Consider the following 288,358-nt stretch of genomic DNA (forward strand, 5'->3'; position numbering starts at 1 on the left):
AGAGAGGCGTGGCTACAATTATGACTCTCTGGGCAAATTAGGATTTGGTAATCCCATTCCCAGACCCTCCTGCAAAACTCCGAGAAAGTAAGTTCAGGTAGGACCAACAGTTTATCTCTTTTCTGATCCTGCTCCATCCAACAATTCGCAAGGGAGTATGTTTACCCCCAACAAGAATTTTACTTTCCCTTTCTCCATCTTGCAGTCCCTCATGCTTCCTAAAATTGCTCTAAGGAAATCCCTTGATTCTCAACTGTAGTTCTGAAGAGAAGTTTCAGGATAAACTTATCAATCTCCATCTCATAGTTGTGTGTGTGTATGTTTGTGTGTGTGTGCGTGTACTTAGATCTATGTTGATACTAGAGCATGTTTATATTCTTTGAGATCCTTTATTTATGCCCGAGAATAGAGGAATGCCTCTTGGTAAGAACAGGTAAGTAAAAATATGTAACCAATGTCAATTTTCTTTTTAAAAAAGGGATGGTAACCTGGAATTTTTTCTAATATATAAAATTTGCTTTCATGCAATGCATAAATTAATCATTTATGTACCCCAGCTATTGAGGTTAATTCTGGAGGTTTTCAAGAAACGATTGGACAACCATTTGTTCAAGATAATATGAAGATCCTGCTCTGGAGAGGAGGTTGAACTAGAAGACGGCCTTCCAACTTCCTTTCCAACCTTATGATTCTATAAATTAGCATTGACATGAGTAAAACAAATTAAGTTTTATATAATAAAATATTTGGCCTAAAATAACACGTATCTTTTAAAATTATTGAAGAGCAGACTGCTATATAATCAGTTAATGCAGCATTAGTATATTGGCATAGAGTTTTCAGCAGTGGGTAAGATACACCTTTCCCATGTCTACATTTGACATATAAAGAAGATAGTTTTTTGTAAAAAATGACCTAATAGAATCCATACAGCTAAGCAGTTTTTGGTCTCATCAGTGCCTACACAGGATACCATTTCAAAATCCTGTGTACTTGCCTTTGGTGCAATCTTGGAAGAAAGGTTGAACATAAATGTAACAAAAATATTTTTAAATAGACTATGTAAAATAAAAAAGAAACCTCTTCAAAGCCTAATTATTTATCTTGGTTAAATCAAGACAATCACAGATAATGATTTTTCCCAAATCTTTGGCTGTATTGCAATGGTTGTTTCAATTTGTAGTATCCAGCTAAACATTTCCTATTCATGGGTTAACAATATATTTTACCAATATGTGTATTTTAACAGTATTTATCCAACATAACAAAATAAACTGCAATTTGTTATATTTTTTACAAAACATTTTATAAATATTTTTACAAAATGTATACAAAGCAATTTCAAGTGAGACATACTATACAAATGAAAGTTTTTAAGCAAATGAAGTTCATATTACATTGACAAAAAGTGACACATCCTCTTTCAGTAAAGTCAGTCTGTAAGGCCTCCCAAATCTAACAGATCAGTTATGCTGACCTTGTTGAATCAATTTTGTTATAGTTGCCATCTAAAAATGTTTTAACTTTAGACAATGTGGAAAGACATCAGGTAGTCAAGAGACCAAATCTACAAAGCAAGTAAGCACAAATAAATGGCCTTCACTGGATTCAGGACCATGGGCTGCATAACAAATTCACACTTTGTTTCTTTACAATGAACAAAAATATTTTTACTGCATTACCATTTAAAATATTCAGAACTCTAAAACCAAGTTCAGTTTAATAAATAAAATACATTAGCTATCCCAGGTTAATTCAGCTGAACTTTGTTCAGTGGGTTCCCAGCACAAAATCCTGGGATAAATATAGGTATGATTTAATCCACATTGATGAAGTGCATTTCAGATGTCTTGGCTAAGACGTTATCTAAAATTAAACTCTCACCTAAGATTCAAAACATATACACTTTATTTTGGTATTTAGGTTCAGAATATTCTGTACATACAATGGAAACTTTACACTAGAAGGTAAAACCAAAATAAGAAGTTGTACAAATGTGAATATTTTTGTTTTACATTTCCAATCAGATACTAGTTAAACTAATTTATGACTGGTGCAATATACACCCTGCTTTCCAAATTACCTCATTATGGTTACAGTTCAATTATGTTTCCTTCACAAAACCTTGAGGGAAAAGCACCTTCTACTCTCTTTATATTTCTTTAAAAAAAACAAATAATTAAAGCCATCCTCGCAAAAAATAAATTTGTGAAAATTACAGCTATTTAAATTATGGTTGCCATGAAGTGTACAAAATCATAAGTCTGTGACTTTAGAATCACATACTTTTTTTTAAAAGGAGGCAATAAACTCCATGTTTCTATTCCTATTATGTGTGGATTGTACATTAACTGTTGTTACCCTTTTGCTGAATTAAATATTTTATTAAAATGGCAATGTGGTCACAATACAAGGATGGTGGTGTGTTCTGTGTTGAATAATATAACAGAATACAGTTTTGCATTACATTATTTGGAATAAAGAAAGGAAAATATGACTCTAAACAATTCTGGCAATCTGACTGACAACCAGTTCGTCATTGCTATATAGCAAAACTACATAGGGCTTTACAGCTGAATGCAAGAGAAAGATCCCCATCAAATTAGGATCAGTAAATCCTCAATAAATTTTGAATATTTCTGTAAAGAGAAGCTGCAGACAAAGTGTCTTATAAATCACAGTTCTCTGTCCTTTTGAGCAGGCATAATTGTATGAAACAGCATTAAAGAAAGCTTGTATAATTTTTTCCTTAAGCCTGGCAACCTAAAATTTGTAGATTTAAATAATAAAGAAATTTACATTATCAATATGATCACCAGCCAAATGCAAACCATGCATGAGGTTCCTTTGGCTCTAGATTATGAGTTATATGCTTTTACATGTAATTTTGTTATTAATGTACAGAAATTTAACTTTGGTTTGTATGTGTTTTGGTAACATGACCACTGCTGCAAATGGATTAACATTCTGAACAATTAGAAGCAGAAACAACCAAAATAACACTGTCCTTTAATTTGTTCAGATTAAGGCTATTACTCCTTAAACTATAAACATCTACTATAACAACACAATTTTTAAGTAAAAATGCTTGTCATACTTGGTTTAGAAAAACATTATACCATTTCAGAAATATTTAGTTGATTATATCCAATTATAAAATACAAAAGCTTTTGCAGAAGAATCAATGTGTCAATCAAAAATGTATTTTTTATGTATATGGTATGTGCATGACTACTTTATAGCCTCTTTTTAAAATTTCCCATCTACTAGCTTTTCTAAACTTTATGTTTATTGTTCCATACCACATTGTAACTTAAACTATACAATGTCATTCCTCTGAATTATATTGGTTTCTGCTTATGGAGCAGCTGAATAGCACTTGAAGTATAAAGCTCTGTAAACTCTGCTTATAATTTCTGTTTACAATTTTTTCTCTATTTCTTGTAAACCTGACAAGGACATTTCTGTAAAGAGCTAAACTCTAGAATTTTTAACCACAGAGATTTAAATCTTGACAGGAGATATAGAGAGCATTTTTCTTATTAAATGTCAATTATTGACGGTATTTAATACATCTCTTAGTAGACTGTGATTGTCAATACCGGTATACTACATTATATAGGGTTTAGTAAATTAATGTTTCATTAAGCTGCAACATTAAAAGTTTTTATGCAAGCAATGTAATCTGGTGGTTAAGAGTGTAACACTCAGCCACAGATCATGATAAAGATGTTAGGAATTTTCTGTTCCATATTTTATTAACCAGAGTTTTGTCATGTTGCCAACTTTGGATTATCCAACCCTAATTGTAGCTATTGAAAAGCCAACAACTGTAAATCACAGTTCATGAATCCGGTTTAATTATTAATTATAGGTTCAACCTCAGGCAACACATTAAACTAGTCTAAAATAGAAACAAAAGCTTCTGATCTTACCAGTGCAGTTGAGTTGGAAGAAGAGAGGGAAGGGAAAGGCTCACCGAGAATCATTCTTGAAATGGTGAAGAACATGGTTGAGAATTACATTCAATCACAGCCAATGAATAGGCCTTACCAAACAGCTTTCTCTTAAGGTTTTACATTACTGGATACCTCACTGTAACCACAATGAGTATTGCTCTCAAACAAAGAAAAGAACCTACTTTAGAAAGTACACATGTCAGGCTGTACTTGTGGTATCTTTCACATTTGTTTCTAAGGGAAATTTGTCCACAGTACTGTAACTATTAACACTCTAAGATACTATTTACAGCAGCTTCTAAAAGAGAGTCAGTTTCTACAATGCTTTCACTGTGGTCTGGAATAAACTTCTCCAGGCAGTTTTCCTGCGGAGGAATAAGTAAACAGTTAGGATACTCTAACTCTAGAGAGCCACCAGCAGCCGCCTCACTTTGTGGCTGCCTTTCAGTCTTTTTCAGTTCTAATATATTTTTGAATGTAGTTTCTAAACTCTTATTGACAAGCAAATCCTTTTGGGGTTTTCCAGAAACTTTCCAGTTGTCTGGTGGCAAATCCACATTCTTTGGAGAATTCCGAGGAGTTTTATCTTGGAGGGAATGATTATATGCTGTTTCTGAATGAGTATCAACTGTATTCCAACAGGTTTTATTATGCGTACCACGATCTGCATTTGATAAGATTTTAGATGAATGATCTTTAGAAGCTAAAGAATTTTCATTCAATTTGTCAAGACCTTTAAGAGCAATTTTTTGTTCAGAAGGAGACGTATGTTGGCTTTCGGGAGAGCAGCTTTCAGAGGAGCATTTCTCAAATGTTAAAGCTTTTGCAAGATCTGCTTTTTTAACAGAAATGTTTTCTTGTGGTGGACTCACAATATTGTTAGGCACTACATGAAGTTTGTTGCACATTGAAGACTCTGCTGTGCTTGACTTGTCTCTCATTTGGGTATTAGCAGTCTGGTTTGGAAAAGTTAAAGATTTGCTAATTTGATGATCACTTTCAGGAAGCTGTGTGTCATTAGCACTCTTGTCAAATTGTGTGGATGAGCAACAAAAGTCTGCCAGAAAGCCATCTAAAAATTGGAAGAAAAAGTATTTTAATATTACGTTGCTGTACAACAGCAAGACATATTCTTCAGTTTTTTCAGACCTGGGATACCTATATCTGCCCAAAGCCCAATTTTGGGACCAACTCCTTAAATTTTATTTTTATCATTCAGCTGTAGGACACAAATACTACTGTAAGCCTCATTTATATTAAGCCACAACAAAGACATAAAGAATAAGTGATCTGCTAAATAAAAACATATAGTGAACTATTGTACATATTAAAATATGGTTTTAGGTTTCAGATTGTATCTTAAGTGGAATTCTGGTTAGTTCAGTGTTCAGCGTGAATCACAATGAAAACTGTTGTAACAGAATATCTTTTAAAAAGAAGTCAGAATGGGAAGAAAAGACCTATGAAATCCATTTGGTCTAGTGGCTAAGGCACCAGAATGTAAGCCAGAGACTATGACTTCTAGTCCTATCTTAGCCATGGAAGCCAACTGGTGACTCTTTCTCAGTCCAACTCACCACACAGGGTGGTTGTTGTGGGAAAGATGTTGTGGAGGGGAAGATGCATTGGATATGTTCGCTGTCTTGTGTTATTTATAAAAATAATAAAAGGTGAGATACAAATAAATAAATAACATTAAGTTAAAATTACCTGACCTATTAATTATTGCTTGACTTATTAACTGTTGCTTCACTGAAAACTAACAAATGCCTTCTGTATCTACATGCACATTTTTAGAAAATAAACTAATATTTAAGAATTTCAAAATATTTAAAATTCATGTTGACATTTGTTCTCAATTGCCTTCATTAATCTTTGCAGCTTACAACATTTCTGTTCAGAATTAGCAGAATATTTTCTAAGTATAGAGATAAGAAATGTACTTGGAAACAGTTCCTTTTAAAACAAATTACATCATATTTTACAAGCAAAAGTGATTTAAATATTGACATTTAGCAAAACAAATTTTTGAATATATGAATGCAGATGTATCAAAACCAATGGAATGGAATGGAATGGAATGGATCAAAATCACGTTTTGTATCTGCATCCTTCCAACAAACATATTGTTTGGGAAAGTGAAGAAAAGACAAACAGGTGGTGGGAGGGGGAAGAATTAATAGCACAACAATATAGGCTACTGCAATACACTGTAATTTACTTATTAGTGTGGGTCTTAACAGCCACATATCCATCAAGAATTATACTGAGGATATGTTGCATTCAATTGGCAAGTAAAACAAAATGAAAAAGCAGTGAAATAAACAAAAGGAGGCCCCTATCTAGAAGGAATCTTAGTTTCTTACCAGGATCAACTATTGCAAGACGTTTATCCCGGGACAGAGCTTGTCTTTCTTCTTGGTTAAACATCCTGTCAATCATTACCATTTCTGCTGAAGGATTTATCCTCTGGAAAAGAAAACAAATCAGCTACCATATTACAAACAAAAAAATGTTACTCTCCTGTTTTCTAGCCAATTGTTGAAATTATATGGGAACCATAGTAATATCATATCAACCACAGTACAAAAGAATACAACAAAACAGAATACATAAAAACAGAACTCTTGTATGTTGGGAACCAGAAGAGCCTTCTCTGCTGCAGTATTTGCCCTTTGGAATGTCTTACCCTCTAAGGTAAGATCATCCCACAACTTCCTATCCTTCCACAAGAGCCTAAAGATCTGGCTCTGCTGCATGGCCTGGATCCAACTAGGGGATGGCTCAATGCTGGAGGTGGCTACTGAATTGACAGCAGACTCCTCCTCCTCCTCCCCCTCGTTCTCTGCTCTATACCCATCCATACCCACAAATCATATGGTTGTATTTCTCATTATGGTCTCTTTAATTGTTTATTTTATTGTTCTATTATCTTACTTCTGTTCATTTTCATGTCTTCCTTTTTATTGTTGTAAGTTGCCTAGAGTAGCCCCGTGGTGAGACAGTTGGCATATAGATCTAACAAATAAATAACAGTTCCAGTGATTGCTGCACCCAATGCTCCTCCAGTGGTCACAGGATTACCTTTCAGGCACATGGCAACTAGCTCGCATTTACAATCAGCTGCAGCGTCCCACAGTCAGTTTCCATGAAAATGGATTTTCTTAACAGCCACATGGTTCACTTAACAATAGGGTGAGTTCTTTAACCATCATAGTGATTTGCTTTACAGCCATTATAAAAATGGTCATTAAATCATTTGGTTACCCACTTAACAACTGCAATGGCTTACGACCAAAGGAAAGAGCAAGGAAATGCGGCAATGGTCAAAGGGGATGTGTGAGAGAGCAATACAAGTTGCGAAGGGTGCAAGCAGCCAACCTGGAAAGAGTTCAGAGGGGCTGGGGAGATGCACGGGTGGGGAAGACTTCCCTGCTAGGCTACCCCCACTGACTTTCCAGAGAAGCCACCAGGGAAGATTGCAAATGGGAATCATGTGACTGAATGAGATTGCCACTGTTTGTAGGGTGAACCAAGTTTCCTGACTGCAATAGCATGACTGCAGGAGTGCTGAGTCTACTGGAACTCCGAGGATTAGTCATAATCACCATTCATTTTACACCACTGTAACTTTGAACAGTTGCTGAACAAGTGACTGTACATCAAGGACTAAATGTAGTTTGACATGGGTGACTGTAGCAAATGAGGACTGTGTTCTACAGCTAAGAATTTCACACCTTTGTAGTGACCTCAATTAAAACTGCATGGTACTTACAAATGAAAGACACTTTGAAGCCATCTTATATCTTGGAAATTAATCAACTTTGCTTCCCTCGACCTATTATATTTACATGCCAGTATTAATCACATGGTTAATGTTACAACTACGGTAGTTTGGACTGAAAAAACATATATAATTATTTTTCATTTGTCTTACCATTGCATCTTCCAATAGAAGACATCTGTATTTATTTAGCATTGACTGTGTTCTCTTTAGAAGCTGTGTTGCTGCAGATTCGAATTCATTATCCACTGAAAAGGCATTAAAATATATTTAGATAGTAGTTTTTAAACCTTAAAATATATATAATAAACCTTTTCTTCCATTTTCCATTATATGTATAAAATACAACTTATAAGTGCCCGCCCGCCTGCCCCTCCACCTGCCCCCACACCATAGATACATCTTTTTCAAAGTAGTAGAAAGGGAAAAATACCTTTCCTTAAATCCTCTTCAGTTGGTGGTGATCCCTGACACACATGATATGAAAGAAGTCTCTGGACTGCATCCCTTAAAGATCTGAATTGACTTTTGTCAGGAGTTACAGCCTGTGCCTGGTCCCTCTGTAATTGCTGTAGAATGCTAGTGGAAAAAAGGTAACTATCAGTCATTTCACAATAACATCTGGAACAATTTTGCAAAATTTGTGAACTGCAATTTTTTTAAAAAACTAAAATGTATATTGAAAGGAAATAACTTACAAGGCTCCTTTGGTTAATTGTTTTGCAGCAGGTCTCTTCTGTCCTACTATATGACCATCCACCTAGGTCCAAAATACATTTGTTACATTAGAATAATCTTTTATTAAAAGAAACTACAGTTTTGTACATTTAAAAATGCTGTAAAAATATGGTGAAGTATTTGTATAAACTGCATTAATATGAACTTTTAATGTGTCACATATCAAAATTAATAAAATGGTTTATATGTTATTGAAGATAACAATTACAATCTTAGACACACTTTCATTTTTTTCAAAAATAATCCTCCTTATCAATAGGGTATGCCTATATAATCAAGCAAAAAATCAGGCTGTACATTTTATAGTGTGATCCAAGGATTACTAAAGTATTTAAAATTTATAATGGCAAATGCCACCAAATATCTAAATTATTCTTTAGTTTCATACAATTTCTCTATCATGGATTTCCTCACAAATTTCACTTTTCAAGATTATTGTATTAAAGCAAATGACAGCAAATATGCTAATGCAGTGTTCCATGACACCATATTTTATTATTCCTGTAAGCAAGATTATGCCAATATATAATCTCTTTTTTATTTTTTATAAACACAAAGCACAAAATAAGTAGGTTCTGTTAATAAACAAATAAACGGTAAGCTGTTTGAAACAGACAGGATTATGTATTATGGTATTGTTTAGCCATATAATATTTAAAGTGATTGAGATATAGTGATAAAGAGATTTATAAATGTACTATTAGATTTCTTCACAAAGCTCCCTTGTTAAAATTATTTTCAGTGGCAAAACTGAAAATTATTTACATAAAAAAGCAGGTAATTTTTCCCCCTACCTGCACATTTGTTTGAGCAAGTGATGACCCTGCTGTTTTTTCCTGGTGTGGTAACACTGTTCCTATAGGTTGTTGCATGATTTTGGCTCCAGCATCTTGTCCTGTAAATATACTCACTATGAAGATTCTTGACATTACACAAAGCAAACATATTTGAATCTTCCACTTAAATATATATCATTGAAAGATATTAAATAAATTGTCACTAGGAATGATTTTATGTAACTATTTCAGACTAGCGGTCCCTAGACTTTCTGGCTTGGCGGTCTGGCACCGGGATGAGGAAATGGTTCGGGCAGGTGAGCATGCATGTGCATGCAGCTCCATTTGTGCTTCTGTGGCCTGGTTCCCATAGTGAGCTGTGGCTTGGAGATTGGAGACCCCTGTTCTAGACTATAAAATACATGTAGTCCTTGACTTACAACCACAATTAAGCCCAGAATTTTGGTTGTAAGTTGTTGCCTTCTCTCTCGTCCCACCATTCTCGAGAAGATTGGCCTCTTGCCCCAGCCCTCCAGGAAATCTGCTGTAGGCTAGAATGTCTCAGCCATCTAGACCCAGTGGTGCATGGAAATTGCCATGGGTCAGAAGGCAATAGCCAGCTAGAAATTGCTACAGGCTGGAAGGCCTCAGTCCCTCTAAGGCCAGCTGCATGAAGAAATCTGCTCAAACTGTTTCCTCCAGCCTGCTAGGCCCAATGGCACACAGACCTTATGCCTCCCCAATACTACTCCCAAGAAACCTAGCTCCATCCCCTCCCCACTGGATTCTCTATGCCCCACCATTCTTGGAAGGCCTTCTGGCTGACTTTCTGTTTCTGGGCAGTCTTGAGGAAGAATGCCTTTGCTAACTTTCTAACTGAGCCTTGCAATGGCTGACTTTCAACAACTGCAGGGAAAACAAAAAGTAAACGGACTCAGGCATGATATAGTGCAGGCCTCTTGGGAATGATGAGGGTAGGAGGGAGAAGACCAGGCATCTCAGGAGTAGTGGAGATAGGGAGAGGGAGGAGGCCTATGCATGGTTGAGCCTAGCCAGCTGAAACCTTCCAGATGTGATAGGGCACAGAAAAGGTCAGACCGCTCTGGAGTAGTGGGAGAAAACAGAAAAGACTCACGTGCTGCTGGGCTTGGCTGGCTGACATCTGCCCATGGCAGGTTTCTGAACATGAGTGGGCACCAGGCCTCCCAAGACTTACCCCACCCTCTGAGGAAGTCCTCCACGGTCACTTAACAACCCACCCAGTCACTTAATGACTGCATTAGGAGAGTGTAGAAGAGGCAGAACCGGGGGGGGGGGGGGGGGGCATTGTAGAGTTAAGAGACTAATCAATCTGGAGTTGCTACATTGCCACAAGCAATTCAAATCCACACACACCTGAATTCCGTCAACTCTTATCAGCACTAATTTAGTACTTGAGAATAGACTTGAGCAATAAATATTGTGAACTACTACTTAACATTCTGATTCTTTATACCTGAAAGAAAGCTAGGGTTGTGGTCAGTAGGCAGCCTGTATGTGTCTCATTTAATGACACAATGATTTATGACCTAACTTCCAGTCTCTGTTGTAAGCCAAGGACTACCTGTATAATAGTTATAATTCTATATATAGTTATTTAATGTAGATATATTATATATAATTATATATAAATATACCTATTATATATATCATATATGTATATGTGTGTTCATTTATAATTCACATATAGCTATCGTATTTTTAACCTTCTGTATTTTGTATCCCATTCCACATTTCATTGTATTTATCCATACAAATTTATATCTATATGCAATAATTTATATCTATAGCAATAAGCAGCAAGTAATTTGTTGAATAAATGGGGCCATAGATTTATCCTTCAAATGTTGCAATATGAATCTATTTTCCTTCAAAACTAGGAGGAGGTTACAATTGTCTTAGGAAGTTTACAATAAGGAATGGACAAAACATTCCATGTGTAGAACAACCAATTTGGGATGGTCGATCCCCAAAACAAAGTACATAATTTCTGAACATGAACCCCTAACATGGGGATTGACTTTCACTTGAAATGTTTTACCAATAAAGGAGAATATTTGTACCTCAGAGTTGAAATGAGGGGTCCTTGGTGCTGTCTGAGCTTGCTCAATTCTAAATCAAATTCTCTGTATAATTAATAGTGGCAAGTACTAACACCGTGTTCACATATATATAATCAAATATTTGGTATTTTATAAAACATTGCCATGTTTATAAAGTTATTGAATCACTGATACTAGCCAAAAAAAACAACAAATGCAGTTTTAGATTTTAATTTATAATTAAATATAAATTATACATAAAATATTATAATTTAATTTATATCTTGTAAATCAATAGCATACACACTAATATCTACTTACAAACCACTTTTCAATTAATACATTAGATCACATTAGAATGAAGTAATTCATTCATGAGAGATTAGAAATAAATTAAAATCTAATAAACTAGATTACCTAAAAGATTTGTTGACTGTGGCTGTCTCAAGTTGTCCTGTGATTTTGATGATACAACAGAAGATGCCAGGTTGGTTGCTTTTTTTTGAATCTGCAAAGGAACAACACAGACGTCACACATATAATTAAACAAAATAGATTATTTAAAAACAAATAGTCCACATAAAAAATATACTGTACTTTTCAGAGTATAAGATGCTCCAAAGTATAAGACACACCTAGCTTTTGGGCAGGAAAACAAGAAGAAAAAAATCTGCCTCTGCCTCTGAGCAATTTGCTTCCTTGAAGCAAACAGCCTGTTTCAGTTTCAGTTTAGTCTGATTAAAAAAAAAAAATCTGCCTCCAGCAATTTGTCTCCTAACAGCAAACAGCCTGTTTCAGTTTCAGTTTAGTTTGATTAGCACAAGGGGGGGAAAAACTGCCTCTGCCTCCCAGCAATTTGCCTCCTTGCAGCAAACAGCATTTTTCAATTTAAATTTTAGCCTCCGCGTGCCCCATTTTCAGTCTCCACACACCCCATTTTTGGCCTCTGCACACCGCATTTTTCAGCCATTCCAGGCGGCAGGGATCAGAGTAGGCAATGGCAATCCCTGCAGCCTAAAACAACTGATGGTCAGGAGGCCGATCCAACCAACAATCAGCTGTTTGTGCTAATAAAGCTGTGCTGAAGCTGAAACTGAAACAGGCTGTTGGCTGTTTGCTGCAAGGAGACAAATTGCTGGGAGGCAGAGGCCAAAGTGTGGGGGCTGGTGGGAGGGTGGGACTACATTCAGTGAAAAAGACACACCCAAATTTTCACTCTCTACGGTAAGTAGCTGAGTTCCACATCATTTACCCAGTTTTAACCAGTTACTGGATGTACAACAGCTTCATTTAGGTATACTAAATCATAAACCAGGAACACCTAACATATTTCTCATAGTGAGAATGTATGTTCAATCAAGTAATGAAATCACTGGGGATGGGAGTGGGGGATGGTAAAAATGCTTTCACACTTTTTTGGAAGGGCTTTAAATCATTATGTATTATCAATTCTTTGAGTGCTAGACTTCCAAACTACTATTGAGTATGGTATTAGTTAACAGAAGACTGACTCATCTTCAGTCATAGAGTTGAACTTCAACTAATTATATTCAACTTACATCCTAAATCTTTATAATTTAATTGGAGCAAAGTATGGATAAAATCCTTATTTCTCATCTATCATTTTTTATATAAATGCTTTCTTCATTCGCCATATTTAAATTACTACAAATGACATTTAATTGTTAGCTTCAGTAGTTAGTTCAGATATCACAAAGTTCATGATTTAGCATGATGAAAGCAAGCCACATTAAGCCTGGAATCATCTATTCCCCTCTATGCCTTCTTTAGTGGATATGAGAGAGTAAATTGGAAATATCCATTTAAATTTCATTTTTAATGCAATATATCATTATGCTGAAATCCCAAACTGTGGTTAATCTTGTCTTTGATTAATGAAAATAAAGCCACTCATAAACTGCAATTAAATTTAAAATAGAAGTGAGAAGTTCTTCAAATTCTGACACTCACTATAGTTCATTCTTATCATATGACGATCATATAGTTTTACATGAAAACACATCTGGACCTTATTTTTATGAAACCACATTTTAATCAAAATAATAAATCCATGCAAATGGGGGGGGGGAGAGAAAGCTGGTATTGTTGTGTCAATAAATTAGGAAACAGGCTGCATGATCACACCCAACCCTTAATCATTAAAGAAACTAAATTTATGGAATATTTTTGATCTTGTGAATCATACCTGTCCAAACGAAAATGGTGACTGGGTTATTGATGTGTGACTAAAAGTGCTGACAGGTTTTGAAGAAGAAACTGGAAGTCGATGTGATACACTGACTGACAACTGAGTTCTATTTTGCTGTGTAAGCTGATCTCCAGAAAAACTTCCACTTGAAGCTACAGACTGAGCTGATGAGCCAATGTTTGGATGTACTGTAGCAGAGGAACTCACAACAGTAAAACGATTACTTGAAGATATATTTGAACCAGTTGCTTGTCCAGGAGATGCTGTTGAAAATCCTGTTCTGCCTTGGGAAAGGTTTCCTTGGTTTGGCGATAAATGTAATACAGCGGAAGAGGATTGTTGTAGTGGAATCTGACCACCAACAATTTGAGAAGTTCCATGGTTGACTATAACTTGGTTTCCAGAAGGAGCAAATGTCTGGCCAGAAACTAACTGTACAGCATTCTGATTATTCAGCATTTGTCCTGAATATGCTTGGTTACTTCTGAGCATATTCGTAGAGTTTCTATTTAGCATAACATGCTCAGTGGATACTTGGCTGGGAACAAGTTGTGAAGACTGATTCTGAAGCAGCTGTCCATTTACAGTCTGGACATGATGAACTGGACTGGGATTTACAGAGAGACTTGTGGGTATAAGAAACTGATTCTGAGACGTATGAGGTTGTCCCATTGGAGAATGGATAACAATGCTACCACTGGCATTACTTACTGCTTGGGAAGTAACTGGTTTTCTTGAATTTTGTTGACTAACAATATTAACAGACATATGTGGACCAACTACTGAATTCTGCGGGGAATTTGATGAAGCAAAGGGAATCCCTTGTTGTACATGATGCTGCTGTATTCCTAAACTATTTACATTGTAAGTGGCTTGCTGTCCCATCTGAATGGGTTTGGGTTGAATATTGATGGGAATTTTGTTAGAATTTGGAGCAAGACCCCTCTGTATAATGATGTTGTGTACAGGCAAAGATGCCTGAAAATTTGTACTATTAAATGGAACAGTTACAGGTTGTGCTACTGGGCTTGAATTTGAATTGCCAAACAATGAGTTGCCATTAGGAGTTTGTCTATGAACCAAAAGTCCACCACTCATATTTGCAGGTGCTTGTTGTCCACCACCTTTCAATATAATATGAGATCCTTCAAGATTATTTATGGCCATCATAGAGGGTTGATTACTAAATGAACCAATTAGTTGTATTTGTCCAGAATTACCAATCTGACTGTTTGACAGATGCTGACTGGGAACACTGATCCCCACATGTTGCATAAAGCCATGTTGCACACCAACTGTATTGCTTGCAAAAGATGCTCCAACTGGTGGCTGTACTACTTGAGTAACTCCAATAGGTTGCAGCGTTTGACCTGAGTAATTAGAAACATTAGAAGCCTGAGTAAAAGATGCTGATGAGGAAGGATGAAGCTGTGTTTGTGCAAACTGGTGATTGGAGCTTATGTTGGCATCCAAATAAGCCTCTTCTGCCAAAGTCTGCTCAGTAATATTAGCTTCTTGCAAAGATTTCTGGAGGATATCAAAAGGCTGATCTTCACTAAGATCAGGCAATGGAGATGATTCAAGTTCATCATCAAGAAACTGAAGAGTACTTGGCAACTGTAGTCCATCATTAGACCCTTCTCCAAGCTGACCACCAACACCTTTGATCGATGACTTAGGATCAGAGCTCTGAAAGGAAAGGAAAAAAATACAATGAAATTTCTTCAATCTTGTGTAAATGTACAGCATAGTTCACTATAATTATTTTCCTTTTCTCAGGTTTATTATTAGAACAAGAAATACTACTGTTGTGCAACACTGTGAAATAATCCTAACATTTTTTTCAACAAGGTTCTCAAGACAGCATTGCTGGTATGCTGGGTGATACCTCTGTGGGTATCATTTAATTCCCAGAGAAGTCCTATGAAGGATTAGTTAGAAGTAGCCTGAGAGCTCTGAATCCACAAACAAGAAACTCTAATGCCAAATCCAACAAGTCTGCTTTTAATTACCCCATTTCACAACAGGGTAAAGATACTGGTATGCAAAATGTATACATTGACAGTAGGAGTTTAATGTAAATGAACATAACATTCTCTTCTTTCTTAGCCTCTCTATTTGATCATTTGAATGTTGCAGCACATTTACAACTAGAGTTTGCAGTTATTTAAGGCACTGGCAGCATATTATCTACTTTATATGATCATTAAAAAGCTAATCTGTTTACATTTTATCTAAAGAAAAATATAAAGTTGATTCGGGAGCAAATCAGATCAGACTGAAGTAATGTAGAGCTGATCAAACTATTCCCAGAAATTCAGATCTACACATCTCTGCACATCCTAATAATATGCACACTATAAATATTATATATATAGCAGTAACAAAGACACTATATAATGTTGAACTTTTATCTAATTGCAAATCTATCATGACATTAAACATTAGGGCTTTGCCATGTCATGAAATCACACTTTGGATCTGAAGGAAAGAACTACTCCAGAGTACGTACAGGAATTTTATGGCAACTCCTTAAAGCAGCTTGGTCTTCTCCAAGGACCACTCAGCTGCCCTCTGCAACTGCAGCATAAGCTCTGGAAAATATATGTTTTGTTTAGGTGCTATGTGGGTGCCTAAATGCAGTATGAAACACCCTTGAAGTGTAAAAGCACTGTACAGCCCTGTTACACATCATCTCAACCTGTACTATTTAGCTAGCATGTCCAGAGAATAGAAAGTCATCACAATCTTTATTCTTTGTTAGAATCTGCTATGTCTGAATTGCAAAACTGTAAGTGATAAAGAAAAAAACAATGTATTATGAGTTCGGCTGAGCTACAAATTCTGCTATAACAGATCAGAGTATATAAAGAGGTAATTCTGGCTCACTTCTATCTGTATCATAATTCTTTCTAATAGACAGAGAGGAAATAGTAGAAATTTTAGTAACACATTTACCACTTTTCTTGGTAAAATTTTCTCCTACTGTATCTTGCTCTAATTAGATACCTGCTCAGTTTCTGAATTCCAACAATTTGCATATGTGGGCTGAATAGAATTCACAAAACTAAATACTTTGGGGAAGGAAAAGCTTCCAATTGCAATTCATTTCAGGTATATAAATATTGTGAAATTAAAATCTGGGAGAATAACTATTCATTAATATCACTAATAAAAATAGTAGCATATATGGACTACATAGGTATTTGATCTCATAAGATAATCAGTTACTATTTTTATTTCATTCAATTACATATAATATGAACAAGACAAATAACATTGTATATATATTTTTTATACTTACACTGGCATTGGCAAAAATGGAATTTGAGTTGGCTGCAGAATATCCTATGTTACTCAAGTCTTCACTGTTCTGTGACAACACAAATAAACAGTCTTAACCTAAGAGCAATACATTTAGAGCACAACTTTCCTTATTAACTAATAAGAGTCTGACCCTTAAGATAAAATCCAACATTATTTTTTTCCTTTCCATTAACAATTGTGGTTACTCTTTCCAACTTCAAGAAACTATTGTAGCCTCAGAAATATTCAAAGAGTTTTCTGCCACATAAGCTTGAAAATTGCTCAAATGTATCTCTTTTACATTATCACTCGGGCACATACGATTTCTTTTAAATGGAAAGAAAAAAATGCAGAACTGCAATCCCACATTTCTAGTTTGCTGTGATAATCCTTGCATGTCACTGAATTTTCTTTAAGATTCTGCGGGCACACTTTTAGCAACCCTGAAAAATGATTAACAAAATTAAATGTACAATAAGATAACATAAATAACTTACAGATTTACTACCCCCTCCGTGTAGAAAGTAATTCAGTGCCTGTGGATCTCTAAAATATATATAAAGAAAAAAAGTGAGATGGGCCATTTTGAACATTAAAGCATTTTAAAACATAAAAGTTGCTAAAATTTAGATTGTTTCAATAGGTAGCAGCACGTGATATTTCTCCTGTAGACTTGGAAGGCTAGCAGATTTGGACAGTTCAGCATTTGGATGGGAACTACCAACGAATAGCAGGACTGTAGGCTAAACTGGGAAATCAAACAACATTCCAGAAAGCTGCAACGGAGAAAAACTTTCATATTATTACCACTCCCTCCCCCCACTCCCCCCTAAAAGCATGATTGTGACTTGTAGCCACCCAAAGATGAAGTTGACCAGAGGACATATTTATATTTAAAATATAAATTGGCTTATAAACACAAACTATTTGTTTACATTTATCTTTTTATTCTCTTGGTTTAATATTTCATACGACCAAGAGAATTTTTATACAGTATATGTATAAATAATAGAGCAAATTATAGTAGTAAAAACTACTATCTTATAAGGTGAATTTTTTTCAAGTGAATTTTTCAGTCAAATATATTTCATTGACAGTCTTCTATAGATGAAATCTGCTAGAGCAAAAAGGTTATAACCTCCACATCATTAACCAAATTTAGGTGACCATCTATTGCCTGCTATATGCTCAGAAAAAAAGACTGATTCACTAGGTTGCTGTTATTTAAACTCACATACAAACAATTTGAGGAGATTCTCAATATATTATTTATTTCCTTGTTCCATGGAATTCTGCATGAGGTATACAAACCCCAACAATCTTCTATCCAACATCTTATAATTTTCATAAGGCTACTGTATTATAATACTTTTAGTCATGCCCTAGGTCTAAAATAATTTAGATTTCACTTTTTTCTTTTTATATTTAAAATAGACAAAAATAAAAAATATGGGATACAAATATGTAAATATATATGAAAATATTTTCCAATATGAAAATGACTTTTCTTAAATATTAAATTAGGAGGAAGGGCTTGTTCTACATTATGTTTGTTTACATACTTTGAGAACAGAAACAAATGAATGGGTGGCAATTTATGCAGATGGAGATTTTGCTGATAAAAATCATAGAAGCCTATAAAAATTAGCCTGAAAAATTGTTACTTGAGAGGAGCTTCCCTAGTGAATTTTTGTATTTAATGTCTAAACGGGTTGCCTCATTCTACTTTCCCATGCTGTCAAGTTACCATATTCCCTTGCTTTCTCTCCATACAGTTTTGTTCCATACCTTTCTACCGCAACTATCTTTTTTATCTTTTTACTATCTTCTTTCCTTTTTTTTCTTTCTTTTTTGGAAGAAAGGTCTATTTGTGCATATCAGATTGGTCTGTGAGCTTATTCCTGCCTGAGAGTTATGCATATGTGCATATACAAGAATGTTGTACACTCATCTTCATGGGAGTAGAAGAAATCTCCAGGATTTTCAGCCGAAGTTAGCAAACCTAGGTTCAACAGACAGCACTGGATGCTTGCCTCTGTGTATTTTCTTTTTCTACTTTTCTTTTGCTGGATGGGTTTGATCTTAAATTTAGGATTATACTTTATGGAAATTGCATAATTTTGATTAAATGATTTATGCATGCATTCTTGATGATAGACAATGATTTCATATGTAAAATCTAATAACTTGAGCCACCTCAGGTAATTAAAATTGAAAAAGTTGAAAATATGTGAGGAAATTAAAATAAACAACTGATAACAAATTTTATTTCATTTTCATCATATGTGAGGTAAATGCTCTACAGAAAGAACACTGGTCTCATAATGAAATGAGTTATTTTCACCAGTTCTGCATCTGCAGCTTAATGTGCCGCTAAAAAAACTATTTTAAAACTCATCTAGAGCAGTGAATTGCAAGAAATACTGGAAGCTGCAGGAAATTAAGGGAAATTACAAAAATCAATCTTCCCTACTTCCTTAAATCGAGATTCCGGGGTAGGGGAGGGAGAGATAATTTATTTATTATGAAATAAAATTATGCTTCAGAGGATAAAGTTTTAATTGAAGTTGCTTATCAAACTTGTTTTCATTTTAAAATGAATTTTGAATATTTTTCAAGGACAGGTATCTAAAATGAAATCTTACCCGATAAGATCAAAGAGACAGGCTTCATCATCATCATCATCCATGACAACTAAGAAGAAAATAAAGTATTCATAAAACACATTCAAATTATATTTTTTATGAAAGACTTCTTTTTGTAAGAAATTACAAAATATATTTACCATGAATGTGCTTTTACCATGCTAATTTATTGTACTGGAGGTGAGTATTACTGGCTACATCCAGTAATATGAAATCTAATTTTCCTTATTAAGAGTTACTCTTGCCCCCCTCCACCACACCTCTGAAGAACTATTTAGATCTGTTCCAAAAATCCTCCCAATCCCTCAGATATTTGAGGTGTGTTGATGAATGCAATGCGTTAGAATTAGGATACATGCTTACTTCTACCGTAATATGCATCTGTAATCCAAGCTAGGTATAGGTATGTGTCCTATTTCTGGACCTCAGCCTAAAAGCAGAAATTAAGTCTGATCCAGATTAGACCCGAATCCCAATTTGTATTGGTACTATCTTTCAGTTTTTCTTCCCCAAAATATTGTCATGGAAAAAAGTCAAAATATGTGGTTACCATCCCCAAAATATTTACCTGTTCATCTTGTATAGTCAGTGTGGACCTAAATTGAATATTCCACACATTGTTTTTTGTGTGTTCCACTTGTTGGTTTAGCCTGTGAATGGCTTTTTGCTGCATTTTAGCTAATTCACAACTTTAAACTATTAATTGATTTTTGTCGCACACAATATTATAAATAATGCAGTGGGGTGTGGGTGTGTGTGTGGGTGTGGGTGTGTGTGTGTGGGTGTGTTTTTCTAGCTTTACGAGATGAATTGTTTGTACTATTTGGTGCACCAGTTAAGTTTATTAGATGGTTCACAACAAATAATTCCCAAATCTGAGTCTATTCCATTCTATTCTTCTAAATCAAGGTTTGTCAAATTCAGATATGTATTGCATTATTTCCTAACAAATGTTTCTATTTCATCCAAATGAATTAACAGTACTGAGTTTCTGCTGATTCATGCTCATTGTGCCATAGAATATATCCATGACTGATCCTAAATCACCTGAAGTGCAGCCAGATGCTTTGTTCAGAGAATTCTACAACTATGTCCTAGTAGTACACTCCACATTTTCAAACATGCCTTCCATCTTCCAATCGAATCTTACAGCTTCAACTTTGATCACTGTTGCAGTTTTTTTTCTTATGAAATCTTTCTAATATAAGGGAATTATGGAGTATAATCCAGAGCCTCTGAAGAGCAGACAGTGACAAGGTGGAACATATCTTTTAAAGGTACAAAAGCTCTCTCAGATTTGGAGATATCAAATGTGGTTGAATATGATTTACAAAAATATTCTCTATGAAGTTGAAATCTTATAAGATTTTAGGTATTGTGATATATTATGAAGGATATAAGCAGGTAGAGAACATAACCAATAAAATATTTCATCTTCATATCTCATGTACTGACTTTATTACCTAAAGTGCTCTTAAAGACATAGGAAAGCCAGAGCAGAGAGATATCTAATCTACCTTCCTCCACAGAAGCTCAACTATCTCATGTGCCTGGATCTTGTAACAATTAGGATTTTGTTCTGAATATGATGGCTGCATAACAGATAAATTGTTTAAGGAAGAACTGCACCTCATAGTTTTAATTGGTCTTGTTTTTCTGTCATCACCTTTGCAAGGCAAAGTGCTGCAAAAGAACAAGGTGTAATTGACATTTATCACAAATACTTGTTTCTTCTGTTCTATTTACCCCATTCCACATTTTTTTATTTATCCCACCTTTTTTCATATACAAATCAAGGTGGCAAACATACCAATATACTTCCTTCTTCTACTTTCCCTTCAACAACTCTATGAGCTGGGGTAAGAGAAAGTAACTGGTTTTTCATGCATAAATCAAGACTGGAACTGTTATCAGGTTTCTAGGTCAGCACTTTAACTGCTACAACAAACTGGTTCTTTCTTTCCTCAAATTTATTTTATCTCTGTAGGTTTTTTTAATACAAAATCCTTTAAAGGTAGCACATATATGCTAGTGATTCCCGACTCTGAGGAGCAGTGCTCATCTCCGTTTCAAAACCAAAGAGCCAACGCTGTCCGAAGACATCTCCGTGGTCATGTGGCTGGCATGACTAAACGCCAAAGGCGCACGAACACTGTTACCTTCCCTCCAAGGTAGTCCTATTTTATTATTTTCATTTTTACTTGCTTTTGAACTGCTGGGTTGGCAGAAGTTTGGACAAGTAACGGGAGCTCAATTTATTACGCAGCGCTAGGGATCATTTAGGGATGTTTAATCTGATCAACTGTATTATCTATATATATTTTTTCACATTTTATTTGAAACCATGAAATGGTTTCTTTAGCATATATTAAACTCAACCGAATTTTATTAAAGGAAAGTTTTTTTTAAAAAAAAAACATAGCTAAGTAGAGTGAATCCAGACAATAATTCCATACATGTATATTCGTATATCAAATTATTTTTTGAAATACAAGAATGTTACTATTCTTGGTTACTATTCAGTGGTTTGAAATTTTTTGATATTATATTATTTTGATAAAATTATGTTAAACAATGGACATTGCATTAGATTCAGAATCCCAATAGCTTACTGCATAGTGCTTCAAAGATAAATTAGTATTATTACAAACATGTTGTCTATAACTTGTCTCCCCCTTGTTATGAAGAATATATATGTTTTATTAATATGTGTATTTCCAATCATTGGCTTAAATATAAAATAAAGTATTAAATATTACTATTTTCTTACTTGGATAGATAGGAGACATGAACACAAATGACACAACAAACGTCTATGGAGTAAGAAAGTGTGATTCTCTATATGCACAGAGTTTGTGTTCCTTTAATCAAATGAAAGGTACAGAAACCACTCCCTAATCAGATTTCCACTTACTGCATTGCTCATATAATACAAAGCCCTACATGGCTTAGGGCCAGCGTACCTTCGTGACCGCCTACTGCCACATACCTCCCCAGCGGCCAGTAAGATCCCACAGATTGGGCCTCCTTCAGATGCCGCCAGCCAATGTCGGCTGGCAGGCCCCCGGAGAGCCTTCTCTGTGGCTGCTCCAACTCTTTGGAATCAGCTACCTCCCCGAGATCTGGACCATACCCACTCTCATGGCCTTCAGGAAAGCTGTAAAAACCTGGCTGTTCCAGCAGGCCTGGGGCTGTTGACCTCATTGTTGAGGTCCAGCCCCATTTAGAATGAATGTATGTGGTGTTGTGATTTTAAACTGTCTTTTTCTCTCTCTCTTTTTTTTCCTCTTTTTTTGTAAGCCACCCGGAGTCCTTCGGGATTGGGCGGCATATAAATTTTAATAATAAATAATAATAAATAAAAATAATAAATAAATACAATGCTTTTTGCCCCTCAGAAGTTGCAGAATGTACATGTATTATCAGTCTTACCACATATTAAATGCCCTTGTATATGTTTTGGTAATTTCCACTGGAATGCAAGAAATTGGAAACATAGGTTCCTCTTGCATATTAATTTTATTCCTGACAATTTATTTGTGAGAAGTTGTCAAGTTATTCATTAGTTTGCATTTATGGTGCTGGTATCGCAAACAGTGTGGCAGATGTAAGTGTCTGGAGCTTCTCTAGATTGTGAACTTAAAGCTAGATGATATCATCAGCCTTATGATACATTTCCCAGTATATTGCAACAGCAATTGCCCAGCTCATATACAGGAATAAGGGACATATAGAAAGTAAGTTGAACAGATTGGTTAACAGTTAACAACTGCCACATTATTCATTAGATTCAAAATAAATTTTTTAAAAATGACCTGCATGTGGTCTTATTAATAATCTACAAATGCACATACATACACTGAATCTTTCATACCATCATTTATGTTTTGTAACAAAATAAAACAAATGTGATCATTTATCAGTGATAAATTCTAGTTAAAAAGTGAGAATAAAAATAAAACAATCTTTTATTCTACTTGAAACAAAGCAATTTAAATTGTTAGAAACAGAAATGATTACATTATAGAAGTACAGATGCCTAGTTCCCATTATAACAAATTTCAAATTTTCTAGTGTTTACTGGTGAGGAGGGGGTCCATCTATGAAAAAGTGACTGCTGTAAACCAAGATTTATAACTAACAGACTAGGGCTGCAGAGTAGAACTTTAGATCAATACCAAAAGGTAGCTGTGTATGGGCCTCTCCTACACATCAAAGAACTTCTCTAGATTTGTATATGAAGCACTACTGGGTAGCCCAATTACAGTGTCAAAACAAGATGTTTTAAGTTTTTAATTTTGCAATTTCTTTCATACAAATTACACTATTCAGAAATAATTCAAAATTAGACAACAGATTGATTTTTTTTCCTGTTGTGCTATTATCCTAATAGTTAGACCTTTCCAATGAATTGATAAACGAAGTTCTTTTTTTATCAAAATGATATAAAAGATTGTGAATGTCTAAACTGTGAACACCACTTGTGCTACATATGAATTATAACCATGATTGAGAATATGGGTGAATGTTAACTTTACATGTATCTGAATAAGAAGCAGCACTCCTAAGATTGGCAGAACAAATAATCACTATCTCATAAAAGCTATGTAAATTAGTTTAGTAGTCTGGACCAATTATTAAATGGACAAGATTAATATATGTTATAAACTGGTATTCTCATTACTTGCCAAGTCCCATAATTTCTTTCCATATATGTTTTATACATAGCTTTTTTAACAGTCTTAGAAAAAAGAAACAGTTCTGGTTGAAAGTATGGTTTGCTTTTAGATTCAAGGTGGTTTCTAGCACGAGAAAACCTTAATAAAATCAATGTCATCCTTTGAACATAAATACTGTGTCCTGGGAATTCTATGTTGTAAAATCTGCTGCTGGAAATAAATATACCCAGAAGCTCATCTTTTCAGTGCTTGAAAAACATGCATACTGCATAAATCTAGGCCTAACAAATAACATTTAATTGAAATGTGTTTATGCCAAGTATATGCAGGATGAAAATACAATTTTTCAGGTCCTTTCAAAGTTAGTTTCTTTGATGCCATTCAAATTACTTGCCAAATAACAAATCTTTTTCTTTCATGACACTTAATGAAGTCAGACATTTTACTGAATTTACAATATAATTTACTAAACTATTATATATTTTAAATAGCTGGGGGCGGGGGATTATACAGGAAAATGTACATTAATTCCTAGAAAGAAAACTGAAATGCTACTAAACAATATATCTGATTTTTTTTTATTTAATCTTTTTCCTTGGTTTCTTGATATATTTTACATAGACATATTAAGAGAACTACTAAACCAATGTCCTAGACAAACCCCTTTTAAACAATTGCCTAGGCACAATGGTAACTGCACTATCCAGTTTAGAATGCCAAAAAGCAATGAAAGTTATAGCCTAATGACAAACACTAACACTTAGAACTTTGCTGAAGAACTATTTTTATTTATTTATTGCCTCAGTTATTTATTAGAAAACATAACAATAAACCAAGTCTAAATCATATTTCTTCCACTGAGGATATGAATGGCTCTACAAATAGATGGAATTAACTTCATTACTGTCACATTAAACTTATCAAGCCAATTATTTTCTAACATTAATCATTTCTTAATTTATTCAAAAGGTTTTAAATAATTGTGAAAAATTAGAAGATCAAAACAAGACTTAATAGTAGGGAACTACTGGAAAATGCAGTATATATACTACTGTTTGCCCCATTTTATTTCCTGTGAAATGTAATATCTAAAAAAATGAACAAAAAAACCAAAGTTATGTTAAAACCTGTCACCACTTCAATTAAGTATTCTGAGAATACAGAATTTAAGACTACTTGTGTTTTAAATAAATATATTTTACTCTCTTATAAAGTCTTCAAAATCTAATGACAGTGGAAGGTAGGAAAAACTGTGGTCAAGTTTATTATGCTCCCTTACTATGTTTTCTGAAATAGGACCTCATTGACACATGTAAAATTGTGTAATTATAAAATTTGAAAGGTCATCCAATTTCCCAAGGTCCTCCATTTTTAATCCACAAATCACACGCTGCTTTTCTTTAAAATTACTTGCATCACATAGATGTTTTCCTCTGTTATACATTACCAACCGGACTATTTCAAGGATTTACATCCCAATCTGTTTGGGAACACAAGATGGTAATTTCTATAAAAGGAGTTCACATTTAACAGGGGTAATAATTGCCATTTGTACTCATAACCACTAGTATTCTTCACAAGAAGTTTATAAATGAAAATAAAGACGGAAGAACTTTTTAAAACGAATGCAGAACAAGAAATCGGGCTTGTAATTGTAAAAAGCATTAAAATACGTGGCACCCTCAACCTCCGTACGATTTTTTCTCCAGACAAATTAATGAATCGCAGAAGATATTTCACCCCTTTGGAAACCATTTCATAAAGGTGAAGAAGGTCCCCGTTTCCATTTTTGCTCTACTTTCAGAGAAGGAAAGCAGCTCCGCGAAGTAGAGGAAGACGACGCCCCAGCCGAAGGGGAAAGCCTCGTATTAAAAGCATTTCAAAATGGCGGCGGCAGGGAACGAAAGAGAAGAAACTGCGCCACAAATCCTGGCCGATGGCCAGGCAGCGCCATCTTCCCTTGTCCCTGACCCTCCAGCCGGCGAGGTACCACACTGGCACGGAGAAAAAGGGACTCCAATGAGGAACAGTTGGCTCCGTCGACTGAGCTTTGGAAATGCATATTCATTTCGGAATTTCTCCTAGGTTATACATTTTAGAGAGTGAAATTAAGCCCGATAAAAACACAAAGGCCTGAGTTTCTAAATCGACCATTTCTGCAAACCTACTGTACTTGCATCCCCTATTAAGAGTATTGCCCACTCAACTACTACGTTTCGATTAAAAAGGGGAAAAAACGCATCGAAAATGATCCATCGGATTTTCAATCCATTCTTTATATATTTCTCTCCCTCCCCTCCCCCCACCCCAGGTCTTTAACCAAAACAAATTAACGATCATTTTTTGGAAGGTTAATCCCATGCCAGATACAGATAGAGTCTTCGAAAGGCAAAAAGGAAAACATTGTTAGAGATGTAAATATTTATTATACTTGCTTTAAAAAAACAAATTACAACGAAAAGGATTTTAAATCCTACCGACCCAGAATTACATACACCGAAACAAATCGCCATTTCCATTCCTTGAAACAATGACGCAAAGACAAGAAATCGGAGGAAACTGAAGACAAAAAAAATAGTAATAATAAGAAACGAAATTAATAAGAAAAAATAATAATCCCCGTCAAAAAGCGCAACCCATGCTAGAAAGGCAGTGAAAATGAGTACGAGATGGCAAGAGATGGTCGCTGAAGACAAATTCAACCGGGGAGGCAAAAGAAAAGAAAAATCCTCGGCAGCCTCCCGCCCAGGAGCGAGAAGACGGAGCGTCTCCATTTTCCTGAGGAGGAGGAAGAAAAAGTGTTGCACAGACCAGAGAGCTTTAGAGAAAAGCAAAGAAACGAGGGGGGAAAAAAGAGGGAGGAGATTTGAAAAGATTATTTTTCTTTCTCCCTCTCCCTCTCTCTCTCTCTCACACACACACACATATACACTTGATTCCCCTCTTCCTCAGACACACACACCCTCAGTCACACTGACAGACACACACACTCACGCACACTTTCTCTCCCTCTCGACGGCCAAGGGGGTGGCCAGAAGGAAAAAAAAAGCCCAAACAAAACAATAACTAATTTTAAACCGGCTCAATCAGTGAGTCATTAAAAGAGGGGCTTTTCTTCCTCTCTACATTTGCATGGCCTCCGCGAGAGAGAGGCAACCCCCCCATCCTCTCCCGCCGCCCACCTTGCAGCTATCAGCCTAGCCCTGAAACCTTATCTGTCCTCTTCCCCCCCCCTCTCTTCTCGCTCGCTCTCTCTCTCTCTCTCTCCCTCCTTGTTTGCCTCTCCCCCTTTAAGAATCACATTTTGGAGGTGCCCTCAGTAGCCACCACCACAGCCTCTTCCTGCAAAAGAAATAAATATTTCATTTCCATGTGAATTAACATCTGCCCACCAAGCACCACCCGCGCAAAATCGCCCTCCTCCTCCTTTCCTCTCCTCCTCCTCCTCCTCTTCTTTTCTCTTCTCCTTCTTCTTCCTCCCTATGTCCCCCCTCTCTCCCTCTCTCTCTCCTCTCCTCTCTCTCCAGATATATATTTATATACCTAGCCCCAGAGCCAATAGCTCTCTGGGCTGAAACCTAATATCCTGGTTTTGGCAACTCCTGGTTGTTAATTTGCTCCTCTTTTCTTTTCTGTCTGTCTGGAGATAGATTTCCCCCCCTCTCTTTTCCCTCCCCGAAGGAAGGGAGGAAGGAGGTTGTGTGTTTTTTTTTTCCTTGAAATTTTTATCACAAAATTATAATACACTCAAAGGGAAACTCACCGTCATGAAAAAGCAGTGCCTTGTCAACGGGGTTTCTTCGCCATCACATCAGGGGCTGGCAGTGTAAGAGAGAGCGAGAGAGCGAGAGAGGGAGGGGGGAGAGAGGGAGCGAGAGAGCGAGCGAGCAAGGAAGAGAGAGCGAGGATAGCGAGAGCCCAGTGCGGGAGTTCCAGCTACAAGGCGAGGAGAGAGGCTCAGAGGCTGCGGGGACGCCGCTACCGCATTCACATACATTATTAGGAGCGGCGGTACTGAACTATCGCTCGCTGCTGCTGCCTGCCTGCCTGCCTGCCTGCCTTTACGCTGGGCGAAGAAGACACTTTCGAAAGATTGGGTTTGCTTTGAAAAAAAGAAGCTGAGTTTGAAGCTTCAAAGGTATAATCTCTTGATCCTTCGCAGGAAAGCAAAAACTTTACTTTTAGTTAATCGGGAAAATGACTAAGTGTCCTCCTCTAATGGACCAACGTTACGATTTACTAACCCCTCTGGTCCGTTGCTGCATTATTATTTTTTTCTTGAGAAAACAAGAAAAGCATTGCTTTAACTTAAATTCTCCTCTTTCCTTCCCTCCCTCAAATGACGTAAACAAAGGAAGTGGAAAAGGTTTGGGATTATTTAAACGGAACTGCATGTTACAGGTTAAAAAATAATGAACTGCCCATGCAGTTCTATCAACTTTATTGGGTCCTGACTTCTTTCTCATTATTACTATGCTGTCAAAAGAAGAGTTGCAAGACAGCAAATTTAAGTTTAGAGTATATAATGCATCTTTTTGGTCCCCCGAGACCTCCAAAATAGTATCTATAGTTAATGCTATCCAAATACAAAGATAAATATAGAAACAGAAATATATTCATTATTTTGATTTAAAGATTTTTTTTTCATTGTGCACTGAAATATTTAAAACTACCATGGATGGGTTCATTTTAATGGGCTTCATAAATGTTTCAGAATACTAAAAAAAAGATATAAACTTCATTGTTTCTTTTGGGCCAGTTTAGAAACAAAAGTAAAAGCTGAAGTGCAAAAGAAATTTAGACTTGCAAAGGAAAGTTAACTGCAAAAAAAGAGCTAATTTGTCAGTAGAAAAAAGAAAGGAATGAACCAGCTGATAAGAGGTTGGCAGAATAGTAAGATGAAAGGGAAAGAGCAGAGCTCAGATCTTACTTTGTTCTGTCTTCCGCACCAGGAAGAATTGTGTTGAAATGGACCTATTAAAACAATGTGTGAAACAACTCAAGTGTGTACAGCAACTCAAAATAACTCAAATAAGATGTAGTAACTAGCTACCATTAACAATCTGCAGATATCTCAAGACCTCTTTCTTATGACCTTTGAAGATCATAAAGGATAGGTGTAGTGAAGTAGACCTAATGTTTTCCTGTCTTCAAAAGAGGAGAAAACCACGAGCTAAATAATTAAGGCAGGACAGGTTGATGTTGACACAGACCAAGAGACAAATCATTGAGTAGTCGGTTTGCCAGGATTTAGAAAATAAGGCATTGCTTGGCAAGAACCATGATGAACAAGTAATGGCAATCCAAATTAATCTTTTCTGAGAGAATACCAGTTTAATTGATCACAGAAGTGTGGACATGTGGACACAGATCCCAACTTCAGCAAAGCATTCAGTGATGTATGTCATGAAATTCTACCAGCTTACAGGAAGTATTAAGATTCAGCAGGATCTTGTCAAACAGAAACATTGAGCAAAAAAGCCATGTGCCAAAAGGATCTTGATGGATCACAAAATACATTTTACAAGAAAATAATTTTATTTGGCCATCAGGAGAAAAATTGCTAATAGTAAGAGCAGTTTACCAAGACTGTTCCAAGACTGGTAGACTTTCCATTTGAAGTATTTAAAAAGAGGCTATATCAGCATCTGTCAGAAATATTGTATTAGTGAATTCCTGCACAGGTTTGAAGGAGTCAAATTAGATGATTTTCAAGATCCCTTTCAATCCCTCCAATCTTTTGACTCTATAATTAAAAATATCTTACAAGTACTTTTAAGCACTTTTTAAGTGCTTTTTAGGTATCTCTTGCTGTATATGCCCAAAAGACAGAAATTAAGTTTTAAATATATTTAACTGTTAAACATAGAAGGAACTGTATTTACAATTACATTTCTGTTACTTTATGAACAGAATATTCTGTAGGAACCATACTTTTAAATATATCCTTCTATGGAATGTTTACTAGCGTAAGAAAAGCCTTGCCAATATCTTATTTTTATTCTGTCCTCTATTTGCTTTTGTGTGCTATTCAGCAAAATGAACTTCCTTGAAGGGAAAATTGCTAATTGCATAACTGTTGGGAAAACTTTAATCCCCCATCCTCGGTACTATTGCTTCCACTATTTTTAGAAAGAAGTTTAAGCTATGCTTTTCTTCAAGTACCTGTATACATGTGCATGTATGATGTCTGACAGCTGAGAAATAATTTATTGTAATCTTTCCATGTATGTATGTATATGTATATGTATAAGTATATATATAAAGTAAACCTTGTTGAGTTCAGTTATACTTTAAGGCAAGAATTTATGTCATTGGGTTGTATTGTGTGTATAGGATTACAAGCTAAACTACAAAGCGTCAAGACATTTTAATATTCATCTGAGTTAAGGATCAAGAATATTTTAATTATCTTACATAGTAACAACATACAGCATGTTCTTCAGTCTTTGCTTTTAGATTTAGTTTTCTTTATTTTAGGTATAAACCATCATAACTAAGGTCTTAAATTAAGTGTACTTCATAATTTACAGAGCATTCCTGAACTTGGTGTACTCTAAGATTGCTGACGTGTTTTCATTTCTTTTAGATAACTGATATATTTATTTCTGTCTCTGCTGAGATTTATTTGAAACTACATCCACCAGTTCAGTCATAGAAATATGCAACTGGGGTAAGGCATCTGATAATTGCTCTCATGTTAACCTTTCACCTTCAAAACGTATAGGGCCTTTTAGATGTAATAGTGGGAATGGTGTCAAGACATCTGAGTAATTGTGACAAAACTCTGCTTTTGGTATGCTCTTCAATGTACCCTAAAGCACTTTATTAACTGACCTCTACTTTTGTTTCCCAAAAAGAGTTTCTCCTATGCAATTCAAAGGAAGAACTGAAGAAAACCAGATTGGACCTTTTGTTCCACCAAGAACCAATTGGTAATGGATAACATCTAATTTATTAGCTGAATCCCAGATGTCATAGGTGGAAGTTTATTTTGAGCAAAGCAGAGTCATATTCTGTGAATCTTCGGGGTGGGGGGAGGCCTTGCTTATGGATATCCAAACAGAATACCCAGATAATCTGCCTCTATTTAAAAAAAGATATGTGCTGAATCCCAAGAATATATTCAAAGAGGTAATAAGTAATCACAGTAGTTTACAATAGTTGAACTGACTATATTGATTTTCAAATTCTGTGTTTTCAGTTGTCTTTTTTTATTACTCTACCAACTTTAACTACATGTAAAATTGCATTATTATTTTGATACTCTGTTGTATTTCATAATTGGTAGAATTCTGTATTTCTGGATTGTTTTCCTAGAACTGGGACAAAATGAGTCCTGGGTAGAACATTTAACAACTCCTCACCCAGACAGCCTAGAGCCGTGATGGCAAACCTATGGTTTTATTTTATGGTTAATTACCAAACCTATGGAATGTCAAATCATGGAGGTGCTGTTTCTTGTTGTAACTCAGAGGTGAATAAGTCTGCTAACAGTTGGCTTCACTACCGGTTTGCTTCATATGTGCATGCGCATCGCAGGAGCTACTATGCAGTGCTGAAAAAGGAGGATTAAGAAGCCTTTTCTGAATCTGTAATGGTAAGTAGAACAGCAAGGAGGGGAACAGCTGTGCCACGCAATTTGGGTTCACTAGAAAGCAGGGTTTCCTGCTTTCTAGCGAATACAAATCACACGGTACAGCTGATTGTCTCAAAGCTGATCATAGAAACTACCGGTTCGCCCAAACCGGTACTATTTTTTACTACTAGTTTGGGTGAATCAGTAGCATTTCACCCCTGGTGTAACTAGTGAAAAGTGGAAATCGAAGAGGGGAAAAATTTGGCTTCTTCAGGTTCTCCCACCTCTTTCCTACCTACCTCCCCCCCATTTCCTTTGTTCCTTCCTATCTTCCTTGATTTCCATCTTTATTCTGCACTTTCCTCCCTTCCCCTTCTCCCCTTTTTCCTTTCATCTTTCTTTCATCCTTCCCTTCTCCTGCCTTTCCTTCCTTCCTCTTCCACCTTCTCTCCTTCTTCCTTCCATTTCTTTTTTTCATTTCTCCCTTTATCTTTCCTTCCCTTCCCAGCAGAGAGCTGCTGGTTGGTGGGGGAGGGAACAAGAGATTGCAGGAAAGGCCAGAAAGTTGTTTGGGAATGTTGAAAATGAGGATGATGTGACTACAGCAGCATGGCAGTGGCAGGGCTGAAGCAGCAAAAACCCAGCAGTGGTAAAGCAGCCACAACTTTCCCAAATTTCTTTTCCTCAGTAGCAATGGGTCCTAACATTCTGTAACTTAGCTTATTTGAAGTATCTTGACTGAAAAGGTTTTGCCTTGTGATACACCATTTCCACCAGTTAAAGGTTACCGAGCGTTTTAATAGCATATAGATTATTTATCAAGGTTCTGAGAAGTTTGTTCATTAAATGAATACTCTCCTGTTTACTAGGAGGAAAATGTAATAGAGGGGTTGGTAGGATGATCCTTACCCAGGAGTGAAATGCTACCTGTTCGGATCAGTTTGCCCAAACAGGTAGTAAAAATGTAACTGGTTTGCCCAACCAGTAATTTAAAAAAAAAAAGAAACCGGTTCGGGTGAACCTTTTTTTTTCGACGATCAGCTGTGACACGTGATTTATATTAGCTAGAAAGGATTTCCTGCTTTCTAGCTAATCTAAATCTCGTAGCATAGTGGATCCCCCCGCCCGCGCTGTTCGCTTACCTTACCTTTTTTACGCTCTGTGCATGCGCAGGAGGCACGCATGCTCACATTGCTACAGAACAAGTAGCAAAGGTAAGTGGATTTTACCCCTGTCCCTAGTAATGTGCATGTGATCACTGGCCAGTTCTGTAGATTAGGTTTTTTATACAGATTGATAGTCTTATGGCATATACAATAGAGAGAGAAAGAGAGGGTTGAATACCCAGGAAGATAAAGATGAAGGGAGCATCTAAGTTCTCCATAGTTGCTGTAAGATTATAAAGAAAGAATAATCTGGTGTTTTCTCTATTTATAGATGATTATTTTATTTATTTATAGGGTTTGTATGCCGCCCACTCTCGAGAGACTCAGGGCGGCTTACAGATAAAATGATGCTGGATAGGGATGGAAAAATGTCAGAGAGTCCATGAAACTTGCCTTGAAACTGTCCCTCATGAAACATATGAGGGTTGGCATCAATCTCTGACTCATTTATTTGCTTGTTTGTTTATATCCCGCCTTGATTTTTTTATAAATAATTCAAGGTGGCAAACGTATCTAAAATTACTTCTTCCTCCTATTTTCCCTACAGCAACAATCCAGTAAGATGAGTCAGGCTGAGAAAGTCACTGGCCCAGAGTCACCCAACTGTCTTTCATGGCTAAGGGAAGACTAGAATTCATGCTCTCCCAGTTTCTAGCCCGGTCCTTAACCACTAGCCCAAATTGGCTCTCTCTTAATCCTGGGGCAGTGCAATTTATGTTGATATATTGTTTTGCTAGCGCAAGATTGGAAGTTGTGGAGACCTGGCCATAGAATTGCCAAGAGCAGGACTCAACTGAATGGATAACATCATTGTTGTTTTGCTCACTCAAGGATGAAAGGGATGCATAGATTTATGTGGTCATGAGGAATTATCTTGTGGACACATGTCATAATAGTGAAATTAATGAAGCAAGTCCAACCTTAAAAAATTGGCAAACCCAAAGGACTTCTCTTTATTTTATATTAGTAAGAACAGAATGCAGTTTCCAGATATGCATTGAACAGTTTCAAAGAGAAAAGGATTAAAAGAATGTAGGCATTTGGGATTATTTTATTTCCTTTATTATTATAAAATCTTACCTCATTAGAAAAAGTTTGCTTCTCTTGTTATTTTTCTCATTCTTTCATTATCTGTTAGGAGAAAATAAATACTATTGCTGTTAAGAAAATTTGTCGGAGTAACTTTTCATGCAGTGTGCTGATGTGTGTAAATTACATTTGTGCTTTAGCCCTGCACTGGTTTCCTATTAGCTTCTGATTATAAATCAACATTCTAGTTTTACAATTAAAGCTTACATGTTTTGACTCCAGAGCACAAACATTTCAGACCACTTTCTCTGCCTAGTTTCTACTCTCCTATCTTGAATACTTTGGGGGAACTTGTTTATGATTCTCCAATGTTGTGAAGTAAAAATTGGAAGTTTATAGGTATATTTTCTCTAACTGCCTATACTTTGGAAAAGCCCCTCTTCCCCCATTTGTACTATGTTTCTACAAACTGTTAAAAACAATTATTTTGGAGAGTCCTGGATAAGTTGGGACCATCAGCTTGAGTGACTGGCAGCAGGCTAAAGTTTCAGAAGGCGGAAAAGATATGCATAGCTGTTACCATTGGCATGCTCTCCAGTTTTTGCTCTCTCTTTTTAACCAAAAAGATCTACACTTTAATTTGGCAACTAATGCTTAGCTGGATATATGTAACTTATTAAACCATATTGTCTGAACCCAGCCACTTGCAGCTGATTCAATAAGTCAGTTTAACAAGGAGGTCAGGTAGATAAAAAGGCAAATGTGATTCAAATATGGCATCTGCCTGGAACATCCTCAGCAGCTCATCTGAAGCACAAGAAAGCAACTCCTTTTTGTTTTGTGTGTGTGTGTATTTTTAGCAATTGAAAACCACTCACTTCTTTCTTTGGATCATTCAAACAAAATACTTAATACCTTATTTTTTTGGACTATAAGACACACTGGAGTATAAGATCATGATTTTGAAGAGGTAAATTTTTTAAAAAAATATTTGCACTCTGCAGGCCTCCCAAACCCTCTGCAAGCAAAAAAAAAAGGGGAGGGGATGCAGAGGCTTTGGGAGACTTGTAGAGTGCTCGTGGGGGATGGGGGCAAAATGGCCCAGGTTTTGCTATTTTTTGCCTTCCCCAGCCCTCAGGAGTACTTTACAAGTGTCTCAAACCCTCTGCACATACATTTTGTAAAGGGGGCAGGTTTTAGTAGGCCTAAAATTCTGTATTCAGTGTGTAAGACACACCCAGATTTTCATCCTCTTTTTTGAGGGAAAAAGATGCTGCTTATAATCCGAAAACTACGGTAGTTAACATTTTTATTTAATTTCTATTTATGATATTTATATCGCACTTTGCCACCAGGGACTGAAGCACATCTTCCTCCAATTTTAATAAGAAGACCTTGTTTAAATAATCCAGGGATAGACAACCAGTAATATACCTGCATAAATATAAATTTATAAATTAAATATAAAATAGCAAAAATATTTCACATTAACCCCAAAAATCTGAGCCTATCTTTTACATGCAAGAATTGGGTGGCAATATAATTTCTATATCAAACATGCAGCATTTTTTAGGCTAGCAAAGCCAGTATGGAAAGAATAAGCAAAACGTTACATTAAAATTTTATGGTAGATCAGAATTCTACAATGACTGGAAACAATTACCCAAGCTTTTCCAGAACAATTTTCACATATTGTTGATTGAATCCAACAGTATTCCAAGTCCGCATCTTTCTCCAATTCTAAAAGCCCAAGAAAACTTGGATGAAAATGACATATATTTTTTCCAAGTTCATACTGTTCTCAAAAAGAAAAAGTGGAAAATTTATGTTAGTGTGTAAATGTGGTGAAAGCAAGGATTGTTTGTCAAGATAGAAAGGTATGGAGAGAAAGTATAGTAAATATTGGTGGTGGAAATTACACTTCTAGGTTCTTTCTTGGAAGTGCTGCCTTGAATATTTTTGCCTTGCTGTATCTATCTTCTTTTCCGCAATTCGCATGTTACTTACCCAAAAAATGGAACCTGATGAGAAAGGGCGTTGGTACCTACCTAATAAGGTGGAGATAGCATCCATGAATGGGTTAACACAGTCCTTACTCTGATTGGACTGAGTCTGATTATTAATTAATTATTGACCTATATAACCTGCCTTGTGAGTGTCCCCACCCAGCTGTCTGGCAAAGAAAATAAATACAGACTCAACGTGTTTTCCAAACAAAATTTATTGGAATATAATAATACATAACCAGAAAATATTTAAACTCTCCCAATCGTCATTCAGAAAAAACGTGACAACCAGAACCAGAAGGAACAGTTCTACAAGGGTGGGACTGATGCTATCTCCACCTTATTAAAAGAGACGTATCAGGTAGGTACCAACGCCCTTTCTCAATAAGGGTGGAGATAGCATCCATGAATGGGACATACCCAAGCCTGGCTAATTCAAGGGTGGGCTGTGCACTGTTCCGAAATGAAACCTTGAGAATAACAGCCTGTAAAACCCTGTGCCTGAATGCGGCATCAGCCAATGCAATGCGCTCTACATGGGGCAGCCCTTGAAGAGCATTCGGAGACTTCAACTTGTCCAGAATGCAGCCGTGCGAGCGATTGTGGGTGTACCTCGATACACCCACATTACACCTATCCTCCGCAAGCTGCACTGGCTTCCAGTCGGTCTCCGGATGCGCTTCAAGGTGCTAGTTATCACTTATAAAGCCCTTCATGGTATTGGACCTGGGTACTTGAGAGACCGCCTGCTGCCAATTACCTCCCAAAGACCCATTAGATCGCACAGGGTCGGCCTCCTCCGGGTTCCGTCTACCAGCCAATGCCATCTGGCTACGACCCGGGGGAGGGCCTTCTCTGTTGCAGCTCCGGCCCTTTGGAACGAACTCCCTGCGGAGATTCGGACCCTCACCTCTCCCCTGGCCTTCCGAAAAGCCGTTAAAACCTGGCTGTGTCGGCAGGCCTGGGGTTGATGAGCTCCCTTCCCCTCTCAACAGGTGTGGTTGTTGGCTATCTTAAATGCTTGTCTTGTATTTGTGTGTTCCCTTTCCCGCTTGAGTTGTTCACCGCCCTGAGTCCCTTTTGGGAATAGGTCGGCATATAAATAAAACAAACCTCAACCTCAATGCAAATTTGTCCAATTTATAATTCCTAATAAATGGCAAAGGAGAGGCCCAAGCTGCAGCTCTACATATTTTGTCCAGGGTGAGTGGCCCACGCCATGGTGGTGGCCGCACTCCTAGTAGAGTGGACAATAACACCCGGTATCGACTCATGGCGTGCCTCGTATGCTGCTGTGATACATTTACGCACCCACTGTTCTATGGTAGCCACCGATACCTTTTGGCCCAACGAGGCGTCCAGGAAGGAAATAAACAGCGCATCTGAGCGGCGGAAGGTCGTTATGTGTTAAATGTTCATATCAAGTGCTTGGTGCACATCAAATGTGTGCCACCATTGTTCCAGCTGGCGAACTGGGGAAGGGCAGAAATTGGGAAGAATAACCTCCTGAGCCCTATGGAACCAGACCCCACAAAAGAGGGGTCTAGCCTTAGTACCACGGTCAGGGTAAAACCTGCATAAATCCTCATGCACTGAAAGGGTGTGTAATTCCGATATTCTTCTAGCAGATGTTATTGCTACCAGGAATGTGACTTTCCAGGTACGTATTCATATGGGAACCTCCTGCAAAAGTTCAAAGGGAGGCTCGGTAAGCGCCTTCAAACACCTTGGGGAGATCCCAGGCAGGGTAACGATGTACTACCGGAGGCCACAGATCGGCTGTCCCTCTCCCCAGGTAAGTATCGTGCTAAGAGCCGCAACTTGTCTTCTGATAGTGTTGGGAGACAACCCTTTCTTGAGACCATCCAGTAAAAACTCCAGGGTTTGGGAGATGGAAAACTCAACCAGAATGATGTGTCTGGAGCGACACCAAGCACAATATGCCTTCCAGGTTGTAAATGTGCAAAGTCGAAGGCCTCTTGGACACCTGGATGGTACCTATGACCCTATCTGAGAAGTCACCCCTCTGGAGAGCATGCTGCTCAATCTCCAGGCAGTCAACTGAAGCCACTGCGGCTCCAGTGACTCCTGATGAAGTGCAATCTTGTCTGCTGGAATCCTCCAAGGTCTCTCCGCCAATAGTGGCTGAAGGTCGGCAAACCACTGTCGCCGCGGCCAGTATGGTGCCAGAAATATGAGCTCCGTTCCTGTACTGATAAATCTTGCGGATCACCCTGGGTAGTAAAGGCACCGGGGGGACGGCATATAGGAAATCCCTGGGCCAGGGCAGCAAAGCGCATCCACACCCTCCACTCCAGATGTGTGGAATCTCGAAAAGAACCTGGGAAGTTGGGCGTTGTGCTGGGAGGCAAACAGGTCTACCAACAGGTCCCTGACCCACTGTACAATCTCCTGAAAAAGAGAAGGGTGTAATTGCCATTTGGCCTGGTCAATTCTTGACCTACTGAGCCAATCCGCTCGTACAGCCTCCCCAATATGTGCTCCACCCTGATGAAGTGTAGGTAGTCCTCCACTCAGGAGCCTAGTGTGTTAGCCTCTATCATTAGGTCCCGAGACCTAGTACCCCCCTGCCTGTTAACATGGGCCTTGGCAATTATGTTATCTGTTAGGATTAGTACGTGCTGACCCTCAATGAAGTGTTGGAACTTCAATAACGCCAATCTGATAGCCCATAGTTCTAACCAGTTTATGCTCATCTCCGCCTCCTCTTGACTCCACTGACCCTGTGTCATGTGATGCCCATGTGTGCACCCCAGCCATAAAGGCTGGCATACGTGATGATAGTGACCCTGTGGAGTACCCTGAAATGGCATCCCCTCTCTATGGCCCCATGCTGTGACTCCACTGGAGAAAGGTGATCAACCCCCTCCTGTGCAGGATGGGCAGCCATACGAGTCGCGGTGGCTGGTGCTGACTGAGCCTTCTGTTGGAGACCGGCTGCAATCCCTGGCGGATGGCCTCTGCCAAAAAGTCCTGGATGCCCACTGAAGGTGGTACCATGACCATTGGAGGTAAATTTGGCCAGGTCACTAAATGTCCCTCTTGCTGAAGCCCAGATGCAGTTGGGGTAAAGGTAGCTTCAGGGGCTCTACTTAGCGGTCGAGGGGATACATCCCCCCACAGACCCGATGTGTTGATAGGCAGCATTGGGCTGAAAGGTCCCTGGATGATGTCCAATTGTAATGGCAGCAAACGGTTGAGGCGGGAGGGGGTAAAGCCTAGGTAAATGCCCTTGCTTCTCCTGGTGTTTATCCTTGATGGTGGATTTCTTGGACTTAGAGCCCTTGTGTGTAGAGGAGGAGGCAGCCTTACCACTGGCCTTTTTCCCCAGGGCATTCTGCTCAGGGGTCACAATCTAGGGGCCAGATGCCTGACCTGCCAAGGAGAGTCCCTGGTCGGGCTCTGCCATGCTCCTGTGGGCCTCAGCTGCTATCTCCATGATGCTGCTGTCCGCCGTCTCCTCTGGCTGTCAGAAGCGCTAATAAAATGGCACCCATGAAGGAGGCTCCACCCACTTTCAAAATGGCACCCACGCCTCCATTCGCACTTTTTCTAAACAGTCTGGGCTTCAAATGCACTGGCCGCGACCGTCTGGCAAGATCTCCCTTAGCCGCCCCTCAAGCAGCTCGCACAGCCCAGGTAACTGTCCGTGCAGCTTCGGAACCCGTAGCGGAGCACCACGCCGAGCAGAGGTCGGGCGAGCCACATCACAGCCGGCTGTCAGTGATCGCCTCCACAAAGAGTCCTGCAGCCAAATTGACAAGCAGTCCCAACGGATCGTTAGCATGAAGCGTCACAGCCAGAGCTGCAGAATAGGCTCAAGTCCTTAATTAATTTTACCTCAGACGTTGACAGCCACAAGTGGCAAGATGAAAGTCCTGACAGAGGCAGAGGCAGGGACTGTGGCGCAATGCCCAGCAGCCAGTGGAAGACAATCAGAGACACTTAATATGAATAGCAGTCTCCAGAACTCACAGAATTCGATTTCAGTAGATTCAAAGGTAGTCATCAAGAGAGGAATTCAGTAGTGGATAACACGACCGTCCCAGAGTGGACTGAGTCGGAAAGCTGGGTGAGGACACTCAGAAGGCGGGTTATATAGACCGATAATTAATTAATAATCAGACTCAGTTGAATCAGAGTAAGGACCCTGTTAACCCATTCATGGATGCTATCTCTACCTTTATTGAGAATGTGATAGACATGTATAGGTAGACCTCGAGTTACAACAGTTCATTTAATAACCGTTCAAAGGTACAATGCCACTGAAAAAAGTGACTTATGACAATATTTCACAGTTAATGACCTTTGCAGCATCCCCATGGTCACAAGAGCCAAATTTGGACGGTTAACAACTGACTCATGTTTATGACCATTGCTATGCCCCAAGATCATGTGATCATCTTTTGTGACCTGACAAGCAAAATCAGTGGGGAAGTCAGATTTAACAACTGGGTTACTACCTTAAAAACTGCAATGATTCACTTAACTGTGGCAAGAAAGGTTGTAAAATGGGGCAAAATGCACTTAACAAATGTCTCAACAGAAATGTTGGGCTCAGTTGTGGTCATAAGTAGAAGACTACTTTACTACCTAAACTCCTGTTTTACCATTTATATCAGAAAAATCGTTCTCTGCATGTCAGTAAGAAGACGGAATCGTTAGCTATTTGGACGAGAACTGAGTTCAAACGACCGCGCTACCTTTCACCTAAAACGCGGTTGGTTGCTGTCATGGTTATTAATATTCCCTCTTAAAGGAAAACAGGCCCCGCTTTACGCATTTTTCTCGCCAGCCTTTGAATTACTACCATCCGGGGCCCTTTAAAAGGTGGAGAAGACACGCCCACGTCCTCTGGGAAGGTCACTTCACAAATCCTGGGCGGCGGTCACGGAAGGAGCCAATCCGTTTCCGTCTTACTACGAGGTAATTGAAGCCGCTGCAGAGAGAGAGAGAAAGATGGAGGCCTTTTCGGAAGGCGCGGCGCCGGTGGAGGGGGAGCGGGTACCGCCCGCTGCCGGCCTCTCCGCCCTGGTTCCCGACTGGCTGCATCAGCGAGAAGCGGAACGGCGAGAGGAGGCGGAGAAGAGGCGGCGAGAACGGGACGCGCAGTCGGTGTTGGAAGAGCAGAGCGATTTTTTCACCGCCTCCTTTGCCCGCGAGCGGGAGGCCATCGAAGCGCTGCTGTGGTCGGAGCCGGCTCAGGATGCCGAAGCGGATGCCGAATCCGTATCCGAGGCGGCTCGGCGGCTGCAGGATCTGCAGCGGCTGCTGACGGATTCGGTGCGCTTCTTAGCTCCGTATGAGGTGCGGCAGGCCCAGGCGGCGCTGAGCAAGCTACAGGGCGCGCTGTCGGAGAGGCGCCTCCAGTTGAAGCCGAAGAAACGCTTCGCCTTCACCAAAGCCCTCAAAAAAGACACGCCCTTCGCTCCGTCCAAGCCGCCCGCTCAGCATCCTCCACCGGAAAGCTCCGCCAAAGACCAGAAGGAAGCGGCGACCTCCGCGCCGCTGGACCCCAGTTGCGGCTTCAGCCGGGCCGAGGGGCGAACCCTGGAGCTCGGCCCGACCGACCTCCTGCAGCAGGACGTGGTGCTGTCCCACCTCAGGCGCTGCCGGGTGCTGTTACGCGGCAACCCCAACACGCTGCTGGTGCTCGACTGTCATGACTGCACCATCCTGTGCGGACCCGTCTCCACCTCGGCGCGAGTGGATGGGTGCAGCGGTTGCCTCGTGGCCCTCGCCTGCCAGCAGCTCCGGACCCACCGCGCTACGGAGACGAGCTTCTACGTGCAAGTGACTAGCCGAGCGATGCTGGAAGACTGCAGCGCCGTGCGCTTCGCCCCATACTCGTGGGATTACCCGGGCATGGATGCCGATTTCAAAACCGCTGGGCTTGACCGAAGCAAGAACAACTGGGACCAGGTGGACGACTTTAATTGGCTGGCCAAGAATCAGGCCTCCCCGAATTGGTGTGTGATCCCCGAAAAGGAGCGGATCACGGATTGGAATTGAGTTAACAGCCTTGCATTTGTAGAGGACTTCCAAAACAGCCGTATTGAAAAAGGGGAGAGACTTTTCGAAAGGCAGAACTAAAGCTGCAGTAAATAGTCCTGAATTACGTTTGGAATCTCTTTGATTGGGTTGCCAAAACACTTGTCCTGATAGCCTTCACTGTTTACCTGCTATCTGATTCTGTGTCCTGGTACTAAAGTTTAGTGTTGTGTATGCTGAGGTTCTACAGATTTGCAAATGTACCTGTAAGATTATGTTTTTGTCCTCTTAGGAAGAAAACTTCTGGGGCTGAAGATTTTAACTTCTTCTAAAATGTTACCCAGTTAGTAACTTGCTCACTTAAATGCTGAATAAAATTGCTATTAATTTACACATTGGCTATTTTTATCTGAGATGTGTTTATGATATATGTGGATTTAAAACATAGTCTTCTTGAAGAGTGATATGAGGTATTCAAGGTTAGGAATGGTAAAAGGACTAGCTTTTTTTGACAGAAGAAATAATTTAGAGATGCGTGGTTTCAGAACTACTTTTATCATTTTCATTTGTTAAAATTATGCTTCGTATTGGAAGCAAGTTCTTTCTGGGACACATCTTCATCTACTAGTACCAAGCCAGACAATTCTACAAAATTTGCAAAGCATTTTCAAGGTTATTCAGAAACTATGCCAGTTAGCATTAATTCACTTTGACAAAACATCATGCAGGTTGTACAGTTTTCAAAAATGCTTAATTTTGGATCCCAAAGGGTATGTGCTTTTAGTTTTGTGTGCCTGTAAAAATTCTAAAGATAACATATCTAAAAGGACACACCCCAAAAATATACAGGCCGTAGAAATTATCTTACCATAGATAAACACTTTAAGTGGCAGAAAGTTTAGTAGGTGCTTAAGTGTCCCTCTGAAATTAATAAACTACAAAAGGGTAAAGTAAAGTTTGCATTATACCTTTCTGCTACATTTTGTATAAAATATTTATTTTCACAATAATATAATTAACATTTTTTATAACTTTATGTACATTTCAAAAATATTTCACAATCTGAACATTTTAAGATTTTTGTTTTATTTCCACTTTATTTTTTACAATACCTTGATTGAAAATTTCTCAATTATTTGGAGTGTTATTATCAATTTTGTTACTGCATCCATGATCTTTTCTTAATATTAGATTAAAGTAAATCAAAATATATAGAATCTGCAAAGTATTCTAAAGATAGAACTGTTCAAAGCTTCTGCAAGAAGTGCTGAACATTGCACAGGAGCTCATATAAAACCCTTGGCTTTGAAATACCAAAGCTACTGTATCGTTGGCAAGCTTTGTATGGCTGCTTCAGAGATTGTTTTTATCTGTCTCCGTATTCATGAAAATAGCCACAAGAGTCTTACGGTTTGACCATTTGGAAAGAAGTGTTGAATATGTTACTTAATAGATTAAAATTCAGTTGCTGTACTATAGAATATTAGTTGTCTGCATTTTTGTGTCTAGTAAAAAGGGTAACTGATAATGTCTTGAAGTTACAGAGGTAGTCCTCAACTTAGAACTACAGTTGTGCCCAGAATTTTGGTTGTATGTGATTGCTGTCATTAAGCAAAATGCCCCTGTGACTATCTTACTCAGCTACCACAATCCAAGTTCTTCCCATGGCACTCATTAAACAATTGTGTGGGGGTGCTCAGGGTGGGGGCAACACTGGGAGGCCCAGGGCCCACCAGCATGTGGAAACCTGCCTAGGATTGGGAGGCATTGGCCAGCTAGGCCACTGGCACACAGACCTTATCCCTACCCTACCTTACAGGTCCACTTACCTTTCCATTACTTCAGCCCATCCTGCACATGAGTTTCATTTTCGTGATGGTTCAGAAGGCTTCTTCTCCAAACCATCACAAGAATAATGACATTCGCTAGCATTTTCTGCTTCAGAAAAGAAAATGCAAATCCAGCATTCTGAAAGGGTGAACTTCAGTATTTCAGAATGCTGAAACTTGGAGCCTTTAGTGTTTTCTCCTCCAGAATCTATTTCTTTCACTAATGTCCTCCTCTCCAAGGAGAAAATGCTAGTCAAGCTGGCATCTGCTCAAAGCCTTTTAGAATATCAGCTGTGTTAATGTTTTGTTAGATGTGAAGTCTTCTTATTTAACACAGGAGCAGATTCCCCTCCTTGCACAGAGCAGAGAGGAAACTCGTCTGTACTCTGGAGAAACAAGTCTAAATCCGTTGTCTCCTTTGTTCGCAGAAATCTTAAATGGCAATTGCATGGTCACAGGGTACTTGGCAACTCATAAATGTGAACAGGGTGCCAAACTCCTAAAATGCGGTCATGTGAACTGGAGCCCCCCCCCGCACAGAGTAACATTTCATGACACCCAGAAATGTTTTACATGGCTATTGTAACTGAACAGTTCTTAAATGGCCAATTGTAAGCTGAGGACTTCAATTAAGCTTCCCATTACTTGTGTTCCAAAAATAATCAATTTTCAGTGATTTTTAAAAAATATCCCATTGTGATTTTATTAAAGGAAAACTACAAACTTCTCTGGGGAGATAGGAACCTCATACCTCTGTCCTTATAGGTTGAGTTGATTAACTTTTGATGAACAAAGCCTGGCTGCTAAAGCCTTTTAAAAGAAAAGTTATATTTTGCAAAACGTAATTAAATACAGGTAGTCCTCAGTGACCTCTCATCTGGCAACCCATTCAGAGTTATGATGTATCTCCCCAATACTATTTGCAACCCCATTTTTAAGTTCTGATGACTGCATTCTTCCACTCACTTGATTGCATGTTGAGTGCTTGGTAACCAGCTCACATTTAGGACTATTTACAGCAATAACGGACCAAAAATGGGACTCGGGGGGAACTCCTCCCCCCTGCGGTCCCCCCGCCCCTGTGCATGCGCACACTGTTACAAGTGTTTTGTCAGCCTTGTGTGCAGCTTTATTCCTCCCTAGCATTCATCTCCATTGTTCAGTGATCCATTTTCTACCTCTCTAGGATTTATCTCTATCTGCTCCTGTGAGGCATTTCCTGTTCTTGTTGAATGTATATAGGGATATTCTCGATGTCTTGTATAGTGTTTTAATTGATTAAACAGCATGTTCTGCAGAGACCCAAAAATCAGTTGACCAGCAGGAGGCGCACGCACATGCGCGTTGAAGCTCAGCTGGGGCAACAGCTTGCGTGCCGGTAGAGGGGCCTCTCTGTGCCATCTGTGGCACATGTGCCATAGGTTCGCCATCACAGGTCTAGGCAGTGTCCAAAAATTGGATACGGTTGAACAGAAGAAGAAAAAACAAACCTAGATCTACTCTATGATATTTCATCAACGACCATGACATCTTATCATTGAAGTCTATCAATATGGGTTGCTTTGCAACATAATCAGGTTTCTGCTCCAATTTCTTTGCATTTTTAAGATGAAACGCTGCAATTGCAATATTACCTGAGAAAAATGTATGTGTCACATCTCGTTTTCTTTAATTTTGTACACACTATTTAACAGTACAATACTTGGTTGTATAAAGTGCCTAGCCCATCAATATTAGGTGTTACCTTTTGGTGATGTGTACCTATTCTTCTTAGCTTATATTTTTATCATCTTTCCGTGGGGATTCAGATCAAATAATGCAAGCTTCATTTTTCAGTAACTCATTTCATAAAGATTAGGTATTTGTTGTTTAAAGTGAGATTTTCATCTTCCCTTTAATTTTGTTGATGTTAAGTATACTTGGATATATTGCAAAGATTTTAAGTAGCTTGGTGATAACTGGTTCATTATTGCAAAAATAAGGACAAGATGAACAAGCTTATGGAAGATACAATAGATTTTTTACAATTTCAGTAAAAATGAACCAAGCATGTCCCTAATACTAATCTATATATATAAAAGCGAAAATCACTCATGCCGGATCATAAAAACTCCAGAACCGTAAAGCCTACGAACTTGAAATGTGCCAAGTATGTCACTCTTGGCTTTTAGGTGCTCGCTTAGAAAGGGTTTTTCAAAATGACCGTATCATTAGTATTTGTTATATTATTATTAACACACTCTGATGCTAAGGAGTTCTACTCCTCCTCCCCACCTGAAAAGATTTCTGTTCAAACTGCCACTTGGGTGTGGCCAGCGTGTGACTCCTCTGGCCTGCTGGCTGGGAGTTTGGAGAGGAGCCTGGGGCAGAGAAGAAGTTTGGTTTCTGTGGGGCAAGGCTGAGGGAGAGAAGGGGATAGGATAGGGGAGGCTTCTGTGGGGCAAGCCTGAGAGAGAAGGGGGATAGGAGAGAAGAGGCTTCTGTGGGGCAAGGCTGAGGGAGAGAAGGGGATAGGATAGGGGAGGCTTCTGTGGGACAAGCCTGAGAGAGAAGGGGGGATAGGAGAGGAGAGGCTTCTGTGGGGCAAGTCTGAGGGAGAGAAGGGGGATGGGATAGGTTTCTATGGGGCAAGCCTGAGGGAGAAGGGGATAGGATAGGACAGGTTTCTGTAGGGCAAGGCTGAGGGAGAGAAGGGGATAGGAGAGAAGAGGATTCTGTGGGACAAGTCTGAGGGAGAGAAGGAGATAGGATAGGATAGGATAGGATAGGATAGGATAGGATAGGATAGGTAGGGTAGGATAGGATAGGATTGGATAGGATTCTGTGTGGTAAGCCTGAGATAGAGAAGGGGATAGGAAAGGAGAGGCTTTGTGGGACCAGCCTGAGGGAGAGAAGAGGAGACGAGAGACCGATCATAACTATTCATTAATTTTCAAGCTGTAAGTGTCAATTTATCAAGCCAGATTACATCCTTTCATAGCTGAGCGTGTGTATTCAGCTAGTATTCAATAAGAGCTAAACATAGTGCATACAGGTCCACAAATTTACAACATCTATTTTAAGAATTCTATTCCATCATTTGCCCAATAACTGAGAAAGTGATTGCTCCAAATCCACTGAAGTCCAATGACTAACAGTGGACTTGAACTTGGGTATTGCCATTCCAATACCACACTGACTCACTTCTTGCCATACAGTACTGTAAATTCCATTAGAATGCCCTGCTAACATTTTCTAGCACAATAAAAGACTCTTCTAACTTAAATAGCAACAATGGAGCTTAGACTCCCCTTAACAGTGAGATAATTGCACCCTTTTCCATTGTACATAAAGTTCCTTTCTCAGCAAGACATTGTTGGTTGTTTGTGATTAATCTGTAAACTGCTCTATTTTGGGCTCAAATGTCTTGGCAGTTTGACATAGCTTCTGCAATGATTTAGTAAGGTTGTCACAATTAAGTTGGTAATTCTTGTTTTTATCTTTAAAATTCTTAGATTGAAAATCATTGAAAACATGACCTAATTCCATCCCCAAAATGCCTAAGTCCCAGAGCATGTCATTCAAGGTGAGTGACAAGGATAAGTAGCATCATAGACTAGCTCATTTGTAGGTCAGTGTATGAAAAGCATCTGGTATAGGTTTCAAAACTAATTTCCCAAGGAGAAGGAAGTCTAAGAACAGGGAAACTTCAAATATCTTTGTTTTCAGTTATATCATGTGAAAGCACAAGCCCTCTGAATAGTAAAATGAAAGGATTATTTTCTTGGCTTATCTGTGGACAGAGATTTCTTAAATTGGATTACACTAATTAGTATTGGAATGACGTAGTATAGATCCAGCTTTAATTATTTGAAATTGAAACAGTTTCTCCTTTGTATAGAAGGGACGACCACAAATAGTTGCATATCTTATTTACCAATAATCTTTTATTAATGTGATTTTAAAAAAAACATCTTGCTGATTTGAAAAATGTATCTGCACTTCTTCAATTTTGGGCTGAGAAAGATGGAAGAACTAAGTAATGTCCCAACAAAAAGGATGCCCCTTTGAATCTTCAAGGACTGAGTGGTGGCATATCTTTCTAATTCTAGTCTTAACCCTTTTCAAAGAAGGGGTGGTTTGAGGAGAAGCTTGGTACCACCAGCATTGTGAAAAAGATGGCAGTGATGAAAATCAAGTTTAACCAGAAGAAAAGAGTAAAACTAGCACAAGGATTATGGCTAATGAATTGGTTTTCAGTGTTTGCTGGAATTGTTGTTTTTTCTATGGGACTTTTTCTGAAAATTGAACTCAGGAAGCGAAGTGAAATGATGGACAATTCTGAAAGCCATTTTGTGCCCAACTCTTTAATACTGGTAGGTCTACTTGCCGGTGTATCTAATGCTCTTTCTGGCAAAATATGCTACGATTCCCTGGATCCTGCTAAATTTGAAAAATGGAAATTTTTCTTGAAATTCTATTTAATGATATGTGTAATTTTTAATGTCTTCATTTTTTTAATTGCTTTTATTTGCTTTCTGATGAGGGGTTCTCTTGACTATACACTGGCAGAAGGGTTAAAAAATAGTATGAAATTCTACCGTGACACAGATACTCCAGGAAGATGCTTCATGAAGAAGACAATTGATATGCTCCAGATTGAGTTCAGATGTTGTGGAAATAATGGTTACAGAGACTGGTTTGAGATTCAGTGGATCAGCAACCGATACTTAGATTTTGGTTCCAAGGAAGTGAAAGAGTAAGTAGTTGAAAGAAAATTAATTTTGGTGTATGGTTTCTGCCTTTAAATCTTGTGTTTACATGTCATTCAGATTTTTTTTAGAGGTTCTGTTGTGAATAGCAAACTAAGATCAGCAATAAAGAGTAATATAAATTATTTTAATTAAGGAAGCCACCATTTCAGACTTTCAGAAATATAACTTAATTGATTAATTTTCTTTTCCCAGTAATTGTCTTATACTATAGCATTATAACTTTAACAATGAATTATTTTAGGGGTATTTCACTACTCCTTTCTAGCTTATGGTTCATCCATTTACTATATTGCTGTTAAGCCATCATGCCTGATTTTTCCCTAAAAACAAAGTAATTGAATAAATACAACAGAACTCACTATTTTTTTATATGGATTATGCAGGGAAACCTCTTCTTTGCACACTGACATTTATCTTGACCTCTGTTAAATCACTCTTTAGCTATTCTTGGCTTTCTCCTCTAGGTAGATAAATGGATTTATAGAGCTCTACTAATGTACACACGCTCAATACATACTTATTTTGCCCTTGAATGCATAAAATTGAATCTACACTCTTTTCGGGGATTCTAATTATTTATCTGCCTTGAAAGTATGGCTGGGTATGCTTTCGTCTTACCAGGTGACTTCTGCTATAGATATTTTTTGAAAATATTTTGTCATTGCTTTCTCATTCTAGGAAAAGATTCAGCCCCCCCCCGCCCCCAATAATTAATTATGCTAAGAGAAAAAATGCTAGTCTTCAAATGGTTAAGATTTTTAACGATTTTGATTGCCAGGATTGTTGAATAAGCAGCTTTCAGAATTCTAAAGCATCTTAACAGTGAACTGCATCAGTTTTTTTATTTGCACTGAATTCAGTGGGATTTATGATTAAATAGATATATACGAAATACATTGAATTTCACTGTTAGTTACCTTATAGGCAGCTTGGGGAAGTTCATTGTGATTAATACAAATCCCATTAATTCCAACAGCACTTAAATATGTGAATATAGATGGGTTATAGAGATCCAGTGCTGAAGTTCTGAATTTAATAAATAAATCATCAATGAAATATAAATACATTTAATAGAATAGTTGAATAACAGAGTTGGAAGGTATCTTGGAGATCTTGTTGTCCAACCCGCTGCTCAGGCAGGAAACCCTACACCATTTCAAACAAATGATTGTCCAATCTCTTTTTTAAAGCGTCCAGTGTTGGAACATTCACAACTTCTAGAAGCAAGTCATTCCACTGTTAATTGTTCTAACTGTCAGGACATTTCTCCTTATTTCTAGGTTGCATCTCTGCTTGATTAGTTTTCATCCATTGTGTGTCATTGTATATTGTATATTTGAGTACCTTTTCATAATTTCTCCTATGAAATTATTCTATGAAATCTTCTAATATGAACTATTCAAGATGCATGCAAAAAAAACCTTTTAGTTTTGCTTGTGGTGATTTTTCACTCAAATATTGTAGTCTTAATGTAATCCAATTAAATAAATACCAATTTTATTTGTATTTTGATATGTTATGCTGAACAAATATATGAATGGGAGCCGTTCAAATTATGTCTTGATATAAATAACAACATGGAAAAGTATAATGAGATGTCCACTATGCTGGCATTATCTGAAGATTTGGAGCTTGAGTTTAATCCATCCACAGGAGGACAGTACAAGGGAAATAAAATGAGATTATGTTGTCAGACAGATGTGTAATACTGTACTATTTTTAAAAATGGTGATAGAATTTCAGGTATAAAAGTAGTTTCACTACTTAAATTCAGTTCCCAGGAATATAATGTTATTGCTCATTTTAGTTTGGATGTATATACAATGCTTGCATTATCAAGTACAGAATGTATTTGAATGTCCCAGGGACATTATCCAGTTCACACTGAAATCAGCAGGAGACTGAGTGGAGATAAGGATATCTAATTAGCGTATAATACTTTGAAGATTATAAATAGTCAGGATTATCTTCAGGAAAAGGGTTCTTTTAGTCACTTTAAGATTCTTCATGTGATGATAATAATAATAATTTACAATTCAACAGACAAGCATTTGACACATAACAGCCCAGACTTCAATTGTTGATAAGAAAAACAAAAAAGTAGGGATAATGGACATTACAATATTTGGAGATAGCAGAATAAAAGAAAAAGAACTGGAGAAAAATCATAAAATACAAAAACCTGCCAATAAAAGTAGAATGACTGTGACAAAAGAAAGCAAGGATAGTACCAAGAGTAATAGGTGCATTGGGTGCAACTGCAAACATCTGGAGCACCACTTGAACAGCATATGGTATTGACAAAAGCACAATTAGTCAATTGCAAAAAGCAGCTTTATTTGGAACAGCTAATATCCTGCAACAATACCTTCAACACCTCTGGAAGCACTCAATAGGTGGATAACACTGCCAAATCCAGTCTTAACATCTGGCTGACTTTGCAACCAGTCATAATAGTAATTTATTAAACTTACATGCCATCAACTTTCCATAACCCCGAGTGCCTCACAACAATGAAAGAAATTACAATAAAATCAATAAAATATAAAAAAAGAAAAAATGGCAAGCACATTGAACTAAGGGACCCATTTCTCCATCTGTTATGGCCAAGGTGAAGATATGCCTTTAAAGATACAAAAAGGATTGCTGCTGGCTATGATCCATACAATATAATTCAAGAGGCTGTCCCTTTTAAATAGAATTGCAATTTGTTTCATTAGTACTAAATTTGTTTGACATTTCACATATCACTCATGAAACAGGAAATGTTTATATCATGTCCAAGTACAATTCCATTTCTCTAAGACTTGCCTTACTTAGGCATTATGCCTAAAAGTGAAGGAGGGTAAGATAATCTCTCCTTCAGATTCTAATTTGTGTCTCATTTTTCAAAGCAGCCAATGAACTAACATTAGCCCAATTGTACATATATTAGTACATACTATCCATCAATGCTATTCAGTTTTGGGGTTTGCAAAATTATGCAGAAAAAGTGTAAAAGATAATAAGCAAAAGAAGCATGAAAAAATAAAAGCAAACTTAAAACTAGTTTACACTAACATTATTCAGTAGAAAATCCATCCTTGTTTCTATTATGTCCATACATCTATTCATACATTGCCTTTTGTTCTTGACAGTTCTGTTTTTGAGTGTCTCATAAGTTCCATCTAGCCAACCATAAGACTTTGTTGGTCCTGCTAATTGCCCTTTTACCCTTTGTATAGTTATTTTGTAATTTGATTATCATTCATCTCTCTGTATGATCAAACTACAGCAATTTTTTATTCAAACCTGATTCACTCATTCTCTATTCCTTTTCTTATTCAATTTTCTTCTACAACGTTTTCCTGAATGTTAAGATACTCCAAAGATATTTAAGAGATCTTTATTCTGTTTTAGCTATTCTAGATAGAAACGTTAAACCTTCTTAGCTTGTTTTCTTGCAAACATTTCATTATCCAAACTAGATAATATCATCAGTGCTAGAAGTACTGAGCTACATTTTCTTTTATCAGTAAGACAGAAACTTCTCTGTGGCTCTGTCCAGCACAAGTATTTTTCATCTAATTAAGCCAGTTTCATTTGCATTTCCTTCCACTTGCAGGCAGAGAGATTATCAAAGAAGTTGACTTGATTCAGAATTTAACTGATGAGCTGTTTGCATTTACTGCAATAATTTATTATGTAAACAAAATATTTCCCAATGTTTAATGGTATTTTAAACTGGACCAAACATCTAAACCTGTGAATGTCCTTTATCATACCGTACAATTGTTAAAGGTTTTCCAATATGGGGGAGCTATACCTGAAATAATCCATCTTCCAACTTTTGAACAAAACTCTAGACATCAGACTAATAAAGAATTAACATTATAAAAATTATCTGATCATGATACTTTTTGTTCCTACATGATATATAAAATAGTTATTATTTTTATATCAACAATTACATCCCAGCTTTGTTTACAATGAACAAATAACAAATATCTTTACTGCCTTGTGTTTTTCTCTGACAATGTTTTATTAATTACTTCTACCTAGTTAACCTAGAATCCTGAGAAAACTCAGTAGTGTTGGAAGAACTACCGTTAGTTAGTAATTGGAGAAGAAATCCCCATCTATAGACCAGACTTAGGGAGTATAAATCTCCTGGAAAACGACAATGGGAAACTACTTCTAGATTGTTGCCAAACAAAAGCATGGACACATCTGTATAACTCACAGGATAGTTACCTCCTCTAATCACCAGAAATGTAGTACAAATAATTGTATAATTTTTACAGGTAGTCCTCAACTTACAATCACAATGGAGCCCAAAATTTCTGTTACTAAGCAAGAAAGTTAAATGAGTTTTGCCTCATTTTACAATTTCTTTTTTGTCACAATTGTTAAGTGAATTGCTGCAATTGTTCAGTTAGTAATACAGTTGTGAAGTGAATCTGGATCCCCCATTGATTTTGCTTGTCAAAAGGTCTCAAAAGGGGATCACACGATCCAACCAATAGTCATAAATATGAGCTAGTTGCCAAGTGTCTGAATTTTAAGTATGTGACCAGGGGGATGCTGCAATGGTTGTTAATGTGAAAAATAAGACATAAGCAGTGGTGGGATTCAGCCAGTTCGCACCACTTCAGGAGAACCAGTTATTAACTTTCTGAGCAGTTTGTTGGAAGAAATCATTAGGGCAGAGAACCAGTTGTTAAATTATTTGAATCCCACCACTGGAAATAAGACACTTTATTCAATGTTGTTGTAACTTCAAATAGTCATTAAATGAAAGATTGTAAGTTGAGGACTACTGTATAGCATTCTTTGATGGTTACTGAAATCTTTCTTTAACTCCCCTCCTTTTATAATCTACATTTCAGTATTTATTATTCAACAGTGTACTCCCATTGCCTCCCACTCCCATTACTGTCAGTAAAACAATACAGAACCATAATCATTCCCATTTTCAGTGATGATATTCTTTGCCAGACTATTTCCTGATTCTCAGGGAAAGTTTGCAGGAGGCGAGGGAGTACACATTTGCTGACAGTTCTTTAGCTCCAAGTCTTCAAGTTTGAGTTGATTATTAATCAATACTATTTGAATTTGAATAAAAAATTATCTTTAAGCAAAATATTCTTCAAAATTGGGGGATCAATATGATTGGACTGGCAAGTAGCCCTTAATTCTTGTATTAATATGCAATCAACAATTTTCCACAGTAAATTGAGGATTTTCTTTTAACTATTTTAAAAAACTACATTTTTTTAAAAAAGGGATTTTTGTGTGAAGTTTACATTCTGCCTTTAGTGCAGGAGCTCAAGGCAATGTACCTAGGTCTCCTCACTCCCATTAACCCTGTAAGGCAAGTCAAGGTAAGAGAAAGCAATTTGCTCAAAGTGAATCCATGAGAATTTGACCCTGGCCTTCTTGGTCCTAGTCCAACATCTTAATATTGCATCCCCTTTTAACACAAATTAATTCCTCATTAACATATAAATGTGCTAAACAGTTCCCCATATTTTTTTTTTTTGAGGCTTGCTGGTAACATACATCCAAAGCCAGAAGGCTGTTCTCAATCTAGCTAAAAAAAAAAACGCCAACCCAGGTGTTTTAAATGAGAAAGATTATATCCAGATGTTATGAGGAAAATGCAACTAATTCACATGCAGCAGATAAACAGTGGCGGTAATGTTGCTCCATTTTTCTTAGTGGCTGTTCCTAAATACAGATTTGCTCTTATTCATTTACAGTCGCATTAAAAGTAACGTGGATGGCAAATACTTGGTGGACAGTGTTCCCTTCAGCTGCTGCAATCCAAGTTCTCCACGGCCATGCATCCAGTACCAGGTTTCTAATAATTCAGCTCACTACAGTTACGACTACCAAACAGAAGAACTCAATCTATGGACTCGTGGCTGCAGAGAGGCTCTGCTTAATTACTACAGCGGCATAATGACCTCCATGGGAGTGGTTGCCCTCTTTGTCTGGCTTTTTGAGGTAATACAATTGGCAAACTAATTTCTCTCACAGCTGTTCAGAATCATAATGAGTACTTCTCATGGCAATTATCATTTTTGTGGAAAATATTGCAGGATTATACAGATACAGCCTTGTTTAGATTTTATTGTGTAGAATAATTGCCGTTTTGTAGAAAATATTGCAGGGTTATACAGGTACCAGCCTTATTTTGATTTTTTTTTAAGGGAAAGATAGTTTTCAGAAGGGAAACAAACATGTATTCTCTCCTTCCCCCATCTGAGCTATACTATAGGATCATGTGGACATCAGGTTTGACACAGTTGCCATGTTAAATCCGATTATGGTTTGCTACGTAACAAGAGCGGGGAGGAATTTCCTTTAGTGTGGTAAAGATATTTTAATTGGGTTGAAAATATTTTATTGATCCTAATCTCCTGTCCTCTACAATATTAGAAGTGTTTTAGATTTATGCAGGCCATTCTCCTTCCTTCCTTCCTTCCTTCCTTCCTTCCTTCCTTCCTTCCTTCCTTCCTTCCTTTCCTCAGTCAGAATTCATCTACCTTGCTTTGGTCATGTAGGATGAAAGGTCCTCGCTGAAGTGGATTTTTTTCTTATGAAAAAAACCTGATGTATGTTGGGATATCTTGGAATACACATAGATCAATACTTTCTTCTAGGGCTCCATTAGCAACTTGATGACATAGCCCAGTTCCCATTTTTCCCTCAACTCTCCATTTTTGACTGAGCCTCATGTTACTTATGTGGACATTAAACAAAAGTATGCCTTTCTGAATGTTTGGGAATTTTGTATTCATTTATTATTTCAGTTTCTAAGGATGCCCATTCAGCCAATGGCTCTGTCCAGTGTACAAAAGTTAAAACCAGAGAAAACAATATTTTAAAACCATAAATAACAGAGGTCATGTTGGGAGAGAGAAGGAACTGTTAACACATCTTCCACAGTGGATACCCTGTGGAGAAAGCCAGGTCTTCAAATTTCCTTGAAGGCCTCATTGTATTTATCAGTGAATATAAAGATTACCTTAAGAAGTAACAAAAGAGGAAGTATTCATTCTAATTGATATGGATGGTTTGGGACTTGAAATATTTTAAATAAACTTAAAATCATGTATATGCCAAGGTATATTTACAAGTACTACAAATTGTGACTCTTGAAAATATATTTTTTTTTCCTGATCGTTCTCTAAAAAACAAATACAGAGCCCTAACATTTTACTGGCTTTTTTTTTTACTGTTAACAATTTATTTAAAATTGTCCCTTTCTTGACTAATAGGTTAAACACATTTGTAAACAGCAAGAGTCTGAATTTATCTCTAAAAATGACATTGCTGATTCAGTTAGAAGGGTATTAACTGTAAGATACTATGCTAAAACTTACTAACCTCTACTTAACTTGCTGTCTCCAGATGCTATTAAAAGATTTGTCAAAGTAGATTACAAATTGATTTTTAAAAAAATGATCAGAATTGGATTTTTTCAAAATGCCAATGGCAAACTGAACATCTGAACATCTGATAACTTGTCTACCAATTGAACTGTCTTCAGGATTTGTAAAACATGAAAAATTTAGGTAGAATATTTGTATTTCTCCTTAAGATTATGTCTGCCTTTGCAACAGGGTTCCCAAGTTTCTATAAATGTTTTCCTTTTTATTTTTTTATGATTTTTATTTAATTTTTATGATTTTTATTTATACTCTGTGTTTGTTTATTCTAGTCCAAAATGATTGATTTATTAAAACAAAGAAAAAATAAGGCCATAATACATTATTCACATTTTATCTGTAAATGCATTGTCTAAGAACGTTATCACTTATAGCTGACCCTTCAGAAAGTTTGTAGTATGATCTAAGAAATTTGAATCCAAAGCTATACATTCTCACAATCAGAGAGATAGTTGCAGCCACAGCTTTCTTCTCGAAGTTCCCTAAATCACCTTTAGAAGTATTGCATAGCTACCATAACTGTGTTAGGAAAACCTAGGAATATTAAAAATGAAAGATAATGTTGCAATCCATGCAGACTCCTAAAATATATCCTTTTTTTAAAGCATATATGTCTACACGAAAATGAAATACTCTCTGACCATCCACATTATTCCAAGAGTTTTTCTTGGGAAACTTAAGTAGTTACTGTATACTTCCTTACTATGAGATACAAATCTATTTTTCCTGCCTCAATTTCAAGTACTTATTCTTGCTTTACATATTTAAGTAGTTTTAATCTTGACTGCCTTCCAAGTAGCTGATTCCTTATGAACTTCATATCAAATATTTATGAAAAGAGCAGAAGTGATGCACAAAGAAACATGTAGATGTAATAACTTTCCATTTACAAGAAGGAAAATTTACAATTACAAAATGAAATTTCAAATTAGTTGGAGAAGCTAGCTATTGTATCTTCACTAAGGCCTGATAATTGATAGTAACACTCCTTGTTATATCTTTATTAATGTACGATAGTAGCAATTTGATATAAAACTTATCTGTTTTACCTGGGAATCAATGGAAGTTAGGATGCTTAGGGAGTTTACAAGTTGCCAGTTAATCCCAATAATGAACATTGTAAACTCTGTGTTACAGAGCTAAATGGTTATACATCCTCCAGGTTTTGATATAGCACACTTTTGGCCTGGTCCGAGTCAGCAGAAATACAATAACGCAAGGGTCTTTAATTTATTTCCTAGAGTTGGGTCCATAACAAGGCATAACCATTAAAATCTATGGTAGTGGCCCCAGTTAGAAGGTGGTAAGTTTCAACCAGTATGATTATAGTGGTATAGGGCACAAGAATCAGTACAGGTAGTCCTTGCTTAACTATCATTCTTTCAGTAACTGTTTAAAATTGTGATGGCACTAAACAAGTGGAACTTAACCCCAGTCCTTGAAATTCCAGATGTTGCAGTGTCCCCATGGTCACAATTCAGGAGCTTGGCAACTGACATACAATTATGATAGTTGCAACATCCTGCAATCACATGATCACCATTTGCAACCTTTACTGCTGGCTTCTGAAAAGCAAAGGCCGCATGACATGACCAGGTCACATTGCATTTAACAGCTGCCTGGGATTTTCTTAATGGGTGCCATTGGAAATGCATCTTTATAACACTTTAGGACAGCATCAGTGACAGAAATGCTGATTCCAGTTACCACCATTAAACAAGGACTACCTGTATGTACTGTTCAAGTTATAAATGGGTGATTTGAAATGTAAGCTAATATCACATAATCCTGATTTTACTTCTATGTGTAGATTTGGTAACTTTTGATTGTTCGTTTACAATTAAGATTATTTTCAATATACATAGGCTGTGAAATGAGCCAATCTTTAGTCAAGTTGACTGACAGTTCATTTTGTATCTCACTTAGATATTAGTATTGATAGGGTTGCGTCTATTGCATACCTCTCTGGAAAATATCACCAATCCAGAAGATCCTGAATGTGAAAGTGAAGGATGGGTCCTGGAGAAGAGCCTGAAAGATACTTTCAAATCTACCTTGGAAAATTTGAAAAATATTGGTAAGGGAAACCAAGTGAATGCTGAAGGTGCAGAAGATGAAGGTGCAAAAACCCAAGCTGTTGCAACCGTCAGCTGAGTTTCCCAGCTAACATGACTGTACCTAAAGACTGAAAATTGTGAATTCTAACCTTTGAAAAATGAGCCATCACAGCTACAGTATATATTTATTGATAATATTTAACATTTGCACTTACAGCAAGAACATTACAAAGCATCTTGATATAACCAATATTATATGTATATATTAAGGGGACTACTTTTATTGGAAATGGTTAACTATTATCTTAAAGCAAGTATATAAGGCATTAGGATCTTTCATATTAAAATTCAAGCATTGACTTCTATTTTGGTATTCTGGCACTGTGCATTTTTTTGTGGAATGGAAAAAAAAGAGGAAATGTAATTATTTTTATATTTTAAGTTTACAAATATTTGGAAAAATATGTATGCTGGATTATGCATACTTATGATAGGACAACAATAAAATACTGACTGGAAAATTGGAAAGGTATATAGAAAAATGCATTTTAACTTTCCTTTTTTGAGGGGGGATAAAAACAGATTTAAAATTGCAAACGAAGAACTATATTCAGTCGTGTTTATTGACAATATAGCAATAACAAAGTTAGTTGCACTGAATTTTTATGAACTGGATGAAAATGGATAACTTTATAGAAGCAAGATTACAGTACATAGTTTTGTAAACCAGTATAACTTTTAACCTAAGTTGCTGACATTTGCTCACCTTAAATCTGGTGCACAAACTAAGCTATGTTTTAAGAAAGAATTAGGAACCCCTATTTGTAACTGTAATTCATCAAAATAAACAGTTATCACATTCAGTAAATGGGGTTAAGGATTTTTTCCTGGCACTGAGAAGCAACTAAACAGATTTGCACATTAATTTAGTGAATTAGATGCTATGTAGAAAGACTTGGAGTTGCCTGTAATGGTAATATACAGAAGATTACTGTTTCAATGCATTTTAATACAAAATGTATTCACTAATATTGTCTAGTGTTATATTATTTTGCAGGTATCTTTTAAAGTTTGTAAGCTGGAGTGAAACATGGGGAGTTAAATAAGTATCTTTGTCTTATATGAAGCACTCACAGAGACACTACATAAACACATCTTTGCCAGGTGAGCCTTTCCCAAGAGAAAGCAGAAAAGTCTGCCTATTAATGAGCAGCCTAGTTATGGAACTGAGCCAATCCAAGTGTCTTGTAGCCTTTGATAAGAGAAATGAAGGAAGTGTTTATGTTATTATGATCAATAAAAAGCAGAATAAAGTTGTTCAGAGAAAAGTGGCAGCAAAGGCAGTTACAGGCATTAGGTGCTTGTTGACAAAACCTCTTCTGAGGTTTAAGTTAAATTATATTTAAGATCAAAAGTCCACCTTGGCAGATCTGTTTTCACTGGTGCTCATTTCCCCAGTTTTGGGCCCTGGGTTCCATTTATTTCGAAGAGACAGCAACTAAAACTAAGACCTTTGCCTGACTGATGACATTGTAACACTGCAGAAAACGGAAAATCAGCAAGTGGTTGGTAGCTCTCTCCTAATTATGAAGCTCCAGCCATGAAGACTAGCAAAACTTTTGAAATAAAAGAAGTATGATACTGAAGGTGATATGAAATGGAATAAGGTTGAAAGCTTATATGATCAAGGGAGTTTAGCAATTAAAAAATAGGGGAGGAAATGGAGAAGGTAGAAATGCCACAAGGAATTATACTGCAGTAGTCCCAAGAAGAGGTGATGTTCAGGCAAGGATTTTAACAATAGCAGTTATGTAAAGTGTTGAGGCTGAAGAACTATCACCGTTTAATAATTTCTTGAATATGAAGAGTGGGAAAAATTGTATATCTTTATTCAATTCTGCATATGCTACCTTTTTTCTGAAGGGGTCATTTTGTTTGTAGTTTTTGTAATGACATTTTGGGGGTTTCCTCAAATAACATCCAAATCCTACAATATATGCTGGTATATTTTAAAGTATTAGGACAGTCCTCTAAGTCTTTGCTGAGTTTTGTGATTGTTCCATGACGATAGTTTTTTAAACCAGAGATGAAAAGTAGGGAAATGGGAATCTATTTCCTACATTTGCAAAACTCAGTATGCATAATATGCTAACATAAAATGCTAACAGAAGCCTTAGTTTTTGTATTATCCTGGTTTATCATGGATCTAATTAGATCAATATGAGTCAAGTATTCATATAAAGCAATTGGTAAAAGGTTTAATTAGGAAGGTTTCAGAAATCTCATTGCAGCTATTTCACTGTGCTAATTCTTTGTATGTTATACAAATGTTCTGTAAATATTCCAGAATTTTATTGTATTGCATTAAAATTTACCTCAAGTCTAACTATATTCAACTCAAACTATCATTTCTCATTGATGGGGGGTTTATCTGGTTTCATTTTTTACTCAGCACTTTCTTTTATTGCCATATCAGAAAATGTAAGTTTATTTCCAGTTGCCAATCATCACAATCGACCAAGGGCATTCATTGTAATCAGTAAAGAATAAAGCAGAATCAGATTTAGGTCCCACACAATTATGTATATTTTTTGTATGAGAATTTATACTTGTTCTCTTTCCCTTGTAGTAGCATAACTGCAATTATTATATTGCTTTCTTTGAATAAAGAGAAATAAGAGAGTGAAAATATATTCCATTTACCGTATTTATCGGCGTATAACACGCAGTTTTAAAACTAAAATTGCAAGCTTAAACCCTGCCTGCGTGTTATACGCCGATACTGCGTGTTATACGCCGGGTCCCAAACTGCCTGCTCCAGCTGATTCACCGGCGCCCATGATACTCATAGAAGTGCAGCATCCATTTCATGGCAGCGTCGGCGGCTCTCCAGCTACCCTGCCTGATATAACCCCTACCTTGCAGCAGTGGCGGCAGCTCTCCAGCCACCTGCTGTTCGCTTTAACCCCATCATTGAACAAGCGGCGGCTGGAGAGCCGCCCGCTGCCTGATTTAACCCCATCCTAGCAGCAGCGGCTCGCAGCGGCCAGAGAGCCGCCCGCTGCCTGATTTAACCCCATCCTAGCAGCAGCGGCTCGCAGCGGCCAGAGAGCCGCCCGCTGCCTGTATTTTTTCTCCATCATTGCGGGTGCTTACCTTCCCGCCCGCCTGCTCTCTGGTCCCAAGTGTACGCGCCGGCATTCTCCCAATCAGCTGTGAGTCCGCAGCCGCCCGCGCTGCTGTTTTAAAGGCTGCTCCTCAGGACCCTCCGAAAACTTTTTGGTTTTCCAAAAAGCAGTGATTCTGATTAAGTTTTTTTGCTCAAAGAGGTGTTTTTTCATTTCATATTTGCCTTTTAAGAGGAGTTAATGTTATAATTCATGTTCTAATGTTATAAATTTTAATCCAACATTAAGTTCCGAGCTTCCAAGTCATTTATTTTTAATGAAAAAAATTTTTACTCAAATTTTTGTGTTCAAATGGGGAATGCGTGTTATACGCCGGTGCGTGTTATACGCCGATAAATACGGTAATTTAAATATTTTTCAGTAAGGTGCCCTAATATTAAAATTTCAAAATTTATTTGAAAGAGAAAAATTGATCAACAATATTTCTAGAAATCATAAAACTACTATTGTAGAAAATGGGATTTCCAATTTATCAGGGTCTTCTGACACAATCTTATTCTATTATGCTGCTTGTAATAATTGTCCTGTTAAATAAAAGTGGTTATGGATATGATTTTCCAAATGTGAGTGTACTGTAGGTACTATTACAAAAATGTGTAAGAATTTTTGATTACCACTATTGTTTTTTAACAAAGGATTTGGGGTAATTTTCAATTTACATTTCTTAATATACAAAATAGTGAAAAAATATAGTAGAGCAGTAAAAGTAGAAAGGCTCTTCATTGTTGAAAATTAGCACCTCTCAACTATCCAATTAGGTAGCCCAACATTTTTTAAACATCCAAATCAACTTCAAAAATTATGGCAATGCTGAAAGTATGAACGATTTGTGATTGTAAAAAGCGCATATTGTGGGGGGATAGTTTAATAAACAATAGTTTATTGTATGCTAATATATCTCCTGTTATGTGTAGAATTTAGAAATGTGATACTAAAGAAAGCAAGCAAACGTTTTCCTCTTTTTCTAAGACATCAATACTTGATGAAACATTCCAGGAGTGGAAAATATACATGGCTTCGTCAGAGCTAATTATTCCTAAGTAACCTTAATACAATTTACAAGATTAACCTTCACACATTCTTCTGTTCTGGGCAACTAATGCTTGACAACAGTTGCTTCCTTACGCATACACTGCTTAGCCAGAGCAAGAGAAGACTACAGAAGCATCTTTATTCTAATGGTATTCTCTTGCTGAAGTAATAAGCCAGAACATAAGCAATCAAGCAATTTTTAAAAAGTATTCCAGAAATACTAAAATACAGTTTTCTCATGTTACAGCTACAATGGATTAGATGCTCTCTCTTTCTCTCTTTCCCTCCCTCCCTCCCTCCCTTCCTTCCTATCCCAATTTTGACTCCTGGCAACTACCTGGAGAAGTCCCTGCAGTTTCCTTGGCAACATTTTGGAAGTGATTTGCCATTGTCTGCTTCCTAGAGCTGAAAGATTATCCTACAAAATAATATGACCTGTGTCATATTGATGAAATTGTAGAGGAAAAAAATAAGATTGTTCACGAATAATGTTGGAAAATGTAAAAAATATTAAATCATCAAATTATTGAAGCTATTATTTTTAGATATTATAAATCATGTGATACAGTATAATACATTCACAAAAACTACTTAAAAGTAACTTGTGAGGTACTAATTTTATTAATGTTGAATTGTTTCATCTCAACCCTGAGAAACATAGTAGAATGATGTGGCTGACTGCAATATTTAAAACTTTCTTTTTAAATGGGAACCAGAGATGCTATGTATCCAAGGCATTTTTAACAAGTTCTCAATTAAAGTCTTCAACAGAACAGTCTCTTTAAAAAGTGAGCAATACTCAAGCATTAATTAAATATCAACAACACCTAAAGCATTTATTCTTATATTTTATACATATGATACAGTTTAATTTTTACAAGTTGTTCACAGATATGAAAGTCATTCATTACAGGTATGAATTCCCTGATAGTGAAAGCTTGTTATATAAATATTTCTATAATTAACATAAATACATGCTGAAAGAAAAACAAAGAAGAAATTGGGCAATTGAAGGAGCAACCTTGCCAAAAACCAGGATAAAGTACACATTTTATGTGTCATGACCTTAAAACCATCAACCTATTTGACCTTCATTTCATCTGTGGTATCTGGAGGGGTCATTTCTCCCAATATTTAATTTGTACAATTCTTTTTTTAAAAAAGCAGAACTTTTTTTTAATTCTTGTTTCTGATTTATCTATGGAGTCAAGGGGGGGATGGACCTCCACAGAATCGAATGCATTGTTACTGTGTATATCTTAAAACAAATTTTATATTAAGTAAATTGTGTTAGAGGAGAATTAGCAAATTAAATGTATCAAGTCGCACCAAATATCTACAACCTAAAGGAAGAAAAAATGAAGACTACTGCCAGATACTCAACACATAGAGGAAAAAGAGGCTTGGTTACTACTAATGTTGTAATGGAAGACTGTAATCAGGCTGCTCAATTTACCTTAATAAAAAGCAGCCAAATTCATCTAACTTTTAATGTGTTTGATATATTAATAGCAACTATTCTGATAGGACAGCATAATGTTGGTTAAAAAAATTAATTTACAATAACATGAAAATGCATGTTATAAGATGGCTTTTCGGCAGCATACTGGTGATAAAATTTCCCTACTTTATCAGTATTAGATAATATTACAGATTATGATTATGTAATAAAGCATTTTTAAAAAAAAATGTATTTTAAAGGATAGATGACAACTCTCCAGAAAGTACAGTATTTAGAAAATTCACTGCCTTCAGGCACCCATGTGCAAAATTTTCAATATACTTATAAAGTATACTATTGACAAACTTCTCTACTGAATGCCAGCCAAGTGCAAATTCATGTGTTTGTTGGTGCCTGCGAAGAAAATTAGTAACTATTAAGTTTTGCAACTGGCCCCCACAGATACTGGGTTCCTTTATTTCATCATAAGAATTGTAAAAAGGCTACTATATCGAGTAAATATTTAAAAAATTATTATTCTCAACTTTTTCAATTTGAGATCAAATCAAGATTTACATGACTCCTCCAAGGGATGAAGTTGCTATCTTACATTCTAAGGGAAAAAATGTAATATCAAAGTCTACCAATCATATTGTGGAAAACAGTCCTTGCTTACTATGTCAATATCACAATCCACACAAAATACTCCTAAAGTGTGCATGACTTCAAGAAGATAATTAAATTAGGTTCCCTTATGAAGTTGTTCTCTTTAAGTTAAAAGGACTAACGTCAAAGAGCCATGCAAGACTGCAGATTACAAAGTCATTTTCAATGAGTGTTATTTAGCACTCTTGTAAATAAATCCATTGCTACATTTTTGCACCTGTTTTCAGCTAATTGCAAGTATAGAACAATTTAAGTACTAAAATGCAAAATGGCTCAGATTTACTACAAAAAGGAGACCACAGTGCTTCAGCATTGTGCTTGATCAAGATGCTATTTCAGCCAAATTTTTCCTCCTCCATCAGTTATCAAAGTTTCAGTAGATGCCTAGTATAACTTTGTACAAATTCACTCAGCCAAGTTATAGAAATAAACAAAGATTGTGAGGGAAGCTCAGTGCAAATACTATTAATTAAATATGCTACACAGTAAAGTTATATGGTTATGGTAACCAATAAATGTATAAAACAAAAATGGAAAAAAATTAATTCCTCTTTTTATTATTTTCCATCCTTTGTTTCCTATTTCTTTTTTGCTTGATGTATTATGATGGATTACAAAAGAATTATTCAGTTCTAGAATGCAGAAAATAAGTTATAAATGCTGCCAGTCAATGCCTACTAAAGTTTGATTTGCTTCTTGTGCATGCCCTATTTCCTCTGTGATACTGTGTTGTTGCCAGAGTTTTTGAATTCTTTTAAATCTTTCTCTGCACAGATGTAAAGGATTCCCACGCCTAGAGAATGGAAGAGAAAGAAACATATAAATTAAGAATATGAAATAATTTATGAAATTTGATATACATGAATTTCTCCAAAGAGCCCATATACACATTGGAATACTGTAGCTTAGTGGCTAGACATGCTTATAATGACCTAGTTGCATATGGATTTTATTCTTACCTGAGATTGCTACTATGTGTGAAAAGAGTAGGTAAACTAAATAAAGCTTCTATGAAGTTTTTCTCTACTCAAATACTTCACTTTATATATTAACCAATGTCCCTTGGGTTTGGATACACGTCCATTTTATAAAACCAGAACAAGATTCACCCTGAAATAATTACCTCATAGATACTCAATTCAACTTCTTTAAAATTATTATACAATGTTTTCCCGAAAATAAGACAGGGTCTTATTTTCTTTTCACCCACAAAATGTGGCTTGGGCCTTATTTTCAGGGGAGGGCTTATTGTTTTGGGGTTGCCAGGCGGCTGGTCTCTTGTGAGCGGGCTCCTAAAGAGCTGGGCACAGCCTCAGGGGCGAATGGCTGTGTTGCGCTGTCACAGCAGTGCAACACAGCAGCCATGAAGCAACCATGCTCACGAGCAGCCACCTGGCAAACCCCCTTTTCAGCTGGGCATAACGCCATTCACTGACCTAGAGGTATCGCCAAGCCGTGTGAGCGCCTGTTTGCCGCTGCCCAGCTCTTGTGGCTTGGCGCCTTCGAAATGCCAGTGAATGGCACTCTGCATGGCTAGAGAGGGGGTTTGCGTGAGCAGCTGTTCCGCTCCTGCACCTCCCAGCCTCATAATGCCCTGGCCCAGCTCTCCCTGCAGAGCCAGAGCACCTCCGCTGCCCACGGCCGCCATCCCAGCATGGCTTTTTGAGTGGCTTCCAAACCGAGTCTTCCGGCAGTGGCCGCTCTTGGAGTACGCTCTATGGTTGTGAAGTGGCTGCCAGCAGAGCGTACTCCCAGAGCGTACAGCCATAGAGTGTACACCCAGAGCGGCCACTGCCGGAAGACTCGGTTTGGAAGCCGCCAAAAAAGCCATGCTGGGATGGTGGCAGCAGAGGTGCTCTGGCTCTGCAGGGAGAGCTGGGTCTTGGCATCGTGAGGCTGGGAGGCGCCCGAGGGGGAACAGAACAGCTGCTCATGCAATTCCCCTCTCCAGCCCTGTAGAGTGCCATTCACTGGCATTTCAAAGGCTCCAAGCCGCGGGAGCCGGGCAGTGGCGAACAGGCACTCATGCGGCTTGGAAATACTCCTAGGTTAGTGAATGGCGCTGTGCCCGGCTGGAAAGGGGTTTTTCGAGTGACTGCTCATGAGTGTGGTCGCTTCATGGCTGCTGTGTTATGCTACTGCGACAGCGCAACACAACTGTTCACCTCTGAGGCTGTGTCTGGCTCTTTGGGAAAATTTTCAGGACATGTCATATTTTCGGGGAAACACGGTAATTATTACTATTAGATTCCTCCTACTTTTAAAAATATTTTGTTTCTTTCAAGTCTGCAATTATATACTGGATATGGAATGAGTACAGTGGCCATTTTGACTATTGCAACAAAAATAATCTATTTATGCAGATCATTTCTTCATTTTTGGAAAAATTATCAAAGCAGGATGAATGAAATTTTCAGGAAATGCTGAAAAACTTACCTGAGTCCCTGATCAGTTTCTCCATAGTCATCTAAATAAGGAGGAGCATAGAAACAACCTTTTGTTTTTCCAGCTAGAAAAAGCACTTGACATTCCCGTACTCTGAAAAAAAAAGACAGAATAAAGATAATGTGCAATCTCCTAATATTGCCCAATAAATTATTTCATAAATTTTTAGAGATTAGAATTTATCACATCAGAGTAAGCAGGAGTAATGAGACCTTTTTTGGGACTATCTCTCCCTGATTACTTTTACTCATCCTATCAGACTCTTCAGGGGACGTCCTATGTGCCCTATCAACTAAAGAGGGACATTTTATGAGATCTAAGATATAAACCATTTCCATAGTGGTGCATCTCCTTTGGAACAGCATTCCTCTGGAGATCAGATTCGCCCCAATGCTCCTGGCCATTTGCAAAGCCTTAAAGACATGGTTAAATTCCTGGACATGGGAGTCTACAAGATGGTTATGTTATTTGCTATATGTTTTTGTTTTTAGATGTTATTAAGTGTCATAATGAGATCAACAGCCTTGTAAATTACATAAAGAAATAAATTGATTTTGCTACTGAATCTTTTGTCATTATTTTACTCTTTTCTTTTCTTACAGTGTGACAATTTAGCAAAATTGATCAAATGCAAATTTAAAACTATATGATTACCTGAGGAAGATTCCAACTCCAGAGCCACATGTATACGTATGTGCAGTACATGCTCCTACATCTTCTCCCTCTAGTTCTGTTTGACAACAGTAACTCTGAGAACACAACATAGTTCCACAGACAAGGCATAATGTTGGTGCTCTACTTTTATCACCACCTGACTTTGGACACCTTTGAAAGAAACAAAACATTTGGTTAATATAATGAAACATTTGTTATCATGACGTACTACATATACATTCTCCAGTTAAAAGACTATGGCTTAAGTTTAAAGTACTTCGAGTAAAAAGGCACTGCTACAACAGAAATTACACCACATTTTCTTCCTCTTGTAACCTCATTGTGTTACCCCCACCCACAAAATTTGTTTCTGGTTGTGATACGGAATGCAGAATGTGGAAAAGTGAACAGAACAGCAGAATGGAGAAAAGTATAGGAACCAGAGGATCAGGAAACACCATATGCTTTCTGCTTGACTTACGAAAAATTAGATGCTTGATTGATTAGGCAGCTGTAATCGTCTGGAAGTTCTATTAATTTATTAGACTCTCGTGGATAGCTGAAATCATATAAATGCAATGTATGTCATAAAAATTCAAAACTGCTTATGAAGCTCAGTATATAAATAGTTTGATCTACTACGGAAAATTGAATTAACTATTAGCTGTATGATAGTTTTACCTGAGCAAAATCTTTAACAAGTATAACAATATTACATATAAGTTAGTAGGCTAATATAGTAACCTTTAAACAATTCCGCTATGTAGAACAGATACATTCTCCCATGGATCATCTGGACCACAGTTCATATTGCAAATGTTGACAATGCTGCTGCTTCCAAACACAAATTAGTTTGGCAATAAGTATGATAGGTACATCATAATATGAGAGAGTAACAAAAGATGCAGAGAAAGTACTGTTTAGTGTTTCAGTTGTTTGATTTAGTTGTTTGGTGTTTAGATGTCTAGCATTTTTGCAATAAATATTGTTGAAACTCTGGTAATATATTCATTAAATATCTTTCTCCCAATATTTAGAGAGATATAAATTCAACACTCATTTATATCTCTTGCCCTTTCAGTCTCCCCACCTCCTGTCTATCTCTCTCTCTCTCTCAGCCCAAAATTTATATAGTTAAGTGAGATATTTGTTAAGTGAGTTTTGTTCTATTTTAAGACTTTTCTTGCCATAGTTGCTAAGTGAATCATTGCAGGTGTTAATTTAGTAACAAAGTTCCTAAGTTACTCTAAGCTTCCCCGTTGACTTTGATTGTCAGAAGCTTGCAAAATATGAGCCCAGTCACTGTAACAGTCATAAATATGAGTAAATTGCCAGGCGTTGGAATTTTGATCACATGACCAGCAAGTTGCTGAAATGGTCATAAGTGTGAAAAGTGGTCATGTCATTTTTTTCAGTACTGTTGTAACTTGGAACAGTCAATAAACGAATTGTTAAAAGTCAAGAACTACCTGTACTGCTTAGTTTCAATAACTACAAGCTTTGTGTTCCTATTTTTCAACTGTCACAGAAACTTCAGTAGTTAAGAAATCCTCACCTTATGGCTTGTTTCTGACCTTGCAGGAATCTTTTTATTTCACTGTTATTACACCAGCTTTAAAAAAGAGGGCAAAAAATACATGTTTATTTCCTCTGAAATAATGGAAAAATACTATTTTGCTTTCTTTAATATACAACACATGCATATAGGTAGGCAATTATGAATATAATCCAGTATAATACAAATATTCTTAAAAGGGGAATGTATTTTATTTCAGTGAAAATAACATAGTAGAATCATTTATTTATTTGATTTGTGTAAACAGATAGTTATATTCTTCATCACCATCCAAATCCTCTCCAAATCATCAAATGGTAAATACTGACAATGAGTAAGCCTGTAACGACTGTTCAAATATTTGAAAGGATATATTACATATTTATGACCTAGCACATCACTTCACAAGAATTTTTTTATCCTTAATTTCCCCCCTTGCCCCCAATTAATTGCACTGCTGTTCCTTGGTTTTCCCTCTTAAAAGTCTACTTCATATATAAGATTTGTATTTTTAAATAGACATTTTAAATAGACATTTAAATGGATGACATATTGTTCCTACCTTTCTATTAATGTATTTGTAATTTTGCTGTTCTCTTGAAAAAGGCAAATTAGGTTGCTTGGCAAGGAGAGATAGCTACATAAGTATTCAAATTGGTTTGCCCCATTGGCTGTACACAAAAAAAATATTATTTATAATTAGCTACAATTAATATGGATATATTTGCAAAGAATTCTATTGTTCAATGCTAAATAATGCATAATAATTATATCCATAAATCACAACAAAGAAGTAACACTGGAAACACATAGTCTACTTTAGCTTCCCTACTTCCTCATTAAATTAAGGCAGAAAATGTATTCATACTCACATCATTTATATTCTATTTATTTACCGGTATTTATTTTATCCTATTTTGATTATTTTTATAAATATCTCAAGATGGCAAACATACTCCTTCCTCCTCCTAGTTTCCCCACAACAACAACCCTGTGAGATGAGTTGTGCTAAGAATGTATCACTGGTCCAAAGCAGGCATTTATATCTATATCAATTTTCAAGTGTATTACACATTTCAATAGTTTTATTAGCCTAAGTAGACACCTGTACACCTGGAAATCATTTTCAGAAGGCTGGATGGAAATTGAGGCAGGGCAATTGGATGCTTGCATTTCTTCATCTGAGTAGTTTGAAGCTATTCTATTCAGAAACCATTATTAGGATTCAAACCAATATAGCCAACTAAAAATTACCTTTCAATTCCGGTGGTATGGGAACTCCATTTAAATAGTGGAAGAACATAGCAGAGCACCTCAGAAAAGGCATGATCCCAGTTTTTATACTTTTCCATAGGTGCCATCCAGAAGAAATTTCTTTCAAGGCACTAAAAATAAAATCATTTTGCTTTTAACTAAAGAAAATTTCAGGTTTAAAATTATGAATTTAATCTACGTTTGATTTTTTTAAATTTTTTTGTTGAGCCTGTTTTTAAAAACTACTTTGTTATCTTATAACTACAAAGTCCAAACCCTACATGGGTAAGAAATGTATATATACATGAAATCATTTATATGTCAACAAAACTGCAGAATGCTGAAAGTGGAGTATCGTTATCATATGCAATCATGATGAAAGGAAAGCATATCGATGTAAATGTTTCTTTGATGCAGAACTGCAAATAGAAGCTTCTGCCTAAGCTTTTTAATCAATGTAGCCAGACTAGCAAAGTGGTACTTCATGACTTCTAATAATTATATCTTTGTATCAAGGTACAGCATTAAACAAGGATAAATAACATTATAAAGCAGGGTGTCAAATACAAGGCCTGCAGGCCAGATCCTGGAAAATGTAAGGCACTGGCCCGTGATTCTTTGGCCCGATCTACCCAGTGCGGAGAGGAAACATCGGGCCAGTATGGCTTTGGCCTGATGTACCCAGTGTAAAGAGGAAACATGCCAGCAGTTTGGGGCATGGCATCAAGCCATGCTCATTGTTTGGTATCAAGCGGGCCATGCCCACCCAGTTGGCCACACCCATCCAGTCAGCTACGTCCAAGGTCAACCACAGCCCTGATGCGACCCTCAATGAAATTGAGTTTGACACCCCTGTGATAAACATCACATAAACTATGAAAAATCTTAGTTATTATTAAATATGGATATTCAATTCCCATATTTTTTTAGAAAGCATTGTGCATCATATCCCTCCAACAATAAGGAGACAATCATTTGTTATCTCACTTGAATGCTTGAATAAATCTAAATAATTATTACTGATATACATCTGCATCTGTGGAACTGAGGAAGATCAATTTGCTGGTATTCTTTTATAGATATACTAAGTCCAAACCTAATTAGGTTTTTTTTTTAGATCAGTCAAATTTGGCTAGGTACTGCCACCTGCTGACCATATATTCAACCATTCAGGTAAGTGAGTATTAAAACATAATCTAAAATATATTTATATAGGTAAATTTATTTTCCCAAATAAAATGGGTAAGTAGTAAGTAGGCTGGGTTTCTTATAATTTGTACATGAATACTTAGAATGTGAGCTAGAGATTCTACTTGATGTACAAATACGCAGCATTGTCTTTTCCCGCTGTTTTATTTGATTAGTTTAGAATCATAGCCATTAATGTAAAGGGGCTAAAATAAGAGGAAATATTTATCTCTCTGCCTTCTTCTTTCCATACAAAACAGGATAGATTGAGAATATAAACTATTAGACAACAATGTTCCAGGCTTGCTAGTTATTTCCTTTTTACTAGTACTGAAATAAAGGTACTAACTCCTAATCTCCTTATATAATTCCATAGCAGAGCAATGTTGTTATTACACTGAAAACAACAGGTAGCTAATTCATTATAATATACAAAAAGTAGTATTTTTATTTGGATAAAAAAATTCCTACCACATAAATGCTTAAACTAGTTTTTAAAGACACTTGGAAACACTGATTGCTCCAAAATATATCATAATTCAATACTACCTTCCAGTAATATCAAATATGTTTAAACAGCTTTCTTTGGTCTTTAAAGTCCAAATAATCTAGAACTAACATGCCTGCAACATTGCTAAACTGTAAGAATCTGCTTGCATTCTTTAAAATAATCTGAGAATTGCAAGACAAGGGAAAGAAAACAATACATAGAAAATCTAGGATTAAAGCAATCTGTTTTACCTGCCCACACACTGGGCAATATGCTTATGCAAAGCAAGAATAGCAGCTTCTTCAACAGTAGAGTTTTCTTGGTCCATGCCATTTTCTTCTGAAAAAGCAAGCACAAATTGTAAACTAGCCATGTACAAACTGCTCTATTTTGATAGAACTATACTAACCAAGCTCAAAACCACTTTATTTTGAACTTGAAACAGAGTGTTTTCAGTTCAAATTCCTCAAATAATCAGAAAAATATTGGAAAACTTTTAGAAAGATTGAAACGAACATTCAAAAATCAAATAGTTTACCTACCCTTATTCTAAACCAATTTTATCGGTACAATTTCAACAATCAATGAAACTTGATATATTTATATCTGTCCTATTTCATACAGTGTGATTTCAATACACAATTATTACAGCTTCTGTCAACTCCTAGTTCCATTGATTTCCTTAGTTTACCTTGCCCATTAAATTGACAGTAGGTTTTCCAGTAACACTCAAAAAGCCCTTCATTCAAAATTACTTTTGATTCAAGTATATTTGCTGAAATACTTTGAAAACAGAATGCTACATTACACGGTATTATTTAGTTTGCAAAAATTTTAAATTTAGAATTTAAATAATTTATACAACAACCATTTCCATTTGAAAACAATTGCAGATGTTTTACAACAGTGAAATATGGGATGAAAATATACAAATAATAAAAAGAAAAGTAAATCTCAACCTTCAATTTTCATATACCTACTGTATATATGATTGCATTGCAATGATCAGTATTTTCTTTGTTCAAAAATATTCAGTTGTCCTAAAATAAAACCTAAGCCAGACTTCCATGTACATTTCCCATTAAAGTTACTGTAATCCTAATTTTCCTACACAAAATTCAGCATAGCCTAGACAATATGCTTTACCTGTGGATGAGGTAAGAATTATTTGTACAATATGTGCCATAGTGACAAGGTGGAAGATATGGATATCTCCTGTACCAAGAGTGACTCCTGAAAAGTCCTGACAATGTACAGCAGGGAAAGAGAATACCAAGCATACCTGCAGATAAAAGAGAAAACAGAAGGTGATGAAAGGGGAAATAAGTATGTGTTTGCAAGACAAACCTCCTCAGCATTAAGCATAATAGGAACACTTTTGAACTGTTACTACAAAAAAAAGGAAATTTGACACTCCAGAAGTTCTCCCTTGAAAATTTTTTGTGAGCTGTTTGCTTAACAAAATAATTTGCTAAACCAATTTATATTTAGCAAAACATCTTGCTAATCCTATTTTCTGCAGCAGTGCTATTAGGATTTTTAATCACTTACCAATAAATGAAACATGTCGATATCAAGAATGCATGGAAGATCTCCACTTTTTTCATAAGGCACCAGTGCTAGATGTTTAAAATATATAAAAAAAGTTAATAACTTTAACTTTACTTCACTTGACCAAGCGTGGTTAGATACACAAGGAATTTGGTACCGAAGCATTCAATGTACTTATAAAACAACAAAAGCCAATTATAATTAGATCATTTATCTAGGTTTTGAAATTTCATGAGCTTCAGAATATACTTGCTAGATTACAATGTTACAAAATTACTGATTTATATGATAAAAGCCCACAACTTAGAAACAGAAAATAATTATATCCATTATTTTCATTCTCAAATTTGGAGTCTGTTACTTCCAGCGAGAACCGTTAGCTAGCAAAAGTAGGAAAAACTTATACTGAAGATGCTAGAAAACTGTTACTGACAGTTCTGCTTAACTAACAGGGCTTACTTTTGGGGTAGGGCTTATATAGACGTGAAAATCAGGCTAGGGCTTGTTTTTGGGGTAAGTCGGATTTTTGTGGAAACATGGTATCAGTTGATGTCTCATATGATATTTAACAGTACTCAAGCTGTTTCATGTATTCAAAGTCTGTCTTTATAACTGAAATTAAATAAATCATAACATTGAACTTACATGGTAAAAGCATACAAAAGTGACCCTGTACTGCTAGTAGTGAAGAAACTGTCCACTGTGCAGCTGCAAATCGTGTTAATGAAGTAAGACAGTCATCCTAAATAGAACATAATGACAATGATACACAAAAGCCAAATTCACTCCTTCATACTGTTATAATGAAAATTAATGTTAATAATTAGTAACTTAATTGTTAATTAATAATTAAAAGAACAAAAACGCACCAGGCTAGAAATCAGGAAAATGTGAGTTCTAGTCCTGCCTTAGTTATGAAACCTGACTGGGTGACCTTGGCCAGTCATGCTCTTAGCCCAACCCACCTCACACAGCTGTTTTTGAGGGGAAAATAAGAAGAAAAAGGTGTGTTGATATGTTCACTGCCTTGAGTTATTTGTAAAATAGTAAGGGCACGATGGATACATTCATGAATAAACAAACATATATATATATATATATATATATATATATATATATATATATGTATGTATGTATGTATGTATGTATGTATGTATGTATGTATGTATGTATGTATGTATGCATGCATGCATGCATGCATGCATGCATGCATGCATAAATTTATTATTATTGAAATTATAGCATAATTAATATACAGGACTCTTTGGTATGAGGAAACAATGTCACAGTGTTCCTCACAACTTACTGTTTATATTTTAAAATTCTATTTTCTAACATTACAGTAGAATCATACGTGTCACAACCTCACTACATATAGTATCCCTATCCCTCAATAACTATCGACGATAGTTGTTACTCTTACCTGTCTGCAAGACAATTGACCAAATAATGGTTTTTCTTCATCAGCTAAAATTTGTTCTGCAGAATATAAAAACCATAATTAAATGAGAGGCACACAGAATCTAAACCCTCCAGTGTGCCTACATTTTAATGAATAAATATTACCTATTGCTTGGATTGTAAATGCACAACTGCCCCAGCACATTATAGGTACACGTGGATCTTCTTCATTGGGGTGAACTTTCAGACCAACTTTATATGTTGCAGTACCAAATGTTTTCAGCATTTCTTTGATGCTTTCGGAATATGGATTCCTTAATTAATTGAAAATAGTTACAATTACCTACAACAGTTATGACATGATATTTTCGAAGCTAAATTTCATTTGCTTGCCCAAAATGGCAAAGAATAAAACTTCCATTGGGCTGGGCTGACACAGCCTTTTATTGTTACTGGGAATATTGCAGGAATAACCAGTGAATCAGTCCTGGATCAAGTAAGACTAAAGGCTCCTTTCAGACAATGAACAGCAAGCAAAACTTGACATATGTTGATGTTGGGCATTAGATGGGAATGGATGATAGTTTAGAGAAACTTATTATACCAGTGTCATGGCAGCTCATCTTATCTCAGACAAGCAAAGTTGAGAATGAAGTAAAAGAAAGGGAAGGCAAAGAATAAGGTGTATATATAAAATCAAAGAAACAGAAGAAAATCACAGGGCAACCTAGCAAATATTTGTCCATATAGTCACCAACAGTTGAACCTGATTTAGTGGCAACTGTCAGTGACTAAATGGAGAAATGTTTAACATTAATGGGCTTCTCATTAGTCTTTTTTATTTCACTGATCCAATCCATGGTAATGCTTCCATCGACACTCCCATTTATATATCATGGCTTTTGACATTCAAAAAGGAGAATAAATATTCTACTGATTTGGTGCCGTATTTACAGATATCAAAGAACTAATTTCTTATCATTATTTCAAGTAATCTTGGTCATGTTTTAAATAGCAATATAATCAAAAATACTTTTATAGCAGCTTATGAATATACGTTTATTCTAAAATGCTTTTTGGCTTACAAATCTATTGTGATGAGGTTTCCCACCACTCAGAGCAAAGTTGGGAGTTTGTATAAATATTAGGAGTCTTTTCTGCTGGTAAAATATCAGCCAGAAAAAATGAATAATTGGATTCAACCCATCCCATTAACATAATCACAGATGGCAGATGGCAACTCTTTTTTTAACACACCTTAAAAAACCACAGAATGTTCTAATTACCCCTGAATGCTGTGCCCTGGACATTCTGGGGTAATTTTGAATATTCAAACTAGCCACTGAATCATACTGTAACAATAAAGCAAATCCAAAGTAAAATATCAGCATAAATATAATAAGTAGGTTGATTCTGACACAAGTCCTTATCCCAAAAGGAAAGGAAGGGAGCTCAGTATCCTCAGTATGTCTGTGTCTATAATATGAATACTAAATGGATAAATATAAATACAAATATGTATAGTATTACCTGAAAAGCTAATGTCATAAATTATTCTACTTATATTGTATACATTAGTAATTGATAATCAATGCAACCAATACATACTTTGGTTGAACCTCTGGCCTAAATCCTTCAGGTAGATGTGCTTCATCCATTTTTTCTGAGTTATTACAAGGAAGATTATCTAAAAACAACAATATATTATTTTAACAATTATCATTACTATTCATAATGCCTGAAATCTTTAGATAGGATGACATAGCAGTTTAATTCAGTCTTGAAGATCAGAACAATTTCAGTATTAATACTAAGGAAAATGCCTGCCGCAAAAAAAACAAATGAAAAAAAAAAACCAACCAAAAAGATATTACTGTATTCAACATATTTCAAGAAATATGTGCAGTATAAATTAAAAATTTACACTTACTGGCACTTTCCTGATTTTGAAGCATAAGCAATGCTTTGATTTGCTGAGATATTCTTCTTATCCACTGAATTAGATTTTGTTCTTTTGCAAAGTCTAATCTATCAAAAATGAACAAATGTAAAATATTGCTTAAACATTAAAATATTATCTACAAGTGCTTTTTATAAATAGTCCTTGACTTTCAATAGCAATTGGGAATGGAATTTCCATTGATAAGCGATGGGGTCTAAAATGCAAAAGTATCATTTAGCAACAGCAACCTCTGCAGTCCCATTGCTGCTGTTCACTGAATCCCAGAGCAATTAGATGAGAAAACTTCCAGGTTGCTTCCAACAACCAAAGTCAGGTAAGTGGCTCTTATCAGGTGAGAGGCAAGAACGAGGGATTGTGTGGGGAGGCAGGGAATGGTTGGCATGAGACAGGAAGATTTGGGACAATGCATGAAAGGCACAGTACAAGTGGGGATAGGTTCAGGATGTGTATGAGACTGTGTGCAAGAGGCATGGCACAGGTCAGGAAAGGTGCCTATGCGTGTGCCAGGGTCAGGAAGATACACGGGGGGGGGGGGGGGCAGGGATTGGGCATGCAGGTAGAGGAGACTAACCCCAGCGACTTGTGACCTTCCCTGCCAGCTTCCCCATTAACTTTGTGCGGAAGTCAACAGGGAAAGCAAAACAGTAGGCAGGCCCAAAAATCAATGATGATACATGGGTATTCTTTCAAGCTGAGTTTTTTACTGTTTCCACATGTATAAACAAACTGAAGAACTCTACTATCCACATCTATCATATACAAATATTCTTCAACTTACGACTGCAATTGTGCCTAAAAGTAAAGCTGTAAGTCTTGATAGTCATTAAGCAGATTATCATGTTTGCACGTGATTTATGACTTTTTTTTGCAGTGGTCATTAAGCGAATGTGAAGGTCATTAAGCAAACCCATTGTCTGCAATGGGCATCTTTTGCCAGAAACTAGAAGTAGATGCTAATTTCCGACAAAAAACATCATAAATCATGGTTGTGCGACTGCAGGATGCTACAAATAACCATAAATGGATGCATAGCACCCAAAATGCAATCACATGGCCGTGTGCGTGTCCATGTCTGTGTCCATCAGAACTTTTGAATCTAGTTTGCATAAAATTGTGGCGGGGGGAATGTGACTTTGAAGTGCTTGATTGTAAATCAAAGATTACCTGTACATAAATAATTATTAATTAATTATTAATTCATGAAAGTACTAACCTGTTAAACAAAGTCCTTGGAGGAGGAAGAAGAGGAATGACAGTATTGCTTAAGCATTCACAGAGAGGACAAAGGAATTCACCATTTTCTACATCGTAACTTGTATGCACTCGTAATCTTTGTTGTCGTCTTTGTTCTTTTGCTTGCACAGCATTAAAATACCTTTAGAAAGCAACATAATTTAAGCATAATATTATAATACTAGCTATAAAGTATTTGTGGATACTAGAATACTTTATTCTAATTAGAATATTTTTTTTTGGCCAAATGTGATTAGACCCACAAGGAATTTGTCTCCAGTGCAGAAGCTCTCAGTGTATATGGAACACAAAAGAGTAATAATAATCATAAAACGATACCAATAAGAGGACGTTGTAGAGAATATGACAAGGACAATAATAATACTACAACCATACCATATGGATAAATATACTTAGACATAAGGTAGTATTATGGGAATTAGGTGTTCAGCAGAGTCATGGCATGAGAAAAACAACTATCCCTGTGTCTAGTTGTTTTGGCATTCAATGCCCTCTTGCGGCATCCAAAGGGAAAGCATTGAAATAGATTATGTCCAGGATGTGTGGGGTCTGTAGATATTTTCTTAGCTCTCCTTCTGACCCATGCAATATATATACGTCTTCACAAATACTGTCTGTCTGTCTCTCTTGCTCTCTCTCTCATCAGAGCATTTTTTCCATTTTTTAAAAGAAAAGGACAGTTAGTTAACTATTATGTTCTCCAGCCATCACACAAAGATAAATTTTCTGATGTCATCCTTCACATTTCATGTCATAACATTACCACCCGTGAGGATCACCCGTGTTCTAAGCAGCACTGGGACTCCTAATCCTACCTCAAATTCAGCCCTATATCATGGCCAGTTAAAAAAATTATGCACTGAATAGTAGTTTATCTTATTTAAAAGGTAAGAAAATAGCTGATTTATTGTAAAGAAAATTATAATATTTTCTTATCATTCTGAAGAATTTTTTTGAACCACTTTCTTCTAATAAATTTCATTCAACATCTAAAGCATTTTTGTTGTTGCATGGTTTGATAAAATGAGAATGTCTACTTGAAAAGGGAGTATTAATTTTAAGAAAAAGCTGCAATTTTATTTGCCAGAAAATGACATTCTCCTCCTAAGCAGCAAGTCCAACAGAATACAGACAAGAAATGTGTTAAAAAAATAATCAGTCAAATGCACTGTGAGAAGCTAAGAGTTAAATTTCATCAAGCATTTAGTAGACTGAGCAAGAATAAAACAACTTTCTTGGCAATAATACACCAAAATGTGTTACATGATTAGCCAAGCATAATAGACAGTAGGGGGAAAAAAGTATCTTAGCTGCTTTGACACAGCATCCTGAACTCCTGTTAATATTTTTTAAAAATTACCTTTGCCAGCAATGTGCATGCATAATATGTCCACAACTACCAGTGTGTGTTCCACATGACAGGTCTGGATGCATAAATAATGGATCGTATTTTTCTGTGTATGAAAAATAACAGAGATAATAGTCACAAACAGATAATTCACATTACTTATACATCCATATAATTGAAAAGTTTTACAAACCATATAACCTTTTACACCCTAAGGCCAGTACACTAAGCTAGCATTAGGATACTTGTGAATGGGCTGACTTAATTATTATTTTACAGCAGAATTTCTCATTATTTGTAACTTTAAGATGAGTGGACTTCAAATCCCAGAATTCCCCATCCACTATGCTGTCCACACATCTTAAAACTGCCAAAGTTGAGAAACACTGATTTATAATATAATGAATAAAAGCTTCCTGTAACATTCAAAACAGAATATAGTGCATTTGAGTATTATTAATATATGCTCCTTTAAAATGGTATATAAACTACTCACCAGGATCTGAAATCACTTTATTCCTATTTTTGGATAAGACTGTTGATCTTTGAACAAATGCTGCCAACACCATTGCTCTGTTATCCATCTTGACCTCTTGTTCTTCTTGGCATAAGATACAAGTAGCTACCTGTCTCTGTTCACACACTTTAGTCTGCTCAGGACCCAAGGCAATAAGCCTGGTATCTGAAACTGAAGGGCTAGAATGAAATGATATTAGTAAGCATTTAGTTGGAATATTTACTAAAGCAATGTATAACTGAATGCAAATATTTTTATCCAAATCATCTTATGCTGTATTTTCCTCTCCAGAAATGTTCTACAGTTTGCCTTAATAAAACCATCATATATGAAGCAATTAAATGTGCTAAAGTCCTTGTAACAATTTGAAACTATTTTCAGAGTATGGAAAGTTATTTAGATCGAATTCTCCATTGAGATATTAGTAGAATAATACTTTGGAATCCTCTGGAAGCTGAAGAAAGCTATTAAGTATAAATATTTACCAAAATTCGAGTGAAAGAAGAAAATAGAATAGACTTCTTTATTGACCAAGTGTGATTGGATACACAAGTAATTTGTCTTTGTTGCGTATGTTCTCAGTGTACATAAAAGAAAAGAGACATGACATAAAAACATATACCGTATTTTTCAGACTATAAGACGCACCTTTCCCCACCAAAAACAGGGGTGAAAATCTGGGTGCGTCTTATACACTGAATACAGCATTTCTGGCCTCCCGGAACCCCGTCCCCTTTGCAAAAATGGATGTGCAGAGGGTTTGGGAGGCCTGCAGAGCCCTTATGGGGGCTGGGGAGGGCAAAAACAGCCCCCAGGAGCACTCTACAAAGCCTCCTAAAGCCTATGCATGCCCTGTTTTTTGCAAAAAAACAGGCCCATTTTCGCAAAAAAACAGGCTATTTTTTGCTAGTTCCCCCCCCCCCCCCAGCCCTACTTCGCAGGCCTCTCAAACTCTCTGCATGCCCCATTTGTCACAAAAAATGAAGACTGCAAAAACTTTTTACCTCTTCAAAATCTTGTTGCATCTTACAGTCCAAAAAATACGGTACATTTACTAAAATATGATCAAAATATTCTGGCTGCTAAAATTATCAGCAAGAGGAAAGGCTTTACATGTAATCCATTGTGTCCATCACCAGTACAGAAACAAGACTGGATGTACTGAAATTACATTTCAGACTAGAGCAACAGAAATTATAAATCCTCGAGTACTGCCACTTTTGTTCCCTACAGTAAGAGATACATAACTTACCCCCACCTATATATGAACATATAAAACTTGAGATAAAATATAAATCATCCATAAGTAATACAATATTGAAATAACTAATAACCAACAATCCATAACAGTATGCTGATATGATTAAATAACATGAATATTTTGTAAATGATCCTCATTAATACTATGGGAGCAACCAGCAAGTTACATACAAGATGATACTTCAGTCTCTGAAGACCTTCCAGAAAAATCTACTGCTATAGATTATTGTTGTGGCCCAGCAGGAGCCGTTGGAGCTGCCGACAGACTCTGATAGCGAGGGACCCTATGAGTCGGCTCTGGATGATGTGGAGGACCCTGGGCAGGGTTCAGACTCTGAGCAGGGACCAGAGAGGCTGGTTGGCCACCATGAGGCGCCTGAGGCATAGAGCAGTGGTGAAAGCCAAAGGGAGTTTGTCCCTGACGTCAGGCCCTGGAGCAGTGGTGAAAACGTCAGGCCCTGGAGCAGTGGGGAGGAGCAAAGGGAGTTGGTCCCGGATGCCAGGCAGAGACAGGCAGATAAGCGCCGGCAGCAATTACAGAGACATAGAAGGAAATCGGGCCCAGGTGGTTGTGATTAGGAGTATATAAGAAGAGACTTTGGAAGGAGACCTTTTGCAGGACATAACCATTTTACTAAAGCTGGAGAAGCTCTGTGTGTATTTCTTATCTGTGGGAGTCTGGGTTGCTGCCAAAGTCTTGTCTGTGAGTAATTACTGTGAATAAATTGGCTGACAGTAACCTTGTGTTGGTGTGACTCACCATACGGAGGGGGGGGGTGAGAACAGATTATTATATCAACTGGTTTTTAAAGTACAAACTAGAAAGAGTATATTAACTTTTTTTAAAAGAAAAGCTGGAAATAAATAGAAATAGTCATTTTAGAATTCAGTTCAACCTGCTGTCAATTAAATGCCAAAGAAAAAGTTCTCTCTGCCTACCTTGCTAATTGCAGCTAGTATAGATAATCCTTGCTTAACGATCAGTCAAAATTACAATGGCGTCAGAAAGGAAGCGGTTGGACAATCATTTGTCAGAAATGATTTAGGGTATCCTGTTTGAGCAGTGGGTTGGACTGGAAGACTAGAAGATGTCCAAGGTCCCTTCCAACATTGTTATTTTGTTAGGATGCTTTACAGCATGTAAGCACATCTGTCACAAAATATTACTCACACCTCTGGTGGTCATGTGTTTTGGTCCACGCTCCATACATGCCTATATCTCTGCTCCCAAAATACAAACATAATTTAGTGTCCTCCTGACCCCACTTCTGTAGAGAACGCCACAAAGGCATGGAGACAGGGATTTTGGGTTCCATGCATACTTGAATTCTGGCAGCCATGGATCTTGGAGGCATTTTCTTGCCATCTCCATTGAGGGCTCCACAGATGCATGCAGAGAGAGATTTTGAGCTCCATGTTTGCCTAGAAATCTAACCAGGCTTGGAAATTCAGAATTCCATGCCTACTTGAAACTCAGCAGCAGGAGGGTTCTGCAGAGGCAGGGAGACAAGGATTTTAACGTCCTTGACATGGACGTGGAGTTCAAAATCCCTCACTCCCTTTAGCTCTCCAGGAATAGAGAGGGATTCAACACATGTGAGATTGCTTAACAACTGCAATGGGGAGTGCTGAGATTGTGGTCGTTGAGCAAAGAGGTCACATGGCCACCACACTTAACAACTACTTCACTTATCAACCAAAACTCTGGTCTCAATTGAGGGCTACTTGTAGTTGTTGCACTTTTCTCAAATAATTTTGGTCAGTTTCTTGTACTCACATTGTTATTTTTACCACATACTAAGTAATCATTAACTCTGAATGTGGAAGGCAAGTGCAAAATGTTAAAAATGTTATAATGAAAGAATTATTACTAAAACGGAAACTTTTTCTTTAAACCATGCAGGTGGAGTTTTGCTTGTGGGATGCTCCTTTTAACAGCAAGAGAAAGGATGGGGTGAGTGGGAAGAAACCAAGTGCCAATTCTCTTCTTTCTTTGCTGCATTTCTATGCTGTACTGGATGCTTGGTTGGAGGAGGGGGTAAATTTATTACTTAATGTGTATCAAACATTTCAATTTATTCCAACACTCAAAACAGTGAGTCTCCTAATGAGAGAGAACTGTTCAAAACTGCATTCCCCTGTCTGTGAGTAATATATACAATTGAATTGGAACAATTTTGTCAAGACGCAAGCATTCATAAGTTGAATGGTCAGGTAATGAAAAATGTAAACACTGATGGAAATGCTACTGCAAAACAGTAAAGAGAAGTTTTCATGTTTAAAAATTAAGTAACATTTAGGTTAGAACACAGTAATAGAATAACGGAGTTGGAAGGGACTTTGGAGGTCTTCATGTCCAACTCTCTGCTCAGGCAGGAAACCCTACCATTTCAGTCAAATGGTCTCCAATCTCTTCTTAAAAACTTCCAGTGTTGGAGCATTCACAACTTCTGGAGGCAAGTTCTTCCACTGATTAATTGTTTTAAAGGTTGCCGAAGCTTATTAACACTTTGATCTTACCTATGATCATGTACTCTGGAGGTAGAAGTTTCAAGTTCATCTATAGTTTGCTGGAAGAGTTCTTTGTTTTCATCAATGAAATGCCGCTGCATCTCAGACATCTGTGCCATGATCTTCTCTCTTCGCAATTTAGCAATCTCTGCTTTTCGTTTCCTCTCAGCCTTTTCTTTATCTCGTGAGCTCTATTAAGGTAATATGTCAGCAATGGTATATAATTAATAATGTAAGTCTTTGCAGATGTGTAATTTATGTATTGAATGCACATGTTAGATTAAAGGTAAAGGCTCCCCTCGTGCATACATGCTAGTTGTTCCCGACTCTAGGGGGCATTGCCCATCTCAGTTTCAAAGCTGAAGAGCCAGCGCTGTCCGAAGACGTCTCCATTGTCATGTGGCTGGCATGAATAAATGCTGAAGGCACACGAAACACTGTACCTTCCCACCAAAGGTGGTCCCTATTTTTCTACTTGCATATTTTCATGCTTTCAAACTGCTAGGTTGTCCGAAGCTGGGACAAGTAACGGGAGCTCACTCTGTTACTGCTGACCTTTCTGATCGACAAGGTCATTATCTTAGCCACTGAGCCACTACGTGTTAGATTAGCATGTTAGATTAGTATTAGTCAAAATGAATCAAGCACTATTTGCCACTTTTCTCCTGTTTAGGAATGCTGTCATTCATTAAAGGAAATCCTTCCTAAATTATTTTATTAACTAAAGTTATAGCATGTTTCTCTCCAGAAAAACAATTTTATGGATACATATATTTTTTTTACGTTTCAAATAATGTACAAAGGTAACATTAAACAATCCAAAAGATGGAAAGATCTACTGACTCCTTTTCTGAAAGCAGAGAAAGTGAGACCAATCACAATTTCAAAGGGTGTATGTTCCACAAGATGGGAATGTCAAATAGAAGGCCCTTTATCAGATGCCCAATCAATGGCTCTTTTATGTAAGGCTTCTTTTGCAGATCTCAATATTCAAGTTAGCTCATAACAAGAGTAAAACCCTTAGTTAGACAAGGTATTTAAATATGCTACTTCTACTAGGCAAGGAACAAATGGCATCCAATTTTTCTCTTTCAGTATTAGTACAACGTGATCACAAAAATGTGTGGTAGGTAATGGTCTAGTGGTCACATTTTGTAAATTCCTGAGAAACTTTGAGAGTTGCTCCATGTAGAGCACACTGAAGTAAGCTAATGATAATGCTTGCAATCTTGCAATCTTACTGTTGCAAGATTTAATCAGTTTAGGAATATTTGCTAAATGCAATTGTGCATGTGCTCTTTGCAGCCACTACCACACAGAATTTGAAAATACACTCCCTGACAATGGATTTATTTTTTCAGAGGAAGCCAACCTGTCACAACAATTTATACCTATCCTCAACTCTATCATATAATTGTACTCTACCCTATCTGGAATTAAATTTCAGCTTGTTCACTTTCATCCAGGTCATCATAAAACCTACTAAACACTTAAAATTGACAGGATTTGTTTTTCTGGTAGAGTCACAATTCTATTAAATCCATTCCTTTATGTTTCACCCATTAAACATTAAAATAAAGCCACCGAATTAAAGTAAAGAGAGCTCAGTCAATCATTATCAGTTAATAATAAAGCTTTTATTCTGCACCATTAGTCACTATTCTGACTACCACTACCCTACTGGTGAATAAAAATGTTTTTAATTAGAAAACCTGATATAAATATTAGACATGTTGCATAGTAATATAAAATAACTTGCAAAATAAGTTGCTGGCTAGATTGTCATATTATGTTTAGAATCTGCCTTTGGATACACTTACTACCCAAATTGTGTTGCTTCTCCCTTGCATTGATATTACCTCTTCCATAAAATTTCCCTCAGTCTCCAAAACAGGACTTGTTGAAGATTTCTCCCGGAGTTTCTTAACAGTATTAAAAGTCTGAAACAAGAAACTACGTTAGTATTCGCTACTTAAAATTTTTATTTTGGCCACAGATCTATAAAGTTTATAGGAGAGTATAGTACAACTTACCTTTAGTATCCATCTGATCATGTCTTTATGCACTTCTAGGTGGGGTGCATTTTGCAAAGTTTCTAGCATGGCTAATATACTTGGGGAATTGCGGGGTGTCTCACCAGGCCCTGTTTCAAAGAAAAAGAAAGGAAATCTATGTGCATCTATTTTGGCTATATAAATTTAATACAGAGGAACAAGAATTCAATGGGTGCTTCTTGTTCTTTATGTTTCAATATAATATGCATATCTATCTATCCATCCATCCATCATATATCTTACCTATAGTTTATTACAGAAAATAATAGATTTATCTTCATAAATAATTTAGATTTATTGTAATGTTTGCTCCCCCCCCCCAATAGTGGTCTCAAGAGATCTCCGGGAGAATGCTAATGACCAGATGATTGCAAAGAAATATGATTCTTCCAACAAACTGGAGCTCTACTTCAGATTCCAAGATACGGAAGAAGAAAAAAGAGAAATGATGATGAATTTAAGAAGAGAATTTTTTTCAGAAGCACGATTAACAACCAAAGACAAGCTAATTTTAATAGCAGTTGGAGGGCAATGAGATTACCTGAGAGATCCTTCAAGCAACAAAATGCAGAGAGAAGTCTATAAAAACCTTATAAAGGAGATAAAAAGAAGACTGACACCACAATTGGCAAGAGAGATAAGACTGCTTTGTTACTGGAAAGATACAGGTTGACAATGAAAGTTGATAATAAAAAATTACTTAATTTTGGTGATCAATAAGTAGGAATTTAGTGATTTTTAGATTGTTTTAGATTGTTATTAAATGTTTATTCGTTAACAAATAATTAATTATAACAATAACGAAATGATAATGGATATAGCTTAATGTACTGTACTGGCAAATTAGTAAAAGAAATTTGTATATAAATTGCAAATTGCGATCTGGGGAAAAGACCTATAAATTTTATTAACCAATTTTTATTCAGATCTTGTCATAAAGGTGTAATGTCCTTTGGGTTTGAGGAGAGGAGGTTGGATATAATAACAACAAGGAAATGTCAATGGATATAGTTTAATAATATATACGTATATGCTCTGGTTTTGGCAAAAGAAACTTGGATACAAACTCTAAACAGTGAGTTGGGAAAAAAAGGAAAAAAAGGTTTAGAAACTTTATTAATTGACTTTTACTTCGAACATGTCACAAAGGTGTAATGTTATTGGAGGATTTTTGAAATAGCTAATGAACACCATTATGTGGTTGTGTCTTTAAGTATGAATGATTTGAGGTAAAAGCATGTTCAAATAATTGTAGTCAAATGAGAATTGTGGTACATTGATAGTAAGATATACAAAGATTTTTGAATTAAAGTGTATAATCTAATATGAATTATAAGTAATGACTGTGGAAGAAATCCACGAAAGTTATCTGTAACCAATCAGCACACTTTCTACAAGATGTAATGAAGGATGATTCTTTTTTGTGTTTTTGTTTAATTAAAATAAAATAAAAACTTTTTTTTTAAAAAAAGAGATCTCCGGGAAATGCTAATGACCAGATGATTGCAAGAAATATGATACTTCCAACCCTTCCCTCCATCATGTGAGAACTAATTTGCCCCCTCCCCCCATCCTGCCAGAAGCAATGAAACTTCTTGGATGAGAAGTGAAACATCGTCTTCTCAAAGAAAAAACAATCCAGTTGTCTTCTAAAAAAAGCATCTTGGGAACAACTATGACCTGGATGACTGAGATTCTCTACAGACATTATTTCTAATAGTTTAATAAAAGTAATTTTTAAATATAAGCAATATATTCTTAATAATACATCTTACCACCACAGTATTAGGTAAAAGAAATATGAAGAAATTGCAATTTTTGCAGAAGTAACAACTTACTTGAAATTTTCTGACTGAATGTAAAAGTCACAAGATTATCTTCACTAGCATTCTCAAGATGTTGTTTTTCTTCTTGTAGCGCCATTCCAATCAAGTGGAGAATCTAGGAAAAACATGACAAAATTTCCCTTTTCAGAAGTACTGTATATTCTACATAATTTGTATTCTTGAATTAATGAAAACTTTAACACACCCTTTGTAGCATGGACTCTGACCAGGCATATCCATTATGCTCTACTGCCCATTGAAGGATTGTTCTCATAAGGCATAACATGACATCACATTGTAGAATATTTATCAGGCTTTCAAACAGAGGGCAAAATGGTGGTAATACAGGAGGTGGAAGCGCTGAAACAGAAATTAATACACTGTTGTTAATACATTTGGAAAGTTGTACAGTTAGATAATTCAATACGTTAGGAGCATTTAAGAAGGTGTGTGGAACTTTTCAAATTAACAAAAAAAATTAGTTTATTTTATTTTTAATACAATCCTACCCGTACTCTCTGTATATATACCTAGATAGATGAGAGATGTAAATAGCTCAGTAATAAATTTCTTTTCAAGTAAAAGGACCCAAAACAGATTTAGTTGCTTTTCAAACTGGCACATGTAGTTAATTTGGATCTTCAATAAAATATTTTTTGGCTAAAAAAATAATTTTGTTGTGTTCAGTAAGAACCGTTGATTTTTTTGTAAGATTTAAAAGAAATAGCAAAATTGAGACAGCATCAGAACCTATGCATGTTAGCTGAAATTAGTATGTTTGAATTCTGTTCCTTTCTCAATTCTTCAGGACTACCGGTATTTATTCCTACTCTAAATTCACTGATTTTGAGAATGCTTACTTTCAATTAAGTCAGACTTGCCGAGTGTTAATATTAAAGGTTGCATCCTATGCAATTTAATAACTTTTGATGAATGAAGTAATACTGGAGTAACATCCAGTGTTAACATATTATGAATATCATCATAATCAATGATCCAGAGATGAAAAATTAATTGCCACACCATTCTGACTGATATCTTGTTCTATAAAGTCTTTTATAGATTATGTTGTAACACTTCCTTAACGGTGTATGCAAATTCAAACTATATTGCACATCAACATCAACACTAATCACAATGTATGGCACTTAGCAGATATTTCTTGAGTTACTTGAAACCATACAGATGGTTAGTAAAGTAACTAGAATACATTACATGCATTATTTAGATAGTGACTATATTAATTTCATGAATCCCAAATTGGGCAAGAATAATCTAAAGAACAATGTGTATAGTTTGAGGTACAATTCATAGCTGATCTAAATTTTAAAGCAGCCTAATATGTCACATATACAAATGTAGTGAGATAAATAACGTAGTCATTTACGGCATACTCAGATTTTTCCTTTAATGGCAGCATTATTTTTTGATTTGAAAAAAAAAAGGAAAATAGCTGTTTTAATTCACAATATCTGTTCATCTAGTTTAAAGTCAATATGGTTTTTGAAGACCCCATGTATTAAAAAGAATGAGAGCAACAAATATGGAGAGATCAATATAAACTAGAAACATAGGTACCTGTATCTTCCCGATTTTGTCGTCTTAGTTTTCTTTGGGCTTCCTCTGCCTTAAAAAAAATGAAAAGCAATCTAAACATTAAAAACAAAAGCATAATTTCTGGATAACTAATTTATTTCTTGACATTTATTTCATGTTCCAATTTCTTATATTACCTGAGCTCAAAAACATTCATCTCTATTGTTCATATGTATCAGTATAACTTAGATTTTATACCATAAACAAACAACTTGAAGGCCCAAGATGCAATCGCCAAAGGCATCCCCTAGGCACCTTCAAGAGTTATCAAACTGTAATGTTTAATGTGCCAGAAGGGAGAAAATAGCAAAATATATGATTGTAGAATAGTCATGTTAACTTTTTGTGAAGTCAACATTAATTTTTATTATTATCTTATCCACTGTTTGGAGGAGTTTGAGATTTGAAATGCTATTGTAAGAACGAATACTGAGAAAATCTTGTCACAGTAAAGCCATTTTGGCCAAGAACTAGCTATGCCTCGATAGTAAGCAGCTGTACCTTCCAGCTCCCCAATATCACTTTCAAGATAATGATGGCAATTTGTAACAGAAACGTGATACAGCTGAAGACAACAGATTCTAGACTAAATGATGCGGCCATAGGCAGATGAATTTCTAAGAATCATAATTATTCCATGGATTACATTTGTTATTCAGCAGTTTTTTTCATTTAAAACTGTTTTAAGTATTGTTCTGATTCCAAAAGTTACCATAGCAGCAAAAAATCACATTTAAAAGAAATTCCAAATTTATAACACCCTTGTTTTCAAAACCAGAAAAGATGCAATTTTTTCCAGCTCTATAAGCACTTGGCCTATATTTTCTCTACCATAACATCAATAATTTTGCTTATTTGTTTCTTTCTTATTAGTAATATAACTGTATCCTGTATGAATACCTCACCAATTCCCTTGGATTTCTTGCCTATATCTTACAAATCCCCTTCAGAGATTTGTAAATTCTATTTATGTTCCTCAATTAACCGTTTTCTTCCACTGTAATTGAATCTGCTACTGTCTTCATACAAAAAAATTCTACTTCTAATTCCTTCATGAAACTATCCATGCAACTTTTGTTTCTCTTTACTCAAAATCAAACTACCAAAACAGCCAATCTACTTTGTTTCTTTCAAAGATATACTGTCCTGTTATAAACTCAATCTGAATCTATAATGCAGGCATGCGAATACAAAGCTTCATAATTATATATAATTATATAATGAAAGTTTTCATCTTGCATAATTACCTTAGACTGTTCTGCCCTTGAAAAATGGTAAAAATATAAATTGAAATCTTTAGCACATTCTGGCTTTAACTCATATAAGCCTCTTCCTGTTAATCCTGGTTTTCTAAAAGATAATTGGAAATGTATAATCAGCATTGGAATAATTGAACAACAACATTCTAAACTATTCCATGAAACAATGAGAACACTAATACCTCAATATGAATGATGTCTTATACTTTTAACTGACTATTACTATTAATGACTGCACAAAGCTTCTTTGCCTACAAGCACAGACTCTACTTTGGCAAAAATGAGACTCAGTGCCTCTGACTGTTGGCTGAATGACACCAGACGTCCCTTCATTTAGGTCATCAAAGGGGTCCACTGACAGCCCTTCAACTTATCATCACCTAAAATAAATGTGTAGCTTCTTAAATAACAGACATGTGAATATGAGATATGGTACACAAGCAATTGATGCCATACTTATAGTCAAGGTATTAATTGTAAAGAACCATGTTCTTGTTGCTGCCTAAACCTACAGAATAAGATGGGAAAGAAAACCCCACTTTCTCCTGAGCTGCACTGCCCTGAGAATAACCATCAAGGTTGTTGGCTTCTACCTTGCTTCTCCACTAAACATTTTGCTTTTGGGCAATAGCAACCTTCATTCCTGTTGAAGCAAGACCATCCTTTGAAAACAAGGAAGTGGCTAAATGTATTATAAGCTATTCTTCGAATACATATTTGGTGTATTTGGGAAGATGAGGGACAACAGATAATTTCCCTGCTAATATAAAAGTTTTTTCCATGTAGTATTTTTTATCACAATAAAAAAAAGTTTGTTTTGTTAATACTTTTAACAAAAAAAATCCCTCAAAACATTCAGAATCTTACTTCTTACATTATCTCTAAGAGCTGTCAATTCTTACATTTGTAAAATGTCTAGACTACATTCAATTAAAATAACCATAAAGAAAGGTTTAAGAATGAAGTATAAATCAGTCCTAAACAGTATTTACTGGGTCACAATATATACTATTTTACACATTTAAAGAGGTTTGTTGCAGGGAAGCCATTACTTGAAACAGGCAACTGCTTCAATGACAGTTTCCATTCCGGTCTCTTTGTTTTCCTATGAAATCAAAGGAAAAATAGGTTATTATATGTGTACATAGTTTTCAAGTATATTTCCTAAGGTAATAATCAGCTAGATCAATCTGGAAATAGGGGGTTCTTTGTGCTGTCTGAGCTTGGCTGTTTTTTTGCAGATGTTTCATTATCCAAGCAAGCTAATATTATCAGTGTTAGTGAGGACTGGGGTTTTCTTCAGTTTATATTCCAATGACTTGCCAACATTGTCAATATTGGTGGAGTAGTTTTGGAGGTTCTTTGTTTGGGCCGTTTATTGCTAGCTTGTTTGGCAGTTCCTTGATTGGAGTATTCTTGATTGTTGATTTGATGTTAATCTTGGAGTTAATCTCCAAATCCACTTGGAGAAGAACCCCCAAGAACCACTTCCACCAACACTATTAGGGCAAACAAGTAGAATATAAACTGAGAGTGAATCCCACTGCTTACTAGCACTGATGATGTTACCTAGTTTGGGTAATGAAACATCTTCAAGAAACAACCAAGCTCATTTCAACCTTGAGCTACAAATATTCTCCTTTATTGGCAATCTGGAAGTATTAAAAATTTAAGGATCTTTAAGACTGTGCTATCTTAAAATTAGTTATTGTGATTGAGTCATATTTTTCATACACAGTTCTGCAATCTCACAAGTTTAATGCAAAATAATTTGAAATGATTTATTTTTATATTTCTGAAATTTTATTTCCCATGTCACTTTTCTGTTTATAATTGTAATAATAACAGTCACTGTGATTAAATTGCAACAAAATAAAGTACTCTGGATGGGTTGTAAAATTCAACACATTTACTAATTTCTAGGGAGTATAAAATTGTGGAGAAAGTATTTAATATAATCCATTAAAGCCTGCTGGGAAATCATCTTCTATAAAAACTTTTAATTCCCTGCTATCTGAAGGAATCTTCATGACCAATTCCATCATATTAGAAATCCCCCAATGATCATCCACCAATTTAAAAAGTACAAGTGAAAATATTTTTAATGAGACTCACATCTTCTGGCAACGCTTTTACTAATTCACTATGAGCCATGGGTCTGATGCTCAGCTGGTGAATAATCTCTCTTTTTATTTCATCTGTAGCATTAATCTGCCCAATTCCTGGAGTAAATCTCTCTCCTGTAAAACAAATCAATAATTTCAGTAAGCACTGATCAATTTCATTTTATGAATATGCTGAACCGAAGCCACAGAAGTGACTATTTTTTCCAGTACAACATCTGAAGGGATATTCATATTATCATATGACAACATGTAAGGATTGTGTCATGATCATAAACATCCCCAAAATAATTTTATTTTATCAAGGAGCAACAGAAGTGGAAATAATTGTACTCTTTAACATTGGAGTTGTAGGTACAGTATATTAATGAACTAATCAAAACAACATCTATAAATTGCAGGACTTCTAACTATAATTAGAATTAATCCATAAAATTAATCAGTAGGTATTAAATGAAAAAGCATAAACTCACCAACAATAATTATAATTAGGTGTAACATTTCTTCAATGAGAGTATTATTTTGCTGAACCATATCCTGAAAGAAACAAGGACTAAAATGTTAGAAAGCACTTACAGATATTTTCATGTTAAGATATAACAGTTTGCAATTTATTTATAATGAATTTCTTAAAGCTTTGAAACTATATCTTCAACTACTCATGTTGTACCTTATTGGTATTTTCAGAACTGAACCTTTTGCCATAATCCGGAGTACTAAATATCTGATAAAGTTCAAAGCGACACAGCATCATCATCAAAAAGTGGTTTGGATCCATCATAGACACACTTGTCTACAAAGAAAAGGAAGTTTAGATAAAGAGAACAGAATGATATAAACTTATTTGGAAACATTGCACTATTGGCCATAATCACATATAAAATTTGTTTTCTTTTATAAATACGTCATACAATAGTTGCATATGAAGCAGCATGAATCTTCATATTATAGTCCTTTCTAAACCTTTTAACTGTAATATCCCTTTCAAGTACAAACAGCATATTGAATATTTGTTTTCCAAAATTTTGTACTTTTAAAAAATAATGGTTTTATCAGAATATATTAACATATAACTTTTCCAGTCTCAAAAGGGGAGGTACGTTGAAAAAAACCTTGACTGCATAATATTTTTTAAAAACTCTTTTAAAGAACGCAGGTGTCTTAGTGACATCTTAAGGTACATCTAAGGATTATTCAAAAAAAAAAAATTACCTGGAGCATTACAATGTCTTTATCAAACATTTCTCTTCTGCACTTTACATTATGATAATAGTATATCTGAAAGAGAAAGTTTTCAGAGTTTGATATTTGATTTGGATTATGATCCAAATCTACTTTACATTCCATTTTGCTGACAAAATTTCTCAGATTCATCAAAATCTTGACTTTACAAGAACAAGAAGAGTTAAAATGATTTACCATATAACCTGGGAATCTTCTTGACTTGCAGACTCTAATAAAGTAAAGAGGGGTTTTTCCCACATGATTATCAGCTGCATACTGTACTTTTGGAGGCAAGTCGAGGCAAGCTTTAGGAGATTGTCAATGTCTTTCTGTGTGAGATGATGATGCCTGTAGTCCTGAAGAATTCAGCCATTTTTTACTGACTCACCTTCACTACAGTTACTAAGAGAATCATGGGAGTTCAGCTACAGAATGTAGCGGAAGAAATGGATTATCTACATTATATTTATAATCTATTATTATTACCTCTCTTTCAGTCATAATTCAAGGACTGGCATGCAACAGAAATGGTACTAATGGATGACTTTTATCAGGACCTTGACTCCCCAACCCCCCTGATCCTCTTAGATCTGTCAGCAACTTTCAGTACCATCAATCATGAAATTTTGATGGATCAGTCTTGAAGATTGGAGGTAACAACTGTTCTACAGTAATTCTGTTTCTTCCTTGTGGGCACTTCTGCTCAGTGGTGACTGGGTAGGTGAGATTGACTTGGTGGTTTATTTTTGTGGGGTTCCTCACAAGTTGGTCCTTTGCCCCATTACTTCAATCTACATAATATCAATATTGTAGTACCATCAATATGCTCATGATGCTCAATTGTACACTGTCACTCCAGGCCATACTAATGATGATGTGAAAGTCTTGAACCTGTGTCTAGAGGCTGAGGACACAAGGAAACAGGATGAAAATGCATCCATGCAAGAGGAAGTTATTGTTTGTTCATTGAGGACATTGGTCAACTCTAGTAGTCTCTCTCAAAATATCTAAAGGATAAGATCTCTCATTTGGAAGTCTCTTGGATTCATGGCTACTGGATTGGAAGATGAAAGCCATGCCCAAGAATGCTATTTACAAGCCTTAGACATATGTGATTACACAACCATACCCAAAAATGAGATATTAAAGACTGACAGACTCAAAAGCTGTCCAGACTGGTTGGGTTGAGCAATGGGCCTTTCAGGAGAGGGTGCACCACCACCTCGAAAACCGATGGGATCACCCCTTGCTTAAGGAATTAGTAATCACCACCCAAGCCCAACTGTGTCTCCTCCAAGCACCCTTAGCCAGCTAGGAGACACATGGAATGCTGGTATGGTCAAATTATCCGCTGCAAAAGCCCTATTCACATCCTCAAGTGCAACGGGATCAAACTCCCTTGAGATAAACTTGCAGGATTTAGCCCTATAACCTCCAAGGGCACTGGCCTAAAGCTGAAGTTCAATGTCGAAATGCAAGAGACTTCATCTGCAGAGTACACAGCATATTCCTCATGGTGACCCTATAGATTAAATCCTTTTGGTCTATGGTAAAGGCCATAGGCTAGAAACCATGAATTTGTGAGCTTTAGCCTTGGGCATGAAAGCCAGCTGGGTGGCTTTGGGTCAGTCATGTTTTCTCATCTCACTTCACAGAGTTGTTATTGTTGTGGGAAAAATAGGAGGGAGAAGGAGTATTAAGGATGTTTGCCATCTTGAATTATTTATAAAAAATAATAAAGTTGAGATAAAAAATGTACCACAGCTTCCAGAAGTGATTAAAACTTCATATATTTATTATCAAAATTCAGTGTCAAACATATTGAATGGGACATACATACAAATAAATAAACAAGCATTTTGAGTTCAAGAAAACTACTCTTAATAAACACATTTAGGAAAACATACAAAATAATCAGAGCACAAATTTAAAATTAATTATTTATGAAGAGCACCTTACTCTTTAGCAATAAGGAAATCAAACAGTTCTATGGTTCTCAGGTAAAAGAAAAGGATTAAATAATTTTTTCCCATTCAGGACTTACCTGATTAACAAGTGAAAATCCATTTCTCCGCCACATTCCAGCATGAACTTGGGCACACAGAACTAGACATCGCAGGGGATGTTCTATTAACATAGGAGGACTAAGTTCACTCTGTATCGGTTGAAGATAAACACAAAACTCAATATATTTGTTTCATGTTTTTAAAGAGCATTCAAAAATTCATTTCCATGACTTAAAATATAGGAAGTTATAGCTATTATCCCTTATGGTTAACTGTATTCTAGGCACTGTTACCTCTGGATCTCCCCAATTAACTGTTCAGTTTTGTTTTGTTTTAAACTAAAATAAGTCATAGATGTTTATTAACATAATATTACTCACCATTGGTAGTTGTTCTGGAAACTTGTATGCTACTTCTGTTTTGCTCAAAAGTGCATGCAAACCTGTATTAAATACAAAAATGCATTCTATTGATTATATTACAGTATTTATTTATTGTATCTATACAGTACCAAAAGTTTTTGCATTTTAGTGGGGAAATATAATTGCTTAACCAACCCAATTTATCTCACAAAAGAATCTTGCAGATGTCCATTTTGGTGTATGGATTTGAACTGCTACCCAAAATCTTTTGTGACCCTTGAACTAACAGAAGCGGATAGCACTCCTTATAGTATATAATATTTAGCTACATCTAAAATATAGTGCACTATATCTATATGTAAAATGTATGTCTATGTCTATATATGTATATATATATATATGTATGTATGTATGTATGTATGTATGTATGTATGTATGTATGTATGTATGTTTTTTTATTTGTGCTGATAAATAAATAAAGGACAAATAAAAAACACAAATATAACAAAGGCAACAGTAAAAATATTGGGTTTCTGTCGTGATGGACTCTTGTGACGAGCCGATTGACAGATGATGGAAGCAGTTAGCTTCCTCCCATAATTGGGGCTTACCAGGGGTTGTAAAAATCTAATATATATATAAGTTTACACAACAGTGATAAGTTTCTATAATGGTAAGAATAGTTGAATCTGAACCTGACAATATCAAAGAAATACAGCTTACTAACTCATGTCTTTGTTGTAAAGTGATTCATTTTCCACCCACAAAGATAGCAAGCAAAAGAGAAAATTTGAGTTATAGTTATGAAAACAAACCATATTAAAAATTAACCACCAAATCAACTAAGCAATTTAGGGCTTACCTGCAAGTAAACGGGAAACAGGAAGATGAATGCTAACTTTTTCCTGAGAAACACAGTATCTAATAGTTTCAACTGAATGTCCACACATGCTGAGTTCAATTGGCTGTTCTCCTTCAGTAAAACCACAGTGGCATTGCATCAAAACAGTCAAAGATTTCTTATAGGCTTCAATAAGCACTTTTTCCTATAAAAATTAAAGGTAATTATATTTACAGATAACACAGCTCTTAAAATTGTACCAAAATGATCATACATTTGTAATCAAGATAAACAAGTGAAAAATTGCATCAAGGTAAAATTTATCTAACCTATTTAAAGTGAATTTGCCAATGCTGTTTCAATAACTGTTGGAACTGTATCATAGTAGGCAGCAGTAGGTATACAATTCCATCTTACAAAGAAAACTTTAGTAGCAGAAACACGAACATAGGAAGCGCATTTAAGACTCTAAATTCTGATCTTATTTATCTCCAAATAGAGGGAAAAAAGTACTGGTGAGAGAAAGTTTTCTATTCTAGCCTCTAGGTCCTGCTTTGCAATGGGAGTTGTGGTATTTTTAGTACTTTCTTCTAGGATATTTTATCATTTCACTCTAGAGCAGATTTCTAGAGAGTAGAGAAGATGGGCTTGACAAAGAGAGCTCACTAGACTTCTCCATCCCAATTAAGTGAGTCCTCATTAATACAATTCATTTTCTGAATTGCACTCTACCTTTTCTTATACATTATACCAGTAAATCTTGTGGTTCTTCATATGTGCTATCCAGAGGTGGGTTCCTACCGGTTCGGCCCGATTCAGTCAAACAGGTAGTGGTACAGCGGCATGGGTTGCTGGAACCGGTAGAGACCCAGGCCTGCGACACCCCTGAACTGGTTCTCATCTTGTTTTTAAGTTCTGCGCATGTGCAGAACAATTATAATTGAACTGTGCATGTGCACAAAGCGCACAAATGAGCAAACTGGTAGTGAAGGCGGCCAAAACCCACCCCTGGTATGACCACCATTCCATGTATGGCTATATAAACAATAGTAGAAGACTGAAGTATAAGACTGAAGTATATGGAGTATCTCTTTCTAAAAAAAATCTAGTGATTATTAATTTTAGCTCTTTTCTTCACATACAGTGATTTCCTGCCATGCCCGAAGCTATCAAAACTATTCTCGTTTCTTTAAAAAAATGCATCCAGCCATAGTCACATTCAGGATACCATTTTAAAAGGTAGACAAAAAAGTAAAACTGGAATATTTATTAAACTACTTCACATTGTATCAAATACTCAAATACTAAGATTTACCTCAGCCACATATATATTTATAAATAAATTATCTACAGAATCAGCTACAATAGTATAAATATTCAATCCATTCTGTACATCTCTGAGTAAATAGATACATTAGTGCCTCTGTGCTAATGGCGGTTTTTTAACTAAGTTAAAGTTAAAGCCTAAGTTTTCAATTAGTAAAATAGAGGGAATTTCCCCTTAAGTGTATTACCTGTTCTAAAGAACTTCTAAATTATCCAAAGAAAATTAGAGAGGGAGCACAAAACTGCAGCTATAAATAGATATATCTCACAATAACTTTGCATCACTAATCTCATACTAATGAACACCCCCTTTTATTCCTTTTATTCTGAAATACACCCTAGCCCAGATCTGAAGATTGTGTGTTAATTTATTTTACTCTAATGTTTCCTACTTAAAATTCATGGGCATTTGAGTTTCCATTTTAAACAACACAATCTTACTGATACAAATCATATAAAGAAATCTTGAGGGTTCTTTACAGCCCTCAAATATATTTGAAACATTTTAATAACTTACATCTAAAGCACACCAATCTTGCATCATTGAGATAACATGTGTTAATTTCATCTGCAGTGTGAATGCAGCTTCCCACTCTGGTTCCATTTCAATATGCTGTCCTACTTGGCGGGTTATTGGATCCATACCCTTCAGACACAGATGAGAACAACAAAGTAGTATTAATGTTAAGACCCAACAAGTCTTTGCCTAGTGACTGTATATAGCCAAGATAGAAAAATGGCTGCCTATAGTTTGCTCATGCTAATTTCATTTGTGATGGAAGAACTAGACAAACCTGCAATGATGAAAAATTATATCCATTACAATTCTGGTTTACCACCTCCTAGCTACTAGCATCTGACTTCATAAAGTCCAACAATCCTTCACAAGAATATCTTGTGATTTTCTTGTCTAGAGAGGACTGTAGAAAAATTAGCTTTACTGAAACTCTATTCTATCACCAAGAACAAGGAAACCTAATAAAAAAAGGTGTTGGAAATGTAACAATTATATGAAAAACAATTTTCACTATCTCATTTGTAATCATGCAATTAATATGATACAATTTTTGTACATTACTTACTTGCATACACCTCAGCAATTCCAAGAAGACATCAAAGCCATCTAGAAATTTTTGCCTCAGTTGATCTGACCACTCAATTGGCTTGCTTATCAACACATACCTACGTACAGCAGAAATAAATTTGCAGGCTGATTTTTGTATTTAGCTAAAAATATGTTTGTGTGATTTTTAAAAACAAACTTACTTTAAATCCAGAATCAGGCTTTGGACTCGTCGGAATTTGAATGCCTGTATTGCAGTATACCGTTCAAACTGAAATCTCCCCTGTAGATCTCTATGTCGTAAATGATCCATAAATGTTGAGATTATAGTAGTCAGGAGATTCTCTTCTACAATTAACATTCTTGCCTATAGCAAAAGTACATTTTAAAGTGTGTTTTAATCAGAAGCTGCAGAAACAATTATTTGTACGTCAAATGCAGTTCTTTTCAGCACCAAACGGCAAATAGTTCCTAAATGGGGAAACCAGCAGAATCATCATATTTCAAGGAAGGATTGGCTAAATTATTAGAAACCCATGCCTCTAAAAATTTTACTTTTAAATAAAGATACCATTATTCTGAAACTTTGCATCATAGTTAAAATTATCGATTAAGAATGAACATCTGCTGGTTAAGTACTCTAATCTGATGAACAGTGGTCACATTCATTTTTTAGAACTGCTTATACCATGAACAACATACAAATTTGCTGAAGCTATGTGGCACTGAAATTATCTCAACAGTGCACATTCTTACAACATGCGCTGTTGAGATAATTTCAGAGGATCCACCCTTATTTCTCCAAAATATGAATCAAGTTGCAAGGCAGCTTTCTACTAATGAATTCCATCCCTAGCCAATAGAGGTACAAAAAGTATCTCAGGCAGATATTAAGCCTCCACTTTGACACATCCATCTCCTTAGATAAATGGATTCACTGCCGAACAGCTTTTACATTAGTGGAGTAAACAGTAGAGCAGTCAAGCAGAATTTACTTCTAGGTAACTTCAAATTACTATTTGTGCCCTATAATCTAAGACAGGGTATGCACTTCCTTTAATCAAAGGCTGTTCTTGGTTTTGTATAGTACAATAGTTCCCAAATGTTCCCCTTTCTTAAAAATGATTCAGGACCCCTAATGACTTTTGTTTATGTGGATTAAAACTATCAATATTTACCATATTATAAATTAAAAATATTTTTATTTGACTTCACAAATCCCCTGACTTGAGACCCTCCCTCCCTCAAGAAATCACACTTTGAGACTCAATGGTATAGCAAATCAAAGATAACACTCTAAATGTGGAATGGCTGTAGGTTCTAATTGCAAGTTTTATTTATTTAATTTTGATAACTTTAAAAAAATATTATTACATTACTAATATTGTAATAAAAATAATTTCCCTTCCTCCAATCACAGTATTGATTTGTTTTTAAATAAATGGAAGATAAAGAGAAGCAGTAGAGAAAAATGTGAGAATAACAGATTGGAAAAACCTTGAAAGGGGGGAGGAATAGAGGTTGGGTAACCCCTACAAGGCATTACCAGTTTGATATAGTGGAAAGTATTTATAGCTCCAATGGATTAGAGGTATGCCAGTAGAGAAAGTGATCTTAGTAGAGTTATCTTTTATTGGTAAGGTCAAAGGGAAAAGGACAATTCTTTGATTAAGTCCATAATTGAGGTAGATACATGGGTTCTGAAGATATGAGTGAAGCTAATAAATTTAGGAGATGGAATTGGAAAATCAAATTCAGAAGGTGTCAGGTGAAACCCATTATGAAGTAAAACAAGATTTTAGACTCTAGATTGTATGGAGGTCGATTGCAATATTTAGTTCATTGGAAAGGGTACCCTTTGTCTGAAGCTACCTGTATGAAGAGTTGGGATGTAAAAGCAGATAGACTAGTAAAACAATTCCATGATAAACACCCTGATAAGCTAAAGGATACCCTGGGGAGGGGGAGATGCTTAGGATGTTGCTGTTAACCCCGTATTAATCTTGTTACAGGACATGATCTTCTGATGAGAGGAGGCAGCCTGTTAGGCCTGGAAGCTATCTTTTGCATTGGGCCTTCCGGCCTGCCACATTTACTGCTGTGGGAAAGTGGGAGGGGGGATTATATGGAGTATGGGAGATATATAGTCAAAATAACATTCCTTTCTCAGAGAGTCTGAGAGTGTCAAGAACATCTTGCTCTGCACCTGGAAGGTTGTGACTAGAAGGCATCTCCAGTTGGGATGATGACTGATTAGGCCATGTAATGGACATGTGGGTGCTGGGCAGGGACTTGGACTTTCATTTGGATGGGGAAAACCTGGAGCCTTTCAGATTCAGGTTTTCCCAGATGTGCCAATATGACATCTCTAATAAAATTGAACTTTGAGGAACTTCAAGCCTCGAAGTCTTCTTTCGTTGGGGGTGTTCCTTGGAACCGTGACAGAAGGTTTGATTGAGAGAGGAATTCCTCACATTACAAATTTATTTATACCACAGATGTGAGAAGCACATACTAAATAAAACTCAAAATCATCAAATTGGAAATGAAACACACTAAATTTGATGTTTTAGTAATAAATAAAATGTGGGGGGGGGTGCAGAATGTTTATGATTATCCGGCAATATTGACCATATGAGCACTTATTAAGGAACAAAGTGGCAATGAAATTAAAATGGAAATGGTTAAAACTCACTAGAATTTAAGAAATAAAAGGATTGTATCTATAAAAAATATGAAGGAAATGCAGTGAGGAAGTTGGACTGGACAAAGTTGGGTAATGAAGTTGGGCACAAAATATGGAAAGAAAGATAAAAGTAAACATAAAACATGGTGAACAATCAGAAAAATGTATCATCATGTGAGCTGGGGGGAGAGAAGAGATTCAGAAGTTTTAGTATTCTGTATGTACCTACATGACCCATTTATTGGACTCCTATTTTGGAGTTAAAGATGATACCTTATTCTGTGCATCTGGCTTTGTTCCTAAGGCAGGACCAGAATTCATAACCTCTTAGTTTCTACTTTAGTGCCTTAGCCACTACCACCACATACTGGTTCTTTTTTTTTTCAATCTACAGATTATAATTTTGTTACAGGTAGGCTCTGTCTTCTTTAATCATAAAATTATATAAGAATCAATATTTGGGATTCCAAACATAATAATACATTATATCTGTATTAGATTTAAGTGACCTTCAGAGCAAACAGAAGGTTTCATTCAACATTTAAATACTTACAAGAGAAGGTACTGTGAATATCTGCACCGAGAGGTCAGCAATTGAATACTCTCTGTCGTGGTCATCTTTCACATAATCATTCTGCAATCGCTCATAATTCTATTAAGAAGAAGGCAAAAAGGCAAAAAGTGCCAACTATCAGTTTAAAAAAAAAGATAGCACTACTCACCAGAGTAGGTACAGTGAAGAGCTGAACAGAGAGAGCAGTCACCGACACTGGCCGCTCGTGATCATCCTCCATAAAATCTCTCTGCAACTGCCGATAATTCTAAACAACAAGGGGAAATTCACCTCTAATCTGCACTGTTTTGTCTAAGTTTCATATTTGTGATGGAAAACTATGTCCTAAAACTGACAACCCTTTTATATCTCAAATTACTAAACTATGGCTAAGGGGACACCTCTTAATTAAATACAAATACCAAATGTATCCATTGTTATAGGAAACACTTCTAGATTCAATCAATATTTAAAGTAAATTGATGGAGTTGTGCAATATATAGAAATCCTTTTTACAATATGTAACTAGAATACTTACTAGTTAATTGAAAATTATTAGTTCAATTCAATTCAATATTACTTAAATAACATGGTATTTATTAAGATAAATCGCATAATAATTCAATCAACTAATGAAGTGCCACCTTTTTACATTGCATATCAAAAATGCCTCATCAAAATTGAATCTTCATTTATTCTACTAAATTAGGGGTATTCTATATCTTAGGAGGCAAGATATTCTAAAGGGAGAGATAGCTACTGAGAAGAACCACCATTTACTTCATCTGGGATAGTGATCCTTCAGAGACCACAAGGATGACCTCAAACTAGATGAGAAAACTATTCTATACACATTTGGGGGTAGAGTACTTTGAATCTGCTCTAGAGTCATATTTGTAATCATTGCAGTAATCACAACAGAGATGTAACACTAATTTATTTGTTACTTCTAGTTAGTGGATTGCTTCATTTGGAACTTGTGGAAAATTACAAGTCATTGTTGCAAGGGTGTCCTGATTCTAAAAGGCCCACAGCTGGCTTTTGCCTGCTGCTATAGCAGGTGCTGTAAGTCTTAAGGGACTCTCAAATCATGGATGATTTTCTATAGGGGGAGTGCAACTTCACCCAGAATCAAAGTTGGAACCGGAACCAAGCCATATCAATAATATTATAAAGAATTTACAATTGAAAATTACTCACTCTGGCAAACCGGAAAGCAAACAGTTTCTTGTATTTCAAATCCATAAGTAGGCTACTCATGAATAACTGATGATACACACTTCTAGCTCCTGGGGGCGAAGAAGGGAAGTGTCAGGGGGAAAAATACATTTTAAATATCAACTTACATGAGAACAGTGTATTAGAAAATAATAGTAAATCCTAAATAACACTAAATATTTACAAATTCTAAGACAAAAGATGCTGTTTTATCAGAGTGAACTTCAAACTATGCTCCCAAACCCCGATCAGAAACAAATCAACACTGTAAAGTTAGTTCTACTAATTATAAGAGGATTGCAGTATAATCTATGCATGTTTATTAGGGAACAGGTATTGAAACTGTTAATAGAAATCTTGTGAAGAGAATGCTTAAAAATAGCCTGATAGTTGGCAAGTAGCAAAAACACATATTCTTTGCTCATGCAGGAAAATGGCCAAAGAAGCAAGCACTGCATAACAGGCTACGTAAAATGTAACAATACTTCGCGATATATACATTTTTAAAAAAGAAAAAATAATTCACCTTTCCAAAGTTTAGAATCAGAAAGCATCAATTTATCAACAAGGGAAGAATTTTCTCCTTCTGGTCCTTCTTGTAAACCAACTTGGCACAATATTCTGCGAAGACCATCTAATTAAAAAGGAGAGAAGAGTCAAAAGGGGGTATTGGTCTGCTTCCATAATCAAGTTTCACTAACATTTAATTCTGTTATACTTATCACTTAATCACTAATATTTAGAATCTTAGCACTGGAAGTATTTACATTGCCTATTTAAATTAAAACTATCAATATATAATAGTAATTACATGTCTTCAAGTTTCTAAGAGTTTAAAAAAGCATAGCAAAGGCTTCCATCTCAAAAGTAGAAAATGGGGCTTGCAACAGAATTTTCAAAGTGAAATACTACTAAATTTGTTTTTAGATTACAAGGCTGAAATGGAGAGATCAGCTGCCTTCCGACTGCTGTTGAACTATTTGCTGACTTCCCTTATATGTCAAATAGCAAAAAAGGGACAGAGTTTCTCCACACATAATATAAACAATAGAAGTCAAGTCAAGTCAACCATTTCTGATTTGGTATGAATGAGGCACAATTGTGCCTTTAACATTTTCCTTCTGCAAGATGATTTTGAACACCAAATAGTCAAGAAAGAATACCCTCCACAATAAAATTTCAATGCAAAATATTATTGCAGCTTCTTTTAGAAAAATAATGTTAAGAAATCCAATTATATACTTCTAATTTAAAGTATTTTCGCTTCTATAATTTTGAGTAAAAAAATCTGTAATTAATTAGAACATTTTGTTTATATTTATCCTTATTTTTCAGTATTCAGAAAATATTTTCAAGTTTTTCATTCATATACATTTTACCTCAGATCTTTTTTTAAGATCATATTTTAACTGCAGTACCTGAATATCCGATAATGTTACTCAGCCAAGTGAGAAGTTTCAGACCAAAGCTTTGATGGGCAACAATAGATGAACGCATAACTTGAACCTTTAATGGCCGAGTCTGGCGAGTAGTACTTCTCTTAAGATGAGTAAAGAAGAAGGGAGCAGAAGTCAAATGTTTCATTAAAACAAAGCCTTGTCTAAAATGTATTCACTTAAACATTAAAAAACTTAAGGAAAATATTATTTGCAAGGTGTAATTTTTAATACAAGATGCCAGCAATTTTAATTCAGTAAGTTCTTTTGAATTGAATTATCTTACAAACTGATAAAACAATAGCATCATATGTCAATTTAATTTCTTATATCATTTTATTCCTATATACTTAATTAGAAAAGGACCAATCAAACATATTTCATTCCTGTTTGCCTGTATAGTTTTTGTCTTTCCAATATTGAATAATTATTTTCTTCTTTGCAACTTTAAACATGCATAGGCTACAATTGTGAGATGGTAATACTGAAGCAATACTTCATTATTAAGTAAGGAAAGTTAAATCATGTAACTTACCACTATCACAGATTTAGCTTGGTCACAATACTGAAAATCTCCATAGCGAACTGATCTGCGTCCCTATTAAACAATCACATGGCAATTAACAATTCATTCCAAGGTAATTCAAACTTTATAATAGGTATTAGTTGACCTAAGTTCAGAATCTTTCTTGCAAACTATCATTAAAGACTATTAATAATTACACATCATTTTTCACACAAGTCTTCTATGCAAGAGAAAGAAGGTAATCCAGAAAGGTAAAGCATTACTATGGAGAGAAAAAGCTTCAGTACCAACTATTTAATTCTACATCAATTTTCAACTTCCATATAATCTCTAAAAATGACATGAAATTGACACTGCCTGGCAGAAGTTGACTGGGAAGCTTGCAGTCTGTGCTCATGTGAACCCAGGTCATTGGAACTATTGTATAAATTTATGCCAGTTGCCAAGTGCCCAAATCAGATCACATGACTGTGGGGATGCTGCAATGATGCAAAAATTTCTCTGACTGGGAAAGCACTCAGTAAAACTCCTCCAGGTTGTACAGTATATTCTGTACTGTACAAGAGACAGGGTGAGACTCTGCATTGTTTAATTTTTTTATTAATGGGACATTAATAAAAATACTCAAGCACTGAACCATTGTTCTGGAAATTGTAACACTCCCATATTCTTCTAGTTTTCTTTAATCAATACCAAGGAACTTATAACATAAAGATTAATACATTTCTAAGTAAAAACTTAATAAGCTTAAATAAATTACGTACATCTCTATCCACAGTTGTTGCAAATCCAATGGCCTCCTTCTGCGTGCAATTGACTGCTTTTTGAAGTGTATAAATAACTTGCTCATATGTGTGGACTTCATCATTAAAAAGCATGCAGTAATAAGTATCATTTTTCTTGCTGTAAAGACAGTATCACAAACCATATATTCAGTCATTTCAATCAGTTAAATTATTTTTGGCATAATTTTTCCAGTATTTATTGCAATCTCTGTACTGTACAGAAAGTATGCAATAAGAACAAGTACAACTTGTTGATTAAAGACAACAGTTAAAAGCTTTTTATTATTAATTTAATACAGCAATACCAATAAAACACCCATTACAAATTGCATTGGCTTTTTATCTGGACAAATCTATTTGCTATTCATGTGTTTCTGCATTTCATTTACTGTTAGCTGTCTTCAGTGTTCAATCTGAAGAAGAATAAAATACTGACAAAAGTGAAAATGTAGGTTTGAGTAGAGACTAAATTTTCCTACCAACAATAAAGCAGTGCTATGGTTTTCTTCGTCTGGTTTTTTTTTCACTGTTTAGGCTACCCTACAGCCAAGGAAGCTTGGGTGGTCTCCCATCAAATTACTAGCTAATCCCAATTCTGACTTTTAAGCCTAGATAAAGCCAGCCTGATTCTGCTATATGTTGATAGTATAAAATATAATTCTAAATTTGGGAAGACTCAAGGGTAAATTCTTGAAAAACAACAGAGCTGATAAATCCTGGACACTGGCAGGTAAAGGGACTGCTGGTAATTAGGGAGCAATAATAGTAAAGGCATTGAAACAGTGCCAGGTCATGAATATTGCTATCAAATGCAGACTCTAGCTGAAAAGACCTTCTTAGAATTTGATTTGGTTTCCTGTGTGTATGGACAGTCACTCAGGAAATCTTTTATGATGACGTAAGAAGCTGAATTTATAATTCTGAGGTAAGTTCTTTGTGGTACTACTGCCTCAACTGCCATCCATGAAGGCACAACAATTCAAGTCACTTTTTTACAAATAACTCCTGTATAATGCATTTTTCTTTTACTATTTAAAAGGACAATCATAATAATGTTTTAGTAAAACTAGGAATCGAATGCTGGAATTTGGTTTCCTACTTACGCCGTTTCTAAACCTGGTGGCAGCTCGTTTTCCTTTTCCCATGTTAATATATCTACAGCATACTGAAACACGCCTGCAAAAATACCATATGCTTTCCTTATCATATCTTCTGGCAAGCGCACAACAGGATCCTAAAATAAAAACAGTGAAAATATTATTATACCAAGAAATTTTCTTCGTTTTTTTCTACCATGATATTGTACAGGAATTATCTTTGGAGACTTATTAATACACAAATGAATTTGAATATTTCATTTCATGGTTTTCTCAATATTTATGTAACATTCACTATGCTTTCTTTATTCCTTTTCTATCTTACAGAATCAAATAAGATATAAAAGGATACAGATATATGTTAATAACAAGATTTAGATAAACAGATAAAAAATAGGTAAGAGAAAGAAAGGAAACACAACTATTACCTTAGGCAAAATTAAACAGCTCTGGTACTATTTTTATGATTCATAATAATCAATGTGTATTTCCAGATGTTTCAGGCTAAACTAACTGGAATTTTTGAAATTAGGATATTTTTTCCCATAGGTATGAAAACATAGTGGTGGCATGCTATGTAAGAATCTTACAAACATTTCCCTTGGTCTTTCTCTACCTGCTATTAATTCATGGGTGTCAAACTTGATTGCATCATGTGACGTATCGTGACTTTTTTGCCTTTGCAGAGCTGGGATGGGAGTGGCCTGACCATGACACATCCAGCCCATGGGCCACCAGTTTGACAGGCCTGTGTTAATTGGATACTCTTACCAAGACAGAATTATTATGAATCGTTTCCACAAAAGGAGAATCTGTTGAAATTAAAAATCCAAAAATCAAGAATATCTCCTGAGGATTCAAAGTAAACTTAGACATCTCTGAAGGAGCAGTGACAGAATTGTGGAGATTGATGATCAGACAGGAGTTGCAAAATTTCAAACAAACTCACAGCCTACATAGGCATAATGTTCATCAAGCTTCTTTTGTTAATCCTTTTAGAAATTTGCTTAACTGCTTTTCAACTATTAGAAGTAACCCTTGGATTTACAGGTTTTATAACCCTGGGTGAGTTTACTTCAATCCTTAATGAAAGAAGTTTTAAATACAAGTTTAAAACTTAAACTTGTTTTTTAGAATAAACAATAAAAGGGTTATTCTGGAAAATTGGAATTAGATTTTGAAATTAATTATAAGAATCCTTCCTGTGGAAAAATGCTTTTGTTTTGAATTTTTAAACAAAACGTAACAGGATAGGACTTGGAAAATTGGATACAAAGAGAACTAAAGATTAGTTCTTTGTACTTTTCAATTAAATGAGAAGTCTAGTTAAATTTGACTTACTAATACAGACTGGAAATACTTTAACACTAGACATATTGAAGAATATTTGTGAACCATGGACTTTAAGAGTAAATCTTAACTTTAAGAGCGTCTACCATGTTAGAGACTGTTTTTAAAATATGCTATAGAAGATGAACAAGTTTTACTGGATTAGGGTGCAACTGAGCAGAACAAGTGGATTCAAAATGATAGGCTACAAGAATGGTACAGAAAAGGATTCTACACTGAGTATATATATTAAACTGGTTGATATATTAATAATTTAAAAAAATATACAAATGGCAAATCAAGAGTGGCCTGGATAGCTTTCCTATATTGGATTTACAAAATAAACTTGTTAAAATTTTGAAGGATTTTACAAAGAAAAAAATGAAAAGAAATCAAGTTCTATGAAATTATTTGAAGAGATTATGGATAAAATTATTAAAAGTAAAAAGGCAGGAATGTAATGTCGATGTATTTGATCAAGGTTAAAATAGGTATTTTCTCTGGTATCCATTACTGGACTTTGTCTGACTCCAGAAATGAAATGATGAGATTTTATTGATTTGTTTATAGATAAGAGATGGGATATGGGGAAAAAAAATCATTTGTTATATTTTAAGAGAAGATGATAAGTTACTAAAATTGTTTACATTTATGATAAAGGGGAAAGTCATTTATTTGCATATCTTTTCTTTTACTCTACTATAATCTTATTTTTTTCTTTCCTATTTTCCTTTTTATTTTTTATTTTCTGTACAGTTTTAATTTTTTTCTTTTTAAGTTTGTAAAAGTTTTTTAATTGAAATGTTTAATAAAATTATTATTAAAAAGTCCTCCCAAAAAAACCCCAAAAATCTCTTGAATAAAATTATTTGTCCATACAAGATTGAGCAAGAAAATTCTATGACAAGTAAGCCAAGGTAGTATACTCTAAAATTTTATTCTCTATCTTCTTAATTCCACACAACATCTTAGCATCACGTACTGTAATTTAGATGACACATCTTGTTACCTCATCTTCCTCTGTTTCTGAAGTACTGTGTTCATGCTTCTGGCAGTAAGACCCTTCTTTCCAAGCTTCAGTGTCACCACAGTCACAGAACCCACCTCCACCTGAAGTTGTCATCTAAAGTATTATTTAAAATGTGCAAGAATGGAAAAACACAAATAAACATTGGTTTGGAAATTAATAACTGTTTACAGTTCCTTAGCCCTATCATTCCCTAGGAAAGAATTACAAGATAACTGCTGTGTGGCATTTTAGAATCCAAGCTTAAATTCATGGAGCAGAAGTTGAACATTAATGTTATGGGAATGAGGGGGAGGGGATTTTTTTCTACCCATTTTCTTCACAATAACGGTTGTTCTTAACTTGACTTACGACCACAATTGGGGCCAGAATTTCAATTGCTAAGCAAGGCAGTATTCATTCTCACCCAATTTCTAGTTATTTTATATGCTTAAATTATGAATTATGATACAATAGCTGGACAAATGATTTGTTGGAGGACTGTTTTAGTCACACAGTATCGCAAGTTAAATGCCACTTCTTGAAACACTGTGGCAGCAGTGTCCTCCAGAAAGTTCTGCTGAGTTATTTAAGGGGCCTTCTCAAGTCATCTGTAGATTCCAGAAGACATTTTTTCCACAACTGACAGCAAAGCAAATCAGAAGTGCTCATAGAAATGTCTTCAGTATATGAGCATTATATGCAGATGAGCTCAGAAGGGCTTTGACAGATGTGCAGAATTTAAATCTGAAGTACAAAAGGGGTTTTCAGATCTGGCAGGGGCACCCTCATTAAACCTGTCAGTTACTCTTTAAAAGAATACCACCTTTCCCATGCCTTGCAAGTAGCAACAGCTTATTTAAAAAGCAGCTTATGGTACAGTAAAGTTGTCATGAAAGATGCTTGCACTCTTCAGACCCAAGTACTATACACTTCTAGTTTTCAAAATGGCCTCAGTGAGTCACAAGTTAAAAAAAAATCACTAAAGTAATAGAAAAACTTACTAACCCTATATCGATGCTCCCTGTGAACACTTCCCAGAAAGCATTCCATGCATAATACACAAGTTGAATCAACTGCACAGTCTCTGATGGAGGAAAAAAGAAAAGGAAATGCACAGAAATACTTCAAATGCTCAAGAAAGTAAATACAATTCAGGCAATTCTATATTCATGGAAATCCTGTTCATTAGCTAAAGGTAACAAAATGGGATTAAAGAAAAAAAAATGAGAGGGGATTAGACATACTGAATGTATATTTGCACCAATTATTTTTGTCCTTCAGTCATTTCTAAGAATAAGCAGCAGTACTTTTTAACTACCGTATTTTAAGATGCACCTTTTCCCCCTCTAAAAGAGCGTGGAAATGTTAGTGCATCTTATACACAGAATATAGCTATTTTTGACGACCTGAAGCAGCAGCCCCACAACCCATTTTTGTGAAAAATGAGCAAAAAATCAACCGTTTTTCACAAAAATGGAGGCATTCTCCCTTTCTTCCAGCCCCCACGAGCACTCTGCAGGTTTCAGCAAGGTTGAGGCTGGGACATTTTTTGCAAAAACTGAGGCGTTTTCCCTTCCTCCAGTCCCCAGGAGCACTCTGCAGGCTTCAGCAGGGCTGGGGTAATGGGAAATGGCCCCATTTTTGCGAAAAACAGATGAAAACAGGGCGCTTGTGCCTTCCCCCAGCCCTGCTGAAGGCTGCAGAGTGCTCTTGGGTGCTGGGGAGGACAAAAACGTTTTTTTCTTACTCACCTCTTCAAAAACTTGGTGCGTTTTATACACCATTGCGTCTTATAGTCCAAAAACACGGTATTTATGTCATGAAATTATGAAAAAAGCTGGTAACTTGTGAAATAGACAATACTTTAGATAATAACAAATTATTTTAAAAACATAAAACATTATTACAAATTTATGACCAAAACTGAGCCCAACATTTTTATGCTAATTTGCAAGGACAGTTTAAAATAAATGATTAGCAGTTACCTGCAAGAATAAGTAGGTTCTCCAACTTTAAAAACCCGGCCACAAAGATGTGAAGGTTTGTTTGCTTGCTCAAGTTTTTGAAAGCCATAAGTAGGATCTTCACCACAAAGATACCATTCCATTGGGCCCAGAAGAACATGTTGTGCAAGCATATCTTCTCTTTCAGGAGCTGGATTGGGACCCCTGCAGTAAATTTGGGGCACATAATAGGCTAGGTGCTTGTATATTTCTTTAGGAAGATCAGATGCTTGTAGCCAGTTCTTCAAAAAAAAAAAGGTAAAAAATATATAATTAAAATAAGATACAGCTACCCAAAAAATTTAATAATAAAAGCTACTGATGGATTGTAAAACCTTAAACTCAATATTAGAGCTGACTCTAATGCCCGAAATTCACAAGAATATTTTGAACATACTGAAGTGCTCAGTACACCCATAAGTTGATATCACATCACCTATGTACATTCTTGTATTTCAAGAATGTCAAAGAAATTGTGTGTTTACCTTAAATTGTATACATTGCATAAATGTTTAAAAGCAGAAATCTAAAGCAAAAGGAATCCAGACTTGGTTTTTTTATTCTTCCTAAGGATGAGGGGTGGGTGTACGCATGCATGGGGGCTGGGCAGCATGCAAGGGGGCAGCACAAACATTGCATTTTGGGGGTTCGGGTGTGCGCATACACATTTGTTTGCACCTGCGCTTTGGGCACTCAGTCCGGAAAAGGTTAGCCACCACTGGTTGAACAGGGAGCTGGACTAGAAGACCTCCAAGTCCCTTTCCAGCTCATTCATTCTATTCTTTCTATGCTAATAAAATAAAATAGTAAACCTTGCCTATGTTTCTGCTTGTGAGCTACTACAGTGAAATCCAAAAATCCAAAGGGAAACAGGATAAAGCACCAAGTTATAGAATATCATGATAAAGCACAAAATAATGCTACTGTCACTCCTTGATCTTTTAGTAGCATAACATTGCAACTTTTGTATAATTGAGATAATCAAGGATGAATTAAAGTGACCTACATTCATAAAACAACTGCTGATATTTCAATCTATGTACATTTATTACAATCTCATTCTATCTAATTATAGAACATGATTTTCCAATATACTAATTTATGTCTGGTAGTTTATTTTGACTATTTTTTATTTATGTACACAGCTCTCCTCTACTATGTTTTGCTAAATTCAGATTCTCTGAATTTATATAACTCTGAACAAACTGGAACCAAATGCCTCAATAAGTAAATTATGAGGTGACCAAGACAGAATTTACCAACTCTTGATTATTTTAAACATATAAATCTTCTTGACTACTTATAGTTTAAAAGACTGATATAAAAATAATATCCCATCACATAGGACAATTCTCAATCTATTTACATATTAACAAATTAAGGGAGGGCAGAATTTTATTTATTTGCCCATACTTTATAGCAATAGAGGTAGATCTTCACTTACAACAGTTCGTTTAGTGACTGTTCAAAGTTACAATGGCACTGAAAAAAGTGACATGATCATTTCTCACACTTACAACCTTTGTATTATCCCCATGATCATGTTAGCAAAATTCAGATGTTTGGCAACTGGTTCCTACTTATGTCCGTTGCTGTGTCCCAAGGCCATGGAATCACCTTTTGCAACTTTTTGACTAGTAAAAACAATGGGGAAGCCAGAGTCACTTAACAACCAGGTTACTAACTTAACAACTGCAGTGATTCACTTAACCACTATGGCAAGATAGGCCGTAAAATGGAGCAAAACTCACTTAACAACACAACCTTTTGGCTCAACTGTGGTCATAAGTCAAGGACTACCTGTATTTAAGAGATGAGTGATCTTGGAGCAATCATCCTTCAATAATGAGCAAACGGTAAATTTGTAATTGGCATTTAACTATCTGATCTGCCCTTTAGAGCTGGTCACAAACAAAGATAAGCCAAATGACCAGCATTGGCACTGTTATAAAAGAAGATTGTGTTCTGGTTATTCAAAACAAAAGAGGTTATTCAATCTGCCACTAGACAGTGTTATGGATATGTGTTACATCAGCATTCCCAAACTGACACTTTCTATATGAATTGGGGCTACAATCCTACAATATAGACATGGGTTATATTCACTGGAATATATCTGGTGAACAGCCAATTTCTAACATTTCCTCAAATGGTTTCAAATAAAAAGTATCACACCACTAAATACTTAACATTTTGAAGCAAATTGAAATAATCTGTCTTTGAAAATGGTAAGTAGGGTGTCATTTATTTAAAAAAATCTAATTAAATTTTAATCTTTAAATTATAATGCTTATTATTTTCTATAACACATGAATATAGCAAATTTGCAGAATCTGTTTACAGAATGATCTATATAATTAATTGTGGAATATAATTAATTATATTAATTAAGTATAAATGTTGTTCAAATAAATCAAATTCTACTGTGGGAAAATGAAAACATGACATAAGACTTGAAGTAGGCTAAATGGAACTCACTTCAAATCATTTTTGGTTCCCGCTCTGTTTCCTAGAGCCACATATACCAAGATCACAAAACAATTATGTTAAAAGATTATTTCTCTTTGCATCCATATTTACTGTCATCAGTTGTACTAATATTATAGGGTGGGGTGTTTTTCGTGGGGGGGGGGGAATCTTGACAAGCAACTGTAGTCTGCTGCCACTCCAAAATAAAGCATGCATAAGTGCACCAGTGTGCCTAACGTACCTGTCCTAATGTCCCCATTTATTTGTACCCATTTCCTGTGTTCTTAGTCATGTTTATTCTTATTCCTTGTACATGAATGACAAACTAACTAAATAAATAAATTCTCTGCTTCAATCCTTGTAGGCAACAACCTATGTTTACCAATTCATTGACAGGGCTCATTTCTCAGTCAATTCTTGAACCCAGCAGCACAGTATATTCTAAGTAGAATATACATAGGATAGACTGAGCACTCCCTAGGTTCATCAAATTCTTTTTATTTTTTTGCGCCTCCCTAGTGGAACAATGCTAAGGACTCGAAACCTTCTCCCTCCATCCTCCAAACTTTCCTAACCAATTTTGCCTTCTCATTCTCTTCCCAAAGGGAAGTCACCGCTTCTCTTCCTTTTGATGGTTAGAAATGCATCTCTCATTTCTGCCACCTATCTACTGAATCTCTTTCTCATTGCTGAGCTGTTCACACTTAGAAGCCGCCTGGATCTCACCTCTCCAGGAAAGACTCCCCCACCATCTCCTTCCCTCCACCCGCCTATTTAGAATAAACTAATAGAGTTGGAAGGGACCTTGGAGGTCTTCTAGTCCAACCTCCTGCCTAGGCAGGAAATCCTACATCACTTCAGACAAATGGTTATCCAACATCTTAAAAACTTCCAGTGTTGGAACATTCACAACTTCTGGAGGCAAAGTTATTTCACTGATTAATTGTTCTGACTGTCAGGAAATTTCTCCTCAGTTCTAAGTTGCTTCTCTCCTTGATCAGTTTCCACCCATTGCTTCTTGTCCTGCCCTCAGGTGCTTTGGAGAATAGCTTGACTCTTCTTTGTGGCAGCCCCTGAGATATCGGAACACTGCTATCATGTCTCCCCTAATCCTTCTTTTCATTAAACTAGACATACCCCGTTCCTGCAAACATTCCTCATAGGTTTTAGCCTCCAGTCCCCTAATCATCTTTGTTGCTCTTCTCTGCACTCTTTCTAGAGTCTCCACATTTGTTCTAACCACAGGCCCGAAAGCCCAACTGCTTTCGGCGCTCCTCTACCATCATTTGTCTCAACCCAGAGCCGACGCCACCTGCCTAGCGTCTCCGTCCGGTTTTTTCGCTTCGCCCGCTCCGCGTCGCTTGGAGCCCCCCCCCGGCAGAGGAAGGTTCCGCCCGCCGTTTTTCTGGAGAGGGGCCTTACCAGAGCAATCTCCTCGGAGGAACATTCCAGCAAGCTTCTGTCGAGGGCCTGCACTTCTGTCTCCATGTCAGACGCCATCTTCTTCTCCCCCCCCCCCCTCCCCTTTCCACCTCCGTCGCCAAGTAAGTGACACCCGGAACCGGCCCTTGCCAGCCCCTCTATAAAGGAGAACCCGTTTCCGTTTAGCTCTCCCACTCCAATCCCGTTCCTACTCAAACGCCCTCCAGCTCGGGGAATCACCCTGTTCCTAGTGTCGCCTCCCTGCCGGAAGGGAATCCATTTTAGGATCGCGCGGGGCACTTCGGGAGATGTAGTTGCTCTGACGAAAAGGGAGGTACACGGCTATTGGAGAAGGCCTGCCAAACTCCGGACAAACCGCGGCTTTTGTGTGCTGACATCTGAACGCTGTCCGGATTTTCGCAGCCCGCGGTTCGGCAGTGCAAGATGAAAGCTGCCCTGTCATTCAGTGAGGTGACGTCTTCCCACTTTCAACCGCTCCAGTATAACAGGGGTCTCCAACCTTGGCCACTTTAAGCCTGGAGGACTCCAACTCCCAGCAAAGCTTGCTGGGAAATTCTGGGAGTTGAAGTCCTCCAGGCTTAAAGTGGCCAAGGTTGGAGACCCTGCTGGGTAGCCCAGATGTCAAATTGCCTTATGCAAATAGTGCTGTTCCACCTCACACAGCTCCCACTTCGGAGCGGCTTCCAAAGCTTACTGTCCTCGTTTCTCAAACAGAATAGTATATTTGAGAATAATAAATGGAAGTGCCTTTGCATGTGTCTAAAATGGGAAACTTAAGTTCTGCTACTTTTTATTATTTATTTTTATTTATTTTATTTAGTTTGTCAAATATGTAAAAGATAACAGGTATAAGTATAAACATAAATACGAACACAGAAAATGGGTATGAATAAATGGAGACAATAGGACAGGGACGATAGGCATGCTGGTGCGCTTATGCATGCCTCTTGGGAATGGGGTGAGGTCAACAATAGGCAGTCTTAGGTTAAAATCATGGGGGTTTGGGGATGTAGCAGGCATTGACTACTCTTGCTGAATATTTTATATCACTAAAATATTACTCAAGAGCATATGGCACTTCTAGTACACATGGCCAATTATTCAGCACCCCCTTTTTTCATGATGTTCTATTTCATTACAAGTTGATATACTAGATCTATTTGGAGCTCTTTGCCCCTTAGTCTTTTTCTTCTTTGCCTTCTTGCGTATCACCAATTTTTGCAAACTTATTACATATGAAAATAGCAGTTTGCTATTTTATCCTGTAGAGGGCAGCAGGGTACAAGTATTTTAGGTAGGCACATGCAGAATTACATAAGCATCACATATTGCTGTGTATTATGGCCTACATGATTTACTTTTATGTATCTGTACTAAGGCAGAATATAAATAATGCAATGCTTATATAGGAATGATAGATCTCTAGGAGACTTTATTCATGTACATTTTTTCCTTCCAGGAAATTGCTGAAAGAATCTGTGTAAGATTAAAGGGTATTAAAAAGAACAGTGGCATAGTTGTGAGAGATTTCTACACTGTACCTCAAATATATTTCTAAATTAACTTTCCAAGTTCTCAGAAGTGCAGGATCACCTCAATTTGACTTCAGCTATCATGATTATCTGCTGGAAAGCTGAGTCACCTGTCCAACAGATTTCTCTTTTGCTAGCACTTGCATTTTGTTAAAAGGTTGAAGAAGAAACAAAAGAGATCCCCAGTCTGGCCCAACACTGAATAACATTGTGGAATTGACTGATGCAATGACAATGTCAATACCTGTGAAGAAAGCAGCTTGGGGAGAAGGGAAGAGCTGAGCATATATGCCTACATACCTTGAGCTTCGGGAAGGTAGACTGAGTAAAAGTTATAAATGTATCATGATGTAAAATGATAAAGACTAAACTAGTTGAAGAGAGGTGGAAGATCCTAAAAAATGAGATAGGAAAAATACAGGCAGGAACAATCCCTTAAAGGCCTTCAGGGTGGTGTAGTAGTTAACGCAGGGGTCCTAACCCCCATGAGACATACCACACGGGTTCACAGCGCACCAGAAACATGCATGCAAGCAAAGCCCCATCTGTGCACATGCAAAATCCAGGCAGTACACGAAACCAAGCCCCTCTCCCGGTCCATGGAAAAACCACCTTCCGTGGAACTGGTCCCTGCCACCCAAAAGGGTAGGGGCCACTAAGCTAAGGCATCAGGTTGCAAACTGGGAGACTGTAAATTCTAGTTCCATCTGAGGCGCAGAGAGTGATCTTGGGTTACTTAGTCACTTTCTCTCATCCTTAGGAAAGAGGCAATGGCAAATCTCTTCTGAAACACCCTACCAAGAAAACTGTAGGGACACGTCCTAGCACTTTCTGAGAATGAGGGAGGATTAAATGGAAGGGGAAAAAATGAACAAAGGGCCAGTTTGATATAATGATTAAAGGCATTAAGATAGAAACTAGACGACTATAAATTTTAATCCTGCCTTAGGCACAAAATGCAGCATTTGGAAGAATGAAAAAGCTTCCAAAACTCTTGCCATGATAACTGTGTAGACTTCTCCAGGCAGTAGTCAGGAGTCAAGATTGACTTGAAGGCACAATGTCTGTCCATCTGTCTGCTTGCCTATGAATGAACAAAAAGCTCAGTGGAAAAAGTATATATTAAAAAATGGAATTAGACTAATTTACTAAAATGGAATCCTAACTGGTAATTAAAAACTGTAAGGATGACCAGAAACCAAATGTTCAGAATGAGATTAAATACTAGCGAAGTATGTAAAGCAATTCAACAGAAGAGAAGCTCAGGTTTGAACTGGGAGTTCTTGATGCTGTCCGAGTTTGGTTGTTTGCTTGCAAACATTTCATTACCTGATAACATCATCAGTGCTAGTTTGTGTGGGGTTTGCTTCCTGTTTATTTACAGTAGCTTGCCCTGCCAGAGCTGGTGGGGGTATAGTTTTCTCCAGGGTAGTTCCTTGATTACAGTACTGTTTTCTTCTTCATTGGTTGTGTGCTATTCTGTGGGAAGTTATCATCCAGCCCTCTCCCAGAAAAATGAAATATCCTAGGAAATATTGAAAAGGCAGAATATTTCTCTGGATGTGAAAAGAAGCATGTTTTAAAAGACAGAATAGTTGCCTGTAGCTTCTTGCCCACCCCCACTTTGTCAATAGGCACATTAAGACTAGCCAGGCTAGCCCACTTTACATAATAAAGACTTCAGCAGCAGCTACAGAAAGGCATGATTGGCCTTTTACTCAGGTCTCCATATGGCATCTGAGAACTCATACCTGGATTCAGAAACAGTCTAGAAAGTAGCCCCCTGCATGGCACCATGGGAGTCTGACAACCAATCAGAATACATATCTTACACAGGAACAGGAAATAGAGAGGTGGGACTAAACAGGGTATAAAAAGCCTAGCAAGCCCCTTCCTCAGCCCTTTTATCTTCTTCTCCACCTACATCAAAGCATGTGATCACCTTTTCTGGTCAGGGCTCAAACCATGTGGCCCTGTCCAACAATAAACCATCTTTCCTGCTGCTGGGGAGAATGTGTTCCTTCTAAGTTTTGTATTGTCTCTTTTGAATAGTGTGTAAATGTAACTCATCTCTATCACTAGCACTGATGTTACCTAGTTGGTTAAGGAAACATTTGCAAGCAAGAAATTGAGCTCAGAGAGCACCAAAGACTCCATATTTGGAAAAATGTATGTCTAAAATAAAACTCAGGGAAACTATGAATCTGTTGCTCAATATAGGCCAGGAAATAATGACAACAATAAGGACATGGTGGAATTGCTTAACACTTTCTTTGTATCTGTTTTCTCCCAGAAAAGGGAAAAAGCCTTTTGTAACGTGACTGAGCAAAAGGGGGGGAAACAAAGCTCAGGGTTGATAAGAGTGTGGTAAGAACCTGCTACCATTTTGCAAGGCCAAATGATTTACTGTGTGAGATGAGTGGCTATAGAAATGTGATAACTAAGCAACTAGTCGTTATTTATATATTTATTAAATTTCTATAACTGATGGCAAGCAAGAAGAAACTGTGCAAACGCCCTCCTAGCCACAAGTGCCACTTGCTCATCAAGCAGGTGTTGAGTCACACTGGGTCTGTCTGAGGCAGTGCATCTCCATCCAGCATTAAAGATAGCATAGTCCTCGGACCAGTGAGGCCCAAAATCCAAAATGTCCAGATCAATGGTGGGATTCAAAATTTTTTACTACGGGTTCTGTGGATATGGCTTGGTGGGTGTGGCTTCATAGGTGGGTTTCTGCCAGTTCGCCCTGGATTGGATGAGCCGGTAGTGGCAGCGGCAGGAGGCTCCACCCACCCAGATGCTTCTGCACATGTGTCACGTGAGCATGTGAGCACGCCCACACATCGGTAGTAAAATAAATGGAAACCCACCAATGCGTAGCTTGGTGGACCTGGCTCTGTCAGTGTGGCAGGGGAAGGTTACTACAAAATCCCCATTCCATCCCAATCAACTAGGATTTGGGAGGCAGAGAATAGAAAAGGGCGAGGCCAGTCAGAGGTAGCATTTACCGGTTCTCTGACCTACTCAAAATTTTAGCTACAGTTCTCCAGAACTGGTCAGAACCTGCTGCATACCACCTCTGGTCCAGATGAACCCCTTTTTCCCATACAGACCTCCATTGCTTCTAACACTAGGAACCCCATGGAAACCACTGCAGATACAGAGTCTCTTCAGGTGTGAGACTCCTACTGGATCCAAAATTCCACCTTTCCTGAAAGGCTTCTAGGTTGCAGAGCCAATGATAGCATAGTATACAGTAGGTCCTCTCATTTATTTTGAGAGGGGCATGGAGAGAGAAGGAAAATTTCATAAAGTAAGTTGTACCAAGCTAAACTAGAGAAATTGCCTCATCTGTTATCATGACTAGAAGAGTTGATAATGCAAATGAAAGTAATAAAAGTGTTTTAAAAATTTCAATGTATAAAAGTGTTCTTTCCAAAGGTTGATTTTGCATAATCAGAAACTGAAATGGTCCCCAGACATTTCACTGTGCCAAGAATTAAAGCCTTTAATAATCTTATTAAATGTGGCCCATTTTATGGAGCATTACTATGTAAACATTATACATTATGTGTTATTACTATATATAATTGTTATAGGAAAATATGTGGAATTGGATAAAAAGTCTGAATGGGAATATAATAACATTTTCCAAATATCTGAAAAGGCTCTAATGACACAAAGACTTGCTTTCTGCTGCCCCAAAGAACAGCAAATGAATACATTAGAGAGATATGATACAATGTTTTACTAGATGTTGCTGAATGGAGTTCTCATAATCCTGACAGAAATTGTACTTTAGTACTAGTTTAAAATGACAGCTTCACTACACCAGATATACTCATTCCCAAATCACAGGTCTGCAAAAAAAAATTATTTTCGAGAGCTGTTTTGGTTATTCCACGTAATATTTATGTTTTTTGGTGTGCTGAATCTGAAAATGACCTCCATTTTGTCATAGGACATCACGTTTCCTGACAATTTAGGTAACTATGTTAAATAAAGCAATACCTCAAAAAAAATGGAAATAGACTTATAAAATTAAAGTTTTATTACAATATTTTCATGAAAATCCTTTTTTGAACTGAAATGAGCTCACCTACACACACTAAACTCGATTCTTCTTCCTTGTGAGGCTCCTCTTGGTGCATTTACACATTGTAATGCTCCATTTTCCCTGGTATCTCCTTTCCATCTCTTTAATGTCTTGGTGGAATCGTTCACCTTGTTCCTCACTCACAGCTCCCAAATTTTCAGGAAAGTAGTCAAGGTGGGACTGGAGGAAATGCACTTTCAAACTCATTAGGCAACCTAAAGCTTGAAATGCTTTCAGCATTCTTCCGACGATCTTTTTGTAGTGAGGATCTTTGTTACTGCCTAAAAATTTCTGTACGACTTCTTTAAATGCAATCCACCCTTCTTTTTGAGGATTCGTCGTGGTATTGGCAAACTCTTGCTCAACTATAAGCCTTCTAATGTCTGGTCTGACGAACACACCTTCCTTCAATTTTGCTTCCGACAGGCATGGAAACTTGGTGACCAAGTATTTGAAGCATTCTCCATCTCTGGGAAGTGATTTTACGAATTGCTTCATCAATCCCAATTTTATGTGGAGAGGTGGTAGGAGAACTTTATGGGAAGGTACCAAAGTTTCTCAGAGGACATTTTTTTCACCAACTGTTTCACCCTCAGCTGCCAACTCTTCTTGGTCCAGTGATTTTGTCGGTCTTGACTGTCCCATAGACACAGAAAACAAGAGTATTTGGTATACCCAGCTTGTTGCCCAAGCAGCATGCACAAGATCTTCAAGTCCCCACACATTTGCCAACCATAGTCTTCATATTTAAGTTTCCGAAGAACCAATTCCAAGTTCTCGTAGATTTCCTTCAAGTGTACGGTGACCTACAGATATGGAAGCGTAAAAACCGTTGTGGAGTAAAACTGCTTTGAGACTTCTTTTTGAAGAATCTATAAAAAGACGCCATTGCTCTGAATCATATTGGATTTTAAATTGACCCATCAGACCTTTGACATCGATGCAATAAACCAACTTGTCTTCCTGGGTGAAGTAAGGAATGAATTCCTTTTCACGATGTCTGAACCATGAAGATGACACTCCTGGCAACAATAAATTCCTGCTTTTCAGCCTTGATCCGAGTAACTCAGCAGCATCTTTGGGAAGATTCAAGTCTCTTACCAAATCATTCATCTCCTCCTGAGAAAACAATTTTGGTCTTGTATCATCTTCAAAGTCAGAACTTGATTCGTCATCTGGTTCAGGTATGACTTCACCTTCATCGGAGCTAGGTGTCTCTTCCAAGGGAGCAGGGGGCTTGGGTACTGGTATATCTGTGCCATGGGGGATGAGACGAATTGCTGAGTGAAGATTGGGGTATGAAATGGAATGCTTCCTTTTGGAATTAAACCCTTTCACATCGCATGAACAAAAGTAACAGTCATCACTATGGTTCTTTTGCTCTTGCCATACCATAGGAATCCCATAACGGAAAGATTTTTTCTTACCCTTGAACCAGTTTCGGAGGTTCTCAACACACCATTTGCATACTTTATGAGGCGCCCAAACTTTATCTTGATCTCCAATTTTTAGTCCAAAGTATGCAGAGTATACTTTTTTCACAAAGTCTGTAATATTCTGCTGTTGCTTCAACACTGCATATTCACCACTGATGAAACAGAAACTGGAGAATTAATACACTTTCGCGGAGCCATAACATAATGGTTGAAGAATGACGAGCTAACATGAATTGCGATGGAAAAGTGTGAACAGCCTAGAACCAAGAACCTGATGATGATTCGTGCACAAGTGTGGCTTGCAGGAGAGAGCAGCTCTGTGTCTGTACACGAGATGTCACAGTGCTGGCCACGCCCCCTGCACTGACCAGAGATGCTGCTATCTGCCCTGTGTCTCCCTCCCACTGGATTCTTCAGGAAAGATTAACCCCTTCTACCATTAGAAGCACAGACTTAAAACTTGCTTAGCTTATGTATATATTGCTGACCATCAGATTTACAGTGCTATATTTTTTTTACATAACTCGGACAAACCCTTTCAGGTTTTTTTGGCATTTTATATCTTAAATGCACTTATGTGAATTAATTAATAGTAATTTGGACTTTAAATTGTTTAAAAACCCATAATATAAAAAAATACCAAAATTTTAAAAAAATGATAAATTTGAAGACAATTTTGCATGTTGTATCAAATTATGATGTCTAGGAGTTTTTTCAATATTTTATTTGTTTTCAGCACACCAAAATATATGGAAATTAGATGAAAATAATCAAACAGCTTTTTAGTCGCAGACCTGTGTAATGTTTTAGTAGAATAACAAGGACAAACACACATACACACAGAGCCCAAAATAGACATGTTGATTAAAGAATTATTTTTATTAGGCTAGATCTCTGATAACAAAATGGACTATAATTTTCAGTTCTCCATAGATGAGGTAAAATAGTAAGCAAAGCAAAAGGAAAAGTACTATTGCCATTTACTTACTGGTAGCCTTCCTTAATCTAGTTCCCAAGAGAGATAATAGACCACAACTTTCATTCTTCCCACGCATCACATATACTGATTTGGGAGAAGGGGCTAATTGTACAAAAAGACCCTCAGAGCACAAAGATGTCTTCTGTGGTATCCTTCCACTTAAGCAATTGCAACTTTTCTCAAAACCAGTCAGCAACTATAGACAGCAATTATGCATGTCCCGGAAAAGATGCATTTGCTTTAAAGATTTGCGGGTTGATCCCATGTTTATTCCGACATGCACTCTGAAGCACTTTTTGGAACCAAATCCAAAACACTGCACAGTGGGGGCACTGGTGGTTATAGTCCAATATATCCATAGGGAATCAAGCTAAGTTACACTCTTAACTTAGAAATGTCAGAAGAGTTTTCAAATACTCAAATTATGTTCTGTCTAATCCACCATCTATAAAGCCTTTTATGGTACAGGTAGTCCTCAACTTACAACAGTTCACTTAGTGACAGTTCAAAGTTACATCACTGAAGAAAATTATGACCATTTTTCACATGACCTTTGCTCCCATGGTCATGTGGTTTACATTTGTATGCTTGACAGCTGACTCACATTTATGACAGTTGCAGTGTTCTGGGGTCATGTGATCACCTTTTGCAACTTCTGACAAGCAAAGTCAAAGGGGAAACCAGATTCACTTAACTGTGTTGCTAATTTAACAACTGCAGTGAATGACTTAGCAAGAAAAGTCATAAAATGGGGCAAAACTCACTTAACAAATTTCCCACTTAGCAACATAAATTTGGGGCTCAATTGTGGTCGTAAGTTGAAGACTACCTGTATAGGGTCTATTATAGGGACCATCTCTAGGTCATTGTCCCATAAATTCTAACAGGATTGGTGTATTCAAGTCCATCTAATAAACAATACCATCTTATTGGACCCATGAGGTGTGCATTCTGTGTCCTTTGGAATAGCAACAACTTCTGAAGTATGGTTAGCTCTAATTCTGCCGCCCTTCAAGATAGCTCTGAAGACCTCGCTGTTCCCCCCATGCTCCTGGCTAGGGAATGTTTTGCATTCACTGTTGAAAATATATATGTTATATGTGCTTTCAACCATTTTTCTTCGCCTGTTTTCTATTAGGAATTTTAGTGCATTCATTTTTAATCATTTGCTGTGTATCGTGGAACATAATAATGGAGTTGAGGCTTCCTTGCTTGCTTCTTACATTTTAGGATATGGCTCAAAGACTTTTAACTCAGTTTTTTTCCAATGTATTACAATGCAATTTTATGCATGCATGTCCAAATAGAAGACTGAAGACAGAGACAAGGGCAGTTTTTTCTTTCTTTCTTTCTTTCTTTCTTTCTTTCTTTCTTTCTTTCTTTCTTTCTTTTTCTTTCTTTTTCTTTCTTTCTTTCTTTCTCTCTCTTTCTCTTTCTCTCTCTCTCTCTCTCTCTCTCTTTCTTTCTTCCCAGTGAAGTAAAATGGCTGTGCACACATAAACATATGAAGACAGCTAGAAGCAGCTTATGAAGCAATGGTGCAAATCTTAAAAAAAAAAAAGGTCACAGCTCCTTTATTTATTCAAAAGTTGCTTTGGACACATTCCCCTGTATTACAAAACACTTTCTTATTCTATAGAATTTTGTATTACAAAACACTGTCTTATTCTATAGAAAATGCATCAATAGGCTCTTCAACAAACTCCAACATTAGTTAATATACTCTTCCTGTTATAAAGACTTCACAAACTCCAACATTAGTTAATATACTCTTCCTGTTATAAAGACTTCACACATCCGTTCTTTTAGCATCAGCCAAATGCTGCTGATGATTACTAGTACTATTTAATAGTACTAGTGCTATTTTGAATTTTTTTTATTTCACCACATCAGAAGCTCAGGATAGTCTGCTTGGCTTTTTCTAGTTTACCCTGCTAAAACAAAACCCTATCAGATGGGTTAGGCTGAGAGACAGTAATTAGTTTATAGTTATCTCAAAAGGTACAAGCCCCAGTTCTTAATTCGCCCAGTTTAATCCAACACACTAACTACTACTTTCCGCATCGAGTCCTGATGACTCAAACTAGTTATCAAAGCCTTCTGACCTTATTTTGGTCATATAAATCTAGAGGAGGTGGTTTACTGAGTCAATTCACTAACAATAGACATAGAGTTTAAAATATGTATCTATGCTGAAATACTTTACCCTCTTTTGCAACCACTTCCCTTGTGGGATGAAACGGTAAAGTTACATCAGAACATGTGCCCATTATATGAACATTATACACACATCCAGTTCTTTTTCTCCGCAGTATCTACTCCTCACAGTATCTACTCCAACAGTAGAAACCAATTACCTTGTATCTAGTTTTATTGTATAGGGAGCTTCAAACAGAATGGGAAAAAAATCTGCAACATCATGTCACCATAGTTTGTTATGAATGCTACTGAACAATATAACAACTACAACAACTGCACAGTTGTAACGTTTCAGTTATTCTACAAATCTCATTTCTATTTATAGTCTCTTTCTAGAAGGATTGCAAAATGCTTTTCTGTCATATGGATTTCAGTTATGATTTGCTTGATGCTTTCTATTTTATATAGTTATAACTATTTTATTTGTATATTGCCTTACACTTGTTAAAGGCAGCTAATCCAAAGGTAGATAACTCATCTCTAAACTGACGGTTGGTAATGGGGAGATACTTCTGCTACTTGGAGAAAAATGGCTCCAAGGAGAATCTGCAGGAAAGCAAACCATGAAAGAATGGAATCTATCATTTTTAAAATCAACTTCTAGTGACTAGGCCATGCTTAAATTTAATAAGAGTGTTGCCTCGGTTCTGGTATTTAAAGCATTAAAGAGTTAGATATGAGAGTAAGCTTTAGTTTTGGATGTTTTTAAATGTTTTATTTAAAAAGTCCAAAAGGACATTTCAAAGGAAGAATGTCCCATTCATAGGTGAGCAAATGTTCATACATCCATTACCCCTTTTATAGGTAAAATACAGCTGTAACTGTTTTAAAAGTTGCAAAACCTAAATTAACCAACTCCTTGAAGCAGTTAGCTTCTTTTTCAACCTCATGAGAAAGACAGACTTCTTTCATCACTAGTAGAGGTGCTACACATGAAAGCCATCTGAACTTCTTATTCATTTTCCAAGGATACTCAACCATACTAGCGATGAATGAGCAGAATAATTTACAACAGAAATATTAAAAGAAGCATAGCATCAGAAGTAATACTAGTTTCAAACTCAGCAGAAGATTCTTAAACACTTGACAGACTGTCTTGGTAAGAATCCTTCACCATCCCACCTTCACAGAACGGAGGATTCTTCCACCATTTTTTTAAAGCTAACATTTTTAAAAGAATAAAGTTACGGAAATCTGAGCAACTGGATAATATTATTTAGAAAATTCTTTAGATTTCAGTTCATCACCTTAGTTTAAGGCTTTCTTAGTTATTCATTGCTCCTGTGTAGGAGAGGCTGTTCTATAAACAGATAACAGAGGAATGTCCAGCTGGTTAACAAGTGAACTTCTCTCTGTGAGAAACACATACTACACTTTTTTCTTTTCTTTTTTACTGTTGTGGGGTCATCATGATTAAGTCTATAGAATGAAAGGCCGGAAGTCTCAAACCCCAGAGACCTTTTGAGACTATATACCTAACTCCATTTCCTCTTGCTATATAACTTGGAAATTACTGCTGCCATCTTATTTTTTCAAGTGGATACCTCTATCTGGTGCAATTCCATTAAACCTGCTTTATGATATAGGACAGTGATAGCTAACTTTTTTCGGATCGTGTGCCAAAAGCGGGCCGGAGCACAGGGGTGTGTGGGTGTGCCTACACCCATAAAGCTATGCATGCGACCCCCCCACACACACATGCATGTGTGAGGGGGGCCCTGCATGCATGTGCGCACGACCCCCACCTTTCCCCACTTTTGGCCTGCGATGGACCCATTTTTTGCCCTCCCCAGGCTCCAGAGGCTTTCTAGGAGTCTGAGGAGTGTGAAAACATCCTACCTCACGCCCCGTGGAAGCCCTCCAAAGGCTTCAGGAAGCTTTCCTGAAGGCTCCGGAGGGCAAAAAGCGGCCATATGGGCAACCCGGAAGTCCGTTCCTGAACTTCTGGTTTATGTGTTGGGGGTTTTTTTGCCCTCTGAAAAACAACCAAAAAACAAGGCTAAAGTCAGCCTTGTGTCCCACCCCTTTCTCTCCTGGGAAAATGAAATATTTTAGGAAATATTAAAGAGGCAGAATATTATATTTCTCTGGATGAGAAAAGGGGGAACATGTTTTTAAAGTCAAAGCATCTCCCTGTCCACCCGCCCCACCACCTTTGTCAATGGGACATTAAGGCCTGAGCCAGTCTGTTCCACATAATGAACGTAGAATTAACCCTCTACCCATCTCACCACATGGCACCTGGGAAGATTACATCAGCCCACAAGGCAAACAAGCTTGGGTATCAGGACAGCCTACAAAGTTAGCAATAGCAATAGCAATAGCAATAGCAATAGCAGTAGACTTATATACCGCTTCATAGGCCTTTCAGGCCTCTCTAAGCGGTTTACAGAGAGTCAGCATATTGCCCCCAACAATCCGGGTCCTCATTTTACCCACCTCGGAAGGATGGAAGGCTGAGTCAACCCTGAGCCGGTGAGATTTGAACCGCTGACCTGCTGATCTAGCAGTAGCCTGCAGTGCTGCATTTAACCACTGCGCCACCTTGGCTCTTCTTAGCTAAGACCCCTGTCCCTGGGAGTCTGACAACCAATCAGAATACATTTCTTACACGGGGACAGGAATAGGAAATGGGGCCCAGGAGAAGATATAAAACTCAGGGACTCTCAGTATCTCGGCCCTTTTTTTTCTTCACCCAACATATTGAACCATGTGATACCTCTTTTTACCCAGGAGCTCCAAGCCATGTGATCCTGTCCACCATTAAACCATTTTTCCAAGCAGCCTCCATGTTCCCCGGGTCTTTTTCTCCACTTGGAACTGAACCCAGGACATTCTTCCAACAATGAAAAAGACAGGATTTCCACAGTCTACACAAGAGAAGAAAAAAAATGAAATCAGTTCTAAAGCACGACTTCTGCTCCTGCAATCTCAAAGTGCGTGACTAGGCAAATCAGCCCATCCTCCTTTGTGGGGAGGTAGACCAATTTCACAAGAGATAAGTAGAATTAAACTTCATATATATACTAAAATCATCAAATGGTAGAGAATACAAAGATATATTGCTGTTCAAATCACTGACAAATATCTTAAAGGAACCTTCAATAGAGAAATATACAGGAAAAGATAAGACTCTGAATAGATATCAACATGACGCTGATCTTCTCTTATGTGGAAGCAACTCTGGTGCAAAGAGATGCCAATTTGCATAAAGCACACAAAATCTGAGCGTATAAAGATACAATAATAACTACAAATATTAAACTTAAAAACAGAGCAACCACCCCTCCCCCATTCTTCTAAACAACACTTAGAACAAATGTTTCCTTTGTTCAATGTGTTACCTAGAATATTTTTTTTCTTGCTACAAATTCCAACTTTAATAAAAGACTGGGGGAGGGTGTATTAGTTTTCTCCTTCTCCCTCTCCTGTCTGCAGCACAGTTTCTCACTTATCTATCTTCTGCCAGAAAGTTTCCAAAACATTAAAACATCTTTTGTGTACTATAGACAGGCTTAAGAATGTCTGCTTTATCATTTTAGCTCGCGTATATTCAGTCACTGAACATAGATATAGAGAGATCATACAGTGCCATGATGGCGAACCCATGGCATGCATGTCACCCTAGCCCTAGCCCAACTCCACTGTGCATGTGCACGTGTCTCCTGCCAGCCATCTGGTTTTGGGGTGTTGGCTAAGCATTCGCGGGGGTGGTGGTGCAAGGGGCATGCAGGAGACGCGTGTGCATGTGCAGGGAGTGGAGTGCATGGGGGCGGTTGTGGACACATACGGGAGGGTCACACATGTATGTGGGGGGTAGTGGGTGTGGGGGGCATCACACGTGCATGCACTTTCAGCATGCAACAACAAAAAGATTAACCATCACTGATTTAGCATATACTAACAAACTTGAGTTCTAGTAGATGAGACTGTGCAGACTTCTAAAAAAAATCAAGTAATTAGGAGGCGAGGGCTTGGCAGCATAAGGAAACAACAGCCAAGAACAAGTTAATAACCAGCCATCAACACTCCAATCAACAACTAAAAAGCCACACACAATCAGTGACCATATAAATACCACACAGACAATAGCCCAAAGCACATATGCTGCTAGAGAGAAGTTCCCTAACAATGGGCTTCTGCATGAGTCTGAAAGCTTGGACCGACCATGACCGACCCAGAAACCCAAAGAACCATGCTACAACAAAAACTTAACTTGAATAAAATAGAGAAAGCGTGCACAGAATAATTTCTAAAATTCTTTCTAAGCCTTTTTATATTTTCTTCAGTGTAACAAAGTAATGTACAGGTAGTCCTCAGGTTATGATCCTTTATTCAGCAACCATTCAAAGTTATGGTGGCACAAACCAAATCCCACCCTCCCCTTCAAAGTTATACTTGTTGCAGGACCTCTATGGTCACGTGATCAAAATTTGGTTGTTTAGTCCCTGCTGCCCATGAGTCCTGCTTTGCCCAACTGACCATAGCCATCTTCCTCCTGCTGCTGCTAAGGCACACACAGCCTGGGTCTATGTGAGATAGCTGCTGGCTACCCCTGTCCTTTCTGAGGCCGCTTGTACCATTCTCCAAATAGCACACTATATTTCTTTCCTGAAATATATTTCAGTATGTTAAATTATATGTGCAGATGCCATTTTAGTAGATATAATGCTATGGTTAAAATTGCCATGAAGTCTAATATATATTAAGAGAGATCATCATATTAAACCCTGATAGATATTTTATGGAGAGAGATAAGCTAATGGGGGAAAAAAAACCATATGGCAGGCTAAACTCTTGGGATATCTCTGGCTAACATAAAGCTACCTTATGATGATGGCAGCTTTAACTTAGAGCCTTTCATTTTAACATCTATATTTTGGAAGGAATGTTTTTTTTAAAATGATTCTGCTCCCCTGTTGCCCTATTTGGAGAACAAATGTATAGTGTTACAGCTCTGAAATCCTGGCAAGTTTTAGGGTTCAGGTAAGCTGGGATCTTCATTTTCGTCTTAAAAAGCAACCAGATACATTTAATTGTTGATAGAAACTGATGCTGGGGAATACCCATACCTGAAAATAGTGGGGAAGATGTTTCTTTGGAATGCTTGGACTAAACAAGGGATCAATATTTGAAGCAGTTGGCTTCTAACAGTGATTTTAAAGACTTGGAAAGATTGCATGTTGAATATGACTAACCAAGAATATTTGCTTAACAAATTATACAACCAAAGTCTAGCTAAACAGTGTGACCAGATGCTTTAGCAATCTATGAGGCACCTGCAATTTTAGGTTCCTTAAGAAATGCTATGCTGTAACAGAAACCCAGAATCTGATTTTATATGGAATTAAAAAGTAAAAGTAAAATTAGTATTACTGCAGTTGTACACCTGAATTGTGAAATGAAGAACTACAATATCTAAAAGAATCAATAGATACAAGTGTTAAGAAATGTAAAATTTGTTACGATTTAATTGAATTGAATTTATTTCATTTATATGCCGCCCTTTTCCCCGAAGGGGACTCAGGGCGGCTCACAATCCAAGTCAAGGGAAAGGGTACAAATAAAGAATAAAAAGACGAACAAAACAATACACAATTTAAAAATCACACAACAACCATACCATTCGAGGGAGGGGGCAAAGGCTCTTTAGCCCCAGGCCTGTCGGAATAGCCAGGGCTTAAGGGCTTTGCGGAAGGCCTGGAGGGTGGTGAGGGTTCGAATCTCCACGGGGAGTTCGTTCCAGAGGGTCAGAGCAGCCACAGAGAAGGCTCTCCTCTGGGTGGTCGCCAGTCGGCATTGGCCGGCGGATGGAATTCGGAGGTGGCCTAAACTGTGTGATCTAATCGGTCTATTGGAGGTAATTGGCAGCAGGCGGTCTCTCAAGTACCCAGGTCCAATACCATGAAGGGCTTTATAAGTGACGATTTAAACATCAATTCATGATAAAATATTATCTCATGTTAATTGGACCTCTTTAAAAAAAATTTAAAAAGGGATGGAGATTGAATTGTTCATGTTAGCATTATTTTAAAAAATGCAAAGGATTGTAACTCATATAATACAGTCTTATCTAACTACTATTTTGTTTTGGTTTCAAATTGCCTATGTCAATATTTTGACCAGAAATATACTTAAGGATTTCAGTATGTATCACTCCTTCAAGATAGGCCAGACTTGGAAACCAAGGTCATACATGCTAATACTACTTTCATTATAAGGTTATAGTAACAAAACCTTCAGAGCCTGAATATATACCCTCCCCCCTTTTTAATGTCTGTGAGAATACAGAGGGTCTTGACTGAGATGTTTATTTTCAGGTTATAGTTTTGGCCTGGATTTTTTTTTATCTGATCACGCTCTTGGTTGCAGCTATTCCTCTTGTTTCTTGAGGTTATTCCTTCCTTCTGCTATTACTGTACAGTATGATGAACTGTCTTCTGAAAATATGGAAAATGTCATCTCATCAAGAATTTTGACTGTATCTAGCTGGAGGTACAGAAGATTTATATAATTGGAAAGAAACTTATTCTCCTGATGTTATTGCATGGATTCAGGATACACATTTATTATCTATTTTTTAAAAGTATCTTCCATAAAATTGAGAAGATAACCCAATATGTTGTGATGTAGACTAGATTTATTGATAGCCCTAAGGACTGAATTAACTTTATATTGTTATAAAGTTTGACATGGATTGTCCCCCATTTTTTCTTTTGGTCACATTTAAAATAAATGTAAGACTTTCCAGATAGTCCACAAAAAAACAGATGTTGGATTTTCAGAAATGCTACTTTATTGTTTTAGCATCTTTTAACAGAAACTTGAAAACTTGTTTGAAACCTTCACTAGTACCTTTTTAAGGTCAACATGTTCAAGTTGAGCCCCTAGTCTTTTTTCTTATGCTTGTACTTTCCCAGGAATTAATAACTATTTTGCATATCCTATTTTCTTTCTAAGGACATGTTACATTTCTATACCATCACTATATTGCCCACAGTTGCTATGATGCAGTGTTTCATTCCAGATCTGAAACTCCAAATATCCCTAGTTATTCCTTTTTTTTTTGCATCAGTACCAGGGGGGCATATAATAAATCACAATATTCCAATCAATCAAGCCCAGTGTTATGCAGTCTTCTGATGTATTGGGCATTTCCTGCTATATTTAAGTAAAAAGTAGTAGGAGAGGGCTGTATAAGCAGGGCAATTTATTACAGATTGCAGGAGGATGGGATGCCCGCACACAATTATACAAGGCAGCAAGTTTTCTTCTCTTTCCTCCTGTTTGGGGTCTCTCCATCTCAAGCTATGTGTCTGTAACAAGTTTCCTGGGTGAGCTATGAACTAAACAAAGTGGTAATAGATAGTTGAAGGAAGCCAGAGAAAAACGTATGTTGCATATCCTGCCTTTCCCTCTAAATGATAATCAAGAATCTAATTATTTCTTGCCCTTTCTCCTGACTGAGAACACTTTTGTTCAATCTGAATCAAGTATCAATTTGCCTTCCTTTATCAAGTCCATAACTGAATAAGGAATTGTTTTAAGACTTGAACACCTTCCTTGGATGTCAGCTTTTGATCATCGATAATCAAAAATATTGTCTAGATCTCCTATCTCCTACTGGGTCTTCTTGGAAAACATGACAGAGTCAACTATGACACTTTATACCCAAACAAAAAGTGCAACAACTATTTTTAAAGGCCTCCAGTCCCCATGGAGTACATCTGAACCTTTCCACTCCAAGTTAACTTTAACAAAACTCTTCAGTATGCCAGTTGAGGTCAGAAACATTAAGAACATAATCATAAAGAATCACACACACCCTTTCCCATGGGGGTAAGGAAAGTTTAAAAAAAAGGTAACAGAGATGGAACACTTAGGAAAGCTGCACTTTCTTATCCCTTGTCACTGGTTTGAGGATAGAGAGACCATTTTTGGGGTTACTGGAACAACTTGTGGTGCTTGCACAACCACCTCCCATCTCAATGACTAATTGAAGAGTGCTCTGTGAGCAGAACCACAGCAAATAATTATCCCAGCTGCCAATTTTTCATAATTTGAGCTATATGCCTTGATGGACCACTTGCCTTGATGGACCACTTGCCCAACATCTCCAGCCACAGGGAACTGACCCATCACAGGGACTGGTTGTTCTTCAGCATTCAGTACAGACTTTCTTACGTAGTATTAGCAAGGGAAGTCCAAGGCTGGGGAGTTTCCTCTTTCCCCCTCCTGTACCAGTCCAAGTCAAACGAATACAACCTTGTGCAGGTAAGGAACTTAGGAGTTTATTTTTGAAAGATTGTTGTCATGCTCTGGTACCATGAGAAGATGTTTTACTGGTAGCCAATATTTAAGTATACAGTGGAGGCACACGCTGGAGTTAGATCCAAGTTACCCTTAAGTCTGTTCAAATTCTAGAGAGGTCGATGCTACCCAGCAGTGATGAAACGAGCTAAACACACTACGCGGCCGTCATACTTTTGACTGCAATTTCACAGCAAATTCTGTGCTTTTGACCGCCACCCGACATGTAAAAATTAATTCTTCGGCTACTAAAACGGTACTTGTTCTGCTGTGAAATTAAAGCACGGGAATCTTACGAGGAGAAAAAGCACATAACGTCTGAAAACGAGCCGCCTGGAAGGCTTTCAGTTCCACTCTATCTGACCACATTTAGCGAGAAGTGGGCTTCCTTTTACTGCAATTTAGCGGACGGAAAGGGGAAAAAAAAACACCCCGAGAAAGGCGATTGGCTATAATTAATACAACTTTTCTTTCGCTGCGTTTGAGAAGGGCTTGGGGAGGGAGGGACAAACCGGGAAACGCAGCGCCAATTACAATCCGGTTGGGGGCGCTCCCAAGAGCGGTCCCAGCTACGTATTTCACTCCCTTCTTCCTTCCACATGTTTTGCAGTCATGGCGTTGTGAAAAGAAACGGGGGGGAAAGCGTGCAGCACAATACAGCACCCTTCTTAGGCTCACGTGTTACTCCTTGGGAACGAAAGGGGGGAAAAACTAAGAACACCCGAGTCAGCCTTTCTATGGTTTGATTTGAAAGACGTTTACTAGCGAGTAAAGCTACGGGGTAATCTGTGGGACTTACTTTCAGGTGCCTGGAGATCCTCCAGCCCAGCTTGTGGTGCATTGTGGGGAGAAAAGGTCCCTTTTATTTTCTTTTTTGCTGCAGTCAAATATAAATTCATCCGAGACTGCGCCCTGTGCAGCACGGACGGGGTTTACTTTCGAGTAACGTGCACAGGGCAACATCGGGATCTACTCAAATCCACCCCCACCCTTCCCGGCATGTGCTTTAGACCTTTACATGAAAGCAACCCCAAACCGGTCACATTCAAGAAAGCTTATCAGGGCCCCTCTAAAATCTAGCTACGAGCTGCCAAAGGAGGAAGCGGTGCGACATCCACGCAGTTCTTTTTGACTCTTGCCAGCCCGGAATTAGCCCAATATCATTCTCGGCGTAGCAAGCCGAGCCGAGGCCGCTTACGGGTTGGAGAGCTCAAGTAAATGGGATTCATTTCGTAGGGTGGATCTACAGCTTTTAGGAAAGAGCGAGATACGGGGTAACCGAACCGCACCCCTAATGCCTTAGAATTACCAATGCGATTAACTGGTAAGGGAAGCTATCTAGCCCTGTGTCCTGTAATAGCTATAATAGGAAACGGCACCTTACACAGGCTACAGTACTCCACCGAGGGGTTCCAAGGTATTATTACTAGAGCTATTACTACAGCAGCAATTGCTGCTGCTGCTACCTTACTTCCGGGTTTGCAAACTCAGGACCAGACCCAGACCCATCTCGGCGGAGGGATTCAATTTTCTCTTCTAGCCTCCTCCCCCTTTTTTGCTTCTGCGCTCCCCCCTCTTTTTTTTTTTTGCACGAAAATAATTTGACAGCGTTTTGCTGACACTGGAATTTTGTACCCGGGATGGGGGGGAGGGGGCAGAGTTCCATTCTACGAAGCACGCATGGAATTTATTGAAAAGGTAAGTCTAACTCCCTTGAGTCTCTCCCTCCCCCCACGCGTGATCTTGCAATTAGTTATTCCACCCTCCCCAATGCAATCGCCAAGGGGAGGGTACATCGCGCGCTGCTCGTGGAGGGAAGAAGCGAAGGAGGGGGAGGAGGTTGAGTATATTTCCTGGCGGAGCGATATTTGTTTACAGGATGAGCTGTAATGTAAGCAAAGTAGGACCGCAGTAAATAGCACTGTAGTAAATTAAAATTGCAATTGCCTTATCGGTGCAAAACAAATTAAGGGGGGGAAAATTGCGCCCTACAGTGATCTTGGACCTGCATGCACTTGTTGCAGAGTTGCACCAGGTAGGCAAACGCTTAAGAACTTCCATTCTTTCATTAACCTACAAGCTCAACTTTTTTTTTAAGTTTGCAGTTTAGTCACTTTCGGTGTGTACGGTTAAGTAGGCGAGGCCCTCCCTGCCTCCTCCTCCTCCTTGCTGCAAGATATCCCAGTAGGAAAAGAGCAGAGCACCAAGGTTGGCAGTTTTTTTTTTATATATAAAAAAGATGTCCCTATTGCTTAGAATTTCCTTGGGCGGTGAGTTGCTTAAAACTGAAATCGTGTGCAGGCGAATGTCTCGAAGGACGGCAATTAAAACTGAAACGACCGTGTGTCATATTTTACATATAGTGCGTGTCTGTGTGTGTGTGCAAGCTCTTAAGTTTGTGTGCGGGCTGACAAGGTACCCATCTGCGTGGATCTGACACTTGATAAGGCGCTGCTGTACCTGCTTGCAATCGGTGGGAAATTGGAAAGCTAGAGATTTGCATCTTGGCCACTCCCTAACTCCCGTACACCCATGCTTGTTTTCCCTATGGCGTCTGCTGCTTCGCAGTCGACCAAGCAAAGAGACACTTAAAGTAAGATGGATGCACTTTTTTTTTAATCCGGAGACATGAGTCAGATTCAGTCCTTGAAAATTGAGAAGATAATATGGTTGAGGTTTTTTGTTTTTAAATAAAAGAGGAATATGAAATGTCAGCCCTGAGGCTACAATATGCCTTCTTTCGAGAGACTGGGAAGTTTGATTCAAGATCCTTCTTCTGTGCGTGACATCAATAGAATCAAAGAGTGTGTGTAGTTCTGAGTATTGTAATGCAATGATTCCCAACATACTATCAAGAGGTTATGTTTTATGCAACTTTTGGTTGATACTTGCTGAAAAGTATTGTGGTGTGAAGTCACAAAATTCTTAAAAATGGTTCCACTGGTTTTTGTTTTTTGGTGGGGGTTTCTTTTCTTTTTTTGTTATACAAAGAGTTCTAAACATGTGGCAGCTGGCCTTCCTACAAATGTATTAGCATTTTTTGTTTTCCTGCACAAAAGCTTCCCTCCCCCGCTTATGGAAAACATTTCCTTTTTCCTTTAGAAACATTTTATTTTCATCCATTGGTCAGTTTAATAAACTCATGGTAGATAATAAGAGCTGAATCTAGACTTTGCTTTTACCATACCTAAACTATTACAGTAAAGCAGAGTCACTATTAATTTGCCATACTGATTTGAATAATTATAGCTAAATTATAGCCTAGTTGATATAAAAAGAATATGCTGTAATAATAATATACTAAAGCAATCCATGGTGATTGGAGGAATTGATATCCTTTTTACTTAAACAGCAAGCCATTGCTTTATTCCCAAGACTTGCTATTTTGGAGCCTATCTCCAGAGTTGCTGGCAACTTAAGATTCACAGTTAACAATTTCTGAGGTTGAAAAACATTCTAGTTTAATAGAAAGAAGGACTAGGGGAGATACGATAGCAGTGTTCCAATATCTCAGGGGTTGCCACAAAGAAGAGGGAGTCAAACTATTCTCCAAGGCACCTGAGGGTAGAACAAGAAGCAATGGGTGGAAACTAATCAAGGAGAGAAGCAACTTAGAACTGAGGAGAAATTTCTTGACAGAACAATTAATCAGTGGAACAGCTTGCCTCCAGAAGTTGTGAATGCCCCAACACTGGAAGTCTTTAAGAAGATGTTGGATAGCCATTTGTCTGAAACAGTATAGGGTTTCCTGCCTAGGCAGGGGGTTTGTACTAGAAGACCTGCAAGGTCTCTTCCAACTCTGCTATTATATTATTGTATTGTATTATTATTGGTCTGGGCCATACGTATTTAGACCAGCTGTGGAGATGACAACAAATATTGTCTTCTAGTTATGCGCTTCCTAGAGGCCCCTGTTAGCCATGCAGGGGTGTCAAACTCACATCCCTTAGACCGGATGCACTGGCCAAGCTCACCCCTGGTTTAGTGAAGAGCAGAAAAGTCATGATACAACATATAACAATGCGTTTGACACCCATGCGCTACAGGTAGTCCTTGACCTACAATCATTTGTTTAGTGACAGTTCAGTTACAACTGCACTGAAAAAAGTGGCTTATGACAGTTTTTTGCATTTAGGACCATTGTAGCAACCATGATAAAAATTCAGATTCTTGGCAACTGGTTCATATTTATGACGGTTTCAGTGTCTTGGGGTCATGAGATCACATTTTGCAACCTTCTGACAAGCAAAGTCAATGGGGAAGCCAGATTCAATTAACAGCAGTTATACTCACTTAACAACTGAAGTGATTCATTTATCAACCTGGTAGGAAAAGTCATAAAATAGGACGCAACTCATTTAGCTGTCTCGCTTAGCAAAATAAATTTCATGCTCAATTATGGTTGTAGGTCAAGGACTACCTGTATGTGAACAAGGAAGCTGGAGTAGATACACCTTTTTTCTTTTTTTAAATCTAAATCAGTTTTTTCTCAGCCTGGTAACCTCCAAATGTATTTACCTGCAGTTTACACTGTCCCGAGCCAGAGTTGGGGAAAGTTAGTAATTTCAACCATGAGGACTTAAGGAAAAGTAGCCTGAAGTTGTACATAAATGCATTATATATATTTAGCCTCAAGATTGATCTATATAGTATGGCTTAGTTTCGATGCTCTTCTCAGCTACTTTTGTGTATGTCCATGCACATATGTACAGTAGTATGCATACACGCTAACAGCACACACTGGCTATTTTAACATGTGCTATAATGTTAAAAGACATAATGATAATATAAGCATCGTGATAATAATAATGGATTGGTAGTGTAGACATTGTGCTGAACCATAATTTTATTTGATTCATGAGTTAATAAAACCCAGCCAGAATGGATTGTCACAGAAAATTTTCCTCACATTGACAGATGCTCTCCACTGCAATATCTCACATCTGAAGACAAAGGCTACATGAATAGATTTTAAATGACCTTTTTGTGGTAACTGTACCATTTGCTTTTAAATGAATACTAATTTAAAAGTAATTAACATGTATTAAATTGCATTTTGCTTGCTTGATTACTGAAGCCTTTTGAATTTCCTGACAATAGAATCCTATGTGCCTGTTCACGTGGGAGCTCAGATCAATGGTGCTTCCTTTCCAGGTAAGCATCAGTGTGGGATTGCTGCAGTCTTATATCTGTGAATTAAAATGGGACTGATTTGGAAATAGACCTGCACAGAAGTCGCCCTTAAATATTGCAGTCCTGTTTGAATCTAATATCTATATGGGGCTCATTTGTAATTCATTAACTCAGACTTCAGAATTTTGGTCTGACTGTTTCTAATTGGCTATAATTCACTTTTTAGGAACACAGTCAGTTAGCATTAGTAAGTTTTTAATGTGCTTTTACAAATATATCCATGGATTTCTCCCTTTCTTTCTCAGAAAATGACTTTTTCAGTTCCTTGTTATTTTCAGGTTCAAGTATTACACAAAGATGTGGCTTTTTTATTTCCCTCTTTGACTAAAGCTTTGAAAAATTTATAGAATATAAATATAATATATATTTATAAAATATAAATATAAATGTGTGTGTATATATGCAAATGTATGTAAATATTTGTGCATAGATGTATATATGTGTCTGTGTTTTTAATATATTATCAGTGATTATTTTGCTTTATGAACTTGGGTTTATGATAAGAAAAGCTTATAAATAATATTGTTACCAGGGCCTTTAAAAGGAATTTGTCATGAGCCAGAGTTTCACTTTGAAATCAGACAAGAGTAAAGTGTTTGATTTTATGAAATTCTGTGCTTTTGGCAGAATCGTAAACATACTTTTATCTTCTAGTGTATCTCTGCATTTTAATGCATTTTGACAAAGTAGATTTGGGAGCTGATTTCAGTGTGTGCAAATTTTTCAGCTAATAAGATTTTAAAAAAGCATTGGTTACCAGATACTGTACCCACATAACATTAGAAGCCATTCTATGCTTAAGCCTGACTTATTCAGTAAATTACAATTGAGTTTGCACAGCATGCTTAGTCATAAAGCCATGGTTTACAAACTAACTGCATGGTTAATGCCACCGCTAAATAAACTGCATTATTTTTGACGTGATGCTTGTACTAGATCTTTAATAAAGGTGTACTGTAGAAGAACTGGAGTAGGTCTGGAAGAGAGCAGTGGAAATGTATCCTATAATAGATGGTAGACAAAAATAGCCTAAAATGAATATGGTAACACATTTCAACTTGAGATAGTTTTCTCATAGAAATCTCACAGATTTTGTTCTTTGCCTTCTGAAAAGCAGGATTTAATATAATACTTTAAAGAGACATGTCCTGTGGGTTTCCCTTGTTGAAAGATTTCAAAGAGAGATTGGATAGTTATATAGAATGTTGGAGATGCAATAGCTTTGATTACTATGTATCAATGAGAATGAGGGACTGGATAGATTGTAAGGCCGCCTTCTCAGAAAAGTTACAGCCATGAAAATTGTTTGTTAGCAACCTAAAATGCATATCACATGGAAAATGGTGAAGTGCTATTTTGTATTGTCCAAAGTGGAAGGGAATGCACATCAAGTTAAATTGCAGGAAGTTGAGTTTCTATTAAATATTAATGGCCTAATGGTAGGAACAGTTTAACAGTACCACCAGTTATCTAGAGCAGTGATCTTCAAACCTTTTGATAGTGCACCCTATCAGGAAGCTGGGGAAAGGGGGCATGTATCCCAAAATTGTATGTATGTATGTATGTATGTATGTATGTATGTATGTATGTATGTATGTATTCACACATACATATTACATACATACATACATACATACATACATACATTTATTTCGTATATGTGTGAGCTCTCATGATTATACACATTGTGAACCATACTCCAAAATAGAAATGTAAAAATAATGAGACAAAGGTAAAATAAACAGTATTCTAATATTGTCTTTCCTGCACCCCAGTGAATTCTTTTGTGCATCCCTAGGGTGCATGCTCCTCCCTTTGGGGACTACCAATCTAGGAGAGAATTGTGGTCCCTAAAATAGGTCCAAGTAGCAGCTGGACAAACCATCTGTCGGAGAGATGTTTTAAAATGAAGCTCAGCAATTTGGACTCAATGACTTAGTTATTCCAACTGATTTTTTTGCCATTGTGCCTCATACTTCATTTATTTTACAGTATTGAATTGTACAGATGATTTCAAGCAAACCGTTCTTTTACTCAGCTTCAGTGTGAAGACTGAGACCTGTTCCAGTAATATTAAAAACATAGTTTTTTTTAAATTGTGAAGGTATGTTGTGATGGTAGTCTTGTTGGCTTCTTGATAAATTTCAGTCTCGATGATTCAATTCAGTGGGTTCAGTGTCATGATGATCAGATGTACCATAGGCACATTGAGTCTGAATTTACATGAGTATTATTGGAGTGTGCATAGGCAAAAGTATTTATGAAATTATAAAATTAGATTTTATATATAAAAATGCAACTGCAGTCTATATGATGTAGCTTCAGTTTTAGCCTAAAGGACTTTAATTAATAGAGTTGATACTTGTTTATTGTAGGAAGATATTCTCACTGTTCATTAGCATGTTCTTTCTAAATGCATGAAGATTTGAAATAGCTCAATTGATCATTTTGAAGCTGAAATCAATGGGAAGGATCTCTTAAGAAGAAAAGAATGACTGAATTTTACAGACTGTGGCAGTATTGTCAGCTTTTAACTCTTTGCCAGAATTGGAAGATACAGAATGTGAACAAAACCTTCCAGTTCACCTTTCACTGTTAGCCTTTATGCATGCCTTCAGCCTGATCTGGATGTAGGGTAATGTTCTAGCATTACAGCAGCACCTGTCTGATTCATAGGTACTCCTTTTTAAACTTCTTAACAGACCATTTCAGAGTAAATCATTGCTTTTATTCAGCTTCAGTGTCAAGAATGTTCCGGTAGTATTAAAACAGTGGTTGCTTCCTCCCGGTCTGGTCCGGTATGGCCTTATTGGTAGTAGCCTTGAGCAGCTGACAGCATACTGGCATGATGGCTCGTTTGGTCCGCCCACCCACGTTCTATACCTGTTTTTAAAGCAACTGGCCAATTGCGCATACATGCACAGTGTGTTTGTTCCCTGCGCAAGCCCCAACAAGCAGCTGGATGTTGCAGGGTTGGTAGATTGTACATGTGTGCGCAGTATGCTTGCATGAACAGGATGCATGGCTCCATGAGCAGCATACCGGTAGCAACGGTAAGAGCAACCCACCGCTGTATTAAAACCGTAATTTAGCATTGTATTTGAACCTTACAATGGTATATGCATGCTAGGAATGCACAAAACTCAAAACAATTTGGAAATGGAATATTCTCCCCCCCCCCCGCCCGCCAAATCTTCTGGATTCTGCCTTTCTGCATAGACCATTTCTGGAAAAATATTTCCAGTTTGCAATATTTATGTGAATAAATCATTGAACTGCGCTCAGAATGCCATGGGCCAAGAGAAGGTTGATGTAGTCTGGAATGGAAACAGAATGTTCCAGAGTTCTTCAGAACATCCATTTCTGAATTGATGAGTTATTCACTTTGCTTATATATGAATGTTAGGATAAGCTGTCTGTAAAGTCATTAAGGTTATAGTCTTGTAGACAGTTTTCATTAATCTTGGTGAGATTTATTTAAGTTTTAAGTTAGCACCTAAGAACTTGTCTTTCCTGTTCAGCTTAAAATATATCTGTCCTTCCTGTTACTAAAATGGGAATTTTAGGAAGTCTATATGGTTAGATAAAGTAATACTAAGAATACTCTCTTCCTAACTCTTGTTTTGAAGGGCTTTTAAAAACTTCATTTAAAATACATTTTTGTTTGGCAAGTTGGTTCACAAAAGTAATCAAGTAGTTTAATGCTTGTTCACTCACTTGCTTACATTCACCCCACCCCCCCACACAATATATAAATATATAAATGCAATGTTACCTTATTTTATCACAGTGAGTTACAGTAGATATGTTGGCAGAAATTTATTGCATTTTAAGTTTTGTGTAGCAGTCTGAAATTTTGTCTCTGGTACACAGTCTTTTACCCTAGCATAGTCTGAAAATACTTGTTTTGGTTTTGAATCAGAAGCACTGCATAGATTTATTCTGTATTATACTTCTACAGTTTGAAAGAAACATTTTATTTTGTTGAGTTGCATGACAGTTTACCCTAATGATGCTGTTGTTTTTTGCCATAGCATTGAGTTCCAAAAGGTTTGAAGCTGAAATAAAAATCAGTTGTACTTTGCATCAGTGACACCTAAGCTGTTAATTTACTGAGGCTCAAACTGCAACCAAGCTGATTAATTATTAGTTGAAATGCATAGCAAACCACTCTCAAAGCGATGGGAACTGTAGTTAGAAGTATCCTGGAAGATGAAAGTTAACCTTTACTTTCTGGAGAAACTCTTCCTTATCTTACCTTCCTCTTATTTCAGCCCCACACTTAATCCACATATCCATTACTTTATTTACAAATATATGCTTGAACATGATTCTCTACCTCTAACAAACCTAAGACAGCAGATTATGTAGAATTTGTTAAATTATTAAACTGTCAATCTTAACTGGGAACCTTTTGATTCTGATCCAGTGAATAATCAAGCTGACTTAAATCCTACTGCAATTAGTGGCATAGATCATTCTCTGATAGATCAGAGCCATAGAATTCAAAACATTTATTACATTTATATGCTGCCCATCTTGCTATCTGAAGCAACTCTGGCACCCCTGGAAATGATAGCAGTGCCAGTTCCAAGATGGCTACTTGGAGACATTTTGCCATACCATCCATGCCTTGCTATCTGTGGCCAGGCAGAAAAGCATTTCTCCTTGAGAGGAATAATACAACCATAATGAATTAAACATTAAAGAGCTTGAACCAGTCGCATGATACCCAAAGCACCTAACATTAAATGTTGAGGGTAACTGTTTTAAACTGCTTAGTAATAGGGCCAGCTGCGTCCTCTGTTATTATCCTCTGTTATTATCTTAATATCTTACAAACAAAGCAGTTTGCTTCTTTTACTCCCCCCTACAACTATTGTTTAAAAATAAATATCAGTGCTGAACTCTAAGGAGTTGAAGTCCATTTTCTCAAAGCAATTAGATCGGAGCTGGATGGAGTAGGGCAGAATAGTGATAGGATCAATATTGAAAGAGAGTTGGTTTAAACAATTTAGTTATCTAAATAGGGAAACTGGCAGAAGAGCAGATATTATTGATGCCATTTAGAGCCTGCTTTTCTTTCCAGAGTTGGGGAAGCAACAGAAAAATGTATAGAAGATAGAAGCAAAACTTGGATACAGTGTTTAAGGGTGAATTTGCAACGTTGGAAACAAGGCCATGTGATAGATTAGACTGGTACATGTGAGAATGTAGCTCATGTCCAATATTGATCCATTCTGCAACTTTGTGAGTTCATTGAGAAGGTCCCCAGTACAGAGGATCATGTAGCTCGCATGTTAAATTTGGCTAATCTTGACCAAAGGATTACATGACAAAGCCTGTAGATTTAAGTCAAGGGATAATTATTAAGGATGCTTGAGATGAAAAGAGGTCACTTTTTCGTGTGTGCACTTTGAAATGCCTTGCCATCCGAAATTTTCTGTGACTATGAATTCTTAGTGCCATCTTGTTTCTTTGGACCTCTTGCAATCCATTTCCATTTTTTAAACTTGGAATTATATTCAAATAATATTATTTGTTATTAACTTTCATTTTTACTATCCCAGAAAGAAAAGACAGATGCATTCTACACTATGTTCTATTTAGATTTTGTCACCTCTGAAGTGTTGACTTGCCATGTTTCAGTTGAAAACTGAAGTTGCAAGAGAAATACAGAAATGGCAGCTGGTTTGCTGTTATTTTTTTTTACTGGTGGTAACTTCAAAAAGAGTTGTTTTGCATCATAGTAGCTGCATATGCAAAAAGTCTTATTAGTAAGGTTAGAAGAAGTTCCATCAAGAACAAAGTAATTGGAATTAGGATTTACTTGTAAAACTTCTAAGCTCTTACCAACCAAATCATTTCTCAGTACAATTTAAGAAATCGAGATAACAGAGTTTAAAAATAATTAAAAACACACACAGGTAACTTGCATTTTAAATTTGAATGGCAGGTTGAAATTAAATGTTTCGGGATTTGAAAGTTGCTTATGTAAATTCAAATTATGATTGTTTAGCCTTGGCATTGGCATATTTGTGGGCTGATGACAAATGAAATGTTTTCATTTTTTTCAGTCTGCTAATTATGTTCCTTAAACGACTTAATTGTTTTTATTCCAGCTCATTAAAACATTACAAATATTCCATGCGGTCTAATATTAAATTTGTTTACTCAGAAATAACATGCTATTAAATTAAAAAATATCTACTCTTAAGTAGGGCTCTATAAATCATAACCCTGAATATTGTGAGATGTGGACCTCTTTATCTCAAATTTCATACATCTTAGTTTAGTTGTGACCCCAGATCTGATCATTGTGGTGTGTCATCTTCAATGGAAATGAAGTTGTCTTAGAATCCAAAGAATTAATTGGTAATAAATAAAAATTAAAAGATTAAATTACGTTGCTTTTTTTTAGTTTAGCCAGTTTCAGTGGCGTTTAAGAAATAGCTGTGCTTTTTGTAAAGTCTGGTGATAAGTTCTCTTCAGATGTTAAAGTCTTGTATATGTGAAGAATGGATGGGATCATGAACTTAGTTGCAAATTCTCTAGTCCTCTAATATATCTGGCTGAGAGTACAGTTATGATAGGATGGTGTGTGTTTTTAAATTTTTGGTTTTTTTGTCAAATAGAGATACGATGTCATTTCGTCAACATAGGGAGATAGGAGTGGAAGAAGAAACTGTTATACATGAAATAAAATTCTTGAAGAGGATTATGCAGTAGTGAGTAGCATGGGCACCCTGAGATATTTATGCCAGAATGGGGATTTCCAACTTTATGTCCTAGTTTTAGTTCGATACCTTGAGCCAGGTTTCTACTTTGTTATCAGCTTAGTTACATAGCCCTACAAAAAGAGGTTGAAATACTCATAATGGTATGGCTATTAACTGAGTTTTAATGTTCCTTAGATGTACTCAGCAAGGGTGACAATTCATAGGAAACTTGGTCATTAAATAACTTCAAACTACATAAATCAAAGACTGTGTACATGAATGTTGCTGAGTCTGCATGTTTTTGTGAAAGTGCTTTTTTTGGTGATGAAATGTAACAGCTGAACTAATAGAATTTTCCTTTGCAAAAGTAGGTTGTAGTAGGTTGGATAGTTAACGCTCAAATTGTCCTATTTTCCTTAGTTGCCATAAAACAATTACAATCCACATTTTATGTTAGACATAATACAACGATCTGTATTTTGTTGAAGCACCACAATTTGCTGAATTCGTATGACAAAACTTTGAAGCGAGATGAGTGGCAAATAAATCTAATAAATAAATAAACATTCCATATCTAGCCACATTAGAGATTTTTCACTACCCACCCATAGACAACATGCTTGAAAATTGACTGGCAACCTTTAATTGGAAGAAAGCAGGGATAAAATGCTACTGGTTCGGACCGATTCACCCAAACTGGTAGTAAAAAATCAGCAGCACAGCTGATTGTCGTACAGCTGACAATCAGAACTACCGGTTCACCCGAACTGGTAGCATTTTTAATGTTCCAAGGATCAGCTGTACAACAGCTGATTGTTGCACAGCTGATTTTTGGAGCTACCGGTTTGCCCGAACTGGTAGCATTTTTTTTACTACCGGTTCAGGCAAACCGGTAGCATGTGCACGCAAAGCGAACCAGTGGCAAACTTCACAGCATTTCACCCCAGGAAGAAGGTCTTAATTTTTCTATATATAGTTAACCTAACTAGTATAGAATAATTACTTTATGATTTCAATATTTTATTTTTTCTGCATTATTACTTTTATTTGCCTTCTGAATCCAATACAAAGTAAGCTACTATATATGCCCTTCATGACAACTTGAGATTCTGAGGGTTATTGCTATATATTTCCTCCTCCAGGAAAGTTTCAGGTGTTCTTCAATTGTAGGTAAATAGTGAAAAAATATTTGTTTTCCTCCCAGACTTGTGAAATTTAGCCTTAGTAGGCAGAGTGATGATAGTTTTATTGTGAAGTTTGCGTTCTGATTAAGGTTACAGTACAAGTTTGATTTGTGTTGTCTGTACATGTTCCCTGTATCATATACATTTAATTCTTACACTCGTAATTAATAAAGTAAAGACCCTTGGAAATATATCAAGATTTTGCTTTGACTTAAAAAAAGATCATGACGTATCTAGTGATACTTCACACATTTTCTAATGCCAATTCATTGTCTTGCTTATGTTTCTTAACTTATTTTTCTTAAGATTTTATTTCTGAATATTATTGATAAAATTACTCTTACATTTTTTTTAAAAAAATGTCCTATTTTTACATATTTACAAAAAGTGCATTTTTCTGAGAACTCTGGTTACTGTAGAAAATTTGATTTACAATTTTTTGTGACAAAATTCCTAATATTTTAAAATAGCTACAACTCAGATTTAGGATTTAGGGTTTATTTGTTTCCTCCTCTCCCCCGCCCCCAATTTCTGCAAGTTATTAGACAGTGCTGAAGCATTATGGAGCAGTATATAAGTCTTATTCCTATTGCTATAAATAAATAAAATGTTGGAATTGGTGTATAAAATCGTGGCACGACAAAACCGCGCTACGCAAAATAGCGGAGATTAAATCGCGTCACTAAAGTCGCGACGTCATCATCGCGCGTCATCACCGCGGGGACAACAGCGCGGCGACAGAAGGGCGTTCTACATGCTTCGTTCTTTGCCTCCAAAGGTAGCCCTCCTCCTCCAGCTGACAGCGGCAGCGGGCACGGGGCAAAGCGGGCTGCCCAGCAGCAGCAGCCCGCGGGAAGGGTCCAGCTCAGCCGCGGGGGGCATCAGGAAGCCCGCGGGGGGGCCGAGCAGGGCCGCCGACGCTGGCGGCGGAGGAGGACGCGGCAGCGGCAGCGGCTGAGGCTCTCCCGGGGCCGGCGAAGCGGGCTTGCCCGGCAGAGGCAGGCCGCCCTCTTCTTCCTCAACAACATCTCCTTGGATGGGCGGCCGCCGCCACCGGGCAAGCCCGCTTCGCCGGCCCCGGGAGAGCCTCAGCCGCCGCCGCCCGCCCGCCCTGCCTCTTCCTCCGGGGGAGGCGCCGGTGGCGGAGGCCGCCCGTCCAAGGAGATGTTGTTGAGGAAGAAGAGGGCAGCCTGCCTCCACCGGGCAAGCCCGCTTCGCCGGCCCGGGAGAGCCTCAGCCGCCGCCGCTGCCGCGTCCTCCTCCGCTTCCTGATGCCCCCCGCGGCTGAGCTGGACCCTTCCCGCGGGCTGCTGCTGCTGGGCAGCCCGCTTTGCCCCGTGCCCGCTGCCGCTGTCAGCTGGAGGAGGAGGGCTACCTTTGGAGGCAAAGAACGAAGCATGTAGAGCGCCCTTCTGTCACCGCGCTGTTGTCGCGGCGGTAGGGTCGTTTTTTTCTTAGCGCTTCGGACGCCGCGGATTTGCCTCCGCACTTATGTCGGCGCGGATAAGGGCATCGCGGTTTTGTGGTGGAACCGTATAAAATAACTATTTCAAATTTATCATTTTGGTATTTGTGACACTTAAGTCTATGAGTGTCCTTATGTTGGAAGAAATGTCCATCTGGGTTCAGTTCCAAGTGGGGAAAAGACAGTGGAAACATGGAGACTCCTTGAAAAGATGGTTTTTAATGGTGGACAGGACCACATGATTTGAGGTCCTGGTGGAAAAAATGGGAAGAGATGCTGAGAGTGTCCTGGTTTTATGCCCTCTCTGGGCTTTTGAATTTGAGTTTGTATTCTGATTGGTTGTCAGACTCCCATGGGGCCATGCAAGGGCAACTCTGTAGGCTGTCCTGGCTTAGTTGAGCCTTGCTGGATGATGTAATCTTCCCAGGTGCCATGTGGTGAGATAGGTAGAGGGCTTTGGGAAATTTCTACTATTGCTCTGCCTGAAGGAGATAGATCTTTGTTATATAGCATAGACAGGTTCACGCCTTAATGGCCTATTGACAAAGTGGGGGAAGCTGAATTTCTATCTCCCTTTTAGGGGAAATATCTGCCCTTTTAATATTTCCTAAAATATCACATTTTTCCAGGAGAGGAGTGGGTGCTGACTTCCTATACTTACAAACTATATTTAAATGGGATTGCATAAATCTGTAACATGTAGTTTCTAACTTTGAATTCTTGGAGTTGTGTTTTGGATGTTGTTCTTTTGCAGATTTTTTTTCTGCTTTGCAGGGAATACCTTCTGACTAAGTCTCTCTCTCCCTCTCTCCCCCTCCCTCTCTCCCTCCCTCTTTCCCCCTCCCTCCTTCTTGCAAATCATGAATTAATCATTAATTAGTTAGGTGGTTTCCATTATCAAAACCAAAATGAAATAATTTTTATGTTTTCCACGAACATGCTTTTCTTCAGTTTCCATATATCTTGCAGTACTAAATTTGTAGAGATGAGATTGTAAAGAAGGCTACTATGTGGCCGAAGGTTAAATGTTTGCAGAATTATCTGCATATTCCAGATCTATTATTATATAAGAAAATAATTAGAATTGTGATTTCTTTATCTAGAGAAGAAATAACATTCACTTTGTAATTAAGTGTGCAAGTACATTGTAATTTGCCAAGAACAATTGTCAGCAGTAAGCCTTATGCCTTATTTAACCATAGCTTTTGTTGCATATCAAATTAAATTTCTATATACTTTCAGGGATCCTTCCAGTTCTAATCCTTTAAGTCACGAGAAATGAAAAACCAGACAAAGAACATACGCAATTTATTTTAGGCATTGTAAAATGCAAATCAGTGTGTGCATGATTTAATAGTTGAAAATTCACTTGCATGGAATATGTTTATTGTATGACTAAAATTAGTTTAAAACTAAAGCTCCAAGACTCTCATGCTTAATTGTTCTTGAGCAAGAATATGTAAATAATCAAGAACTATCTCTCTCTCCCTCCCTCTCCCCCCCTCTCTCATCATAACTTGAGGACTACCTGTATATCTTTGATGTGCCATGGAGGATATATTTAATGAATAATTACCAAAATGAATGTATTATTTTATGGGAGGGTGAATAAGCAGGCCTGAAGTGGCTACTTCAGCCATCTGATATTGCTTTTTTATGCTTTGAGATCTGTGATATTTATAATGTAAAAAAACCCTGCAATGTGGGTTCCTGGTAAATTTTGGCAGGAAAGTAAAAAAAAATGTGTTACATTTATGATAGATTTAATCTAATTTTAAAAGTTGAAAAAAAAGCTCTGAGATGGGAGAAAAATTAGTTGAAAAATTACCATTTCCAATAAGAGCATTATATCATCGTTCCCCAAATAATCAGTTCCTTTCTCTTGTTTGTACTATTCATATTTCAAAAGGAATTGTCATGTTTATGTGCCCTTTTCAATCTGTACTGTGCACAGGCATAAGCGTGCCTCAAAGAATGCATATGTGAAATGTTGCACAGCCTTTTAGTACAATACAGGGGAATGCCAAACAGAAAATACGCATCATATTTTTCTGATTAGCTAGGATAAAATTTCAGTTATAGTTTCTTCTACATTGTTGAAATAAAAATGCACAAGTTTGGAGTTAAGCACATTATTTTGTCTGAATGAATTATGGAATGCTTTTTATCTGAGTTGTTGGCACATCACTCTGAATGTTGTAAATTGCTCATCATTTACTGTAAATCTTTACGATGCTTGGCAGACATATGGCTCAATCAAACTATATGGTTATGCATTCTGGGAAGCAAATTATTGTAACCTTTTCTTCACTGACTCAAAATTGGAAGTATGTTGAGACCGTACAGACTTCTGAAGATGAGAAAATATGAAAACATGCAGCTGTCTTGTGATGTGGCTATTTATTGTAACTTATTATGATCCTGTGAAATTATTATTGGGTTTGGTTCCACTTTATTAAAAGTTGAAGAGAGAGAAGAGAATATATGGCTATAGATGTTGACAGGTGAACAGCTCTGAATTTAGGCTTATAAGTCTCTCTTTTTCTTTTTTTTTGGTTTTGAAAGTATTAAGAGCTGCCCGATTTATGTTTGATTTTTTAAATATATTAAATATCTGTCCTAAATGTGTTTATTTTGAAAACAGCATACAACATTTTACAAATTAAATGTTTACTCTCTCTCTCTCTTAAACAACTTGATTTAATATAGAACTTACCAATGAGACAGAGATGGAAAATAATTCTGCCCTTTTTGAAGGAAAAATTACACAGGTGCTATATTGGTGGAAACTTTTGTTGATGAACCTTTGTTGAAGAATACAGACAATTGGCTTTATATGTAGCTCTATGGTGTATGTGCAAGAAATCGGCTGGCAAGATGTTGGCATGGCATAATGGTGTTAGAATGCCGGTACTAACGATACCCCTGACTAATAATAGAAGGGATTATTGAACATCTCATTACTGACTATGTTTGAATGATGAGGTTTGGGGGTTTTTCTTTAAAGAAAGAAAATAAGATGCAACTGTAAAAGGAAGGCCTATAAGTGTGTTTATTATACTTAGTTTGTAATAGAAATCTTGTTATTTCTGATAACCCTTAATTGACTTTGATTAGAATAAAATGATGTCTCTGTTTATAGAGATTGGAGTGTGAGATGAAGATACAGTTACTGTACTTTAAGAGATGGTGATAAGTTGTTAAAGTTATCTGAACTTGCTGAGAAAAAGGGGGAAGCTGTTTCTTTTTCATTTTTCATTTTTATTTTTCCATATTTTTATCTTTTGCAGTTTGTATTTTATCTAAATAATTTTCTCATTAATAAAATTAGTTTAAAAATGTATGTCAGTGAAACAATAGTGGGAGAAAAGCATGTCTGAAATTAAGAACTGTTTAAAAAAAGGCATATAGTGTATGCCTCCTTTCGGTGTAGAACCCTGATCTAAACTCTGCACACAAACGCATAGACCCAGTTGTTAAACTGGTAAGATCCCATCCCTGAGTACATCTAGTTGCCCACTGAATGAAGCAGAGTGCTGGATTAGACAGGTCTTTGATCTGATCATAGAAGGTTTTTCCTCATGTTACTGAGAAGGAGGATAATTAAATTGGAAGATATAACATACAAAATACAGATTATATATTGTTTTCTTGGATCTTGATACTTATGTGACTGCTTGGGAAAAAAGACAAGTCTGTGATAAATGACAAAGAGGACTTTGTTGTTGCTGTTCTGGACAGAATTTTAAAGCATAACATCATGATTTGAGAAAGAGTGTTAATTTTGGTAAACTTTGTTGTTTATTATAATTTAAGTGATCTAGATAAATAACAAGGCTGCATAAATAGATAATGTATGGCTTTTTTCCCATTAGTAGTAGAGGTGTAGTATTTAGGAATAATGTTAGAAAAAATCAGTGAAGCTAGAATTTTCCAGGACGCTGCTCTGGAGTGTCCAAGCAAGGGTGAAATACAGCCAATCCGCCCAGAACTGAATTGAAACTTTAAGCCATGCCTCTGGTGCTGACTATCTTCAGTTTTTTTCAATTCAGCTAGCCCAGTGGACACGCTTTTGAGTTTCTCTTCAATTCTACAGATTGCTTGGACTCTCCTAGAATTAAAAGTAGGGAAAAAATTTTCCTTAATTGTGTCCATTATGAGCAGGCTTGGTGAGAGAAAATTCCTTTCCTTTTAATTCCCATTAGTGGTAGAGGTGTAGTATTTAGGAATAATGTTAGAAAAAATCAGTGAAGCTAGAAATATAAACAAATGACATAAACTTAGCGTTAAAACTAGGTATTTCACATGTATGTCTGATTATGCACAAAATCCTTTCATATTATTACAGGGGTGTCAAATTGGTGGTCCACGAGCTGAATGCATTATGCACATTCACAGGCCCACCCCAGTTCCATGAAGGGGAAAAATGTCACAACACGTCATGTGACGACAACGTGACACCACGAGTTTGACGCTCGTGTACTATTACTTCTTTCACCAACTTTTTTCTAGGTCAGTAGCTAACATCAGATACAATTAACAGTCAAGGAAACGGATTTATGCTGCTATTTCTTGTGCTATTATAGTATCAACTTGATCTGAAGTATTAACTCAATCGGAAGAGTATGAATAAGGTGGAGCTCATGTAGTAATGCTATTTTGGGAAATATATTTTCAACTATTTTTACATCATCAACTTCTCTTTTAAGCGTGGAGGAACTGACATCCTCCTCTCTGAATTGGGTGAGCCATTTTGTCTTCCACCTCACCAGGGCATAAAATGGATTGAAAGTGTATAGATACAATTACATACTTAGTGTTTATTTCATTAAAAAAAAAATTATAAACCTCAACGATACAATAATGAGAATGGGAAGACGTGTAGGAATGGGTAATGCATAAAGATATTAAAACTAGGAAAATGAATGGTAATAAGAGTGAGTGTGTTTTCAACCTTGCCTACAATTATCTTAATTGTATCAAGAACTTAAAATTATCTTTTACTATCAGTTCTGAAATGTTGTTTTGGTTTACATCATCTTTGTCTCTTTTGGAACAATGCAGACACCAGAAAGGCTCACAGTTACTCACCAGCCTGGCAATTTAGTTTCTCTATGACTGGATGAGAACCAGAGACCTCAGTTTATTTAACCAGGTCTGGTTTCAGTGACATTTGGCATCTTTACGAAACCTTATTTTATGTACATGTAAACCAGGTGTGTGTATAGAGAATGTATAGAGAACAAGGATTCGTGGCAAGTAACATTTACAAAGTACATTGAACTGCATTTAGTTACTATGCTTATTTTTTTTTTAAAAAAAAAAAGACTTTGGGAGTGATGCAGCTCATTGCTTAGTGTTTTACTTGGCAGAACAGGAGCTTTTTTAAATTTAATATGAGTTTGTTTTTTAAAAAAAATTAAAAGTCAGTTTTGGGTAAGAAACTCAATAAATGCCAAAGAAAGGAGTCCTGGGGGTGTGTGTGTGCATAAGGTGCCATGTTTCCTGTTCAAGTTGCTTAGCATCACATTTAAAGCAGTGTTTAAATCAATTGTGATGCCAGCCGTGAATTTCCTAGTTAGCTTTAGACAAACTAGACTGTATAATTGTATGCACACATTAACTGTCTGGTGATGTAGTGGTTAAGGTGCTAGAAAAGAAATGGGGAGATGCAAGTCCTATTCCACTCTCAGCTATGGAATCTCACTTTAAGCCAACCATTCTCTCCTGGACTAATTTACCTCCCAGGGTTATTGGTGTGTGTGTGTGTGTGTGTGTGTGTGTGTGTGTAATAGGAGCATTGTGTACGCTTATTGACAAAAAACCAATATGTAAATGAAATGAAATACAATAAAATAGAAATGGATATAAATTAGCAATTTAACTTATATTTTAAAATGTTTACAATGAAACCAAACTTCTGTACATAACAGATTTAAAATATAACATATTAATCAGCCAATGACAATCATATGTTCTATTGCAGGGGTCCCCAACCTTGGCAACGCTGGCTGAGGAACTCTGGCAGTTGAAGTCCACAAGTCTTAAAGTTGCCAAGGATGGTGACCCCCTTCAGAAGCTTGGCCTTCTGAAAAGTTAGAGTCCACTAACAGTGCAACCCTTTCTCTGTTCACACACTATATATAAGAAAACTTTTTTGTAAATAAGAGTGAGGAAGAGTTCATAACATTTCCTGTTTAGTGGCCCACTAAGGGATCATATTACAGATAGTCCTCGACTTACAACAACAGTTCGCTGAGTGGCCCTTCAAAGTTACAACGGCACTGAAAAAACTGACATGACCATTTTCCAATACTTATGATGGTTGCAGCATCCCCATGTCACGTGATTTACATTCGGATGCTTGACAACTGACTCACATTTATGATGGTTGCAGTGTCCCGGGACCATGTGATTCCATTTTGAGACCTTCTGACAAACAAAGTCAATGGGGAAACTAGATTCACTTAACAACTGAGTTACTAATTTAACAATTACACTGATTCACTTAACAACTGTGGCAAGAAAAGTCACAAAACAAATGTCTCACCAACATAAATTTGGGGCTCAATTGTGGTCCTAGGTTAAGGACTGCCTATACTTTGTGAAATATTTGGAGAGAAAAACAAGTTCTGTTTTAGCTTTTCTCCAAACCATATTAACAAAAATGCTTTATTTGCCCTTTGGCTTCTAGAATTGAGCCTTTCTGAAACAGAAGTGAAATTGAAATGTATCCCTCTATCCCAGCCACAATAATGAGAAAAAGAAGGAAGAAAATGGATGGGATCTAGCAATTACATAGCTGTATTTTTGAAGTTGGAAGACCTCAGTGGTTAATATATAAAAATTACACTGTGAAAGCAATCACCGTCATCTAAAGATAGTAGATAGTCTTTGGTTGGAAGATCATACAGTATTTCTGTAGATCAGATTATATGTAGCTTACTGAGTTCTGCTTCTTCACGTGCATCCTCTTATATTGGAGGGAAGAATTGATTTTTGATTAATTGATTATATGCCATAAGTGATGTCAACTCCTAGCAACCATAGATCAGTGGCTTTCAACCAGTCCTCTCAATTCACACATCTTACAGGCAGGATGTCCAGGTTATAAAACCAGAAGTCCCGTAAGTGTCATAGGTTGCTGGGACGTGGGAGAAGAAATGGAGGCATTTCTTCATGATGTCACTGAGGCAGGGTTTTGACTATGTAGCATTTCCTGAGATTTACTTTGGCTCACTGCTACAGTGCATCTGCAGACCTTTTGCAGCACATAAATATGATGTAAGTCAATAGTTGAAAACCGCTGCAATGCCTGTAGATGGATGCCTCCAGAATGTCCAGATGCCTCTTGAAAAAGCACCTTTGGGACAACCATGACCTGGTTGACTGGAAATCCCTATAGACACTTGTAGATGGAATTTATCCATGATAATCTGTCCCTAACTTGGTCTTCCAATAATGATTGGGAGAAAGACTAAATATTCTGCTGCCATTTTAAAAAACATGTCTAGGGAGTTACTTTATATAACAAACTTTCAAAAGCAATAACAACTTTGTATGTGACTGTCAATCTTGTTAATTTAGTTTTAATACTGCTCATGCTTCTAGGTGTTTCTTTTTATTTAATTTTAAATCCTTCCTTTATTATTCTTATAAATAGCTCAAGGCAGTGAATGTATCTAATACTCCTCCCTCCTCCTATTTTTTCCCACAATAACAATCATGTGAGTTGAGTTTGGCTGAGAGAAAGAGTGACTGGCTTAAAGTGATCCAGCTGGCTCTCTGCCTAAGGCAGGACTAGAACTCACAGTTTCCTGGTTTCTAGCTAGCCTAGTGCTTTAAGCAAGCAGTTGACCTAATATGCTCTTTCTCTTAAGACTTTAAACATACAGTACACATACTGATTGCGCATTATTAATTTATTATAATATAATAATTTATTAAACATTATGTTCTTTCCATTTAGCTGGGTACTTTCTTTCAGGATCTTTAGAAATGGTTGATCTCTGAGATCTTCCAACATTAAAAATAAGATCTTTGTCAGAAAGTTCAGCTTATGCTGTGGCACGTTAATTGCCATGAGAAGAGTAGACATTAGCTGGGGTGAAATCCAGCAGGTTCTGGAGAACCAGTAGTGGAAATTTTGAGTAGTTTGAAGAACCGGCAAATGCTACCCCTCACTGGCCCCAGAGTAGGGTGGGAATGGACATTTTGCGGTATCCTTGCCCTGCCACGCCAACCAAGTCACGCCCACCAAACAACATCCAGAGAACCGGTAGTTAAAAAAATTGGAATTTCACCACTGACATTAACACCTCAGGGGTTTCGAGTGATCTGTACATTCTGCCAAAGTATTTCATGAACAAGACAACTAATAGTGCAAGAAATAATGTAAAACACATAATTAAACATAACTAAAGCACACCTAAAAATTGAAAAACATGAAACACAATTGAATCATTTATAAGACATGGGAGAGGGGGAAGGGGGGAGGCAAAATAAGAGAGTCATGTTATGTTACTAATATCATATCAAATCGGAATAGATGAATTTTGATCTAGTTTTCCCCTAAAATTGTTCCAGTTTTGATAATGGCAGTACCAAGCATAAAACCTATATTGGATTACAAATTGGATATGTGTTTTTATTCTCAGAAACGCCAAAGAAGAATAACAGATCTACTTAATTTCTTCTTTAGTCTTTCAGCTTTATTTTCTATAAAGCTATTTTAAGACAAGTAGACTTTCCTGTAAGTAAGGAACTAGTCTATAAAAAGACTCCAAGTCCAAGCTCAGTTAATCATTCTAAATGCCGAGAAAAATGCTAACACAACCTGTCTATTTTTCAAATGAACTCCATAGTAAGAGAGGTCAACTACCAAGAATCATGAAAATGTGGAAGATTCCAGCGTAGATGATTATTTCCCAAAGACAGTTGAATGAATGAATATATGCCCTGGATTTTATGAGATTCTGAGACAGGAGTCTCCTATTCCATTCCAACCCATCAGAGGATCTACAGAAATTCACGCCTCCTCTCTGCCCTCCGTCAGGAAAAATGTCAATAGAACCATACCTTATTAAACTGCAGGTGGTCCTTGACATACAACCATTCATTCAGCTACCATTCAAAGGCATTGAAAAAGGTGATTTACAATTGGCACTCAAACTTGCAACCCCATGGCCACATGATCAAAATGTGGGTAACTAGCATATATTTATGGTGATTTGCAGAATCCTGGGGTTATGTTATTTGCAATCTTGCATAGTGTAGGAGTCAGATTCACTTAAAGACCATATGATTCATATAAAAACCACCTTGCTTAGCAGTGGAAATTCTGGTCCCAATTGTGTTTGAAATTCTACAGGACTGCCTGTAGAATCAAGTTGGATAGCCTGTTTTAGAACCAGCTCTGTTATTCATATATCATTCATGATACCGTAACTGCCAGTTGCAAATAGACTTATTACAAGCTATTTCAGAAGGAAAATCAGTTTCTGCAAATAGGAACTCGGCCTAACAGAGAGCTGTATAAATTGAAAGTCGAATTAAGGATGCTGAGTCAGCATGTGATTTGATTTGAAAATGCATGGAGAGAGAAAGTGTGTCTGTTGCCATTATGAATGAAAACACACTATTTCAGGGCTTCTGATGAAGGCTTAGCTAGCATGGAGAAAGGTCAAAATATGGCTTTATTTCTTAACCAGAAATTGTATTGTTGAAAATAATGCTGATGAAGGCAGTAAAAGGTTCTTTTCCCCCCTCCAAGCCACTCAAAGACTGAATTGCTAGAAAGTGTCTCCTTTTGTGATATGTTTCTTAAAGTGCAGATAGTCCTCGACTTACAACAGTTCCTTTAGTGACTGTTCATTGTTACAACAGCACTGAAAAAAGTGACTTATGACCGTTTTTCATAGTTATGACCTTTGCCGCACCCCCATGATTGTGATCAAAATTCAGATGCTTGGCAGCTGGTTCATATTTATGACCGTTGCTGTGTCCCAAAGTCAAGTGATCACCTTTTGTGACCTTCTGATGAGCAAAGTCAACGGAAATTCAGGTTCACTTAACAACCAGTTACTAACTTAGCAGCTGCAGTGATTCACTTAACAACTATGGCAAAAATGATTGTAAAATGGGAAAAACTCACTTCATAAATTTTGAGCTCAATTGTGGTCATAAGTCGAGGACTACCTGTAATGAACCTTAATAAATAGTCAGTGACCATTTTCTCAATGGGTAAAGTGCACATTTGTCTTCCTTTCCTCATTATCCCGATATCTAACCCCCTTTTCCTCCTTTCTGTAGGTCATTCATTTACATATGTAAACATCATTTATTCTTGTTGCTTTTTCAAAGCCTCAGCTGGCTATTGGATCACATGTTTTATGATTAATTTGATGACACTTCTGGTCTAGTTTCCGTGAAGTGTTGCATTTTGAATGGTTCAACTGCTGTAATGTGTAGTATATGGTATGTAGTATAATAGTTAAGGGCCATAATTCCTGTACCATCTAATTCAATAGTTTTCAATATTCAGATATGAATGCAGCTGAATGTTTTAAAAGACATTTAATAATAAATAAATATTTTTGTTTAGCAATAGGCTAAATATTAGAGCACTTGATACTTTTTAATTTTACAAATCAAAGCACGTACAATTATGAAGCATTGTTTTAGTGCCATAGGCATCCCTGTTCTTTAAAAATAGTAATTTTTTTTAAAAAGGAAATTGATACTCTTACACCCAAGGACGATTAGGGGAAAAATAAAAAATGTATACGGAAATATATACATAAGTGGAAAAGGAATTATCAAGATTATATAGTTCATGTTCAATATGTATATTGGATGGAACACATATTGTTAGACAGTGGTGGGTTCTGGATCCCGTTGCAACCAGTACGGTTGCAATGGGGCCCGGCATCCTCCACATGAACGCATGCAGGGCATCTGCTGGCTTACTCTCCAGCAATGCCTCTGCAACGCTCCAGTTGCTCAGCGGAGTGTTGCACAGGCGCTGCATGCACCATGCATGTGCGCGGAAGCCTCGAAGACTTTAAAGACAAGTAAGGATGACGGGCAGGCAGATTTGTACTGGAACGGTACCCGGTGCTCCAGGCAGGCACCAGTCCGCCCGTACAGGGAGGATACCGCCTGCAACCCACCACGGATGTTAGAGAACATTTCCTTTCATGCACCTCATAAACAAGGATCAGCATTTCATGAGAATAGACATTGAAGCTGTTTCTATAATTTTAACCTTGGTGAGACAGTCTAACAATAACACGAATAAGAAATGGCTTTTTCCTAGGAGATGACCTGATTTTTAATAATTCTGAATTTTATAAGATAACCATCTGGAGTATCACTGAAGGAGAGATAACTTCCTTTTCTTCAGACAGTGCTTGATGGATGTCATGCAATGATCAGGTTCTTCCTGATTTGATCTGTGTCCTAGTCCATGATTAGGATCCTCTGTTATGATGAAAAGCATTTGAAGTATTTTTCTTTTTTATGGTTTAAAAAAAGGATTATTCAACCGGCTTTGAGTCTTCCTATTTTTTTGTTATTAAAAACTCACATATTTCTAAATAAACAGACAGATGGAAAGCAGGCTTTAAGTCTGATGCCTATTTCTGACTCTCTTTTTTTAAGAGAAGGAACAGATAAATTTATAGCTTATTAAATTATTTGGCAGCAGCAATGGGTAAAATGAGATTAATGCTGCAAGAATATATATTACAATATCCTGATTTAGAACTTGGCATATCAGTCACATAGCACAAATGAGAAGGATGGATTTTGTTAATTCAAAAAAGATAGAAATGTTTCATCCTATATATTGTGAAACTATTAATTTATATATGTATTATATAAAAGTATGTCCAAGCCTATTTTTGAGGTTAAATCAACTTCCATTCATTTATGCAGTATGCTTTTGTTTTCTTCTACCCTGTTTCAAAGGGAAATAACAGTTGCATGTGAAATGACAAATAATATCTTGCGCAGCAACAATTCACACAAGGCAATTCCAGCCTGTAGCCAGATTTTCAGTGTGCCTAATCTTCCCTAAATTCAGTGCAAGATCTATCTGTAACAAATCTTCGACCTTCTATGACTTGGTGATGAACAAACAGACGGACCTGAAAAAATTGGTATGACACTAGAAAAATTATCTGGAATGTATGAAAGTACTTCAAATCTACAGTATGTTAGAAATATGAACAAGAAGGCAAAACATCTTTATGTCTCCTCCCTCATTGCATTTACAGGAACATCGCTTAGGACAAATGATTTTCTTTTCAGGTGGAACCCAGTGTTAAGAATTTCCATCTGGCCATGATCACCATTTAACCCAGCACTTTAATGAACAAAGTTGCTTGTATCCATTCCAATTTTGACTCCACTGTGCCAGGTTCCAAGGCATTGAGTGGGCTACTGTCTTGCCATATTACAGTAATGGCAAACCTTTTTTGGCTCGTGCCAAAAGCAGGGGGAGCGCAGGGGGATTGTGCATAGGCGTGCCACACCCATAATGCAATGTGCAACCCCAGCATGCATATATGCATACCAGCGCTCCCCCCCATTTTTGCATGCTTTTTTCACCCTCCCCAGGCTCCAGAGGCTTTATAGGAACCTTGGAGGGTTAAAACAGCTTCTGCCACTGCCCGGAGGCCCTCCAGAGGCTTCAGAAGCTTCCCTGACACCTCCAGAGCGCAAAAAACTGGCCCTATGGGGAAACCAAAAGTTCGGAAACGGACTTTCAGTTTGCTCGTAGGTCTGGTTTTAGCCCTCCGGAGCCTTCAGGGGCCTTCCCTCAAGGCTCTGGAGAGCAAAATACGACCCTATGAGCAAACTGGAAGTCACTTCCGGTTTGTCCCTAGGGTGGTTTTTAGTCGTCCGGAGCCGACGAAAAACGGCCCTCCAGGGTCTTTTTTTGCCCTCCAGAGCCTTCAGGGAAGTTCCTGAAGCATCCAGAGGGCCGGCGGGGGAGACTGCGTTTGCCCTCCCCATGCTCCTATAAAGCTCTGGAGCCTGGGGAGGGCGAAAAATGGCCTCAAAAAAAGGCTGAAGTCAGCTAACCAGCACGCACATGCGCGCAGGCCAGCTGACAGGGCAATGCCTTGCCCTGACAAATGGCTCTGTGTGCCGCCTGTGGCACACATACCAATAGATTCGCCATCTCAGCCATATTATCTGGACCTCTTGGACTATAATGTGACTGAAATGAAAAGGATAATTCACCTTTGGGATTGGGCATTGATGTGGAAGACCACTGCAGTGAATGTGTGTCTATCCTGTGCCTCTAAGACTATATAGCAGTGATGGCTAACCTTTTTGTCATTGCATGCCAAAAGCACCCTCATGTGCATGCAACAGTGCGGGTGTGCCCCCACATCCATAATACAATGCACATGTGACACTCCCCATGCCCAACCCCCTAGTGCATGCATGCTCAACTCCCTGTGCTACCCTTGCCCCCATGCATGCGTGCACAACACTCCCATGCTCCCTCCATTCCCCATGCCTGTGCACATGAACCCCCCCTGGTACCACATTTGGGACTAGTAGACCTCCCTGCAACCCCCTGGGACCAAAAACGGGCTGCAGGAGGAATGCATGGTGGAACTGAGCTGAGGTGATGGTTCATCTGTCTGCAGATAGGGCTCTGTGTTGCCACCTGTGGCACATGTGCCATAGATTCACCATCAGAGCTATATAGCTTTTGGTACCATTGACAATGGTATCCTACTAGACTTTATGCAGAGATTGAAAGGATTGTGCTATAGTGGTTTCTCTCCTTTCTCCATCAGGATTCTGTTTCCTCTAGTACAATCTGTTGAGTAACAGATGCATGAGTTGGAATCATGACTCCTGCTTGAATAGCAGATGTAGGTTGCAACCAGGGTGCTTTGCCTTCTTTGGCTGAAATTGCAGATGCAGATACATGGGTGATACATGGGAAGACTTTGCTACCATGGTTAATTCTCTTTATCACTACCAGTTTGGATTCTTGTAGCATGTTCTACTTGGGGTTGCATTAAGAACACTAGGAAATTATATACAGTCTAAAACAGTTATCTGTAATAACTGTTGGGGGTAGATTTCATCTGTGCTGTAACCTCTATTGTATTGGCTATTGATAAGCTTCTAAGTGCAATTTAAAGACCTTCTTTCAATGTATAAAGTCTTTTATGACTTGACACCAAGTTGTCTTCAGGACTCCTTTCTGCGGCTATAATTGGTTTGACCTGTGTAGTCTTTTCCTGGGTAAAAAGTTCAGGTCTTTTGTAATAATTTCCTGATTCTTCCTCTCTTCTACAAACAGTGAAAAACAGATCTGCCAGAGCATTTATTATTACAGATATTATTGTTTTATTGTTATTTTCTAAGTTTTATTTCTAAATTTTCCATTTTTACTGTGGAAATTTTAGCTGCATATGTCTGTATTTGAACTTCCAAAAGTCTTTATCAAAAAGAGGAGACGGTCAGCATTTTCCAAAGCACCAGAAGGCGGGACAAGAAACAATGGATAGAAACTAATCAAGCAGAGAAGCTACCTGGAATTAAGGAGAAACTTCCAAACAGTGAGGACAGTTAACTAGTGGAACAGCTTGCCTTCAGAAGTTGTGGGTGCTTCATCACTGGAGGTTTTTAAGAAAAGACTGGACAGTCATCTATCTGAAATAGTATAGGGTCTCCTGCTTGAGCAAAGGGTTGGACTGGAAGACCTCCAAGGTTCCTTCCAGCTCTATTTTGATTGATGGATTGATTGCAGTGGGATATCAATGTAATAGATAAGGGAGCAAAATCTACAAAATATCTGCTTCACAGAGACTCCCTATAACTTAGTTCTGCTACATTTTCATACTGTCATAGGTCACTTGTATTTTGACATACCGTATTTTTTGGATTATAAGATGCACCTTTTTCCCCAAAAAAAGAAAGCGAAAATTTGTGTGCGTCTTAAACACCAAATGTAGCTTCCCCCCTCCAAAGGCCAAAAATGTGAGGCATGGAGACAGTGATGGTCTGTGGCAATCCCTGAAGCTTGGAACAGGTGATTGGGGGTATCCGCCAATCAGCTGTGCTGAATCAGACTGCAATAACTGCTGTAGCTGACCTGGCTGGTCAGAGTTGGCAGCAGCAATCACATTCAGAAAGCACAGTAACTGATTCAGCAGGATTCAAAATAAAAATAATATACAATACATTAGCAAAAGCAGGTTTCCAAGGTAGCAGTAAACACAAGCAAAACAAATGCAGTTTCACTTTCAGTTCACAGCTAAGCCAGGCTCCTTCCTATCTCCTTGTTGCTCACACAGCAAATTTCAGAGTCCGGATGGCCCTCAATGGCTGATTTAGTTGCTATGCCTATTCATTGGCTGACCTTGTTACCATGTGTCAGCTGAATACCGTGGATTCTGGTAGGCAGAGAAAGAATTTTTTTCTTATTTTCCTCCCCAAAAACTAAGGTGCATCTGATACTCTGAAAAATACGGCATACAATTAGCGCACCAAAATAGTTTGAATCTTCTTTTTCTCCAGTCTCAAAATTCACTGAATATGCAAGGTAACATCTTGAGTCAGTGGTTACTCATCGTATAGCTTACTAGCAAGAATACAAAGAATATAGTTCAACCAGTGCCACATTTTGACCTTTGATAAGTCCTGGTGCAACAAAAAAAACCTCTTAAACCCTTCCCCACACAAAAAGGAAATGTTTGTGCTATAAAATATCTTGCATCCATATTTGTCAGTATTTTTAAGCCTTTGAGGATTTGCTTAAAAAGAAAAGTCTGACAGATCTGTATGTTTCCTTTATATGCCGCCTTTCTATGCTGACAAGTATTCTAAGTGGCTAAGAAATTTCAGCAATAAAAATAAAATTTTAAACACAGATTAAAAAGTAAAATGGATACTAAAAATTATTTAATAATTGAAACCTTGGCGAAAGAGATGCCTCTGTGGATTTCATGAATACTAAGGAAATAGAGGGCCGCTACTATTCTTTTCGTAGACTGGGTAGTGTTATCACAGTGGCAAGCTACACAAGGGAGAACAATTGTAAATAAATAGACATTAAAGTATTGAAATTCCGTAAAGATTCCCCAGCCATTTTGCAGTATTCTGTTGCAATTAAAAGCTCTTCTAAAATGTGAAGGCTAAATGCTTGTTTCTTGATATCTACACTGCCCTGATATCTTTGAGGAGTAAGGAGTTAAGCTCTAGAAAACAGATGCTGGACATTCAAAAGGGGAGAGAGAATTATGGTTGGTTTGAACAGTGAATTAGGAAGTAAAACACATTCCTGCTCTTGAGTTGGTCACAGGGTTTGAAGAAATGCAGCAATTCAGTTTAGGTCTTTAAATTTGGCAGTTTAAAATGAAGCAGCCTAGGGTTAAAAATCAGCTTGGCTTCTCTAAAGACAGGTGACATGAAATGTGGACTGGATTGTATATTCAGTCACAAATATTGAAAGAAGAGGAAAATGATTATCTACTTTTCTATATAGACTTTTTTGGCATGCACAGTTGTTATATGTCTATACATATAAGTAATTTTCAACTTATATTGGAATAGAACAGAACACTGATGGAGAACTTTTTTCTTATGGTGTGCCTAAATTGTGCATGTGCGTGCATACACACACACACACACACACACACCGTGACCATAACTCAATGTGCACTTTTTTTCTGCTTTCCCATGTCTTGGCTAGCAAAGCAATATATTTCCCAGCATACAAGCTCAGATGAGATTTATTGCAGCAACAATATAAGGCCTTTATGAAAAAATATCAGCAGTTATTGTCTATTAAATATGAGCTCTCTTAATACAATCAGATTTCTTGCACCTCTTCCACCTAAAGAGTTAAAATAAACAATTTGATGGAAAATAACAGTTACAGTACTGTGGCCAGTACTGAGTTTAGATGGATTACATTGATAAACACTAATAAGTGTTAATGCTATTCCTTTGTATTGTCATTTCACTTGGAATAATCTTGTATTGAAATTATTATATATCTGAAGTGTTTTGAGTACTTCATATTCTTTTGGCGTGTATCTAAGAACCTATAACCCTTTGAAAATAAAGAATGGCATATACAGGAAATGTATCTGGGGGACAGATCACAAAATATAGTGCAGAAAGGTACTAAAAACTATAGAACTGATATGCAGAAACTCAGAATAAGCTGAAGTCCTTGAAGGATGCTAATAATATAAAAAAGAACTTATTTAGATCTGGTCAAAATAAAAAATAAAAGTAAATGAAAAGAATCAGTAAGCCATATGCTCAACAGTAACACGTTAACAGATAACAAAAATAAAAGCTGCTTGGCTCTTATTTTGGTTCAGTCATCTACAACAGAAAAAGGGTCTTGTGAAAGACATTTGTGAAAAACTAGAACATGATTGAAGTTTGAAATTGATAGAAATGTAATCAGAAAATGCTTCCTTATTTGAATGAGTTGAAATCCCCAGGACCCAATTAAATTGTTTCCTAGATATTAAATGATGGTCTGGCCATTATGCATTATCCTTGAGATCCATGAAGTCCCAATTGACTGGAAAGAAGCACATGTCCCCAAGTTTAAAAGCAGCAGAGGAAGAAGATGCAGCAAATTACAAACAATTAAGTTAGTCATAGATTCCTGAAAAGAATTTAAAACACATAGTAAAGTGATAAACCGCTGATGAAATTATCAGAATATGGCACAGATTTGTCAAAAATAAAGCATGTCAAAGCAACCATACCTCATTTGTTTGATCAGGTGGAAATGCTGTAAACCTAATGTATCTTGTTCAGTAAAGTGTTTGACAAGTACTCCATATTGTTCTGATCAGCAAGCTACTTACCCATGAGTTGGATGACGTGATAAAGTATGACAGGCTCAAATCATACTGAAAGAATGCTCATCAGTAAATTCTCATCAAATTGGACAGTATTATCAAATAATTTGCTACAAGGATCAGTCTTGGGTATTCCATTGTTCAATATTATGAATGATATAGATGGATAGGTTGAGAGAATACTTACCATACCATATGTTTGATTTATTTGTTACATTTATATCCCATCTTTCATTCAGGAGCAGATGTCAAGATGCATAGTTATTCTCCTTTCCATTTTTCTCCATAAGATCCTGTGAGGTAGATTGGATGGTGAGAAGAAATGATCACCTCTGTGATCTCTCAGGAAGTTTCTGTGACTGAGGATGGACTTGAGCTTTGGTCTGTCTGGTACCAGTCCAACATTTGGAATAGCTAATACCATAGAAAATGGAAACACTATTAAAACAATATGGCATTCATAAACAATGCATACATTAAAACAATATAATGATAAATACAATTAAGTATAGGAAGTGGAGGGTTAGAATTATAAGAAAACCAAAAACACCAGCAAAGCAAAGAAATCATTGCATAGTTTTTACCAGCTTGGAAAAGTGCAGCCATGATAGCTTGGATAAAAGGAGGAGAAAAAACCTGATTCTCCTGTGTGCTGCTTGGAGAGTCCAAGTATGGGTTTAATAGGGATAAGAGAGAGAGAATTAAGATCACGTGAAGTGTTAATACCACTTTATAATGCCTTGGTAAAGCCACACTTGGAATACTGCATTCAGCGTTGGTCGCCACGATGTAGAAAGGATGTGAAGACTCTAGAAAGAGTGCAGAGAAGAGCAACAAAGATGATTAGAGGACTGGAGACTAAAACATATGAAGAACGGTTGCAGGAAATGGGTATGTCTAGTTTAATGAAAAGAAGGACTAGGAGAGACATGATAGCAGTGTTCCAATATCTCAGGGGTTGCCACAAAGAAGAGGGAGTCCAACTATTCTCCAAGGCACCTGAGGGTAGAACAAGAAGCAATGGGTAGAAACTAATCAAGGAGAGAAGCAACTTAGAATTGAGAAGAAATTTCCTGACAGAACAATTAATCAGTGGAACAGCTTGTCTCCAGAAGTTGTGAATGCCCCAACACTTTAAGAAGATGTTGGATAGCCATTTGTCTGAAATGGTATAGGGTTTCCTGCGTAGGCAGGGGGTTGGACTAAAAGACCTCCAAGGTCCCTTCCAACTCTGCTATTGTATTAATTCTGTCTGACTGCCCTGGACTGAATTGAAAGATCTTTAGCCACATCTCTGCTGCTGGCACCCCAGATTTTTTCAATTCAGTCTAGCCCAATGGACGTGTTTAACATGGTTCCTAAATTATCAATTACTTGGACTTTCCAAATCAGCCTTTCTTAGTTTCCTTATTCCTACCTTTCCCTTGTAGAGAGCAGTTTGGTGAGCGTTTTAAAACTTTTTTCTCCTTTCCTCATCGACAATCGCTTAGCCGACGTGTCCTGGGTTCTCTTGGGTGCGCATGGCCATCAGGTGGCTATGGGCCACAGGAGCAGGTCAGAGTGCTGATGCCCTCACAAATCGCCCGCCCTTCTGTGCAGCGGTCAGTGGTGCGAGGACCCAGCTGCTTGCGCTATCGTCATCTTGCCGCAGTGGCTAGTCGAGTCCTCAAGATTTCCCTGTGTTGCGGTGGCATTTTCTGAGTTCCTTGAAGGTGGAGGCCATTTTAAACGGACTAGTTCTATGGCTTCGACACTGGAACGCTGATAATGAGATCCAAGTGGAAGTTGGCCTTGGCACCCTTCAAGGAAACAAAGCTCTTTGGAGAGGCTTTCTCATTGAGAATAAAGATAAAAAGAAGGTCATGCCTTCTGCGACCAAGAGGGAGGAGCGCAAAGGATCTGGCTATTTCAGAAAGCAGTCCTTTTGTGCCCCTGAAGCATCCACTGGCACAAGTCAGTCCAACCATCCATATGCCCAGGGATCTGATCGGTCCCAGGACCGTCAGCCATTTCAGGACAGGGGCCTACGACAGTCCTTCTCCAAATGGCCCTTTCGCAGCAGATCAGGCTCTAGGCCTTTCCGTCGCTACAAGTGATGATCAACAGTTGGCTCCCATTGGAGGTCGCCTGCAGCTATTTCAGGCCTGATGGGAGCAGACCACGTCAGACCAGTGGGTTCTCCAACAATCCAACTGGGTTTGACCCTGGAATTCATATCCCCTCCCCCGCCACTTCACCCGCTATCCCACCCCTTCCTCCTCAACCAAAAGGTCCCTGATGGAGCAGGAGATCCAGCACCTTCAGGAGATAAGGCCCATAGAACCAGTGCCAACAGGACAAGAAGGGTCAGGCTTCTACTCCATCCTGTTCCTGGTCCCAAAGAACTCAGGAGGGTGGAGGGGGATATTAGACCTAAAGAAATTAAATTACCACCTACCATACAAACTCTTCAAAATGCAGTCTCTCCAGTCAATACTGGGCTGCATCAGACCAGGAAATCTGCTAATTTCAATAGATCTCCGAGAAATCCCAGTTCGCAAGGCTCATCCCAGGTTCCTGAGATTTTATTATGCAGGCCATCATTATCAATACAGGGCTCTGCCCTTCGGCCTGTCATCAAATGTCCCCAGGACATTTACAAAGATTTTGGCAGCTGTAGTAGAGTCCCTGAGGTAACGTCCAGTGTGACTTCAAGCATACCTGGACGACATCCTCATCCAGTTGTCATCTTGCCAGCAAACAGTCCGAGACCTCCAGGTGACAATGAGAACTCTTCAAGACCATGGATTCTCCATCATCCTGTAGAAAAGCCACCTCAACCCCACCACCAGGTTACTGCAGCTCGGGGCTATAATAGACACTGCCAGTTGCCAAGTCTTATTGGCTCAGGAGCGGATCTCCAGCATCAGATGGCTGATACACCAGGTACGGGCTTCACAAACTGCGCCCCTTGCCCTGTTGCCAAAGCTCCTAGGCAAAATGATCTCTTGCCTGTCAATAGTGACGTGGGCGAGGTTGCACTCAAGACAGCTACAATGATGCCTTCTGACAAACCAAAGGGCCAAGAACAGCAAGTCTCCTGCTCTGATTCCTGTTCCCCTCAAGGTTCAACAGTCCCTGCAATGGTGGCACTCCCCTGTACTGACCAAGGGCAGTCTCTTCAAACAAACCAGTCTAACCATCATGACAGATGCCAGCCTGTTCAGATGGGGAGCTCATCTCGACAATCAAGTCGCACAAGGCAGATGGTCCACCAGCGATCTCAAGCACAGCATAAACTAGCTGGAGCTAAAAGTGGCAAAACTATTCTATTTTATCAGTTTTCTCACTATTTAATTGTATAGAAATGCTCCAATAAAGATTTATCATTAGTTGTATTAATTAAGTTGTCCTTAAATCACTGCTATAGCATCATTTTTCTCAAAAAATCTCTTGTTTCTAAATCCAAAAGTGCCTTCTACTCCTTTAATTAAATTTTGCTTTTAAATCTTCTCTGATTTGCTTATCTTTTAATATTTATGTGCTGTAGCTTCAAGCATTTTTGTTAGATATATGCTCATATATAATGTCAGGGGTATATAAATTAAGTCTATTCTTTTAGATCAAGCAAGTAAACAGTCTACATATATGAATATTTTTAAAGTTAAATTTTAGGGACTTACTGGGAGGTTTATAAAATTAGGACATCTTTGCAATTATATTTTCCTTAAAGTGAAGGAAAGTTGATTATAATATAGCCTTTTTTATCTATATGCAAATGAAGAAAGAAATTAGGAAAGATTACCTATAGCTACTATGAGAGCCCAAAGAATATTTTTCTTGTAATGTTGATGTGTCACTAGTAATATGTCTAGCCAGAGTCATTATACATTAAGACTCTATTCAATGACTGCCAAGCAACAGCAGGCAAGACATCACACAAATCGACAAACTTAAGTTTCTGAGATTTTTAAAAACTATATCGTTCTTCTTGCTCCTTCCTTTAAGTACACGAAACCTATATGTAGGCATTACACAGTTTACTTCTGTTGTATTCTGATGGAAAACGTTTGCCATTGATATTAGCAACATGCTAATATCAAAGTTCAGCAGAGGATCTAATGTCCATTAAAGGATCAGGGGGTGCACAAGATACAGGCCATGAGTTTTTCTGTAAAATCTGACCAGAGTTACAACGGACTTCCTATTCTTGAGAGGAAAGTCCCGCTGCGGATTTTACTTTGCTAGTCATTGCCCTATGTGGGACAGTGCTGATCTGTTTCAAGACCATTGAGCCAACGTTGTCCAAAGACATTTCCATGGTCATGTGGCCTGAGTAAGGTCATGGAGCTCTGTTAGCTTCCCACTGAAGTAGTACCTATTTATCTACTTTCATTTGAATGCTTTCAAACTACTAGATTGGCAGGAGCTGGGGCCAGAACAGGAGCTCACCCTGTCATATGGAGCTCGTGTTTCAAACCTGGGCTGCCAGCTTTCTAGCCAACAAGTCCAGTGTTTTAACTGCTAAGTCACTGCACCATCTTTATTCTTCCGAAAGAAAGGAAGTAATTTTAAAAAAAATTACATTACATTTTCTATGATGAGAATCTCTTTGGTTGAGAAAGATAACTCACTTTTGAGAATTCAGTGTTTCAGTCATGCCTACCACATTATTGGGACATTCATTTGCACCCTTTCAAATCCATCAGGCGTAGGCAGAAGTAAGAAAAAGTGAGCTAAGAAAAAGAGGCACACATTTTAAAAAAAATACACTTAAATTTCATTTACACTAATTCATTCACTGTAACTCTTCATACGGTTCTAGTAAATTATTGAATAATTTCCATCATATTAATACATTGATTCTTTCCATTTTCTACTTCCTTCTTTTTTAGCATGTAATAAACTCCATCAAATCAGCCTGTTCAATATTTCCTTTCCTGGATATGCTTACTTTGTACTGATTACTTCTTTTTTTTATTTAAGCCACATTCATTTGACACCTATTTATTCTTGATGCTGTATTTTCCAGTCGTGTTTTGATAGAGGGGAACTTGTTTCCTCTGTCTCTTGACCTACCCAGTTCCCCTACATAAATAAAATGAGCAGAAGCAAATTCTTTTTATACATCCGTTCCCTTCTTTATGAAAATACTAGCCAATATCCTGGTGTTTCCTAGGTATTTATTTATAGGGGGAAAATGTCCGGATCAAACATAATTACTAATGTTGGATTTTCCTCCTTACCAGAGGCATCCCCCTTGTATAATACTGTGAAGCAATTACCATGGCAACTATACTGTGCTGTACAATAGAAGCCATTTTATGGCAGTATAGTAGAAGCCATTTTAAGACACAACAGGCTGTATACATCCCGAGGGATTTTAGAGGTGTCTTACCCCCACAGTATTTGTTTGCAGAGAGTAAATCATTTGTGTATCAAGTTTGGTTGAAATTGCTTGAGTTCCAGAGTTATTGTGGAACATACAGACACAGCCATATATGTATGTGTGTATGTGTGTGTATAATATATATATATATATATATATATGTGTGTGTGTGTGTGTATTTGTGCTGATAAATAAATAAAGGGAGACTAGTATAGATCTATTTCAAGCTATTTAGCTCTCATCAGCTAGCCATACCCTTACTGGGATTTGAACCTGGGCTATATGGCATACTAGGCACACTAGGTAGAGATCTTAGCCATTAGGCCACAGGCTCTTATCCGTTATTAGTGAAGCCAGGGTGAAAGGTATCTATTAGATTTTTACAACCCCTGGTAAGCCCCAATTATGGGAGGAAGCTAACTGCTTCCATCATCTGTCCTTCGGCTCGTCACCAGATAATGGAAGCAGTTAGCTTCCTCCCATAATTGGGGCTTACCAGGGGTTGTAAAAATCTTAAATACACACACACACACACACACACACACACACACACACACACACACACACACTAATACTAGTGCCTACATATTTTAATGTTGTTTTTAAAATAAAATTTCCAAAAAAAGTCATTTACAAAGAATGAAATTATCCACATATTCTTGAGAAATTTAACAAGGATATACATTCCTTTCATAACTTGCACTATATATGTTCTCATTTGGATAATTTTAAATATCTCAATCTGCCAGTAATTCTTATCAAAAATGATTTTGTGAATCATCCCTATGTATTTTTTTTTCTATTCTACTCTCACTAAAAGAGCTAGTTATATCCTGATTGGGGTTTTATAGGAAATGTTAAATTCATGTTAAGAGGTATTTTAATAATTATTAGAAGATTCTAAGTTTGTTGAATCACAGCAAAACTTTTTTTTTTAATATGTGATCAACAAATAAGATTACTTGGAAATTTTTAAAAGCTTTCTAAAGGTAATAGTTTGTCATATTATTGGAAGAAGAAAGTGAAATAATTTTATCATAATAATGGGGAAAAGAATATAAAAGTAACTTTGGATTGGATTTGGATTTATTACATTTATATGCCGCCCTTTTCCCCAAAGTGGACTCAGGGCGGCTCACAATTCAAGTCAGGGAAGGGGTACAGACAGGGGATAAAAAAGATGAACATAACAATACACAATTTAAAAGCACACAACAGCCATACCATTCGAGGAGGGGGGCAAAAGCTCTTTAGCCCCAGGCCTGTCGGAACAGCCAGGTTTTAAGGGCTTTGCGGAAGGCCTGGAGGGTGGTGAGGGTTTGAATCTCCACGGGGAGCTCGTTCCAGAGGGTCGGAGCAGCCACAGAGAAGGCTCTCCTCCGGGTAGTCGCCAGTTGGCATTGGCCGGCCGATGGAATTCGGAGGAGGCCTAATCTGTGGGATCTGATCGGTCTATTGGAGGTAATTGGCAGCAGGTGGTCTCTCAAGTACCCAGGTCCAATACCATGAAGGGCTTTAACTTTGAATATATGTGCTGATAATCACATTTTGAAATTTCAGACTTGCTTGGTTGGCAGTTGATGGTTTGCATGCTTTGATATGGATATTTATTGAAGTATATTAATATAGTAAATAAGGAGGAGACCTTTTTGTGTTGCAGTACCCGCCTTTTGGAATGATTGGCCCTGTCCCTATTTGCCTTTTTAAGGCTCCGAACATGTCACTCTGTGTTCAAGCCTGTGGATTGGTTATGTTAAATGTCTATGTTGGATTTCTGATATTATTGGGGGGGTGGGGTGGCTGCTATTGGTTTTATATTTTTAAATATATTTTTATTAATTTAATCCATTCATCATTTCATTTCATTTATTCGATTTATAGGCTGCCCAATCCCGGAGGACTCCGGGCGGCTTACACAGAACAAGAAAAGAGAAGAAACAAACAGAAAATAAAAATAAAAAATTTAAAAAATTCTCCAACACGCATACGTTCAGATTGGGGCTGGACCCTACATAATAAGGTCAACAGCCCCAGGCCTGCCGGAACAGCCAGGTTTTAACAGCTTTTCTGAAGGCCATGAGGGTGGGTGAGGTCCGGATCTCTGGGGGCAGCTGATTCCACAGGGTCGGAGCAGCCACAGAGAAGGCCCTCCTCCGAGGCCCCGCCAGCCACACTGTCCGGCTGACAGCATCCTAAGGAGGCCCACCCTATGGGATCTTATCAGCCTTTGGAGGGTATGTGGCAGTAGGCAGTCTCGCAAATACCAGGGTCATATGTGAAATGGGTAGTTATATGAATTGATTAAATACACAAAATAAATATAAATAAGAATTATGCAGACAAGTTGAAGACAATGGGGAAAACAGGTTAATCATTGGGTTCTCAATTGAAACAGTTGAAATGGTGTAATGTACACCAAGGCAATCAAACCGGTCAGTCCTAGAGGAGATTAACCCTGGCGGCTCTTTAGAAGGCCAGATCCTGAAGATGAAACTCAAATACTTTGGCCACCTAATGAGAAGGAAGGACTCATTAGGTCCTAATGCTGGGAAAGATTGAGGGCAAAAGAAAAAGGGGACAACAGAGAATGAGGTGGCTGGATGAAGTCACCGAAGCAGAAGGTATGAGCTTAAATGGACTCCAGAGGATAGTAGAGGGCAGGAAGGTCTGGAGGAACGTTGTCCATGAGGTTGCGATGGGTCAGGCATGACTTCGCAACTAATAACAACAATGTATATTTGTATACTACAAGTGTGATATTTATAGAGCAGATGAATATTTTTTCCAAAGAAGTAAAGATTTCTCATCTTCATTCAAACCATTTAACTGTACTTCTAATGCTGAGGGAAACATTTGATACAATTAAACCTGTTGCATCCAGAAAGCTCCCTGGACAATAGAATACTGTAAAAAAGAAACACACAAAGAGGTCTTGATTCCTACTATACTATACTATACTATTTAGAGATATAGGATAAGTGTTCTGAGAAAAGACTCTTGCCTTATCAGTCTGTGAAGCATTGATTGATTGATTAAGTTGGCACTGACTCTTAGCAACCACATAGATTTTCTGCATGACTGTGAAGCATATATAATGGTTGTACAGTAATGGGAAAGAACCCAACAAATTGTGCACATTATCATCTGGTATCTGTATTAAGCATAGATGCATATATTCTATCTATAATCTGGCACAAAGATTTCTAAAGATACTACCATCAATAATTTAACCTGTAGTCTGGTTTCATGGAGAGAAAACTGACTTATTATTAATATTAGATTATTGTTATATAATTTGACAAGTGTATTTAGGGAATAATGAAACATCTCGAGTGACTTAATAAAAAGTAAAAAAGCCTTTGGCAAGTTATACAAATGGATTTCCATCAAATTCTGTTTTTTAGATTCAAATGTATGAGGTTTTCTGTTCAGGTGCTCATGCTTGCTGGGGAATTCTGGGAGTTGAAGTCCACACAACTTAGAGTAGCTAAAGTTGAGACTACTGCTCCAGGGAGAGTATAGTTTAACAATTCATCAACAGCAGTGGGATCTGGCTGGTTTGGCTGCAGAGACAGAGCACAGACACTTCTAGGCTGAACAGCACTGCTTTTACAGAGTTGCCACCCAGCTTGTAGGCAGGTCCTACTTCTGAGGTGGCACACGCTTTTCTGAATCGGGTCATTGGGGAACGGAGACTTGACTGGCAGGCTTGTGCTCTCCAAGGAAGAAAAAGAAGCAGCAACCAAGAGGGACCAGGATTGGCCATCACTCTGTTAGGCAAGGGTGGGAAAGAGGACAAGCAAGCCACAAAATCATAAAATTGGAAGGGATTTTGTTGAATTCCTTGGTTGGGGCAGGAATCCTCATACTATCTCAGACAAATTGTTGTCCAGCCTCTGTTGAAAACTTCCAGTGATGGAGCACTCACAGTTTCAGTATTTAACTACTATCATGTTTCTCCTTAGCCTTCTTTGCTTTGGACCAAACATTGCAGGAACAACAAAGATGATTAGAGGACTGGAGACTAAAACATATGAAGAACGGTTGCAGGAACTGGGTATGTCTAGTTTAATAGAAAGAAGGACTAGCGGAGACATGATAGCAGTGTTCCAATATCTCAGGGGTTGCCACAAAGAAGAGGGAGTCAAACTATTCTCCAAGGCACCTGAGGGTAGAACAAGAAGCAATGGGTGGAAACTAATCAAGGAGAGAAGCAACTTAGAACTGATGAGAAATTTCCTGACAGAACAATTAATCAGTGGAACAGCTTGCCTCCAGAAGTTGTGAATGCCCCAACACTGGAAATCTTTAAGATGATGTTGGTTAGCCATTTGTCTGAAACGGTATAGGGTTTCCTGCCTAGGCAGGGGGTTGGACTAGAAGACCTCCAAGGTCCCTTCCCACTCTGGTATTGTATTGTATTGTATTGTATACCTAGTTCCTTTCACTGTACTTCATAGAATTTAGTTCAAACTCCTCATCTTCTCTTCATTACTCTTCTTTGGAGGTTTTTTTTAAAGTTCCTCAGCATCCTTCTTGTATTGGGACAACCAAAACCTGACACAGTATTCCAGGTCAGTTTGATCAGTGCAGTAGAAAGTGGAAAAATCACTTCTTGTGATTTTTATCTATACTGATGAATTAATTGGCTCCTCCTTAATCTCTAGTCTATAGATTACATAGAATGATCTTGGCATCTTGCTTCTGTGCTACTGTTGAGCTAAGTATCGTTTATCTCATACTGATGCATCCTGGTTGTTTCTCAGCCTAAATGCAGAATCCCAAACTCTACATTTCTTACCATTAAAACAACCTGTGAATTCTATAAATTCTATAAAGACCCTCTTGCACTTTATGCCTGTCTTCTGCAGTGTTAGCAAAAAATACCCTTTCCTGTGATTTACAAACTGGGTGATAATCATCCTTCATATCCCGTTGTCTGCCATTCATAAACATGTTGAGCATCAGACACTTCCATGTTCATATAGAACTATTATGGATCACATATTGAGTATGGTTGGTCAGCCACCTGTAAACCCATCTGAGAGTGGGACCATGCATCACACATTATTGCATTTTATCAAAAAGAAAGCAGTGGTCAACTTTATAGAATGTCTTGTGATTAAATTCACCACCTCTGCAATCTTCCACAGATCTACTACATCTGATAAGGTAAAGGTTCCCTTCGCACATATGTGCTAGTCATTCCTGACACTAGGGGGTAGTGCTCATCTCCGTTTCTAAGCCGAAGAGCCAGCGCTATCCAGAGATGCCTCTGTCATCATGTGACCGGCATGACTAAACACCAAAGGCACATGGAACTCTGTTACCTTCCCACCAAAGATGGTTCCTATTTTTCTATTTGCATTTTTAAATGCTTTCGAACTGCTAGGTTGGCAGAAGCTGGGACAAGTAATGTGAGCTCACTCCTACATCTAATAATTCTATTCAAAAAGCAGTATGTAGCTGTCTTGCCTGTTCTAAAAAATGCTAACTTCTAACAGTCACCTTGTTCCAAATGCTTCATGATATTGTCTGGAATTTTCCTAATTAGGTAGGAAGGACTGATCCAAGCAAGAAAAGAGAATAATAGGGTAAGTGAACAAGAAAGTACCAAAAGGAAAAAAAAATATTTCTTTGTTCAAGGAGGGAGAAGAAAAGTGGGAATTTGACAGATCTTAATGAGATGGATTTACTAGTTACATCATTCCAGATGAGATCATGATAGATAATATCATCCCACTAATAAACCCAAATACTGTTGCTCTGGTTAATGATAAGGCTACAGGCTAAAAAGTGAAAAGGAAATGTTTTGCAGCTGTTTCACAATAAAGTGTATTTCTCTATTAAATTTATGTTTAATAGCATACATCAATTCATTTGTCCATTTGTTCATGTTCATTTTATGTTCACTTTTGTATCTCTGTAGAATTGTAGAGTTGGAAAGACTAGCCAGACCTGTTATTTGCACTGTGCAGAAAAAACATGTAAACCATCTAGAGGGGTGGTTATCTGATCCTCTTATTAAAATCCTCCAAAGATAGAGAATCCACAAACAGATAGATTGTTCCACTGATGTATTGATCTTACTGTCCAAATTTTTCGTTAAATAAACTTTAGTAGTTGTAAGTTGTAACCATTATTTTTTATCCTAGTTTCTGTAACCATGGAAATAGTTCATGATCACCTTTCCTGTACTGTCCTTTTAAGCACCAGAACACAAGTTGCCTTTTCTTCAAACTGAACATCCCAAGTTCTGTTGACTATGCTTTTAAGGAATGTCCAATGTCTCTATATACTTTTTGTTGACTTCAATATGCCTCTGTTGATATGCTTTTGGAAATGGTGTGCTCAGATTCATATAGTAGCCTAGGAGTAGTCTCACTAGTATCAAACCGTCTTAATGGTCATATCCAAATCCTTCAACTGGTGTTTCCATGCCACGAATCCTCCCATTTTGTCTATGCATCTTAACTTTTTTCTCCCTAAATGTAGTATCCTTACATTTTTCCCTTTCAAATGATACTCTTATTCCTCTCAGACAATCTTCCCACCTGCCCAGGCGTTGTACAGACTTCCAGTTGCCAAAAACAATATTAAAACAGCAATTTATTAGCTGGTACAGTCAAATGGTGAGAAAAGACAGGACGGGTTTCCCAACTTGGTCATAAGGAAACATTACAGTATAAAGATATTATGTGAACCAACTTGTTTTCAAGGAGTCTTCAATAGAAGGACCTACAAATAAGAAATGGGGCACAATACAGAAGAAATTAATTTTGATGATCCTGTTTTGTCTTATTTATTTTGTCTTGCTTACATACAACAGCTTCTTTATAGAGGGGGTGTTGAAATGTACAGTCTGTTGTATCATTTTGACGTTGGTTTCTTGTTGTTCTTCATTTTTAGACCAGTCTCAGTAGGGGACTGCCTGGTATATATTCACATTAATTCCTAAAAGAGAAACTTTGTTACATACTAACCACAACAGATTAGCTGGCAGTGGCTTGGGGTGGCTGTTTCTTCTGAATCCATATGGGCCCAACTACACAGTTCTTCATATCATGAAGTTTTTGAGTCACGCCTCTGCTGCCTTTTTTTTTGAAGCTGAGATAGCCAATCATAAGTGAAAAGCTTACAGAGAGTACATCACACAAACAGGATGGACGTTTGTGAGAGGCAGTTGCAAATGCTGCTACAGTTGCCATGGTGCATGAAAGAAAAGATTTCCCTCATGTAGTGTAGTATTTGTTTCTGTCCTGAGGGTCACAGATCATCACACCAGATCATCTCTTGTAATAGAAATTTACTCTAGCCAGTCTCCAACAATTAGATTGTAGATAGCAGAACAAAGGGCTCCATTGGGATGCTAACTCAAGCTCTATTCCAACCTCTATGGTCATTTTCAGGAGCCAGTTTGCAAGAACTGCCACTGACTGTGAGATCTGGGAGATTGTGTTTGGAAGAGATTGCCCTGGGATCAGTCTTGCAGGATTTTTTTGGATGGTTTAGGCTGAAATATTGGACTGGGAGAAAGTTCCATTGAACTCAATGGGACTTGATTTTGAGGAGACATATAGGACTGCATTCCATTTTTTTTATAATGCCACAATCTAGTTTGAGACCCTTCCATCAATCACCTTGGGGCATTGAATGAATAATTACTCAGACTTCTGAATAAAGGTCCAATATGAGACCTAATTGTAAATTGATTTAATTCAACCCTGCAAGCAAGTTAGTCATGCTAATAATTTATGGTCTTGAAAAACAAGTTTTTACAAATTCCTTTACCAACTTACTTAATGGAAGGTAATTCTTATTTGTTACAAATAATTGAGACAGAATCATACATGAGGAAATGGAAGTTGGATCTATGTAGCATAGGATGTAGCCGAGGCTGCTCCTTCAGCAAGTTATATTACTTTTCAGCCTTAATTTCTGAATCTAAACTGGAAATATAAGCTGTCTTGTCTATTGAGACATTTGTCATCATTTCAATTACTAAGAGTTCTATTAGTGAAATTGTTTTCTTGGTTGAGTAGTAATGCTAAGCAGGAAGTGTGATTATTTTTTTTAATCCTTAAGGTAACGTTACATGAAGAAACAAAATAAAATATTACATCACCAGCAATGCTGTTACTAAGAAACTATAGCTAGTTAGAAACTGCTTGTAATCATCTTCTGAAATAGGAAATATAAGAAACCACAAAGAACAGTGTCTCAGTAATACTGAAGCCTGGCTAAAGCTCAAAAATAGAATGACTTTTGTTAACTTAGTCAACTTCAACAGAATTAGATGAACTAATTGAAGAGAAACTATTAATGCTCATTAACTGAAAGAGCTGAACAAATAATCCAGATTCACATACATCTTATTTTTTTTAAATAACATCAGAAAATGACAAGTCTTTGATTTCAGGAAATTTGTAAATGCAGATGTTTAGTTATCAAGGATGCATAAATACAATTTGTTAATTATGATTGAATTACCATACAAGACTACATAATATTGTACAGCTGGAGTGGTCAGGGACCACACCTGGGATCAGAGGCCTGCAAAGTAAATGGAACTATATCACAGCAGTGGAAGACTAATGATTTGAAATTTATTTTGTGATTTTTGAACTATTATATGCCTGATTTGGGGTTCACTCTTAATTGTTTCAAACCTCAAAATGGAGAACTGTGTAGTCAGTTTTCAGCAAACATGAGTTCCTTGGGCTGAAATAAAGGGCATTTGAGAGTTGCAGTTTGTTCCTTATCTTTTAGAATTATAGAATTACTATTTATTCATTCCACTTTTACAATCTTGCAACCCTTAACTGTTACAAGGTCACATCAGAATTAAAACAACTTTTAAGCCAAGTTGCAAGAACAAAACCAACGTAGGAGATAAAAGCAGTGAGAAAGATGAGGCATGGGTAACATTACAGAAAGTCTCTTTGAAAAAGCTTTATTTTTAATAACTTCCTAAAAGTTCTCAAGAAGGGAGCTCATTCTACAGAGAAACAGCACCTTCTAGCTTCAACTCCCCTGACATCCTATTAGCATGGGACAATAAGGAGCCCTCTCTACATCTAAGAGGCTGAACCATCCAAAAGAGGAGGAGGTCTAATAGGCTTTATAGTTTGTATCTAAATTGATTAACGTTGCAAGCAGCCCATAGTTTCATGACTCTTGAGTTGGGTGGAATATAAATTTAATAAATAAATAAAAATAGGTTAAATATCACTTTACATTCCATTCAGAATGAAACCAAGAAGCTCTGCAGGACCCATAGTACAAGTTTAAAGTATTTCTTGTGTCAAGAACTAGTTAAGAGGTGAGTAATTTATAGGTAGCCTTTAAAGACGGCATCACATAAAGTATAACTGTCTATCTGGGCAGTGATGAGAGCATGAGTTAGTGATGTTAGATCCTCCTGCACCAGATAAAGATACGCTTTGGTGAACTACCCAAAGCTGAGCAAATGTCCTAATCACAGCTTCCATCTGCTGTTCAAGAAGGTTCCCCAAATTACAAACTTTCCCCCTGGACAGGTAGTCCTTGCCATCCACAAAGAACTGCTATGTACAACCAGCAACTCTGTCTTGCTTGGATTTAATTGACTTCCATCAATCCCCACAGCCTCTGAGCACCAGGATACAACATCAACAGCATCTTTCTCAGAACGTGGAATAGTGGTATATAGTTGGGTGCCATCAATATATTGATGCTACCATATCTTAATTCTCAGTTGACCGCCCCAGAGGGTTCAGCTAAAAGAGGAGACATGAACTGATTCCTGGGGAATTCCATAAATGAAGGGCCAATCAGCTTACCTTTCCTTCCCCTCTATAGATTGAAATTATCAACAAAGGAACAAGTGGAAGCACCCCACAACCCAGGATAGCAATATAGGGATGGGTATCATCATCATTGATGGTTCCATACATTGAATTCTCAGTTGACACATAAACACACACCCAAGTTAGTAAAGTCAAATAATGCTGGTTGGGTGATAGTCCACTAATGCAATATGAGAAATAATTTCATTCACTTTTCTTGCTTCCATGGAGTAAGCACAAACATGGTCATGTCCCGGAGATCAGTCAAATTTGCTTTTCATCTTTTTCTGCCAGCAATCCAGGCACACATCTGGCTCTTCAGTTCCCAGGGAAATGTTTGAGTAACCAAGTCATATGCCTCATTCACCCCCCCACTGCCAGTGGTATGTCAGTTAGCATTTGAGCACATAAGTCAAAGCATCTTCTCCAGTAAATTAGGAAAGGCTATCACTAGGAACCTGGTGGGATGAGTGACTACTACATCATGGGAAACTCTTTCAGGTCCCTGTGACATAGTTTAAAAGAGACTAATAGAACCTTTACAGATTCAGATATCTGGGTTTGTTGCCTGACCTAATTCCTTATTTTATCATAGTTCATGTGAGAGTCTGGTTCAAGTTGGGTAGTTTATGCAAGTAAACAGGACTTTCTCCATAGTGAGGGGGAGGAGTATCCAGCATGGGTTGACTTTATCCTCTCGTTGATTGGACTGAGTCATCAGAGCTCTTGGTATAAGCCTCTGGTCCACCAGGCTCCGCCCAGTTTTAGACTCAGTCCACTCAAATGGACAGTTGACCATCCTAGATCTCCAACAGGTCGAAGATATTCAAGAAAGAAAAGGAAGGAAAATTCCAGTGTCTCCCTCCTACAGCATCCCAGGCGAGCTGGCAACTCCCGGGACTGTAAGGATCGGCCAAAAGCCCCTCAGCGGGCGGCCCGCCGCCCAGGCTTCTGAGTGAGAAAAGCAACACTCAGACAGGAATTTGCCGGGTGAGCAGGAGACAGAGGGCAGAAGCCTCTGGCAGGCACGCCCGGCTGCAAGGACGCCAGCAGCGCCGGAGACTTCCCCAAGAGCCGCGGATCGTGAGAAGGGACAGGCTAGGACGGCGCGGAGCCCCCCCGCCCCCTGGAAGGGAGCCTTGCAAACGCGGAGCGCCCGCCCCATTGGTACGTGACCCACCTCATTGGAGGGGGCTCACGGGCAAAGCAAGGACTCCAGCGGCATGGGAAGTGAAGAAAACGGCAGCAGCGCAGCTCTTCGGAGCACAAGCCGCCCAGCCAGAATATTCAAAAGGGGCGCCTTCATCTCCTGGCAAAGGCGCCATCTTGAAGCCATAAGGGACCATGTGTTCCAAGATGGCGGCGCCCAGAGGCAACAGGAGACTGGCAGGACACAGGTACTGGCAACAACAGCCGGCAGTCCCACCAGGTTAGTGACCACCCCTCAGGCGGCCCAGAGAAGGGGGGGGAGGAAAGGCAGAGACAAAAAGAAGCACCTCTCCCCCAGCGCAGAGCTGGAAACAGGCGGGGAGGGGGGAGGAAAGGCAGAGACAAAAAAAAAAAAAAAAAAAAACACACACCTCCCCCCAGGGCAGAGCTGAAAGCAGGGGGGGGAGTCACAAGCCTCCCAAGCCATCTAAATAAGAAAGGAGGAGGCATTAAAGACTGGAACAGATTTGCAAGAGGGGAAGTGGCCTCAAATCCATCCCATGCCAGGGAAAGAAAAGAAAGGCTCCTGGAGGCCCCACAGCAGGTGGGACTGCAGGGGAGACAACCATTTGCAGGCAAGAATCCCCTTTGACACCCCTAGTCCTTGGGGTCTCCCTCAGAGGTGGCAATCCCCCTCCCCATGCTGCCTCCCTGAGATCAGCCTCTGCCACCCCCCCCCAGACAGGCAAGGGCCCCCAGCCAGCAAGCACCACAGGAGCCCCCAATTTTCAGACATAATGATGAAGGGCTTCCAGCAACGCCTGACATTGCTGCAGCAGCCTCAAATGCTGCCTCAGTGGCATCCTCTCCTAGGATACCTGAAGGGCTGGAAACCCAGGGGAAGGACAGCTTAGCTCCTCAGCCTTATCATGGGAGGAGAGTGAGCTGGATTGTGAGGAGGGGGAAGTCAGGGAGGATGACCTATCCAATGACATAGGCTTGCCCCCCCCCCAAGCTGACCTTCACCGGGTTGTTCCAGCCTTTGTTATATAAATCACTCCTTTTTAAGGGTTAAGCAGCCGCCAGGCTTGGGAACAGAGCAGCAGAGGCTCCGCCTCAGCAGCAGGGGGTTTTCTGCAGAAACCAGGTTTGAGGAGCAGGCCATTGAGACCGACACAGTGCCAACTCCCAGGGCCTTCTTGAATCGGTCAAGTGCCAAGGGGCCATTCCCATGCTCACATCCACAGACAAGGCCTTTTCAATGTGGATCAAGACATGGAGGGGGTGCTATCCCACCCACCAGGGGCGCCTTAGCTTTGGCTCTGCAACACCCCTGATTCTGCCAGGGGAACCTGAGCAGGCTCTGACGTGGGAAGACAGGAAGGCGGGCCTCACCCTCTGAAGAGGCATCAGGCAGCCGCCTGGGCGGTGAGGGCCGCCATCACCGCCTCATTGTTCAACAGGTCTCCTCTGCTCTGGCTGCAGGAGCTGCAACAACGCATCCCCATTACCGAGGTCAGAGCGCACCAGGACATCAATAAGCTGGGGGCGTTCACCCAATCTGTGGCAGATGCCTCATTGTCTGCAACCAGGCTTGCCCCCAGGGCAATTGTTCCACTGTTGCATCTCGCAGGCTGCTGTGGCTGAGACAGTGGCAGGCAGAGGTTCACCACAGGTGGCGCCTGGCATCCACTCCTTTCACAGGAGATGTCCCTTTTGGACCCGCTCTGGACCCCTATCTGGTCGAGAATAAGGACTAGAGGAAGGATCTCCCCACAGCCCCTAAGAGAGGACAGTTCAGGACGATGCCTTATTCCAGACGGCCCTGTTCCCGGGGACAAGACTTCGGGTCCTCCTTCTGGGGTTAGGATCCCTTCAGGGGTTCAGGGGCGGGGTACTCAGGTGCCAGGCATTACGAGGAGGCTCTTCCGGCAGGCAGAGATGCCAAGATAGGCAGCAGAGGGGCAGGCAGCAGAAGCGGCCCTTCCGAGGGAGCGGAGGATGTGGCGGGGGGGATGCCCCTCCTGCAAAAACTAAGGCCAGAACCGAGTCACCCCCCCCTAGGGGGGCGGTTGGCATACTTCACCGACTGCTGCGACCGTGCCTCATCAGATAAATAGGTTCAGAACACCATGAGGCACAGTCCGGCTCTGGAACTCCTGTCTAAACCCCTGGGGTTTTTCCAGAACTGCCCGGTTTCAAATAACCCGGCACGGAGATTACTGATGCAGCTATACAACTCCTGCTGGACATGGAGCCATCCAGCCAGTGCCTCTAGACAGCAGGGCCAAGGGCATTACGCCATCCCTTTCGTAATCCCCAAGACATCGGGGATGGAGAGCAATTCTGGATCTGAAGTGGCGGGACCGCTTCAATCATTACAGGAGGTTCAAAATACATTCCCTCCACTCCATCTTGGAGGGAATCAGACAGGGAGACTTCCGCACTTTTACAGACCCCACAGAGCCCTATTTACACATTCCCATCACAGGAGGTTTCTCACGCTCAGCTACCTGGGGCAGCACTCCCATAACCAGGCCTTGCCCTTCGGCCGGTATCCCTCCCCGCAAGACTTCACCAAGGTAATGGCTGCCTTAGCAGCGAGCTGGAGGCAGATTCCAGTTAGGATTCTAGGCCACCTAGATGACCTCCTCATACAGTCATCCTTTGAAGGGGCATTAGGGGATCTAGATATCACCTTGCCATTCCTGAGGGAGCACGGGTTCTCGGGGAATCCGGTTAAAAGCCAATTCTACCCTTCCACTAGGCTCATTCACCTAGGGGCTCTGATAGACTCAGTGGCAGGTAAGATATTCCTGTCACCCAAAAGACAGTGCTCGCTAAGACGACTAGTCATCCAGGTAATCAAGGGAGACAGGGTGCCTTTAGCCACATGGTCTAGATGGTTAGGCACCAGGGTTTCAGCCTTTGGCATTATTCCTTGGGCCCGTCTCTACATCAGAGACCTACAAGGGTTCCCTTGCCATTCCAGCAAAGGCACAGGAGCTACTCCCAGGCCAGGGTTCTTCTCCCGGCAATAGTCCCACGCTCACTGATCGGGTGGACGTCCCCGGCGATAACCAAGGGCGAATTCTTCAGAACGCCAGACCGGATGACGGTAGCCACAGGTGCCAACCTGTTCGGAGGGTGGGGGGCGCCCACCTAGAAGACCAGATAGTGCAGGGACAGTGAACCCCCCCACAGACAATATTGCACCCAAGGCCCACTTCAACAGACGGGGGGACCAAGTCGAAGGCCCTCATGAGGGAGGCCAAAAGGCCGGGTCAGTGGGCCGTATGGAATGTTCTCTCCTTAAGGGCGGAACATATAGCGGGGGGGGGGGACAACATCAGAGCCAATGGCTCAGCCGGGCAGAAGTGGACAACTCGGAGTGGAGATTGCACCCGGTGATCTTCAGAGAGGCGATGGACCACCTCAGCCACCCGGAAGTCGAGCCCCCCCCCCAACACCCAGCTCCCAAGGTTTACGCCAGGTACCAAAGCCTGGGGTCAGAAGGGGCAATAGCAGTTAGACTTATCTACCGCTTCATAGGGCTTTCAGCCCTCTCTGGGCGGTTTGCAGAGTCAGCATGTCGCCCCCAACAACAATCCGGGTCCTCATTTTGCCCACCTTGGAAGGATGGAAGGTTCCTGGCCCCTGGCCTCGGGGACTGCTCTACGCTTACTCACCCTTGCCCCGGATTCCCAGGGTCATCCAAAAATTCTGTGGGAGGGGGCGGAGCTGGTACTGGTTGCCCCCTATTGGCCCAGGAGGCCATGGTTGACAGACCTTCAGTCGCTATTGAGGGACAGAGTGCAGAGGATTCCTCAGGATAGGCTCTCCCTCAGGCAGGGGTCACTGGAACACCCGGAACCCCAATGGCTCCAATTGACCACTTGGTGGTTGAGCGGAGCATCCTGAAGGAGGAAAGACTTTCCATCAGGGGGATAGAGCCCTTAGTGCTCAGATTTCTTCAGGCAGGCCTGGACAAGGGGTTAGACCCTAACACGTTTAGGAGACAAGTCTCGGCCATTTCTCAGCGCTTCTATGGGGTAGAGCCCAGGCACTCAGTCAACAACCTTTAGCAAGTCAGTTTCTGAAGGGGGCATCCAACCTCACACCACTCAGGATACACAGGTGCCCCTCCTGGGTCTTGCATAAAGGGCTGGATGCTTTAAGGGGGCCCATTTGAACCATTGCGAACAATGTCTCTAAAGTTTTTAACCCTTAAGGTGGTGCTCCTAGTGGCCATCAAATCTGCCAGGCGGACATCACAGCTGCAGGGCCTGTCCATGGAGGACGACCTATGCATCTTTCACCAGGACAGAGAGGTGCCGCGGCTGGACCCTTCTTTCATTCCTAAGGTGGGTTCATGTGTCCACAAATTACAGGACCTGGGCGTGCCCAATTTCTGTCTGGACCCTGCTCACCCCCTAGAGAAGAAGTGGCACACCTTAGATAGAACCTGCCCAAAAAGAAAGTCCGAGGCCCGGTTGGTCTCCTACCATCTGTGGTCTCTGGGTAAAAAGGTGACTTCCACCACAATAGGCAGGTGGTGAGGACCTGCATTGCTACAGCCTACCAATCCCAGGGCATGCAGGCACCAAGCCCCATCACAGCACATTCCACACAAAGTGCAGCCACCTTGGCATCCTGGGCTACACAGGCCTCATTGGCGGAGACATGTAGGGCAGCCGCAGGGTCTTCTTCCTCACCCTTCGTGAGGAACTACAAGCTGGACACCTTTGCCTCGGTGGAGGCTTTGTTTGAGCGCAGGGTACTACAGGCTGTCCACAGGGCAAGGGAGACATCTCACCAGGCTTACTTTGGCCAGGGGTCTTCAACTTATTACCCACCCTAGGGACGTTGGCTTTGGTACGTCCCATGCTGGATACTCCTCCCCCTCACTATGGAGAAAGGGCGTTGGTACTTACCTGATACGCCTCTTCTCATAGTGGGGGGGGGAGTATCCAGACCCCCCCTGTCATGGTAGGGTAACATTTACTAGGTTGTAGGTTGTAATAACATGACCAAAGTAGGATTCAATAAAAAGTAGAAACCTTAACAAGGTCTGGAGTGGATGGTTCAACGAGTCGGATAGAGTTCTTCGTCTACAAACTGGGCGGAGCCTGGTGGACCAGAGGCTTATACCAAGAGCTCTGATGACTCAGTCCAATCAACGAGAGGATAAAGTCAACCCATGCTGGATACTCCCCCCCCCACTATGAGAAGAGGCGTATCAGGTAAGTACCAACGCCCTTTTCACCCTGTTCAGCATCATTGTTCGGTATGCGTTGTAATTTATTAGTAATATGTTTGAATGAAATGAGCTGTAAATGTAGGTGACAGCCAATGTTAGTCTGTGTTGTTTTTGTGGTCTCTCTTTGAACAGATGCTCCTTGGGAATTGATTTAGTTCTATTGATTTTTCCATTGGCAGTACCTTTTGAGAGAAAATCAAAATTATATCATAGTTTTGGATTACTTGTTTCCATTTATAATTGAAATAAAATGCACTTCTCTAGCACTGAACATCACAGGAAATGATTGTTTATAATCAGAGTAGGGTAAATGTACAAACGTGAGGCTTGCCTAGTTAATGTATGCATTTTCACATAATATATATGTTAATATTTGTTGGGCATTTGTGTGTCTCCAGTAGAAAAGAACATATGTAATTGAGGGTTGAACTGAGAAATCCTTGATGCTCTTTGAGTTTGATTGTTTGTTTGCTTGCATCCAATTAAGTAATAATATGATGATAATGTTACTTAGTTGAATAATGAAATGTCTGCAAACAGCTAAGCCCAGAGATACCACGGACTCCACATTTGTATGTCTGTTGTTGCAAGAGAGAACAGGATACTAAAGAATAAGAAGAAGGGCTGAATACCAGTCCTGGGCTTGCGTCTTTGCTTCTGAAAGAGAAGTAAAGAAATTGGAAGGTGGGCTACGTTTGGGCCTGTGGCTTCCTTTGAAACATGTCCATGCATGTAATCCTGATATGCAGAAGGATAGAAAACATGCACTCAAACTTCCTGGAATTCTCCTAATAAAAACATTATCTGACAAACACTTTCAATAAAACCACATTCTTCCTTTCTGAAAGAGGAAGAACATTTCTGAAGAATAAGGAGGAGGAAAAGTATGCCTTTTTCTATTACATCTAAGAAGAATACAGCTCTTTGGAAAAACTACATCTTGAAGTTGTATGATCAGCCCCTCTTTTAAAACCCCTTTTATTTCCAATAAAAGCTAATCGAGAAATGGATCATTTTTCTCCAGGTATATAAAGCATTTAGAAACATGAAAGTAGGCTTTTTGAATGTGGTGTTCTCCAGCCAGGTTGGACTGACATCTCAACCAGCATGGCCAAGGCTATTCTGTCTCTTCTTATATCTGGAAGATGTTAGATTGGAGAAGGATGATCGGTGGAGTACTGAGCACCTACAAAAAACAATACTTTTTATTTGGGCTTTGAAACATATCTAGCTCTTATCTGCCCATGACATTTTGCTGGGTCTAAGAATAATATATGAATCTATATCTTGATTAACCTTTTGTTGATTTCACTAAACCATAGTTACAATTATTCTTTGCTTCTGTTATTCCCAGTCCTCAGGTTTAAAATGTCTATTTATTGCATTTGTGTACAGTGACAAAAATGCCTTACACTGACTGCTTGCATACAGCTGCCCCAAATTATTCCATTCATTTTTAATGCATCTTAGGCTGGACTAGCATTTTCTTCTTAGTGGAAAATAGTACACATATTAGAAGCTGAAGTACATTATTCAAAGCAGTATATTCTTGAGACTTTGGGTGGCAATCTCATGTTGGGGAGAGATTGTGGGAAAATCTAGATGTGTGTTGCTCGGTGTAGATAAAGGTGGATGGCCTTTGAACCACTAGAAAGCTTATTACGTGCTTGATTTCAATCTTTTAAATGACTGAGTATTGTATATGTTGTTGCTTACATTGGTTTTAATAATTTCCCCTGGTTGTAAATGATTTAGGGTTTTAAGCTCATTTTTCTTGTCTTTTAATACAGACCATAAATAACTATTTTTATTTTTATAGTCTCTTCAAGAATAGAAACACAGTATATAAAAGTCTTCAAAGAAATATAGATATATTGCGTATAATTCCATCAAACCTAAGTGTGAAACAAGGTTGGCCTGCTTTTTTAAAATGGGACTTTCAGTTCAAGAAGCCTAATAACCAGAGGTGGGTTGCTGCCGGTTGGCTCCGGATTGGCGAACTGGTAGTGGTGGCAGCCTCCCACCCAAACGCTTCTGCGCCTGCGCAGAAATGTCTTGCGATTGCGTGCACGAGCAAACTAGTAGTAAACTAAATTACAACCTACCACTGCTAATAACACAATTATATCTTGTATTTTTGATATAGTGAATTGATTCAAGTGTTTGAGAAACATGCATAGACATCAGTGTCAAACATGTAACATTTGTTTTGAGTTTTGCTTTCATATCTAACTAGATTCTGCAGGGTATCTTTTCTTGCAGGGTTTGGTATTACAGGCAGTCCTTAACTTATGACCACAACTGAGCCTAGAATTTTCATTGCTAAACAAGGCAGTTGTTAAGTGAGTTTTGCCCCATTTTGTGGCCTTTAGTCCAGTGGTTAAGTTAATCCCTGTAGTTGTTAAGTGAATCATTCAATTATTAAATGAATACTGGCTTTCCCCATTGATTCTGCTTGTCAGAAGCCAGCTGGAAAAGTTGCAAATGGTGATCACATGATCTTGGGACACAACAAGTGTCATAAATACATGCCAGTTAACAAGTGCCCAATTTCTGATCATGCAACCATGTGGATGCTGGTAAGTGTAAACTAGTCATAAATTACTTTTTTCAGTGCCATTGTAACTTTGAACAGTCACTAAACAAATAGTTGTAATAGACAATTATTTATACCTTCTTTCTTTGTTTTTGAAGATGATAGTTGAATATCCCCCCCCCCTCGTTTTGGTTACATAATAGTTCTACTGAGGTCATAAACAGCATAATCCTCAAAAATGTTAAAAAGTAGAAATAATATTTAAAATTCTCTTTTGTCCTTGGATCTTTTTGTACTTCTCTAAATCAATCACATTTTAAATGTTAGTACCGTGTTTTTCAGAGTATAAGACGCACTGGAGTATAAGACGCACCAAGGTTTTGAAGAGGCATTTTTTTAAAAAAAGTAGGTAGGTAGATAGAGGGATATACAGGGAGAGAAAGAGAGAGAAATACAGTAGGTAGGTAGGGTGAGAGAGTAGTTAGGTAGGTAGGTAGATAAAGGGATAGAGAGAGAAATAGAGATAGAGAATGTGTGTGTAGGTAGGTAGGTAGGTAGGTAGGTAGGTAGGTAGGTAGGTAGGTAGGTAGAGGGATAGAGAAAGAAAAATAGAAAGAGATAGAAAGAAATACAGTAGATAGGTAGGGGGAGAGAGAGAGAGAGAGAGAAGGTTGGTTGGTAGGTACAGGGATAGAGAGAGAGAAATAGAGATAGAGAGAAATACAGTAGATAGGTAGGTGTTTCTGCTGGCACAACACTTGATCAATGTAATTCTCATTAATCAGTTAAAGAGCTTTCCAAAAGGGAAAAAAAAGTTTTTCCACTCTGCAACCTCCCAAAAACGGCCTGTTTTTCATGAAAACAGGCCCGTTTTTTTTTCAAAAAAGGCACGAATAGCCTTGGGGTGGGGGATTACAGAGTGCTAGGAGCGGGGCAAAAATGAGAAAAAACAGGCCAGTTTTTTGTCAAAAAATTGCAAGCATAGCCCTATGGAGGCTTATAGAGTGCTGTGGGGGGAGCAAAAAACAGCCAGTTTTTTGCTCATTTCTGCCCTCCCCAGCCCCCAGGAGCTCTCTAAAAGCCTCCATAAGGGTATGCACGGCCATTTTGGTGAAGGGGTGGGGTTTCAGGAGGCAAAAATGCTGTATTCACTGTATAAGACACACCCAGATTTTCAGCCTCTTTTTTGAGGAAAAAAGGTGCATCTTATACTCCAAAAAATACAATACTTTTTAAAATAAAAAATAAAATGTTTTCAAGTTTCTTACACTGATTTTTCTTTAGGCCACAATTGTTATTGTTATGGTCGATTGCATAGTCAGCCGGGTGTTCAGACTGAATTTGGCATTTTTGATCACTGTTTTTTTAATGTTGTACGCCGCCCTGAGTCCTTGGGAGAAGGGCGGCATATAAATCCAATAAACCAAACCAAACCAAACCAAACTTATCAAGTCGTTCCCAAGAACCTGGGGTAGATAGATGTGGATGTTTGATGGTGTTACAGATATTCATCACAGGATGTAAGCTGTTCTGAGCAAAGCTGCCTTTTGCAATCAACTGATGGTGATTTTGTCACTAGTGGTGTTCAAGAGATGCTCCATATATTTTGGGATTTCACCCAAGGTGCTTATTTATGTGACCTCTAGGCTGGAATACTGCAATGTGCTCTACATGGGGCTGCCCTTGAAGAGCATCCGGCGACTTCAGCTAGTCCAGAATGCGGCCGCGCGAGTGATTGTGGGCGCACCGCGGTTCGCCCACATAACACCTATCCTCCGCGAGCTGCGCTGGCTACCTGTTGATCTCCGGGTGCGCTTCAAGGTGCTACTTACCACCCATAAAGCCCTCCATGGTAGTGGATCTGAGTACTTGAGAGACCGCCTCCTGCCAATTACCTCCCTTCGACCTATTAGATTGCACAGATTAGGCCTCCTCCGAGTTCCATCCGCCAGTCAGTGCCGACTGGCAACTACGCGGAGGAGAGCCTTTTCAGTAGTAGCTCCGACCCTTTGGAACGATCTCCCCGTGGAGATTCGCACCCTCACCACCATCCAGACCTTCCGCACAGCCCTTAAGATCTGGCTATCCCGTCAGGCCTGGGGATAAAGATTTTAATCCGCCCCACCCGAATGTTGAATGAAAGTTGTGTTTTATTGTTTACTTTTTTTATTCACGTACTGTCTTATGTTTTGTCTTGCACACCCCCTCCCATGAATTGTAAGCCGCCCTGAGTCCCCTCAGGGAAAAGGGCGGCCTATAAATAATAAATAAAATCTAAAAAAATCTAAAAAATTTATCACTATTGTTGCTACCTTTGCTTTTTTTCCCCACAGTTGTTCAATTTCTGTTTGCAGGTCTTTGTATTTTGTTTATCTTCTCCAGTCCTTTCTCTTATATTATGTTGTTATTATAATAACTCCAACAACTCTTGCTGGCTCAAAACAATGAAATAAATTATAATAAAATCAATTAAAGTATAGATAAATGATGGCAAGAATGTTGAAGCAAGGTGTCTCGGTCCCTTGCCAAAGGCCTGGGTAAAATACATGTTTCAAGCTCTTTCTTTTATTATTTCCTTGATGCCTGTTTTTAAAATCAGTTTAAGAAAAGCTATAGACACTGAATGGGAAACCTATTGATTGGTTAGCTGACCCTGGATTCACAAACAACAGCAAGGAGTGCTTTTCATAGCTTCTGGTGTGCCAGCTGTGTTTCTTCTTGATCTAGTCAGATTTGGTTATATTTATCCATCCCTTAGCAACATCCTATACAATACTGTATAGAGCTGACCTCAGGGGAAAAAAATTCTTGAAGATGAACTTGCTACAGAAGGTTGCAATTCAGAGAGTTAACTGGGTCTGGGTACATGGATCATATGATGCTTGAAAGAAGTCCTACTGAAAGTTCTTTATAGGTTGCCAATTGTTTACCAAGAACAATTCAAGGTATTATGTTTGAGGCTTCGGATGCTTAAAGTCTGAGTATCTTATGGATAATCTCTCTGTTTACAAACCCATAAGGTTCTTTTTAAGATTAGCAGCAGAAACCGTTCTGAATATTCTCCCTGTTGTCAAAGGCCATGTTTTGGCAAGCTGGCCAAGACCTTCTCCTGCATAATTCCTAGACTGTGGAAAACATATTTTTGGAAATTGTAGGTGGGACCCCCATTTTCCCAGTATGTAGGAAATCTTTTAACATATATCTTTTTCAACAGATTTATGTCTATGCAGATTCTCAGTCAACCAAGTCATGGTTGTCCCAAAATGGGACTTTTTCAAGTGGCAATTGGACTTTCTGGTTTTTCTTTGAAGATGTTTTGCTCCTCATCCAAGAGGTTTCTTCAGAAAAACAAAGTTGCCTCTTGAAAAAGCACTTTTGGGATGCCAGAACTATGCTTGAATTTATTGATTCATATATTTATTATGTTTGAATGTATTTATATCCTGCCTTCTTTCTGTACAACTCAAGGCAGGTTATAGTGCTCTTTCCTATTTCACCCACAACAGTAACCCTTTGTGGTAAGTTGGGCTGAGAGATGGTGACTGGCTCAAGGTCATCCAGCCAATTTCCATGCCTAAGGATTAGACGTCAGTCTCCTCCTGCATCAAATTGGTTTTATTTATTAGACAACTTGAGTATTTATGTTAAATTTAATTATGTGTTTATTTATTAATCACGCTCTCAGAGCATAAAGATGTGATATAAATTATATTTGCTGCAGAAGTGTCTTGGAGATGCAGTCTTGTTAATGGGTGTCTGCAACTGCCAGTTTTGCAGTTCGACTGAGAGTCCAACTCTATCTTTCCCCAACTATCTGCCTTCCAGTTTTGTTCAGCTGCCATGATTCTCAAGTGCCGTATAGTATGTATTCCCTTGAAAATACAGGCCAATTCTACTGTACACCATGTTTTAGGGTTGCTGACATATTAGCAGTGATCACTGTAATGTAATCTCGTCTTTTGGATAAGCTGATTTTCTTCCAGATAGTTTGCAAAATAACTTAGATATAGAATTTGATAATTAGGAGCATATAGATAAATAAAATAATAAATATATCACAAAATGAGATTTTGGATTTGTGGCAGAATTAGATGAGCATTTCTTCTTTGTGGGAATTTTTGTCTCGCCTGCCTCCCATCCCTTGAATCTATATCTAGTGAATTTTACAGGCAACTTAATATACACACCCAATCCTAATCATTCTAATCGGTTTTAGTGAGTTTTACAACTCTCGTAGAAAGACTTCCTATCTTGATTTTCCGTTCTGATTTAATCAAAGTGCACTGAACTGGTATCTCTATCTCCGTGTGTCTGGTCTCAAGTGAACCATTACGTTCTCTCACCCATGCACGTACATGTGCGTGTGCACGCAGGTTTACACGATAGCTTACAACCAAGATTGTATCTGTTGGGAAAACAGTAAGGCTGCAAAACAATGTTGTTTGCACCATACCTTACAATAATTATTAGCGTGCAGGAAGAATGGTGGAATCCTAGATTCTTAAGGGGCCTTTTTTGCTATCGAGGTCAATCTATTGCTAAGTGAAAGAATCCAAATTAAATAATCCCTGACAAATGGCTGCCTAGTCTTCACTAGAATGGAATGGGACAACTCACAATGGGACAATTCAATGTGGTATAACTCAAGAGAGGGACAAATGGCAGCTCAACCCAAACTCGAGAACTTCTACCTTTACATTTACTCAAATATAAAGCAAAACAAAGCCTTCTGCAATTCAGTTGTCCCTCTCTTGAGTTATCCCACATTGAATTGTCCCATTGCAAGTTGTCCCATGGCAAATTGGCTGTGGTGAGTTGGCCTAGACCTTCACTAGAAAACAGCCAGTGAAAGAGAATCCACCATCCTTTTGCTTGATCTCACTCACACATGCACACATCACTGCTGGGGTAAAGGTTTTATCTCCATGCCAACAACCACACAACCTCCGGGAGTTCACAGCTCAGTCCAGGAACAAACCAAACATGAATCCATGGAACAAGACAAGTCCACAAGGCAGAGGCAAGGCTAGGGCATTTTGTAAGGGAAAAACAAGTCCATGAGGCACAGGCAAAATCTGTGAAATCCAGAGGCCAAGGCATAAGCTATGTTCCAAAGTATATAGTCAGGAAAGAAGATTCATGGGAAGAGGCAGTGAGGTTGATGAATGCAAATCAAGGAAACAGATGCCTTTCCCCCAGCGTTGTTTCACTCCATTTGCTGAGGTAAATAGCCACTGCCTGGTGAAGTCCATCAAGAGGAGTGACGCTGCCGCCTCACCAGTACTTGTCATGGTCCTGTCAGATCCCAATTTGGATGAGGAATTGGAACCAGGACAATCTGACAGATATAGCACCCCTGGAACATTTGGAGAAGCCAGGGGCTGAGCTTGATGCTGTCCCAGGCCCCTCCGTCATTGGGGAAAGTGGTCAACCAGATAGGGATCTGCCTGCCTTCATGAAGGCAGAGGATGATCCTGCAAACAGGCAGTGGTGGTGAGAAACAACAGATCTCCTGTGTCAAGGAACAGCTGCTCTTGTGTTTTTTTTTGTAACATTCAAATTGGAATCTGCTCCTCTTTAACTTAAATGTTATTAATCAACATCCTTTACCCTGAAATGATGGAAAACAGACCCTGACCTTGTTCTGTGTGATAGTCTTTCAAATATTTGAACAGTACTGTCATGGCCACCCAAATCTCCTCAAGGCCAAACATTTCTAGGTCCTTTGATCTTTTTGGTTGTTGAATTGTCAGTCTCTGCAACAACTACTCAGACATGTTAAATAAGAATCATTATTACTGACTAGAATGAGGTTGCTTAGATAGCTTCAAAATGAGAGCATGATCCATTTTTTTAACTCCCCATCTTCCTGTGCACTCAAGTGCAGAATGTCCAGATAACATCTGGAAGCACTCAGTCACCTCCCTAATTCACAGAATTACAAGAAGGAGGAGAAGGCATTGCACAGAAAAATCAGGCTTGAAATATTTCATTATCGTAATCAGTACCAATAAAAATATTGTAGGCATCCTGCGGAGTTGATTTCTTGGTCTGGTCTACTTAATAGGGCTCACAAAGCTAAGCTAGGGTATCAACACAGTAGTTATAAGCAAACTCTGCACAGATATAGAGTCAGCCTTGAGGTTAACACAGAAATGAAAAACAATTCTCATGATGGAATTTTCTTTCTTTCAATCAACTGTCGATGATGGGTTGAGGAAAGGTGCAGCCTTACATCTAACAATTAAAATAGGGCATCAGAAAGCTGACACCGGCCCACTCCTTTGTTGAGGGATACTTATCACTTTAAATCACTTTAAAAGGTCTGATTTGGCTTCCCTGAATATGTAACTTGAATATTGAATGTAATCAATACCTGGGGAATATAATTATAGTTCCTTTACATTTAATGATCCCTGATTAGTTTTGTATTATTGATAGCCTTTTCACCAGATACACCAGTCTGAATTCACCAGCAGTTGAAGCAGACTGAGTCTTGCAGGAAGGTATAGCATATATTGTAGGAGGTCCAGGAAGTTGGCTGCTAGGATTAAGCCTTGCTTTAGTTTGGATTTGATTCATTCCTGTCTGACATTGTTAGGGGAAATTTTTGTTCTGACTGCTGTTTTACAGCAAATGTAGAGGAACCTGTTATCCGGTTCCTGGACTGTGACTTGGGACAATGTGAGCATTAGAATATAACTGCACTGATTTCCTGAGAGAAGCTCTCCACGCCCATTCCCACACCAGAATCTGAAGGTGTCACCAAGTTGGGAAGGGAGGGGAGCATGAATTATTAACCTAGGTGGGAGCCAGGTTTAGACTTTTGTGTCTCCTGTGTTTTGGGTGAAACTGGGTTGGGAAAGGCACGGATAATTGTGATAGAGGGTTAGCTGTGTATGGTTTGCAGCATGGAAGATGACTTTGTTTTGTTGGAGTAATTAAATCTTGTCTGAAGTTACCTACTTAATGATTTCCTGTGCTGGATGGTTAAGGAGTTTCCTGGATGGGAAGGAGGTGCAGGCCGGGAGGGACAGGGAACTTCAAGAAAAGAGGTTGTGACTGTAGGAAATTAGGAGGATGACCACTTCAGCATTCCTGATCTTGAAAACCAAATATTGACATACTCATGCAAACCTATAGAGGAGTAAGAAAGTTCTTCATCAAAGGAACTGTAAGACAACATTCTGTTGGATGAACAGTCTGTCTTTTATTTACTATTGTCTTTGGCAAGCTGAACTATGCATTAATATTGAACCATTCAGCTCTCTAGGGTGCCACTTGGGTCTGATATATTTATCTTATGAAATGGCTTATAGTTGTTTTCATGCATACCTTTTACACCAATCAGCAAAAGAACACTAAATATTTAATAATAAAAACATTAATGTACTGTATAAAGAACAGTATAAAATATCAGTAGCTCAAAACAACAAATTAAGTCAACCTGTTGAAAGCCAGTAAAATTAAAAGGACTTTTGAGATTCTTGGTGCTCTCTGAGCTTGGTTGTTTGCTTGCAGATATTTCATTATCCCACTACGTAGCATCATTGGTGCTAGTGGGTGTGGGGTTTGTTCCCTGTTTATATAGAATATCTTGGCTTGCCAATATTGGTGCGTATATGATTTTCTCCTTGGTTTTTCCTTGATTAGGGTATTGTTTTCTGTTTGATTGTTAATCCCTTTTTATCTGGCTGTTGGCTGCTGGAGAGGATATGTTCTCCTCTTTTGATTTCTCCCTTAGCTTGTGTATCCTTAGCTCTTTAGACTAGTGTGTAAATATGGTGGATCTCTATGTGTCTTTGCCTAGCCCTCCATAGATGACAACAGTGTCAGCTAATCCTCCCCCTGGTAGAACATCCCATAAGGCTCTCTTTCTATACATGAAAGTATTTTTTTCTATGTGGCTATTCTCAGAACAGAAGCAGGATTCTCAAAATGCTGTGCATATATAGAGACTTCTGTTGGGGATTTAGTTCCAAAGCAGCGTAACACATTTTGAAATATGCTACTAAATAGATAGCCAATATAGCCAGGTTTAATCATGGGCCACCTTTCTGGCTAATACTGAAGATTTAGCTCAGTGTGGGTAAACATAAGCATATATATTGAATAAGGACTGCAGTGGCTGAAACGGCATTTTTTCCATTTGGAGGTAGGAGGTGTGTCATTTCTCAAAGAAGGCTGATGCACTGTTTTCTTCTTTGTTCTTCCCACCCCCACAAATCAATAGGAAATTGATCCACTGTTTCTTGAAGTTTGCCCTCAAGATTGGGCCTTGGTTCCTAGGGATTATAAAGAAGTCTGCATTGGGGCTATGATCTGTAAATAACCAAGCCCTCCATTAGCATAGGCTGCATGCTGTTAAAGCTATTTAAACTTCCAGAAACAAAGGTATTCCTAGGAACATTTGAAACTATGAATTTATTATTTTCAATGAGTGGGCAGCATAGTCTATAGCAGGGGTGTCAAACTGGCTGCCCCTGGGCTGGATGCGTCACACACAGGCCACACATACCCCAGCTCTGCAAAGCGAAAAAACATCGCGAAACGTCACATGACAGCAGCATGACATTGCGAGTTTGAAACCCGTGGTCCATAGATTTCATATAACCCTGGTTTCTCTTTTATGTCATTAGAGCACCTAGAAAATGGCAAACCACTAAGTGACTAAATGAGATTTGTTGTTGAGATTTTTCAGTAGGGAACATTGTGAAATTGATGTTTAGGGCTTAAGAAACCATAACAAGAAGATATTTTCATCCTTGGAAGAAGAAAAAACTCACCTTCCTGAATCTTTGTCCCTATTAGAAATGGGACAAACCTTCTTTCACTGGACACTACAGCCCAGCACTCCCAAATAGGAATAAAGTTTTGAACAGCTGTGTTTGTGGGGATATAGGATGATCGTAATTATATTCCTTTCTTTTTCCTTTACAGGTGACTAAAGCACAACAAATATCTTGGTTTCAGTAAAGGCTTTTTTTCAGGCCGAAGTGAAATTCACCATCCATAAAAAAATTCAGTTCTCCAGAACAAGTGGTCAAAAGAATAAAATAGGTTTGCAATGTTTTATTTTTAAGTTCTCGCAGGACTATATTATTTGATTGTGTTTTAAATGGTTCTTGCTGAGAGAAAAAGTGCTGAAAATGGGGGATCAGCAGACGTATAAGACAAACCACATAGTTAACAATAGCGAAAATGTATATTACCAGCAGCAGCACTTGAGTCCTCTGGCATCTGCAAACCACAGCTATGGAACTTCAGCCATGCATACGTCTCCAGAGTCTCCCCTCTCTCCCTCATTCCCTCATGATACCAGGGAAAACATGTCTTTGAATGTTGGGCCCAAAGGTCTTGGGCTAATGGATTCTCCCAGGCAAGCAGACTGGGCCCATTTGGTGTCCGGAAACCACCTCCCAGTAAGAAACAGTCAGCATGTCATGTGGAATCCAATGGCTCAAAGTGAACCGGTTGATGGCTTTGACCATCTCTGTTCCCAAAGCAATGACCTCAGGTCACAAAAAATTACCAGTGGGGTTTTGCATAAATTAGACTCTTTTGCCCAGGTGTTTGCTAGCCAAAACTTAAGAATCCAAGTGAACAATGTGTCTCAGAACATTCAGTCGCAGCCTCCAGTGATGGAGAATGCTGGCGATAGCGCGCTTCGACAATTGCTGTCTCAGAAACCTGCTGTGGAACAACAACTTGTGCCGAGATACCAGCAGATGCCACAGCAAGTCCATCCCGGATTTGGAAGTGCACAGCAAAAGCAGCAGATGCAGCTAATGCAACACCAGTCCCCTCTTTATTATGATAACCAGCAACATGTTGCCCACATCCCAATGCACTCTGCCATGCACCAGGGACAGACCCACTTGCAGCAAATGCATTCTCAACATTTGCTGCCACCACAGCTACAGCAAGATCAATACTATCTGCAGCAACAGCAACCCCATCAAGGACAGCACAGGCTCTTGGTACACGAGATGCAGCCTCAGCAGCAGCAACAGAGGCAGTGCCCCATGCAAACAGCTCAGTATTATCCAATACAGCCTATGATGCAACAGTTACAACAGCAGCAGCAGCAGCAGCAGATACAAACACAACTTCCTCCCTACCACCGGGATACTAACCAGAAGCCTCTGCACGAACCTCAGCAATACTCCCAAGATCGGGGTAATTCCATGCATCTTATACAGCTAGGAGCAGTCCCTCCGTATTTCTATCAAGATCAGCAGCAGTCCTTCAAACATTTGTATCCACAAAGTGTTCTGCATCAGCAACAGCCATCCAGTGATGCCAGTCAGCCTGATCATTACCAGAGTGATGGTAACACTCAGACATTGATGGATGAGCACCTGGGACTCCCTATGGCAGAGGGGACAGAAGATCCAGCAGCACAGGGCCTGAATTCTGTGGACAGCACAATCTCCCAACCATCTCTTAGACCTTCAACAAGTGTTCTGATGAATAACAAAAGACCTCAGCAGTTGTCTCCCAGTGCAGTATGGCCACAGGTATGTAAAACTTTGTATCTTACTAGTACTTTCTGATAACTAAGTTTAGAAAAAAATCTGTATTGTCTTATAACATACAGAAGGCATGCACGATTGTTTGTGAAATGTATACTTGGATTTCAATAATATGCTGAGACAACACCCCAGAAAAGTAAGTGGAGCCAGAACAAAAGCTTCATTCAGTATCGCTCCCATTGAAATTAAATGTAAAAATATGTTGGAAAAAATTAACACTTTCCCTTTTGTTGCATTAAAAATGATAATTCAGTAGCAGATTTTGGAAGGCTTTTGGGATAGGTGCCTTCAGACCTGGGGTTTCAGTCTTTGCATTTTATTAACAATAGTTGTCCAGTGAAATAGAAGAAGCCTTTTATGGCATTGAAATTTATGTTCTCTGAAACCATGGAGACAAACAGATGCTTCCATTGGCAGAGCCATTTTGTGAATCAGTAATATTTAACAATTTATTCCAACTGTCCATTTACGATGAACCAGTGAAACTGGGTTAGATGGTTCTAGATGTGATTAAAGAGTGTTTGCGGGTGGAAATCTGTATAAATGTAGAGATTCCACTGGAAATTTTTAAATGACTCTGTGCATTGGGCATTCTTAGAGGCCTACTTCCTGTGGAGTCTGTTTGATAAGGCACCACCATCCATTTGGCTCAGAAACACAATATCTGGAACAGGAGGCCTTTTTGTTTCTTCTCCAAGAGTTCAAATATTGCTTCCTGTTCTGATCTGAACTATGCAGGGTAGCAAGGTGATACTTTTAATGTCCTTCACAATCTTCCCAATATTTTAGACCAGGTTTTTTTCAAAATGTGTTTTGATGGGGTCCCATGAGAAACAACTAAGGACATTAAAAAAAGAACTCATTCACTTGACTGTAACCAATTTCCTATCACTAGAGCTTTGCCTCTTGATCAAGGTATGCATATGTACATTTGAAGGGTGCCTAGAGTAGGAAAAGTGGTACAGGCTATAATTAAACAACTTAACTGGTTTACTTAAATTTCTCCTATCTTTTTAAATAGCAGATCCAGTTACTTGATGGCAGACTTCCATCAGTTTCTCCTGAACAAAGGTATAGTTGTGATTGATTACTGATGTCTTCTAAAAATCCAAAATAGTGGCCTAAAAATCCAAAATAGTGTGCAAATAATCAACTATCTTGTAAGCAATCTTTGAGAGTGCTATATTGAAATATGGCAAAACTTTTGGTGGCCGTTATATCAATCTGTAGTAGAAGACCATATGACAATGATGTAGCCTTAGTTGTTAAAAATATAAAACTTAACCCTTAGCATGTGAATTAGATTTGTTCTATATCTAACTATTCTAGGTCAAAGCCTATTTAGATTCAGAAGGGAAATTCCATTTATCTCCAGTCATCTTAGTTGTGATCTTAGTTGTGATTGTTCTTCCTCCCCTTTCTCTTCTGAAGCTATGCCTCCAGCCTTTGCCTTCAACTGTAGGAACTGTATCATGGATAAATGTGACAAACTTTGAGGAGCCTCAAGTATGACCATCTGTGGAATTACAAGAGATCTTCTGATGATGCAGTGGCACCACTGGAAATGGGGATCCAATTTAAGACACGCTATAGTTTCATTTTCTCTCAATGTTTTTTGAAAGTAGAACTGAAGGCATCCTGTTCATATCTCAAAATTAAAAAACCCTCCCATTATATTAAAATTGAACCAAATTGTATAGAAAAGTTCAGTATTTGAGAGGAGTGGTTTGTTTTTAAGAAGCCTCTTTTTTCATAATTATTTGTGGGGGGGGACCACATCATCCTGAAATTCCGCAGCAATATGCCCAGTACCAAGATGATATAAGTAGAATTTGTATTTGGGCCACAGGAACTCTTGTGTTTAGTTTATTACTGTACATTTTTCAGATCTTACATAATTTTTCTTTAAGAATTGCTAACACAAGGGTTTGGTGCATACAGTGTTTCTACAGAAGGCTGTTTTGTCTTTCCTCCCAAATGAACTAAGCAGTTTTTCACAAAGTGATGTCTCAACTTTCCCAAATTCAATGGTGTATGAGGTGGAAGTTCGTTCTCCAAGCTTGTGGATTGGTTTCTATTTTATTACCAGGCTAGGTAATATCTTCAGTGGAGTTTAGGGGATGTCAATGTCAGTGTTCTTCTGCTTATAAGGGCTTTGTATGGTCAGTGTGATGAGAGGTCACGTCGGGTGAGGATCATGTCAGGAATTACCCTTCTGATGTGACCTCCGCATCACAAGACCCACTGGCCACACGTAGCCCTTACAAGCAGAAGAACACTGCCACTGGCATCTCCTAAACTCCGCTGAAGATGTTACCTAGCGTGGTAATGAAATTTTTTGAAACAAAGCTACAATCTTGGAGAACAAACCTCCACCCTCATTCTATACCTCAGTTACAGATATTCACCACTATCAATGGTGCATTCCTTAGGGTGGTCCCTTGTTGAGGGGTGCTTTCTCTTTAAAAAGTATTTAAACATTTTTTTGATACCTAGCCAGGTATTTGTCTCTTAGATGGCGGTGTCCTTTTTATATTAACCAAATTATAGTTTCACTTATGGATGGTTTTTCCCTGTTTCTTTTTTAAATATGCCTACCTGAAATAAAGGATACTTGTTAGAAGTGGCATGGCCATTGTCATTTCTTTAGCTGGCAAGAACACATGCCCTCTGTCTCTTCATAACTCATGGCTAGAACACCATGACCCAAAACATCTTCTATTGATGTATGTTTATTCTACTAAAGAACAACAACTTTAGCACCTTTGCTCAAAATAAACTGGTTTCAGATATTTACCCTATGCTATAGATGTTGAATGAAACTTTTGTGGACAAACTAGTTCAATGGATTGTGTTTTGTGAGGCACTTCTGTCTGTCATATTCAGGAAAGATAATTAATGAGAAAACGCCAAATTGTACCTATGCAGATGCACAACCTATTTGTGTTGCTCATGTATTAAAAATCATCTAGAAAAAATCTTACTTTAAAACATTATGCACCATCAGTTAGTGTAGAATTTAATTGAGTCATTGCATAGAGCAAAGAATTACGGAAAAAGTTTGTTGCTAATTTAATGTTTCAGATTTGGTGAACTGATGAAGCCCTTTATAAATAAAATATATTTATCTGCACTCTTTTGCATTTAAAACTTAGATTTTTATCATTCCTTTTTTGTTAAATAGGACTTGCCAGTTGCTTCAAAGATCTGATTTAACAAACTTCCTTTTCTTTGTTATGATCATGACTTTCAAGTTACTTATCAGTTCTTATTTTCTCATACACAATCAGTGTAATCAGTAAAATTGCTTCATTCTTGACATTGAGTAATTAACATCAATATCAATGTTACCAAATTTAACAAATCAAAAGAAAAGTAAAGGTAGGGAACAGCAAGTAATTTAAAACAGCCCTCAAACCATTACAAATTAATTTAAATATTTTGTTTATATAAACAAGTAATTAAAATGATGCTTTTCATCCATTTTCTTTTATATACACAGAACTGAGATTGCTACATTATTGCAATTAATACAACACTATTTTCTGTTTCCTTTTTAAATATCCATATTTACAACATTCAAACTCCACTATATTGTTGCCATGTGTGATTATTGTATGCTTTGAGCTTGATCACAATGTTAACATCCCACTGGCATGTTCTTACAGTCAATATCCAAGTACTGATTCTTACTAAGATTACCATAATGACATAAACTCATAGCTGAGATTAAATATAACTTAAAGGTTTTTCAATATCTGTTGTATTACATGCTTTCAATCATTATTTGTTACATTTCAGTTGCATTTAGATGCATATGGTTACAACAGTTTCTCACAAAGCCTTTAGATGAATACACAAGTACATTGCTAGTATAGGCTCTGACATCAATTATGCCACTTGTCATGGATGCCAACAAGTTGGAATAAATGACTGCACTATCAAAATATATACCGAGGCTTCCATCTGGCAATCAAATCTGCTACTCGTCGGGTCTTACATAGGCGGTTACATCTGCAGCAAGTGTTGATGACTGAAAGATGGGGTTTTCGTAGGTCATCTAATGGATCACTGAGTAATACATGAAGAGTGTTCCTATTTTTCAATATGATCCTGTATATAATTACTCCAGTATCTCTCTTAGTGGGAATTACTTTCCAAGGATAAAACTTTAACCCTGTTGTGTCTTCTCTGCATATTGAGAACACTGCTATGAATATTTACTCTGCTGTTCTGTAGATGTTTATACCAGTACTTGTTATAAATTTAAGTCCTGTTTGTTTATTCGTTTACCTTAAGCTTTATTCGTTTACCTTAAGCTTTGTTGACTTTTCAGTAAAGGTAGTAGTACATTCCCACAGATTTGAAACTTGATCTTCTTAATAGTTATTGAGGCCTTCTAGAAAACACCTCCAACAACTGTTTTAGTATAATACATGATAGCAAGAACCGTAGGAATTAGGGGATGGCTGAATTAATCGTGACTATTTTGTTTGGGTGTTTTATTGGATTCAAACATTTGATCAGGCTGAGGTTTCAGAGTCCTCCCATTCCAAAACTGTTCTGTGTATATTAATTATAATGTATTTAGGAGAACTATTTCTAAAACAGCACCTTTTTTCTCTATCTCTTGTAACAGCAATGCTTGTGATAAAGAAACCTACATTGAAAGATCCGAACCCAAGAGCAAACTGACATGCTCTGTATGTTTCAAAGAGTTTAAAAGTTTACCAGCTCTAAATGGTCACATGAGGTCCCATGGAGGGATAAGGGCATCTCCTATCTTCAGACAGGTATCAATGCTTGTGTATTTCTTCCCCTTTTCTAAAATTTGCTGCTTGCTTAACTATGTCTGTTGTTAAAAATATATATTCTGGAGCTTGCTATTGTCCAAAAAAAGTCTTTTTCCAGCTTTGCTTCCAAGTGTATTAATTCTCCATTGTTGACGTGTTAGCTGATGTTATATATAAGAAAAGAACTACGTCTCCCATAGGCTTTGGCCGACCTCCAGTTGAACAGGGTTCCTCACTGAGTATACTTCAATATCCTCCTTATTGTTTGAATAGTTTTAAATACAATAAACTTTTCAATACAACTATGTTTTTTTGTTTCCTTCTGTCCAGTTTTCTTGTGTTCCTTTTGGACACAGGTTTCCAGTGAGGATATGTTTTGTAACGGAGGAATCATGTTAAATCTTTTGCAGCAACAATACTTGAGGCTTAATTCATTTATTCCAAGGTAGCAGGAACTTACTTTAGTCCCTGCTAATATTTCTTTTAAAATATTTCTTTTAAAATGCCCCAATGTTCATGCTGCCTATGAATATTCTAGTGATGACCAGGCGTTTGAAGTTGTGGGTGAAAGCTTTTAATAATTGTCTGTACAGGAGGATGGGGAGAACCTGCCACAGCAGCACCAGCAGGAACAGCTGCCCTCCGAAGTGGATAGCTTTGCGCCTATCGTCATGCCTGTGTCTGTCCCTGTAAAGGTTCTGTCGCCTGAGCCCAGCAAGCAGGCCAGTGATGGCTGTGCCCTGGTCAAAGACAAGCCTGTCTCAGATGATGAGATGCCTGTCCTTGTGAGGATGATCTGTTCTCCAGCACATTCCCCTAACGCCATCAGCCCGTCTACCTCTTCTGTGAGTGTTCTCTTCTTGCCACTAACTGTGCCGTAGGAGCCTAATAAATCCCTTTGCGTTACATCAATGCTTTGAGAACTTTTCCAGTTATTCCAAAGCCAGTGTTAATTACTCTTCTATAATGGTCCAAAAATTTCAAAGCAGCAAACACAATGAAAAACAACAAAGGGATTTGTTATCTTTAATGTTCTTTGTGCTGGCTTATTTTACTGTTGCAGCTGGCTGAGAGCCAGTTTGTTTTCTTCTTGAAAACAGTCTACTTGTGTATTTGTGTGCATGCCTGTGTGCCCATGCATTTTGCCAGGGATTGTTTCCAGAGAATAAGCATTGTAAAAGGCTTGAGCCTGACACTTTCTTTTCTTGAGATAAGCATCACTTTTTCTTCAATAAATTATTGTTATAAGCCTGTTATAACTGTCTGCTGTCTTAAGTGTAAAATTTGTGTCATGTAGCATGCAAGTCCAGGAGAGGCTACTGAAGCTGATGAAACTTAAGCAGCCCTGACCTCTGTCTTGGATCTCCCATGTCAGTCAGCTGCCAGTTTAAATTTTCAAGTTGGGTTCTCTGAGAGATTATGGAAAACTCATATTAATAATTGCCCATGAAGGCCTTCTCTTTATTTGTAAAGGCCATCTTGTGTATAGACTTAGTTCTGATATCACACACGTTTATCCAGAATTACATCATTCATTCTACCCTGCTTTAACCAGAAAGCAGTGCAGTTTTATTGAATCCAGAGGAACAATTAAATAATCTCACAGAAACAGAAAGAAGAATGCATGAACTTGTCTTCCACTGTTTTTTTTTTGTTTTTTTTTTGCATAATTCCTTCTTGGGAAACTGATGCTATATAACCAACTTTTGGGAAAGTGCAGTCTGAAACAATAGGAGCAGACAGCAGATGATCTTTTAAAATCTCTAGCCCAGGGGTAAAATTCAGCAGGTTCTGAAAGGTTCTGGAGAACTAGTAGCGGAAATTTTGAGTAGTTCGGAGAACTGGCAAATACCACCTCTGACTGGTCCCAAAGTGCGGAGGGAATGAGGATTTTGCAGTATCCTTCCCCTGCCATGCCCACCAAGCCATGCCCACAAAACCGCTAATAAAAAAATTGAATTTCACCACTGCTCTAGCTTTCTTAGCGTATTCAACCTAGGAAGTCTTTAACAGAATTGCAGTGCATCGGTTCTCCACTTTTTTGTTATTTAATTTAACAGCAGCTTCAGACAATAATTTGGAAAGAAATCTGTAAGGTCCTTTTGCATTACTTTCCTAAGAAAATTGAACACACACTCCAGGAAAGGACAGTTATGGGGGAATGACTCGAGAAGGAGCAGCCTCACAGTATTAGATTCCATTAAGCCAATGTCTGACTTTCTAATGCAACTCCTTCTAAAATTATAGGACAACTTTTTAACAGATTTTCTGGATCATTCTTCACTTAATTACTGATTGATCATTATTTCCTGAAAATTAAATGGTGTCTTTGTCCAATCACCCTGTAAATATATTGTTTTACTTTTTGTATGTAAAGAGTTTTGTGAAATACAACTATTAAAAATGGGCAAAATATGAGCAATAGTAAAAAATAATTAGAGTCTATCAACAAAATAAACAGGAAGCAAAATCTACAGCACTTATTTTTAAAAAGTGACATAAATGTAAATACAGGAAGTCATGCATCAGTAAGAAAGGCCTGACTACTTTTAATAATGAAAGTTTATTACAAAACTAAACCAGCGGATAAAGCTGTAAAAGTTTAATAATAGTTTTATATTTTTCAGGCTGTGCTGATGTACCCAAAGAGTGGATCCCAGGTCAGCAGAAAGGTCTCTGGTTTACCACAGTCCATGCTAAGTTTAAGTTGGTGAATGTGTCTCACCAATTGAAAAATCCCTCCCTTGATATATCATGAACAAACTAGGACAAGATGGGACAAATGTTATTATATTTTATTTATTTATTTATTATTGTTGTATCCTGCCTTCCGCTAAGATGTGGGGTCACGCCTTATTTTATCTTTGTAATCTATATGCAAGTTTGATCTGTGAGAAAGAGATTGCCTTAAATCAGTGGTGATAACCTTTTTGTTGTCGTGTGCTGAAAGCATGCGTGCCCAAACTCATAATGCAATGCATGCATGCGCACACCCATGCGCTCTGGTCCCCCATGCACATGACCCCCACATCCCATTTTGGGCCTACCAGGCCTCCCTGCAGCCTCCTGGGACTAAATTAAATCTAAATTAGATGAAAAAGAGGGGCAGAGACTAAAATGCAGCAGTGAAAATAAATAAATGCTACATTCCTATAAATGCCTTCATTAGTAAATAGCAACTTAAGGAAGAATATTTAAAAGTTAGGCAACCCAGTCTCCTGAGTCAGGAAATTTCATCATGAAGATAAAGCCATTCTTGAAGCTCTTTGTTCCCATCACTGGTCTTCATTACAGTCCTGGCATAAAAAAGTACTCTCCGTTGGATCTTAAAATGCTGGCAGACTGTCATGAGAGGAAGTAATTTGGGAAATCCTCTTTAAACCTGATTCCCAATAGTAAGATGAGAGTAGATGTATTGCTCTGTTGAAGTCAGAATGCAACACCTGTAAGTTGGAAGATTCATGTTTTGATGTTTCACTGAAAAATGGTATTGGGCTAACTGATGTATGCTTGAATACACTTACTATTACAACAACAACCTTTGTATTTTCAGGAGCCCAATAGAAAGCATCAGCAAAGTATCACCAACTCTGAAGAAAATATCAAATCTTTTCAAGACAAGAAAAAATACCGCCACAGACCCGAACCACTCTTTATACCACCTCCTTCCTTCAATCTCAGTGCATCTCACTCAGGGGCTACTCTGTACCAAAGCCAACTTCGCTCCCCCCGTGTTTTAGGAGACCATCTAATTGACAAGAATCATAATCCTCCACCTTATACACCACCTCCCATGCTTAGCCCCATACGGCAAGGATCTGGACTCTTCAGCAGCGTCATCATATCTTCTCATGGTACATCTCACCCTCAGCTGCCCCTTACTCCCCTGACACCCACTCCACGGATTCTCCTCTGTCAATCTAGTAAGTATGTTGTAGTGTAGTATAGATGTTGCTCACATAAGAACTACCAGTTTTATACGCTGGTGGATGATAATAATGTTGGCTTAAATTGATTCTGCTTTGTACTTCTTATAGTGTTCTAGATATAATTACTTTGTTTCAGATGGGTTCATGAAGAAATGCAGAAAATCCATGTATGCTGATTTGGGCTACTTCCTTTATCTCTTAAATGTGGCTCAGAAATTCAGTTACAGCAGTCCTTGTTCAGTGACCAGAATTCAGTCATTAAGCAAAGTGATTGCTCAGTGAAACTGTGACCGTACTTATAATTTTACTTCAGTTTTGCTTTGCTTTGCTTTACAGACCTGTGAAGGTCCTAAATGCAAGGGTAGGTCATTAAGTTAAATTTTTCATCACCGTGGACTTTCCATTTTTACTGCAATCAGTTGATGCAAAGAATCATGTCCTTGAAACTAGCAAATTGGACAGCTTTGCTACACCACATGGAAACATTTTTTTAATCTCATTACTGCAGATACAAAAACATTGCTTGCAGTCTTGAATAATTGTCTTGGGGGGTGTAAAATAAAATAGTCTTACAAAGTAGTATATCATGCAAGGATCCTGTTAGTAACTGTTTTCTAAACAATGGGGAATCGTATGTAAAGATACAATTGCCGGTAAAGGTAAAAAGTAGGTTTTACATGATCTGTTGGTCTGTTTAATATCATTGGTTTTTTTTGTGTGGGGGACTGGTACTAGCTCCCCAAAGTGACCTTCCCTACTCCAACCCCTTCCAGTTACAAACTGTCTAGTTTGGTTCTGCAACCAAACAAGACAAACACAGACTTCAACGGATAATTAGAGTTGCAGAAAAACAATTGCTGCCAAGCTGCCTTCCATTGAGGTCCTGTAAACTGCACGAGTCAAAAAGAGGGCTGTGAAAATATCTACAGACTCCTCACATCCTGGACATAGATTGTTTCAACTCCTACCCTCAAAACAACGCTGTAGGGCACTGCGCACCAAAACAACTAGACACAAGGACAGTTTTTTTCCCCGAACGCCATCACTCTGCTTAACAACTAATTCTCACAACACTGTCAAATAATTTACTAAGACACTATTACTATTATTCTTCTCTTCCTTCCTAGTATCTCTCTATTCCCAGTTATTACTATAACCATGTTGCTTGTATCTTTCAATTTGTATTGTTTTATTTGTTTCCTAGTATGATTTGATAGCTTATTAGTGTAACTTTGACTATCACTAAGTGTTGTATCTTTTATTCTTGATGAATGTATTTTATTCTCCTTATACATACTGAGAGCATATGCACCAAAGACAAATTCCTTGTGTGTCCAATCACACTTGGCCAATAAAGAATTCTATTCTATTATGGAGGAGAAGTCATAGTATCCCTAGCCAGGCCTTGACTCAATATATTTGGAGGGCATTTGATTGACAAATACCGTGTTTCCCTGAAAATAAGACAAGGTCTTATTTTCTTCCCCCTCCCAATAAGCACTTGACCTTATTTTCAGGGAGGTCTTATTATTTTTGAGGTATAGAAGGTGGTGATAATAGTCACCTCATGGCTGCTGCTGTGTTGCAATATTTTGGGGAGGGCTTATTTTAGGGGGAGGGCTTATTTTAGTGCATGCGCTCAAAAGCCCAACTGGACTTATTATCCGGGGAGGGCTTATTTTCAGGGAAACAGGGTATCTTCATTAGAGCAGTTTTCTTACCACCTGATGACATTTCTTTCAAAAAGGTCAACTGCATATAAATGGGTACTCACTCTATTATTAGGGTGAAAAATATTCCTTATTTAAATATAACATTGTTTTCTGTGAGAAAAGAAGGCAGACTGCAGAAACTTGGTTAGTGAGCAAAGACAAAATGGGAAAATTATATTATCATTTTTCTTGCAGATAGTATTGATGGAAATAGTGTTCCTGTGACCTCAAGACCTGGAGAACAGACTATTCATATTGAACCGTAAGTCTTTTATAGAGAAATGTAATATCCCCGGCAACACAAATTGTATTGGTTGGGGGTTGGAGGGGAGTGTGTGTGTCTTTTTGAAAAATGGTTAAGATACAAATCATTCCTGCAAATCTCTCAGGTTTTTGTGTATGCATCAAGGCCTCTTATCGTATTTTGTTTATAATCAACTGGTTACATTGGTAGCTACTTTTAAGTGGTTTTCAGAGGAACATATTTAAATATTATAAAACTGCAATCCTGAACTAAACCATGAAGTATGACCTCAAATATTGGCCATCAGTAGCATTTTGGAAAATGAGAGTTCAACATGGTTCTGGGCCCTCATTTTACTGACCTCGGAAGGATGGAAGATCCTTGAGCCTGTCCGGGTTGAACTCCTGACAGTGGGCAATCAGCCTGAAATACTGCATTCTAACCACTGTGCCACCACAGCAATTGGTTGTTCCAGAGGGCAGATTCCATGGCAAAAAGCCTCATCTCTTAGGTCCTGTCAGATGGAACTCTTTTGCACATGGTACCTACAATCCTGCAGGTTTAAAGGGGCAGGTAAATGTAATCAGGAAGAGATGGTCTTTCGAATAAGTCAGGGGTGTCAAAATCAAGGCCTGCGGGCCAGATCCGCTGAAAGACCACCTTGTGGTGCCTCTGCCAGTGAAAATGGAGCTTGGGAGGGCCATGTGCCCCCCTCCCCCAAGCTCCATTTTCTCTGGCAAAGGGCTGCAGGAGTCTGTCACGAGTGATGAGCTGGTCATGCCCAACCCAGCCCCCCGAGATCAAACACAGCCCTGATGTGGCCCTCAATGAAATTGAGTTTGACACCCCTGAAATAAATCATATTGTTCATTCATGATCAGAAGGGGATGTCCTTGACAGACTGTTTTCCTTGCTCCTTTTTGGATGATTTTGGTGAAGAACATAGTATGTCATCTATTCAGCTTGATTCTGTAAGGAAAGAATCCACTTTATATGAAGTTTCTGCTTCATTAGTTTTATCTTTGCCACTTCTGCTTTCTGCCTTAATGTCTTTTTTGGCTACATGAGTGATATTTTTTCCTGCCATTATTTTCTTCCTAAGTCCTTCTCTTTAATCTCCTCTGAGGAGAAGGACTTAGGAAGGCTCTGCAGTAGACTTACATTTTTAATGCTTTAAATATTTTTTTTCTTTAAGGTGTATCAACATTGGCTCAAGATTTCAGGCTGATATCCCTGAATTTAAAGATATAGCAATGGTGGAGAAGGAGGATCACAAGGCAACTTTAGTTTGGAAACCATGGCCAGAACTGGAGGACAAAACTTTTGAACAAAGAGGTACTATATTTTTATACCGGTACTACCTAAAATAGTGAATTTTTGCTTTGCTATGTTTTATGTATATCGCCACCCACTCACCAAGATCGCTTTGAGTAGCTAATAGGGATTAATCCCAACTCACAGTTTGAAATAAAAAAGTGGGTGTTTTCAGTATTGCTTTCTGTTAAATTTAAAAATTTAGATTTTCTTGATAATTCTGCCAAAACAGATTTGAATCAAGTCTTATGTTCAGTAGATTCTACTGTTAAAAAATGGGAGTAGGTAACAGTTTACTCTGATCTCCTTCTACACTCATAATTTCTGGAGATTAATGTCAGCCACCAGAGGAGGAAAGAGAACCAAGGAAAATGATTTGTTTATCCATTTTCTTTAGAAGCAAGTCTCCATCAGGTCCTTCTCAAATAGAAAAGACCCTTGGATACTTGGACCTGACACATAATACAACATATAAACCTCTAGTATACATTGAACCCTACATTGTTTATGTAAATTCTTCATTGGGCTATCCTTGTACTCCCTAAATTTGTTTCCTTCAAAAGACTCTATTCACTAAGAATAGTGAATATCTCTATATCCTTTGCAATATTTTGTAATGGGAGTTAACACTCATTTTCTCAACATGCTGTTGTACACATGTTCATCAGAGAAATACCATAGGAATAAACAAGAAAAGAGTTACAAAAAGAAAAGAATCTCTTCCAGATGTCTTGAAGGGGTATAATTACAAAAATGCTATTTTCCCCTTTAGCCTGTTTTAAGAACTGTGTGAGAAAACAATACTTTCACTTGTTTTATCTTCTTCATTTTAATAAGAATGTATTGGTTTCCTGATACTTCCTGTATGTGTGTTTTCAAAACTGATATACCACAGGACAACAGAATTCATAATTATACAGCAGCACATAAAATGTGTGTGGCTTTTTTATTTGTAAGATCTGCATCCTTGTTTTAAAATTACCATAAATACGTCAGAAAGCTTCTAGGTTCCATTTCAGCCCTTCTGGCCTAAGAATATTTCTTTCTTATCCTCTTACCTTCATACTCAAATCTACTTCTCAAACTGTGCATTTCTACTACGTATGCTTTCTTTGTTTATCATTCCATTCAGCTGATTTGTAGAGTGACAATTAATTGCTTTCTTAAACTGGTACTTAATCTTAAAATCATACTCTATAAGAAGGGAGCTGAGAATCATCAGTCCTCAGTGCAGAAATCCAACGCCATAACATCCCTGACAGGTGGCCATTCATCTTCTGTTTAAGCATCTCCAACAAAGGAGACTTCATAATCTCAGTAGGCAATGTGTTTTATATACAGCACAAGTTTGAAAGCTCGGAAGACTAAACCTCTGGTCCCGGTGACCAACCCAGATTGGTTGTTGTTTCATTTCTTTCCATCAATCTAAAATTCATAATGTCCATGCTGCCCAGTCTGAAAATGGCCCATAGGAGGCAATCCTGACTATTCTAATCCATTATGAAATATTTTCTGATTCTTGCCAAAATCTGCTTCCTTATAATCTTTTGACATTTTCTGCCCTATTCTGCCTGCATCCTATAGTTGAAGCTAGCTTCCCTATCTCCCCATCCTTTTTCCAACTGGGTGTCTTTCCAACAGATGTACCAGTGGTAGTATTCACCCAGTTCGGGCAAACAGGTAGTGGCGACTTACAGGTGGGCCTGCTTGCCCACCCCAGCTCTATGCCGTCCTGTTTAGCCACATTTTCTAAGCCATGTGCATGCATGCAAGCCACATGCATGCGTAAAGCACATGTGCAGAATTGGCTGCATGCATGCACAGAAGGCACACATGCTCACGAAGCAAGAGTGTGTGCGCCCGCGCGCTCACAGCTTCGGTGCGCAGCAAACCGGTGGTAAAATTATGTGAAACCCACCTCTGAGATGTACCTTTAACTAATTTACCTTTGCTACAAATTGGGAAGTACTGGTGCAAACAAGTAACTTATAACATCTTTTACATCATGTTCAATTGCTACTTTGCTACTTGGTTTATTTCACCATTGCCTGTTCTTGTTTTATTTTTTAAATGTAATATTTTCCACCTATGTTCATCAACCCATTTTAAACAAATTAATGCTGTTCCAAAGATGTGTATTTCTGAATTTGAGGTGATTATCTTATTTTTCAGAGTATAAGAGGCACCTTTCCTCCCTCTAAAAGAGCGTGGAAATGTTGGTGCGTCTTATATACTGAATGCAGCCATTTTTGGCCTCCCGAAGTCCTGCCCCCGCATCCCATTTTTGCCAAAAACGGAGGTGTTTTAGCCTTCCCCCAGCCCCCAGAAGCACTCTGCGGGCTACAGCAAGGCTGTGGGAAGGCAAAAATGCCCCCATTTTTGTGAAAAATGGCTGGTTTTCTGCCTGTTTTTCACAAAAATGGGGGCATTTTTGCCCTGCTGAAGACTGCAGAGTGCTCCTGGAGGCCGGGCAGGCAAAAACTTTTTTCTTACTTATCTCTTGAAATCTTGGTGTGTCTTATACACCGGTGCGTCTTATAGTCTGAAAAATACGGTAAGTGGAGTGTGTGAATGTTTTGGCTTTCCATGCTTCTGTTAAATCCAGGGGGCAGCATCCAAAGGGAACCCTTCCCCATTTTCAGATTGCGAAGCATGGAGAACCTGTAGACTTCAGAATGATGTTTAATAGAAAAGTGTCATTCACCCCTCCCCCCACAAACAATAAAGCAAGCTAAAAACTACCACAGAGAAAACTTCAAAAGAATAGAAAAACAATCACATCTGGAGGAGGAGAAATCTCAGCAAGTAATTAAAATAAACTGCCTCCTATTGTGCCCCAGCTGTCTCAAAATAGGAACTCATACTTGTTAGAATTAGTGTCTTTACTCTGGCTTTCTGCATTCTTATTATGTTTCTGCATTCAGCAGCTGAATTGTTTGAGAAAGTTAATTTTGTTTTCTTATTACAGTGACCAATCTCTTAAATATGTGCTGCTCGAGCATATTAACTGGTGGAGGAACCAACATAGAATATGGTTTGCATTCTCTCTTTGAAGCTAAAGGGAATATTATGGTAGGTTACAGAACATGTTAAAAATAGTAACAGATTTTGACATCAAGAAAATGTTTGAATAACTAATTGTAAAATAGTCTCACTTGCCATTAATAAGATTTTTCTTTCTTTAGTGCAGCTTCTGAATAATTTCTAATATAATGTTTTATTTTAAAAACACATATCCAGTTTTTCTTTAAGGGGAAAAAACCCTATGGCTACAACTGTCTAGTAACTAATAAAATACCTTGTATTTTATGTTCACTCAAAAATACATTCTAATTCCATTCCAACTGTTCAGAGGAAAGCAACTTAAACAAGAAACAACCTAGGTCCATGATGGCAAACCTATGTCACAGGTGGCACACGGAGCCCTCTCTGCAGGAATGCAAGGCATCGCCCCAGCGCAGCTCCACCATGCATGCACAGCACCTCCCATCAGCTGCTGATTTTTGGGTCTCTGTGCACATGCAAGAGATGTGCACTTGCGCAGGGAGAGCGCAGTGCCCCCCGCACCCCATTTTTGGCCCCAGGAGGCTTCAGGGAGGCCTGCTAGGCTCAAAATGGGGTGCAGGATTTTTTTCACATGTGTGGTTTTGGGGAGTCAGCTACACATACACAGGGGGACAGGATGCATGGGGGGGCTGAGCGTGCATTGCATTATGGGTGTGGGCACGCGCACACATGCTATTGGCACACGAGGACAAAAAGGTTATCCATCACTCACCTAGGTCAACAAATCACTGCATGAACAAGTCCACAAGAACTCTGCATTTTAAAATGTAGCATATGATAGGCACAGTGACGTGCGGTGAGGTTTATGGTTGGTGAGGCACTGACACAGTGGTGGGTTTCAAATTTTTTTTTAGACTTGTGGACTTCAACTCCCAGAATTCCACAGCCAGGCATGCTCAGTTCCGATTTAAAGCGACAGCATTTGTTTTTCTCCTTTGCAAAAAAGTTTCCTTCATTCTTTTTCTTCTCCCTACCCCTCCTCCCTCCCTCTCTCCCTCTCTCCCACCTATCTCAAACAGACACATGCACACAGAGAAGTTGGATTGGACTATCTCTCCTACCCCCTTCCCTCTCTCACTCACTCTCTCTCAAACAAACACAAACACAGAAGTTGGATTGGATATATTTTCCAATGGCTTGAAAGCAGCTCCTCTGCCATACCCACCCACCCGCATTCCCCTGCTGCTTTCCCCAAACACTTCCACCATTGCAAATGCAGCCTGCTGTCTGGGTGGGAAATGCCTGAAATGCAATAAATCCCACCCACCCACTCATCTGCTTGCAGACTAGGGTGAGAGAAGAGGCAGAGAAGCCAGAAGGGAGCCGATCCGAGCCTTTGATTGCAGGCGGAGCCACGTTGCCTTTTCAAACTTGTAATCAGTGAAGCTGGGCTTATATAGTTTTATCCAGGTGTGTGTGTGTGTGTGTGTGTGTGTGTGTGTGTGTGTGTGTGTGTGTGTGTTTGAAAAGGCAATGTGGCTCTGCCTGAAATCAAACTCCACTTGGGGAGGGATCTACACTTGAGGATGAAGTTTGAATTCCTCGCCCTCCCTCCGACCCACACGTACCTTTTCCAGCTATTTCAGAGAGGATTTCAACTCTGCTCTTGCCTGAAATTTTTAGGCTTTTAACCCTTGCTTAACTCTGCTCGAATGATCATAAAACGCCTAAAGTCAGACTAGATGAGGTACGTTGTTCTCCTGCCTCCTCCTGTAGAGGGTGCTTTTTAGAGGCTTTTTTAAACAGTTAAGCAGAGTCATCCATGGTGACTCTGGCAGGAACTAGCTCAGCCTGACCTCAGCTGTTGTCTTTTTCCTTTTTTCTTTTCATGATGATGGTGGTGAGGTTCTGCCTCCCCTGACTGCACGTCCCTTGATAGGCAAAGGAAATAGGAAAATTGGAAATGTATTAAAATAATTGTTACAAGAATCAGTGCAGTTCTAATAATTACAAATCACATACAATTCTGATTTGCTTTGTCTCTGTTAATATTGCAGGCTGCTCTGGAAATGCTTCTTCTTTTGAAACCAAAAAGAGCAAAATCACACCCTCTAGCCAATTACCATTATGCCGGTAAGTAGTAAAATAGAGAGCCTGCCAATTCCTCATGGGAGCATCTATCAGGGCAGGTGCTATTGGCTGAGCACAGTGAAAAAAAGTCACTCATTTGACAGAAAAAAAATATAATGGTTCTTACCTGTTCACTTACTTCAGGTTCTGACCAGTGGACACCCTTTGAAAGAAAATTGTTCAGTAAAGCACTGGCAACATATGGCAAAGATTTCATTTTTGTGCAGAAAATGGTGAGCTATTCCTCTTGTTTTCATGATCTTCTGGATACCACTTATTATGCATCTGTTAGGCTAATTCTGTGGGCATAGTTTTTAAGTGAAAGTTTGTATGCTTAGACTTAGACGAAATCCCAACTGCAAGAATTTGTTCTTATTTTTAAAACACTTGACAATTTGACCATGAATTAATTCCCTGAATTGGAGTGAAAAATTTTCTGTCTGTCTGTCTGTCTGTCTGTCTGTCTATCTCATCTATACATACATACATACATACATACATACATACATACATACATACATACATACATACATACATCTCAGATTGTGAAGATTTGGGTTGTAGTCCCTTGCTCAGTTTTTAAATCCACTCTTTGATTTCCAACAATTTATTCTCTGTCAAGAGTTTAGTCTGTTTCAAAAGAGGAACTAGCTTCTTAGTGTTAAAAATGGTTTAAAAACCATAAAAAATGGTTTAACCTTTTAGTCATGCATGTAACTTGCTAGTAAGATCCAAAACCAAAGTTTAAATTTTTGATACTGTTTCAAAGTTTTGAAATTGTGATTGAGTATACAGTACTAATGAATATATCTGAGAAAGTTTTATAGTGTGTGTGCTACATGTTTATGTTGTATGTTATCTGGCGATGTGCTAATGCAGAATCTGAATTATTGTATGATTGTAGGTGAAGTCTAAGACAGTCGCACAGTGTGTTGAATACTATTATACGTGGAAGAAAATCATGCATTTAGGACGACGGCACAGAACTCGGCAGGCGGAAGTAAAAACTGAATGCCCAGTAAGCCTCACTTTCTTTAGTTTTGAAGTACATAAAATTATTATTCAGATATTTATATTTATATATTTGATTATTACTTCTCTCATGTGAGAAGAAACATTTTAGTAAGATAGTTATACATATGCTGTAACACGGTCCATGCTACAAGAATGTGTGTTGTTTTATCCTAAAATAATTGATTGCAGTTCTTAGCAAACACCACAAGTAGTAAACAAGAGTATTTCTGGGTATAGAAATTGGTGTTACTGCTTCTAGTTTGTAATTCCCAACATTTTCTTGGGAGATCCATATTTGTACGATAAACTGCCATATATCCGGAAGGAACTGGAACTTTTAGTTTTAAAGAATCACGAAGCAACTGATAATCAAATAATTCTACTTAAGAGCCATTGCTAGTCAGAATAATATTAATATATATGAATAAGGAATTGAACTTCCTATAAAGCAGCTTACCTTGATTTTTCCAGTGCAGAGAAGTTGCCTTTCTATATAATATAGAACAGTTTCAGAGCAGTAAGAGGAACTATTTAGTTATTCTGAATAATACATTCTGTAAGGAATAATGATGTCAATCAATTTTCTCTCCAATTAAATATGGTTTTGGAACCTGTCTCACACCTCCAAAACAGATTTTTTAAAAACAGAGCTGGAGAAGATGTGTCTTTATTTAGTAATTAATAATATTAGATCTATCTATTGATCTTGAAATGAAGAACGGATAGCTCTCGACTTTGGGCCCACAATTGAACCCAAAATTTCTGTTGCTAAAAAAGACAGTTGTTAAGTGAGTTTTACAACTTTTCTTGCTACAGTTGTTAAACGAATCACTGCAGTTAATCACTGTTAAGTGAATCTGGATTCCCCATGGGACTTTGATTGTAAGAAGGTCACAAAGGTTGATCACATGACCCCAGGACACTGCAGCCATTGCACAATAATAAACGTTTTTTCTATCTATTTGATAAGCTCTAGCATGGATACATTCTTTAATAGCAGCCAGGGACTCTGGATGGCATACATTATGAAACATAAAACAATAAAATAATTACATCAATACAAAATAAATATACAAGGATTCCAAGTAAGACTTTTGCAATAGAATAGAATATAATAACAGAGTTGGAAGGGACCTTGGAGGTCTTCTAGTACAACCCCCTGCCTAGGCAGGAAACCCTACACCACTTCAGAGAAATGGTTATCCAACATCTTCTTAAAAACTTCCAGTTTTGGAGCATTCACAACTTCTGGATGCCCCAACACTGGACATTTTTAACATGTTGGATAACAATTTGTAATCCTTGCATATTTATTTTGTATTGATGTAATTATTTTATTGTTTTATGTTTTGATCACATGACCATGGGGATACTACAAAGGTCGTAAATGTGAAAAATGGTCACAAGTCACTTAATTTCGAACAGTCACTAAAACAAACTGGTAAATCAAGGATTATCTGTAGGTACTTATGAGTTACTTCAATCCTTCTTTAACATCTCTATATATAGGCAGTTAAAGTTTCTCCACTATCATCTAGCATGTCTTTGAATTTTAGACAAGTGGTGAAGATGAGGAAATGGAAGGTGAAGAGCAAACAGAGGAAGAAAAAGCATCTGTAAAAGAAGAAGATACAGAAATTCAGAATTCCCCTGATCCACCGTCTATTGCTGTTGCATCACCCATTAACTCTCCCTCTCTGCCAGGCCTTGGGCTACCTGCAACCTCTTTTATCTGTGAAATGCCAGACTGTGGGGCTGTAAGTGTAATTGTTAATACTGTAATACACACATAAGGTCATAAACTAAAAAGACCCGTAAGTAGAAAGGAATCAATTGTGGCTAAACAAAGCAGTAATGGTACAAAATAGTAATTGGTACCTTGGATGCAATCCCAAAACATCTGGAGTACCATAAGCATTGACAAAATTGCCATCAGTCAATTGCAAAAGGCAGTTTTTCTTGGAGCAGCTTACAGTCTGCAGTGATAAATTTAACACCATCAAATAACAACACCTGCCTATCCCTTGGGAAGGACTTGATAGGTGGATAAAATTGCCAACTCCAGGCTAAGCATCTGGTGGACTGCAACCAATCATATTACTAATATGTTAATATACATATGCAGAAGTGTGTGGTTACAGATGCAGCTAAACTGTGCAGTTCTCTAACTTCACAGTATGCATTCAGTAATTGATGTTGGATGCAAAATCTCTTACATTGATGCCCAGAGTGGCATAGATTTTAAGATATCAGATGCAAGACACCAGAGACCTAGGTTCAAATCCACCCTCACCCATGGAAACATATTGGGAATCTTTGAGTCAGCCACATACATAGTCCAACTTGTATCAGATATTAAAGAAATAGACAGATAAAATAATTTTAAAAAGGATGCCAAAGGAGGGACAAAATAAAATGTGAACGACAAAAATTAAAATAAATGTTTAATTATTTTAAATAATTAAATTGAATTGTTGAATTGTCCCACAGAAGTTGTCCTGAGACAAGTTGGCCATGTTGAGTTCTCTCACGGTCAGTTGACCCTGGCGAGTTGGCTGCTGCAAATTTGCCATGGTGAGTTGACTGTGACAAGTTGGCCAAGGCAAGTAGGCTAAGAGAGAGTTCTCTCTCATCAACTGCTCTGTTCTTCCTTCTTTCCTCCAAAGTTGAATGTGGCTCCAAGCAACTAAAAAAAGTTGCATATGATTGGTTTAGCCTATGCCTGGGATTAACCTTACGAATAATAAAAGTAAAGTAAAACTTGGATCTCTTCTGTCATGGATATTAGTTTAGAAATTTTCACAAATATGTTCCTGAAGCCCAAGAGTTATTGTAAAGACACTGTTGGCCATTTGGCTTGATGAAGGTGTAAATGGTTGATCTCTCTAGACATGTGGTTTTGATCATAGCTGTTAGCCAAGATAGCTAAATGACAATCTGTTCAAAAGCTGTGCTGAGGATGCATGGTGAAGCTGTCTTCAGGCATATAACTGGCCAGTCAGAAATAAAAAAGTTCAAAACAAATTATCTTGTTATATAGTGGTAAAATATAATGTAATAAAATATAATATAATGTAATACAATTTACACGATCAAATTAAGAAAACAGGCAAGATACCATTTGAAGAACTCTGGCACATTGTTACATATTTTTTTTTTAACTTTAATTCAGAAAACCTATTTTTGTTTTATTTGCCCTCTAGGTCTTTACTTCCAGACAAGCCCTGAATGGCCATGCACGTATTCACGGTGGTACAAATCCTGTGGTCAAAAACCGCTGTGGTGGCTCTAGCACAAAACAAAAGTCGAATTCTCAGAATGACTACTGCTCTGTCAAGAGTTCCCCAGCTCATAGCACAACAAGTGGTGAGACAGATCCACCTACAATTTTCCCCTGTAAAGAATGTGGCAAGTAAGTAAAGATGTCTACACAGAAACTAGAATCTGTGATGCTCTATGTAGAAAACTCAGTGGAAATCACTCCCCAGCAAAGTAAGGAAGTTGCCTTAATGAATAAGAGTAATTCTAATGCAGCCTTAACCAGTGTGGTACCCAATCATACTTGCTGGGAACTGTGGGAATTGTACTCCTAAAATATACAAAGGGCAATAAGGATGCAGAAGATTGTTCCAAATCACTGTATAATAGAGTGGTAAAATATAATGTGTAGAATTTAGACAGTGTTAAGGTGTCATAAACCAAACCTAACCCTCTTTTGGCTTGAGGTAGAGGTGGAATTCATACTGTATATCATGTGGTTTTAGCTTAACATAACATGTCAATCCAGCCAATGTTTACAAACCACAATTTTTATTTACTGCATACCACAGATTTGCTCAGGATTATGTTACTTTAACCATTTTTGCATCTAGCTTTTGGGGAGGAAAACAAGGGGGGGGGGAAATCTGCCTCTGCCTCCCAGCAATTTGCTTCCTTACAGCAAACAGTACATACGATATACACTGTGGTGTTACATTTCAGACTATGCTTGTACAGATGCTGTTAAAATTAATGTCGCTTTCTGGAAGTATACATTAGTCTCTGCTATTTAAAAGAAGATACTAGCACTGGGCCTCCTTCAGATCAAGCATTTATTTTAAAAAGTTTCTTCATTTTGTTAAGTTGCCTAGAACAATAATAAAGCAGGCTTTAAAAAATAAGTCTAATAATTTGAACATTCTATAGGCATTTATAGTTATTGACTTGCTCCTTGCAGCAAACAGCAAACAGCCTGTTTCAGTTTAGCCTGATTAGAAAAAAAAAATCTGCCTCTTCCACCCAGCAGTTTGCCTCCTTGCAACAAACAGCAAGTTTCACTTTCCATTTCAGCAGGGCCTTGAAGATTCAGCTCTTTCAGGCTGCAGAGATTGCCATAGCCTATTGCTGCCTCTGCAAACCCCATTTTCCCCATTTGCTGCAAGGAGGTAAATTGCTGAGAGGCAGAGGCCAAAGGATGGGGGTCGATGGGTGGGCGGGGCTACATTCAGTGTATAAGATGCAAGCAAATTTTCACTCTTTTAGGGGGGGGGAAGGTGCATCTTATGCTACGAAAAATACGGTGTGTGTGTGTGTGTGTGTGTGTATTCTTAACCATTTATGTCCCTTATAGAATCACTTCTCCCCCAAATAATAATTCCCATTGCTTAATTTGGAGGGGTGGGGGGTTGTTTTGAAATAATTGTGAATTGAAATTGTTGCTGGTCTCTTTCAAAATCCCTAGGGAAGTACTACTGATTAGGGATGTACATGAAACAAATGTTTTGAAGTTGAACAAGACAGTCCATGCGTTCTTGCTTATGGTAGCCTGTAACATCTCAAGAACATGCTTCTCTGCCACCCTGTTAAATCATTCTCTGTAATGCACGTAATCCTTGAGTTATGAATGTAATGGAGTCTGCCCATTCCATTTGTAACCCGAAGATTTGTGGCAGTGAATCTCATACCTTGAACGGGATCACTCCCTTCTTTCGCCCACGCATTCGTTAATCGAATGCAAGGCTCATTAAGTGCACATGAAGTATTTCAGGGTATGGAAGGCCATGGAGTGGCCCACGCGCTCTACATGGGGCTGCCCCTGAAGAGTGTTCGGAGAGTACAGTTGGTCCAGAACGCAGCTGCGCGAGCGATACTGGGTGTACCTAGGTACACCCCCGTTACACCTATCCTCCGTGAGCTGCACTGGCTTCCTATCAGTCTCCAGACACGCTTCAAGGTGCTGGTTATCACTTTTAAAGCCCTACATGGCCTAGGACCTGGATATCTCCATGACTGCCTCCTGCAATATACATCCCAGCGCCCAATAAGATCGCACAGGGAGGGCGTTCTCTGGGTACCGTCGGCTATGCAGTGCCATCTGGCGGTTCCTCGGGGGAGAGCCTTCTCTGTTGCTGCCCCGGCCCTTTGGAACGATCTCCCCCCTGAGATCCGGACCGTCCCCACTCTCTTGGCTTTCCGTAAGTCTGTTAAGACCTGGCTGTTCTGGCCGGCCTGGGGCTGTTGATCTTGCTTGAACTCCAGCCCCATTAAAACTGAGTGCGTTGTGTTTTGTTTTTTAAGTCTCTGTCTTGTATTTTTAAATTTTTTTAAATATTTTTAAACTGCTTTTATGTAAGCCGCCCGGAGTCCTTCGGGATTGGGCGGCATACAAATCTATTAAAATTATAAATTACACTGAAATACCTCACAATTACTCCTCCTCCCCCCCCCCGCCATGCCGGATCACTTACCTTGTGAAGATCTAGCAAGCAGTCTCCTCTCTAGCCTCTCATCTGTGTGCGCCCCTCTGCAGTTTTATTTGGGCCTCCGCAGGCCTTGCCAGCAGGTTGCCAGATGAAATGGAGCTTCTGAGGGGTGGATTCAGGCATCCAGAGAACTCCCCCAGCCCATTGCAAGCCAAAATGGAGCTTCTGGATCCAGCCCCTGGATCTGCCCCTCAGAAACTCCATTTCGGCTGGCTGTGTACAGGATGAATGTTGCAGCGCCTCTGTGGTTGTTCGTAAGGATGAACAACCACCATGGTGCTGCATGATTCATAATTTAGGAACTTGCTCACAAATGCTAGGGGCCGCTTATTGCGTAACTTCGAATGTTTGATAAGGGAATGCTTTATAATCCGGGAATTACCTGTATCTGATCAGCAGTGAAGGATCAGCCTCTTCTTTCTCAGAGATGTAATTCTTGGAGAAAATGTAATATACCTCTGGAATTTATATAGATTCCCTTTTGTCCCCTCCCTTTTCATATTGTATAGGATATTTTTCAAAATCAAAAGCCGCAATGCTCATATGAAGACCCACCGCCAGCAGGAAGAACAACAGAGGCAGAAAGCTCAGAAGGCTGCCGTTGCAGCCGAAATGGCAGCCACAATTGCAAGGACTGCTGAATCACCAGGGCACAGCTTGATCCCCCTGGATCATTTAGACTTGATAAAGCAAGTCGAACAGGGAGACGAACTTGGCAGCGATGTTGTACAGGAACTGGGTGAAGTAATTGACAGTGATGAAGTGATGAACCCCAGCCTCTTATTGGTTGAAGAAGAATCAGAGTTGCTTCAGGATGATGTTGAACTGTAGACAAAATGAGCCACGTCTGTAACATTACTGATACCAGTTGAAATCAGTTTCCTCCAGTGAAAAGGCTATATTTCTTATTTCCCTTTTATTTTAAACTGTTTCTATAGCTGAATTCTTTTAAATCCAGAACTGGCCGAACACATCTGTCTTGTGATATTCTTTCTTTTGTTTTCTTTTTTAAAAGTGGAGGGGAATTGTTGCATTCTAAAGGAATCTTGTGTAATATATTGGAATCAAATATTCTGAAAAATCCATATATCTTAAAACTTTTAAAAGAAACATCATATTCTTTCAATTCCTCAGGAGACTTTCTTTTGTTCACATTTGTTAATTCTGGCTTCAAAAAAGCCTGCAATAGGACCGTGAGACGGCAAAAACAAGTCAGTGATACCTGCATCTTCAATCCAAGATGGACATGGAATAAGTTGTTTGTATCTGGCGATTTTGGACTAGGGCAACAGCAACGTAATATGTCCTTGTACTTGGGCCTATAATCAAGATAATCCAATTCAATTATTTACTCTTACCAAAAGTTTGACACCAAATGAAAATTCTGAGAAGATCTTGATTGCCTTTCCTAACAAGATTTTAATGGATGTTCTGTTTGCTTGAACACAGGCTGATTGATAGCAATATATCCTGTTCTGCTTTACTTGGTTCTGAAAGGAAGAAACAACCATGAAATCAGAAGGAATGACTAGATTACAGGTGTCAGACTAGATCCTGTCGTGGGCCGCATCGGGATTTTGTTTGTCCTTGGGGCACCGTGAAGTGCATGGCCTGCTTGTTACAGCCAGCTGGGTGGGCATAGCCATGCCTAGGGCAGCAGAGGCCGGTCCCTCACTGTCTCTGTGACAGCAGTCAACTCCACAGCCTATCGTTGGCCACGTGTTTGACACCTCTGGACTAGAACATTCCTCCCAGCAAAAGTTTTTATTATCACCAAATTTAATATGTATACAATTGTTTCTTTTCAAGAATTTCCATAGTCATAATCCATACTTCTAGGCTTCCAAATTAGGAGATTCAGAAGGAACAGCATCACTGAATGTGGGAAATCTAAGAGATTATAGATAGACTTTTGAATTTAGAGTGACAGAATGGCTGAAGTCAACTCACCACCTTTTCATATAAGATTCCTGAATTGAATGTAAATTAATAATTGATGTAGTGAAGTATAGGCAATTTGTACAGTAAACCAGTTACTAAAAAGGTGCCTTTGAAAGTATAGGTACAATATGCTATATTTAGCTTCACAGCAATGTTTTCCTGAAAAGGGGCAAGTCAAAAGTTTTCTCACAGAAAAATGAGGAGAAAAATGTCCTCCTTCAAATATATATATATATATATATATATATATATATATATATATATATATATATATATATATATATATATATATATATATATATATATATATATATATATATATATATATATATATATATATATATATATATATATATATATATATATATATATATATATATATATATATATATATATATATATAATTTATGTGGCTACTGTGTCTCAGTGGCTGCAAAATGTACATATGCAGTTCTATGCAGACTTTGATGCAGTTCCATTCACTTTTGTAAATTGAATTATATATCATCATGAAAGTGTGCGCAGAACCTAGATGGAACCATGCAGGTTTTGGTGATTGCCAAAGAGTTTAAAACTGCCAATATAATTTGTTCATGAGTTTAATGTAAATGTATTGAACATTGTACATTTTATGCCTGCCAATTGTCTTTTATAGACTCACAGGTTTGAAACTAAAAATAACTCGAACCAGTTCTCTCGTTGCCGCTTAGGCACCGCCATTTCAGATTTAAGCGACTGTGTATGTGCAGTTCTCTGTAAATTGTTCTGTGCATGCACGCAGAACAATTTACAGAGAACTGTGCACACGTGTGCATGTTGCGCACAGGTTGAGAACCGGCAGTAACACCGGCAGCTACCCACCCCTGGATGGTAGGCACACTGGTGTGCTTATGCACGCCCTTTACAGACCTTTTAGGAATGGAGTGAGGTCAACAGTAGACAGTCTTAGGTTAAAGTTTGGAAGACCTACATTGTTTTATGTGTTACGCTTCTCATTTTAATTATACAATCAAAATGCATAGCCATAATTAATGTTCTAACAGTTTTCACTTTAATAACTATTTTGAAATTCAGATTTCTTTCCATTTTGTTTTTATGTTGCTATTTTAGCAATACACGAGGCTGCAAATTTAAGTACAAATTTAATCTCATCCAGTACAGTAATTGTGGTTGTTTCTTCCCTTTCCTGATTTTGTTACATTAGTTTTTAATATACACAGAGTAGTGTTTTATGATAATCTTGTGCTAAACCAATAATGATCAAAATCTTCCCCAACTCTTCCTTTCCTGTTGTGTTTGAGAATGATTAGATGGATCAGTATGGTCAGGTTTGGAATATCCTAGCTAAGCAACTCTTTGAACATCAGGAGTGGGTTCAGTTTTTAATATAATTCTCTAGCATAATTTATCAGTGAACAAAGAGTTCAAAATTATATGTCAGCATAAAATTATTCTGTTTGCATAATCATGGATATTTTCTTGGGAGCCAGATCTTAGTATTTGATAATTTAATAGTCTTAAAGATATTTTTTGTGAAAGTCAATTTTATGTGGCCAAATCTAACGTTCCTACTCTTCAAAGCTTTGCTAACCATGGCTATCCATAATTGTTCTAGATGTGATAATTACTGTGTTCAAATCAGTTCTGTGCCCAATTATAGATTACACGCACCACATGAAAAGTAGCCAAGTTGAAATTATCCGTAATACCAAGTTTCCTTTCACTAGTCAGTAGGATATAACAATCTGATGGGTTTCTTCCAGTGGTGGGATTCAGCCAGTTCGCATTACTTTGGTAGAATCTGTTCTTAGCTTTTTGAGCAGTTTGGTGAACTGGTTGTTTGAAGAAATCATTAGGGCAGAAAACCGGTTGTTAAATTATTTGAATCCCACCACTGGTTTCTTCTTCTGATGTGTATTGATTCTTTAACAAAGAAATTGAAGAGAGTTGATTAATATGATTCATTGTGTAGTTGAGCAAATCTTCATATTGTTTTTGGCTTTTCTTTCCCTTTTCCTTTTAACCTATCGAGGCTTTCCCAAGGACCAGGGATTGGCAGATGTGGATGGTTGATGGTGGTAAAGGCCCAGAGGTTGGGGATCTCTGTTAGAGACAGTTGTTATGTCTGGGGTGTGGCAGATTTGAAACTAAAAATAAGCACAATAACATTACCCAAGTTTGGGAGCACCTATATTGTGTTTATGTTCTAAGATTCTCATTTTAATTATATGACCAAAATACAAAGCCGCAATTAATGTTTTAACAGTTTTCACTTTGGTAATATTGAAATTCAGATTTCTTTCTGTCTTTTTGCTCATTTGTTTGAATTCTAAGGTCCCAAAGCTTTTTCATTTTCTATTACTTTCTTTCTTTTATGGTCCCATCAGTCCTTGCTTGCAGGCAAGCAAGTAAATGGTATTTTTTTCAGATCATTCATTGCCATTGCTGTTACTTTGTCATGAGGTTGTTTGTAGTTAACCTGTGCAGTCTTCTTGCAGCAGCTAACCAGGTGATCCATTGTTTCCTCAGTTTCTTTGCAGAAGCAGGTTTTACTATCTGTTACTGTCTTCTCAACTCTGGCTTTGAATGCATTGTACTCTTGACCATTGCCAGATCTTATTATTGTCTGCTTTGTCTGCTATTTTTAAAATATTATTATTATTATCAAATTTACTTGCCACCCATCTTGCAATTGAAGGTGACTCCGAGTGGCAGTAAGATAAAATATACAAATATCTGACAATTATAAATATAAAAGCAGATTAAAATTACAAACATTAAAGCAAATTGAAAAACATGAGTTTGGAGAGGTGGGTTTGCCTGTCCCGTTGATGCATCAACCATCTTCAGGACCTCATGCCAGCTGGCATAGTCAGGTTTTAAGGCTTTTCCTTTATAGGCTTAAAGAGAAGGGGTGGATATTATCTCCTATGGCAAGAAGTTCTAAAGAGCAGAGGCCATAACAGGAAAGGCTCTTCTGGATCCCACCAGCTGAAATTCATTGGCTGATGGATCTGCCATAGACCCAGCATGAGTGGGGTAAACCAATCCCCCAAAATGGTTCTGCCCATTTTTTTCACTTTGATAAAAGTGCAAAGCACACAATAGATAATTCCAAGCTGATCTATATTATTTTCATATAAAACTATAAGGCAATTTTTTTAACCTTCATTAAGAAGCCAGTCATTATCTTCATTAAGCATCAGGCCATTATTCATCTAAATAACATTAGGTTTTAGTGTTCCACAAACTACGTCCATCAGATGAGGTGAGACTGTGTCTCAAAATTTTCATCTAGTGTGAAAATTATAGTCCAGCATACTTGGAGGCTCTTTCAAGATTTTATAAATTTCTAGGTTTCCTTAGAATAAGGCTCTAATATAAAATTGTTCCTGATTATTTCTTTAGATTTATAACCGCACTAGTGCCATTGGATTGTATTCTTACAATGTACTGGAAGGTATTAGTAAAATTGACGGTATTGCAATTGATCTTTGGACTAATTCATGGTGAACCTGATAATGCATGGTTTCATTTTAAATTCTATAAAGCAATTACTCTGGATATACAGAGATGTCATAAAATACATATTTTATCCTAAAGGAATCTCAAAAAATCCTTGAAAGAATATTGGTACTTCTATAAAAATGTTGAGATATGCTTCAATATTTTGCCAGAAAATCTGTTTGTGGGGAGGTTCTATTACTGAAATTTTGTGTTTATCACAGTAATTTCAGTAACAAATTAGTTAAAAAGTGCACATAACCTAAGAAAAAAGGAAAATATATTTTAATGGAAAAATCTTATTTTCAGAAGTATTTAACTGCTGATTGATTGTTACAAAAAGTTGTAAATTTCTGAGGTATAGTGTAGTGTAAAAATATTTGGTTTAAAAACATTTAGCATTTTTTATTATTTTGTTTTATAATAAAATGTTTGCCTGTTATGGCTTAATTACACCTGAGTTGCATGTGATTTAATTTCAGGATGTAATTGGGTCAGGTTTGCACTAAATTCTTAATTTCATAATATATTACATGGGAGGGGGCAATTTCCTTTTTCTCTGATGAGATAGAATGAAGCATGCATTGTACCTGGTACATAATTAAAAGCAAGTACTGTGTATAAATTATATAGCTTTTTTTTTTGACAGGCAATTGTAAAATCAAAGGGATTCTGTAAGAGTTTGCAGGGAGAAACAGTATTTTATACTTTTGATAAGATATACTTTGTTTAAAAAATGTTCATGTGATGGAAAAAAATCTTTTAAATAAAAGAATCAGCATTTTGTTTTTTGGTTTCATATTTTCAAACTGCGGAATAGTGAAAATAAAGGAGTTAACACGGTATTTTTCTGAACCTGAACAGGATCAAATTTTGATATAAATAGGGGCAGTCCAAAAGAGAGTTTGAAGTTGGTTAGAAAAAGAATTATGCAGTAATTCCCTACCGCATCCTTAGGGAGGAGACAATAGGGCAGAAACTCAGAAAATTATTAAATACTGTACACCAATCTAAGCCCTCTTCCCTCCAGTCGTGTGATTCAAATTCCAACACACACATACATAGTGAAGTATGGCCATTGTTGCTAAAGCAAACAAAAAGGATTCCAGAACCTATTTGTTACATCTTGCTCTTTGCCTTTTGCCAACAGAACTCACACTTGGGCTTCATTTACTATAGCTATATAGTAAACAATGCTATATTGTACAGCGAGAAGTCCTACAAGAACAATTTGATTCAAGGCCCCCATAATTTGGTTATTCCAGACTTAAAACCACACCCAAATGACCAAGCAGATCTTCAGGGAAAATCCCAAGCTCCCTCCAAATTTAACGTCACTTGGGGTGATTAAAGGCTCTACTTTCCAGGAGAAGGGAAAGTAGCACCAACAAGGCAAAAATCGACCTTTCCTATAGTAATGTCTTTCACCTCTACCTTTTAATTGTTCAAACAAAATAATATGTAACCTTAATTGTGTTGTGCATTCAATTATTGTGCCATGAATTCCTGAACTACTACTGATTTCAGGTCACTTGGGAGGAAGTTAAAGTACCAAAGCACTATCAGCCTTGGGATTTCACTGCAGTGGTGGGTTCCAGATCAGTTGGAACAGGCCCGGCAGCATCCACATGGACGCACGCATGCATCTTAGCGTCTCTGCAAGCCTCTGCAACGCTCCAGCTGCTCAGCAGAACATTGCACAGGTGCTGTATGTGCCATGCGCAGAAGCGCCAAAGACTTAAAAGACCGATAAGGAGCTCAGGCGGGCGGGCCCTCCAGAGCACCGTACTGGAATGGTATCCGGTGCTCCGGGCAGGCTCTGTTACCCCCGTACCAGGGTGTACCATCTGCAACCCACCACTGTTTCACTGCACTGGAGTGCAGTGGTTTGGACAGAGATGAGGCTGCATAGGAGAGAGGGCAGTGCAGCAGCTCAATGGTTCCTTTGAACCCAGCTTCAGCCAAAAGGGTCTCACATCCAATTGTTTCTGAAGCAGAGCCCCAGATGACAACCATCACCCCATTTCCCCCACAGTCAATCGCTGCAGTCATGAAGCCCAAGTGAACTTATACCCTCTATATATGTATATATGTGTGTGTGTGTGTATGTATATGTATGTATGTATGTATGTATGTATGTATGTATGTATATATGTTGTATATGTGCTGATTATTTATATACAACACAAATGTAACAAAGGCAACAGTAAAAATATTGGGTTTCTGTCTGGATGGTCTCCTGCCAACCGATGGACAGAGAATGGAAGTAGTGAACCTCCTCCCATATTTGGGCATACCGGGGGTTGTATATCTATCTATCTATCTATCTATCTATCTATCTATCTATCTCTCTCTCTCTCTCTCTCTCTCTCTCTCTCTCTCTCTCTCTCTCTCTCTCTCTCTCTCTCTCTCTCTCTCTCTCTCTCTCTCTCTCTCTCTCTCTCTCTCTCTCTCTCTCTCTCTCTCTCTCTCTCATCTCTATCTCTATCTCTATCTCTATCTCTATCTCTATCTCTATCTCTATCTCTATCTATCTATCTATCACTTAATGATTGAGCTGGTTAATTTAAAAAGTAATATTAAGGATCAAAAGTATTTTTAATGAATTAAAACATAAAGACGGTCTCATGATTTTGTTAATAAGGAACCTATGCTAAGTGACTTCATATAGCTGAGTTTCTCAAACCTTGCAGCCTTAAGAAGTGTGGATTTCAACTCCCAGAATGCTGGCTGGGGAATTCTAGAGCATAAATTCACACATCTTAAAAGTTGCTTAAGTGTGAAAAATATTGAACGTTGGACGTATTTTTCTAAAGTTACTGGAAGGGTTCCATAAACGCAGCTGGCGGTTTTCTGCTCCACCTTCTTCCGGTGTCGTGTGCTCGAACTCTTCGTGGGTGCCCGTCTCGAACACAGAAAGACAGTTGATCAAGTTTTGTGATCTACTGACTGCTTTGGATCCTCGCGTTCACATGATTAAAACCGATCGCTTGCACAAAGCACTCCCGCAATTGGACGGGAATTGAATCCAAGCGTTACCAGATGAACTCGAACGGCGAGAGATTGAGGCAAAAAGGCCGTAGAAGCGCCACCTTAGCCAGTTTCTTTTCCTTTTTCTTCTACGCTGCAACCCGAGCGTTAAGCTTTGGGTTCAGAACAGGGCGGAAATGCAAGGGCGGCACACTGTAAAGCAGCGTTGAACAATCCTGATAGAAACATTTCACCAATCACGGTCGATTACGGCATAATTCAGCCCTTTTATTAAGATGTTGGGATTAGCGACCGGTCTGAAATTTGATTACGATGCTACAAGGTGATTTCACTGTGGGGATGTTCACACCGAGACCTTTGGCTGCTTTCACCATTATCAAGCGCGATCGGAAACAGCAGGCAGCCTCGTCCTTGCTCCGGAGTCGGGGCGTTGGGGCGTGTAACCTCGCGAGGCTGCTCTACCATGGCGTAGTAAACTATGCATTTGGTCTCTGCGTGTGGCAAAATGGGGATCCCACTGTCCCCTTTCCTTTTAACATCCCCTTCTCGGAGAGATTTGTTGGAATGTGCACCAGAGACAAATTCCTTGTGTGTCCAATCATACTTGGCCATTAAAGAATTATATTTCTATTCCTATTCCATTCTATTCTCTAGGACTGTCATCCAACCTTGAGTAGCGCTGCCCCGCTGTCTATAGGCGGCAGTCCCTCAACCTGGTCACAGTGCGGTGCATCTCTCAAGCCTCGCCCCACTTCAGACAGGTTTGTATTGACAGTCCCTGCAGTGCAGGTTTATTTCTCCTGGACGTATTTGCAAAAATAATAATAATAATAATTAACAATAGTCCCTCATCAGCTTTGGAAAGCAAAGTAACTGGGGCTCTTTGCGTCAATGGATCTTTTTTTACACCGTCTTTTCTTGAAAGAGATGAGAGCTCGCAAACGGCGTAGAAAAACCTTTCCGGCGGACCAAGGAGGACTTACCGCCCCCTACTTTCACTTTTATAAGTCGGTTTCCTGAGGCCGAAACCGACGCTCTAGGCTGTCTGAGTAGGGAAACTCCATGGTATCTCGGCAAGAGGAAGTTGTGGAAGGGGCGGGCAAGATGGCGGCGCGAGCGGCCTTGACCCTTTTAAGCCGGCTTTGGCAGGTAATGTTGGTGTTTGAGGGGTTTCCGGGGATGGGAGCAAATTTATATACCAGCCTTTGCCGGCTACGCGGTTTGTATTGATCTTAATCAACCGGCTGGGAAGGTTAGTTGTAATTCGGTGCATTTGAACCGGCGCCCCGGCTGGGGAAGAGTGGTCGGGTAGTTACCCCTGCTTCTTCACAAAAAGCAGAGAACGCCAAATTGAGTGTTTACATTTCTAACAAACAATTGTAACGTGCTGGCACTTAAATAGCTTTAAATAATACCTCTTTGGTTCTGTTTATGGGGCAAATTTTGCCTAAGCGAACTTAGACTGGTTCTAAAGGCACATTAGCAAACGGGAAACACCTTGTATGCTGCTGTTATAAGTCAAAAAGGTAGATCAGCATCAGAAATACATCCAAGATTTAGTTTACTCTCAGACAAGGAAGTTGACTGGGTGACTTGGACTTGTCTCCTTCTTTCACCCCAGTTCACACTCAGAGTGGTGCCTGGGCAAAAGTGGGGGAAGAGGTGCAATATGCATCACCTTGAACTCCTATAAAGCTGACAATAATAATGAAAGGGGCTCATGGATTTGAATCTTCAATTGAAGTGTTTCAACCTTTTGTTGGCAATTACTGCAGAATTTTAAACTTGCTAACCTTTAGATTGATTTTAAGCACAATTTATATTTATTTGAATTGGACTGGATTGGATTGCAAAATAGTCTAAAGGAATCTAGGGACCATTCTTTCAGTGGTCCATAGATTTCCTTAGACTATTTTGCAATCCAATTTAACAAAATTAAACTGAGCATAGCTATATGTTTGTATAAAACATGCACACATGCATAATTACTGCTCTTATCTTTATACCAGCAAGTTCAATGTGGCTTTCATCAGTCCTGGGTGACATTTGGCTGACTTTTTAAAAAAGATTTGTTTTTTGGAAATTTATGTTTATGCTTTTCAAAGCTATGTAATAACACACCACATATGAAGAAATCTCTTCTGTAAACGATTAAAGACTGACTTCTGTATTAATAGAACTGTAAACTCTAAAACTATTGTTACTGTGTGTGAAATAATAACAATGTTTCACTCCCAATGAAAAATTCTGTCACTATAGAAAGCACTAAGCACACATGGATGCCAAATCATGTATTCCTGAAAAAGCAAATCTTTTGGTCTGAATGGATGGTGAGAGACCCATTGGATCTCAAGATGCAAGTCTTCAGAGTTGTTTAGTTAATCATCTATTCATCATATTTTTACACCACTCATCTCAGTTGCCCAGTTGCTCAGTTGTTGAAGCAGTGTTGACCATGAACAAAATATATTAAAGATTCTATAATCAAATGAAGAGGCAGTTTGTAGATATGTATTGGCTTTAATATCAATAATCTAGTTTCCCTTTTTGCCTTTTTAAAAAATCTGTAGTTTGAGATAAAATTCTGGAAAACTACCAATGATAGAGTTCATGTAATATAATATAAACTATGTACTTTTTATTTTTTAGGGGCCAGAAAAAATTCTTGTAGCACGCAAAGTTCCATTAAAGCAACATAACTTTCTTAAGTAAGTTTGCCACATTGAGTTAATGCTATATTAAAGCTACGACTTCAGTTTTTATGACCAATGACAGTTCCAAAGTAACTCATACCTTTTAATTTTCAGAAATAATCACTTGATATGGATTCAATCTTCAAGGGCCAACAATAATATTCAACAGCCCGCAAAGAATCCGCTGGTATGTGTGATGATTTTCAGTGAATACTTTTTCAGCAACTAAGAAATTAAACTATGATCTAAGTTATATTTGTACAAACTGAAAAAGGTGGAAGAATAACAGTTGCTTAATTTTAACATGTATCGGATAATTTATATTTAAACCATAATAACTGTATTCAGGGTGACACCTTTAGAATGCTGATGTTAAATTATTTCTCTTTGCTTCCAAACTAGGTATCTGTTTCTGATGAGCCAGATATATTATATAAAAGACTGGCTATTTTAGTTAAGGGGCATGATAGAGCTGTGTTGGACAGTTATGAGTATTTCATGGTGCTAGCTGCAAAAGAACTTGGTCTCTCCATTGAAAAAATGTAAGTACTGTTGATCTTTATACTTACTCAGTCTTTCTAGAGCTTTATTCCCAAATTGACTAACTCACTGCATTACATACTTCCAAATCTTATAGTTCCACTAATTGTCCAAAGAACAAAAATCAAACTGGAAGAACACAATTATAATGGGCCATTTAGGCCATTACTTTGTGTTCAGTTGGAGTTTCCCAAATTAAAGAATACTGGCATTATTTTCTAGTATGTCCAGTGAAGGATAGCATGTCACCTGTCAGTGTAATTGAGTCCAGAATCAGCTTGGGGTAAACTGCTCTATGAGTTATTTTATTTCATATTTATATCGTGTTTCATTCCTTGTAGACTGTAGACAGATAGAAGGTTAAAGCAGTAACCAAAATTAAAATGTTTTTTAAAAAGAATCAATAATAAGCATCATGATGCCTGTCAAAATAAACTAAACATAAAATAAAACATGGATTGGAAAAATATTAGTCTGATTGTAAACTCCCTTTAAATTCAGGGCTACATGTATCTGGGGGGAAAGCTATTTAATAAAATGAGAGTCATTGACCAGGTCTGCTGTCTACCCATGTTTCATGACATTTGCAAGGAAAGTTGGCTTCAAAATAGGGTTTTTTCAAGTTTGATGTCTTTGTTTTAATAGCTGCCTTTTGTACTAGTTATAGCATCTGTATTCATCTCCAAGGGTAGCCACACCGACCCTATTACAGTAATCCAACCAAATGATGATCAGGGCATGGATTATTATTACTAGGACCTCTTGGTCTAAGTAGAGTTGGAGCTCAGTGAAATCTACTTTGACTAAATTTTTCACCTGTTATGTATGCAGGAGCTGAAAGTCCAGGGAAATCCCCAAGTCAGGAACCAACTCCTTTGTGATGAGTGTGGCTCCATCAGGTGCAATTGCTGACCCAATGTTATTATGTTATCTAGATGTTTATGGACAACTAGCAATTTTGACTTGGTGGAATTTAGTCTCAGCTTGTTTTCTTATCCAGATCTTTCAGGTACCAATTTAGGGCTTTTATATTATCTTCAGCTTAGCCTAGAGTAGGAATGTATAATTAGCAATAGTGTTAGCACTTATACAGATAGCCCTTGCCATACAACAGTTACTTAATGACTGTTCAAAGTTACGTCATCGAAAATGAGTTATGACCATTTTTCACACTTACAATCTTTGCAGCATCCCCATGGTCATATGATTTACATTCGGGTGCTTGACAACTGACTCGCATTTATGATGGTTGCAATGTCCTGAGGTCATGTGATCACCTTTTTCAGCCTTCTGACAAGCCAAATCAATGGGGAAACCAGATTCACTTAACAACTGTGTTACTAATTTAACAACTGCAGTGAATCGCTTAACAAATGCGGCAGGAAAAGTCATAAAATGAGGAAAAACTCACTTAACAAATTTCCCACTTAGCAACATAAATTTGGGGCTCAGTTGTGGTCATAAGTTGAGGACTACCTGTATACTGCTTCATAGAATTGATCTTTGCCTTGCCCCAGCCCTGCTGAAGCCTGCAGAGTGCTGTTGGGGGCTGAGGGAAGGCAAAAACTTTTTCTCTTGAGTGGTTTTCAATGTCAGTATATTGCCCCCAACAATCTGGGTCCTCATTTTATCGACTTTGGAAAAATGGAAGGCTGAGTCAACCTTGAGCTCATCACGATTGAACCTCAGACCATGGGCATAATTAGGTATCATATATTGATGACATTTCAGCTCAAACCACTGGCAATTTCATATACATATTTAATAATATATGGGGAAAGCCCCATGTCCTAAGATATTCTATGTTATTGTTCCCAGGAACCTGAATCCTAACCCATGATAGAAACCACTTGCTTAAACAGTAGAATCACCACAGAACAGTGTACTCAACTCTCAGTTCCTACTATCAGTGAGAAAGATATAATGATTGATTATATTAAACACTGTTGAGAATCTAAAAGGGAGACATTCCCCACATTTAGTCCCTACAGAGGTCATTGACCAGAGCAACCAATGCTGCTGTTGTAGAGTCAATTTGAACTCATGTCTTAGGAAAGAGTGAGTCTTAGAAAGAGTCTGGACTAATTAAGCTATATGAACTTTTGTTTGTAGGCTTATGACCTAAAATAAAACAAGTCTTGATGTTATATAATCTGTTTGAATAATTGTTTCAAAGTAAACTTTAAGCAAAGTCACCTTCCATTCTATCACAATTGAATTAAATGTATATAATAAAATTGATGTTTGTCTTGCCCCAGCCCTGTTGAAGCCTGCAAAGTGCTACTGGGGACTGAGGGAAGGCACAAACTTTTTTTTCTTACTTACCTCTTCGAAATCTTGTTGTGTCTTATACACGGGTGCGTCTTATAGTCCGAAAAAATACAGTACCTCGATTTGAAGTTTTACCTTTTCATTTATATGCATTGTCTGTTGCCTACTTCCAAGATCTGCACTTCAATACATTACATTACATTAGATAATCTAGATCCCAAATTATGTAATTTAACTGCTACATAGCCTGATTAGGAAAGAACACATCCCCTCCAGATGGAGGCTCAATTTAATTTGTTCTTTTTCTTTTTCCAACTTTCTAAATAATTGCAGTTATTTATATTGTTGGCTGTAATTTCAGAAATAGGTGACTACATGATTAAAATGTTATTATTTTTTAGAGAAAAGCCTCCTAAAAAGGTAGAAAGATTAACGCTTCTGAAATCAGTACACATTTATAAGAAGCACAGAGTTCAATATGAAATGAGAACACATTATCAGTATATAGAGGTAAGTAAACAGCTGCATGTTCAACTACAAAATAATAGGTACATAGAACGCACAGAAAATAGTGTTTTTGAAAAGAGTGTATACCTTCTCTCAACAAGTTAGATATTTGTTAACATGATAAGTAGTTATAGCCATATCCAGGCTTTATATTTTGATTTTCTGGGGTCAAGTAAATGTAAAGAAAATACAGGGTGATTCAATCTAGGAGAAAACTCTTATTAAGTTAGACACTATTTACAATTGCTACCTAATTTTACCTTTACATGGAGATTATTCCCCAGATTATTGTTACCGGAAAAGTATAACAGTGCTTTCTATTTCAGTTAAAGAATTTAACTGGTAGCACAGCCAATGTTTACTTGGAATACATTCAGCGAAATCTACCAGAAGGGGTTGCCATGGAAGTCAAAAAGGTATTGCTAGTTTTGTTCTGTTTATAGGGATGTGCAAAATGTTTCATGTACAAATTCTTCTGTACATGGAGCAGCTATTTTAGAATGGCCTGGACTGAAACCAAAGAAATACCTTCCTGAACACAATCACTTGCTTTTGTGTTGGAAGCACCGTACACACAATAAAACAGCTGTTTTGATTAGGGCAAAAATGGTGGGTTGGGGGGAGGAATAAAAGATTGTCAGCAGCTGAGCAGAGGCAGGGGATGGAAGAGCAGTTGTGTGTCTATGGGAGAATGCCACACAGACAACAACAGAAGCAAGCAAGGGAGGAGGGCAGGTGGAAAGATTGGAAGATTGATAAGCTATACTAGGCTAGGATCTGCAGGGAGTGGGGGCAGTGCATACAAGTAGTCGTCTACTTATGATCATTGACGGTTCAAAATTACACTGACTTTGTAAAAAGAGACTAGTGATCTTTACTTGCGCTTGCAAGTGTCTTACTGCCCCTGCAGTCATGTGATCACAAATTCAAGTGCCTGATAACTGACTTGCATTTACAATCTGTTGCAGCATCCTGTGGTCACATGATCGCAACACTTTTTTCCACAATTTTTGGGGAAAAGTCCATTGGGGAACTGGGTTCTCTTAATCATTATAAACATTGTAAAATGGGATCTGACTTGATTTACGATCACAATAACTTATGACAGAAATTCGAGTCCAAATTGCAGTCCTAAGTTGAGGATTATCTCTATCAATTTCTAGAACAGGATGATTTGCTTTGGATTTGGAATCAAAACATTCTCCTTGTTTATGTAATATAAAATATGTTGAATTCTTAAGTTTTCACACTTTGTGTTGGGTTTTTAAAAAATACCTACAGAATTTAACTAGAGAATCTATGAACTATTCCAACATAAGCATGTAACTATATATTTCCCATTGTTTTTAGACCAAATTAGAGAAACTTCCTGATCATATTCAGAAACCTGTTTGGGATGACCTGCCTGAAGTAGAAGAAACTACAATTACATCATAAAAACCTGGACTCTTTTTAAAAAAAATTCTCTATGGGTTAATTAGGAAATCAACATGAAATACCATAGTTCTTTTATAAAATTACACCGATTTTGAAAGAGCCCTGTATCAGGGTACTTACAGGGAATCTTATTACTTGACCAAAACAAGTATTTGAACTTTACAACGAAAGCTTAAAGGTTCAGAAGCAATTAAAGAAAAAAAGTGGACATTTCATCTGTACCATAATATGGCTGAAGATGTTGAAAATGATAGTGTCTCTGTATATTAATAAAACAAATGTTATACCAAATTATTTTGTCAACATTTATTATTTGAAATGATAATTTGCTTCAGTTGTTTCCTATATAGATGCCTTGAGGAGAGAACCATCAAACTTGTAATATTCTATTACTAACTCTATAAACACTGAAATATTTTTACTTAAGAGACCGCCTTCTGCCAATTACCTCCCTGCGACCAATTAGATCTCATAGATTGGGCCTCCTCCGAATTCCATCTGCCAGCCAGTGCCGGCTGGCAACTACAAGGAGGAGAGCCTTTTCTGTAGTAGCTCCGACCCTTTGGAACGAGCTCCCCGTGGAGATTCGTACCCTCACCACCGTCCAGGCCTTCCGCATAGCCCTTAAGACCTGGCTAGCCCGTCAGGCCTGGGGACAAAGATAATCGCCCCTCCCGAATGATGAATGAATGTTGCTCATTATTTTACTCTATGTTTGTCTATGTAATTGTTTGTATTTCCCTCCCCTGATCCTATGTAAGCCGCCCTGAGTCCCCTCAGGGAAAAGGGCGGCCTATAAATGTTAATAAACCTTAAACCTTAAGTAATATTTTTGAACACATTTAGAGCATTTTTAATAGGGAATTAATTGTGGGATTCACTTCACTGTTATGAAACTGAGGATGGAAGTATTTGTATATATTCGACATGTTGAATCATTTAAGTTCTGAAAGGAGCAGCCATATATACTTTCTGTACCCATGATAATATTCATTAAACCTCTATACTCTGCCATTAAAAGTCTAAAAATCTGGGCTTTTATACAAATATTTAATTTGTTGTTTAGATTCCAGGTAAGTTACTCTGAATAATGTTTTTGTATGATTAATTGTATCTTAATATTTTAAAGTTATTTTAAGTGGCATTAATCAAAAGGCAAGATTGAAATTTATTTTTTAAAAAATGTACACCCATCTTTACACATACAAGAAGTAGGAAGTAAATTTTGGAAGCAGAACATAAAGCACATTTGGAATAGCCATGATAGAAAGCTGATAGATTTCTCTGAAATCCAAATTCAACTAATAAATAAATAATCATAGTCTAGCATATAGTGTCAGAATTTTCAGATAGCATATTTGGACCTGTTTTTATTCTATTCTGGTATTATCCTTTGAGCCCTGGATTAGAAATGCTGTTAATGTCTTATTCCAGTACTTGGAAACTGTCAAACCCTGATGGGGATGGAAGAGATTGACACTGAAGCCAAGCAAGACAGAGATGCCACTTATCCATCAAAGTTCTCTGTCAGTGTTAGTGTTGCTCCAATATACCTTGGAGAGTTTCTGGAGTCCCAGCTGTTATTCAGAGCAGCAAATTGACAAAGACCAGGACGGTCTTTGTCAAGCTTTGCCTAGTGCACATGACCTAAGACCAAATGCAACATGATGTAGCAATTCATGGCTTGGTTATCACCCGGTTAGGACAATAGTAATACGTTCTATGTGGGATTACCTTTAAACACCATGCAGAAGCTACTATTGAACCAGAATGCAAGCCATGTGTTAACTGACATCAGTTGTTGAAGACTTGTACCTTGTACTGGTTTCCAGTCAGTTGGTTTTGCTTCACAAAACTAGGTGCAACATAATAAATCATCCCAAGAAAATCAATTCATATTCATTCACATCCGTGAATTAAAGGGGGAATGAAACTAGAAGCACTGCTAACCTTTGAGAACATTCTTGACTATAATACTGTAGTTCCCTGATCACATTTAGGAAAATGACAGCTCCCTGATCACATTCAGGTAAACTTAGCTTTTTGTGTAGATTTTGTATAATTCAAAAATGGCTCTTGATGTACGTTAATGTGTTTTATTATATATCAGTTGTACTTTTTAATTAGATATAGCATGGATATTTTTTTCTATATAGTAAATCTCCAATAATGATTTTAATTGCAGGAGGATATAAAAACTCTATAATCAAACAATGTATGATAAAAAATCAGAAAAAGATACTCAGTTTAAAGGATCTATCAGCAAAATAATTCCCATTTATAAGCTTTAAGCCATGGGCAGCAAACAAATTGAAAAGAATAAAAATGACAGAAAACCAATATCTATCCTTGCCAAAGGAGACAGTACACTACCAGAAATATTGCAACAAATGGGAGGAGAAAGCAGACTTCCTCTCCTGCAGTTCAGCCTACAAATTAAACTCCAAAATGATGCTGGGTCTCTGAAAGAACATTCCGGAATGTGGGTGGGGCTTAGAGAACATATCAACCATGTTTCAGCCATAATGTCATATAAAATAGCACATAATACCATACATAACATATAAGATAGCACTCACTATTCCAAAAGTGCATTAGCTTCTAGATAGCTTCTTGCAAAAGCTCATTCCTCACAAACACCTATCAATAATTAATATATTCTGCCCACACAGAACATCTATAGCTTCCTAATAAGATAGCCAGCATTCCCTGAAATATTCAACGTTTTAGCCTCAGAGCTCTGTTGGGTCGGACCAGAGACCCACTTACAACACAACCCTATGCATGCTTTTCTATATGTGTGCATATGCCATTCATATTACAGGTTATTAAAAGGGTTTAATAAAAGACAGCATTTTGAAAAGAAAACCCAATTCTTATTGGAGAAAGACCCAAATGAAACTTCGCCCACTATCGTGGTCGTGGGTGGACAGACGGTGTTTTTCAACGTTAATGACTTTAAAAACGCGTGGACTTCAACTCCCAGAATTCCCCAGCAAGCATGAGTTCTACGGCAGCCAAATTTCGGGAGGAGTCTGTCGCAAGAGGACGTGACTGCGTGGTTAGGGCCGTAAAAGGCTGGAGAAAGGGAACCACGTGGGAGCCGGAGTAGGAAGTTTGCAGAGATGGGGAAGAGGAAAGCTCGCCAGCAGCGCCAGCAACTGATCAGCCACTTAAGCAAAAAGCAAAAGAAGCACCTCAAGGATTTTGGGGAGGAGCACCCTTTTTATGATCGGTAAGCCGGGTTCTAAAATTGCCTCTGAGCCGAGAGCTGACGACGCCCATTGCATCCTTTCCCAGAGTCTTTATTTGTTCCCATTGACATACATTCCCTTTCTCCGTTCTGCCAAAGAAGCAGAAAGGGCTTGCGTGAGTTTCTTCCGAGTAGCAAGGCGTTAAGTATCTGTCTGGACCAGAACACCTTTGCTTCCCTGTTTTATTGTCGGTCTTCATTGCTTCTTTCTTTCTTGTATCTATATATTCCTGTGGCTCATTGTCAGCGAAGTTTCTGCTAGTTGTGAATCCATGAGTGGCTTAGTTCAGGTAGGCATAAAATGCCTGCATATTGCATAGGCTAAGCAAAACATAATTACACTTTATAACCCCAAAGAGCCTTAGGCTTTATTTAATGTATTTGTTTACAAAACAATAAAAGGTATCCCTGAATGATACTTGCAAGTATACTCTAAATAAAGTTTGTGATATTTATAGCGGGGGGAGGGATTGAGAATAGTGCTTTTTGAAATGAAGGCCAAGATATCCTTAATTTCATAGACCGGTCACTCACCCATCCCACTCTGGTAATGAGGAGGTGCACTCCCCCTTCTCTGCCCCAAAACCAACCGCATTGGAAGCTGAATCTTATCTCTTTATCACCAGACTGCAGCAGGCTACTAAGAAACCATAAAACCCTGACCCTATAAACCTGGTTTCTCAGGGTTTCAGTTTGTCCTCTTGAGAGTAGTTGAGAAGGTTGGAAAATAGTGGTTCATCTTTGCAGAAGTAGAGTGAACTAAGGAGAGAGACTGTTGAAAGTGTGTGATCCAAGCATTGGTTCTTTGTTATAGGGCATTCATTCCACTATCATTTTGTTCAGGCATTTTGTGCATTTCTAATTATTAGCATTAGAAGCATTATGTTTATCTTAATCCCAAGAGTTGTTGCCAGGAAATTAAACGTATAAAGACATTGATGAAATAACCATTGAGGTGCAATGTCCAGGAACTGGGTTGTTTTAAGTATTGTACACTGCCCAGTGTCACATTTATATTCTATACAAATATGATAAATTGGGTGGGAAGGGAAGGGGCAGCAAATGTTCTGGTCACTTGGGAATCAGCAAGTTGCTGACCCCGACCATGTCTTCATGAGGCTCCTTTTGTCAATTGTCTGCTTGAGAAGTTTTGTGTCACTTTCATACCAGAACACCTGAAGCCAATTTCAGATTGATTCAGCAACGGCTAGAGATGAGCTGGAGGTAATATTGTGATAATATGCATTTTTCAAATAGTAGGTCATCTTTGTTCCATAGCAAGCAACATGTGTGAATGAACCATATAGTACAGAAGTGTCAAACTCAATTTCATTGAGGACCGCATCAAGGTTGTGTTTGATCTCGGGAGGGGGGCATGGCCAGGGTGGGTGTGGCCAGCTCAACGTCACTCATATTGGGATGCCTGTGGTGGCCCAAGCATTCTACCAGCAAAAATGGGCTCCTGAGATCCTTTTTTGGCCGCAGTGGCCTCCTGCAACTCTCTGCCAGCAAAAACGGAGCTCAGGAGGGCCCTCCATAGCTCTATTTTTGTTGGCAGAAGCACTGTAGGCCCATCCTTCACTGTTTCCAGTGCAACCCCATGGGCCAGATCTAAGTACCCCGTGGGCTGGACCTTGCCCCTGGGCCTTGAGTTTGAAACCCCTGATATAGTGGAATTCCATAAGTGGACCTCATTTATCACAGAATTCCATAAGTGGAATTCCATAAGTGGACATCACAGCAAATAGAAAAGATCTCTCATATTTTGAAGGCCATTGTTGTTCAGTCGGAAGATGAAAATATATAATACAGCATTATCCTTTTCAATGTTATTAATTCCTTAATTTGCTAAAATATGCATTCTTTTTGTTATTTCAGTGTCAGCATTCCAAATATCATCCAGAATTAAATCAGAGTCCAAGGCAGAGCTTTCATCAAAGTTCGGGATGATATTTGGAACGCTGACATTCAGTTATTATGAAATAATATATATGACCTATAATATTTTTAGGTTTATCAGCAAAATGGAAGTAATTTAGATTATTTCTTTTCAGGGTTTCTGGGAAAGAAAAACCAACTCAGATTTATGAACTGGTAGGAATATTGCTATTTTTATCATATTTCCCTGTTTTATTTTATTACTAATGAATAAAATTAATAAGAAACGTATAATGCAAACTATTTGGCTAATTCTGTAAAACAGATTGGTAATTAATGAAGTAAAAGGTTCCTAGTGCTTTCTTTGCTTTTGTTTCCTTCATGCCAGATGGCAAAATCTTTTTTTTTTTTTTTTTGCATTGTAAATTGCAAATTTTTGTATAGTTTTGTATTTTTATTATACTAATAAATGCAGCAAATTTCAAAAGGCATTTACACTCCCCACTCAGCAAAGTTTGCTATAATCAGGGTTATACATCCTGGTGTTCCAAGATCACATGTGTCTAAACACTTTTAAGTTTATATTTTTTATCATTTTAAATTTTAACAATTTTTAAAAATTGTATTTTTAATGTCAGAGAAAATAACTTTTACTAAATGGAGAAAACTGTTCTTTGTGGCAGCAGAAAAGAGATACTGAATTATTAACGATAGAGCTTGTCTATGACCATTTAAAAATAATAGTTACAAATAAATTTGCCTATTTTTGTCTTAAGTGCCTTCTTGGAGAACAGCTCTATTATTCTCATGTTGTCTGGGAATTCCAGGAATAAGCAATAGATCTGAAGGCACCTGCTTTGGGAAGGTTGATCTTATGCATGGTGGTCTAAGCTCAGTATTATCATAGTAAATGAAGAAGAATTTTGATTTGACCTACAAATTCTCTGTACTAGAGAATGTTTTGAAATTGCTTAGCAGAGGCCAGACATGGGTTCCCAGCATCTTTCATAATTGGCCATTGGCAGGTATTGCTGCTGAAAGCTGAATTTCATCAACATCTGGAACACTACAGGTTATTCCTCTCACAGGCTATTAATCTTGTGACTGGCATAGAAAGTCTTGCATGGAATGTTTTTCCATTTCCATTATAAGAATGAAAATTCTGAGCAGTCCAGCTCAGAAAATGATGCGGAGAGTGATTCAGAACAAATCCCGGTGTATCACAAACTACTGGCCACGTTAAAAACATCTGTCTGTTCAGACAATGAGGATGAAGAGGATGAATCAGAAGATAGTTCACAAGAAGATACAGAACTGGACAGTGATGAGCTCGGGGATGAAAAAGAAATGGAGAATGACGACAACGAAATAAAAATGCCTCATGAAGAATCAGGTAATCTTGCTTGCCTTGTTTTATTATACTGTATATGGTGGTTTCTAAGGGTTGCACAAGAACGCTTTCTATTTTAAAATATTTATTTCTGTAAAGGGATTAACTACCCCAGAGGGGGCAGATCAATTGTTCTAAGAGAAAAATGAAATATTGCAAGAAACAGGAAAGTTCTGGGTTTGCTTGCAGCTAATTATGTGAAAATCCATGGGAACTATCAAGTATCTAGATTTCTATTATTTTTTTCCAAATAAATCAACTTTATGAAATCTGACAAATGGCATTTTCCTTCATTTCACTAATGGGAGGCACTTATTTCCAAGAAATTTCAAAAGGTAGGCAAGAATCAGCTTCTTCCTATCAATGCTCCAATTAAAGGATTGAAAATTGAAATTAGTATTTTAGGACAAGGATTGCAATAATAGTGTATATTTATACTTAAATTGCACTATTTTCAATAAGCTTTGTTTTTTGAAATTTGTTCTTATCACCAAAATAGCTTGAAAGGGAGAAATGAGTACATTATTTAGGGGATAGAGGTAATAATAGAACTACGAGATCTGTGGTACAAAAATATGGATAACTGTTAGTTGATAAAAAGAGGTTCTTAGTATTTGTTACTCCTGTCTAATAATTACTAGATAGCCCTATATAATAATAATAAAACAGATTCAATCCCTGTTTAGTTCTAGTTTTTAGAGCTTTAGAATTCATTAGATGGCAGCTAAGGTATACAGAAAACGTTAACTCTTTCATTCCATGCAGTGATTAGTTAGACTTTTGCATCCCAAAAGTCTGGTACCCAAAGGTGCTTTTTCAAAGGCAACTGGACTTCCTTTGTTTTTCCTATTGCCTTTTGAAAAAGCAGCTTTAACAGTCATGACTTGGTTGATTGAGAATCTCCATACACCGGTCTTGATAACCTTAGTTAATTTGAAGGTGATACGTATAGCCCGGTTCGTTGTGTGGGACTACAGTTCTTATCTTCCAGAGCCTATAAGGGAAATAATTACAATGCTTGGAATACTGGGAGATGTAATTCAACTCATCTTTCATCTCTCCTTTGATGAACACTGATCTAAAGGGAAGAAGGCAAAAAACAAGGAGGGAGGGTTCCTTCTAAAAGGAACATCAAGTTGCTGATCTCAAACCAATCATGGACATTTGGCTCTTGAACAAATGCAACCTGTTTCTCTTTTTCTTTTTGTTTGTTCTAAATAAAGAAACATCCCTAGTGGAAAATAGTGAAGAGGAGCCTACAGGTTCGGATGCTCTTCAGGATTTACAATGTGAAGCTGCTGAAGAGTGTACAGATGTCCAACTTGAACTTGAGTTTAATCTAGAAACCAATGTTATAGATGAAGAATGTGCTGATGTCACTACAGATCTCAAAGAAAGATCACCTTCTGCAAAAGTAACAGATGGTAACATCATAGTTGTCTTTGATTTTCTTTAAAAAAATACAAATTGAAGGAAGACCATTTGTAAATTAACTTGTGTACTTCTTAAACCAGGATTCTGCAATTTATTGAATTTATTGAATTGAATTGAATTTATTGCACTTATATGCTGCCCTTTTCCCCGGAGGGGACCTTACAATTTATGAATTGGAGCTTAAACATTTACTGAGTGGTCTGATCTTTGAGACTTAAACTTGTTATTTGGAGCTGGACAGTCTCTTAGCAATCTGTTCATTTACCTTGGGGTAGTGTTTTTTGTCAGTTTGTCTCCTCATTTCTATTTTAATACAATTCCCCTTTTGGGAGAGGCTGCAGCAACACCTGTCAAAGTTGTATTATCTTCTAGCAGTGAGTCCACCTCTTCTTTCTTTTACTATTGATATAGTCAATAACTCTTTTTGTTGCTTTTAGTTCCACTTGAGAGCCTAAATTCCCTTTGTATGTTAACCTTTCCAATATTCTCTCTTTTATTAGCTATTTACTGAGACACTGTTAAGCACAAGCAACTCATGGATAGGCCCAAACAAGGATTTTATTGTTGATCTATATTACAAGAATCTTGCCAGACTTTCTGCCTACCCTTGAGAAATGGCAGTTATAAATCTGACGGTTTTTTTCTCAGACCTTTCCTTCTCTGAAGGAAGCTGTTAAGTTGGAATGTATCTTTATCCAGCTTGGTGGGTCCCCTCCCTTCAGTTGGTGGTTCTACCCACAATCACCTACTTGATCATTATTCCCATCTTCTGTTTTTTTTTTACATATCCCTTTTAACGCTCAGTTGAAAATCTCATATATACAGTTTGCTAAACTGCTATTTATCCGTTTTGTTTTCCTCTTTGGAATGGTGTAAAATTCTTCAGTATCTTATTTTGAGAAATTCCCAACTTTCTTGTGTTAACCTTTAATTTGAGGATTTCTGTTCAAGGGATCTCACCCAATACTTCTTCAAGCTCAGGGATTGCTCCCTGTTTATAAACAGTAGTTCGCCCTGCCAATTGTGTGTGGTGTTTGTGTGTCTTACCACACACTCGCACTAATGGGGTTATCAAGTTAGATAATGCAGTGTTTTTCAACCACTGTGCCGCGGCACACTAGTGTGCCGTGACATAGTGTAAGGTGTGCCGTGGGAAAAACACTTTATATATAGTCAATATAGGCACAGAGTTAAATTTTTTTAACATTTTCTAATGGTGGTGTGCCTTGTGATTTTTTTCATGAAAAAAGTGTGCCCTTGCACAAAAAAGGTTGAAAAACACTGATGAAACCCTGAGCTATATACTGTATTTTCTGTTTGATAGTTTGGAATAGTTGATAGAATCCTCTAATCATCTTTTTCACTTGTGACTTTCCTTTGAGTGCGTACAAACTACATCCTAATTTCAGTTTCTGAAACAGTCAGTCAGAAACATATTTTATTTCTTGACACAGATCCATTTAAATGCCACATGGATAAAGAGCTGGAAGAAGAAGAAATAGATAAAAGTGCTGCGTGTACAAAATTGACCAGCCAAGTTGAGGTAATGTATCCTTGAGCCTTCTCAAAATCAGGTGATCTTGTTATTTGAGTGGCTGCTAAAGCTGGTTCCAGAAAAATAGATGGGACAGGATGGAGGGAAGAATGTATTAAATACAACTGATATGATTAATGTCCTTATTATTTGTGAATGTCCCTGTTCTTCCACATGGTTATAATGTGGCATCTTATTTTGAATATTTTTTGCAGCTGTGGGGCTCAGAGTGTGTGCTCTTATTTTTTGAGGCATGCAGGAGATTGCAAGGAGATGAATGGGTTCAGGAGTGTCTTACAGGGACGGGGTCAAAAACAACACCCTTTTTACATATGTTGTGGGGCTTTGGATGCTTGGTTGTAGATGCTATGCTGACACCCTTGATGTCTTGGACCAGTCCCTGTGGATACCCTGAATAGGGTGCTTTTGTATATACAGTTTAGTGTTTCATCATTCAGGAGAGGCTAAGCTGAAGTTCTGTTGCCTTATTTTTTCTTCTTCTTTTTTTCTGTTAGTGGCCAGTACTGGGTCAATTAGTTTTTTCTTCCAAGTTGGAGAAATTTGGAGTGATTAATCCAAGTAAAGAAGTTGATCTGGAACATCTTCATCTTTGCAAGCCATTAAAGTCAACTTGGCCAAAAGTGAACAGGCAACTGCTATCTGCTCAGACAAAATCAAAAGACAGACTATTTAGCCCACTGCAGCAAGAACTTTTCTGCATTATGAATTCATACAAGGATTTGTTTTACCCAGGAAGGACTACTTTAAAAAATGGGGAAGAATTGCGGCATGTCTATTGCCTCCATGCCTTGAATCACGTCTTGAAGGCTAATACACAGGTGCTTGGCAACAATGCCAAGCGACGGGACCAAGAAGCTGGAATGGATGAGGAGGATGCTTTCAGGGATCAAGGTCTCACTAGACCAAAGGTGAAAAAAAAACCTTAATATATGTTCATTGCCTGGAAACCATACCTTTATCAATATCTTAAAATGAGAGTCTCCATTGCAGATAGCTGAAAGTACAGACAACTAAATAGACTTGCAGTGTCCTTGCAGATCACACTAAATAAGAATATAGCACTTTTCAAAAATGAAAGTGATAGATAAGAATTTATACAGTTTCCCCTAACTGCCCCCACTCCCAAAGTTAAGAAAACGTCATGCATTTAAATAATAGAATAATTGAATTTGCATTTTCCTGACAAGGTGTTGATGGTGGTCCCCTTCCGAGAATCTGCTTTACGTGTAGTCCATATTTTAATTGCCCTCCTTGAATCGGCAAGTCAAAAGAAAATTGATGTAAGTAATAAAAAACGGTTTAAAGGGGAATTTGGTTCAGACCCAAAAGAAAAGCCGCCAAATCTGAAAAGGCCTGAAGATTATGAAGCCACCTTTGCTGGAAACATTGATGACCATTTCAGGATAGGTAACGTGTAATATTTTTATATCTTTTGATACTGCTGTGATTGCAATGTATAGTTTACTCTGCTGGTACAGATTGCTTCTACTTTGTATTCTGTTTGTTGGGTACAGTAATAGAAGTTACAGTTAAAATGAAATCTGGGTAAAATGTTAATAAATAATAAATAAGCCAGGATTCATAGGTAATTTTGAACAAGATTTTAGAAATCTGGTCTCTGATCTCAGGTTCAAATAACTGAGTTAATCTACTCTCACAGTAGGAATGACTGGCATGCACCAGCTTCTTTTATTATGGTTTAAGATAATGTTTGACTACACCCAGTTTTTGTTTTTTTTCTTTTGTTGGATTTTTCTGAGGGAGTAATCTTTGTGAATCCAGTTTTGTGTTGTTCTTTTAACATTTTGCCTTAAAGATGTCTCATCCATTGTAAAATTCCTAATGGGGCATTAATTGGATAAATCAGTAGCTTCTTGAGGGCTGGATTCACAACCTGCTACCCTCCGGATATTTTACACACTTTCCACAGTTCGTTAGGCCATTCTGACCAGAGTAGATGGGAATTGTTCCAGAATGTTCCGAGGGCCTCAGATTGCCTGTTCCTATACTAGCTTCTTGGAGTCCCTTTTGCCCATCACAAAATACAGAAATTTCCCTTGGCTCTTATGTGATATTGTAAACAAGAATCTTATGGTTAAATATATAATCAGAGACTGGCTGATATGTATGTATTGCATCTGCACAGGTGTTGCGGTTCTTCAGAAGAGCATTCGGTTATATGCCCCATTTTACTCCTCGGACATTATCATTGCATCTCCCCTTGGCTTGAGAACTGTGATAGGAGCTGAAGGGGAGAACAAGCGAGACTATGATTTCCTCTCCTCAATAGAAATTCTTATAATTGATGAAGCTGACATTTACCTGATGCAAAACTGGGAACATGTTTTGGTAATTCCTTTTTACTTTTTTAAAACCATAATATGCTGTGTAACTATAACAACCGGATGTGAAATGCTTCACATGGAGGCTAGATTTTATATCTTTAACTGTTTTTCATTTGAACAAAATGTTCCTTAATGTTTTTTCTGAAAAGGTATATATTCTTAATGATGAGCATTGCTGAACATTTCTGTGCTAGAAATTTATGGGGAGTGCTTTCATGGGGGACTGAAAGGAGGTCTGCACAATACAATTGAAAATTATAGGAAACATAGAAAAAATGGAAAAAGCTTTTTACTCTATTTATTCTAGTTTTTTTTTTGTTGATTGGTTGAAAATCAATAGCACCAGCTAAAATATTTTTGTTATGCTTTCCAAAAAACTGCATTACCATAAATCATGTTTCTGAAGGCTAGTGTTTCTAGCTATCTGCAGAATTATGGAAGTTGAAATCCACATGTCTTAAAAATTGCCAAGGTTGACAAACACTACTGTGGACATAGACACTAGCATAGTTTGTAGAAATAGATGTCTTTAATCTTGTAGATGCTGTCTTCAGTGTTGATTGAAGTCTGAGAAAACAATTAAAACTTTCTGCAGTAATAGGTGAAATCTAAACCATCAAAGCAATTGTTGTGCTTATCTATTTAATGTGCCAAATAACTATTCATGTTGTTTTTCTCTTTCATGCAATATATAGACTTTGGGAGAGGTTTTGTTTTCCTTTTTCTGTACACTGAAATATAATGATACGTTCTTACTATGTTTTAACCATTATTCTGCTTGCAGCACTTGATTAACCACATAAATCTATTACCTTTGGAATCGCATGGGGTGGATTTTTCACGAGTACGAATGTTCAGTCTGAATAACTTGTCCAAGTATTATCGACAGACCCTTCTCTTCAGTGCTCTCCATCATCCTCAGATAAGTTCTATCTTCAATAAGCATTGCTTCAATTACAGAGGGCAGGTTAGTTCATTGAGACAACAGTAGCCATTGGAGTGTTTGGAAGAGTGTATGTTGGGCTCTCATAACCATTAATTATTTTAAAAGTGGAAGTAGTAATAAGAAATGTTCAGATCAGTATAAAACTTTCTGAAACTTTGTTTGGTGTAGTGAATAAAAGGCACCAGGCTAGAAAAGGATGTCTATGAATTCTCGTCCCACCATAGGGACAAAGCCAGTTGGCTGATCTTGTCCCAGTTACACACACTCAACCTAGGGAAAAAAACAATGGCAAATCACTTCTGAAAACTTGCCAAGAAAACTGCAGAGATGTGTGTGCATTGTATTCATATGGTTAAATGTTCCCAAATAATATGAACTGTCTTGTCAATTGCTACTTTTATCTTGTGTTGTTAAACTGATCTGAATTTTGTGATATTTATGATATACTATCTATAAAAGATAGGTTGTACGTAGATTTTATGTATCCTCTCTTAGCACAAATATCCTGGTTCAACATCCCAACTTTCTTGTATAAAACAAATCTTTGTGTAAAATAAGGATCACAAGTAGTGCCCTTGAGATCAAATAATTATTCTACAAGGACAATTGTATTTATACTTTTCCACCTAACTTTGGCAAATGGAGAGAACAAAAGTATCTGTGAAGAGAAAAGCAGTTCATGAGACATGGCTGCAGCTCGCTGTGGGAGACCGGGAAGAGCCCTGCTATTGAATTTTTCTATCCCATTATTGGTAACTCATATACATTCAGTCAGATCACACACAGGAATGTGTTAGCCCACTTTCTTCGTTACTCCCTACGTCTGATATTCAACACATGCCACTATGCTGATTGATGATATACAGTAGATCATTTCTTCCTGATTTATCAGAACTCTCTTAACACCAACTAAATTGATTGCTGTCACCACACATGAGAACAATAAATTCCACTTACGTGTTGCGCAATATAATTTATTTGTTTTGGCATCTTCTCGCAGTGGAAAAATAGCTGCTAAATAGGGATGTAAAAAACATTAACTACTATAATATTTCAAGTAGTTTAGTACTACAAGCAAAATAGAAAAGTTTGCAAAGAAAATCTCTTTCCTCTTATCTTAGGAGGGGGAAGTAATGAAATCTGAAGCCATGCCTACTATTAAGGAGTATGTAAAGCAGTATTTCCTTGACATCAGTTCTCTATAGTCCCCACCTAGTAGATAATTATTGATCTGTTTTTTGAATGCTATACTTCACCATTATAAATTCTGCTTGAAAAGGTTGTAAAGAGATTTGACAAATTCTCAGAGAATTATAAATATAATTATATAATTATAATTAATATTCATGGCAGTTCATTAAATACTCCCATGTTCATAAGCAGTAGTAAATCTTAATACCAGATAATTGGCTCTCACCCTTACCATGTCTTGCTGGCTTGCTTCTAAGAGTCTAACAAGTCATTGATAGATGCCAGTTTCTATCAAACCATTTCTTATTTTCTTGACCAAGTATTTGGGTGTAACACCCCACTCTAATGTTACTTTTATCTCACAGTTTCAATTGTGTCTTGCAGGTAGCTGTAAGGACTGTACCATTGACAGGGTCAATTAGTCATGTTGTAGTACAACTTCCTCATGTTTTTCGGAAGCTAGAAGCTGACAGCTCTGTTACTGTAATAGACGCGAGGTATGTACTTCTTTAATGCTCTGAGCAGTGGATACCAGCTACACATTTGCTGGAGTGTCTTCTGCAAGAAAATATTGTTGCTTTAAAATATAATTGTTATGTTGTATAATATAAAGGTCTGGATTGCTTGCAGTGAATGCTGCTGGGCTACATAATAATAAATTGTCCTGTGCAGGAAGAACAATTTCTAACACAAAAAATAGGCCATTCACATATTGAAGAGTGAGGGTGTTGGCAGGTTGGGGTAGGAAGAGTTTTTAATTTTGCAGCAGTAAAAAAAAAAAAAAAATCTAAAAAATTCTAAAGCGGGATCCCTTTGCTTTCAGTAACTTACGAGAATGGAGCTTGCACAGTGGACAATGAATGCCAACTGATGGAATTTGGGGAATGGGATGAAACCTGAACAGAATTCCCCCATATCAGAGCATTTTGTTTCTGCTTAGTTAGCTCTTGAAGTTTAAATTTCCTGATCCTGGCTGACAAAATATATGGCACTGCATTTGAGGAAAAGTGAGAGGCCTGATGTATAACAATAGGTGGAAATTTAAATATTTGTCATTTGTTCCATATTTGTTCTGCTTTTTCTCCAGTCTGATGTTCTCCAGTTAAATTGAGATTTGCTTTGGTAACTTTAGTTGAGAATTCTGAAAATTACACATGAATTAGCATTTGGGAAGTTAAATTTTGAAACCAAACGGCTTATCATTTGTATTTCTTGATCAGGTTTAACTTTTTCATTGACAAAGTGTTACCTGAGTACCGGGATGCAATCATGACCCACACACTCATCTATGTTCCATCCTATTTTGATTATGTGCGGCTCCGGAATTATTTCAAGAAGGAAGAACTCAATTTTGCGCACATTTGTGAATACTCCAGTAAATCAGGCATTTGTAGGGCAAGACATTTATTCCTAAGTGGAGAAAAACAATTTCTAATTATCACAGAGCGATTCCATTTTTATAAAAGGTGAGTTGCAATGACATAGTGTCCATTCTTTCAGAAAAAAGAGGAAAGTAGAAAATTGTAGCTACACTTACTTTAAATTAATTGTCACATTATTTCTCGCTATCTTATTTATATGGCATTTTATAAAGAACAGACAACTTCCCAAAGGCTCTACAGTCAGTTTCCATTCTTAATGTATTAAAAGCTAATATTTCTTAGATATAAATCTTCCTTTTTTTTCTTTTCAGTGCTAAATAAAATATAGCCTAGAAATTATTGCCCAATGATAAAAATACACTGTGTGATTCATTTTTATGTCTTGAACCAACATTGTAAATTAGATGAATGTCAGCTTCCTGAGGATGTTTGTGAATAATAAAGATGATAAGTGATTATTCTGTGATTATAGTATTGGTGTGACATACTACGTATTTGTCACTTTCTGAACCAGTCTGCTGAAAATGACAGAGCACGTGGACAGCATGACTGAAACTAATTAAATCCTGGGGATTTCTCAGTCCTAAATTCTCTAGTAGCAAACATACAAGATGATAAGTTGAGAATTGTTTTTCCTAAATGAAATCTTACTGTTTGATCACAGAGCATAGCAAGTTTTAGTTTATTTATTTGTTTAATATATTTCTATGATCACCCATCTCATACACGTGTTTCTAGGCAGCTAATAAAATAAAAACATAACCAATAATTAAAAAATAAATAATATAACCCATAAAATAACAGCTGAGAATAATCAAACACTGCAAAATCAGTATAACCAGACAGCAGGCTCATCCACACTATTAGAACCCCAGATTTGATAGTAAAAGTTTTTAATGCTTTGTGACCAATGGGGAGAGGGAGGTATTCTAAAACGTGGGCTCTAGAGCAGAAAAGTACCTCCTCCTATGTCCTGCTAGATGGCACACTCTTATGGATGGGATCCAGAGATTACTCTCTTGCTGGATCTCAGAAGATAGGTAATTGAGGAAATGTTGAGGATGCTATGCATATCAGTAGATTTGGATGGAAGAGAAGAAACAGATGTTGATATAAGCCCATGTTACTCACAGTATATAGACCTCAGTTCTGGCATGGAATAAATTACATGGCAAAGATGAGGACCAGTGGCGGGTTGCAGGCAGTACGCCCAGGTATGGGCGTACCGGTGCCTGCCTTGGGCACCGGTGCCTGCCTTGGGCACCGGTACCGTCTAGTATGGTGTTCCGGAAGGCCCACCCGTCTGCCCATGCTCCTTACCTATATTTGAGCTCTTCGGCGCTTCCACACACGGAGCGCATGGTGCCTGCGTGATGCTGCGCCGAGCATCTGGAGGCTCATGGAGGCATCGCGTGCTGCACACGTTCATGTGGGGCATGCCAGGCCATAACCCACCACTGATGAGGACCATATGACCCCAAAACCTGTTGGGGTAACAATAGCTGTCAGAACTATAGAAAACGGTAGCTTCGTGTCTGCAGAAAGCAGTGGCAAATTTGACTATTTTGAATGTGTTTGCGGAAGCTAATAGCAAAGTGGTAAAGTGAAGCCTAGTGGAGACTTACTGTAGTTATTTAGCTTTTATTTGAAAAAAAGATGAAGAAATATGTAGCCAAAAATTGACAATGTTTTAGTCTATTTTGGCAGCAGGATTCATCTGGAGAAGAAGACGAGTTACACAGTCTTCAGGGGTCAGGCTGTTCAATCCTGCCAATATTTAGAGTGTAGTTCTATTTTTCAGTGTTGTAGCTTTAACTTTCTTAATGCTAAAATGGATTGTAACAAAACGTTAGCTAGGAATGAGGAGGGAAGGGAGAGTTTGTGTTTATTGAAATTGCTGGCTCTGGCATTGTGACCTCTGATCTTTTTAATTTAAGATGCAGTTATTTTAAATTCTATAAAAAAGTCCTGCTTATATTTTTGAGCAATCATGTATTAATTATGTTGTTTTTTTATTCAGGTATTCCATTAGAGGCATCAGGAACCTTATTTTTTATGAACTGCCAACCTATCCACATTTCTATAGTGAGATCTGCAATATGGTAAAATTAGCAGGCATGGAGGGAGAAGCTACCTTGACTTGTACTGCATTTTACTCCAAATATGATGCCCAAAAGTTGGCTGCCGTGGTGGGTGTTGAGCGGGCAGCCCAAATGCTTCAGTCGTCCAAGAATGTGCACCTTTTTGTCACTGGAGGAACAGAATAAAACAAACAACCCAATTCAAATGGATTTCTAATCTATTTAATAATCAGGCTGCATTTGTTTAAAATAGCTGATGAAAGGGGAAATTATGAACAAGTTTCTTTTGTTTTTAAAGAACATATGGAAAAAATGTTATTAAAGTGTCAGTTTCTTCATGTAGAAATAATGCCAAATTCATAATACCATTTTTAGAATTTCAACTGTGTAGGATAATCAGGAAAGTTGAAAAAACATGGCTCTGTGGCCTTGCTTGGGGCATGTAGAAGAACATGCTGTCATGGGGCTAGTTAGTGCCCTTAAGGCCTCTTACCATATTTTAACCAATTTTAACATTCCTTACCTCTTTTAAATTTTATATACTATTTTTATGCTTTTAATATTTTATTGTTCACTGCCCAGGGTTCTTCTGCAAGGGAGATAAGTGATTCTTAAATATAAGGTTAAGAATTGCTAGTTTTAATGACTAGGATAGAATTTGTTCAAAAGAAACAGACCCATCAAAAGAGGAGGAATTATATTACATGCAAAGAATTACTACAGAGAAATATATGATGCCAACAATGAAAGCCTCCTTGAAAGTATGTGGATGAATATAACGGGAGGAGGAGAGGACCTTGCTATAGATGTATACTACAGGCCACACAACCAAGCAGAGGAAATAAATGAACTTTTTGTAAATCAGCTGCATCCAGGAAAAACCAGTATCATAATGGGGGGACTTTAACTACTCTGATATCAACTAGGAAACAAATTCTACAGTGGGAGATTGAAGAGGTTCCTGACACCTTGTTTTATTCACCTTTTGGATAATAGCAATAGCACTTAGACTTACATACCGTTTCACAGTGCTTTCCAGCCCTCCCTAAGTGGTTTCAGAGTCAGCATATTGTCCCCCAACAATCTGGGTCCTCTTTTATCGACCTCGGAGGGATAGAAGGCTGAGTCGACCTTGAGCCTGGTGAGATGTGATCTGCCAAATTGCAGGCAGCCAGCAGACGTAGCCTGAAGTACTGCATTCTAACCACTATGCCACACGGCTCTTAATAAAGTTGTCACCTATTCATGTCAGGAACCTGCCAGCACCTTCAGTATCCTGGGGTATAAACCAGTGGTGAAATTCAATTTTTTTACTACCGGTTCTGTGGACATGGCAGGGAAAGGATACTGCAAAATCTCCATTCTCTCCTCACTCTGGGACCAGCCAGAGGTGGTATTTGCCAGTTCTCCAAACTACTCAAAATTTCCACTACTGGTTCTCCAGAACCTGCTGAATTTCACCCATCCAGTCCAGGAGATTTGAAGTAATTCAGAGCAGCTAGGAATTCTCTAACCAACTCCTTACTTGTCTTAACCTGAATTCCTCTTCTCCCACAGTGCTATTTTTGACAGGTTGGACTATTTTTTTAAAATTAAATCTACAACTGCAAAAAAGGAAGTGAGCAAATCTGGTTCCTCCTGCTGGAGGTCACCACCTTGCCACATTCTCCCATTAGTGGACCAACCATTTCTTTGACTTCCTTTTTGCTCCTCAAGATTTTTTGTTGCTATTTTCTGGCATATTCCATATAAATCTTCCTATTTTTTCCTCTTAAACTTCTTGGTGTCAGCTCTCCTAAAATATAGAACAGTAGTCTTTATTCAATTACCCTTGCCTGCATTATGGTGAATCCTACTATGATAACGGTCATAGGAACTCAAAGTTCCTACACCTTCCATGCCTTTATTAGTAAGTATAAAATCCAGAATAGCTGACATCGGTGAGGGCAGATTTGCAATATTGTGGGGAGGTCTGGTCACAATGCAAAATAAGACCCTTGGGGGAGTATGCAGAGAAGAGCAACAGAGAATATAAGGTATCTGGAGACTAAAGTCAATGAAGAATGGCTAAAATATATATTTAGCTTAATGGACAGAAACTGACGGGTGACATGATAGCAACCTTCAAAAACCTGAAGGGCTGCCAGAGGGAGGAGGATGTTGATTTATTCTCCACAGCACTTCAGGTAGGACAAGAAGCAACAATGACACAATGAGAACTATTAAAATACACTGACTGAAGTTTTCAAGAAATGGTATGCTTTGGGCAGAGGGTTGGACTAGAAGACCTCATAGTTCCCTTTCAACCAGAGTTGGTGTGCTGCCAGTATAGAGTTTCCTTAATACTGCTGTGTTTTCCATAACTGCTTTCAAACCACTGGTAACCATCTGCGTTATCTTCCAAGGCTTTAAGCATCTGGCATTTCATCAACTCCTGCAGCCTTTTTTGTTGCAATAAACCAGAATGTATATGACAACTCCGATAAGCAAGGCTTTATATGTGCCATTTAAGGATTTATATTTGGTGGAGGTAATCCTAGGGCAGTGATGGCTAACCTTTACCAGACCAAGTGCCCAAAGCGTGCACGTGCATGAACCCCCAAAATGCAATGAGTGTGCGATCCCCTGAATGCACTCCACCCCCTGCGCATGCAAAGACCTGATAACCAGCTTGCCAGCAAAAGCTGCACGCACATGCACAGCAGAGTTGAACTGGGCTGACAGCTCGTGTGCCCACAGAGAGGGTGCTGCACACATGTTATAGGTTTGCCATCATGGCCCTAGGATTACATCCATTTGTTCAGTGGCCATTCAAAGTTATGGTGCTTAAAAGAATAGACTTGAAAAGTTGGTTGTTGCTACTCCCCTGTGGTCACATCATCAAATTCTGAGTGCCACTTGCAACCCATCCATGTACCCTAGTGCCTGTCCTCCTCCCATAGCTATCACCCACTGGCCTACTTGCCTGGGACTCCTGCCTCTTCCCATTTAATGATCTGCACCGTTCTAGAGTTATGACAGCAACCAGGACTGCTGGGACTGTTGCTGCTAACATGACATTCTGGTCCCAGCTGAGTTGTAACCCAAGTATTACCTGTGCAATTATTCCATATATTTGTACCATCATTTTATATTTTTTCCATTAAATCTTTGCTTTACTTTCTTTTTTCTTCCCATCCTTGATTTCTAAATAAATATCTTGTCCTTCCCATTCGATTGTGATCTCAAAATTTCTTTGCACTGCTTCTTTAAATATAAATCTTTTTCACTTTTTAAAAAATTTCTCTGGAAATCAGCATTGAGATAAACAAATTTTCATTTCATCTTTTGCTATTGCTTTCTTCTTAAGCTTGTCAGCAGATGGATATTTTGTCTTCTTATTGTTTTGCATTTTAGAATATTTTTATTTGATTCATGTGTCATAGCATCATAAATTTTACTCCAGATGCCTGGTTATCCAATCCAAATCATGACATTTATTCTTTATCTTTACTGCATAATCGCAAGAAATATTGCCGAGATTAAAAAAAAATCAGGAAATTATTTTCCTGTGAACTACAAGGGATGTTACCATATTGAAAGAAAGGCACAGGAGGGAGACCAACTTTCTTTAAAGTTATCAAATCTTAACTAACATTAATTCTAACAGTAACAGTAACTTAAGAGCAGGGAAGAGAGCTACTTAACTTGTCATTCAGATCTGAGTGAATACTACATGTCCCACTTGAGTTTTCTCTCTTATTATGTTCACCATGAAAAAAACAATCAAAATCCATAGACAATACATTTATAAGGTTACCTGAAGTAGATAAAATCCCTGCAAAGATTCTGGTTTCAGAAACTGTTCATTGAATGATGTTGGAGCCATATCAGTAGTATATATGTAGTAGTGACAGGAAGTGTTCTATAATGTTAGTTGCAATATAATGTGTTTGTGATTAATCACTTCTGGTAAGGAAAAAATGCCATATAGTAGAAATATAAATTTCAGCTGTTAAAACATCTCCATCCTATTGAATTATGGAATGTTTTGCAAAAACATGGAATTGAATGTTGAAATGCAGTATGAGCTATATGCATTGGAAGTACAAGACTTGTGGGGAAAAAATATGGTCAAATGTAATGTAGTGAATAGCCCAGGAGTGAGCCAGAAATAAACCAAAGGTTTATGAAGTAAGTCCCTTTGCTTGTTTAAGGTATTTATGGATAAATATATAGCATATGGGATTCTTGCAGTGACATTAGTGATATGTAGGCTGAGATATAAATGCGTCTGCATTTTGTATGCAGGTGATGCCATCTGTTGGCTGAGAAACTAAATGATCTCCAGGAAATGTTAGTATGATGCAATGAGGTATGTGGGTCTGAAAATGAATATATCAAAAGCCAGTAATTGTGTTTGGCAATAGAGATACAGTGAATTGACTGCAGGTCATATAAAAAATTAAAAAATTAGAACAAATGGATGAATTAATGTATATAATTTAGTAGAATGCTGATTAAAGATGAGAAAATAGCTAGAGGCATTTTAAGATGGTGCAATTGCTCAGAGAAAGAAGGGACAGTATGTGGTCTGTTATGAGAAGTACAAATGGCTAAATAAAAGAGTGTATTATTACCAACTTTGTTACACTGAAGTAAGAGTTGGGTATTTTCCCAAGAAATTAAGCAAGTTAGATGCAGCAGGGAGGAGTTACTTAAGAAATATGTGTGACAAATAGTGAGAATTAGGATTAAGACTGAATGGATGCTGAATATATATGCATGAAATACAAAAATGAGTACAATAGACAAGGAGTACACAGAATGAATGAGGATCAAATTGCAGAACAAATATATCCAGAAAGAGTAAATGGTCAAGAGGAAGAGAAGACCAAGTAAGTTGTGATCAAATGTAATTATTCCATCCTCAAAAAAGAGAGAAATGTGAAATTAAAAAACCAACTGGCAATAAATAAACTAATGTATGCATACCATACAGGTAGTCCACCATTTATTTAGCTACCATTTGAAGTTAACAATGATACTGAAAAAAATGACTTATGACTACTTACTACCCACAACAATCACAGCATTTCCACAGATACATGATCAAAATTCAGGCACTTGACAACCAGCATGTATTTCCAACAGGTGCAACATCCTGGGGTCATATGATCACCCTTTTGTGACCTTCCCAGTCTGGTTCCAACAAAGAAAAGGGGAAGATGGATTAGCTTAATCACATAATCCACTGAACAACTACAGTGACTCATTTAGCAACCATGGCAAAAAAGGTGATAAAATTGGGCACAATTCACTTAACAACCATAAAATTCTTGTCCCTCAATCATAAATCGAGGACTACCTGTAATTTCTGAATATCAGATTGCAATGATGTATTGGCTGTCAACCCTGAAGCTGACCTGACTGGAGTCATCTTGGAGCTTCCGGGTTGCCGCACTGGAGCTGAGGGATAGGGAGGGAGAGAGATTAGAGAGAGCTGAGGTTTTGTAGCCAAAATAAAATACTTGGGAACCAAAGACATTCTCATACCTGGCTCGTAAAAGGAAGAGGGAGGTCACCAGGCAACCAGATAGCATCTTGATTGGTCTTTGTGACTAATTGTTTGGGGTTGAAGGAAAACATTCTCTCTTAATTAGGTGAAAAACACAGGAACCTCCAGAGTCGGTTTTTACCAGATCTGTGCCAATATGATATCGCCAATAAAGCTACTCAGAGGAAAAGAGGAATTCATCTGCCTCGGAGTTTTGCTTGCTATGGATCTATTACTTGGAACCACAGGTGGTATTCAGCAGGTTTTGACCAGTTCTGAAGAACCAGTAGCGGAAATTTTAAGTGGTTCGGAGAACCAGCAAATATCACCTCTGACTGGCCCCACCCTCATCTATTCTCTGCCTCCTGAGTCCCAGCTGACGGGGAGGAAATGGGGATTTTGCAGTAACCTTCACCTGGAATGGGGAGAGAATGGAGATTTTACAGTATCCTTCCCCTGCCATGCCCACCAAGCCATGCCACACCCACCAAGCCATGCCCACAGAACCATTAGTAAATTTTTTTGAATCCCACCACTATTTGGAAACGCTAACATTGGCAGCATTTACATAATGACATTCTGCACTTATGTAATTAGCATCATCATGGTTTGCCCTGGAGGCTGCATGGTTATGCAAACATAAGGTTTGCAAAGTATGTTGTTTTTTCTTCTTGATTGTTCTTTGAAATGTTTGTTGAAATTAAGTAAGGAAAAACATTCTGTTTTTTTTCCTAACTCATCTTTAATTTATTTGGCTTACTATTTTCTTTTCTATGCTTTGCCTAATGTTATTGACTCCAAAAGGTAGAATCATGATGGGTAATATTGTAAGAATATTGCTTCCATTTTTAATAGCTATTAGCTGCCTGACATGATTTTAAGAGGAAAAAAGGTGGGATATAAATCTCATGACTAAATCAACCAATGTAATTAATAAAATAGACCATTATTCTTATGCTATCTGCAAACATTTATCAAGCATCTCTACACTCACCAGAGGAAGAACACGGATTTGCCACAAAATGGGCCAGTAGAGAAAATGCATAAAAACATTTCTTATCTTACAATCTTTAGGGCAATGAGTTGTCTGCCATCATCACTGACCAATCAGTCATTTTCCGTATCTGGTGGAAGAGTTCCAGAAATAAATCTGACCTATTTTGCTTTGAATCTGTTATGCTTCTCTGTTTTCCTGGGAGAGGCAGCAAATTCATCAAGAAGGTTTTGTCTCTGGTCCTTGCCAGCTGCTCAGTTGCTTGGCTGCCAAAAAAGGAAAGATTCCAGATGCTTTTGTTTGGCTTCAAAATGAATGGATCAATTAATCAAAGACAGGTTAACAGATGATGAAAAGCTAACCTTTTTTGTTTTGTTTTGTTTGGCTACAGTTTTTAGGGGAAGAAATGATCCTAAAAATAGCCAAACAGAGCTTGGTGACTGTGGATACTTTTCACATGTATGTATTTATTATGGTTGGTTGTACCTCCAGCCAGATGTTTAGACTGGATTTTGCATTTTCATCTGCCTAGTAATTCATTCCCAAGGACCTGCGATAGATAGATGTTGTTGTTTGATGATCTCGTCTTCCTTCTGCAGTTTTTAAAGGCATCTTGTCCATTAAGAGTCAATCTTTGTTCCCGGAAATTGTTGGGACAGTTTCCTTTCTGCTCAGGTGGGAAAAGCTTGTTTTTAACTAGATGCTGTTGGACTGCATCGACTATTATATCAGTTAGCAATCGGAAAGTAGTTGATGAGCAGGAATTATTATGTGTGGGTAATCTGCAGTTAGATTCACAGTCTAACTCTGGTGGAAATGTAATAATTCAAGTTTTAACCAAGGACGTAAGCATTATTAAGGAAGCCTCTAAGAATATAGGTAGTTTCAAGCAGGGTGGGTTATTTTTGTAAAATTAAGATGTTCGGATCTGATAAATTTAGCATCTTCAGATATCAAGAAAGTGCTTTAGTTATCACTCCAAAGGCTCCAATCACAATTGATATAACAACAAATTTCTTTTCCCATAAGTGTTCAACTTTGATCTGTGACTCCCAAGGTTTCAGGGGTCCCTAATCCCAAGGCTCCAACCCAGTACCAGGCTGTTGACCATTCAGAACTTGGCAAGAATGCACATGCAGCTCCATTTGGGCAAGCAAATGGAGGTACGTGTGTTTGCCTGCCACTCGCATGGAGTCATTCCCCCCTCCCCAATTCTGCAAAGCCGGAAAGGTTGGATAAAGCTGTAATACTCCATTAAAAAAAAAATTTCTCAATTCTGGAACACTTGGAATAACTGCATCAATTAATCAGACTGCCTTCTTTCCAATAACTCTCATATCAGGCATGTTATGAACAATAAGTCCCATAAGATCTTAACTTGCTCATTCTCCAAAACCTTCTCAACTTAATTGTACCAGTAGTTTTTATTACATTCAAATCCAAAATTCTGGCAAAGTTTCCAGTTTTGATAATTTGGCCATGACGCTGCTTATAGTCAATTTGTGAAGATTTACTGCAGCCATTAATCAAATGGTTAGTTATTTCATCTTTTTTCTACAAAAGCAACATTTGTTATTGTTTGTTACATGTTGAATTAATTGGCTTGTCTTTGAGAGCTACAATAAAGCAGGAGTGTCAAACTCACGGGCCGCAGGCCAGATGTGTCACTTGCTGGCCATGCCCACCTCTGGTTTAGTGAAGAGGAAAAAAGTCCTGGTACATCACATGACGATGATGTGATGACATGAGTTTGTCACCCCTGAAATAAAGCCTTGTTTCTTTCTTTAATACTCTTGATCATAACCAACTCCATGTGAGGTTTTTTTTTCAAACAAAGTTTTTTATTTTTTGTTACAAATTTTAATTTTTTTTATAAGCAAAGTGTTGTCCTGGTTCCTTCTCCCCCCTTTACATCTTCTATTATGCATAGTACATTTTACATCATATTTCCATTTTACATTTCAGTCATCTTATTTTTTTACTCCATATTCTCCTACTTAATTTTTACAATGTCATTGTTTGCCTCTCAAAATTAATCAAATTTAACATATCATTTCCATCTATTATTTTGTTTTACTATTAACAACATATATCCATATATATTAATTTTATGGAGTAAACATTTCATTTAATTAGTTATCTACAGGCAATAATTTTAATCTATAAACCTCACATTGCATTAAATATATACCATTGGCTATATTTACTAAATTTCATTCTGTTCTACTAGTAAATCCTTTTCTTTCTTTCCTCCTTCCAACCATTCGACTTAATCTCTCAGGAATGTCATTTCTCTTATATTCTCTTCACCCATTTGCCTAGTTTTTTCTTTTTCTTGATCTTAAAATTCCTGTATTTTTTCTTTCCAATCTTTTTTCTCTTTTTTTAATTTTGTTGTTTCAGTATCTCTCCCCAATTCCCCCCCCCATGTTTCCTCATTAATCCCACCTTTGCAATTTCCTGTTTTTGTGACCACTTCCCCCTTGTCTCCTTTGGGTATATAATTGTAAATCCCCATATAATCATCTAAGTATTTTTCTTTTTCAATCTTTTTTCTTCTATGATACCTTCCTGTTCTTCATACAGTCTCTTTTCTTTCTTATTTTCTCCTTCTTGTTCTAAGTTCCCTTTGAGTTACCACTGTTTTTTCCCATTTAGTGTTTCACATGCATTTTTTTAACATATCAAGTATTTCATTATACATCCAAAATTCCATATTGTCTGTTTAATTAATTTAACAATTTTTAAAAACTTTCTTTGTTATATCACTTAAAGTTTAAAGTTCTATTTTTTTTTCTTATTTCCAATTTCTAAGTCCAATTCCACTTTTTATTTGCTTTTTATCTTCCACCAAAACATTAAGTCCAACCCACAACACTGTTTCAAAAACAAATCCTCCTTGTTAGTTCTCACAGCTTCAAAGTATCTTTTTTTGCTACAGTCAAGGTCAAGTTGCAGATGTATTTTCTCCTATCAATTTCTGTTTGGTCTTGTAGTATCCTCTTCTCACCTCTCTCCACTGTAGGCAATGTTTTCTAGTTGTCAAAAGCTGTCAAAATCCCTATTTATTCCGTAAAAAATAGAAAAAGGTAGCAAAAGAAAGAAGGGAAATTTCTCACCGAATTCTTTTATTACTTTTGATGTTTCCAGGTCCAAATTTTGGGAATAAAAGTCTTCTAGAACTTTCCATTTTTGTCACCGCCCTTTTTTCTTTTCCTCTATTAAATCTCCCATCTGCCAAATAGCCACTAAATTCCGCTCCGGGTCTCTTTTTAATCCAAATTTAAAGTTTCTTTACCTTGGGTTGATCACTCTTTCACCCAAGTCCAACACTTTATTCTAGCACCTCTCCTACTCAAATAGCTTGGTCTGGTTGCTCCAACTTTAAAGTGGCCATTAAGGCTGCTGTCGCTTCTACTGTCAGTTTGAAGAACTTTATCTTGGACCTTTCAAGGAACTGCCAGTCCCCCTTTTTCTCCTGTTCCTTCAGAACAGGTTCAGACCTAAAAGTCCCTGGCAGCGGGTGTCCAGTTGGGTTTTCGTGGAGCCATCAGAGCTCCGCTATTTCCCAACCATTCCTGTCATGGTGCTTCTGGCGAATCCCTCCATGTGAGGTTTTTATCAGTTTCTCCTTGTATATCCTTCAAGTATTATCCATGTATTGGCTTGTTCTCCCAATTAACAAATCGGTTTTCAATTGTTTCTTTTCTGCCTTTACCATTGTTGTTTTCAAGAGTATTCCTTGATTGACTTTCTTCAGCAAGGTTCTTGACTTGTTCACTTTCTCATGATCAACAGAGTTAAATTGTTCCCAGATTAATTTGGTAAATCCATTCCCCAGGTATCTCCACAGGACTTTCATCCTGCTTGGCATTCAACTGGGAATAAATCCAGCTAATTTTATCTTCCGGATGCATAGAAAATTCCTTTGTTCAGCCCTAGGCCTCCAGGTTCCCAGAGAGTCTGTGTAACCTTAAATAGGGTCACCAGTCAGTATTCTGCAGACACAATGACCGTAGAAAATTATTGGTGCCACTCTTATATCTGCAATGTAGGCCTTGCTAGTGGCTCTAGCTCATGATAGGTCAGATTTGTTTTCCTCCAGGATTTTTCTAGGCATCTCTTGATCCTTTTAAGTGAACCATGGGGAGTAATGGAAACAATGGGCCAAGAGAGACCATATGGGTGTGATCATGTCCAAGGCTCTATCTGCCCTCATATTCCAGGCAGCCACTAGCAGCTCTGTAGGACCATACAGCAGATCATCCTATTTTTCCTTCAACTCTATTTGAAACCCAATTAGGTCTATCAGTCCCCAGGTGTGATTTGAATGGTTCCAGCCTCTCTGTGGAGGGAGTTAGCAGAAGATAATCTCAAGGCATCAGAGCATGATCTTACCATGACAGAGGGGCCAATAAAAGCTCCTCTGAAAAGACAAGAAAACTGCTTCGACAAGAAAACCATGTCCACTATGTGACCACTGTCCTGAGTCAAGCTATGGATGATGTGGGTGAGGCCTATGGCTATCATGGAGGCCATGTAGTCCTAAGCTGTTTCAGAGTCCCATTCTAGGACAGCAAGTTGAAATACCCCAGGACCAGAAGTCTGGGGAACTCCACAGCCAACCCCGAGATGCTACAAAGCAGGGAGACTGTTTCAGCAGCAACAATCCAACTGCTGTTATGAGCTAACTTCAGGAACAGGTTCTCATAACCATGCATCTGGTGGACCAATATGCCCCTGACAGCTACCAGACCCAGCTCCCTTTCCCTGGGGTTTTGGTAAGTGCCATTTTTAAAAAGACAACTCTCCTGCACTCTTCTTCAGCAGGTCTTGGTGATATATGTCAGTCATATGTTACATGTGAAGTAGATTACCAGCATTAAATCAATTAGCAATTGTGTTAAAACTAGTTCTGTTTGTTGAAACTTTTTGAATGGGCTAAAACAATTGGATATATACAAATTTAGTAGTTTCTTAATTATGCAGATAAGGTTATTTTTTGTTCCAAAACAGCTGCTTTGAATTCTGTAATTAAGATGTCCTGGGAGGCTAAGATGCTTTGCCTTTGTTTTGAGACCTAATGGGAAACTTGTGTTCATTACTTATTTTTCACAAGGCTTGTGAAAAGGGATGTTGTTAGCAGATTATAGTATGCGTCACATTAGAGCATGGGTGTCAAACTCAATTGTGTATTGAGTTTGTATTGTGATGTTTTTTGGCCTTTGTGGAGCCAGGGTGGGTGTGGCCTACATGTGCTCACAGCCCATGGGCTGCCAGTTTAACGCCCCTGAATTAGAGGAAGAGATTCTGGTATGTGTGATGGTGCTGATGTGATATGTGATTGTGATGCTCCTGTGATGGTGCTGATAGTTAAATGTGGGGATAAATTAGACATCTAAATTTGCTAGAGTCAACTTTGCATGTTGTCCTCATTAGTTGATTGTTTCTTGTTATACATGAGGATCTGCTTTTAAATGATTAAACTAGTGACTCAATGTCAGGTTCTAAAGGCATAATTGGAAGGAAGGCTTGGCTCATTTTTTTCACTGTTTTTAAGCCTATATTTTCAATCACTGCTGGAATTAAACGTTTGGAATCTAGACTAGGATATGTGAATTGTGATCTGCCTCAGCTGGAAAAAAATATGAATATCAACCAGTCAAATGATAATACAATTGACAATGTTAGCTTTTTAGACCTAAATTCAGTGTTTCCTTGGTTTATTTTTACGTGACCTCAAATACTTCCAGATATTCCTTCCTTCAGCTGACTTTGCAATTCTAATTAATGTGGGCTCAGCTTCAGCAGTTTTGGATAACAAAGCCAAATGCAATCTATAATCAGCTCTTCCATAGTGCTGGCACAACTTAATTAGTAGCACCTTGTTAAACTTAATTAGAGGAATAATGAGATTTCAAAACCAAATATGAAACCTCAAAGTGCCATTTCATAAGGTTTGACAAAATGAATTGGATATATGCCTGAATAAAGTTACCAGTTCTGATTTTGTGCTAAGACTGTGTGCGAAGCAACAATATGAGAATGTTACAATTCAGCAATTGTATACTGTGTTGTTGGAATCCATCACCGGGTGTGTGTGCAGGGCAGTTTCGGCTGCCTGGAATACACACACACAGGGATGGAGAAACATCGTACCAGGAACTTTCCGGCCTAACTGTCAGGACTCACTATGCAAGCTCATGTAACATGAACTATGTGGGCAAGCTACGCCCACACCTGCCCCTTCTCCCCCTCTCCCCACCCCATGCCATGCTGTAACTTTCTATTTGTTAGTTTGTAGAATGCTGTAATTTAATAAACTATTGGTTTATTTGTAGAATGCTGTGACTTTTTATTAGTTTATTTGTACCATGTGTGATTATATATGCCTTTTGATACGCTCCTTTTGATGACGCCGCAACTGGTGACCCCGACGTGATTTGTGGATCGAACACGTCTCTTGGCACCCCCTTACTCACTCGACTGGAAGAAGTCTCTGCAAACCAGGGCTGGTCGTCTGCAGACGAAGCACCCTCCCTTATTCGTGAGTATGGGGACAGGATTTTCTAAGCCTCAGGTTGCGCACCTCCACAAACTTAGAGAATTAGCCAAGTCCTCAATTATTATACTTAAAACTAATGGAAGAAATTTGCCTATACCCACTAAAACTGAGTTGATTGCTTTGCTCAAATATATTTATGAACACTGCCCGGCTTATCTGGAAAAGGGTTCAATTCGAACGTCCACATGGATTAAATTAGGCACTTATTTGTATGAGTCTCCAAGGGCTCCGGCGAAACTCCTCGAGGCTTGTTATGGAATGTTTGCAAATTCTTGAGGAAGCCATAACGGGGAACCAGGCCCGCCGCCGCCATATCAAACGAATCCCAAATTGTCCTCGTTAGAAGATACTACCATTTTGGTAGCCTCTGCACCCACGCTGCCCTCACCGGAGGAGCCGACGGGCATAACCCCCCCGCAACCTGGTGCAGTTGCGGCTTCCCTCCGGGATGCAGTTACTAAAGGGGAAATGAGCCTGGAAGATAACCCCACTTGTTTCCCAGTGGAAATGCGACCTGACCCTGCTAACCCACAGGGAGCCCCGATTCCGACCCACACTCCCATTCCTTATAAAGCACTGAAGGACATCAAAGAGGCTGCTGCCATGTACGGTATTACGTCCTCTTATACAAGGGGCATGATTGGCAACTTGGGAAATGCCTATTGGCTAGTTTTAGACGTCTGGCAGACACTGTTTACCATGATTTTAACTCCATCCCAAAACGTTATTTGGACTTCAGAATATAATAAGGAAGTTAAAAAACAGGGCAGAGCACCCTCCACTCTACACTCCCCGACCGGCTGCTCCGTGTTTCGCCGCAATTCCCCCTACTATCGATCATGGTGGGAGGAAGTTTCCAAACCCATGGACTGCAGAGCGTTTTCATATCACATGGTTATATTTGCTTTATTGATGGTCATTTTGTTTTTGTTTATTTGGGCTGGGGAATGTGGGGCAGTTCCTGCTGGGGCAGAGGATGCCCCCACCCCACATCATCGGCCCAAACGTACGGTGGATTGGCATGTAAATGAGTTTCATCTTCTTATACATAACCTTACCCGTATTAATAATCTGTCTGACTGCTGGGTTTGTACGCACGGCCCTTCCTCTAATGCACAGGGCTGGCCCATTCTAGTCACTGGAACCTTAAACCTCACAGGCTGGAATGTTACTGTGCTATATGATACCACAAGTGATCATGCACATATTCTTTACAATTCTGCCCAGTATATTTTGACTCATCGGGTTTTGCCCCATCTTGCCCCCATTTGTATTACATGGTGGAATGTTTTGCATGAAGGCTACCAAGCAGTAACTATTGAGGGTATCAACAAGCAAATCCCTTTGACTCGCTTTTCTGTTGGGGATTATCCCCACTGCAATGCTACCTTTAAAATTGGGGAAACTGGCTACGATTGTTTCAATTTATCATTGCCTGAGCACTTCAAGTGTATAAAAGAAGATAGTATAGTCATAGATTTATTCTCTAACAAAAAAGGGATGGTTGCCTTTAACAGAATACAGGAACAAATCTGGGGCCATAATGGGTATTTTTTGTATGGGTTACCACCTGGCCTATATTGGCTTTGTGGTCACTGGGCTGGGAAAGTGTTGCCCCCTGTATGGAATGGTACTTGCACTATTGAAACTCTGGCACCTGCCGGAATATCAGCACATCCCATGTCTCAACCTGATAGTGCCTGGGAGAAACAATTTGGATGGGCTAGACAGAAGAAAGCAATCGATCCAGCTTTAGGTTATGATCCTGACAATACCTATCTGACAAAGGGTGAAAGGTTTGCCGCTATAGCCCTACCACTTTTGGGTGTTTAGGTTTAGGTTTAGGTTTAGGTTTAGGTTTAGGTTTAGGTTTAGGGTGTTGCATGGAACGTTAAACAACTGCGTATTTTATCTGCTCAAAAGGAAACTCTAGCTAACACCATGATATTTGGGCTACAAGCCCTGCAGGCGGAAGTCAACTCTTTAGCCGGAATTTTAACTCAACATAGATTAGTTTTGGATTACTTGTTAAGCAAGGAAGGAGGCCTATGCGTTTGGTTGAATACTACCTGTTGTCATTATTTGAACCAGTCCGGAGAAATTGAAACCAGTGTGGAAAAATTACATGATATCGTTCAAGCAGTTAGACAAACTTATAAGGCCTCGGACTCTTGGTGGGATTGGCTGACCTCTTGGCTACCTAATTTTAGCTGGTTGGGAAATGTTGCCAAGACCATTATAACCCTTGTTGATTTGCTGGTACTGTTGTGTTGCTGTATTCAGTGTGTACCCTCTTTATTAGCTATGTGTAAAAATATACTTATTAGGTTGGCTCCACAGACGGAAATTTACATTGTTAACCACATGGAGTCACATGAACAGTCAACCCCTTTCATGGGAAAAGATCCCTTTCGCATGCCCAGTGACGAAGAGGGAGATGCTGCCTTTTAAAACAAAAACAGAGGAGATGTTGGAATCCATCACCGGGTGTGTGTGCAGAGCAGTTTCGGCTGCCTGGAATACACACACACAGGGATGGAGAAACATTGTACCAGGAACTTTCCGGCCTAACTGTCAGGACTCACTATGCAAGCTCATGTAACATGAACTATGTGGGCAAGCTACGCCCACACCTGCCCCTTCTCCCCCTCTCCCCACCCCATGCCATGCTGTAACTTTCTATTTGTTAGTTTGTAGAATGCTGTAACTTAATAAACTATTGGTTTATTTGTAGAATGCTGTGACTTTTTATTAGTTTATTTGTACCATGTGTGATTATATATGCCTTTTGATACGCTCCTTTTGATGACGCCGCACTGTGTTACAGATATTAGCATTGGATGCTGTTGAGAGAGTTCATTATTTTTTCACAGATAACTAAATTAATGCCAGTACTTTGTAAAAGCCATGAGATTTTTAAAAAATCATACCTAAGGAAACAACAATGCTGAATACCCCTTTAGGAGACTCTTTGAGTTGTCATTATTGCCAAAAGCTTTCAAAATAGGCCAGCTATAAATAAGTTATGTGAAGCCCTAACTTTTTAAAAATATACCACTAACTGTGAAAGATCCAAAAAAAAGTGTAATGCAGTGAAATGAATAAATTCCTTCAGCTGTTAAATAAAACGAGGAAATGCACAGTAGTTTGAATACTTATTATAACTTGCTCTGTTTCCATGGAATTTAGGAAGGTATTATTGTTCATTCCTTTATAATTTCAGTTTTATCCTTATCTAAGGAACATTAACAATGGTTAAATTGAGAGGCAGTGAGTCTTCTCAGAGGTAACAGTCTTATTAATGGTACCATCATACATCAATGATAGAACAATCTTTAATAATTCTATCTTTTGTTATTTAAAAAAAAAGACTAAGTATTTAGGAATTTATTTCCTAAGTACTTAGTCTTTGGTTAAGTAAAAATAAAATAGAATTATTAAGGATTGTTCTCTCATTGATTTACAATGGCACCATTAAGGAATTATTTCCTAAGCACTTAGGAATTTATTTGACAAACAATAATGCGGATTTATATTAAAAATTTTACTGGGTTGGAAAATATAACAGTAAGTATCTCTAGGTGGAAAAAAATAAACTTCTCTTGGCTTAGACTTAAGTGATCCTAATATACAGATAGTCCTTGACTTACAACCACAATTGAGCCCAAAATTTCTATTGCTAAGCGAGACAATTGTTAAGTGAATTTTGGCCCATTTTACAAACTTTCTTGCCATAGTTAAGTGAATCACTGCAATTGTTAAGTTGTTAACAATTGTTAAGCCATAAATATGTGTCAAATAAAATTGTTAAACCATAAATATGAATCAGTTGTCATTGTCTGAATTTTGTACATGTGACCATGGGAATGCTGCAACAGTTGTAAAAAAATGGTTATGTCACTTTTTTCAGTTCTGCTGTAACTTTGAATGGTCACTAAATGAATTACTGTAAGTTGAGAACCATCTGTATCTTGAAAACAAGCTATTATGTACTCGTATGAACAAGTAATAGTACAATACGTTTTTAATTTCAGTTATATTAAATTTGAAAATATTAGTTAAATATTTTGATGGATGGATTAAATATTATGATGGATATCAAGCTATATCAATATCAAGAGAAATGGTGTAAATCAGATAGGAAAAATAAGAGTAAATTTGGAAAAATATAGTATGTTGGAAGTGATTATGTAATAATAAACAATCACATTAGAATACCTTGCATTTTAATAGAATGTAGAACCTATGGAAAAGAAATTCAAATTTATTTTTTGCTAGTTTTTGTTCTGACCCAGTGTCTGCAAGTAGTGATGTTTACTCATGGGTAAAACAATCCCCCTTTTTATAACAGGGCAGTAACAGTCTTTTATTCACATGTTTCCTGATTGTTTATTTGTACCCTATGACCATCATTAAGTGTTGCCCCTTATGATTATTGACGAATGTATCTTGTCTTTTTATGTACACTGAGAGTATACGCACCAAAGAAAAAGTCCTTATGTGTCCAATCACACTTGGCCAATAAAAAAATCTATTCTATTCTATAAACAAACAAAAAATCAAACATAATTAGTCCCAATAAACCTGGGTTTAGCCAAGAAATCTGAATTGCTTGCTGTATACGAACAGTTGTCTTTGACAACCGGCCACTCCCAAACCCCTCCTATTTTTTTCCCCAGCCAGGGAGGGGCTTGCTATCTTTTGTGTTTGCCTCTTCCTGAGACCCGGCTTGTTGTTTTCAGTTAGGACCATATCTCCTTTATTTGGGGTCTTAACTATCCAGGGAGGATTAATTATAATATTAGTCTCCTTGGATATTTCCAGGATAGCATTATATGCAGCATGAAATGTACAAAGAGAAGGCAGCACAACAATACTTTACCTGCTCTATGTACGTGCAGCATCCCCCTGCTGTACATTAAACCAGCTCAATATTTCAGCCTTCACAGGAGCTAAGCAAAAGTGCTGCTGCTTTATGAATCACATTAATTTTAATAAGGCATTCCTTTTCTTTCTTTTCTTGCTCTCCTTCTCTTTAATATTTTCAGCCATAGCCCAACTAACCTGAAAGAGCTTTTTAAATGACACCAGAAAAATATCCAATAAGATATGGACACTCTTTGATATTAATCCAAAAAGCTGAATTATATTTTTCCTACAAGATATTTGTATTCATTTAATTGACTATTGTGGCTTGCAAAGACTGAATATTTATATTCACATATATTAAATTCTCTCTTCTCTTTCTCCTCTCTCCCTCCTTTTTTTTCTTTTGTTATATGGTGTATTTATAATGTATCTGAGGAAATAGGCATTATATAACATTCAGAATTTATTGTTTTAAAAAAATATATGTCTACCTTGAGGTACTTTTTATTTTGGCTCAATTCAACTTGCCTCCAGAAGTCATTACGTTGTTATGGGATAACGTAATTTAGGTGAAGTGTTTATGTGAGGCTTTCTGTCCAGAATTTTCTGTATTGTATTAGCTTCATCCAACAAAATAGCATTTTTTCTTCCAAAGAAAATTCTGAGTCCTACTGATTTATTACATCAGTAAATTAGAACTTTCCTTTCCCATAAACTAAGAAAAATTATTGTGAAGTAGAACATGTACCTAAGAGAAGAAATGACTGTTCCATTGGCCTTTTAATATAACAATTACTTTAACAGCTTTTATTCTTTTAATTAACCCTTGTACATATTCTTTTAATTAAACCTGGTGCAAATGTCAAACTGATTCTACTTGTAATCTATATCTCTCTTCCAGAATTTGTTTTTTACAGCAAAAATGAAGCTGGTGTGTTAGTACGGTGATTTTGCTATTGATGGAGTGGTCATTGGAATTCGATTTGTGAGTCAGTGATCACCTCTTATAATTTTAAGCATGCTTCTCAAACAAAAAAGGCTATTCTGCAATTATTCTGCATTTCAGGTAAAATCTGTATTTGAAATAGAAGAAGCAGAAATACTGAGCCAGAGCCATATTCTCACTACTTTCACTATAAACATATGTGTGGTATCTAGAGATTCAACTTATGGTTAGAATTGAACTAGCAGATATACTGCAGGTCTAGATACAGTTGTCCTAAAATTAGGCTTGGGAAAAGATGTATACACATGGCAGTGTGAGAGTCAGCCTGAATAACTGACAGATAGAGCCCTTGCTTTCAAATCATTGTATGGATCAGAGTTTTTCTGCTTTTCATGTGTTTTTGACAAGGCATAGAAATTGGCTGGTATTTAAATCAGACTAAAGCCAATGAGAAGGCTAGCAGGTTCAGTATTTCAGTCCATGTTATGATAATGATTGAGTCAACCATCTTATGTATTGGTAAGTTAATACAAAGAGCAAAATTAATAATGATGAAAAGCCTCCTTTAATATTGTCAGAAACAATTAATATTGTTCCCAAATATTAACGACAGAATGACTTGTTTGACTAATTGGAATTGTTTAGTACATACGCACAGACACACTCAAACGACATACACATATAAAACAGAGGAACACAGACACAAATGTATATATTGTAAAGAACACAAATGTTCTGGGTAAAATTATCAATCTTTCTAATGACAGTTTAGATTTTCTATGTTGTACAAAAACAAAAACTGCATCTGGACTGCAGTGCGCATGTCATTATATCCAAATGCCAGAAATCTCAGAGTTAAAATGAGAAAAATGAATGCATTCTATACTAAAAGAGACCGTAAGTCTATGGGGTATATTGAAAAGTTGATGGGATGGACAAAATTAATAAAATAAGGAGAACTTTGGAAATAAAATCTATAAACAAAACCGGGATGGTCATAGTGGTGTGAAAAGTGAGATAAAATTGAATATAATCACTTCAGAGAAAATCTGGAATTTTGGATGATCTTCAACATAGGAAAGAAATAAAATGTTAGAGGTTAGGAAATATCATGAAAAAATTATTTCTGTAGAATTAATAGTTAACATAAAAACATGAATAGGAATACAAGATTGAAACTGCATTATTTAGATTTTTCCATTGCAAGATAAGACACTTGATAAATTCAGCAGACATTAGAACTTTTCGAGGATAGTTTTAAGAGTAGCTCTGAGGCCAGGTCAAAACTGAGCTACATTTAATTCAAAAACTAACTCATATTTAAATATAATTCAATACATTTAGTTAATGACATTGCTGTGAACAAACTGAACAATTCTTTCTTTTAACTTCATTATATATTAAAATTCACTGGTAATTTTTGAGAAGGATCTAGTGGCTATGCCACATGCAACCTTGTGGTCTCAGATTATATGTTTCTATTTTAAATTTAAAAATGGACTCCTAACAACAAAGGAATGTTTGGAATAAAATGAAAAAAGGATATTAAAGAAGGAAAATTATTATATATGTTTTGGTAACTTACATTGTTTAGGATTACTTTGTTAGAATTTTTGCAGATTTAATAATTATTCCATTGCTGTCCTGGAACCATCAGTTTAAAGTCAGAAAAAAAATTGGGTGTATTTTTGTTGATTAAAAATAATGTTTTTCTTTGCCTGCTGATTAAACAAGTCTACTTTTCTTTACATGCTCAGTGGGATGTAAAGATAAAAATCCTCTTACTTTTTAAATACATTTTTAAATACTTTTTCCTCTCTATGCTTAAATAAAGAGTTCTAGTGAGATGGAAATGGAGCCCCACAAGCAATCTTTACTTTTAGGCACCACAATCCTTCCCCCATAGAGCTACAATAATATGTTTCCTCCCACAGCTACTGCATGGCACTCAAATGCCATGAGAAATTCTCTGGGTAAAGTATAAAAACTGGAGAAGTGTGTGAATACATTCACCCACTCACCCACAAACAAACACATTTTATATTGTAAAGATTAGAAAATTTTGAGTTCAGCTATTTTTTTAATTTTTGGTTATCAAAAGGAGAATATTTAAATGTAAAGGAAAATCTTTTAAAAAGAACAAACTCCTTAACAGAAGAATTTTCAAAGGTTGAAAACAATAATTACTTTCGGGGGGGGGGGGGAACCAAAACAGCACCTATTTATGAGCCAAGCTGTCAATGTTACCACAATCATCTTCCAGAAAATAAATATAGTGCACAAGAGGAAAAAATATATGTTATAAATAATATAGCAGTTTCTAGGCAACTTATGGAATGAAAACATTCCTTACAACAAACATTCCGAACAAATAGGTTTAAAGATAGTTTCTATTCTTGGGCTGTGAGACTTTTAAATACAACCACAATCATTCTATGCACATGCTAGTTTTTTTCTTTTTCTTTCTTTTTTTGTTTCTGTTATAATTTTGCACCAGTGAACCAATTTCATTGTATTTAAGTACAATGACAATAAAGATTATACTTATACTTACAAGATATATCATACATTCTTAAATGTTAAACTTTTTTTTAGTGTCAAGCTCTTCAGTAACAGGTTTTCAGAAGAATTATTAGAAAAATGCTTCTTTCAAGAAATATCTGTGAATCCAGTTTTACAATAAATTGTAATGTCTATTTTTTTGTTTTCACATACTACTAGACTAATGATTTCTGAGCAAGATTTTGGAGAGGTTTTTAAACCAGATTTTAAACACAAATTTTTATCACAATCCATTTCACAGATTCTCAGTGAAACTGCTTAAGACTATCTTTACATTCAAACTACTGGTTTAAATAATTTACAGAGATGCTCATGTTAACAGAAAGAGAATGGCTCTAGAAACCTTAGTTGCAATTTTAAAAAATGTCCCCGTGTCATATGCTAACATAAATGTAAAATCTCCCTTAAACTGAATTTGGATTTGGAAGACTATTTAGCCTATTTGCGTAACAATATACAAGTAGTTTGCTATTACTTTTTTATGATATTTTTTTCAATTCCCACTTTAGAGTATAACTCCAGTATTAATCTAATTGAGTTTGAAGAAAATAATTTGCATAAAAGTGATGAATTAATGAGCTAACCAATTTAATAATACAGGGTAATCAGCATAAAGTCTTTGGGGAACTTATCATTTCTACATCTTTCTTTAAACCTCAAAAAAAGCTTGTTATGCATTAAGTTTGAATGCACTCTGTTAATGATGTAATAGCCCCTGCTCACTTAATAAGCCTACAAGACTAGCATTATACTGCTTAGTATTAAGCTACAATTATTTGGAAGATCAGAAATTGTGTGTTATTTAGGAAAAACATTTTTGGAATTATTTTCAATTTCCCCAAATTAAATAGACATGAACAAGAAATGGATGAAGTATCTCTCCACCATAAGATTCCATACAATTTTGTTCCTGTTCTTAAAAATGTTACTCTTTTTAATTGAAATATTATAATTCAGCTATCATTATGTATACTTTATCAACCTATAGATAAGACCATAGTTTCAAAATCCAGGAAAAAAAGAAGCAGAGGAGGGAATGCAAATTCAAGAGAACTAGTCTCATATCTGGCTGGTTGTTTCAGGTTGATTTCAACTGTAGTAGATTGATTGATTGATTGATTGATTGATTTATAACTTTTATATGCCGCCCAATCCCAAAGGACTCCGGGCGGCTTACAAACAGAATATAAAAAACATAAAAACAATACAATTTAAAACAACAATCATCCATCATAAATTCATTCTAGGACCTCAATAGTGAGGTCAACAGTCCCAGGCCTGCCGGAACAGCCAAGTTTTTACGGCTTTCCTGAAGGCCATGAGTGGGTATGGTCTGGATTTCTGGGGGGAGCTGGTTCCAAAGAGTTGGAGCAGCCACCGAGAAGGCTCTCCTCCGAGGTCCCGCTATCCGACATTGTATAGCCAACGGCACCCGAAGGAGGCCCAATCTATGGGATCTTACTGGGCGCTGGGAGGTATGTGTCAGCAGATAAAGAAAGTGCAAAGCAAACTACCAGAACTTCTTCTTTATGTACAGGGTTTGTGTAATCTGTTATAATGTATTTCTTGATAAACAAAATTCAGATTGCAATGTTTATGAAAATGGTTAAGGTTAGAATGTATTGCTCTATGACAGCTCTGCACCTGTAATACCACTGCCTTTAACAAAACATACATTTCAAATGATTCTATAGTAATGGCCGAAAAAGGTCAAATGTAATTGACAGAAATAATTTCTGTCTGGGTATCTAGAATTACTATACTGTACATTAATTAGGCTACTGTCATCTTCCAACAGATAAAAACTAAAATGTAGCAGTTAAAGTTAGGCCAGGTTGGAGAAGGTCAAATTATATGGACAAGAAAATTGCTGTATGGACAGCTTTCTGTATTTTTATATACTTTATTAGTGCAAAGAATGCAGATATTTGTAGATGAAAAGACAGCTAACTCTCTATTCTGAAAAAGTTGTATTCCTCAAGATTATTTGTCACTACAGCATACTTTTCATAAATTTAGATGGATAACTGACATAGAAATGTAACTATTATTGTTCTTTTAGAATTGATCATATGGGATCAAATGCATAGCATCTCTGGGCTATGCGACTGGGTGGCACATTTTTGTGCTGGTTTAGCTCCTTTCTCCAAAGTGAGTCACAATTGGGGTTAATAGGGAGTGAGAAGTCTACCCCCCCCTCCAGCTGCTATCTTGTGGCATGCCACAGGGCTCAGTACTCTCTCCAGTCCTTTTCAACCTCTACATGAAGCTGCTGGGTGAGATTATCCATCACAGTGGGTTGATGTATCATCAGTATGCTAATGGTATTTAGTTCTGTAAGCACCACTGATGATCCAAGTGATGTTGGGGCTGCCCTCTCACAGTGCCTGGAGGTTGTGGGGCCCTGGATGAGGGACAACAGGCTTTGACTGAACCCTGGCAAGGCTTGGACCACCCCAGATCCCGGACTTTGTCATCTGTAATGTTGGTTGGGGTTGCACTAACTCAGATGGATCTGGTCTGCAATTTGGGGGTTCTCCTGGATTTGCAACTCCCGTTCAAAGAGCAGGTGGCAGTTGTGACTAGGAAAGCCTTTGCACAACTTCAGGTTGTGTGCCAGTTGTGGCCTTTCCTGGATCATGAGTCCCTGTGCTCAGTTATTCAAGCCCTAATCATTTCGTGGTTGGACTACTGCAATTCACTCTACATAGGGTTACCCTTAAAGAGCATTCAGAAACTACAACTGGTGCAGAGTGTGGTGGTGCAGGAAGTTCTTGGGGCCTCAAGAATGTAACACCCATGCTCTGTGAGCTGCATTGGCTGTTGGTCTGTTTTTGGGTGCAATTGAAGGTGTCGGTAATCACATTTAAAGCCCTTCATGACATAGGTCTAGGCTACTTGAGGAACAGTCTCATCCCACTGAGATTGGTCTGCCCCACCCATGCTAGCAGAGGAGGCACACTGTGGGCCCTATCAGCCCATTTATTCTGGCTGGTGGGATCAAGGAGGAGGCCTTTTCTGTAATTGCACCTGCCTTGTAGAACATCTTGCCCCCTGGTGTGTGAGCAGTCCTGATCCTCCTGATCCTCCAGAAGAGCCTAAGGCCAGGCTCTGTCAGGTAGCTTGAGACTCCAATGGGGAAGTATCATAGTGAAAGTGGTTGATCGATAAACAATGAAACCCACGTTCCCCACCATTCTGCTCCTGCCACCCCCACCTTTTAATTGGGCCATGAAGTTCTGGATTTTATACTAATTTTTTATGTTTTTAGTCTCTATAGTTCTTAATTTTTATTATTGTGGGCCGCTCAGTTTGTCTTGAGGTAAGATGGGAAGCTTATAAATTTTATAAATAAATAAACAAATACATAAACAAATAATAAAAAATGTTTCTAACTTGCTTTATACATTTCTCCCCAAGGAGAAGGATAATACTCAGTAGAAATAATATTCATATAATAATAGTCCATTGTTAATCTATTACAATGTGTTTGTTATTTGAAACAGTAACCTCTCCTTTCTGCGCTTCACTTAGCTTTTCACTGCTTAAACTTATGAAATTGCATTATAGAAGTTTATGTATTGTACATGATTTTTGCACATTGCTTTATGATAACTGAAATAATTACAACACATGGATATGCTTAATAGTTAAAGTAGATGTATGACATTATAATTAATGTGCAGCTGCCTATATGGAATGTCCATGCGAATGATTCATTATCAATGTTTAATAACAATGTGTAATCTAAAAATGTTCATTTTAAACTGGGTGAAACAATAGTTATTGTATAGCGATTCAATACAACTCCAACAAGGTTTTATTGAAAAGAATTATTGTTATTTCCCCCAAAACACCCAAATTAATATTTTTTTAAAAAAACGAGTGCTATATAACTATATATAAATATTTGTGAGTTCACTAATGTTAAAATATTCCAGTTTGTTTCTGTCTCCATTCTTACTTACAAGTAATCTATTTATTTATTTATTTAATTAATTAATTAGTTTGTATGCCGCCCACTCTCAAAGAGACTCAGGGCAGCTTACAAGTAAAAAAGGGAAAGGGAAGGACATACAAAAACAAGACAACATTAAAAGATCCACAACATTCACAACTTAGGATGGGGCTAGACAAAATCAACAGCCCCAGGCCTGCCAGAACAGCCAGGTCTTGGTCGCTTTGTGGAAGGCCGGAAGGGTAGTAAGGGTCCAGATCTCCATGGGGAGATCGTTCCATAGGGCCGGAGCAGCTACAGAGAAGGGCCTCCCCAGGGGAGTCGCCAGCCGACATTGACCGGCAGATGGAATCCGGAGCAGGCCTAATCTGTGCGATTTTATAGGCCTCTGGGAGGTAATTGGCAGGAGGCGATCTCTCAGGTAGCCAGGTCCAATACCATGTAGAGCTTTAAAAGTAACGACTAGCACCTTGAAGCGTGTCCGGAGACCAATGGGAAGCCAGTGCAGCTCGCGGATGATAGGTGTACCTAGGTACACCCACTATCACTCGCGCGGCTGCGTTCTGGACTAACTGGAGTCTTTGAACACTCTTCAAGGGCAGCCCAAGGTAGAGCGCGTTACAGTAATCCAGTCTTGAGGTGACGAGGGTGTGAGTGACCATCCGAAGGGCCTCCCGGTCCAGATAGGGTCGCAATTGGTGCACCAGGCGAACCTGGGCAAAGGCCCCCCTGGTCACAGCTGACAAGTGATGTTCTAACGTTAGCTGCGGATCCAGGAGAACTCCCAAATTGCGAACCTTCTCTGAGGGGCGTATAATTTCACCCCCCCCAGGCTAAGTAATGGAATAGCTGGACCATCCTTGGGAGGGAGCATCAATAGCCACTCGGTCTTGTCGGGATTGAGTTCAAGCTTGTTCGTTCCCATCCAGACCCTAACAGCCTCCAAGCACTGGCACATCACTTCTACCACTTCACTGAGTTGGCATGGGGCGGACAGATACAATTGCGTATCGTCTGCATATTGGTGGTATTTAATCCCGTGCCGGTGTATGATCTCACCCAGCGGCTTCATGTAGATGTTAAATAGGAGGGGGGAGAGGACTGAACCCTGCGGCACCCCATAATTGAGGGGCTAGGGGTCGATCTCTGCCCTCCGACCAACACCGACTGCGACCTGTCCGAAAGATAGGAGGAGAACCACCGATGAACGGTGCCTCCCACTCCCACCTCTCGCAACCGTCGCAGAAGGATACCATGGTTGATGGTATTGAAGGCTGCTAAGAGGTAAGAAGCACAAGGATAGAGGAGTGACCCCTATCCTTGGCTTGCCATAGATCATCGATCAGTGCGACCAAAGCAGTTTCCGTGCTGTAGCCAGGCCTGAAGCCCGACTGAAAGGAATCCAGATAATCGGTTTCATCCAAGGACCGCCAGAGTTGAAAGGCCACCACTTTCTCAACAACCTTCCCTACGAAGGGGAGGTTGGAGACTGGACGATAGTTACTCAAAATGGCTGGGTCCAGAGAAGGTTTCTTCAGGAGGGGTCTCACCACCGCATCCTTTAGGAGGTGCGGGAAGGATCCCTCCCAAAGAGAGGTGTTAACTATCGTCTGGAACCAGCCATGTGTCACCTCCCTGTTGGTCGAAACCAGCCAGGAGGGGCACGGGTCCAGTATACAGGTGGAGGCACTCACCTCTCCCATGGCCTTGTCCACTTCCTCAGGAGTGACAAGTTGAAACTCACTCCATAAAATCCGCTCATGACCTTCCCCCGGTACCTCGGCTGGTACCGTGCAATTGGAGTCCAGATCCATCCGAATCCAAGCGACTTTATCCATTAGAAACTGAACAAATTCCTCAGCTCTACCCCGTAAAGGGTCGTCCGCATCCCTCCCTTTCAAGAGGGAGCGGGCTATTCTAAACAAGGCGGCTGGGCCCATTTCAGCGGATGCAATAAGAGTGGAAAAATGCGCACATTTCGCCGCCCGTATTGCCACGAGATAGGTCCTGATGTAGGCTCTCATCAGTGCTCAGTCAGATTGAGTTACTAGCCCTCCAGCGGCGCTCTAGGCGTCTCTTTTGGCGCTTCATCTCCCAGAGTTCCTCGGTAAACCAAGGAGCCCTCCTGGATCCACTGCCTCGGAGAGGTCGTAAAGGCGCAATCCGGTCTAGAGCCCCCGCTGCCGCTGTGTTCCAAGCAGCGACTAAGGACTCTACCGGACTGTGGATGAGTGCGACAGGTATTTCTCCAAGCGCCGTCTGAAATCCCATAGGGTCCATCAGGCGTCTGGGGCGGAACCACCTAATCGGTTCCCCCTCCCTACAGCGGGGGATTGGCTTTCAAAAGTCAAGCCTCAATAGGAAGTGATCAGACCATTACAAGGGCAAGATCTTAATGCCCTTCAAATCTAGATCACATCTCCACTGCTCCGAGAGGAATACGAGGTCAAGCTGTGACCCGCTGAGTGAGTCGGACCCCGAATTACTTGGGTCAAGTCCATGGCTGTCATGGAAGCCATGAACTCCTGCACCCCGTCAGAGTGTTCACCAAGCGAAGGCAGGTTGAAATCCCCCAGCACCATAAGTTTGAGTTTCATTTTATTTATATGCCGCCCTATTCCCTACGGGACTCAGGGCGGCGCACAAACCCGAAGGAGGGGAAGGGAAAAAACACAAAAACTACAAAAGTACAGGGCATTTAAAAAACAACCAACAGCCACACGATTCGAGAGGGGAAGGGAACTCATCGACCCCAGGCCTGCCGACACAGCCAGGTTTTAACAGCTTTTTGGAAGGCCTGGAGAGAGGTGAGGGTCCGAATCTCTGCGGGGAGTTCGTTCCAAAGGGCTGGAGCTGCCACAGAGAAGGCCTGCCCCGGGTAGTAGCCAGACGGCATTGGCTGGTAGACGGAACCCGGAGGAGGCCTACCCTGTGTGATCTAATGGGTCTTTGGGAGGTAATTGGCAGCAGGCGGTCTCTCAAGTACCCAGGTCCAATACCATGAAGGGCTTTATAAGTGACGACTAGTACCTTGAAGCGTATCCAGAGACCAACCGGTAACCAGTGCAGCTCGCGGAGGATAGGTGTAACGTGGGTGTACAATCGCTCGTGCGGCTGCATTCTGGACGAGCTGAAGTCTCCAAATGCTCTTCAAGGGCTGCCCCATGTAGAGCGCATTGCAGTAGTCCAGTCTTGAGGTCACGAGGGCATGAGTGACTGTTGCGAGTGCCTCCCGGTTCAGGTAGGGACGCAATTGGTGCACCAGGCGAACCTGGGCAAATGCCCCCCTGGTCACAGCTGACAAATGATGTTCTAAGGTCAGCTGTGGGTCCAAGAGGACTCCCAAATTGCGAACCCTGTCTGAGGGGCATAAAATTTCACCCCCCAGCCTGAGTGATGGAGTACTAGCCAAATTTTTGGGAGGAAAACACAACAGCCACTCGGTCTTGTCTGGATTGAGCGCAAGCTTGTTAAGCCTGGGGAACTCTACCGCCAGCTCGGCTACTGACTCAAGGAACGTGGGGAGGGCTGTTGCAATGATGTTGGGAGGTAGGTACGTTAACAACAAGCCCACTTGACCCCCAAGGTCCATCTTCACCAACAGGGATTCACACCCAACAAGCTCCGGAGCAGGGATCCTACGAGGAACTAATGACCTTCGGATGATGACAGCCACTCCCCCACCCCTTCAGGTTGCGGCTGATGGAGCACCTGAAACCCTTTCACATTTCAGTGAGGGGGACTCCTCCCTCCGGACCCAGCCAGGTTTCAGTAATACATGCCCAGTCTGCCCCCCGTCTAATATTAGGTCCCGGACGAGGGGAGCTTTGTGAACCACAGACCTGGCATTTAGCAACAACAGCCTGAGACCAGGGCCCTGACAACTCTCGCCATCTGGTCCTGGAGTGGAACTAACAGGGCCGGAAGGAGGGATCGCTGTGACGTAGCGAATCCTCCTTCCCCGGTAATGGCTAGCCCTGAAGTTCCCGCCGTACCTGCCCCTCCCCATCATGACCATAATGCTCCGGCCCACCCCCGCACCTGTAGACCCCATTTC

The 288,358-nt window shown here is 38.1% G+C and overlaps 7 protein-coding genes and 1 long non-coding RNA gene across 23 annotated transcripts; 6 read left to right on the forward strand and 2 right to left on the reverse strand.

The window, feature by feature from the left end:
- Positions 1-1,132: 1,132 nt before the first annotated feature.
- Positions 1,133-28,035, reverse strand: BICRAL (BICRA like chromatin remodeling complex associated protein). 4 transcript variants are annotated; one of them, XM_014056366.2, is made up of 12 exons: positions 27,941-28,035; positions 19,499-19,547; positions 17,351-17,399; positions 16,852-16,920; positions 13,545-15,236; positions 11,756-11,846; positions 9,276-9,376; positions 8,442-8,503; positions 8,177-8,322; positions 7,897-7,991; positions 6,326-6,428; positions 1,133-5,031 (listed from the first exon to the last, which is right to left on the reverse strand). In XM_014056366.2, exons 2-12 carry the CDS (start codon positions 19,540-19,542, stop codon positions 4,226-4,228), a joined length of 3,258 nt encoding a protein of 1,085 aa, XP_013911841.2. In that variant the 5' UTR covers positions 19,543-19,547; positions 27,941-28,035; the 3' UTR covers positions 1,133-4,225. The 4 variants fall into 4 exon arrangements, with proteins under 4 accessions (XP_013911841.2, XP_013911864.2, XP_013911849.2 ...); XM_014056389.2 differs by lacking the exon at positions 27,941-28,035 and adding an exon at positions 26,659-27,385; XM_014056374.2 differs by lacking the exon at positions 27,941-28,035 and adding an exon at positions 25,873-26,466.
- A 182-nt stretch (positions 28,036-28,217) lies between these two features.
- On the forward strand, positions 28,218-31,471 carry LOC106541069 (uncharacterized). Its single transcript, XR_015696946.1, has 2 exons — positions 28,218-28,315; positions 30,767-31,471. It is a non-coding gene; the product is annotated as an uncharacterized LOC106541069 (long non-coding RNA).
- A 9,011-nt stretch (positions 31,472-40,482) lies between these two features.
- On the forward strand, positions 40,483-42,360 carry TBCC (tubulin folding cofactor C). Its single transcript, XM_014056100.2, has one exon. The coding sequence runs from the start codon at positions 40,938-40,940 to the stop codon at positions 41,988-41,990; it is 1,053 nt and encodes a 350-aa protein (XP_013911575.1). The 5' UTR covers positions 40,483-40,937; the 3' UTR covers positions 41,991-42,360.
- A 5,327-nt stretch (positions 42,361-47,687) lies between these two features.
- Positions 47,688-60,434, forward strand: PRPH2 (peripherin 2). Its single transcript, XM_014056088.2, has 3 exons — positions 47,688-48,536; positions 54,294-54,540; positions 57,915-60,434. The coding sequence occupies exons 1-3, from the start codon at positions 47,956-47,958 to the stop codon at positions 58,140-58,142; spliced, it is 1,056 nt and encodes a 351-aa protein (XP_013911563.2). The 5' UTR covers positions 47,688-47,955; the 3' UTR covers positions 58,143-60,434.
- A 2,641-nt stretch (positions 60,435-63,075) lies between these two features.
- UBR2 (ubiquitin protein ligase E3 component n-recognin 2) lies at positions 63,076-116,247 on the reverse strand. Of its 3 annotated transcripts, none has more exons than XM_087717728.1 (47): positions 115,977-116,247; positions 112,068-112,327; positions 111,088-111,166; positions 110,083-110,196; positions 107,751-107,881; positions 106,627-106,765; positions 105,872-105,934; positions 105,319-105,439; positions 104,427-104,534; positions 103,883-103,971; positions 102,683-102,781; positions 99,647-99,810; positions 99,463-99,562; positions 98,898-99,026; positions 97,076-97,259; positions 96,232-96,293; positions 95,890-96,000; positions 93,834-93,899; positions 93,292-93,414; positions 93,095-93,158; positions 92,614-92,738; positions 91,551-91,603; positions 90,487-90,589; positions 89,222-89,270; positions 87,849-88,003; positions 87,656-87,758; positions 85,797-85,906; positions 85,623-85,703; positions 83,773-83,954; positions 79,972-80,171; positions 79,488-79,581; positions 78,087-78,248; positions 76,841-76,938; positions 76,519-76,597; positions 75,076-75,224; positions 74,933-74,988; positions 74,155-74,251; positions 73,510-73,577; positions 73,105-73,240; positions 72,210-72,294; positions 70,281-70,411; positions 69,589-69,697; positions 69,027-69,083; positions 67,953-68,030; positions 67,472-67,642; positions 66,809-66,910; positions 63,076-65,165 (listed from the first exon to the last, which is right to left on the reverse strand). In XM_087717728.1, the coding sequence occupies exons 1-47, from the start codon at positions 116,052-116,054 to the stop codon at positions 65,024-65,026; spliced, it is 5,259 nt and encodes a 1,752-aa protein (XP_087573854.1). In that variant the 5' UTR covers positions 116,055-116,247; the 3' UTR covers positions 63,076-65,023. The 3 variants fall into 3 exon arrangements, with proteins under 3 accessions (XP_087573854.1, XP_087573852.1, XP_087573851.1); XM_087717726.1 differs by lacking the exon at positions 102,683-102,781 and adding an exon at positions 102,852-102,950 and having other exon boundaries at positions 72,210-72,297; XM_087717725.1 differs by having other exon boundaries at positions 72,210-72,297; positions 115,977-116,246.
- A 19,892-nt stretch (positions 116,248-136,139) lies between these two features.
- Positions 136,140-226,501, forward strand: TRERF1 (transcriptional regulating factor 1). Of its 9 annotated transcripts, none has more exons than XM_014056277.2 (17): positions 136,140-136,247; positions 136,648-136,757; positions 200,055-201,634; positions 202,671-202,720; positions 206,289-206,442; positions 207,036-207,287; positions 209,070-209,114; positions 209,996-210,365; positions 212,279-212,345; positions 213,523-213,662; positions 216,610-216,713; positions 218,705-218,780; positions 218,922-219,010; positions 219,682-219,795; positions 221,348-221,548; positions 222,995-223,203; positions 226,042-226,501. In XM_014056277.2, exons 3-17 carry the CDS (start codon positions 200,264-200,266, stop codon positions 226,361-226,363), a joined length of 3,564 nt encoding a protein of 1,187 aa, XP_013911752.2. In that variant the 5' UTR covers positions 136,140-136,247; positions 136,648-136,757; positions 200,055-200,263; the 3' UTR covers positions 226,364-226,501. The 9 variants fall into 9 exon arrangements, with proteins under 9 accessions (XP_013911752.2, XP_013911786.2, XP_013911779.2 ...); XM_014056311.2 differs by having other exon boundaries at positions 209,070-209,102; XM_014056304.2 differs by having other exon boundaries at positions 202,674-202,720.
- An 8,463-nt stretch (positions 226,502-234,964) lies between these two features.
- On the forward strand, positions 234,965-241,707 carry MRPS10 (mitochondrial ribosomal protein S10). Its single transcript, XM_014056266.2, has 7 exons — positions 234,965-235,117; positions 236,618-236,676; positions 236,776-236,848; positions 237,064-237,203; positions 239,874-239,982; positions 240,306-240,395; positions 241,330-241,707. Exons 1-7 carry the CDS (start codon positions 235,031-235,033, stop codon positions 241,414-241,416), a joined length of 645 nt encoding a protein of 214 aa, XP_013911741.1. The 5' UTR covers positions 234,965-235,030; the 3' UTR covers positions 241,417-241,707.
- Positions 241,708-244,515: 2,808 nt separating this feature from the next.
- Positions 244,516-259,077, forward strand: UTP25 (UTP25 small subunit processome component). Of its 3 annotated transcripts, XM_087717733.1 has the most exons (13): positions 244,516-244,651; positions 246,724-246,763; positions 247,700-247,940; positions 249,161-249,361; positions 250,826-250,914; positions 251,421-251,834; positions 252,114-252,333; positions 253,073-253,275; positions 254,056-254,238; positions 255,793-255,905; positions 256,629-256,874; positions 258,811-258,958; positions 258,998-259,077. In XM_087717733.1, exons 1-13 carry the CDS (start codon positions 244,542-244,544, stop codon positions 259,055-259,057), a joined length of 2,268 nt encoding a protein of 755 aa, XP_087573859.1. In that variant the 5' UTR covers positions 244,516-244,541; the 3' UTR covers positions 259,058-259,077. The 3 variants fall into 3 exon arrangements, with proteins under 3 accessions (XP_087573859.1, XP_013911729.2, XP_087573860.1); XM_014056254.2 differs by having other exon boundaries at positions 258,811-259,077; XM_087717734.1 differs by lacking the exon at positions 256,629-256,874 and having other exon boundaries at positions 258,811-259,077.
- The last annotated feature ends 29,281 nt before the right edge of the window (positions 259,078-288,358 follow it).

Source organism: Thamnophis sirtalis, unplaced genomic scaffold (genome assembly GCF_051295495.1).
Source record: "Thamnophis sirtalis isolate CommonGarterSnake01/CBP01778 unplaced genomic scaffold, rThaSir2_p1.2 scaffold_6, whole genome shotgun sequence".
NCBI lineage: Eukaryota > Metazoa > Chordata > Lepidosauria > Squamata > Natricidae > Thamnophis > Thamnophis sirtalis.

Coding starts and splice junctions, on each gene's coding strand:
- PRPH2 (XM_014056088.2), top strand. CDS start 47,956: ATGGCAGTGATGAAAATCAAGTTTAACCAGAAGAAAAGAGTAAAACTA. Junction 48,537..54,293: donor GGTTCCAAGGAAGTGAAAGA/GTAAGTAGTTGA, acceptor ATTCATTTACAG/TCGCATTAAAAGTAACGTGG. Junction 54,541..57,914: donor TCTTTGTCTGGCTTTTTGAG/GTAATACAATTG, acceptor TATCTCACTTAG/ATATTAGTATTGATAGGGTT.
- UTP25 (XM_014056254.2), top strand. CDS start 244,542: ATGGGGAAGAGGAAAGCTCGCCAGCAGCGCCAGCAACTGATCAGCCAC. Junction 253,276..254,055: donor AAAACTGGGAACATGTTTTG/GTAATTCCTTTT, acceptor TTCTGCTTGCAG/CACTTGATTAACCACATAAA. Junction 254,239..255,792: donor GCTTCAATTACAGAGGGCAG/GTTAGTTCATTG, acceptor TGTGTCTTGCAG/GTAGCTGTAAGGACTGTACC.
- TBCC (XM_014056100.2), top strand. CDS start 40,938: ATGGAGGCCTTTTCGGAAGGCGCGGCGCCGGTGGAGGGGGAGCGGGTA.
- BICRAL (XM_014056360.2), bottom strand. CDS start 19,641: ATGGTAAATATATTTTGTAATTTCTTACAAAAAGAAGTCTTTCATAAA. Junction 11,847..13,544: donor CACCATTTTCGTTTGGACAG/GTATGATTCACA, acceptor GTTCCTTTGCAG/ATTCAAAAAAAAGCAACCAA. Junction 5,032..6,325: donor TCTTGCAATAGTTGATCCTG/GTAAGAAACTAA, acceptor TCCAATTTTTAG/ATGGCTTTCTGGCAGACTTT.
- MRPS10 (XM_014056266.2), top strand. CDS start 235,031: ATGGTATCTCGGCAAGAGGAAGTTGTGGAAGGGGCGGGCAAGATGGCG. Junction 237,204..239,873: donor GGTCTCTCCATTGAAAAAAT/GTAAGTACTGTT, acceptor ATTATTTTTTAG/AGAAAAGCCTCCTAAAAAGG. Junction 240,396..241,329: donor TTGCCATGGAAGTCAAAAAG/GTATTGCTAGTT, acceptor CATTGTTTTTAG/ACCAAATTAGAGAAACTTCC.
- UBR2 (XM_087717726.1), bottom strand. CDS start 116,054: ATGGCGTCTGACATGGAGACAGAAGTGCAGGCCCTCGACAGAAGCTTG. Junction 96,001..96,231: donor TTCCAGAACAACTACCAATG/GTGAGTAATATT, acceptor CAACCGATACAG/AGTGAACTTAGTCCTCCTAT. Junction 80,172..83,772: donor TCCAGAGTACATGATCATAG/GTAAGATCAAAG, acceptor ATTTCATTCTAG/CCCTTCAGTTTCAGATACCA.
- TRERF1 (XM_014056277.2), top strand. CDS start 200,264: ATGGGGGATCAGCAGACGTATAAGACAAACCACATAGTTAACAATAGC. Junction 210,366..212,278: donor GATTCTCCTCTGTCAATCTA/GTAAGTATGTTG, acceptor TTTTTCTTGCAG/ATAGTATTGATGGAAATAGT. Junction 219,011..219,681: donor TCATTTTTGTGCAGAAAATG/GTGAGCTATTCC, acceptor GTATGATTGTAG/GTGAAGTCTAAGACAGTCGC.